Source organism: Cyprinus carpio, chromosome B16 (genome assembly GCF_018340385.1).
Source record: "Cyprinus carpio isolate SPL01 chromosome B16, ASM1834038v1, whole genome shotgun sequence".
NCBI classification, from domain to species: Eukaryota; Metazoa; Chordata; class Actinopteri; order Cypriniformes; family Cyprinidae; genus Cyprinus; species Cyprinus carpio.
Genome location: NC_056612.1, coordinates 2,713,900 through 3,002,257, shown reverse-complemented (window position 1 = coordinate 3,002,257; position 288,358 = coordinate 2,713,900). Strand labels below are relative to the sequence as shown.

At 36.5% G+C, this 288,358-nt stretch overlaps 1 protein-coding gene across 2 annotated transcripts; it reads right to left on the bottom strand.

Moving 5' to 3' along the window:
- Positions 1-101,463: 101,463 nt before the first annotated feature.
- On the bottom strand, positions 101,464-282,246 carry LOC109105197 (glutamate receptor ionotropic, kainate 2). Of its 2 annotated transcripts, none has more exons than XM_042740350.1 (16): positions 281,527-282,235; positions 227,458-227,625; positions 226,675-226,932; positions 220,000-220,181; positions 209,666-209,719; positions 208,928-209,101; positions 174,804-174,947; positions 169,520-169,627; positions 168,665-168,778; positions 159,568-159,774; positions 152,426-152,649; positions 144,578-144,696; positions 141,239-141,456; positions 126,327-126,552; positions 108,725-108,975; positions 101,464-103,926 (listed from the first exon to the last, which is right to left on the bottom strand). In XM_042740350.1, the coding sequence occupies exons 1-16, from the start codon at positions 281,651-281,653 to the stop codon at positions 103,762-103,764; spliced, it is 2,739 nt and encodes a 912-aa protein (XP_042596284.1). In that variant the 5' UTR covers positions 281,654-282,235; the 3' UTR covers positions 101,464-103,761. The 2 variants fall into 2 exon arrangements, with proteins under 2 accessions (XP_042596284.1, XP_042596286.1); XM_042740352.1 differs by lacking the exon at positions 101,464-103,926 and adding an exon at positions 105,093-108,366 and having other exon boundaries at positions 281,527-282,246.
- Positions 282,247-288,358: the final 6,112 nt, after the last annotated feature.

The following is a 288,358-nucleotide window of genomic DNA, read 5'->3' as shown; positions in this document are numbered from 1 at the left end:
GAGCTGCAATCAGCGAAGAGGTGAGAGCAAAACCAAGCCGAATTAACTGTGCTTTTGTGTCCCAGCCGTTGCCTGTGGAGGAAGAGAAAGAGAGAGTGAGCACCTCGAGAACGAACTGTGTGAACCAGTACTTACCGTGAGCTGTATTCAGCGAAGAGGAGGAAGAAGGAGGGCGCTACGGATACCTAAGACTCAGGCCGGGGCCCGAGTCCCACGCCCCGGATCCCCGTGGCCCCCTTGCTCCCTGACCTCTTCCCGGCCATAGCCCATCTGGAGGGCCGAGTCAGAGTTTAGTTTTAATTGCCCTTTCCCTATTCCCCAAGCTATCTTTAAATATTTAAATAAAGATTGTTTTATCACTTACTTGTTCTCGTGTTGTTTGGCCATTGGGTTGGCTTTGGGGACCTCCTCGAGGTGGAAGTTGAGAAGGGGTGTGGCTTAGTCAAAGCATAGCCAGCCCCTGGGTGTGACACCTACACTCCAAAAATGTGACACCATGACACTGTATCTGCCGTTTAAATATTCAAAAGGTTTGAACAATAACATTTGTTATTGATACAGAAATGTACTTTCAAAATAAAAATATGTAGAGAAATATTCACTGGAGTAAAAATATATTCACTGGAGGAGAAAAGACAATACATTTTACAGTCAAATTTGTTGTCATTCACAACAGTATACATTCGTTGTGATCAGCATACGGCCTTCCCTGAGGTCTAATCTCTCTATCGACCAAGTTGAGAGTTTGTGTGTTTAACTGCTTCTACAAAATTGATTGCTCAATCTGTCTGCTATCTCCTCCATGCAGATACACATTTGTGCTGAATAACAACATCTCTTGCTGTCTCACACCTTCATCTGTACTGGTGTACAAGGGAATTTCAAGGCTAACTACAAACTTGATGATTGTATTGAGCTGAGGAGTTTGAGAAGTACAACTAGTCTCTGAGAATTTGATGGTAGCTCCTTCAGAGTCTCTAAGACAACGAGAATAAAAGGTACACCTTCCTTCTTTGGGTGGGCCGGCGTTATGCAAATCTTCCCACATACTGACGTAGAGATGTGGGGGCGTGTTAGAACGAGCCATTTTAGGGGGGTGTGGACGAGTATTAACTTTTATGAAGAATAACTCTTTGGATTTGAGACTTTAGTCTTTGCAACTTTACAGATCTTCTTTATGCACCAAGATGTTGTAACGCTCCAAAGAGAAAGGAAAAATTGAAATCACACCATATGACCCCTTTAAAGAAGTGGTTTCCAAACTGGTGCTGCGAGCAGCCCCATCACTACACATTTCCGGTGTCTCTCTTATCTATCAGACCTGATTCAACTCATCAGCTCATTAGTAGAGACTGCAAGACCAGAAATGGGTGTGTCAGATATAGGGAGACATACAAATATGTACGGTGCTGGGGTGCTTGCAGGACCGGTTTGGAAACCACTTCGTTAAAGGGTTAACTCTGTTTTTCATTGTGCACCAAGCAACCCCAGAATCTCAACCTTCTTTTGAATCAGCTTATCTTGATTTTTTTTCCACCTCTGCTGCAGTAAGAGTACAGTATTCCTGCTGCTTCACCAGAGTGAGGTAAAGTTGAAACACAAGCTCTGGACTCTCAATCACCAGCACCATGTAGACTATAGTGTCTTCTAGGCTCCATCCAGCTCACCAGGCTGCCAGACACACATGGACAAAGTAAGGCTCCGGAGGGGCAGACCCATCATACCAATGCAGCATCACATTAACCCTTACACTTTCTTGTTGACTGCAATGGACAAGACATGCTGGGCATTCACTGTTACAGCACCATCACCCACAACAAGCTGAATACAACACGACACCAGCTGCAGGACTTACATGTCAGTGTTTGAAATTTTAAAAACAGTTTGAAACATTACTGTTACTTACTCTGTCAAATGCAGTGTGCTCAACAGTCTAGGCTGCAGTGCATATGCATTTAGTGACCATTATATTCTTGTCTTTTACTATTAGTCTAGGTCAGGGGTGTGAATGCATCTAAGATATATACTGAACTTGTTCATTTTTTGTAAGTTCACAGTTTAGTAAAGTTTTATAGGTGGATAGCTTAGAAATATAAATCAATGGAAACCTTGCCAATCTCATATATGCGATAGGATAGGTGAGAGTTTTTAAAGACGTTCTGTTGAGTATTAATAACTTCACAAGGATTTCTTGGATTCCTTATTAAATTAGTGACTGCAGAAAGCAGTTCAGTAACCCTAGAGCAGAGCGTACCATATATGATTTAAAAGACATGTCATTTAGTGTAATCCGTACATATGTGGAGGTGCATTTTTATGCGTGAATGAATCTGCCCGAGTAAGACATTGCCCACACACTTCAGAATAGTTCTCCTCTCCTATTACTGAGCTGCAATCTGGTCAATAGTTTAAATTTATTTGCTTGTATGTGTGTATAACAGTTATTTATTTATTTTTTAGTCAGTGTTTTAAGTCAGTGCATTTTCTACTCTTAATAATGTAGCTGTGATTTAATGGCAAGATTATCATGCTAAACTTATTTTGCACTCGTTGCAAGGCTGTCATGTTTTGGCAGCTTGTCCTTGTTATAAATAAATGCTAAAACTGTGAAAGCATTTGGCATCCATCTGGGAGAAATTTAAATGTAGCGCACCAGGGTTTGTCGTTTCCTTTAGAAATAAGTGAAAAAAATAAAATATGACAAGATAAAAATGATTTGTTGTAAAGATGGTGCTTAATGAACATGTGAAACAGATGTATTATAAATGTCTCAAATTGTTATTTTGATCAGATGGTATGTCTTGACAGCCTGTTTTCTGTCATTAAATTTTTTATTGTTTGGCAAGATAATGTGGACTGAGGGTGAATCAGAATGTTAAAAATAATTGTTTTTTTAATTTTTTGGAGAAAACAGTGCAGGTTGCTTGCAATGCTAGGGTTTTATGGGTGGTTGCAGTGCAATTGTTTGAATGCTTTTTTTTTGTAAGTTTTAACAAGCCATGTGGTGCTGATTTCCATATAATGGAGAGAACAGCTCTCAGCACCAGTGAATTGATTTTAGTAAAATAAAGGAACATGTTTTTTTTTTTTTTGTTTTTTTTTTTTTTAAGGGGTCATCGGATGCGACATGCGCTTTTACAAGTCGTTTGAACATAAATGTGTGTTGGCAGTGTGCGTACACAACCACCCTATAATAATAAAAATCCAACCAGTGTTTTTTTTTTTTATTTATTTTTTTTTTTTAAATCTACTAAAATATTTACACCTTTGTTAAATCAAGCCGTTCTCAGCTTCTTGTCTGTGTGACGTCACACGGACGAAGGCTGCTCCCATAATAGTTGATTGACGGTATCGTTTCAGCACAGACTGGACTAGACTGGCTTACCTTAGACCCACCCTGAGTGAGCTGTCATCAGTCCACCATTGTTTCACCGCTGGAGCAGATGTAGACAAAAATGACTCCTAAGTGATTGAGGTGCTTTGTTGTTAGATGTAATAATAAACATAGCAGTTGTCATTTACTCCCAACGTCTGATCCACTGAAGGCACAGTGGATTACATTTGTTTCTGAAAGTAATGCATCCTCCGATCTATAAATGTGTCTGTGTTCGTGCGAATCATTCATGAGCCAGCCTCACCTACAGAAGAAATGAGTATAAGTTTTTTTTTTGTTTGTTTGTTTGTTTTTATGAATCTCTGCAAATTGCTTTTCCTAATAATGTGCTAGTGCCTCAGAAGATAGGGGTGGGGTAAGCACAGCTCATTTACATTTAAAGTGGCATGCAACAATATGGCTTGCTCTGAAAAGAGCTGTTATTGGCAAGGAAATAAGATGTTGTTTTACACTACCATTGAGAAATTTTAACCAAAGTATATTGTAGACTTTTCATTAAGACCCTAAAGAATCATATCAACCTCTGATGACAGCATCCGATGACCCCTTTAATCTACAAAGCCTTAACTGTGCTGTAAATAATTGTATTTTATGCAATTTGGCACAGGGATGAGACGTCAGTCAGCTAAATGCATCAGTCGCTATCAGTCATTTTGCATGATGGAAACTGCTTATACTTAATTTAAATTTTTTTAGGTGTTAAATTTGTTCTAATATTTTTATACTGTTTGTTTATGGGCAGGTTACAATGAGTCCATCAGAATGTAAATATATGATATGTATACATGTCATAACATCACATCAAAGTGGTAAAAAATAAATTACCTTTCTAATCATCCTTCAAAAGGCACAAACTGTGACATTTGTCCAGTCTAGATTATCTACCATCAACCACCTTTTAAAGTCTATCACCATCTAGAACCTACGAATGTACTTTTCATGTCTTATTGACACAAAGCAGAATAGACAACCTTTTTGTAAAGAAATCAAAGATATTTAGACATTTTAAACTACAAAATATAAACAATGATAAACTTCTACAAACTCCTAAAGGGATGTCTTCTCATAATGATGCAATTTTCTTTTTAGAGCTATGCCCAAGCTGTGCTAAAGAAATCAATTTTAGAGTATATACACCTCTGGAAGAAATGTTGCATAGAATAGGTTATGCTGATCTAAAATAATATTGCAGATGTCAGTATGTGTTTTCAGGGCAATTTTAATTAGCCTCAGTATCCTGAAACGCTTGGAAGCCTAGCAGAGGGAATATTGATCCTTGTCTTAGCAACCTATGGCAAGTGTGATGCATGAAGGTGTATGAAGTTTTAAATATACTAAACTTCTGTTCTTTTCCCTACAGATAACAGTTGAAAAAAAAAAAGAAAAAAAAAAAAAAAAAAAAAAAAAAAAGGATTTTCAGAGTTTAAGTCATTGATGCATGCTCTGAATGATGGCCATTTATCAACTTTTTCTCACAAGTGATCAAACTAAAAGACCAGAGGAGCCCTAATACTACTTTTTAGCATCATGGCATCATAGATTAAGATAACTATTTCATATAGTATCTTCAGGAATCTTGTGTGACAAACAAACAATAATACAGTTTGGACACCAGAACATTAACAGTGGCACACTTTGTCTCTCATTTGTCAGTTATTCATCACTAATCACAAAGTCATATCTGAAAGCAGAGCACAGTTTCAGTTTAACAGGCATTTTGTCCAAGGTTATCTGATGCCTACAACTACTGGTTTAGTTTCTAAACTAAATAAAAAATATAACTCATTATAGTCTCTAACTCCAATGGAGGAAATAGCTGCTTACTGACCTTGCCAAACAAACACTGATCATTTTTCTATGAAGGACAATTTCTGAACCTGAGGTTAAAATACAGAGTAAGGTTGCATACACACACACACACACACACACACACACACACATATATATATATATATATATATATATATATATATATATATATATATATATATATATATATATATATATATATATATATACACACATACATAAATATATAAAGATGTCTTCAATTTGAAGCTTTCCTATAGCATGACTCACAGTGGGAATTGCAAATAAGAGGCAAATATGAAATTCTCCTCCAAATGTCAACTACACACAAATGAATAGTTTATCCAAGTTTTTTCTTGTATAGATATATAGCGTAAAACATCGACTCAAGGGAACTATGGTGGTGACCTGATAGAAATATTCTATTACTAAAGATAAGAAATGAGAGACCCAGGTCCTAAGAAGTGGTGGAAGTTAAAACTAGTGCAAAAAAGTAGGTCATGAATTTCAAAAGTGGAGATTACCATTTCCATGCCTCTTCCCATTAATCAACACTTCGCTTTTGAGTCCCACCAGAGACAACAATGTATAAGGACGTTACCCAGAAATTATTCTATTAATCAAATGATGCATGAAAAAGTACCTACGCTCACAGAGTCTTATGATAAACTTCATCGTGCTTGGAGGCTCTGGAGGTTGCACAGGGACTATGCTCATAGTGCACAAGGAAGCTTGGGATATGTTCTCCCTGCTGCTGTGGGGATCATCTCTGCTTTAGGTTTGACAGGTAATAGATAATGGTCAACTTTACAGTCTGTTGGGTTTTGAACCCTATTCTCAACATCATAACATGTTTATGTTTTCAATACAAAAAAATATGTAAAGCAGTTTTTTTATTTATTTATTTATTTATTTTTTTAATGGGAATATATTTTGAGAAATTTAGCATTACCTCACTTGCTCACCAATGGATCCTCTGCAGTGAATGGGTGGCATTAGAATTAGAGTCCAAACAGCTGATTAAAAAAAAAAAAAAAAAAAAAAATCACACTAATCTACATGATTCTAGTCCATCAGTTAATGTCTTTTTGAAGTGATAATCTGCATGTTTGTAAGAAGATGCTATTATTAAGATGGTTTTAATTTCAAAAACTGTTGCTTCCAGTTAAACGATGATATTTATTTCTACAGTGAATCAAGAATTATGACATAATTTCTGTTTTCACAGACCAAGCACTGTCCAAAACAGTTCTAAACAAACGTTTTCACTAGATGATGCATTATTATGGATTATGGACTTTGGGTATGGATTTTGGGTGAAAGTGACAGTACATTTCACTTCACAAGACAATAACTGATGTACTGGAGTGGTCTGGATTATTGTGATGTTTTTATCAGCTGTTTGGTCTCATTTTGATGGCACCCATTCACTGCAGAGGAGAGCAATTTTTAGTGGAGATGACCAAATATAATATCAGAGTTTGGAGTCTCTTCCTGATTCACTGAGACTGTGGATCTGGTGTAAGAAACATTTAGTCAAGACACAAATTATTTTCCCTCTGATTTCCATGCCTCAACTGTCAGCGTCCAAAAGAGAATGATCACCGGTTTGGTTGTGTGCACTTATGCAGATTTTATATAAATGTGATTGTCACTTCCTGAGAATTTACCAATCTCTGTGTGTACAGAACAAGATTAAGTTTGCGGCAAGAGTGACAATCATATTAGACACGTGTGTACGTGGGCAAAGACGACAACAATGGGCTCAAAAGAAATGCTGTTTCCTTTTTAATCCTTATCCACTTGTGGTGTCGCTATTAGACAGTTTTACTTAAAGTGATTAATATATGTACAGTATTAAATGTGAAAGTGAAAGTTGTGACATTTGCCAAGTATGGTAACCCATACTTAGAATTGGTGCTCTGCATTTAACCCATCCAAGTGCACAAACACAGCAGTGAGAAGTGAACACACACCCGGAGCAATGCAGCTATATATATATCCAGCACCCGGGGAGCAACTGGGGGTTCAGTGCCCTTCAGTACTGAGAGTGAAAGAGAGCGCTGTTCATTAACTCCCTCCACCACCTACAACTCCTGCCAGCACTGAGACTCAAACCTGCGACCTTCAGGTTACAAGTCCAACTCTCTAACCATTAGGCCACAGCTGCCCCACAGCTGTTATCAGTAATATTTGTTTGGTTTTATTTTTGTACTGTCAATTTTTTCAGATTTTCTTTGAGGAGACAATGCCTTTCTTGCTTCTTCAGAGAAAACGCCTCTTTCACAGATTATAAAATGTTGAGCTTGTTGTTTTGCAAAGACTGTCTTTATTTGTTTAATTGTTATTATGGCATTTAATGAGCCATTTAATGAGCATATTGAGCCAATGGTTTTTCAGCGACTAACAATTTAGCTAAAGTTAGATAATACAATTGTAACAGGTTCAGCTCTACTGAGGTATCCTGAGGTCAAGTTTTTTGATCAACAATACAATGTTAAAAGTTTATTGGTTGTAGGTTTGAACCTGCCCCATGATGTAATGTATATCATAAAGCTTTAATACACATTCCCTAATAATTACCCATTCAAAAAAAAAAAAAAAAAACCCTCTTATCCTCAAACAACCCACCCACTTTATACCTCTCTTTATATTTAATGGAGGATAGGGGTTACCAAGACTGAAATTCTCCTTTAGTGTATTAGAAGGCATTGAATATTTAGGCAGTTTAGTTAAGTAAGGTAATTGGAAGTATTGGAACGTATCAAAGTATCAAAAAAAAAAAAAAAAAAAAAAAAAATCATCTCTCTAGATTAACTATGTGACTCTGTAACTTAATCCATCCATGTTTCTTGTGCTTTTAAGCTTGAATTTAACCTAGAATTTATTTGTATTTTTTTTTTTCATTGTAAATGTTTAGATTTGTTATTAAATAAGATATAAACATAAATAAATATTAATGTTAATGTTGGAAACCAAATGGATCTAAATGGTAATCTGGTTCAGCTTTCTTCAGTTTGAGAAATACAATAAATTATTTGTTACTTCTCTCATAAGGAAACCACAGGAGTCAGAATTTGTTATTCTTCTGGAAAACAAGACATTTCTACCATAGGGTATATAAATGGCAAATACATAAAAATCATTTCTCACTTGGTTGCAAGTATCGTTTTTCAGAGTTAAAGAATTCTGCTGTAATATGGTTACAATCTATCTTTTTTCACTATCTTTATCAAACATTCATGAGATATCACATGGTGTAAGTTTGATTGGAGTTCTGTGAACTGCACACAGCTTTAAAGTGGACGCTGGTTCTTGAAAAATTAAACTCTCCCTTCAGGAAGAAAATTTGACACAGCATAGGAATCTGTAATGAAGGGAGGACAACAAAGTGGGAATCCACGTGCAGGATTTATTCCATAGAGGGTAATCAGAACAGGCAGGGTCAAACACCAGCAAACAAACACATCCAGCGGAAAGGCAAAAGAGTAATCCACAAGTTAGGAAATGGTCAGGGCAGGCAGCAAATGATCATAAACAAGGAAATAGTCCAGGGATCAAAAAACAAAAGCAAGGAAACAGGGAAACTAGGATGCACAGAAGAGCTAATCAACATTTAATCACCGGCGAAGACAGCGTGTGTGCTATTCTTATAGTCCTACTAATATGAGGCAGCTGTGAACTGGTAATGAGTGCTGATGAGGCAAAGGATTATGGGAAATGGAGTCCTGAATGAATGGCAAGGTCCAGGATATAATGCCCTCTAGAGGATCTCATGGGCACTCCAGCTGGTGATCATGACAGTATCACTATAGGACACATTTACTTTTTTATTATTATTTTTATTTTATTCTTTTGATAAACTGCTTGTAGCTGTGAATACCAGAGTTTGAGTCCTTGACCAAACAAATACTACTGTTACTAGTACTGATGTTGCATAATTAAGCACTATAAATGAAGTAAAACTGAATGCAATATCTAAATCTGTACCCTTTAGCTTTGTTTAAAACTTGACATGGCTGAGATTCCATGTGATGTGAGCATGTCTTTGAAGATCTCTTTTTTAGAAGTAGTTTAATAAAGATTACAGAATATGTATGTCATAGTTTATCTACATTAATTTTAATATATATATACAGACAAATTCTTAAGTAGCTAGAAATGCACAGACCCAATGTAAATGTGAACACTCTGACAACACTGTAGAGCTCACAGAGCCTAAGCCGAAGTGCATTTTGTTTTCTAAGGAGCGTACAATAGCAAAAAAAATATAAAAAATATTCAAGTAAGTGTTCTTGCACAAACTCTGGCCCTCATTATCGCATCATTTTTCCTCTCAGACTTTTGGTGCATCTTGAAGCATGTAGCTTTAGTATCAGACAAAATAGCCTAAGAGTCTTAAAAAAAAAAAAAAAAAAAACCTTTACAATGAGAAACCATGTACAATAGTAGGCTACTTTGGGGGAAAAAAAAGAGCACTGCACTTTTGAGAGGCAGATGAAGTACATATTTTGTTATTTTCCATGTTTATGTCAGCTTAAAACCTTTATTTTTTGTAATTGCTTGAACTGACAGAACTTTGTATGGCGTTACAGCCATATCTGTGAGCACAGGGCTTTTGATTGTAGTGAGTAGGTTTATATGTTGACATTGGTTGAACATTTTCATTGTGAAAGGGTATGTTGTATTCACAATACAATACAATACAGTTCAAGTGTGCATTCTGATGTGGCGGCCGTGGATGGTAGTAGTTCCCAACTGTATTTTTGCACCCATAAACAGCACTTTAGAAAGGGGATGCCATTTATAAGGACGTTCCAAATGAAAGGGATCAACTGACCCCTCCAGGGTCAGACTGGGATGCAGTTTCAGGCTGGGAAATCTCACACTCATCCAGGCCACACAGAAAAAAAAAGGTCCAAAATTGTACCTGTTGGGTTACAAAAGCTTGACACTGTAGCAGTGCACCATACACATTAGTGCCTTAAGAGTAGTAATTCATACCCTTAAGGCACTAATTTGTAGGCCTACCTCTAAGGAGTAAAAAAGGAACAAATATGTCCTTTTAAGGATCTTATTCCAGTGACAAGCTGTTGAACCCCAAAAGGTGCAATTCTGGCCCATTATTCCCTGTATATAGTCTATACAACAATTTCTGAAACCAGACAACCCTATTATTTTTATGGCCATCACATAAAAAGGTCTAAATCCTTAGTCTGGGGTCGTGGAAATTAATTAAAGGTTCTCTCTTGCACTGCATCTTCACTTGCCTTTCTCTTTTTTCTTTCATTTTCCCCAATATCTCTGCTTTATGATTTATTATTGATATATTTTCGAATGAAAAAATCAGAAATGATCACTTTGATACATTGATAAGGCATAAATATAAAATATTAATAATAATAATAATAATAATAATAATAAAAACAGGTCAGTGGGCCATATAACCTCTATTTTGTGGTGTCTGATGATATATATATATATATATATATATATATATATATATATATATATATATATATATATGGAATAAAGCCTATATGTGTGTATGTCCCTGTTAGTTCATTCTGGTGGATGCATATCACAACTGCCTTAAACTACTGAGGTGAATGGGAATGTTAAAAGATAGCTCTTTCCAGGCAGATTACACCTCTTTGGATCACACACAGAGGCAACAGGGATATACTGTGTGCAACTAAATCTCAACACAGGCTGCATTTTCCAGCAAAAATGAAAACTTGAGGCAGTAAAACACCAACATATTTTATCGCTTTTCATACAAAAGGTGATCACAAGGGCAGATGGTACAGCACTGCAATGAAATCAGGAGTCAAGCACTTGTGGACACAATGTAAAATGGCATATATATCTCAACTCATAATAAGATACTCTTACATGAAAAAAAATTAAAATAAATAAATGTTATGCCATGTCTGAGTCAAATCAAATGATTAGACATTATTTACTCTCTACTTTCATGCTGTTTACAAAATTTTACACACAGTTCACTGGTCCATTTCAACTGTTAAAAAATTGGAACAAACTGTGTCTGTGCAATATTGTGAAATATTTGCGTAGTAAGGATGGACAATACTGGGAAAGAGCTCTTGAATTGTAAACACGGTTAGTTAATAACAAACGGACTGACTTCTTTCCTCACAAAAAACACACTTTTTATTATTACTCCATTAAAAACTCAACTTCTTTAGAAGGGCTTTTAATGTAAATATCACAGACCATCTTGCTCCTCTTGACAAGATTCTTAAGATAAGGTACTTTGGTATATAATAAAGCAACCCCTAATATAATAACCCTGCAAATGGTATCTGTATCTATGAGACACCTCTGGTTAATGAAACTCTCTGTATTTTTGAATTTTTTTTTTATTATAATTTTTTTTTTATTATTTCAACAACAACAACAAAAAACTATTTGGGAAAATAAATTATATATCAAAGTACTTGTAACGGGAAGTCACACTCTAGAGAACAGTTTAGAACCATACAGATGTGTTTAATGAACAGCTTAGTAGATAACAACAATGGCAGGTGAGTATTGGCAGATACAGAGTCTTTGGCAGATATAATGACGATACTGATGAGACTGTTACCTTTTACCTCTATTTTGTGGTGTCTGATGAGATACCCGTGATTACCAATGAGAGCGAGCAAGCATCACCTACAGGATGTTGCGTGCTACAATAGCTGAAACTTGACAGCCACAAAAATGCCATGAAAGAACAATTCATCACCCATATTATTTTTATACTTTGTTTTTCACTGTGAAAAAGAGAGCCAGCTGACATCTTGCATTTGTTTTTCTTCTCTAGTCACGTTGGATTTTGCGAGTACCATGGTTTTAAAATTGGTTATGATTTGAAAATCGTCTAGTTTGTGGCCAGGTTTAGTTAACCTCACAGTCTGGCAAAACCATATTGTGATGTTTTGAATAGTGGATTCTGTGCACATCATTTAAATTTTCTTTATATCTGGAAGACCAGACAGAACACTACCGGATAAGCTGGAAATAACATGAGAAATTATTTTCTTTCTTTCTTTCTTTCTTTCTTTCTTTCTTTCTTTCTTTTTTTTTATTAATTACAATAAAATTTAGATTAAAGTCACAAAATAACCAAGCATTTAATTCTGAACATAGCTGACATAGTCATCTGCATTTTTTGTTCCATTTTCCAGGGAACTGAAATGTGTATTATATGTGAAATATATATGTGCATATCTTATAGTATACAGATGGTATAAACCTCAAAACTAAAATCTTTTTGCTGTCTTGAAAAATAAAAAGGATTATTGTGCATCATCAAAAAGCTGATTTAGATAACATTGGGTAAAAAAGCAAAGGGAATTCAAAACATCTCTAATACAGTGCACAACATATTCACAGTGTGAATATCCTGCTGAAATGAAGCCAGTCTTGAGCCTGTTAGAAGAAAAAAATAAAAAAATAAAACAGGAATCTGCCATCTGCTTTAATCATCATGACGGTTTGTGTGCATGCACCAAATGGATCTCACTGCTTGACTGTTCTAATGTTAATGCTGTGCCATTACAATCTAAGACACTGGAGCGTATTTACGGAGATGAGATGGGTGGAAGTAAATTAAAACATTGTGAATACAGATTATAGCTTCCCTATCCTCAGATTACGGAACAAATTTAGGTGCCTAAGCTTCTCCAGAAGGTACATTGTAGACTTTTAAATGCATGACATTATTATTATTAGCATTTTTAAAACAAGAAATAGTATAGCCTAAGGATGGTTGATTCAAGTCACACAATGAGAGTTGCATTTATTTAGCACTTTTCATATGTTGTTTCAACAATTTTGTGTGAATTGTGTCTTTGTTACATTACTGACCAGAGAGGTAGGGAGAGATGCCATATAATGGAAGTGCCAGATCATTACCGGATCATTAGCTACTCATGTTGTGCATTTTACTTTCAACTAAATTTTAGACAAACTCACTTCAATACTGTTAAAGGGGTCCTATTATGCTTTTTCACTTTTTGAATTTTAGTCAGTGTGTAGTGTGTATGTTTCGCACTACACCAAGTCACCAAGACCATCACCACACGTGCAAACCAGAAGCCGTGGATAACAGCAGAGGTTCGTGAGCTGCTAAAGACCAGAGATGAAGCATTCAGAACAGGAGATAAAGCAGCCTTCAAAACAGCAAAATGGCCATATGCTCAAAGAATCAACAATCACTTCACAGACAGCAGAGGCAAGCCATTCAGACCATCACTGACTACAATCCCCCACCACAGGCCTGTGATAATGACACATCCCTCCTGGATGCACTCAACCACTTTTATTCACGGTTTGAAATGCAGAACGACAGACCTGTACAAATACTGCCCATACCTCCCAACGACCAGGCACTCTGTCTGTCTCCAGCCAACGTAAGGAAGACCCTATCTAGGATTAACCCAAGGCTGCAGGTCCTGACAACATACCTGGCAATGTACTGAGAGACTGTGCTGCACAGCTGACAGATGTCCTAACAGATATCTTCAACACCTAGCTGAGCCAGGCAGTCATCCCCACATGTCTCAAACCCACAACAATCATACTGGAACATTCAACACAACAATCCCACAACAGCTCATTAATAAACTAAACCTGCTGGGCTTTAACAATTCCCTCTGTAATTGGATCCTGGACTTTCTAACTGGTAAACCTCAGTCAGGCCATGTTGGCCACAATACCTCGAGCACTACCACACTGAGCACAGGTGCCCCACAAGGCTGTGTGTTCAGCCCACTGCTCTTCACACTGCTGACCCATGACTGCACTGCCAAGTTCAGCCCCAACCACATCATCAAGTTCGCCAAGTCTTCCTCCACCCATCCTCACCACATTCTACAGGGGCACCATTGAGAGCGTGCTAACCAGCTGCATCACTGTCTGGTATGGGAACTGTAGTGCAGCAGACCGCAAGACCCTCCAGCGGACAGTGAACACAGCTGCAAAGATCATCGGTGCCTCTCTCCCCTCCATCCTGGACATTTTCCTTAACACGACGCTCCAGCAAAGCCAACAGTATCATAAAGGACCCCACCCATACCTCCCACAGTCTCTTCCAGCTCCTACCATCAGAAAGACGGTAGCGGAGCATCAGATCCCTCAGGCTGAGAGAGCACTGAACTCAAATCACCCCACCCTCCTCTGAAACCTCACACAAACCCCCTACCTCCTGAAACATGGACCATCTCACCTCCTCCACCCCTCAAACACCCCCCAACCTTACCATATCACAGGAAAAAAACTGTCTGAAACTTTTTGTTTGTTTGTTTTTGTGCAATTCGAAGTGTGCTACACACAGGTGAGTGGGCCTGTACCAGCCACCTGAAGTAACACACTCTCCTCTATGCACACTAGACACTTTTGTGTATGTGTATGTTTACATGCCCATGCACTACAAATCATCCTGCACTGTTCCCCAGCCAGCTGCTTGACTTAGGATGTTTCTCTTTGCTCATGTACAGTATTATGTGAAGTATTCATATAGTTTTTTTTTTTTTTTTTTTTAGTTTACTGTATGTATATTTAAACATTTATTAATAGTATATTTATAGCCAAAATCTGTCAGTAGGTTAGTTGTGTATAAGTACAGTATTTATGTGAAGCATTTGTGTAGTGTATCAGACCTGAACCAGACAAATTAAAGATTTGATTGGGAGCATGATTGAAACATGAGCCGAATTCCACAGAAAGGCAACAGGATGTTGTAAATCAACTCCTAGCACCACAGTCTGAAGCAAGATAACCAACCAACTCTTTCACAGAACAGCTTTCAACATTAACACCATTAGAACAATTATTGACAATTTCAATTCGAAGAAGAGATTGTCAAATTTGGGGCAAGTAATCCAGATTGATGGTCAAAGAGATGCACAGCCTGACCATCACATGTAAACCCATGATATTAATCATGATCACAAAATCTATGGATTGACTTCCCCCACCTAGAAGACTAGAAGTCTGAAATTCCTTTAAGGGGACCTTTTAACCTCTGGTCTCCACAGAACATCCTTATGTCAGAGAATGGCACCGAAACTGTCTTTTACAGATGTAGATGCACCACAATGAACTAAAACAAAAAAAAACTTATAAAGGAATATCAGTCCATTGCTTAACTCCATATCATATATGAAACCCACACATTTGACTATCATGTTTCTAATCACTTATTGTGTATGTCTTTTTAATAACTATTGATTAGATTAAGTATTCATATTCATGTTTAGTATGTGTGTGTTCAAATCTTCTTGCTTGAAACGTTTCTGACCATCAGTTATTTGTCAAATGTATCATATTCTTATCATAGAAATTGTGTCCAAAATTATACCCTGTAAGAGCGGGAAAATTTGTACTACGTGATTGATAAGATAACATATGATTTATGAATGGGTAGGACAAACATCGCAACACCCTGAGCAAAGACAATATCTAATTCGTCAAGACAACATTTGAGGTGTGGCCAAAAGGCAAGTTTAAATACTCAGGACACCATCAAATTTTGCTTTTAGCTTTGGCTTTTAGTTTTGGCTTTTAGCTTTTGCTTTTACTCATGCTTTTAGTCATCACTTTTCTTCGAGCGCCGTTCCAGCGTGCTTTGGCCTGCACGCCTGCTGCTACTTAGCCACGATGAGAAGAAACACCACCTAGTCTCGTCAAACTTTACTTCTATTCTTTTACTTTAGTTTCTTTTCTTTTCCGTTTGAGAGTTTCGTGTTCTGAGTTAACTTTTTTAATGCTGTGTCACCGAGTCCGACCTCTAGTGCCCGTTCAACTTCAACCAGCCCACAACTCCGCATCGTCAGCTAACGCCCAACCACGGGCTTCCCAAGACGTCACTTCAATGACTACTGAACTTCCAGCCAATCAGCAACCTCGGGAAACCCCCTTTTCAATGACAACAAAGGGAACCCCCTTTACACAGGCATCACAAGTAACATACCTCCAGACTAAGCTGAACTGGTGTATCTAATATAATTTTAACCTCATTGAGGAACTCAATGCGAGGGTTAATTAATTGATTGATAGTTTGTTCATGTCTATGCAATTTCACGTATTGCTGTAAACTTGGGATTTCACATTTTCATTCTCTTAAACTCATTCTTTCCTAACTTTCTATCTTCCTGCAACTTGTGTGAATGTATGAGTGCGTGTGCTTATGTGTTAGATTAGTTTATATGTCTTAGATTTATCTAATGAAGCCTTATTCATGTTGAAAAGAAAAGCATCTTGTGTTTTGTTCTTACAAGTTAATGTCTTAAACTGCCGATGTTGTTACTGTGCTAATTAATAGTGTTTTCACTATACTTTGGATATGAATGTCCTTTGCAGAGTTGATGTTATATGGCTCGTTCAATGAATCGCTGCCCGTCTCAGTGATCAGCCATAAAACAGTGATTCTGTTCAAATTCCCTTTAAAATCTTAAATGATTCCCTTTGAGCTAAATTGACCTGTTTCTCTTACATCTGTATAGTTTGTATTTTTTGGTTTATGTTTAGGTTAACATTTATATATAGTATATTTATAGTCGAAATCTGTCAGAAGGTTAGTTGTATATAGGTTTATACTGTTTTGCTTCATTGTTGTATGTCTGTATTTATGTAGCACTGTGGTCCTGTGAGGCACAACATTTCGTTCCACTGTATGTCCACACATGTAGCGGAATGACAATAAAGCTCAACTTGAACTTGAACTTTGGGCATAATACAGATCTTCAAACTTACAAATCAAAAAAAAAAAAAATGCTTTAATCAAGAACTACAACAAACGACTCGTTTGGACTACAGCGTATGTTTTCCGGGTTTTGTGATATCACATAGTGTCCCATTAGAATATCATTAAAATAATTCCTGCCTATGAGGTCGTGGTTAGAACACTTGGTTGAGAGCATCAAACAAGACAACGAAGAAGAAGTGCTGCTGTAGCCTAGTTTTTGCACATTTTTACACAAGCACCTGAATAATTATGTATGTAAATATGTATGTTACAAATATGAAAACATTTTTTAATAAATTGCTGACAGTACAATACTGGACAATGATGTAATCTGCAGAATTTACACTTCAATTATGAGACTACAGTGTTTCCCATACATTGAGTGCGGGTGTTTTTATTTCACTGTATTTCTGAAGGAAACCGACTGTCTTCAGAAAATTGGATGTCATTGATAAAGCAGTTTTTTTTTGGAGCGGAGTGCTTTGTGTACAGCGGTTACCGGGAAAACCTTGATCTCTTCCACTCCAACAGCGCCTCCTGCTGGCAGAGAATGAGTTTGCATATATATGCCGCCTGGGAAACACTGGACTACGGTATAAATAAATTCAACTGTGTAACAGTTTCACTGCAGCTCATATTATAATGTTAGAATTAAATAACAATAAAAATAATACATATGCACTTATCTGTACATAATGAATGCAGTTATTTTTAAGCGGTTGTTGACATCTAGATCTAAAATGTGATTTATGCAAAAAAACTAACAAAAAGAAAACACCAACAACAATAACGTTACCACTCTGATATGTCTTGAAATATCTGTGCATGCAAAGGTTTTGCACGATCCTCTTGTTTAATATTCTCTGGGTCTTAATCCGGCTCAAACTGATATGTCAATATTGATGTCATCCTTAACTAAACCGGAGCAGACACAGGAACTTGCTGCTTTGACAAGGGGCGGGACAATACTGAAACACCATCTAAGCTGTTGGCCAATCACAGCACACTGGGACAGCTAACCAATCACATTTCGTTTTTCGGAAGGCGGGCCTTCATCAAACCTGGAACTAATTGAGCCGTTTGTGCCAGGATGGGGAGAAAGGTAATGTAAATTTTGTAAAAAAAAAAAAAAATTCAAACCACGAAGCATGCGAGCATGTTCTAGTACACCCCCAAAACAAATTCAAGACATTGTAAAAGAGCATAATAGGACCCCTTTAAGACTTTGTATTAAGGTTATTTGCAGCCTTTTTAATATCATTTGAAGTACCCGGGCTCAGAGTAAAGATTATTGTATAGATTATTGTGCTGAGTTCAATTCAATTCAATTCAATTCAATTCAAGTTTATTGGTGTAGAGCTTTTTACGATACAAATCATTGCAAAGCAAGTTTACAGAAAATTAAGTTTCTACAATATTTAGTAGTAGCTTATCAGTGATGACTGTCAGTTTATGTGCATACGGCAGAAATGTTTGGAAAAATCAATTAAAGACGTAAACAAACAGACGATTAACACTATTAACAGCAATTATGCAATCAAACTTATAGCAAAATGTGGTAGTTCTGTATGTTGTTTCAGGCAATTCCAGAGTTTGGGAGCCAAATGCAAAAAAGCTCTACCTCCTTTAGTGGACTTTGCTATCCTAGGTACTATTAAAAGTCCAGCGTTCTGTGACCTTAGGGAGCGTGATGGATTGTAGCATGGTAGAAGACTAGTTAGGTACGCAGAAGCTAAACCATTAAGGGCCTTATAAGTAAGTAATAATATTTTGTAACTGATACGGAACTTAATAGGTAGACAGTGCAAAGACTGTAGTATTGGGGTAATATGATCATATTTTCTTGATCTGGTAAGGACTCTAGCTGCTGCATTCTGGACTACATGTAGCTTGTTTATTGAAGATGCAGGACAACCACCTAGCAGTGCATTATAATAGTCCAGTCTAGAGATCATGAATGCATGAAATAGCTTTTCTGCGTCAGAAAAAGGTAACATGTTTCGTAGCTTGGAAATGTTTCTAAGATGGAAGAATGCTGTTTTTGTAACATGGGAAATATGATTTTCAAAAGACAAGTTGCTGTCTAATATAACACCCAGATTTTTTACTGTAGAGGAAGTAACAGTATATCCATCTAGTTGCAAATTGTAATCTATGAGATTCTGTGTAATGTTTTTTGGTCCAATAAGTAATAAGTAATCTCTGTCTTATCTGAATTTAATAGGAGAAAATTATTGGTCATCCAATCGTTTACATTTTTAACACACTCTGTTAGCTTAGATAATTAAGAAGTTTCATCTGGTCTTAATGCGATATATAGTTGAGTATCATCAGTATAAGTGTGGAAACAAATCCCATATTTTCTAATAATATTACCAAGGGTCAACATGTATATTGAAAATAGCAGAGGACCTAGGACAGATCCTTGTGGCACTCCATATTTTACTGGTTATAAATGAGATGACTCCCCATTTAAATAAACAAAATGGTAGTGATCGGATAGGTAGGATCTAAACCATCTGAAAGTCTTCCCTTGAATACCTGTATAGTTTTGTAATCGATCTAGGAGTATGTTGTGATCTATGGTGTCGAATGCAGCACTAAGATCTATGGTGGGAAATTCTTCATAGAGATCATGTTTTTGCAGGAAGGAGCACAATGAGCAGACACAACTTTTGCTAAAATTTAAGACATAAATGGAAGATTTGAAATGGTTCTGTAATTTGCCAGTTCACTAGGATCTAGTTGTGGTTTCTTAATAAGTGGCTTAATAACCCCCAGCTTGAACGGTTTTGGGACGTGACCTAAAGATAATGATGGGTTAATAATATTGAGAAGCAATTCTTCTGCTACAGGTAACAACTCTTTCAGTAATTTAGTGGGTACAGGATCTAATAAACATGTTGTTGGTTTAGATGCAGTGATAAGTTTATTTAGCTCTTCTTGTCCTACAGTTGTAAAACACTGCAGTTTATCTTTGGCTGTGATGGATAAAACTGAAGTATTAGATGCTGTAGAATCTACATTTGTTATTGTATTTCTGATGTTATCTATTTTATCAGTGAAACAATTCATAAAGTCATTACTATTTAACTGTGAGGAAATATTTAGGTCGGGTGGTGTCTGGTTATTTGTTAATCTAGCCACTGTGCTAAATAAAAACCTTGGATTGTTTTGGTTATTTTCTATGAGTTTGTGGATATGCTCAGCCCTGGCAGTTTTTAGAGCCTGTCTATAGCTGGACATACTGTTTTTCCACACAATTCTAAAATCTTTCAAGTTAGTTTTTCTCCATTTGTGCTCAAGACTACGAGTTTCTTTCTTGAGAAAGTGGGTATTACTGTTGTACCATGGCACAGTACGTTTTTCTCTAACCTTTTTCAATTTGATGGGGGCAACAGCTTCTAATGTATTAGAGAAGATAGTGCCCATGTTGCCAGTCATTTTGTCTAGTTCATGTGTATTTATGGGTACAAAGAGCAGTTGAGATAAGTCAGGCAGGTTATTTGCAAATCTGTCTTTGGTGGCTGGAACAATAGTTATGCCCGGACGATAACGCGAAGCCATATAGAATGCAAGATACAAGGAAATGGTCAGTAACATCATCCCAGTGACATTTGAAATATTGATTGATTGATTGAAATATTTGTGTCATAAAAAAAAAAAAGAAAAAAAAAATGGTAAAAGTTATTTGATTAAACTTGGTTCATAATGAGAGTTTGACTACCACGCTTGATTGTTCATTGTTGCTGCAGGTTTGCCACAAAATTGTTTGCCAGTATGTTCAATAAAATTTGTGGCAGTTGTGACAGATAAATGCCAAATGTTTGCTAAAACTGTTTGCCAGTAGAGACAAACTGTTCCATTTTGCCAAATGTTTGCTGCAGGTTACTACTACCACTCTACAGCTGCAAACATCTGGCAAACTGACATAACCATTTGGCATGAAATTATACATTTTCATGTTTTCTGTAGATCTATAATAAGCCCATCCCATGTTTTAGTTTAACATTTGAACAAGCTTGATGAGTAATATGTGTTTATTGGGCTAGCCATTTCTTTTTCTGTTTGTGTATGTTTTGTTGAGATTCCATGTGTATGAAGTTATTATAAACCACTCAGCACAGGATCATAATTGAACCAAATCCCATTTTTACTGGTCTGTTTCTTCATATGACTAGGATGTAATACAACGCTCCTCTTTTTCTCCATAAACTGAAACTAGACTACATACAGTATAGGGACTCCAATGACAGTAGTTTTCCTGTTAAAGCAATACCAGCCTTAGACATAACCATTAGTTCAGACATTTTACACAAGTCTGGTAATGTATGAGCTCTGTTTCCCCACCACAGTAACAAGACACTCTGGCCGTCTTTTATCTCTATCAGCTGCGGTGATAAATAGACAGTGTGTAGGAAGCTTGTGGAAAGCGAGACTGAGGCATTCGTTTTTCATAATCTCTCTCAGCATACAAGAAATTGTCCTGAATTTGGTGGCGTCTGCAGTCTGGAAAAAAAAAAAAAAAAAAAAAACAAAACGCTGCTTTATAACTTAGACCAGCTTTAGCCAGCTTCAAGATGAATTGCAATATTACAACCCTTGACTTGAAGCATAAGAGTATTTGAAAACAAAATAGATGAATGTACAAGACTGCGAACTTTACATTTACTAAAACATTCTCATACGTTCAGTAATAATCAATGGCTATACATTTACTGCAAAATATTTAGATATAAAAAGGACACCTATGATGAGAGTGTAGACTCTGTGACATCATTTGCAAAGGTTTATGAGAGTGGGTGGTTGCTGCTGAGCTCTTTTGACGTAATTCTTGTTCCCTTAGTAACGGTGACTTCTCTGATTGCCAACACTCTCTTCAGGGTTATGGCTAGTGTTGTTCTTCACTGAGTATTCAGCTACTACTTTTTTTTTTTTCTAGATGAAGTTCTAAAAAAATAACAATATATATGTATTGCTATTTCTATATGGAGAAAAATATAATTTTTTTTTTCTTCCAGATCCCTATTCTTATGCTCTGTTATGGCAATCAATCAATCAATCATACAATCAAATAAAATTAACTCAGTCTGATGCCTGTTTCACACTGCAAGCGTGAGCGGCACGTGAGCATAACTATAGCATCACTGCAGCTGCAGATGTGTCAGAGTATTCACACTGGAAGCGTTTGTACAGCGTCACAGCAGTGGCTCCAAATGTCAGTAAGAATGTCAAAATGTACTTATGTAGAGCTGTGTAAAAAATGTTGGCTATGCATTTCTAGCCAATTGTAATTTAAATCTTAATATTTTTCTTAGAAACTGTCAATATGATTTATATGATTGTTTTGTGTCTGTGTTCTGTGTTTATCTAATTAAGTGAGAACATTATGTTTAAGTCATTATTTGTTCATAGAGATTCATAGAAAAAAAATTAAAAAAAAATTAAAAAAAAATGAAAAGGTGTGTTTCTAACCAAGGTGAACATGCTGAGCGTTTATAATATTTTTATTAGGCTGAATGTTGAAGATCAGTATGTTTCATGTGCACTTATTGTGTCTATAGCTCTTTATCTGTATCTGTGGAACTGAAAATACATAAAAGGCGTAAGTTTGCCACATCAATCGTAAGTGAACACGTGTGCAATATTTACAGAATACAATATCAAAAAAACCATACAATAACAAATCAACAAAGAATGAGGAGAGACGGGCACTGTGTGATGCGGTGTACGCCGCTCTACCCCAGTAGGGGCCGCCCTCTGAATTCCTGACCTCCTCGTGTCAGAACTTCTTGGCCGAGGACTTCTTAGCTTCGATAACTGCCCTAAGATCTGTTTTGGGCTTAGAAGCCCCTGGCCCAAAGGGTTTTGGCTCTCGGTCCCGCCACGGAGGAGCATGAGAGGCGACGTTCTGTTTTTGAGCCTCACGGGGAGGAACTTTTGGAATGCCGCTGCTTGCTTATGTGCCTCCTGGTACCTGTCGATGACCGAGTTGACAGCGTCGCCGAACAGGCCAGAAGGCAGCAGCGGGGCGTCCATGAGGTAGACCCTGTCCCTTTCTTTCATGTCAGACAGGGTCAGCCATAAGTGTCTCTCCGCGGCCACCATAGCTGCCATTGACCGCCCGATGGCACGAGCGGTCTCTTTGGTGGAGCGGAGGGAGAGATCAGCGGTCCGCCTTAGCTCTGAGATGTTATCAGACTTGATCTCCTCTCCCTCATCAAGCTCTTTCAGCAGGTTGGCTTGGTAAGCCTGTAACACAGCCATTGTGTGCAGACACACACCAGCCTGACCCGCTGCCACATACCCTTTGCCCACCAAAGCCGACGTTGTTCTGAGTGGCTTGGAGGGCAGCACCGGAGCCTTCAGAGACGATGCAGCCAAGGGGGACAGATAGCTTGCAAGCATCTTTCTGAGGTTCAGATTGTTTCTCGGTGGGCCAGTCGATGTTAAGTTTGAGTTACCACCTCCAAGAACTCCTCTTACTGGGGTGATTGAGGTGGCGAATCATCTTCGACACTCTCCACATCAACCTCCTTGGAGGAAGGCAGGCGAAGTGTCGACCCCTCTCCCCGGGGGGAAGAAACCACGGAGCGGCCTTCCGATCCCAAGGATTGGCTGTTAGATCTGGCAGATGAGGAAGGAGATAGGGACTCACCCGTCTCCATTCCCTCTGTCAGATCTACACGCGAACCCCACGAGTGCAGCTGCCGCTCTGCCTCGACAGAAGCAGGGCCAGACTCGCGGGGAATGCTGGCGAAGGCTCCCTCCTCAAAGAGAGCCTTCCGGCAGCGGAGCGTCCGCATTGGCATACGTTCGCAATGAGGACAGTCAGCTCCCTCGAGAGCCGACTCAGTATGCTTTGCTCCCAAGCAGACCACGCACAGACTGTATGTATCCCGCTCGTAATGTAGCGCGGGCAGGTAGGAACACACAATCTGTAGCGTGATCTGCTATCACCCATATGCATCTTCTGTAACATTATAAATGACTTTATCATTACTTTTGATCAATTTAAAGCATTGTTGCTAAATAAAAGTATTAATTTGTATAATTTTTGTGCCACAAAAAACAAAACAAATAAATAATAACAATATATACAGGAGTACACATAAGTGGTCTGCAGGTCCAGATGCGTGACCAAAATAAAAAAAATGCTGACAGCTCATTTGCGTACTGACATGGATGACGGCTGTCAATGCACAATTGCCATTTTAGATCAACAAACTGTAATGTATAAGATTTCTATTCAAAATGAAAGCATAAATCTAGGCTATCGCTGCCATTTTCAAAGCACAATTCAAACCTGTGACATTTCATTAATTGACGCTCTTCAATCCTCCAAAATAAAAGCCTTCTGATTTTATATATACACATAATGCAATAATATCATCAGTCTATTATTAATTAATTTTTTATAGTTATATTTAATGGGTCACACTACAGTATGTCACACTATGTGCAGTGTAAGGACCAAACCTAGGGCTGTATTACTCGAGTCCGGTCTTGGACTCGAGTCCGGACTCGAGACATTTTTCTATTGTCTCGGACTTGTCTCAGACTCGTTGGTGTTTGCACTCGGACTTGTCTCGGACTTGGTCATTGGACTCGCCAAATGTTCTCGTTGGTCTCGACCGAGTCCAGCAAAAAAAAAAATAAATAAATTATCCCCCTAACCACATTTGCATGTCGCGCCGCTTTCTCCTTTTTTCCAAAGCACTCTGTAGCCTGGGCTCAATGCTTGCGCTCCAGTGGCGTCTGCTGTTGCTAAGCAACCATGACCTGCTCTCCATGAAGACGCAGAAGTTTCAGTAAAAAATAAATGGATTTCCAGCACTAAAAATCCCTCGCAGTAGCTCTGCTAATAAATTGATTTTAAAAATGGCTATCCTTGTACAGCTATGATCAGCTGTTTCTCCATCTTGGCTTAGCATTCAATTTTGTTACGGGAAAGGATGTGCATGACCAGCGGCGCACTTGCTGCGTTCTGAAAAGTTTAGGTGTTTCTAATTTAATTTTCTACCTGTTAGATTGTGTTTTATTTATGTCTACACCTATAGCCTTAAACTTACCAATAATGAAATACTTATTAATGTTGTACAGTATAGGGGTTGCAAGACCACTGATTTCTACTAGTCGATTTTTTATTTAAAAAATACTTGAGTTACTCGACTACTCGTGGTTCATTCTATTGTAAATGAAAACACATTAAATAGTATTTTTTTTTTTTTATCAATAAACGCTTATTAATTTATAGCCTTATGCAACAATTACATATGTAAATTTGCAAAACTTTATAATTATGACATTACATATTTCAATTTTCATGTAACAGCCAGTATTTGTATCTGTAACAATCACAACATTTTTCGTATCTGCATTCGGATACAACGTCGTACAGTACTTGACAAGACCGTTATGACTTTTTATCTTTTTTTTCATAGTTACCACTGAACAACTATGTCGTGTTAAACTAAAATAACTATTAATTTCTAAAATAATATTTATCATGCAAGCAGAGAGATGTCATGAAAAACATTTAGTGATCATTTGAACAAGACTGAATCCATTCAATGCTCACATTTTCATTACGCAGAACTCTTTAAGCGAGTCTTAATGTTTAGTGAACTTCACTAAACAAATGTGCGTGTGCCGCGCAAACCAGCAAAAGATAAAGATGCAAACATGTAGGACAAGTAGAAAATGTATCTGTATCTAAGCTGATTATTAGCCTACTTTTGAGAGAGAACTGGTTTGGTTTTTGAGAGACTGAGAAGCGCAACGCGGCTGTTTGATTGGTGAGCGTGCTGTGCTTGTTTCATTAATTCGTTTCATATCGTAGCCTAAGGTTTAAATAATTGCCTTTTAAATATATAAAAATAATATAACGTGTATGATGTATTATATATATATTCAAATAGAAAGAAGTTATTTTAAATAGTAAAAATATTTCACAATATTACTGTCAGGGAGTCTCTGCCCTCACAGTCACCTATGTCACCTCAGTCACCAGCCCCAGCACACACCAGATCCCACACATCAAAATACACAACAAGCACACAATAAGCACATCATCAAGTGCACTATATCCCTGCACTCCTCTCACTGCCTCACTGTCTGGTCTACAGTTTGCTTGCTTGAACTAAGCCTGACTCCTACCTATTACTGACCTGTTGTTCACTTACCCCTAGAAGCTCCTTCAATCATGTTCTCCAATGGTCCCTTTCTCATCCTCCCTGGATACCTGCTGAGGACGAACCAACTATTACCCAGAGCTAAGAACCCAAGAACTTTCTATCTTCTCATACTCCCCTGCCATCTTGCTCTCACGTCATTGTCAATAAACCCTCTTGTTTGCATCCAAACATTGTATCTCTGGCTTGTAGTGTGACAATTACTGTTTTGATGTATCTTGTTTAGTAAGAATAGGAAGCATTCATACAAAATATAAGGAACACCCAAACAAAAACATACACGAATAAAGTTCAAGGTCACAACACATGAACACAAGGTCACACACACATGAAAAAAAAACAAACAAAAAAACAAGACAAGACCAAAAACAAAATAAACATAAGGCTAATAAATACACACAAGAGTAATTGACAAACGAGGTAACAAGATACACCTGGAGTGACAATCAAGGAGGACAAATCAACAAAAGCACAAGAAACTAAGCAACATAAAAGTTTCCGCACAAAACAAAAGCACAAGAACAGGCACTGCAAACCAGAGAAACTCTACAAATACAATATTACAAGTTCAAATTAGAATTTTCTTTTTACAATACGATAAATAAGTAATGAAACTTGATATGTGGTTGGGGGCGCTCCAGGACAAGTTTGAAAAGCACTGATATACATTATAACTGTAGTTGCCTTTTAGATTGAAACGCACTGCTGATGCTATAGGGAATGCCCTCAGTGTGACCAGTGTTTGAAGTACACATCTTAAATGTGACAATCCTATTAGCCAACGACAGTCCATGACATCAGTACTGTTGCAGCTGTGAGTATAAGATGGCAACAGGGTAGAACATATCATCAGCTTATTCATCTTTAGGAGCCATTTGTTTTTGTAGGTGCAAAAAAAATAAATAAAAAAAATCGACCACTATGGACAAACACCCAGCCAAACATTTTAGGATGTGTGTGTCTCCCTGTCAGAGGTTTCTGACACCTGAGGACTTGTGTGTTATGTGTTTGAGTGAGGAGAATGCGAGTTCAGTTCTTGAGGAAGCTGAATGCGCACATTTTGAAAAGTTCTCAATGAAGAAGCTCAGTTTATGCATGTCCCTATTTTTAAGGGATGAGGGACAGGCATCCAGGCCCCCATGTCTTGGGACCTGCGATGGACGAGGCAAAGTAGAAAATGAGTTTGTGGGGATCACACGTCAAGGGAGTGTTGCGTCTTACACCTCTTCTTCCCAAGTAAGGAAGCTGTCTGATATTAAGGGTTGTAAAGATGTTTTTAATGCACTTTTTAAATGCTGGACCAATGGCACATATCACTGATTATACGATCTGCCTTCTGGGGCTTCAGCATGGGACTTGTGACTAAGCACTGTAGCATACTCTGGTATTGTACAATAAACAAGTTGAGGATGTTCACTAGAAATAGTGTTCCTCCTCATTTATATTACTACTTTAACAGGTGCCAGAAATCTAGCAGACTAGATGAGCACACAAGGTTGATGCTGCCGCCCCCAGGAAATTGGGGTTCTCTAAGCAGAATGACTCCCTTATAGCTCTTTTATAAAGGTCAGCATTATTGTGTGGTTGTAGCTAGCACTTAGTGGGCTCCCCTTAGTCAAGTCAAGTCAAGTCACCTTTGTTTATGTAGTGCTTTTAACAATACAGAGTGTGTCAAAGCAACTGTATAGCATTAAATAGAAAAATAGTGTCAATAACGCAAAAATAGTGTGTCAATTATGCAAAAAGGCAGTTCATAATTGAATTCAGTTATGTCATCATTCAGCTCAGTTCAGTTTAAATAGTATCTGTCCAATCAAGTTGACAGTACCGCTGGAAATTAAGTGTTCCCGACTAATTAAGCCAGAGGTGACAGTGGCAAGGAACCAAAACTCCATTGGTGACAGAAAGCGAGCCCCATCTATTTAGTATAGTCCTCTGCTCTGTGTTAGACCTTTTGTCTGATCTCTAAGAACCCAACAAGATGGTGCTTTGCCTCAAATGTTTGCACTCCTTGTTTCATGGCACCTTTGTGAGTGTTGGACATAAGATCAGTACATGTCACTTTAGGGTAAAACAGATTCGTTCCTCCATTGTCAAGGGTCTCAAAGTAGGGTCCTCCGCTTCCCAGAGATTTTACCCTTCTCCTAGAACCCAACAAGAAGTGGCTTTTACCTCAAAGTTTGCATCCAAGACTTTTTATTGTCATGCTCCTTTGAAAGTGCTTGATTCTTGAGATTCTGGAGTGTTTTTCTATTGAGGTAAAAAGGCTGTAGCTCCCCTGGGGGTGTCCTAGGGGTAGAGTTTAGTAAATCTTGCTCCCCCTAGAGGTAATAACTGGCTAAGGGAACTAAAATGCTTTCCCTGGGCTAGAATTCCCAGGGAATATGCTAGGTGGTGTCTAGCATAAAGGGCTGACAAAACCAGACCTTTTGAGCTCTGCCCTTGGGCTAGACACCACTGCCTTGCCTGCAAGGAAGGGAGGAAGGTTGAGAAAAAAAAAAAGAAGACTTTCCTTGTATAGGGTTTGAAGCTTGGGTAGTGGCTGTAGGGAATACTGTCTGAAACCGAGAACCACCTGAGTAGAGGACTTTTTTTTTTTTTTACTTTAAGTAGTTAAGTTATTGATTGTTATGCTGCAGTGCTTAGCTGGTGTGGCAGACTTCCCCTCAACATGGTGGAATGGATATCTGTTTCCCACAGTGTTAGGTGACGCAGTGTGAGTTCCCATTCGAAAGGGAAAGTCTCAGGTTATGAGTGTAACCATGGTTCTCTGAAAAGGGAAAGGAGACTTTGCATCTCATTGCCATGTATTGGGCCTGCCTGCAAATGTCTCAAGACAAAGAAGTTGATGATGTGTACTACAGGTGCCCTCTTGTACTCATTGGCACACCAGTAGTGACAACAGTCATGTTTAAGACACATACTTCAGATACCGATCACACTGAGGGTGTTCCCCATACATCGGTAGTCACAGTGTCTCATTCCCCTTCTCAAAAAACATGGTTATACTTGAAACCTGAGAGATTTTCATGCTTTCAGCAACTAATAATTTAATAATAATAATTCCTGGGATAACTAGGTTGCCGCTGGAAGACGTGTTAGTGAGGCCAGCACGGGGTGCTCACCCTGTGGTCTGACTCTGTCATCATGAAAAATCCCATTGCACTTCTCGGTGTCCTGGCCAAATTCCCTCCACTGGCCCTTGTCAATCATGGCCTTCTAATAATAATCCCCATCCACTTGATTGGCTCTATCACTCTCTCTCCTTTCCACCTGTAGCTGGTGTGTGGTGAGTACACTGGCGCCGTTGTACTGTGGTTGCTGTCGCATCATCTAGGTGGATGCTGCATACTGGTGGTGGTTGAGGAGAGACCCCCCACCCCCCACACACATGATTGTAAAGTGCTTGGGGTGTACAGCAATACACAAAGCGCTATATAAATGCCACATTCATTCATTCATACATCTAACCTAGCAAGACATGACAAGTAACACAGAATTAACCGTGAAGTAGACTGAAATAAATAAATTGAAAAAATATTGATATAGTATTTTCTTGTAAAACATATTCCAGTAAACTTCATTTTCTTTATAATTTAACAACTTAAAAAATAACTTAAAAAAATTAATTGTATCATTTAATTATTTGCATTTAGTATAGTTGTTTTCCCTTTGCTGTCCACGAAACTATCACAAGAGATCTTAAACCCATTATTCAGTTGCAAACCACCCGTTAAAACACTGCACCGTAATATATACAGCTCCTGCAACCTGTCTCTTTCTCTCAGCACTCAACTCTGTCTGTCTGCTTACTCTAAGGAGCTCATCGTACTGTAGATGTGTTTATTTGTCTTTGCGTTTCTGAACACATGACAAACACATTCGCATACAAATATCCCCTTTCTTTTGCTTTTTCCTGTTGTTTCTTCTTCATATCACCATTGCCGACAGAGCAATAGATTAGCAAGCCTGAAATCTCAGGGGTAAATTTGATGTCATCTTATTGTGGCTGAAGCTCTGTAGGAACGGCACGCTAACAAGGTGGATTCAGCTGGAACGAGAGGCAGTGGGAGGGAAGAAAAGAAACTCTTGGCTCAGTCTTCCTCTAATATTTATGAATTGCGTCTTTGTTGTTGTGGAGCTGATAGGTGAGCCACATCCATCCCTGGAGTTTGAAGGTATTTGAATGCTGAAAAATGCATGAGTCTCTTTATCGATGGAAGTACCGATTTGCATGTGATAGATCATCAGTGATAGCAAAAAGAGAGCAGGAATGGCACAATGTGAAGACAATGTAAGCTGCTGGAAGTGTATTCTGTGTTATTTGTAATGCTCATTGACTGTATATGATTTATCCCTAACACAGAGACGCCATCACTGCAGGGATTTGACAACGTACAAAATGATATGATAAATTAGCACATGAAAATCAACAGATCCATCCACATACAAAATTGCCCTGGGGTCTGGAGTGCCTGAATCATGCTGGATATGCCTTGATAACTGGTGAACATTGCAACAAACTAAAATTATATCTGTGTATAATCAAATGTAAATTCAGAAATGCCTAGATGTCTAGCTTGAGTGGGCAGAAGCCTCTGCAGTTGTGGTGTTGTGTAGTACAGTAGATGCTCTGTCATGCTGGATTATAGTTTTAAATATTTAAATCATAACTGCTTCTGAAATTTGGCTTGTTAAAAAAATGTGTCACTGATGTCAGCTATGCAGTAATGAAATTGAATTTATCTGGTTTATCACGTAATACACTGCTATTTGCGCAAATCATATGTTGATAAACTAGTCAAGAATATGCGTTTCAAGACATGAAATATGCAGTGTTGTACATGCAATACATATTAAGTGACATACTGCTGTAAGTATGGAGTAGGGATTTTGACTTGTCTATACACACTTATACACTTGTTAAGTCTATACACATAAGTTGCTCATGTATTTATGTCTAATAATTTTACTTTAAAACGTTAATATATACATCAGCACTACTTGTATTTAAGCATCACAATTTTAATAAAGCTTTTAAATAAAAGGTCATCACGAGGTGATCAGTAAACTATTTTTCTTGTTAAACTCTTGTTATCTTTAGTTCACTCATATGACTTTTTTCCTTCTATGCAACAACACATCAAAAAGGTTATTCCGAAGACTCTGCTCGTTCTTCTTTTACATGCAGTTACAAGCTTTGTGAACACATCATTCAGTCCTTGTTTAGTAAACAATATCAACCAATTCACTGAAAGAATATGACCACAGGATAATGGTCTGTTTCGCCACACAATGTGTCACATGGCTTCAGAAAAGTTGCAATATAGTGCAATTTTTAAATTTTTTTTTTTTTATGCTGCTTGTGCATCCTTTTTCAAGCTGGAAAGCAGTCTTTATTAACATTAATTGCACAGAAAATAACTGTTCTTCACATTGTCTCCTTTTGTGTCTCCTATTAAGTCTTATTTCTACCTGATCTGAGCCTTAAAATTACTTTTGTTGGTGTAACCCAATATAATCTAGTTAATATTTATGTCTTAAAAGACATAATGAAGCATACTTAAGTTTACATTCACAGTGTAGAGTAAGACATGTAATAAGCACGTATTAATTCACACTTTCTCAGTATAACTTTTATAATTTGCCTTGTCCTCTAAAGCAACAACTTACTCTGATGATCTATGGCCAGATTTGATTCTGAGACATACAACCTCTCTGTTTTAGTACCATCATAATATGCAGGAAGAGCTAGACTTGTCAGCCCAGCCATGGTTGACTGACTGCTGCTTAGCAACAGTGCTGATGGACATCGTGTGCTCTGTCTGTCTTTCCTTTTCAGGTCTTGCATAATTTGATACTGTCATCTTGGATCTTTCAAGAAAGACTCAAGATATGCAGTACCTCTACAAGATTAACCTACTCCATCTCAGACACAGAGCTTACATTAAATAATATATATATATATATAAAGGAAAAAAATATAATATATAATAAATAAAAAAAATATATATATATATATATATAATAATATATATATATATATATATATATATATATATATATATATATATATATATTAGGGCTGTCAAATGATTAATCACGATTAATCACATCCAAAATAAAAGTTTTGTTTACATAATATATGTGTGTATACTGTGTATATTTATTAAGCATGTTATGTTTATGTATTAAATATATTTACATATAATATAAGAATAATGTTATGTTTATGTATTAAATATATTTACATATAATATAAGAATATAAGAATATAAATATATAAATGTATATACATGTAAATATTTTCTAAATATATAATGTATGTGTGTGTATTTATATATACATAATAAATATACCCTGTACACATACATATATTATGTAAACAAAACTTTTATTTTGGATGTGATTAATCGTGATTAATCATTTGACAGCCCTAATATATATATATCAAAATATATATATATATATATATATATATATATATATATATATATATATATATATATATAAAGGGAAAAAAAGGTAAATATGTAAATTATAAAAATTGATGGGGCAGCATGGTTATAGGGTGGTGGCCATCTCCCAGTCAGGCCTTTCTGTGCGGAGTTTGCATGTTCTTCCCATGCTGGCAATGGTTTCCTCTGGTTGCTCCAAATTGTCTATAGGAATAAATGTGATTCTACATCTGTGTCTGTGTGTTTGCCCCATGTTGCACTGGCCATCTGTCCAGAGTGTGTCCCTGCCTGTGGCTAGAGATGATGAGAAAGGCTCCAGCACCCATAATAAGTGGCTTGGGAAATGGATTAATCGATAATAGGTGATAAGTGAAAGTGAACTTGCTCCAATTATATCGGATATTTATATACATATGGATATGTATATTAAAGTTATATATAAAGTGAGCTCCACAAATGTTTACACCCTTGGAAAGTATTAGCAAGACTGATTGTTAGTATTTCTCTTACTCTTACCTAGTGTCCGAAATCCAATACTTAACTACTATATACTGCAGTAGGTAAAAAAACAGTATGCCAAAAGAGTAGCATGTCAGAATTCATAGTATTTGAAAAAATGGTAAGCGAAAAGTACCCAGATGACCTACTACAACACATTCGATGGACACTTTCTTATCCCATGAGGCTACAGGAAAGGATTTATGAATGGCAGTGAAGCGATGCAACTGATACTGGTAAGTCACAATTTCACACACAACAGTATACAATTTCTGATGCCCTGTTAGTCTTTCAATGAAAAATAATCACAAAAAATATACTTTATATTTGCTTTATATCTTATCAATCTACAGTAGTCAACATTTGAAGTGGATCAAAAAAGTTCATCAAAGTTGTCCTAAGACAAGAACGCATTTTGGTCTTAGGTTTTAGGACAACTTTGATGAAAGGTTTTGATCCACTTCAAATGTTGACTACTGGATACTTTATATCTTCAAAATCTGTGTGCTAAAATTGTCAGCACAATCTAATGAGTGAAAACTTAACTGAAAAATGTTGTGTTTCATATTTTGTTTTTAAGTTCACCTCAGTGATGAGGAACACTTAAGAACAAGTGGTAAGCCATGACTTCCCACTGTAAATTCAGGCCAAATTTCTATAGTCTTCCATAACTATTGGAAACACCTAAAAATACAGCAATAATTTTGTTGTTGAACTGGACCAATCAGGAAACAGTGATAGGAAAATAGTTAGAATACTCATTAAAAACTGAAGATGTTAACAACCTACCTGGAAGAGGACATATGTGACCCTGGACCACAAAACGTCTCAGGTTACGAATGTAACCATGGTTCCCTGAGTAGGGAACGAGACACTGCGTCCTCTAGGGGTCGCTATGGGGAACACCTCGTCGTGACCCGTGTCTGAAGCATACAAATGAAAAAACACCAACGATTTGGCCGGCGACAGCCTCTGACGCCACTACCGGTGCGACTATAAAACAGGCACCGGGAAAACACGTCATTCACTTCTTCGTCTGAAGCTTGCGTCCGAAGCATGGCAGGGAGCTAGAGGACGCAGTGTCTCGTTCCCTACTCAGGGAACCATGGTTACATTCGTAACCTGAGACGTTCCCTTTCAAGGGAACTTCGAACTGCGTCCTCTAGGGGTCGCTATGGGGAACAGTATACCCACGCCACCATGCTGAGGGGAGTGCAGGCCAGAAGTATGGTGAACACTAAGTACCAACTCTACCATTTCAATGGGAGTTGCCCCCGGGACGTTTAGACGGCTGTCTGTGACAATACCCCTTACGGCCAAAGGGCTAAGCTACATACCCAACTTAATTGTTAGGGCCTCGGCCCGGTGGTAGAGCTAAAGGCTTGGAATCAGGAAAGATTCCTTTAAAGGGATACGGCTAGGAACCTAGCATTTTATACTAAATCTTGCCTGTCACACAGGGGCTACAGCTTGCTTCCGCAAAAGCTTGCTGAAGGAGCTGTCTCAACAGATCTCCAATAGCAACACCCTGTTTAGATAGGTATCCGAGGATACATGGGTGGAGTGGTGCCCAAGATGAACGGGGCTTTTACCAGCTCAAGAAAGGGCACGAAGCAACCGCGCGAAGCCCTCACCATATAGGATTTTAGAAAGAACGCAGAGTACTAGCGTGCAAACTTACCACAGTGTGGATTTCAGAAAGTGTGCAAAGACTTCACGTGCACACTTACCATATCATGGATTTTCAAATACTGTTCTAAGGAAGGGCTCTCGTGGCACTCTGATAGAGCAGCTCATAGATGGAATTGTGCATCTCAAAAAAGTATGTTTGAGAGTCATCAACTCGATCTGTGGAAATAATGCTGGAGCGCTCTGGGAAAAACAGTGAACTCAGTCTCATATGAGAGGAGAACTCCTGAATCCAGAGTAGCACGCTCATAGGTGACCCTTCTTGGAAAAGGGGAGCGCTGCTAAACTACCACGAGAATCGCCCGAATAGCCCCTCATGTTGAGGGAAGCGATGCTTGAAGTGTATAAACAAATACACTGGCTGAATGGAGCCCAAGGAACCAAGGTCTTATCATCTCAAGAAAGGGAAAGAGGCAGAGCGCGTAACCCTTACCGTACAGGATTTCAGAAAGTGCGCAGAGTCTTGCGTGCACACCTACCAATACGTGGATTTTTAGAAAGTGCGCAAAGTGTTCACGTGCACACTGACCACCATGTGGTTTTCAGAAAGTACACAGAGCTTAGCGTGTGTACCTAAAGGTTCCTAAGCATCGCAGAGGCGCTGAACCGCACGGGAGAGGCAAGCTCGAATTTTATAAACCTCTAGCGAGGGGAGCATCACCTGAGGCAGCATATACAAGAAGACTTCTGTAACTGCCACCTTCACTTCCCGCTGGATGCAACAGCGCCTAAGCGGCCAGGAGACCCCTCAGGGTGACCTGGCCGGACATCCATGACATCCATCCATTCCCTGCAGTGCTGTGCCAGGCCTGATGATCAAGGAGGCTCCCGCAGAAACCTGTGATCTCAGCCGCCTAATACCGGAACATGAAGCCGGATGGCTGGTGCTGACGAGTGTTTAGTAAACACTGTAACTGAGCACTGCAAAGGAAACTCACAGAGTTTATTAGTAGACACATAACCACCAGCAATTTACACATAAGTATATACAGAAAGGGTTATTTTTATACTCCCACCCTCCTGCGCTGGAGCCCCGCTCAAGGGGCGCCTCCTTTTAGTCTGGACCATCAGTAAGGTGGTTGCTATGAACATAGAACCAGCCAAAAACATTATAGGTCCAGCATAGGAGACTGTTATGCGTTAGAGGTTTCCACCTAACCTCGATCAGGTGGAGAGCTGGTGGTAACAGGAAAATTAGGAAGGGGAGGATAAAAGCAGAAGTTAAAAATCCCTAAAGCGAACGAGTAGATACCTCAGTATCACTCTGACTCAGACGAGAACGCTGCTTCGTCTGGATCACATCCCTTAGGTTCTGCTTACCCCCTTGTGACCCACAATTCCTCTTAACCCTGCCTGCAGGTGGGGGAGGAGCGTGAGTCGCGACACTAGCCTTCTGTGCCCGTCTTTGATCCTCAGATCGAGACAGGCCAGGACCCCTATGTTGTTCGGGCTCAGACCTGGACCTTCGTGGAACGAAGGATCTGAAAGCAGCGGAGTGCGCCTTCGTCTCCCCGAACTTCTCGATCACCGTCTCAACGGAAATACCGAAAAGTTCAGAAGGCGAAACCTGAGCATCGAGAAGAAAGCCTTTTCTTTCTTCCCGATGTCTGCCAGGTTCATCCACAGATGTCTCTCCACCACCACCATGGCAAAACTCTTATGCTGAAACCGATGGATGTGAGAAGAAAACGGCCTCTTTCATTTCCTTTCGATCTCTGTATGGAGATCAGGCAGAAATGGAAGGCTCACCTGAGCTGGAGGGCTATGGTCGGAAACATAACGCTCATCGAGGCGCGATCCATAAACTCCAACAGCTCTACATACGCAGGGCAGGAGAATTGAGAAGGCTCAGCCTCAGCTTCTTCACCATCCTCAAATATCTCCTGCTTTTCCTGGGTAAAAACCCAGCAGAGCACTAACCTCAGTATCAGAAAGTGTTAAAGATATAACACCATCCTCCCGAGGCTCTCTCTCGTCCGCCGCCATTTTGAGCGCGAAAGGGAAAGTCCCTCTTTAAACCATTCAGACAGATCCACCTGAAATTCTCACGAGCTCATTCTCCTCCGTGCCTCAGCAGCAGCGGGTCCTGAACCGAGGGAAGCAGATGGCTACCTTTTTTTTTTTTTTTTTTTTCGGAAAGAGAGACGAACGAGAGCGGATCTTTTTCCTTGAAAAAATGCTCACAATGCACGCAGATTGCCTCCACAAAGACATCGCGGGCGTGCTCTTTACCCAAACAAATCACGTAAAGATCGTGTGTGTCATCGGGTGTCAAATAACGCCGACACTGATGCATACATTGTCTAAACGCTTGCTAGTAGTCGCCATGATAGACAGAGAAAGAGCGCTCTTACCAGTTCTTTCGGATGCACGCTTCAAACTAAACAGTCAGTGAAGACGAAGAAGAGAATGACGTGTTTTCCCGGTGCCTGTTTTATAGTCGCACCGGTAGTGACGACAGAGGCTGTCGCCGGCCAACTCGTTGGTGTTTTTCATTTTGTATGCTTCAGACACGGGTCACGATGAGGTGTTCCCCATAGCGACCCCTAGAGGACGCAGTTCGAAGTTCCCTTGAAAGGGAACCAGTCTTAAGTATCAGTTTTTCGAAACTGAGATTTATACATCTTCTGAAATCTGAATAAATTAGCTTTCCACTGATGTACGGTTTATTAGGATCGGACAATATTTGGCCTAACTATTTGAAAATCTGGAATCTGAGGGTGCAAAAAAATCTAAATGCTGAGAAAATCGCTTTTGAATTTGTCCAAATGAATTATTAGCAATGCATATTACTAATCAAAAATTAAGTTTTGATATATTTATGGTAGGAAATTTACAAAATATCTTCATGGAACATGATCTTTATTTAATATCCTAATAATTTTTGGCATAAAATAAAAATCAATCATTTTGACCAATACACGGTTTTTATTTGTATTTATTGTATTTTATTTATTTATTTATTTATTTATTTTTTGTCTATTGCTACAAATATACCCCAACGACTTAAGACTGGTTTTGATGTCCAGGGTCACATATGTCTATATTGGCCCCACAGATTGTGAGGAGGACTATATGACACATCAAACAAACTGTAAGGATCACAGTTGTAAAATTATGGAAGCTAGTTGGGTCTTGTGTTTAGAAAGTATCTGAAAGTCTGATTAGACTTCATCTAGTACATGACCACAACTTACCAGGAAAGTTTGCCGTAAAGAAGGACATTGGTGTCATGACACAACAAACTCATGCACTTACAAATGAATGCACCAGATGTTACTGTAATTTTTTACTAGGTTTTATGGCCAGATGAGACAAAAATAGAGCCTTTTGGAAATAAACTTTGAGGTGAGTTTGGCATAGACAGAAGGATAGCCATAGAAAACTACTACCTCTTTATTTTCAAGTATGGTGGTGGATCTTTAATATTATGAGGCTAATTTTCTTTCAAAGGGTTTGAACAACTTGTTCGAATACATGGTATTATAAACAACAAATGCCAGCAGATATTACTGTAAACCAACACCTGAATGAGCCAGTAGGTAAGCTTAAACCAGGCCATAGTTGGATCCTCCTATCGTAGCAGGATAATTAACCAAAGCACACATCAAAATCAGCAGAAAAATGTTTAACTGTCCACAAAAATTAAGCTTTTGTCACGGTCATAGCAGTTTCCCAACCCAAACCCCATATAAAACCTGTGGAATGAGCTGAAAAACTAGCATGGATCGAATCTGTAAGATCCACTTGGAGTACTGGTCTAATGGAAGTGACAGTTGAAGCTGCAATATTTAAAATAACTGCCCGATAGATAGATGACAGATGATACACACACACCCACAAACACACACAGAACTATTATTTTTCAGCACAAAGATCTGTTTGCTAGCTGCCTTAGCTTCACCACAATGGCTTTTATCTCACATACCTTTTGGAATAGTGTTTCAGCACTGGATCTTTTCTGACAGACTCAATATTTTCCTCCTGGCTTCATGGTGTGCGCTTTCCAGGTGGCACAGGAAGCTGGCAGTTTAAAAACCCAGTCCATCCCACAAGCTTCAAACCAGCACTTTCATTTCAGGTAAAAATGTTCATTAAAGATTTACCTCTACTCTCTGCACTTGATTTGAATCTCTTTGAGACCAAAAAAATAAATAAATAAAAAAAATAAATTAATAAATTAATAATGAAATGTTATTACTCCACCTCTTATGTCCACATCTGATCAGAAGGCCCTGCAATGAAAACAGCCTAATATATCACTGGTTTCAAGCTAGCCTTCATAAAGGACATCATGAACAAACATTACCTTCATACAGCAAGAAGTATCAATTCTTTTTAATCCTGTCTGGCATGAAAGACCTGGAAGTCTGTTGTCACACCAGCAGACTGAGGAATAGATTTTCCCCCTCAGTAAGTAAAGCTGTTCAATGCCTACTTTATAATTTTGGGTATATCATTGGGCATATGTTGTTTGATGGCTTTTTTACCCTTTCTGTCCACATCCTTTATTTGACAGTCATATTCATCTTCAAATAATGTAAAGCTAATAAAGTCCATTGACTCTGGAAAATAGGCTTTTGGTCAAAATTCAGCTCAGTGTTTATCCTCCTATAGATGCAATGTTGTTCAGTTTTTTTTTGTTTTTTTTACTTTTGTCTAATATTGACAGAATATCTACAAGACAGTTTACTTTATTTTCAAAATGAGGACATAGCATGTACAGTATATATGAAACTATTTAAAATGACTAAACTAACCTAACAAAAACCCCACCTTTAAATTTAGCCAGATAGAGGTTTTTGTAGGTTTGGTTAATTTCTGCGTACCCACAAAAAGCAAAGAACTGATGCACAGGAATGAAAGTATATCTAGTATGTTTGGGCCAGCAGCCATTTTGATTGTTCATTGATAGCAGCTGAAAGGGTAACAGATCACTTAAATGGTCCTCTAATGACGGAAAACATGCTCTTACCAGTGATGATAGCTCTTCCCTGAGGATAAGCATAGATCTACTTAAAAAGCACCAGACATTAATGCTGACGCTGCCTTTATTCACTTCATAAAAAAATCTATTTAAATCAGATGCCAGAAGCCCTAGAGCAATCAACAAACTAAGGCCTGTGTCAGGGTCTTGATCTTGATAGCAAGATGTAACAAGAATAACAGCTTTGACAGTTAACAAAGAGCAAGAGAGAAAGACAGAGCAAGATATTTTAACTGTGGATCTTAGACATTTTAATAAACTGCCAAATGATTTGAGTACTTTTTGTTGCAGTGCAAAATAAAGTTTATTACCTGTATTGACATTAAATGCATACATTTAGCATTCTTTAAGTATGTTTCAAAATGTACATAGGCAGCCTCCTCAATAAAATGAAATACTCAAACATTCTGCATGACTCAAAAAATAATATTTCACTCAAGAACAACATGAGAAACTCTCAAATGAAGTTTTGCATATGTTGCATATGTATATATATACATGGCTCTGTGGAATACTTGATTCTGTTTGGTCAGTCGCGAGATTCCGAGATATGTTATCCCTTGATAACAACCGGTAAAAGCTGATAACTGTCCAGGTAACTGAAGTTGCCGCTGTACTCTTGCTAGGAACTGTTTTTTCTTGATGGAAGCTATGCATTTGTTTAGATAATAAAATATTAAATCTCAATTCAAAGTGGTGTACAATTATTTAATTATGTCATGCTGGTATCGCGGACTCGCTCTCTCGTTTCATACAAACGCAGCTGCTGCCAATTTGCTACTATTGTTTTGTATGCTGTAATGGATTATAAGATAACTAACAGACTGGTAAGATTTTAAAAAATTTCCGTCTTAAATCTTTTACCGCCTTAATTATTTATGTGGTGAAAAGTGGCTTGACTGCTCCGTTTCCCTTAAATAGTTTGTAGTTTGAACTTGCCACATGCTCACAACTGCTGTGTTCATGGAAGCTTTGCATTCAAATATTTCATCTCAAATAATTCAGTTTTAATATAACCCGGAACTCGAGCTGTCGGTCTCCTAGATAACCAACTTAAGCACCACACTGCCTTCTACAAGTGTGGTGGTGAAATACATAAACTATTTTGTTAACTCTTAGTACAATTCTGCTAAAAACAAAATAGTAATAAAAAAAGTGGTGGGGTAACCTTTTTTTTTTCTTTTTCTTTTTTTTAACCCATACAGCAGTATTATTTCCTCTACCCATCACACTCTCCCCTGCTTTAAAGAGATGTCTCCTGACATCCAGAATGACAATAACTATTGGACGGTAAGCAAGAAGAATATAAATCTATCTTTAGTCAATACTGTTTATCAGGTCAGTAGCTCACTCTTCACAGTTCTCGTCAAAACAGTCATTAGTCAAAATATCAAGTCAGTTTACGATGTCAAGATCCTGCTCATTCTCATGCACAAGAGTACTTCAATAAACCCAGGCCACTGGATGAGAGTAATAACTCACTTCAGGAGTCACTGGTAAGATAGGCATTGGATAAATGGCACCACACATAGGTTTTGTTCCTAATCTCCAAGGCTGGTAAGAAGGTCTTCCTGGCTGGTCATACATAAGAAGATTTTTGAGCTTGACTTGCCTCGTGGATCTCCTCACCATTTTTTCAACATCCCTTAACTCCTGTCTCTCCACAAAGTCATCCGTTTCAGGCTGGTCGAAGGTTCCATCCTCCACTATGTCATCCTTGTGCAACTCCTGTCTCTCCACAAATGGTGATGGTCTAGCATGCGGAGTTACTGGTATTGTCTCCAGAGATATGTTTCCAGAGAGTCCACTGGTTCCGTTCGTCTGACATCCTCATACTCCGGAGTTTGACTTCGCGGCTGATACTCAGGAGCTATCGCTCTCAATCCACAATGAGACTCTGGTTCCGGTAGGTGGTGTCTGACAGTCTTTCTCTCATACACAGACAAAGGTCTAAGATGGTAGGAACAGTCTTGCTCATCATCAGAAGTACTCAAATCTAATTCAGCTGTCTCTTTACTTTGCACGTGTCATTTCTGTCTGGGTGACTTCTTTCCAACACCACTTTCCTCAGAACTGATCGGTAGGTAGCTGACCGGGAGGAGTAGGTTGCAGTGCAACACATGAAATTTTCAGTCACCTGTTTCGGCTTGAATCCGATATACTGGACTATGCTTTATCCTCTCAATGACTCGATGGATCTGTTGTTCCCAGCCCGGCTGGAGTTTGCCTGGACCCCCTCTCTCGGACAAGTTCCTGACTAGCAAACAGTCACCTGGTTATAACACAGCATCTCTGACATGTTGGTCACAGTACCTTTTCCCTTTCTCAGAGGATCTCCTACTGTTCTCAGCAGCTATCCGATATGCATCCTGCATCCGTGAAGCCCACATCTGCGCATACTGTTGCTGTGTCTGTACCTGTTGATCTGAATTAAGGTTGAAGATTAGGTCAACAGGCAGCCGAGGATGTCTCCCAAAAACGAGGAAAAACGGTGAGTACCCCGTTGCCTCGTGCCTTGTGCAATTGTAGGCATGAACAAGATTAAGGAGGTGACCTTTCCACTCTGCCCTTTTCTCTTCTTGGAGTTTCCTTAACATCTGAAGAAGTGTCCTGTTCAGACGTTCAGTGGGGTTCCAATGTGGGTAGTAGGGAGTGGTACAAGAGTGAGATATCCCTGCCAGCTGCTGTAATCTCTGGAACAAAGTGTTCTCGAACTCCCGGCCTTGATCATGATGGAGCTTTTAGGGGTATCCAAAGCATGGAATGAAATCAGAGAATATCTTCTCAGCCACTGTCTTAACAGACTTATTCCGGGTTGGATAAGTTTGTGCGAAACAAGTAAAGTGGTCTACGAGCACAAGTATGTACTCGTACCCCCACTTACTAGGCCCGAGGTGTAAGTAATCAACAGAGAGCAACTCAAAATGGGCGGTAGTAACAATGGACCCCATTGTTTTTTTTATGGACAGCAGGTCGCTTTTGCTTAATGCAAGGACACTGGCAAATAACATAGTCCTCGATGTCACATTGCATATAAGGCCAGTAGAACCGTTGTCTGGCAAGATGGATAACTTTATCAGCTCCTGTGTGTCCCATGTCATCGTGGAAATGTTTCATCACCATTGGCGTCAGTGCTTTCAGAAGAACCAATTGTTGATTGGGCCCAGACTCTCCGCACAAGATTCCCTTTTTCAACTTTAATCTGTTCCACTCATGTATTAACCCTCTGGAGTCTAAGGGTATTTTTGGGGCCTGGAGAAGTTTTGTCATGCCCTGACATTTGTGCTTTTTTCAGTTTCTTATAAATATCTAAATGGCTAAAGTCTAATCTCACTGTAATCAGCACAAACTGGGCTATAATAAAATTATATCAGCATGTATGTACATGATTGTGTTTTTGAGAAAAAAAATGTTATCCGTGGTTAGTGAAAAACGTCTCTAGGTTACGTATGTAACCCTAGTTCCTCGAGGGAACGAGACGCTGCGTCGAAACGCTTTGGGGAACGCGCTTAGCCTGAGCGACTCTGAATATCGTGTGTAATCTGTCTCATGGAAGAGTATGACGTCACGGGTGGGGTGATGTAAGCGACCAGGAAGCTATAAAGGCACATGCCGCACAGCTGGCATCAGCTTCGAGTACCAGCAAGCGCCGGCAGGGGTGCCGGGGGTATGGCTCCGAGACATAGCGTCTCGTTCCCTCGAGGAACTAGGGTTACATACGTAACCTAGAGACGTTCCTCTTCAGGAACTCAAGCTGCGTCGAAACGCTTTGGGGAACGAGTATCAACGCTGCCAGACTACCAAACCCCTGCCTAGTGTGTATCCGAAGAGCACAGCTTAGGACGAGAGGACAGAAGCGCCTGGAGTAACTAGCATGTCTAAGCCATAAATCTTGCAACTGTAGAGGGCGTGGACCACCCCGCAGCGTTGCAGATGTCCAGCATGGAAACACCTGCTAAGAAGGCCTTGGAGGCCGCCATACCCTGTGTGGAGTTAGCCTTGGCTCCCAACAACGGGGGAGGACCAGAGGACTCATAGGATATGTTGATAGCCTCGACTATCCAACGACTAAGAGTCTGCTTAGATGCAGAAGAACCCCTCTTGGGGGGACCATAGCATACAAGCAATTGGTCTGTTTTTCTCCACAGGGCAGCTCTGTGGACGTATGTGTCCAGCGCTCGAGCTGGATACATACAATTAGCTTCTTCTGGTCTGACTCCCGGAAGGGAGGAGGAGGGCAGAAGGCCTGCAGTACTATTGGTTGTGGTGTGACAGAGGGAACTTAGGAACACAACCCGCTCGAGGGTATAGAAGTTCTTTGGCCATGCCGGGCGCAAAGTGAAATGAGTAGGGGCAACTGAGAGGGCCTGAAGATCTCCAACTCTCCTCAGAGAGGTAATAGCCAACAGGTCAGATGTCTATCTGATATATCTTGGATCGGCTCCAATGGAGCGTTACAGAGCCTCCAACACCACAACCAAGTCCCAGGGGGGACATGGGACCGTACTGGAGGCCTCAGCCTCAGCGCACCGTGGAGGAAATGTATCAGTAGGGGGTGACTCCACAAACACGTACAACCGATATGGACAATTTACTCCTCAAAAACCCCAAAGTAAACCTTTAACCCTCTGAAGTCGATTAACGCGTATACGCGTTTTGGGGTATTTTCTCCTGATAACCCCGAAAAGAACTTAAATTACACTTTCAGTTTTGATCGTACAGATAAGAGCAATACATCAATCGAATCTGTAAAGGGTCTACTTTTTTTTGTATACAGACATAATAACAACAAAACTTTGTGCACTTATAAAATAAAGATAACAAACAAGGAGTGCTGTCTGCAGCCTTTTTCTGCACTGATCTTCAGTTACAAATGCGTCATTAAAATGAACTGTAACTCAGTGAATACTCAACGAAGAGACATGAGAGAGATATCTATAGAAAGCCTGACATGTCTACTTTTAAACTAAACAAGTGATGCTGAAAACAAATATTCTGTGATAAAGTAATCCATATGAAAACAACGCGATGTCCGTTTTTCACGTCTCCCTTCATTATCTTCTAATGCGACCACGCCCCCACTCCAAGCGCGCTTTTGAGATTCAAATGTTTCACTGAAGCGCGCGGCTTTTGAATACGCCCACACAACAGAAGACAACAGCGAGACTGTTCTTCAAGTTTTTTTTTTATTTTACTCTTTGCTAGTAACTACTAGTTAGACTTTGTCCAAAGACTTTTTCCAAACTATAATTCCTGACTAAATGTATAATCAAGTGAAATATTATGAAGTTTCAATAACAATATACACTACTATACCATTCAAAAGCTTGATGTAAATAATATAAATGTAACAATACATGTAACTGTAACAAATGTAACAATCATTGCTGTTCTTTCAATTTAACCCCCTAAAAAACCTAAAAAAAATATTCTCAGCTCTTTTCAACATTGATAATAATAATAATAATAATAATAATAATAATAATAATAATAATAATAATGATAATAATAATAAATGTTTTTTTTTTTTTTGTAGAAAATAAGATTGTTAAAAGGATTTCTGAAGGATAGTGTGACTGGAGTAATGATGCAAAAAATTCAGTTTGAAAGTCAGCTTTGATTTTTCCCTAATAAACTGTTTAACTGCACTCACAAGTGAATATTAAATTATGTTGTGGGATAATTAAATATATTCTAAAATAAACTACAAATATAAAATTATATACATTTATGTAGTCCTTACATTCTTTCTTGTAACTCATCCCTCTCAGTGACACAGCTGACTGAATGGCTCATTATGCAGCTCACTATGCAGGTCTTTGTCTTCTCAGGTGTGAATTCATGATAGTTGACGCCTACTCGCATATGACTTTTACCAACAAAAAGTGTCTTAGAAAATTTAAATCAATATATTGTTTTCTGTAAGTGAGTAAACAAGATGATTTTCACATCATTTAGAAAAAAAAAATTCTAGGCTACAAGCTCCAGTTCTCAAAATTCCTGGGAACCAATGGTCTGTATGTGTTTTATTGCCTTTTTCAAGTGATTTAACATTTTTAGTTTTTCACTAACCACGCATAACATTTTTTTTTCTCAAAAAACACAATCATGTACATACATGCTGCTCACATATTATTATAGCCCAGTTTGTGCTGATTACAGTGAGATTAGACTTTAGCCATTTAGATATTTATAAGAAACTGAAAAAAGCACAAATGTCAGGGCATGACAAAACTTCTCCAGGCCCCAAAAATACCCTTAGACTCCAGAGGGTTAAATTCCAATGGGTCAACCCTGCAGAGAACCTGGCTTGTAGAAACTCCAGAACTGTACCAACTGGGCAGTTAGCTGGGTCAAGCTGGCATGCTCTGCACCATGAGGTGAAGAGTTTCCACCTCAGGGCGTAAAGTTTCCTCGTTGAGGGAGCTTTGGATTGGAGGAGGGTCTCAACAACCTCGGTTGAGAGACCGGATGCTATGAGCTGTGCCCCCTCAGGGGCCACACCCACAGTTTCCACAACTCCAGGCAACGGTGAATTATCGTGCCCTGCGCCTGTGAGTGTAGGTCTGTCCTGATCGGTATCTCCCGTGGAGAGCCGTCGAGGAGCGAGACCAGATCTGAGAACCATACTCGGCCTGGCCAGAATGGGGCTACTAATAACAGCCGAACCCCATCCCAGCGTACTCTCGCCAGAACTCCCGGGAGCAGAGCGATAGGGGAAAGGTGTACAGACGAAGCCTTGGCCAGGTCTGTACCATAGCGTCCAGTCCAAGAGGAGCTGGATGAACTAGAGAGAACCAGAGGGGACATTGAGATATCTCGAGTCGCAAAGAGGTCCAAAAACTCTCCATATCTGCTTCACCACCTCAGGGTGAAGCCTCCATTCCCCGGGCCTCGGCCCCTGTCTCGACAGTATGTCTGCTCCAACATTCAACCTCCCAAGAAAATATACTGCTCTGAGCTAGAGGAGTTTATCCTGGGACCACAGAAGGATCTGGTGTGCCAGCTTGTACAAAGGGCACAAACGCAGACCTCCCTGCTGGTTGATATAAGAGACCACCGCTGTGTTGTCAGTGCGCACCAACACATGGTGACCTCTCAGGTCTGGGAGGAATATTTTAATGCTTGATGCACAGCTAGCATCTCTAGACAACTGATATGCCATGTAGAATGGCGACCGCTCCACAGACCGCGGGCAGGGTGGCCACTCATGACCGCACCCCAACCAGTGAGGGATGCATCCGTCGCTAGTGTTACACGGTGACCAGGAGCTCCCAGCACCGGGCCCTGATTCAAGAACCAAGGTTTCTTCCACATGTCTAAGGCACGGAGGCAGCGCCGCGTGACCTTGATAGTTTGAAGTGGATTCTTCTTCGGGGAAAATCCCTTGGTCTTGAGCCACCACTGTAGGGGTCTCATGTACAGCAGGCCAAGAGGTATCACGTTGGACGCAGCTGCCATCAGACCCAACAATCTCTGAAATTGTTTGACAGTGAGTGGCTGGCCTTCTTTGACTCTCGACTGAGATGAGGATCGACTCGATACGAGCAGGGGACAATCGTGCCTGCATCGCGGTCGAATCCCATACTACGCCTAGATAGGTGGCTCTCTGAACTGGATAAAGTACACTCTTCTTGGCGTTCAGTCTCAAACCCAGCTCCCCCATGTGGGCGAGAACGACATCTCGATGTCGAACCGCCATCTGCTCTGATTGAGCTAAAATCAACTAATCGTCGATATAATTTAGTATGCGGATGCCCCGCAGTTGCAGTGGAGCCATTTGAGCAGCATCCACGCACTTCGTAAACGTGCTGGGTGAGAGTGCAAGGCTGGACGGAAGTACTCAATATTGGTACGCTTCGCCCCCGAAAGCGAACCTCAGAAACTTCCTGTGTTGTGGAAGGATGGAGACATGGAAGTATGCGTCTATGAGATCTGTCGTTACAAACCAGTCCTCAGACCTGATTTGTGGTACAACATGCTTTAGAATAAGCAGTTTGAACTTCAGCCTCATAACTGAGCGATTTAACTGACGTAGATCTATGATCGGACACAACCCCCTCATCCTTCCTTGGAACTTGTGAAATACCAGCTGTAAAACCCCGGATTCCCTGTCTTGAGGAGAGACCACCTCGATGGCCTCCTTCCCTAATAGGGTATTCACTTTTTGTTCTATAACCAGAGCCTGCTCGGGTCCGACCAACGTCGGAATAACCCCGTTGAATTTCGGCGGTAAGAGCCGAACTGAATGCAATAGCTTTATTCCCATATGCAGGCCCCATTGAGATACATTTGGCAGTCATTCAGATGCTGCTAAATGATCTACTAAGGGAATCAGTCTCTCGAGACGGACCTCTGGTGTAACTGAGGCAGCTAATTTGGCGCCTGAAGTAAAACACAATTCCCAGCAGCCGATCTAACTATTTTAGAGACCCCCCAAGGGGTTGCGAGCCTCTCAGCACCGCTATGCTCGCGGGCGGAAGAAACTGAGAGCAGCGCTCGCTGGAAACCGCTGCGCCCTGGTTGGCAGATCGATTTCCTGAGGGCACTGAGGAAAGACGGGCACCGTGTAATGCGTGTAAACACCACTCTACCCCAGTAGTGGCCGCCCTCTGCAGTCGTGACCGATGTGTCAGGACTTCTTAGCTGAGGACCTCCCAGCCTGAAGCACGGCCCTCAGATCCGGCTTAGGCTGGGAAACCCTGGCCCAGAGCGTTGCTTCAGCCACCGGTCCCGATGCGGGGGAGCGCGGGCGGCAACACTCTGATTCTGCGCCTCCCTACACGAGGAGACAGTACACCGAGAGGGCTGCTCCCGCCCAGCAGCCCCTCCAGTATATATATCTTCTCAAAGTGAGATAAATGTCATTATATTCCTCAGAAATTAATGCAGTCACACAATCAGACAAGTATACACGGTCTGGATTGTGATACAATTCATATCGAAAGTGATATATCGGACTTCTCATAGTCAGGTAAACACTGAATTTAATTCCTAAGAATTAAATGCAGCTAAACAAACCCCAGTATACATGGTCTGGCGTGGTAAGATTCAGATCAAGAATCAAAAAATTATATATCTAACTTCTTTCAATCAGATAAATGCCTCATTTAATTCCTCAATATTAAATGGAGCCAAACAAGCAGACGAGTAAACACGGTCTGGCTTGTGATAAAATTCATATCTAACTTCATAGTCAGATAAATACTGAATTTAATTCCTCAGAATTAAATGCAGCTAACCAATCAGACTAGTAAACACGGTCTGGTTTGGTAAGATTCACATCAAAACTGAAAGTGATGTCATACACGCGTTGCCTCGGCAGCGCGCGAGCCGCTTAGTCACACAAACAATTTTAATCTCCTCGGAGATAAATAGCTGCAGCTGCAAGTTCACGGTCAGAGGGGGAAGGAACCGCAGCGCGGGCTTCCGAGCCTTGAGAACGAACTCTAGATCTAGGGAAGACGGGTGAGATAGGAAAAGCCGTCTCCAGCCCGTCCCCAGATATGCGAGAAGCACAGTCAGCCCCCTTTTTTTTCCTGCGAGCTGACTGCGCGAGCTGCGCTCCTCATTAATGCTGCTCGTTATAATGTTTAGGCATAATATGCTTGTGAAACTGATGCTTGTCCAACTGATGCTTGTGTAACTGCGAGCTCATCGACGCCCTCCGTGTCAATCTCCTCGGAGAAAGAAAGGCGGTGCGTCGCAGCCATTACTCGGGTGGAAGGACCGCAGCTCAGGCTTCCGAACCCAGAGATCAGGCAGATCTGGCGGGTGAGGTAGGAGATAGGGAACCGTCTCCATTCCCTCCAGCAGATCTATCTGCGAACCCAGCGAATGCAGGCGCCGCTCCACCTCGGCGAAAGCGGGACCAACACCGCGAGGAACGCTGGCGAAGACCCCCTCTCGAGGAAAGCTCTCCGGGATCGAAGCGTCCACACTGGCCATACACAGTGCAGGCAGACGGCTCCCTCAAGAGCTGAATCAGCATGCTTCGATCCCAGGCAGATCGCGCACAGACTGTGTGTATCCCCACTCGTGATGTAGCGAGGGCAGAGAGGAACACACAATCTGAAACGCTGATCTGGATTCGCCTTTCAGATGTCTCATCTTAGCTTTGCTCTTTGACTATTGCTTACTCTTTGAGGAGCTAATAGTGACAAACAACAATAAATAAAACTGACAAGACAGAATGACATGCACACACGGAGCGCTTGCTGAAAGACGCAAAGCTGATGCCAGCTGTGCGGCATGTGCCCTTATAGCTTCCTGGTCGCTTACGTCACCCCGCCCATGACGTCACACTCTTCCATGAGACAGATTACACACGATATTCAGAGTCGCTCACGCTAAGCGCGTTCCCCAAAGCGTTTCGACGCAGCTCGAGTTCCTGAAGAGGAACTAAAAATGTTAAATCACTTGAATAAGGCTATAAAACACATACAGAACATCGGTTTCCGGGACTTTTGAGAACTGGAGCTTGTAGCCTAGAATTTTTCTTTCTAAATTATGTGAAAATCATCTTCTTTACTCACTTACAGAAAACAATATGTTTATTTAAATTTTCTAAGACACTTTTTGTTGGTAAAGGTCATATGCGAGTAGGCGTCAACTATCATGAATTCACACCTGAGAAGACAAAGGCCTGCATAATGACCTGCACAATGAGCCATTCAGGCAGGTGAGTGACTGAGAGGGGAAGAGTTACAAGAAAGAATGTGAGGACAAAATAAATGTATATAATTTTATGTCTGTAGTTTATGTAGAATATATTTAATTATCCCACAACATAATTTAATATTCACTTGTGAGTGCAGTTAAACAGTTTATTAGGAACAATCAAAGCTGACTTTCAAACTGAATTTTTTGCATCATTACTCCAGTCACACAACCCTCCAGAAATCATTTTAACAATCTTATTTTCTACAAAAAAAAAAAAAAAACATTTATTGTTATTATTATCATTATTATTATTATTAATGTTGAAAAGAGCTGAGAATATTTTTTTCACATCTTTTTGGGTTGAATTATGTCTTATTCCTCTCATCGTGAAGCAAACAGTAAAATAAAAAAAACTTGAAGAACAATCTCGCTGCGTTGTCTTCTGTTGAAACATCATCTCAAAGCGCGTTCAGCGCGGGGGCGTGGTCGCATTAGAAGATAATGGGAGAAGTGAAAGGGAGAAGTGAAAAACGGACATCGCGTTGTTTTCATATGGATTACTTTATCACAGAATATTTGTTTTCGGCAGCACTTGTTTAGTTTAAAAGTAGACATGTCAGGCTTTCTATAGATATCTCTTCGCTGAGTATTCACTGAGTTACAGTTCATTTAATGACGCGTTTGTAAATAAAGATCAGTGCAGACAAAGGCTGCAGACAGCACTCCTTGTTTGTTATCTTTATTTTATAAGTGCACAAAGTTTTGTTGTTATTATGTCTGTATACAAAAAAAGTAGACCCTTTACAGATTCGATTGATGTATTGCTCTTATCTGTAAAATCAAAACTGAAAGTGCAATTTAATTTTTTGGGGGGGTTATAAGGAGAAAATGCCTCAAAATGCGTATATGCGTTAATCGACTTCAGAGGGTTAACCATCGTGTTCCAACTGATATTGAGCTCCGATCCTTATCCTTTCGGCTTCCATCCATTCTTTTTCAATTTAACCACTTCACAGATGGTCTCATCCCCGTTCTGAGCATCTTTGATATTCTCAGTAGTAAACACAGGCATGCTCGCAGCAGGAATATTATTTGCCTCTACACGAATCTGGAGAGCCACAGTCCACGGTACATCCTCTTCCCTCTCAGCCTGATTTCCCTGCCAGATGGTAGACACCACCTCAGGCGACTCTCTCAGGTGGTCAGTGAGTCTCACTGGAAATCGGGACAGAGTGTCTGCGTCCACATCAGTCTTGCCTGGCCTGTACTTGATGGTGAAATAAAAGTCGGCCAATTCACCCACCCAGCGATGCCCTACAGCACTCAGCTTGGCAGTACTCAGGACGTAAGTAAGGGGGTTATTATCTGTATATACAGTGAAAGTAGGGGCGTAGTACAGATAATCCCGAAACTTATCACACATGGCCCACTTCAAAGCAAGGAACTCCAGCTTGCTAGAATGGAGGTGGTAATTCTTTTCAGCAGGCATGAGTGTCCTTGATCCGTATGCAATAACCCATAGTTTACCACACTGTTCCTGGTACAGCACGGCCCAGAAACCTTCATTAGATGCATCAGTATGCAGGACAAAGGGTAAGTCAAAGTCAGGGTAAGCCAGGATGTCTACCAGGTGAGACACTACTGCACTATGCTCTGAAGACCAACAGATAGGTGTCTTAGATGGAAGGTGGTCACCGCGTTTTCCTCTTTTGGTAGATTTTACAAGAGCGGGACCTTGGTGAGGCTCATCGGGATGTATTTGGAGCTTGAACAAAGGTCGTGCTATTCGGGAGAAATCCTGGATAAAGGAGCAATAGTACCTCAAGAACCCCAGTAAAGATCGGACCTCCCCGGCGTTCTTTGTTTTCCTCTCCTTTAACTGCAACACCACTTACAGATCCTTAGGATCCACTTGGACACCTTCACTGGTAACTAACCATCCCAAATACTGCACTTGGCATATAAAGAGCTCACACTTGGTCTGTCGCAATTTCACACCACACTCCCGAAGGCAATACAGCACTTTTCTCAGGTCCTCGATGTGGTCATGGAAGGTCTTAGAGAAACAGAGCACGTCATCCAGGTAAGGGGAACAGCATTCATCCCTCAGACCAGTTAGTACGCCCTCCATGCAGCGCTGAAATGCTGCTGGTGCATTGGTAAGGCCAAAAGGGAGATGTACCCACTCATAGAACCCCAAGGTGTGCTGAAAGCTGTCATATTTTGGCAACCTTCTTTGACAAGACTCTGATGGTAAGCACTACCTTGGTCGAGAATGGAGAACCAGGAGTTGCCCCCCAGTTTATCCAACAGGTCTTGAATATGTGGCAGTGGGTGACGGTTGGGGATGGTTTTGCTGTTCAACCCCCGGAAGTCGACACAGAGGTGTAAACTCATGTCCTTCTTCCTCACACATACGACTGGAGAGGAATAAGCTGACATCGATTTTTGAATCCAGCCACGGTCAAGTAAGATCTGGACATAATATTTGACCTCCTAATACAAAGGTTTTGGAATGGCATAATATGACTTTTGTACCGGGGTGTCATCCCTGAGATTGATTCTCAGTTGTAAACCAGGGATACACCCAATATCTGCATCGTCTTTGGCAAAAGCAGTAGACCACATGGGAATTTTAATGCATTTTGATGACCCCCAGAGAACATCCACCAGAGACATAAACAGGTCTAAACCGACTGGACAGGTATTCTCAGTGAGAGGCTGAAATAGCATGGTGCACTTGGGTTCAATTGACATGAGGTGTCTGATATTTTAATAGTATCTGTGGGCTTAGCACTGTTCATGGTTGCTGGCTACCCTTCTCCAGGGACCTCTTCCCATTTTCTGACGTTCGTCGCTGCAAGCATCCAACGGCTCGATGGTCTGTCTGACCACAAACAAAACAATGGGGACAGTTCATTGTCTCTTTCATTATGCAGTCGGAGCATCTTCCCTTTTTCTCAACTGTCAGGGATTGTGGGTGCTTAACAGGTGTACTAGAGTTGCCAGTCAGGGCACGGTCAACAGTCTGGTTCACCATTGTCATTTGTCGGGTCAGTGAGGACACTTGAGCAGTCAGCTCTCTAATAGCTTGGCGATTAGCTTACAACTCAGCGTCAATTTGGGACTGTTTTGTCGTATCGGTCAGGGTAGTAATGTCAGATTGGGCCACACTCACAGTCACTGACCTAGACTTGGCTAAAGCACCCAGGCACTTTAAACTTCCTTCTTCCTCCATTGTTGACTTTGTCAGCTGTTCTAACAGCGATTTAACATTTAACCCTTGATACAAGGTGTGCAGAAAACTAACCTGAACTAATCGCTTATCATAGTTAAACTCTGCACCTGGTTGCTGTGACTCGAAAATAACTCTTAGTTTTAGCCCTATAAGTCTGTAGAGGAACTGATGTGGACTGTCTTTGTCATGTTTTCTAGCATTACTGAGCTCATGGAAGAGCTCAGCTACACTTTTATCTCTCACATGAGCTTGGAGAAGCTTCTTTAACCCATTCACTGTTTAACCATCGTGGTTAGTGAGCATTTCTCTGAAGGTACCTGATTTAGTTATCTTGAACACTGCTCTAATGATCTCAACCTCACTAAACCCTTCTTGTAAAACAGTATCAATCTGCTTACAGAGACCACTGAAAGAAATGTTCGACCCAGTATCAGATATTTGACCCCATGAAATTTACATTCCCGACGTGGACATAAAGCCGTGACATCAGACAGTCTCCATACCTGATCAACAACAGTTGAAGATAGGCTTGGTGGGTGTCACGAGTACCAGTGACACCCAGGTGACCTGGTATCCCCCCAGCAGCGGGTGTGTAAATGTCTCTGTCCATGTGTGACGTGGGAGTGTGCAGTTCACTGGGTGACTGAGGTGCAAGACAGTCTGTGGATGCTAGTTGTCTGTGAGTACCCCTGTCCGATGAATATGTATGTTTGTCCTCTGCCGAAGCAGGGAGGTGTTTGTGTGTACATGTACTGTAGGTGTACTGTCCATGTGAACAGTAGAAACATAAGCCTCGCCAGACCTGGATTTGGCTGAACAGTTTACATCCCCCGGCTCTTAATGCATTGTGTTGCCTTCTTGAGCATCAGTAAATGTGTGTTGTTGATGTGTTTTTTTTTTCTTTGTTTGTTTGTTTTTTTTTTTTTTTTTTTTTTTTTTTTACCTTTTGTAATAGTTGCGTATGAGTATAGTATTTAGATTGAAGTGTATGTAAACTTTTGAATGGGGTTATTTTTTTTTATAAATTCAGTTATTATTTTGTCTTGTGGAGTATATGTAAGCATCTGTTATGGGAAAAAGATTATTCAGGACAGTACTAAAAAAAAAAAAAAAAAAAAATAGCATGCAATTTTCATGATCCCTCTTATTTTGTTTTAGTTATTAACATTCTGCACATTCCCCAAGGGGTATGTAAACTTATGAGCAAGCTGTATATACCCAGTATTGAATGAAATATGTGCATTACACATTTCTCTCTACTTCATTATTTGTTTGTTTGTTTATTTGTTTGTTTTGTATTGTATAGTATCAGATATGAAAAAAAAAAAAAAACATATTCAGCTGTGAAAAATCTCCAATAACTTGCTTTTCTCAACTCGTTAATAAAATTACTTATTAGTCAAGAGAATATCTGGAAGTGATTTATTTAAAGACATTTTAAATAAAGGAAGAAGAAATATCTTACATTCTTCATCATGAGTTGAATGATGAAGAATAAGTTGCCCATTTCATTAGGCACAATTATTCCCAAAACCTACCCATTTAAGATATAATTTCTCATAACTCCTTTACTATTTATTTCTAGTGGAGTGGAATACAGTTTAAATTAATCAATTAAAATTCCTGAATGACAAATTTGATTTCCCGTGCTTATCATAATGAAATATCCCCTAGTCAATAAAAAGCTGAGCTCATATTGAAAGTGTCCTCCTGTGTGGTACAGAACCATTATTGAACTTAAATTAATCTTCACTGAGTCTAGGGGTATGGTGTATAATGCGCCAGATTGCTCAAATGCTTTAATCCAGTTTAATAAATCATCCTGTGTCTGTAATGTGAATAAGGCACTGCTGAGCTATACTGAAGACAGTCAGTTGACTGATCTCCAAAATTGAAAACCTTCAATACTTTCCAACAATGTTTTGTAAAATGAATGCCTATGAGATACAAACTGTTTTGATATGCACTATTTTTTTCACTATTGCCAGTTTTGTTGCAGTGACAATACAGTTAAGTTTATGCAAGATTTATGAGCATGAGTTTGCTATAAGGTCATTTAAGGTTGGGCATATAGTTATTCAGGATAATAAAAGAAGGTTGCTGAGTTTAGACAGACAGACTTAACACCAATTCAGTGATAAATCATCATTAGAAATTGTGTATATCTGTTTGATCTGCTAAACCTTTCTGATTCTTTCCTAAGCTAAAACTTTTAGGGGAGTTGCATATAACAGAATTAAATTGTTTGACAGTCTAGGAGAAAAATGTCCTTAGAACCAACAGACATCAAAATTGCCTTATTTCTTGCCTTATATCAGCTTATACAGTATATGCCTTATATATAAGAGCTCTGTCCATTGTTAACTGTTGTGCATGCATGTCTCTCTTAAAATTGAGCAACCTTTCATTTGTTGAACCTCCTTACAGTATTCAGTATTAACATATTGCTAGAACTGGTTGAAACCAGCCATCAAGGTCACAAAAAAAAACAAAAAAAAAACCTTTCTTCCAGAAGCACACACGGAGTGCAAAGATAAATTATTTTAAAACAGGTACTGATAAATGTAGCAAAATACAAATAATTAAAAAAACAGGCAATTTTCAAAGGAGTTACTACATTGTTTTGTCACTATAATGGTTACACAAATTGAGTAATGGAAAATTTGATCCAGCATCATACAGTATATAAATAAACACTCTCTAAATATGTTTTTTATAGTGTGCATTTTTGAAAGTAATCATTTAGAATACTGATTCCCAACCTACTTACACTGGAGACACTTTTTCTAATAATTCATATGTTTTCTGGTTTTGCTGGCTTTATTATTCTGCCATGTCAGGAGTGATTTAGTGATTGCCATATATCATGCTGTTGTGTGCCATTGTTTTGATCAAAATGATTTTCTGAGTTCTGAAAACTTTCACAGTGAAAAAAATAATTTTCTTGAAACAATAGGTGCAATCAAATAGTGTGTTGCAACACAACCAAATACATCCTTTCAAAATACTCAAGGGTACAATAGTAATAGCTCATGGTTTGCTTCCTACAGAAACAAGCAACATGGTTCAGATGTGAATAATGGTGTGTTAAAATAACAGTGGGTTAAAAGAATCACCAAAAAGGTCACCAAAGTAAAAAAACAAACAAAACAATACTCATATCTTAACAAGCTAAATTGGTGTTCTAGGGAAAAAAGAAACTTTTTCTGAGACAGCCTCTGTAAACATCAGAAACATCTCTCATTTCACTGCAGCCGGTATTTATTAATCAAACAGAAAACCCTGAGAAACTGTCAATCTATTTTTGTGCTGATCTGCTTGTTGAACAAAGGAAGATGGAAATTGTCCTTTTGGAAAAGTTATTTTAGCAATTTGGTTTGATGCATAAAGCCTAATCGCTTACTGTGACTTTAACATCAGGCAATAATATTGTTCAGACTGTCTTTACATTGTTATCCTTTCGAGGTGTAAAGAGATGTGAATACAGCTTTTGGGGTCTGTGCTGCCAGTTGATCATAGCTTTTCGGGTGTTGAATATCAAATGTTTCCCAGATATAGGGCTTATCATTAAGACAAATAGCTGTTTTCCCTAATTTTGGTTGATACCAAAGCCACAAGATATCTGTTGCTATGGTAACTTGCCGTGAAAATATGTGATCTGAAAACAATCTGTACGCTGTGAGAGCAAACAGAACCTTCTAAGCCCCATGTTTGTGGCCAAGCTTTGACATTTCCATGACAGTCACAACTGCGTTCCCAATCCTGGTTTGTCTGTGGTTCAGATCTTGACTGTTCTAAGGTAATTAACATTATTTTCCAGTTAAACACTGATTGGGGCAATAGTAACTGAGGAGGAAGAAGGGAACTGAAAAGGATGCCGTAGAAGGTATGAGAAACATTCTGAATTACTTTTTCCGCATAACACACAGAGATCAATGCCCATTGTAATGCAGTGAAGAGCCTCCACCTTAAGATGACTGGAGGGAATAATTACCTTAGAGGTGCACTCTTGTGAAAGACACTCCAACCAATCGGTGAAAGTTAGATCAAAGCTGCAGGCCTGCCTATTGATATGTGCTGCATGCAAACATCAAAAAGCCTGTAAATATGGAAAGAGGTGATGTGAAGGCAATGAAATATTTGAAACAACAGCTCATCATCAATGAATTCAATTGTCATTATATTAGACTGCAAGAAGTGAGATAGATTAATAAAGAGATTAAATGTGTTTTTAAAAACATATATTTTATACATCAAACTTTTTTCTCTCTCAAAATGTTTGCCGTGAACTCTGGAAACGTAAATCAATGCAGTTACACATGATGAAAGCGAATCACCACATCAGAGTGAAGAGAGAGTTTGGTAACATTTAAGGTTAGGGAACACTATTCCCTGTTAACTAGTTGTTTATTAGTATGCATATTACTAGCATACTTCCTGTTTAGTAGTACTTATAAAGCACATGTTATGGCTTATTCTGCATGACCATATTTTAGATCCCTTGACCTTCCCCCATACCTAAACATAACTACTGCAAGGACTACCTTACTTACTATCAATAAGCAGTAAAATTAGGAATTTATTGAGGGAAAACTCTTACTTAATTGTGAATATGTTTTCCCTAATGTAAAGGGTTTACCGAAAGTTACCAATAATCTCTGGTACTTAGTTGAAACTCAATTAATTCTTATTGCAGAAAAGATGTTTGTATGTCAGTGAGGCAAACTTGATCATTCCCAAGTTACTCACTCTAAAAATGACTACTCCAAGGTTCACTAGGCCGAGAGTTTGATTTGAATTGAATCACTCATGCAGCCATTTTATTCTGCAATAAGAGAAGTGAGAGAACTGTTTTATAAAGCACAGGAGCATGAAAGAATGAATCTCATTTTGTGCCCAAGACATTTGTCATTCAGTTTTGAACTGAGAGCAATTACCTCAGCCTTATTGTATTACCACTTTCACAGCATCCCTTCATTCTTCATTTTCAGTGTGGTCCAAAGGCTCCAAAAACTTCCATTAGTACCCTCCACCACTGAGGTGACTACTGTAATTCTCCATCTCCCCGTCTCTCGTGCGCTTTCTCTCTTTGTGTCATTGACCGGGGAAAAATTGCAGTTGGAGCACAATGATGTGATAGGATTGCTGATGATATCCACACTCATTCTGCTCTGAACTGCACTCCAGCACTAGTGTGCTGCTGTGAGCCCATCAGCATTGTGTCCCGAATAAGCAGCTGGCTTGAAGATGAAATCCTGACCTAGTAATACAAGTCAAAAGCAACGATGCATGTAACAAAGGAATCATGACATCATGCTGGTTGAAATATTGTCAGATCAGATTTATTGATGATGATCAGACTTTTTTAAGGCACATTTATGGAGGCTTTTATAAGACCATTCTAAATATGTGCTCTTTGGCTGTTAGTGAAATTTTGTTATCGAGAAATGTTCTTTGACAAAGATGAATTTGGGTCACTATCATTGTCATCAAACAAGGAACAAGAATGAAGCTTGGTAGCACTAAAGATTTTCAAGGACAAAACCAGACTAAGAACATTAGAAAACAACCTGACCTAATTGTTAATATGTAGGTGTTAGTAGGTAACATTTGCAAGTACAAAACGTCCATTTTATTACATTTGGACAGAAACAATTTTTTTTTTTTTTTTTTTTTTTGGCAAAACAGCATACAGACAATTTATATCACAAGTTTCTTGTGGGCTCCAGTTTTTAACAGGAAGAAATTCAGTCTTGCATAAGAACTCCTGAAATTATGTTATTTCCGGTATCACTTTGTGTGTGTTCGGTGAAACATAGCTTGTAGACCAGACAGAGTTGTCTGCGATTCTTCTTACTGAAAAGTTGTTTAACATGCACACAACAGCAACTAAATGGTACCCCTGACAGTCGTGTAAGTCAAGTCAAGTCACCTTTATTTAAATAGCGCTTTTAACAATACAGATTGTGTCAAAGCAACTTTACAGTATTAAATAGTAAAACACTCTGTAAACAAAGAAAAATTACAATACCAAGAGAAGTTTTTTCAGTTAAAGGCAGTTCATCACTGAATTCAGTGATGTCATCATCTAGCTCAGTTCAGATTAAATAGTATCTGTGCAATCAAGTCGACAATATCGCTGGATATTAATTGTCCCCAACAAAGCAAGCCTGAGGCGACAGCGGCAAGGAACCAAAACTACCATTACAGAATGGAGAAAAAACCTTGGGAGAAACCAGGCTCAGCCACGGGGCCAGTTCTCCTCTGACTCATCTGGACTCATCTGGTTCCTGTGGTCTTGTCCCGGTGGCCATCTAGGAGACAAGGTCTTCACTGGGGATCTATCTCTGGGGCAGTTGTCCTTGTATCCGATGACATTCAGGGCTGTAGAGGTCATCTGTAGGTGCTGATCCACCATCTGGGCTGGATATGTACTGGATCCATGGGGCTGCAGTGACCATCTGATCTGGATACAGACTGGATCTGGTGGCTATGGAGGGAGATCTGTGTTTTGTCTGTCAATAGAACGGCCATATCTGAGGCAGCAAGTGCATCGCATTATACGCTTTCATCAACTTTTATAGGTTATATTACATTTTTCAGTAGCTATATGGGTGCTTAGTTTTTTCTTGTTGTTTAATAAACAATGAAGCACTACATGCACAGGATATTTAAAACATACAAAAGTAGGCTATATTGGCTACATCTAATAGCCTACTTCTCCGCTCTTCAAACACACAAAAAACATTAGCCTTTACAGACTTTGTGTAACAGTGTTTGAGTAACAGGCTGTGCGTGGTGTGTCAATCTGAATGGAGATGAGCTGAAGTTACAAGGTTTCGCTGAGAGCTTGAGGATCCAATGGCGTTACAAAGTTTTACTGACAAGCTCTTTTTAATGCTTATCATTGATTAAATATTTGTAAAACCCTCTGATTTAAAATAATAATTACAAAATATAATAGAGAATTAGAGATATGAAGTTTAGATTATTTTTCACGGCACACCAGCGGGGGATAGGGTATGGCAACTGCCATACTCTGCCATACGGAAATGCTGCCCCTGCCTCGGAATAAAAAAAGAAACAGACTAATATTAGCGTAGATGCCATTCTTCTAACGATGTAGCAAGTACATTGGGTGTTATGGGAAGTGTTCCCGGTTCCAGTTGTCCTAATTAATACAGCCTAACAATACTTTAACGGATTTGAATATTAAAAATGTGGTAGTGTGTTATGTGTAAGCCAGGTTAAAGAGATGGATCTTTAATCTAGATTTAAACTGACAGAGTGTGTCTGCCTCCCAAACAATGTTAGGTATGTTATTCCAGAGTTAAATAGTGCACTAAGTAGGAAAAGGATCTGCCATCCGCAGTTGATTTTTATATTCTAGGCATTATCAAATTTAGAGTTTTGAGAACGCAGCAGACGTGGAGGACTATAATGAAATAAGAGCTTGTTCAAATACTGAGTTGCTAAACCATTTAAGGCTTTATAAGTAATAAGCAAGATTTTAAAATCAATACGATTTTTAATAGGGAGCCAGTGCAGTGTTGACAGAACCGGGCTAATATGGTCATACTTCCTGGTTCTAGTAAGAACTCTAGCTGCTGCATTTTGGACCAGCTGGAGTTTGTTTATTAAGTGTTCAAAACAACCACCCAATCAAGCATTACAATAATCTAACCTTGAGGTCATGAACGCATGTTTCTGAATTTAACATTGAGAGCGTAGGTCGTTATTTAGATATATTTTTGAGATGTAAAAATGCAGTTTTATAAATGCTAGAAATGTGGCTTTCAAAGAAAAGTTTGCTATCAAATAGCACACATAGGTTCCTAACTGATGACGAAGAATTGACAGAGCAGCCATTTAGTCTTAGACAGTGTTCTAGGTTATTACATGTGGAGGTTTTAGGTCAGATAATTTACACCCGTTTTTTTTATTTTTTTTTGCCAGGCAGCGAATAAATATAGAGCAGAGTATCATCAGCATGTGAAAGCTAACACCGTGTTTCCTGATGATATCTCCCAGGGGTAACATGTAAAGCTGGAAAAGTAGCGGCCCTAGTATTGAGCCTTAGAGGTACTCCATACTGGACTTGTGATCGATATTATACCTCTTCATTCACTGCTATGAATTGATGGCGGTCAGATAAGTACATTTTGAACCATGCTAATGCACTTCCACTAATGTCAACAAAGTTTTCTAGTCTATTCAAAAGAATGTTGTGGTCAATACTGTCGAGCGCATCGCTAAGATCCAGTAGCACTAATAGAATGATACAAGCACGATCAGATGATAAGAGCAGGTCATTTGTAACTCTAATGAGAGCAGTCTCAGTACTATGAAACAGTCTAAATCCTAACTGGGAATCCTAACAGATACCATTTTTCTCTAAGAAGGAATATAATTGTGAGGATACTACCTTTTCTAGTATCTTGGACAGAAAAGGGAGATTCGAGATCGGTCTGTAATTAACTAGTTCTTTGGGGTCAAGTTTTTTTTTTTTTTTTTTAATGACAGGCTTAATAAAAGCCAGTTTGAAGGGTTTGGGGACATATCCTAATGACAATGATGAATTCATAATAGTCAGAAGAGGATCTATGACTTCTGCTAGCACCTCCTTTAGGAGCTTAGATGGAATAGGGTATAACATACATGTTGTTGGTTTAGATGATTTAACAAGTTTATTTAATTCTTCCTCTCCTATAGTAGAGAATGAGTGGAATTGTTCCTGGGGGGATCTGTAGCGCCCTATCTGTTATACTGCAGCTGACAGATGCACGGTTACAGTTTTATCTCTAATAGTATCAATCTTGGAAGTAAAGTAGTTCATAAAGGCATTACTGCTGTGTTGTTGGGAAATGTCAACCAGTTGATGCTATTTTTTTTTTTTCCGTTAATTTAGCCATTGTATTGAATAAATACCTGGGGTTAGGTTTTTTTTGTTTTACTTTTTTTTTTTTTTTTTTTTTTTTTTTTTTTTTAGGGTATTTTCCCACCAAGCAATACAAAGTACCTCTAGTTTTGTTTTAATCCAGCTGCTCTCCATTTTCCGGGCTGCTCTCTTTAGGGTGGGAGTGTGCTCATTATACCACGGTGTCAGACTGTTTTCCTTAATCTTCCTTAAGCGTAAAGGAGCAACTGTATCTAAAATACTAGAAAAGAGAGAGTCCATAGTTTCTGTTACATCATCAAGTTGTTCTGAGCTATTGGATATGCTGAGGAATTGAAATAAATCAGGAAGATTACTTACAAAGCAGCCTTATATGGTAGAAGTGATGGTTCTACCATACTTGTAACAAGGATTAGAATTTACAGTTTTAGCTATATGAAGTTTGCACAAGACTAGATAATGATCTGCGATATCTTTGCTTGGCTGCGTAATTTCAACACCACCAACATCAATTCCATGTGACAATATCAAATCTAGAGTATGATTTTGACAATGAGTAGGTCCTGACATGTGTTGTCTAACCCCAATAGAGTTCAAAATATCTATGAATGCTGATCCCAATGCATCGTTTTCATTATCAACATGGATATTAAAATCACCAACAATTAAAACTTTATCTGCAGCCAGCACTAACTCGGATAGAAAATCAGCAAATTCTTTAATAAATTCTGTATGGTGCCCTGGTGGCCTGTATACAGTTGCCTGTACGAACATCACAGGGGATTTATCATTAACATTTGTTTCTCTGGATAATGTTATATGAAGCACCATTACTTCAAATTAGTTATACTTGAAACTCGCCCTCTGAGAAATACTGAAAATATTATTATAAATTGTAGCAACCCCCCCCCCCCCCCTTTACCTTTGGTATTGGCTCATGTTTATAACAGTAATCTTGGGGGAGTCATTTAAAATAATGCAATCATCATGTTTTAGCCAGGTTTCTGTCAAACAGAGCACATCTAGGTTATGATCAGTGATCATATTATTTACAAAAAGTGTTTTTCATAGAAAGGGACCTAATATTCAGTAAAAACAAGCTTTATCTTTTCTTTTTTTCGTATTACGGATTATTTGTTTAAAAGTATCTTTTTTTATTTATTGAACATCAATGAAATTGTTACTATTGAATTGGTTTGGGCATTTTTTTTTTAGACACAGTCTCTAGTGTGATATCTAGGTGATCTCTATATGCTAAGAATTAGCTGACTTCTGTGACGTCAAGTGGTTAGCAGATGGTCGGTTTAGCCAGTTTGTCTGCTTCCTGACCTGGGTCCCAGTAAGTCAAGTGCAAACTCTAAGACTATGTGCCATATTTCTAGAGAGGGAGGGATGAAGACCATCTCTTTTCAACAGGTCAGGTCTGCGCCAAAAACTTATCCAAACTCGTGTAGTGTGAGAAGAACAATCAGCAATCCGATGACTCTGAAAATCCTGACATGCGTTTCTGGCCTTACTTGACCCAATAACCGATCAAGCCCTTGTTTGTCACCTTTAAAGTGTGCTCTATGGTTTTAATGGCACGTTGCAGAAACAGATAGAGCTTACTTACACAAGACTTTATCCAAAGTCTCACCCCATACCCTTATTCACTATTCCCTACATTACTCCACTAATAGTCCAGTAAATGAAAATGGCCAAAGATTAATGCGTAGGACAAAACACAGGTAAGAACAATCAGGAACCGAAAACTGGAGAAAAAAGAAAAAGAAAAGGCAAAACCAATCATCACTAAAACACTAAAACACTAAAAAATCACAAGGACACGAAGTCCATGTCAGGAGGCTCAAACATGCTAAAGCATATTTCTTATAAAAAGAGTATATTATAGATTATACATTAAACGACACATATGCTTTTCCCATAAATAAATAAATGGTCCAGTTTATATTGTGTCCCTAATACCCGTGTACCTACATAGTAACTAGATGTGTATGTAGTATGTAACCACAGTGTAAGTACACATTGGTACATAGTATCTACAGCATTAATGTTTGTGCAACTACACATATGTAACAACCCACTGAATGGTATGTGTAAGTACAAATGTGTAACAGGAAATTGTTAACAACAGTTTTTGTTAATGAAAGTGTTACACTTTATATTATTTTTTATCATGTAATTGCTATGATGTTACACAACAGCAATCAGTAAGTTAGGCTTTACATATAAATTGTGGTTGGTGTCAAGAATGTTACACTTTACATTAAGTGAACAGTTCCTGAGGAGTTACCATGTAAGTACACTGGTATTACAGTGGTACACCAACTCCAACTCGAGATCCAACTCCTCCCACTTTACATATCCCTAAACCTACCCATCTCCACCCCCTGGATCAAATGGTTCCAATTACTCTTTTACATATTGTTATTACAAAATGTAGTTATATATGTCCTGTTACACATTTGTACTTACACAAACCATTCGGAAGGTTGTTACATGTGTGTATTTACAGAAATATTATAGCTGATACTATGTACCAATGTGTACTTACACTGTGGTTACATACTACGTACACATGTAGTTACTTTTTAAGTACACAGGTATTAGGGACACAATATAAAATGGGACCCAGTTCAGTTTTTTTTTCTCTCTTTTTTTCATCTCTCTCTTTTTTTCAGTATTCACTTTTTTTCTCTTTTGAATTTGGGGAAACAGAGTTGCATGAAACAAATTTCATGTTCTGTAGCAATCATCAACTATGGATTTCAGTCCAATCTAATACTATATTTAATTATACTTGAAAATGAGTTTGAGAAAAGCAGTTATACCATAATTTCACTGTTTTGATCATAACTGTCAGGATCCCAGTCTATGTTCCCCTGTCTTTGGTTTTGTGGACTCTTATTTTGAAATGTTCTTGTTCCCCATTGTTTCTGTGTTCCCTTGTTCCTTTGCCCATGTTGTTAGTTTCTAAAGTAATTGATTAGCTCCTCCCTCCTCGTTACCTCATTATCCTATCAGTATATAAGTCAGTCTCACACCACCATTCACTGCAGAGTACTGTTTAGTCCAAGTTGTCTCGTTTCCTGCCTTGTCTCGCCTTCGTGTTTTGTTTTGGATTGTTTACCTGGTTTTGATTCTTGCTTTCGTATTTTTGGATTTACCCTTTGGATTACCCTGTCTGGATATTGTTCACTCTTCGAGGACCCACGCTTGCCCTAGGATTATTCTCAGAATTTATACCTGTTTGCCATTGTTTGACCCATGCCTGTTATGACCATGTCTTTGAGCAATAAAAGCACATGGATCCGCACATCTCACGTCTCGTTGGCTCAAACGTTACAATAACTAATGCTGTATAATTTAGTTTACCATAGATATTACCTATTTTACTTTATTTTATATCTGTTTGTTTGTGATATAGCACTGCTGCAATTAAAAGCCTTCTACCAAAATCATCATAGATTCTCCTCCAGAGTTATTTACATGGGCACATTACTCTGATTAATGTTCCAGTCAGAAAATAATATTGCACGTAGATATCAGCTAAAGGAAACCGCTGACCTAAGACAGAGGAGAGGGGGAAAAGGGTAACCAAGGTAACTGACAAAGTACCTGATCAAGGCTGTGCCAGCAGCTGCACAAAAGGAGAATAACAATAAACAACCTCTTTTAAAGAAACATTCAAATGGTGAGACCTTGCTTCCCACTTAATTCTATGGTTATCATATTGATTTTTCAAAATCTAATAACATCATCCAAATTGAATGTAGTTTCTCTGAGACCTTTTACCAATGTATGCTCCACTAAACATTCAAAAAGTTATTCAAGAGATTAATTTATGCACAAAGCAATTTTGCAAAGCACAATAAACATGATCTGAGGTCAGGTCTGATTGGGTTAAAGTCATAAAAGGATGTTTATGAGTCAGTGCCACATTATTGCTGTTCTTTACAAGAACATACATACTTTTTTTAAGCAATGTCATTTTAACATAATTATTGCCTATTAATTTAATTAGATTTCACTTTTATCTTACTTAAGACTGTAAGTTTTTAGGAAGGATGCTGTCTGAGTCGGATGATGCTGTCTGTTGAAGTCTGTTGTGGCTACATCATAATGATCATTTTGTCAAAAGTCTCAAAAGATTCACATGCATCATCCATATATTGTATTTATTTGGGTTCCTGTTGCAAAGCAACATACTGTATATTGCAATACATTTTATTCAGCCTTTCCTTAACAGTGACAAACAACCTTTAATGCTTAAAAGGTGGATGGAAGAAGAAGAAGAAGAAAAACTAAATATATTCATATATTTTGTTATGTTTCTCATTATGAGGCAGCCTTGTTGTTGCCTGCATGAGTAACTGGTTTAAATATGTTCAGCTTTCAGTGCTTTTGCCTGCTGGTGCGTATATCTGGGCTTCTTGTGGACTTAAGTGGCCTTTAAGATCATATATTCATGTCAAAGAAAACAACATTAATGATAATATTTGGGTGGTAGAAATAATATATGAATTTCAAACATTTATCATCACACAACTGTGATTGAAATGCATGTTTTGAGGGTTTGACAGCATATTCCTTTAGCTTTTCTTACCTCCATATTTTGCATGAGCTTATTGCCTGGTTGCTACATGCAACTCCTTTATTGTTCTCAGGGTGTTTTCTTCAAGATACCTTCTGTATCCCAGAGGCGATGTGCGTTTGAGATGAAAGGCAGTGGGTATTATATCTGACAGCTGTTTTTGTCTATCAGAATCAATGGGTTGATGTTCCAGAAATTTCTCTCCATGAAATGCCTGGCATATGTGGCTTCCCTCAGAATGTGATATGCTCCACAAAAGACTGATTTTAGAGACATTATGGTGATTTATTTTGTGTGCAGACATTCACATATTGATCAAAGTGGTGTTCTACACAGCACCTGTCCTTAAAAAGGCACTGTCATTTTATGAGTCCTAAATAAATGTTGCTTGTATGTTATATAGGATTCAGCTTTCTAAAACACCAAAAGAAAAATACTTAATAGCATGGTAATGTTCATTAAAGTTTCACTGAAATTAGTACTCATTTGTGGTAGTTTTGAAATCTGGATTAAATTAATCAGGGTGCATTCATTTAAATGTTACCATACTGCTGTAATGTTGTAAAGTCCACTGTAAGTGAGTCGAGTAGAGGATCCAAGTGCAGTTTTATTGATAAACAACCGTGAACCACATACTGTACAAAATAACAAAAACCATGACATAAACTAGAGCAAACTTTAACTTGACAACTTGACTTGAGCATACAGAGACTTGACAAAACTCATCAACACCAGGTTACAACAAAAAAGTTAGACCAGAGACTATGTAATCAAGAAACATCTAAAAGTATCATGACAATGAACCACCTGAAAAGACAAACCAATGCAAGCATAACACGTAAAGCAAAGGATGCACATGCCAAGATCACATGAGGGGCAAATGACACATGACCAAACATGACATGAAACAAAACAGGAACCACAATGTGATGGTTCTCATGAGAAGAAGGAGTATCGCTGAAACACATCAGTTTTGAGTGCACATGCGTTCTTTGACTGAATTCCGCGAATTATCTCATCATAAACAACAAAGTGCAGATGCACGTACAATGTAAGTAAAAGATTAATCTCACAGTGTATAAAGCTTCAGTGATTTGTAATGATAGTTTTTTTTTGTTTGTTTGTTTGTTTGTTTTTTGAGAGTGCTTAAACTCTCTAAAATTATTGTTAATGTCACTTTCTATATAATTGATTTGCTGTTTGAAGAACAGTGGAAAGGAAACATTATATAGCCTAATTATTAATTTCTAATGTTTTGTTAATTGTAATCATGTTAAATAAAAAATCTGTCCCATTAAACACGTTTTATTAGCCTACATAATACCCATGTCTGGTTGTTGCCTAAAAAGACGGGTTTATGATGTGTAATGCATTTGGCTGCTTTTAGCCTTAACCTGGAGATGGTTCACCCTCCTCCTATGCATGTGACCTACAGTTCTTATCCAATGCTTATCTCCTCGTTCGCACTTCAGTTGCTGATTTTGCTGTACCACCCCCCCCCCCCCCCCCCCCCAACTCTGGCTGGGGAGCCATAAATCCTCCTCCCATGTTCCTGGATCTGAAGTCTGCTACAACTATTTGTGCCCCCAGCTTCTGGACCACCTTGAATTAAAAGGATTGTAATGCCAGATACCAATGAGCGATCTGCATGATGGAGCCATTGCAAGGGCACATAATCCAAACCGAGGGTGAACTTCTATCCCAGAAGGTATGAAGTCCATCAGAGGGTGAGGTCCATCTGATGTACAGTACATACCATTCCACTCCCTGAGATTACCCACAGCCCTCCATCCACTGGATAAGTACTTTGGCACAAATAACCTATAATGTCCTACCAGTCTTAGGAACCAGCCCCATCTCACCCCCTTTCACTGCAGTATTACTAATTTGGAGACGTGCTTGCCAGAATCCCTGGCGATGTTGCTCAGGGAGCAGAGCAGGCAGAGAAGATAAGCGCCATGGTCAAACTGGCAGAACATAGAACCACATAATATCAGAAGACCCCTGAGAGTTAGGAGGCCATGGCAGAGAAGAAAACCACTGGAGATCAGACAGTGATTCCACGGATCGATTTGGACTGGAATAACATCTCCTTGTTTATTAAAGAGTTAGGAGGATCTGTTTTGTAAATCTGGTCATTGCAGAGATCACATGCTCTGTATATGTGCATGTTGTATAGTCCTTTGGATTGATTACCATTACAATAACCATCTTTTTACTACAGATACCATGGTTTAGCTATGGTATAGCAAAAGCCATAGTTAAATACCAGTCTTTTCCTTATGTGGAGTTAAAGCATCACTTCAGAAGATTGGGAATATAATGCACAAACTAAACAGTTTATGTAGTTGTAATTCTTGGAGTATTAGTATTAAAATAATTAAATAAATAAATAAACAGTAATAATAATAATAATAAAAAACATGGTTGTCATAGTCAAACCAAGGTAACCACAAATTAAGTTTGTTTTTTTTTTTTAATACGAATATGTTTGCCATTACGACATGTGACTATTAATGTGTTGAGGGTTTGATTGAAGACTTCAGACTAAAGTGAGAATTCCACCAGAACCATGTTTTGTTGGTGTAAGACAAAACTCAATTTTCCCAGATGAGACTACTCTGAATCTATGCAAATTATAAACTCGTTCTTGATGTTGAAATGGATTTGGTAAAGAGACCTGACTAAAGATCTATGCTAAGTTTGACATTTAATTACAAAAATAAATATGAGGTTGAGGTGGAAGAATTGCTGAAGAATCAAGTCAATGTGTGTGTGTGTGTGTGTGTGTGTGTGTGTGTGTGTGTGTGTGTGTGTGTGTGTGTAATATTTTGTTTAGACTGCTATTATACAAGTACACGCACATATAATGTATAAGAGCAAAAGTAAATTGGTTAGATTTGCAGTTCGCAATGCCAAAGCTGGAACAAGAGACTTGAATTAAGCACTTATGTTTACCATGTGTGCTCTCTGGATGTGTGTTGAGCAGCTTTAATTGGACGATAGGTTTCCCCATAGGGCACGGAAAAACTGTGCATGAACAGTTTATGAAAGTTGAAAAGAATGAAATAAAGGTACTTAATTAGGAGCATTCAGGGCAAAAGGCATCAATTTTGCATCAGTGATTTCAGAATTTCCTCCAAAAGGGGAGGGGAGGACTCAAGTGAATACTCTTGAAAAGGAGACACTATACCAAACATGAAAGCTCATAATGAAATAGGCAAAAAAAAAAAAAATAAATAAATAAATAAATATAAAAAATATTAAAAAAAAATAAAAACCTCTGGGTACATTTTGGTGCAATTTTCAGGAGACACGTTCACAAAAGGCAAAAAAAAAAAAAATAAAACAAAAAAAAAACAACCAAAAAACCAATATACTTCATACAATATACTCTCCATTGAAGATGCAAGCTTATTAAACAGCCAAGTGTAATGTAACATTTTGGCTAAATTACATTATGTTGTTCATAGCAAGATTTGTGTCAGTCTCAAAGTGAAATTTCCAGTGACTGGCTCTAAATAGCATGTTCATTTTTCTCAGAAACAGTTTAAATGTTACTGTGGCAACACTTTATTACATTTGTTAATGCATGTATCACGGCAATTCGGAAATGAAATGTCCTGTGAGTGGCACTTAAAGGTTGGTGCTCTGTTCTGTTCAAAATTAACGTACCCCCTACACAAAAACCTTATACAAAATTTGATAGTGTGAGCAAAAGCAAATGTGCTGAAGCAGGTATGCAGGTTTAGATTTCCTCTACTAGACTTTGGGTTAGTTAAACCAAAAATGAAAATTATGTCATTAATTAATTAGACCTTCGTTCATCTTCAGAACACAAATTAAGATATTTTTGATGGAATCTGAGAGCTCTCTGACCCTCCATAGACAGCAATGATATTACCACGATCAACAGAGAAACGTAGGAAGGACATCTGTAAAATAGTGCATGTGACATGAGGGGTTCAACTGTAATTTTACAAAGCTATGAGAATACTTTTTGCGCTCAAAGACAACAATAATAACATCATTTATACAGCAGTTCTTCTCCCCGAGTTACCGTCTCCTGCCATTTTGGAGAATACCCCAGAACGTAATCAACATAATGAGCATTGTTTACATTCAGCATGCACATGCTGTCTACTGAATGTAAACAATGCTATCCCTTTAAGCTCTTTTTGTGGAGTGTTGTCATTAATTGTGTTTCACGGGCTTCATACCCGAGTACAAATTATTGCAAGTATTCAACACTGTGCCAGGTGCACTACCAAGCAAATTTACTACATCAGAACAGCCATATACAGAATATGGAGCTGGTTATGTGATGCAAAAAAAATAAAAATAAAATAAAAAATAAAATATTAGTCTATGAATCAAACACTATGGTTAAATTATTATAAGGTAATAACATAGTATTCTGAAAGGAACACTATGAAAATAAGTATTTATTAATGGATAATCTGCCATAACCATAATTTGTGTGAAGAGGGACAAAAGGTTATTTTCTACTGCCTCTAGTGTTCATTTAAGCTGGAAACTGCAGTGACATTTATGTATAGTCACAGTGTGTGGACTTTAACCCCAAATTTCCTAATTGTTTCTAATAATGGAACATATTGTGAATTGAACATTCCTTAAAATTACTGAATAGCTCCTATGCAAATCCTAGAAACTAGGATTTCAGTCAACCTTTGTAAGCACTTGTCCTCACAGTCTTAACAAGCAGACTTGGGTGCTTCTGCTGAAAGTTTTCTCAAGTGCTGGGGTTATTGACATATGTTGTCACTTACAGCTTGTTGATTCTCATTTTGTGATATGACCTTTAAGCTGTTTTCAGGACTGCCACTGGAAGGGCACGCCCTGCGTCAATAAACTCCTACAAGTGTTAGCACCCTCTCACCAGTTATGGTCCACTTAGTGGGCAGTCCCTTGCTGTTCCTTCACAAAGAGACATACAGTTGCTCTCCAGAACTTCACAAATTTAATTAAGCAGCTGAGAAATACATCTCTTCAGCACGCATATCACCTTTCAAGGAAACTACACACCAAGGCACTTACACCTTTTTCTGCATTTGTGAATTTCTGTTCTTTTTTGATAATCAACATTATTCCTCAAATTATGCCAAATGACCTTAATTTACACTGACCCCAGAATATTTCTTGCACATTTTATGTATGCAGACAGGACAAGGCTGTCTGATGACGTTACAAAACCCACACTATTTTATATGATTTTTTTTTTTTTAATTTATAGATTATACAATAATAATATACCATTGTGTAACCAAGGCTTTTCAAAATTGACCTGCCTGGGTAATTCAGCCAATATTTTACTTCCTGCATTACTAATAATAATCTGTATTCCAGACTCTTGTAAATTGCATAGAAGCCATCAATCAAATTGGAACTATACTCTCTTGACATCTGCCACTTTGCCAAGGCAATATTGAGCTATTATTGCTGAGTTCCCAGGCAGAGCTGACCTCATAGAGCAGCTTCAGTACTTATGAGAAGGCACAAGGTGTAGAGGACATGGCTACATATGAAACTACACATGAGCTGTTTGTTAAATCTAAATGAGTTTTTGTAAGCTTGGCAGTGTGGGTTCTCAGATAATGGCCCATAACGACATTGAGGGGCTTGCATATGGAGAGATGAGGAATGGAGGGACATGTGCATATGTAGGAGCATCATCTGAATGTTTATGTGGTTGATTACAAGAATGGGACAGTTTGTGACCTATGATTCTTTCAGTGAAGTGATCCATTAGGATCCTTGTGTAGAGGCTCCACAATGAAAAGTTAATTAGAGATTCAACAAATTAATAATAATCAATAATAAAACCAGTAGGATAATATCCATAATTAGTTAGGTCACTGAAGTGCAATCATACATATACACACACACACACATATATATATATACATACACACATATACCATACATATATATATATATATATATATATATATATATATATATATATATATATATATATATATATATGTATGTATACGTATGCTGTGCTGAAGGCCAGAATGAGCTGCAGTGGAAAAAAAGGTGCACAACACAAGTTGTTAAAAAAAACATGGGCACACGGAGCTATTAAGCAAATAGTTTCATGTGGGCAGAATGACATCAATCATGGTGAGTGATTTGCTGTGTAATTAAACAATGTTGTTATATTTACATAATTTTTCATCATTACTTATTGTACCGAAATAGTGTATATTACTGCTTTGAAGAAAAGCTATACAAATGAATATGAACTAGTTTATTTGGAGTTGAAGAAACACAAAAGGGCGTTTTAGAAGAGAACTGTGCTCTTATTAGATCATTGATCAAACCTGTCAGAGTTGAGAACACATTTGAATTTCAGAAAATGGGTTTCAAAGTGCAAGTTTTTGAAAATAATACCAATATTGTCTCTGTGTAAATTACAATGATGCAAATTTGTGAAAATGTTGATGTCGTGAATGCGTATTATGTTTTTTGCACAGTGTTTCTTTTCAAAGTGACATTGGAATTACTGGCATTCATAACACAGTGTTTTAAGTAATTTCCGTGGATCCATGTTAAAGGGATCATTTTGACAACATTGTTGTTGGTATGGCAAAACGTGAAGGATTATTTTATTTATTTATTTATTTTGTACACTATTGCCATGTAAATGTACCCTTAGTGTTCTTAAACACTTGAACACTTGCCTGTGACATGAACAAATATCAATAATAATGACTTCCATCATGTAATACTGGAACGTTTTGACAAACGTTATTTAATAAATGAGTCCAACTGAACTATTGTATACCTATACAGAAGTTGGATTTCGAAAATAAAATATATCCTAAGAAATATTCACTAGAGAGAAAGTGTGAAGACTAGCCTGGTCTTCCCAATATTTTATAACCAGTTGTGTACTCAAACACCATGCAGTATCTCAATAAACTGCGAAGTCTTATGCAGTGTAAGGATGTAGTATCAAGCAGGGACTAGCTGTCAGAATATTTCATGCTTCATGCATATTTTAATATAGCGGACATAGCATGTTCATTTCTTCAGTGTTGGTCCTTTTTGCTAACGATATATAGTATATATATATATATATATATATATATATATATATATTTCACAGAATCGCCAACAGTCTAAGGTGAATGAGCAGGATTTTTTTGCAGACCTTGCAGTTGTGTTATAACTTTGCATATGCCTTGCATGCATCCTTCAGATGTGTTAGCTAATTGTCATTCTGTGAAAACATGGAAGCTCATTATCAAACCCTGAGGCCGTGAACGGAGTTGAGAGAAATGGGCCACTTCGTTTGCATAATATTTACCCTAATGGTTTTTCCATTAGGATAAAACTATCATCTGCATAGTAAAATGGATTTAGGAGGCAAGGATTTTTTTTTTTTTTTAATCTAGTCGGAGACACTGTCTCCTGAAGCTTTTTTTCAGTCTGGATGGGGAACAAATATATATGCTCATATTATTTGTATTCCAAATATATTGTTAATATTTGTGGTATTTAATACAAATGAACACATTCTCTTGCTAATCCCAACATATTTAATTTTACCTGTTCTTCAGCATTCATTCATCCTTATCTTAGACAGGTTTGCAAAAGCGGAAATGGTTAAACAGCATTTTATTTGAAAAACTGAATGATAAAATCCATGATTAAATCTATTGGAATGTGTTTTTACTAAGGGAACTAGCTTTTTTTTTTTTTTCTTCATCTCGTATAATATATTTAAACTGCCAACTAGCAACCAGGAAGTATAGTTGGATGCCAGGAAAGCATTTATATTTAATGCGCAATAAGTGGATTTTCATATCTTTAGCTTATTTATGTTCAACATAGGCATATTCATTATGGTTAGCAAAGAATCCTGGGTTGTTCATTTGGATTCATTATACTATTCTTTGTATTGCTTATAAACCTGTATACATACACACAAAAAAAAAATGTTCAAAGATGTTTATATGTTAGTTCATCCACAAAATAATATATGTTTGGCTTTTTCATGCATTTTAAGGTGTTTTTTTTTCCTTTCTTTTTTTTCTTTTTTTTTTTTTTCTCTGTAAAGTAATTTCTAAAAAATCTGAAATATATTTCTCTGGGTACATTTCACTGTACTTTTCAGATGACCTTAAAAGACACTATAAGCTACTTAATTTGTCTCTGTTTCAGATGCAGTTTCATTAAACAACACAGTGTCATGAAAAGAAAGAAGAAGAAAAAAATACAAAAAAAACAACATGCTTGTGGTTACAAAATGACACTGCGAGAGCTCCACATCACAAGTCCAATGCTGTACCAGGTGAGCAACCAAGCAAGTTTACTATGTCAGAAAAGCCAAACAGATGTATTGTAGCTGGTTATGTGATGCACACATTTAAGTGTATCTGCTTATAAATCATGCACAATGACAAAAGTGTTTTACAGTCATATAATAGTATTGTGTCTGTTTGCCCCTTTAAGAAGAATTGCTTTATGTATTCCCCAATTGTAAGTTGCTTTGGATAAAAGCGTCTGCAAAATGACTAAATGTAATGTAATTTCACCTAAAAACCGTGAAATGTGCTTATAGGTAAGGTTTTTCAATTTTGCAGAAATGTAGCCTCAGTAACATATTTCCAATGAGCCTGGGTCATGTGTGGATATTTGATATTTGCAAAATAGTCTGGAAAAAAGTTTCTGGCAAATTTCTAATTATATGTGATTAATTTATGTTGGTGGAGTTTGCTTTAAGTAAACATCACTTTATCGATAGTCATGTCACATCCATTCTTGGTATCATTCCATATATGATGCTTAAATATAAGCAGGCCTTACATGTTTTTCTTTTGTTTTTACAATTAAGGTACAGTACACATAAAAAAATATATGTTTTGTTGTAACTGTCAGAATACCACATATTCTTTTATTGTGGCATCAATTGCAGTCGGATAAGCTCACTGTGCTGGTACATTAGTAAGTTTGTGCTTATTTCTGTTTGATGGTGGTATGGTATACAGAAATTACACGTCTACCTTTGTATTTCACATAAAGAAATGCAAGAATACTGCAAGGGATGCATTATGTAGACATTTAAACTGTACACTATGCTTCTGGATACAATAAAATTATTTTGTGATTGTAAGGTTAGACTGTTTACATTATTGCCATCATGCAGCATGTAAAAAAAAAAAAAAAAAAGTGTAACACATCTCACACTTTTTTCCCCTCTTTTCCATTTCTATATGTAATACCTGTAATTTCATATGTTCTTTTTTTCATATCTGTTTAATATAATCACTTTAATGTCCAATATTGTCACTCCAAAAAAAAAAAAAAGGAATGCAAATGACTTTCATTATCGTTAACACCTTTATCTTTTGGGTATTAGAAGGATAATTACATGTTATTGAACTCTTGTTCAGTAAGTTTCTCTTTTCCCTGCAGAGGTCAAAAACATCAGTATGCATTGTCAGGTATATGATCCACTTTTCAGGCATGGCAGAGTACAGACCAATTCATCTTCACACTAACAGATATTACAACTACCACATTTGTCTTCAGCTGCCACAGATGAATGCTTAAGTCAGAGACTTAAGTCAGAGACTTCACTGTGTGTGTGTGTGTGTGTGTGTGTGTGTGTGTGTGTGTGTGTGTGTGTGTGTGTGTGCACTGTGTTTGGGCTGTTTTCATTCATTTAACCTATTTTTACCTGATAGATTTTATAATTTTTTTGTTTTGTTTTGTTTTTCAGTTCAAATAAAGTGCACTGTATTTTTCACCAAATAGTGAAAAACTGAATCACATAAGCTTTATTTAAATTCTTAAATGTCTCTTTCAGTTAAGCTGTTGTTACGGTGAAGACAGTCTTCATGTCCAAGATAGTTAAAGTTATTTATCTGCTGACATGTTTATTGCTAATTTCAGATTTATTGGCAACAATATTTGAAGGTAATCTATGTTTTCATATGGTATTTGTGATCTAAGAGTTTCAAATTCAACACAGTAGGTCCTCTTAAAAAAAAAAAAAAATGAATTCACATGTTAAACTGTTCGGAAACTCAGACTAATTTCTAAAATGTTACATTAAATGATTGAACTTTTATGATAACTGCAATGCATTTATGTTGGTTCTGTTCTGTTTTTGGGGGTTATTACTGCTCTCCTTGCTCTTATCCATGCTAGACTGCATGGATGCTCAGGTGGTTCTTCCCCAGAGCAGAACCATACCTTAAGTAGAGTTCATTGTTAGTACATGTTAACGTCGGTCCTTTATAGCTAGGGTAGACAGTTTCTGCGCTTCAAGAGTCATCTAACAGAACTACAAAAATAAAGCATGTTTTCAAACAACCAAAAGCCTCTTATGGGACTATAAAATTGAAGTCTCAACAAGTAGAAACTAAAAGTAGACTTCTTTCAATCAGAGGTCCAACATATTGGAAAACATATGTTTCATTTAAAGTTAAGCTTACCTTTTGAGAAGTGACTCACATCTTTTTGCAAAAAAAAAAAAAAAAATTATATTTTGCAGTATTTTCTATAAAAAAAAAAAAAAAAATGTGTAAAAAATTGAGGCAGAGTTATTTTTGGTATATTAGCAGCAACACTCAAACAAAACTCGTTGCTCATGTTCTCCATCATTGTGATCTTTAGTGGAAGACATTTGTTCACATTCTGTCACAAATTCGCTTACATTTGATTGGTGACTTAGAAATCGGTGCAGGATCTTTCTTATTGTCTTATTAATTTGACATCCCAATGTTTCTTTGCTTAAAATATTTCATAATGCTAAAAGTTTCCATTTATTTCAAGGTTTAAATAGAACGATATACAGTACTTTTGGAATCAACTGTATGTGCTAATATGTATCTCTGAGAATATTCGTTATTTTTTGCATAGGTGAAAGAATGAAAAGGATGCAAAGAAACAAAAAAAAAAAAAGAAAGTGAGGGGGAGAAAAACAGCAAATCCCATTTCTGTCACATTTGACAGGAGACATATGTGCGGCTCGCTGCTTCTTTGTCAGCCTGTGGGCAACCGAAATGGATGTACTGGCACGGGCTGGTGGCAAGAGCAGGCAGATGATTGATTTAACATTCAGTTAAATAGAGGGTAAATAAACATATTAGGGCATCGGAGCTTGTTTATGCTGATCAGGGTAAGAGCAGCACTGTCGGCGCCAGGTCCCAATGCCAGAGCTGTCCCCCAAGGACAAAGCAAATATGATGTTGATAAGGAAAATGAAGGAGGGAGGTGGCAGGGATGCTTTGTCCTGGAATAATGAAAGACAGGAGTGTCTCTCATGTTCTAGAATGGACTTGTCAGCTGAAGGGCTATTACCTATCCGGTCACTTCATTAATCTGATAGAAAAGGTTGGTGGCAACAGGGATTGAATCTTTGTAGGTCCTTGAGTAAACAACAGATCAATATGGCCATTCCTGTGTACTACTGGTACACCTCTGTTAATGAACACATCTCCATGTTGTTTCACACCCATTGAGTGTAGCTCATTAAGCCAGATGAAAGAAAATAAATAGATAAATAAGACTGTTTAATTTAGGACTAAAATATGTGCACATTAATCACACGTTCATGCACAGACAATGTATTTAGATATAGATTTAGATTTAGAAGAGAACTGATGAAATGGAACATGTACCCAAAAAAATGTTGTATGCATATATTGTATTAATATCATGCAGAACATAAAAATATTTTGGATTTGTGTGTTTTCTCCGTACAGTGATAGAAATAAATATAAATGTAATAAAATTATTATTATTATTAATAGTAGTAGTAGTATATAAATGTAACATGTTATGTTTACAGTTTTGCTTTCATATATGGACAAGAACAATCATGCAAAAGGATAACAATGCAGTATGAACATTCAGCAGAGTCATTCCCAGGAAATGGTGTCATTTTGTGCAATATTTGTTATTAAAGGGGTCATATGATGCGATTTCAAGTTTTCCTTTCTCACGGAGTGTTACAAGTCCTTGGTGAATAAAGAAGATCTGTAAAGTTGCAAAGACTAAACTCTCAAACCCAAAGAGATATTCTTTATAAAAGTTAAGAGTCAACCACACCCTCCTAAAACAGCTCGTTCTAACACGCCCCCACATGCGTAGGGACCATGTCAATGGGAACACAGATTTCATGCATGGAGCTCACTTCTAACGAGCTGGTTATCTGAATAAGGTGTGTTAACAAAGAGAGACGTGCAAAATATGCAGAGCTGGGGGGCGCGAGGACTGGAATTGAGATCCGCTGGTTTCGAGTAGCGCTTGTTGTTAGTCGTTTCTCTGATCACAAATGCAGACATGATTTCATGTTTACTCGGAGTGGCGCAATGCAACGCAACGCATAAAAAGGGACTAGCTGTCAGAACAGCTAATAAGTCATTATGATCCGTAATTATGTCCCCACTGGATGCAACAAATGGCTTGTTTGTAATGGGTTTTATTGTTTTTGTCTTGTTGCGCCAGTGTTCTGACTGGGACACGCATCTTTTTCAAAATGACGCGTTTCAGAAAGGTGAGGCATAAAGGAGAAACAATAATGTACAGTATGTGGAAAATAATGTATTTTGTGCATAAACTCATTTAATTACACCAAATACACAATATAAGGTTATTTTTAGCAGCATCATATGACCCCTTTAAGATTTAACAATTATGTAATTAGTAGCATACTGATTTTTGCACATTATTATTATTTTTTTTTCCTGTTTTTATGGATAATGGACAAAAACGTTTATGAATGTACCCGTGCTTATATATCTCCATATTAATAATAAGTCTTGAACAGTAAACCCTCAAGTGTCAGCTTTCTAAATATATTGGTTCTGTTTCTAGTCAGAATGACTCATGAGTAGCAACCTTTTTATTTTGGGTATGCCATTTAAGCACCTCCTTGCCAGAAGAAGGATTCTGAAATATTTTACGCAAATAAATATTTTAATGTATTTTTGAAGTATTTTAATTGTATACAGTGTCAATTTGTAAAGTGTTACCATATAATCTTCATAATAGTTTGGCTCAAAGCACAATAATTTTGAGTGCAAATAATGTGGTGTGGTGCAATGAGAAGTCATTAATCAAATGTAAGCAAAATTGTGAAAGCAAGTGAACAAAAAGTCAGATTTAATTGTTTTCGAGGTTGGAGTTATGTTATGTTATCCCCTTATCTCTACGGATTCACATTTTGTCGAAATTAAATAAGTGAGTGATGGTAATTGTGTACAATTACTATAAACAAAATATATATACAGTACAGACCAGAGGTGTTTGGAAACATTACTATTTTTTATGTTTTTGAAAGAAGTTTCTTCTGCTCATCAAGCCTGCATTTATTTGATCAAAAATACAGAAAAAAATTTAATATTGTGATATATTATTACAATTTAAAATAATTGTTTTTAAATTTATTATACCTTAAATTATCATTTATTTCTGTGATTTTTTTTTTTTTTTTGAATAAATGCAGTTCTTTTTAACCTTTTATTCATCAAATATATTAGACAGCAGAACTGTTTCCAACACTCATAATAAATCAGAATATTAGAATGATTGGTAACACTTTATAATAACTGCATGCTATTAATCATTAGTTAAGCATTAGGAAACAGTTAATTCATCATTTATAAAGCATTAATAGACATTAATAAGCAGTTTATAAATACAGATATAAATGCTTTATACTTGATTTAAAAGCATATCTATAATGTATTTAATAATTGTTTTTTTCATACTTTATTAATGGTCAATTTATCATTTCTAAATGAAGTATAGCATTATTTACACACCAGTTATAAAGGAGTTGTCAGTGGTTCATAAGATCACTTAGAAATTGTAAGTAAATGATTAATAAACTATTTAAATTTGCATTCATACATCTTATTATTCAGACATATAGTTATAGAGTGTTAATAAATGGTTTATTAACATGTATTTCTACTGTAATTCAGGGTTAATTCAGGTAGTTATAAAACATATGTAGTTGTTAGTTAACTATTTTTGTGAGCTCATCTAAAGTGAGGACTATTTATGCCTTGTAAAGCATTTACAAATGAGATTTAAAGGCTGTTAATATTTCTATGTTCTGTATCACTGTGTTGTGTTTGTTTCCTTTCCCTGTTTAGAAGATAACTGAGCCTTTAAATATCCTTTATAAATGCTTTACAAGGCATAACTAGTCCTCACTTTAGATGAGCTCACATAAATAGTTAACTGACCACTACTAAATGCTTTATAACTACCTGAATTAACTACATTTACTTACAATTTCTTGTGATCTTATGAATCACTGGCAACTCCTAAATAACTGGTTTGTAAATAATGCTATACTTCATTGAGAAATGATAAATTGATCATGAATAAAGTATGACAATAAAGTTATTAAACACATTATAGATATGCTTTTAAATCAAGAATACAGCATTTATATCTGTATTTATAAACTACTTATTAATGTCTATTAATGCTTTATAAATTATGAATTATCTGTTTACTAATGCTTAATTAATGATTAATAGTGTGCAGTTATTATAAAGTGTTACCGAATGATTTCTAAATGATCATGTGATAGACTGGATGTTACATGTGACACTGAAGGCTGGAGTAATGATGCTGAAAATTCAGCTTTGCATCACAGGAATAAATTATTTTTTTAAAATATATTCAAATATAAAACTATTATTTTAAGTTGTAATAATATTTCACAATATTACTGTTGTTTTTGTATTTTTGATCAAATAAATGCAGGCTTGATGAGCAGAAGAAACTTCTTTCAAAAACATTAGAAATAGTAATGTCTCCAAACTTTTGGTCTGTACTGTATATATATGTGTGTATATATATATATATATATATATATATATATATATCTGAAAGCTGAAGGGTTGTGTCTCTCTATGTGGTGAACCCTTTATGTCCATGGCTATTGTTACCTTGTTGCATGAGGTGTGAAAAAAAAAAAAAAAAAAAAAAAAAAAAAAATAATATATATATATATATATATATATATATATATATATATATATATATATATATATATATATATATATATATATATATATATTAACTTCTGCAATAACCATCTCAAATGAAAAGTTTCAGTAAACTCATAATAAATATTCCTGACATTTTAAGGCACAAATTGCATCATTTCTTGAGAATAACTCACTGATGTTTCTGATCCTTATTATTATTATTATTATTTTTTTCAACAGTAGTATACTGTTACTGCTCATTTACAACTACTAACTGTTTTACCAGAGAAGCTTTTTGAAAAGCTCTTAGAAGTCCTGGACTTTTGCGGTAGAGTGTTCATAGGGGTGAACAGAGCTCATTTGCCTGTAGCTGTACATGTGACCAGCCCATCATTTAATTAAGCTGGACAGAGTTTATCACTATCTGTCTGCCCTGCATGCATAATAACATGCCAGCTCAGGCATCAACTTATCTTTGAGTGTTTTTTTTTTATTTTATTTTTAATATATATATAACTTCTTCCAAAGCAAGTAGGATTGCCACAAACCATTTCACTGAATGCCGATATGAGTGTCAAAAAGCTGCAGCAATACAGAGCATGGTAAGGTTTGCCAGGCAAAGGGGCAATAGGCACAGGGGTGAATAAGAAAAAAAAAAAAAAATTTCCTGGGTGAGACAACCATTTTTATTCACAGTGATAGACATTGTACATAGCACAAAAACAGCAGCTCTTAAAAAAATTGAACCCTATGGATGTAAGATTTGTATTGTTAATTTCTGAAATGAATTATGTATGCATTTGTTTACCATGCTTAAAACACATCTTTCAGGCAGTAGAGATATTTTAAGAAATCTGACTTGTCTGTAATACTTTGAGATGAGTGAATTTTTAGTTGGAGAAGTGGTGGTGAGGTTTTAGGGGGCATTTACACAACACAGTTTTAAACTAAAAATACTTTATTTCAGAGACCAAATCTTCTTAAATGTTTATTAACGTGTATTACTAACATGTTGGCTCTTTACTAGTATACAGCACATATTAATGCCTATTTTGCATGACCATATTTTAAATTCCTCAGGTGTCCCCAGAATGTGTCTGTGAAGTCTTGGCACTCCACAGATCATTTATTATATCATTCTGAAAATACCTATTTTGAGTGGGAGCAGAAACACGTTGTTTTCGTGCATGTCTTTTTAAGCGGGGTTCTTTTTTTGTGGGAAAGAAGGACGGATCACTGGGACCTTGTATTGATTACCGGGGACAGAACGACATCACGGTCAAGAATACTTATCCTTTGCCGTTGATGTCTTCAGCCTTCGAGAGGTTACAGGGAGCGTCGATTTTCACAAAACTGGACTTACGTAATGCTTATCATTTGGTCTGCATCAGGGAGGGGGATGAATGGAAGACCGCTTTTAATACTCCCAGGGGGCACTTTGAATATTTGGTCATGCCCTTCGGGCTTTCCAACTCCCCAGCGGTCTTCCAGGCACTCGTCAACAACGTGCTGCAAGATATGATTGATCAGTTCATATATGTCTACCTGGACGACATTGATTTTTTCTTCTTCTCTCCAGGAACATGTTCAGCACGTTCGACGAGTGCTTCAGAGGTTGCTAGAGAATGGGCTTTTTGTCAAGGCGGAGAAATGCGAGTTTCATGCACAGTCGGTTCCATTTTTGGGGTATATCGTGTCGACTGAGGGAATACGCATGGATCCCGAGAAGGTTAAGGCTGTGGTAGAGTGGCCAAGTCCAGATTCCCGTAAGGCCCTACAGAGGTTTCTGGGGTTCGCCAACTATTATCGGCGGTTTATTCGCAACTTCAGCCAACTAGCCGCACCTCTGACCGCCTTGACCTCCACCAAAACTACGTTCAGGTGGTCAGACACAGCCGAGGCTGTGTTTGCCAAACTGAAGAGCTGCTTTGTTTCAGCCCCAATCTTGATCACCCCTGACCCATCACGTCAGTTTGTGGTGGAGGTCGATGCGTCGAAGGTGGGGGTAGGAGCGGTGTTATCTCAGCGTTCTCCCTCAGACGACGAGGTCCACCCATTTTCTTATCGTTTATCTCCAGCCGAACGAAATTACGATATTGGTAACCGAGAATTGTTGGCAGTCAAGATGGCATTGGAGGAATGGCGCCACTGGTTAGAGGGATCGGGGGTTCCTTTTATTGTATGGACAGACCACAAGAACTTAGAATATATTAGTACAGCTAAAAGGTTGAACTCCGGGCAGGCTCGGTGGGCACTTTTTTCCGGATGTTTTGATTTTACTATCTCGTACCGCCTGGGTTCCAAAAATATTAAACCTGATTCTTTGTCATGTATTTTTGACCGTTTCGAACGCCCGTCCACTCCCGAGTGTATTTTTCCTGAGACATTAGTGGTCTCCACACTCACATGGGAGATCGAATCGAAGGTTAAGACAGCCTTAGAAGGGGTAACGCCTCCGCCCAGGTGCCCACCGAATCGCTTATTTGTGCCGGAGGGATTACGGTCCAACGTTATCCAGTGGGGACATTGTTCTAATGTGGCTTGCCATCCAGGAGTTAACCGTACTAAGTTTTTGGTCAAGCAACGATTCTGGTGGCCACTGATGGCTCGCGACATTCACAGTTTTGTGTTGGCTTGCTCGGTTTGTGCCACTGGTAAGACTTCCAATCGACCCCCGGATGGGTTACTTCAACCGCTGCCGGTGCCTTCGAGACCCTGGTCCCACATCGCTCTAGATTTTATTACCGCCCTCCCAGGGCAACACGGTAGTTTTGACCGTGGTGGACCGGTTCTCGAAGGCTGCCCACTTTATTCCCTTGCCCAAATTACCCTCAGCCAAGGAGACAGCGGTGGCCATTGTAGATCACGTCTTTCGGTTACATGGCCTCCCGATAGATGTGGTGTCCAACAGGGGACCCCAATTTGTGTCCAAATTTTGGCGAGAATTTTGTAGATTACTGGGGGCGACTGTAAGTCTGTCCTCAAGGTTTCATCCCCAGAGCAATGGTCAAACCGAGAGAGCCAACCAAGATTTGGAAAGGGTGTTGCGATGTTTGGTTTCCAAGAATCCTTCCTCCTGGAGCCAACAATTGTCTATGGTGGAGTACGCCCACAATACCTTACCAATATCACCTACGGGCCTATCTCCATTTGAATGTAGTTTAGGTTACCAGCCACCTGTTTTTCCCAGTCTGGAATCCGAAGTCGCGGTCCCCTCCGTTCACGCCTTCGTCCAGAGGTGTCAGCGCACTTGGACTAGAGCCCGCGAGACTCTACTCCAAGTGGGGGTGCGCACCAAGGCTAAAGCCGATCGCCACCGGTCTAGACCTCCTGTATACGTCGTGGGTCAAAAAGTGTGGCTTTCTACTAAGAATATTCCTCTCCGCTCCGTATCTAATAAGTTGGCTCCCAAATTTATTGGCCCGTTTACTGTCACCAAGATCATTAGCCCGGTGGCAGTCCGCCTCAAACTCCCTCCTGCGTACAGGAGAATTCATCCCACCTTTCATGTATCTAAAATAAAGCCCGTTTTTCATTCCCCTATTAATCCGCGACTCGTAGATGGGGAAACCAATTATTCGGTCAATCGCATTCTGGACTCTAGACGGTGGGGATGCGGATTTCAGTATTTGGTGGACTGGGAAGGTTACGGTCCTTAGGAGGAGGGGTACTGTCACGGTTCATGAATGCACCGTCTCCTGCTGGTTTGTTGTGACGTCATGTTAATTGTTTCTTGTGGGCAGCTGCAGCTCATTACAACAGCCTATTTAATGCCCGGTCTTTCGTCTCTTGTTTGTCAGATCATTGTGTGAGGTCCGCGTGGTGTATGTCTGTTCGTCATTCAGCGTTCCTGCTTCATGCTCTTTTTCCTGTTCGATCGTCTCTGGATTACTGCCATCATTGCCCGGATTTATCACCATCACCACCAACGCACTCAAGGAGATTGTTAGGATATCACCACTTCCACCAACGCACTCAAGGGGATCTACTCAACTGTCTGTGCTGCCACCAAAGTCCCTGCGTCATTCTCCAGAAGCCATTCACCATCACCTACTTGCAATAAACCTCATTTTTACTTGCATTTGCCTCCTGTCCTTTATCACGCCGTGACAGAGACCCGACAACAACAAACAGAAACAGAGCAACTTAAGTACACATGCAAACAAGGATAATTGACAAACTGAGTGGAATTGGAGCTGTAGGATGAAGAACCAGGAGAGGTAGTGCAGGTGGTGGAGAGATCCAGTGGATGGCCTTGAACAGGATATCCCAGTGCACAGCCAGAGCTGTGCTCTAGGGGGCGGCGCTGGAGGGAGAAGCCATAGAAGAAGATAAACAGAGGACACCATGGAGACAACTGGAGGGGCCCACCGTGTAGCCAGATGCTGCCCCGGAGGTCAGTGGAGAAGGCTGTGCAATGTCTGACCCAGGTGAGACCGATGGCCCAGCGGGGCTGAATGCCTATGGTCATTGCTGGAGTCGAGGGAGGAAGGAGCGCAGGTGCAGGTGCCAGGGTGATGGAGGATATAGCTCCCAGCAGTCCCAAGGTGTATCTACACCACTGAGAAGAAGCTGAGGAGGTACTGAGGGGCTGATAGTAGTTGACAATGACTGGGTTGCAGGAATGGCTGGAGACTGGAGAAGGGACTGCAGAGACAGACTGAGGATACATACAAGTAAGTAGTGGTTTGCAGAGGAGGTGGGAGAGAGATTGGATGGGACCATCAGAATTGGAGGAAAGCACACCTGGTCATACATGCATTGCTCAGGCTCCGTGGTGATGTTCAGCTTGGTCGATCCCATTGGTGCTGCCTCGGATGGAGTCCCTCTCGCTGCCTGCGGTGGGCTCATGCTGCCAATCATTGCAGTCTAGTTGGTTTTGACTGGGCATTGGGTTGTAAGTGGGTCTGGCATCAATTTCATTGGGTCCAATGGTGAGCGGTGACCCACAAGACACCAGCAACATTTGGTAAATTTGTTGCCATAAATAAAATGTGCATAAAAATAGGTGGATGAAAACATAGCTAGTAAGAAACCATGTTAAAAACAAAACATTCAAATCACCTGGCATGCAAACTGCATAGCAACACCCTGGCAACCTTCCGCAACAACCCAGCATTGTGGGAATTAGTTTTGTACAGGTGAGTTTCGGACTAGCTTTCTTTTCCCTCAGAAAATGTAAACAAGTTGCCTAATCTAAAGGTGCAATTGTGTGTTTACTGTATATATGTATCTGTGTGCATGTTTGGATCCTGTGACATGGTTTCTGGGGTGAATATAGAGCTGTAATTTTCTTCTATGCTGCGATAAGGGTTCAACCTGCCTGTGCATCCAGGAAGAATCTGATATCTTTAAATTGCCTGAATATTAAAGTGTCCTTTTGTGTGAGATAAAAAGGTGGGAATGGGAGACTGGACTTATTTTTTTTTTTTCAAGAATTGTGTGTTGGCCTAAAGTGAAATTCTTGGCCTATATATCTAGAGCCATAAAATCAGGTGATTAATGCATGAATGACTGTTCACATGTCAGGTTCACATGTGTTGTGCAACTGACACATAGTAGCTAATGTTGTTTTGCTTTACTGTACAGTATATGTGCATATTAAAATATTATTTTTGTCTCACCTGAGGAGTTTTGACCCAAAAATGTGTTTCAGATCTGTTTATGGTGGTCTACTGGATTGCACAAAGTCAGGCTAGTAAAACAAATGGGTCTATCAGGAAATGATGATATTTCATCTTATATCTTTTGCTGCTGATATCAAACCTTGTCCAATTAAAATCTAAGATGTGGATCTACAGCATTTACTGTTGGATGGAAATTCATCTGTCACTAAGTATTAATAAAGTATACGGCCAGTCTTCTGTTGTTTATGCATTTGCAAAACTAAAGTAAACTTACTTACTTATATACTTATGTAGCGCCCCCTGTCCTCTGAAGAGTTATGGCTCTCAAATTATGTTAGAGTGGAGCACTTGGTTACTAATTATATAAACTATTACACACTTCTTTACTGCTACTGCATTACTGCTATTTTCAAGCCAAGCCTACAGGTAAGTAAATAGGGTGAATTCAGGTAAATACACCAGGTAAGTATGGGTAAATACTGTAAAATGTTTTATTATCAAAATAGATAAGTGAATAAATAAATAGTCAAATCTCAATAAATATATAAATGTCAATAAATAGATAAATAGGTCAATAAATAAATAAATAGACAGTGTGTAAATAGGTAACAAAATAGACAATATACAGTATCCAATGTATTAATGACAACACTTCAATAAAGGAAACTGCTCACTTAAAATTGACCCTGAGTGAATTATTCCCAGTATATGTCAGCATCCGCAGATGACTACTGAAATTAGTCCCTCTGAATGTACTGTATACAGCTTGCTGTAAGAGCAATCAGTAGAATCATCCAAACAAAACAAATCTTACAAGAGATCTATAGTTTTTTGTATACTGTCCAAAGTCCAAGCATTAATTATATAGAACATTCAAATAGGATATTCAAGAAAAAAAATAAAATAAATAAAAAATAAAAACCTGGGGAAAATAAATGCAGAATATCGGATCTATCTCACTTTGTGGCTTATTTGAGGTAGTGCTTAGAGTAAATAATGCATGGGTGGAAATTCATTCATTCATTCACTCACTCACTCACTCACTCACTTACTCACCCATGCATTAATTTAAATAAATAAATAAATGTAAACTTAATATTCTGAAGAAAAAATAATAATAATAATTGCATGACATAATCTCAGAATTGAACAATTCTGATTTATTTTTCATCAGAATTGTTAGTTTATATCTTGTTATTTTAGTACTAGTATTAGTATTTAGCAAGTTTACAGTATATGTATGCATATAATATATGAAATATATATTAGGAATTTCGTAATTAACACCTTGACAATTTACTGTCCTGGGTAAAATATCTCCAGTGGCTTTCTCTTTTCTGATGTCAAACTATTCATCATAATTCATTCCTAATTTTTTTGTCGCCCAATAAACATCCATTATGCTGAAAGAAACATAGGTGACAAAGGAGGACTATGTTTTATCCTCAGGGATGAGTACTCTTTCTCAAGCAAAAAAAAAAAAAAATGTGTATTGGAATAAAAATTGGAAAAAAAATCAATGACAGCCTCATGCTATTAGAAGATAGATAGCAGACAAGCATGCTTCAAGATAATAAAGCACAAGATCTGTTATACCCCTACATTATGGTTATTATTAAAAGTGAAATGAGGCAGTTCATCATAAATCGTCACAAACACTGAGACTAATGAGCGATCGGTTGGGCTGGCAAGGACTCTTAGCTTTTACACTGGCATGTCTGTTGTGTGCAACACATGTATTTTGCTATGTTTAGATAAGCCGAGAGATTACATCCTTTTCTTCTTCTTCTTCTTCTTCTTCTTCTTCTTTTTTTTTAAATTGACAAAAGAATAATCTGTCAACTTTAAGCAGCTATCCTATAGTTATTTACAAAGGCAAAATAACAGTATCCAAACATGACTGTGAGGAAGGACACAGAAGAAAACAAATGTGTTTATTTATTTGTCTATCTATCTATCTATCTATCTATCTATCTATCTATCTATCTATCTATCTATCTATCTATCTATCTATCTATCTATCTATCTAGCCACCTTGTGGCTTATTTGAGGTAGTGCTTAGAGTAAATAATGCATGGGTGTTCATTCATTCATTTAAATGAATGAACAAACAAATGAATGTAAACTTAGTATTCTGAAAAAAAAAATCAGAATTGCAAGAGCTAAAAGTATTTAGCTAGTGAATTTATAGTACATAAGTTCAATTATAATTTGGTTCAAAGTAGAACTTGCAATAGAAGAGTAAAACACCTTGGAAGTTTTACGAAACAAATCATTGCAAAGCAACTTTACAGAAAATTAAGTTTCTTAAATATTTAGTAGTAGCTTATCAGTGATGACTGTCAGTTTATGTGCATATGGCAGAAATGTTCAGAAAAATCAATAAAAGACGTAAACAAACAGATGATTAACACTATTACCAGCAATTATGCAATCAAACTTATAGCAAAATGTGGTAGTTATGTTGTCACTGGGTTAACATCATCTGGGTTGCATCATCTGAGGTCCTCTAAGGGGTTGGCATTATCTCTTCTCAGGTGTTCTGGATCCAGACTAGAGCTTGTGTAAAACCTAGTTACCATGGGATGTAAATCCCGTGGCAAAACAGAGAAACAAAAGCCCCTTTCACACTGCACGTTGGACCCGGAAAATTGCCGGAACTCTAGCCACTGCATTTTGGACTACCTGTAGCTTGTTTATTGAGGATGTAGGACAACCAGCTAGCAGTGGATTACAATAGTAAGTCTAGAGGTCATGAATGCATGAACTAGCTTTTCTGCATTAGAAACAGGTAACATGTTTTGTAGCTTGGCAATGTTTCTGAAAGAATGCTGTTTTTGTAACATGGGAAATATGATTTTCAAAAGACAAGTTACTGTCTAATATAACACCCAGATTTTTGACAGTAGAGAAAGTAACAGTACATCCGTCTAGTTGCAAATTGTAATCTACGAGATTCTGTGTAATGTTTTTTTGGTACAATAAGTAATATCTCTGTCTTATCTGAATTTAATAGGAGAAAATTATTGGTAATCCTCTATCTTTTACATTTTTAACACACGCTGTTAGCTTAGATAATTTAGAAGTTTCACCTGGTCTTGTTGAGATATATAGTTGAGTATCATCAGCATAACAGTGGAAACTAATCCCTTATTTTCTAATGATATTACCAAGGGGCAACATGTATCTTGAAAATAGCAGAGGACCTAGGACAGATCCTTGTGGCACTCCATATTTTACTGGTGATAAATGAAATGACTCCCCATTTAAATAAACAAAATGGTAGCGATCGGACAGGTAGGATCTAAACCATCTTAAAGCCTGCCCTTGGATACCTGTATAGTTTTGTAATCTATCTATGAGTATGTTGTGATTTATGGTGTCGAACGCAGCACTAAGATCAAGTAAAACTAGCAATGAGATGCATCCTTGGTCTGACGCAAGAAACAAGTCATTTGTAATTTTAACAAGTGCAGTTTCTGTGCTATGATGGGGCCTGAAAATCGTCATAGAGATTTTTTTTTTTTTTTTTTTTGCAGGAAGGAGAACAAATGACCAGACACAACTTTTTCTAAAATTTTAGACATAAATTGAAGATTTGAAATGGGTCTGTAATTTGCCAGTTCACAAGCATCTAGTTGTGGTTTCTTAATAAGAGGCTTAATAACCGCCAGCTTAAATGGTTTTGGGACGTGACCTAAAGATAACGACGAGTTAATAATATTCAGAACCTGTTCTTCTGCTACAGGTAACAACTCTTTCAGTAATTTAATGGGTACAGGATCTAATAAACATGTTGTTGGTTTAGATGCAGTGATAAGTTTATTTAGCTCTTCCTGTCCTATAGTTGTAAAGCACTGCAGTTTATCTTTGGGTGCGATGGATAAAACTGAAGTATTAGAAGCTGTAGAATCTACATTTGTTATTGTATTTCTGATGTTATCTATTTTATCAGTGAAGAAATTCATAAAGTCATTACTATTTAACTGTGAGGAAATATTTAGGTCGGGTGGTGTCTGGTTATTTGTTAATCTAGCCACTGTGCTAAATAAAAACCTTGGATTTTTTTGGTTATTTTCTATGAGTTTGTGGATATGCTCGGACCTGGCAGTTTTCAGAGCCTGGCTATAGCTCGACATACTGTGCTTCCATGCAATTTTAAAAACTTCCTAGTTAGTTTTTCTCAATTTGCGCTAAGGACTATGAGTTTCTTTCTTGAGAGAGTGGGTATTACTGTTGTACCATGGCACAGTACGTTTTTCTCTAACCTTTTTCAATTTGATGGGGGCAACAGCTTCTAACGTATAAGAGAAGATAGTGCCCATGTTGCCAGTCATTTCGTCTAGTTCATGTGTATTTATGGATACACAGAGCAGTTGAGATAAATCAGGCAGGTTATTTGCGAATCTGTCTTTGGTGGCTCGAACAATAGTTCTGCCCGGATGATAAAGCGAAGCCATATAGTTAATATCATCAATACGCAGAATGCACGATACAAGGAAGTGGTCAGTAACATCATCACTTTAAAGTACAATATCTATATCAGTAAGATTGATTCCATGCAATATAATTAAATCTAGCGTATGATTAAAATGATAAGTCGGCCTGGTGATGTTTTGCTTTACTCCAAAACAGTTTAATAAGTCAGTAAATGCAAGTCCTAATGCATCATTTGTATTATCAACGTGAATGTTAAAATCTCTGAAAATTAGCGCTTTATCAGCGGTAACTAACAGATCTGAGAGGAAATCTCCAAATTCTTTTAGGAATTCTGGTGGTCTATACACATGTAAACTATTTGTGGACACAAAGTCTATTACTGTTATATTTCAATTAAAAAGTGAAACAGTTTAGTCCCAAAATAACTAAAATAGTACACTTACAGGTATACTAATAATAATTTAACTACTACTAATGATTTTAGTCTACTTACTACATAAAGTATAGTTGGGACTTAATTTTAAGTTACTTGAACTTTAAGTAGAACTCAAGTACATCTTTACGTGTCATTTCAAAAGTACTCAATTACATCTTTATATGCAATATTTCAGCCACACGTTATTTTAAGGTCCAATTCTTGCTATTAACAAACAATTAACTACAACTTTTGCCTTTAATAAACTAGTAATTTGCTGTTTATGGAAAGTTAGTAAGGTACTTGTAAAAATTTAAGTATTGGGTAGGATTAGGGATGTAGAATATGGGCATGCAAAATATGTGCTTTATAAGTACTAATAAACAGGCAATATATTATTAATAGTCATGCTAATAAGCAACTAGTTAATAGTGAGAATTGGTCCCTATACTAAAGTGTAACCATAATTTCTTTAAAATATGGTTAAAGCGCACAGCCAAATGCAATGACAAGCATTAATGGCTGTCAGGGAATCATCACTGTCACAAGCCACCTCCATAATCACCATCACCTGTTCCCAATCACACCCGATCCCAATCGCCAAAGTACTGATCACCTGCACCTGCACTCACTAATCCTTCCCAGCATAAAACCACCTTTACTTCAGTGCTTCGGCGTCCGGTCTACCGTTCACTCCTCTGAACAGTACCAGACTCTTGCCACACTAACCTGTGTCTATTCTACCTCCAGAAATCCTGACGATCCTCTTGTGATTCTCCCTCGCTGTCTCCCCAGTCTCCATATTCTGAATCCACGATCCAATATCCGCCATCTGAGATTGTCTCTGGACTGTTGCCACTACTATTATTCTCACCTGCCATTCAATCTGAATTAAGTCTGTTCAATAAACCCTGTCATCCCACTAACCTCCCGTCTCTGGTAAACAAATATACTTATAGTGTTGTTTTTTTTTTTTTTTTGGAGGGGGAGGGGGGTTCAACTGCTTACACACAAAATCTTTACTTGTCACCCAATTTCTGAAACCTGACGCTCAAATACCAGCAGAACACACCAAGTCTGCAAAACCAATTCTCAGCCTTTCAATGTCATAAAACACATTTAGCAAAACACAACACACAATTCTCTATGTTACACACAAAAATCTAACAGGAATTAATATTATGGCAAAGGTCTTTGCAAAAGTTTGCTTTTGAGATGTGATTGTGATATTTTGAATGAAGTGCGTCATTTTGCAAGAGATGTGAGGCATTTTGCATTTTGTGTGTGCAATTTTTGGATTTGTGTCAAATGATTAACCACAATTAATCGCATACGGAAAAAAAAAAGTTTTTGTTTGCATAATATATGTTTGTGTTCTGTGCATATTTATTATGCATATATAAACACACACACACACACATACAGTATATATTTTGAAAATATTTACATGTCTATATTACGGAGGAGAGCTCAATGCGCTGCAAATAGAAAAAAAAAAAAAAAAAAAAAAACACCTGCAAATTAAGAAAACAACTTCATCAATTTGACAACAAACGTGCTGCAAATGCTCACAGCACAACAAAATAAGGAAACGCACTGCAAATACCCACAACACAAACAAACAAAGAAATGCGCTGCAAATAGAAAAAAGCACCTGCAAATTAAACAACTTCATCAATTTGACAACACGCATGCTGCAGATGCTCACAACACAACCAAATATAGAAACACACTGCAAATAGAAAAAAAAAAAAAACACCTGCAAATTAAGAAAACAACATCATCAATTTGACAACACACACACTGCAAACAAAGAAACGCACTCCAAATAAAATTATTTATTTGGTTATGATGTGAGCATTTGCAGTGCGTTTCTTTATGTAAAAACATAAATAAATAAAATAAACCTGGAAAAGTGAGCATGATACGACCCATGCCACTCATTAATTTACAGCACCTGCACAGGAAGTCTCTTTTTACACACTACTTATTCTGTAGACATGCTCACAGGGCTACACATTGTAGTAGTAGAAACACAGCATAAGTTTACACGCAGAAGGATGCAACCCTTGGTTAATTTTGACACAAGAATAGAAATATTATTCAAGGCTACATTTTCATTCATATCTGCAGCAAAAATACAGAACAATGAAAATGCAAGTGCACAGCAATCGTGATCACACACTGAAACTCATGAAGTGCCATGGAAGGATGATCATTTTTGGGGTATGCAGCTACTGCTAGAAACATGTTATAGAAATCAAGAAATATAACATGTTGCACCTGCTACTGTCACAGATCAATGGCTCCCTGTGATTCTGTGAATATTTACTTTTTTCTAAAGGTTGAATTTCAGAGCGTCTTCACCCACTTGCCTTTCAAGTCATGCATCTAATCCTCAGGTGTTTTAAGACCAATGCAAAAAGGGAAATTTTTTTAGAAATCATACTTGGATTTCTTTTCATTATCAAAGCTATTTAGCCGTCTGCTGGCAAGAGTCGTCATCCCTTCCCGCCTCTGGTTTTCAGTGTGACAATGGCTGTGGGTTTTGTGTCTCTGGAGCTCTAGCTGGAGTGGCACTCAGCTGTAGGTAATCTGGTCATGCCCCATTAGGCATGTGTGGGACAGGTTTAGCGTAATCTGTCACGCCCTGTGGGGTTTGGGAGGACCTAGCTCATGTGTAATTTGGGATTATGTCTGTAGCACTGATGTCTTGGGATTCAGGAAAGAATCAACATTTGTGTCACTCTCTGTCCCCATGACCTAACCCTGTGCTGCTTTTGTGCTTTTGGGATTGATGTGTTTTACAAGAAATATAGGAGAAACTGGGCTTAGTTGCCACATGGGGAAGTTTTCACAGTGACAACAGTTGGTTGGTAAATCATCAATTCATTTACGCTTTAAGAAGAAATATAATTTTAATTGTAACACAAACTGCTTTTAGTAGAAACCTACTATGAATTATTCAGTTGTTAACCACTTTACAGAATCCATAAATCAGTGCAATAAAAACATTTGGGTTATACTTGATTTGAAGATGTCCTTGTTACATTATAATTATCCATTTAAGTACTGAGGAATATTAATTAACTACATGTACTTACTATATGGTTAGGGTAAGGATTAGGATTTGGTTTAGGATAAATTGCATGTTATTCAGCATACTTTATTGTTAATATAATAGTAAGTTCATGTCACATGTAACAAGGACACCAATAGGTGGCTAAATGCATATTGGGATCAAATCGATGTGAATTGGTAAGCCATGTAATGCCAGAATAAAGGCTAATAATGGCTGAATAAAAACAAAAGAATAATGATTAAAGAATAACGAGGTTTATGTCTCATACCTGGTGGAGGTGTGAAAGGTTCATCAACTGAGAACATTAGAAACATGAATGGGGCAGTTTGCTGCACCAGACATCAGGCAACAGCATGCAGGGGATCTTACAGGGGGCAATAAATTATTTTATTAGCCTTTTCTGAAAAAACACACGACATGGTCTTAGGTTATGTCCACACGAAGCCAGAGCTTTCCCTATCCAATATCTGCGTCCACACGAAACCACAAAACCAACACAAAACTATGTAGTAAACATGCCAGACCAGCATGTGGCGCTATATTTCTGCCACAGAGATACACTAAAAAGGGAGAAGAAGACATGGACTATACGCATAAACCTTGCTCACGGTATACAAACGAACATGGAACATTACATTTATTAATCTGTGTTAATGTTAGATAATAAAAAGACAATCATTCAGTGTTTGTTCATGTTTTTGTTGCTGTTACGTGACGTAGAATTGTTTGACTAGGGGTGAAACGTGGGCTCATGACGTCATCGTTTCAGAAAATACAGGAATTCGCTGTCTACACGAAAACGTAAAGACGGCGTTTTCAGATTTATCCACTCTGGGACCTGGTTTCAAAAAATAGCGGTTTCACCTTCCGAAAATGCCGGATCCGTGTGGACAAAACGCCCATCCGATAAAAAATTTGTGCGTATTCACAGAAATGCGTCTCCGTGTGGACGGGGCCTTAGAAAACGTTTTATAAAAGTCACAGTTTAAGAAATATCATCCTCAAATTTGAAATGACACATGAGCTCACATGTGGCTACAGCTTCATTGTGTTTCTAAAACCATTTAGCACTTTCACATAATTTTTTTATACATTAAAAAACATATTCTTAATATTTGTTTTTGTTTTTATGTTTGAGCTTATATATCTCCATATTCAAAACAGAGTAATTCTGAGTCTTGACCAGTAAACTTTTAAGTTACAGCTTTGTAAACATATTCCCTTTCAGTTGGTCACTCTCGACATCACGTCGGTGACCAAGTAATTGGGATATCACTTCGACAGACCAATCTACTTCGAGTGTAAACTAAACAAGCCAATGCACATTGGCATGCAATTATTGCATCCAGCTGCCGCTGATCACAGCATGAGTATAATAAGGCAGCAGGTGCTATGCATACCAGCTTTTCGCTTCGGAGACGAGCATCAGTATCGTTCTGCTCAACTGTGTCTGCTGTGAACTCTCGGAAGCTTCTTGTGTTGGTGAGACGGCTCTTCAGCGGTGGTCATTCCAGAGTCGAGTGGGTTGCACACTTCAGGCTGCACTACCCCCTGTCATGTTGCAAAAGGCCAATTTCCCCTGTGCGCCTCAGCACTAAAAGAGCATTTCCTAAAGAGCAAATTTCTCTAAAAGAGCTTCATGGGTGCGTCTTTGTAAAGACGACGGATTGTCCTTATAAGAATGCTGTTTCACCCGTGCGTTTCTGGGTGCGGTCGTTACCTGGCAACGGGTGATGGTCACGATTGCTGTCTCACGTGTCTGAGCATCAATCACACTGAGATGGCCTTCGTGGATAAGTCATGTTCCCACTGCGGGAAGATGACCATCTCGGAGTTCCGAACCAGGCTCCGCTACCTTCAGGGGGGCGGAGACCCGTTTCCACAATCTGGGGGTCGTTCTGGCAGCCGACAGACGAGAACCACTTCCAGCAGTAGCGCGGGTGGTTTGAGGATTACAGTTGTGGCAAACCCCGCAGGGAACCAACCCTCAGGATGATTGGTTTCTCAAGGTGGCTCATGCTAATTTTCAGTGCCCCACCCCGGTGCCTTTCTTCCCGGAAGTGCATGACAAGCTCACCAGGACGTGGATGGCACCTTTTACTGCCAGAATCTGGCCGATTGGCTCCTCCTCCCCCACCACCCTCGATGGCGTTGCAGCAACGGGGTACGCCGACAAAGATCGGTTCCTTAATGCCCCTGTGTTCCAGACCGGGCTCCTCGGCGATGCGGTCGAGAACCTGACCCAGCAGTTCTCGGCTGCATGTGAGCAAACTGACGCATTTCCATTAGGCGTATTTTCAATTTGCAATTTGAATTTGCAATTTGAAGGGTAATGGATACGCTGCACACTCTTACAAAAAACCTTGCTTTCTCTAACAGTGGTGTTATGTTGCAATGGTTTTATTGCAGTGGAAAAAGTTTTTTTTTTTTTTTCATATGCTTAAAAAAAAATGCAATGTCAATGGAAAGGGTTAAAATAAAGATGGTTGCTACATTAAACATTCACAGTTGCAATTATGCATCAGATATCACGTATTGTATATATTTCTTTGTCAAACAAGCAAATAAACAGATTCAAGGCATGTATGTATGTACTGTATGTGTGTGTGTGTGTGTGTATATATGTATACACACACACACACACACACACATAATCTGTACACATGGTGCAAAGTAAGCCATTTATCATTTATGAACCAATTCTTCAAATATCGTATCAGTTTTTATTTGCACTGACATATAATGTGTTTTTTTTTTTCATTTACTACTGAAAACTAGCTTATTAAAGCACTTTCAATTTTTCAATGACAGAAAATATATTTGCGCAGAAAAATATGGATGGATCCACAAGACTACTGTTAGCTTTCAGCAGATTGTCACTTTATCACTTTCTGTCTTTCTGTTTTCTCCGTTTGTGTATGCATGTTCGTGTGTGTGTGTGCAGCCCTGTTGCCCATTCTCAGCAATTCCATTATCAGATTGATGCTTTCACACAAGGTGGGCTTAGCTGGCTGCTAATCTTCACACTTCCGGTAGGGCAAGTGGAAAGCTCAGCAGCTGATAACAAACCTACATGCCACATAGAATTAATTGGCTAATTATCATAGTGGATGCGAGAGCAGAAAAATCTAGACCTCACAAGTCAGTTTTGTCCCTTGGCATTCTTCTCATCATCAGGTCAAATCCTATTTTTCAATTAGCAGTTTTAATGAGCATGTAGATGGATATGACTACTACTTTCCTGGGTCCCACTTTATATTAGGTGGCCTTAACTACTATTGAAATACATAATAAAGTAAGTACCTTATTTTATTACTTATTATGGTAACACTTTATTTTAAGGTATCCTTGTTACATGTGACATGTCCTTACTATAAAAATAATGATAAATTATGCATAATTGCATTCAAGTAACCCTAAGCCAAACTCTATTCTTAACCCTAACTGTATAGTAAGTACATGTAGTTAATTAATATTACTTAGTACTTAAATGTTTAATTAAACTGTAACAAGGATACATTAAAATAAAGTGTAACCCTTAGTTATTATTGTGTTCATATTGTATTGCAAAACACTACTGCTATTGAGGTGGGATACGGGTAAGGATGTAGGGACAGGTTTGGTGTTATGGGTAGGTTTAAGGCTGGGTTAAGGTGTAATTAATTAGAGATGTAATTACATGCAGGTATTATTATTATTATTATTATTATTATTATTATTATTATTATTATTATTATTATTATTTTAATAGTAAACTAGAACAATATTAAAACATATATGTACACAATAAGAGGATTGTATCACATAATTAATTTAAGGGGAGACACTGCAATTTTTTTCATGCACCTGTCAATATTTGGATTTTGGGCTTGTTGGCTCTTCATAAAGTGTTTTTTTTTATGGAAAGAAAACATCCAAAAGACACTGTTAAGTGTTTCTTTTATAGCACTTTATCTATTTGTGTCAACAGATTTCAATTACAATACATATTTTTAAAGGCCGTTTTCTCAAAATGAGTTTTTTCTCCAACTCTGAGCCATAAATCTCCACTTCAGTGGCACTTACACACACCAAACTTTACATTTTTATTCCTGTCTATATTCTGAAGTTTTTTACAGAGGGATTTGTTCATATATAATTTTCTTGATTATATACAACATTTTATTCCCCCAAAAATGGTGAAAATAAATTGTTTTCTAGCTGTTCAAAGTATTTTCTGAATTATGGAGTGACAAAAAGAGATACACAGAATTCCTTCTGTAAAAACATTTGACTCTAATATGTCAAAAAAAATTAAACAAGAATTTTGAAACTGACTTCATCCTGTGTTCAGATTTTTGTACTAGAAATTTATGCAAATGAGTGCATATTTCATTAAATAATGCCTCATTTGCACATTTGAATATAACATTTTAGAAAACTTGTAATACATTTTTTTTTCGCAATTATCAATGTAATCAATCAACTTGGTAAGTAAGGTGATAACTATTAGTTAATTTTTTTTTACCCTATTCAACTGCAGTGTCTCGCCTTAAATGTGAATACATAGTAATTAAGGCCACCTATTAGACAGTGGAATGCATTCCTAGATTTTAACTGAATTTGTATATTTACAGGTAATTTAATTCACGTGTATTAATGAACCATTTGGTGAAATATACTATTAATGTTTATTAACAATACAACACAAAGTCAGTTAAAAGGTCATTGGAGGACACTTGTGACTGCTCAGTGTGACAGCATTTTTAAAGTCCCAATTAAAGCTAAGCTATGTAATTTCTGCACTACTATTGTTGTCTAGTGGAACTACAAAAACAAAGCATATTTTCAAACAATCTTTACAAGCCCCATGCTTCCTGCAACTCAAACATCACAAACACAGCTCATAAACGTTTATAAAAGTGAATTCACATCTCACCAGGTGAAAGTAGGCTACTTTCAAAATGTCCAACATATTATGAATACTTTTAACTTGAAGTTTAGCTTATCTTTTGTTAAGTAACTCTGCAAGTTCATTGCATCTATTGAAACCCAAACTTTCCATCAAATTCCTTTATCTTATATTACTCTTCCAGTGTTTACCATTGTTTTACCCTGTTGTCTGTCTCTATATAGTTTGGCAAGTCTTCAGATTTTGGCTTGAACTTATGTAACAGAATCTGAATTTCTTTTTCCACCGGGGTTAAACATCCTCTAACTCAGTGACAGTAGCCACGTCCCACATTCTCGCTATTGGCTGTGCATAGGTATGTAAATACATATGCTGACATGCAGGTAGGACATCCTATCATTAGACAGACAGATTGGTTAATTGATTGATTGATTGATTGATTGATTGATTGATTGATTGATTGATTGATTGATTGATTGATTGATTGATTGATTGATTGATTGATTGATCTTAAGGCTTGCTGACTTTATATTTAAACTTCATTTGGAGTATTTCTTAAATGGACAATTTACATTTCTTAATATTATCTCTAAAATGTGTTTTAATATCACTATTAATAATGGTTAAATAATCTAAATGCAATATATTCAAAAGTGTACCTGCACAATCAGATATACAGTAAATCTTCAGCTGGACCTCTGCACTAACTGCGCAACTGAATTACATTAAGTCCAAAATTACTGTTGTTTCATATATATAAGCGATGTCCTTGAGGTCATTATAAGGAAAAACATGTTTATATATTGTATATATTTAAGGAAAAACAAAGGAGACCACAAGCAAGTGTGCTGACTTTTTTTAATTACTTCCTTTAAACTTGTGCATCAACTTTAGACAGGAAACTGTGTGCACTTCATTTTGTTTTCACAATATGGTCAAAATTAGTTTGTATCTGAAAAATCTTTAAATACATCTTATCCATTTGAAACCATTTACACACAACGTCTCGGCACTGAGTACTAGCAGTCTATTAGAAACCGGGGGCGTTGAATATGAAGCATATTAGCAGTCCTCTTCACTTTGTATATATGTATATATCACACTTCTGAATCAGTTTGTCTATTTATCTCAAGTAAAAATATCTTTCTTTAAATATGATTCCTTTACATGATAAAAATAGGATTTGTCCAAAATGTGTGTGTTTGTCACATAAACACTACCAGGCATGCTCGGCATTTCCCCCATCCTGTGTGTGCCTATCCTGAACCCTGGCGCAAACTCATCCTCATGGAGGCCAGGTGATGTGATCCTGGATGTGTTCCATCACATGGGGCTCATCCATGCGGAAGCGCATCGGTCCCAGGGGTCATCGCGTCCTTAAATTCTGGTGTGGGGATTCAACAGGGCTGCCACTCCCATATCAAGAAAGAGATGCCAATGATTGTGTTGATAAAAATTATTACAAAATGTTGATATTCTTTAATTGTACAAAACACCTTATTATTATTATTTTCTTTTTATAGAAATCTTACGTTTGCACAAGTTTACATGAGGATTCTTTTTTTTTTTTTCTTGAAATCAAATGCACAAAGTACAAACATTAACCTGAAATGAAATGTGGTTATTAAAAAAAAAAAAAAAAAAAAAAAAAAAATATTACATTTCAGCTATGTGTGTTCAAAGTTGTTGTGACCATCATAGAAAGGAAGAAAGAAAAAAACTAAAACATTTGTAAACCAAATGATAAATGCTTGAATAAATCCATCGCAATAGTTGGAATTTGTTTCGCGTTCACTCATCCAATTTTTGGAGTGGTTTTCGGATGAATAAAAAAGAAGCCTATTTAAGGACCATTACTTTTATTTATTCTTTGTGATATTATTGTCATGACAGTTCAAAACACATTGACCTCTCTCACAAAAAAAAAAAAAAAAAAAAAACCTCACTACTGCAATATATATAAAAAGACCTTTTTTGTTTTATCATTTGTTGTACTGTTTAATTTATGCTTACTGGTGTATAGATTCTATATCCTATAGAATATAACATACTGTAATGAGAATTACTAATAAGTGTAAAAAAAAAATATGCAGATGCATTACGGTACTACATTTAGTTGAGAGGTTCACATTTAAAAAAAAATAAAAAATACTGTTAATAATTTAATAATAATAATAATAATAATAAAATACAATTTAAGCTTCATCTTTTGAAGTTTTGCTTCTCCAATAAAGTATCTTATTTTAAGAATGTTTAGATATTTTCATTGTAAATAAAGAACAATTTTTTTTCAGTGCAATGCAAATTTAGACAGAAATTATTCAGTTGTGCAATGTGTTAAATAAGCTTAAAATAAACACAAAAAAATGCAATGGTCCTGAGGGAAGAAAAAAATGGATTCCATCATGTTTTGGATCAAAATGTGTTTTGGGTCAAACATGTTTTTGTAAGATTCACCCTTAGTCACTGTGACGCTCAAGAGGGGCCCGAAAATACAAAGAAATTAAAGTGGTATATTGCCTGTTGCTCTGTCCTACTTCCACTGCTTGTGCGTGTGGGTGAGAAACACGCTGAATGATTTCAGTGATATTGCTGTGGCGCTCGGCAAAGAGTGCTGTGAACTGATTGTTTCCGAGTACGTTTTTTATTCCTTTTTTTTTTCTTTTTACAGGTACTGTACGTGTTAAAAACCTGTCCTTCTTTTGCTTCTGTATTTGTCAGGATGCATCTCCTCGTTCTCTCTAAAGGACTCAGCTGCTCTCTGTGGACGGACAACAGCCAAGTGTGTCATCAAACCTAAAATAATATGAATGTAGTGAGCAGACAAACCTCCCTCCATCACACTCCTCTAGCTGTGTGTGTGTGTATTTCCTGCTAAAAGTTACCCTGAACGCTGGCACCTGTCAGTCTTTGCTCTGGTGGTGATCTGGAGCGATGAGGTAACTAAAATTTTGCCCAGATTCAAGTTATTTCCACAGGAAATATGTTTCTGTTTCTGCTGTTGGTTTCAGTAACTAATTGTTTGAAATGACATTTAAGATCCCTTCCCCCGTGTAGAAAACTGACCTCCTCCCCACCCAAATTTCTCCCCACAAAGTTTCCTTTTCCAAGCCCAAGAAAGAGCGAGCTGGTGTCCGTTTTAAGCCATGGTCTCTTTGCCTGGCAGTCTTCGGTCATTGAAGGTGTGCATGTTGATGACTTCATCCGTTTTGACCATGACGGGTGGCTGCGGCTTGTGTTTGAGCCGGCGCTGACACTTGAGGGAAACCCGCAGCTCGTCCACCATGGCGCTGCAGAAGGATCTCTGTGCAGACAGAAGAACACAGCTGATTGGATGTTCCTTCACTTCTGACACACAAACACACACATACTGGCTCTCGGCTCCTGGAAAGGTGGAGGACAGTGGGTCAGTGATGGGTAGCAGGGGGGTGAAAGGTAGAAATGGAGACGGGATGGAATGATTATGCTGGATGCACAACAGGAGCATCATAACTAAAGCGATTTCTCCGTGGCAGATTTCACCTTGCTTCCTCCTGCCAGGATGCGGCATGATTTATTGATGCATATTATATTCCCTCAGATTCAAATCCTGTATAACCGTATGGCCAATTAAAAAAAACCCCACTCTCCAAGTAAGAAGCAAACGGTGAGATTTTCAGCTGTGTAACGGTGAAGCAAGCCAACATGTGACTGTCATCATGCTTTTCCTTTTGAGAAATAATTGACAGACATTATTCAACAGCCACAGCCTTTATAAATTCTTCTGACTTGTTCAGATTTGTTTGTCTTTGCTTGGAAATGAATAAAAATAAACTCATTAATTCTGACTAAAGGTACAAATTGCATATGCAGTTTGTGTTGTGAATAATTTCATCTCATGGCTCACAGGAAATGCTTTGTGCTTTTGTGAACATTCTGGCATTATTTACAGCATTTTCATTACAGATATGTTTGTGAGAGATGTGAAGATATGCAATAATAAGGTGCTTGTTAGGGATTCCAATCAGAGTGTTCTTACCCAATGATCTGCCTTCTTCATAGCGACATCCTCCATAACAGCCAATAACAGGACATTAGCAACTAGCTTATGATTATTGGCACAAACTAAAATAACTGACACTTCAAATTTGACAAATTCAGTCACACAAATGAAATTCTGCGTTAAACAGAAGTTAGGATTTTTGTACATCATGTTGTTGATTACAATAGGACAAATACTGACTCTTCCCCCATTTTCTCTCATGTAAAAAAGTGAAAAAAGTGAGACTCAGTTGAAGAAGAATAAAGACGGTAACACTTTACTTAAAACCTTTCAATATAATGTATAATAAAAGTAGTTCAATTCAATGCATTCAAGATCTCATGAATAATTATAACTACAATTACAGACCTACAAATAATACTGAAAAAAAAAAAAAAAAAATATATATATATATATATATATATATATTATGAATAAAATATATTATACATAAAGGCTCTAAGTAAAGTCTTACCAAAATTAGAAATGCAAATAACAGTTTTATTTATTCTATTATTATAAATTTTAAGAGAAAAATTTCTGAAATTAAATATAACAAAGTGTGATACATGGCTTCCAAAGAATAACATTTAAACAGTATGTTGTGTATACGCATGTATGTTTTTAATTTTCATTGGAACCAACAGCATGATCAGAAAACTTTGTGGTTATGTCAGTGACAAACTGGATATAGAACATCAACATATAAAACAAAAAGAAGAAATGTGTTAACACATTAAGATATGTTTGTATTGGACAGTGGGGACTTTCAGGAGCAAAGTTACAGGTAAAATTTAGTAAAATAAATTCAGCAGCAGAAAGCAGAAATGGTTAAGAATATCCATGTAAAATGTGCAAAAAAGGAAAACGAGAAGCAGAAACATTATGGTAATCATTTTATTTAAACATGAATTTATATGTGCCTCTGAGTATGTGTGATCTTGAAATAAATCAAAATCAAAATAAAGATGCACCAAACAAATCTTTATAAAATACATAAAGAAACCATGAACAATTCAACAAAATAAAAATGTTGCAGTTCTCATGCAATATTTAATGTATTTGCTAAAATTATACACCATTCTGTTGAACCCGTGAACTTTTATTACCGATGTAAATTATTTTAACAAGATCAAACTAAATCTGTTTTTGTGTTTATTTTCTGGTGGCAGGATATCTACATCACATTACGTTAGAACCATCTATACAGTTTTAGCTGAAGCAATAAGATTGTTGGTCAGACTGTTGGCTCTTTCCTAATCTTACAAAATAGAGGCAATTAAAAAATGCAAATTTCTGGAGGGATGCGCTGCTAAGGAGCAACGGGGAATGCATTATGATGTTTTTTTTTTGTTTGTTTTTTTTCTTCCTTCTGCAGAATAGTGTAAGAGAATACTGAACAAAGGACAGCAGTGCCAGTCTTGTACAAAAATACTTTAATTGCCTCTCGATTATTTTCAGTCACAAGATTTGATACCTGTTTTAAATGTCAAGCATATGTTTTTTCATAACATTGCTATGTATTGAATTAACATACTATCAAAATCAATAATTTGGAATTTGACACTTTCATTTAGATCATGAAGCCTCAGCACTCTGATTGACTCAATATGTTTCATAAAGCCTATATTTACGATTGTGTTCCTAAAAATAAATTATAAAATATAAAATAAATTTAGCCTTAAAGCCATTTTCAACCTTTACATCCACCCAGTGGTTCTTTTCTAATATAATGACATAACTCACTGCTTAACCCCTGTAGTGAAGCATTGTTGTAGAAACTATCTAGCTAGTCATGACTGTTTCCTTAAAAAATGTAAGTACTTTGTTGCACGTCTGTTGTTTGAACCATGTTGGTTAGAAATGTTGTTAAATGTCATCAAGCAAGTGGTGGAGTGATAATTACCACTAATTAATCAGTTTAAGATTAAATTAATGCCAGTATATTGCTGTAAATAATAAACATGGCATCTAAGGACTGCTTGGCAATTTTTGTTTTCCCTTATTTTGTTGGTTTTCAAAATACATGTACAGTACATATAATGAAATGTTTATATGTATGGAATGAAACATATAACTAACTATGTGATTTTGAAAAACTATTAACTATTATAAACTAACTATTCTTTTGAAAAACGCACCCCAGACTTGCAGCCAACCCAGGGACCCCCAGTGTAAACAAGCTAGATTTTCTCAGTAATACTTTATAATAACTTTCATTGAGAACATTACCATTTACACAGTAGCTAACAAACTTATAAATGCACTGAACTATAAGTCTTTTTCTTTTTGTGTATCTCTATATAGAAAGGCACTCCTAAACTTGGCTCTAGATTGATGATCAGTATCATTGGCCGGTAGGCTTATCATGCCGTTAAAATCATTAAACCAGGATCAGGCAGCAAAATAATGCATTGCCAGAATATCCGTGAATGTCAATACGATGACTTACAGCAAACAAATAAAAGCACTTAAAGAGATCAATACAATGAGAGTGAATAAACGGAGCTGTGCTTTTTGGAGAAAAAAAAAAAAAAAAAAAACCTTAAGTTGGCAGGTTGATGCTGTCATTGTAAGACAATCTAGGTTATCCATATTTAGAGTGCAAATTTTTGAGCTTATACGCAAATGCTTCAAACAAACTAAGATCTCTTTAAAGTTAACCAAACTTAGACCAATTATGTGTCTAAAATGCAGTTTGCTGCTTTGCAATGTGAACACATGGCATGGCAACTTCAGTTTAATTCATCACTGGGACATTATGGCCTCCCATATTAAAGTAAAGCAAATGTGATGACTTGAAATGACTTGAAATGATTATTCTATTTGTGTGGTAATTACAGACAAATTGCCATTCTGACTTTCTTTTTTTAATGACTGCAGAAAAACATATTATTAAAATAAACAAGGGCGATTAAATGCCTTCTTTCAGTTCCAAAAATGAAGGCTCAGTGGAAAAAGTGGAGAAATTATGACATGTATTAAAGCTGATTAATAACATTCTAATAGGACAGTGTAAATGCAAAGAGAACTCTGTACTTAGTTCATCCACTCAAGTGACATTTGGTTATTTTAAAGAGAATTCAAGAGAAAATACCCTTGAAGATGAGACTGTGTGGACTAAACAGTAATAACGTCAACTGGAAAGGGAAGTTAAAAAATAAAATAAAATAAAATAAAATAAAATAAAATAAAATAAAATAAAATAAAATAAAATAAAATACTATCAAGCAAACCTGCAATTTAGTCTAGTAAGTGAAACCACAGCTCATTAGCAGAATTTTAATTGACAATAAATTCTATGAGAGCGTGTCAAATCCTTTCATCAAAGTTGTCTTAAAACCTAAAACCTAAAACCAAAATGTGTTCTTGTCTTAAGACAATGTTGATGAACTTTTTTGATACACTTCAAATGTTTACTACTGTATGTGCTTAAACATTATATTTGTGACGTGAGAAGAAAAATGTGAGTGAGAGAACTGGAGTTCATTCATTTCAAGTATTCTTTTTTTTTTTTTACTACTGCATTATTGACTGTACACTTCAAGCATTCAATGGCTAAGTAGATCAAGTATACGAGTGAAGTGGATATGGTGAAAAACAACACATCTTTTGAGGCGAGATGACACAATGCTGGCCATTTGAGCAAGTAAAGCCCAAGCCCTTCTGTCTTCAGAGACTTACATCAAGAAGGATTGTTTGCTGTCCAGATACAGGCACTGTCTGTAAAATATTACCAGTGAAATATACCTCATGCTTTGCTCACAGCACCACAACATTAAAGTCAATTTTAGACAGAATTAATATTGTTTGCATCGATCTGTAACAGAATTTTTTTTATACTCAGAGGCATCAGTTGCACTCATCTGACTGGCTGGCTTATATTACCCACAATACCCCCGCTGATGAAACACAGAATTGCAAACCCATTTCTTGTGATAACCTTATGTGATTTGTTTTCTCTGTTGAGACTTGCTTAATAACCCTAGGTACCTAATTAATAACCCTAAACTCTTATAAGTATATCCTAACAGATTTCAAATGTTCATCGCAGTCCAGAAATGTTAAAATGGTGCTTTACCTTTTCCAGCTGTGCGTTTTGTTTGGACTTATAGAGAAACTCCCCAACTGCCACAAACACAGAGAGGACGAGTCCCGCAGCCAACACTATGAAAATGCCACCGATGTTCTGGACTCCCAGCGCACTGGCTTCCTTATTCTCCTCCTCTGGACAGCCGTTTCCTCGCCACCACTTCTCCTTCATCATGTGCAGCTTCCCTTCCTCCTGTAGCTGCAGGATTGCGATGGTGATCTTATCTCGGTATGGGGACCCTGAAGGGTCAGAAAGGGGAACTGATTTAAAGAGATGATGAGAATTAGTTCTCTTAGCATCTGCTCATTCCTGTTAGTCAAATGGGTGAAATATTCATGACAGATGGGTCACATTTCACCTCAAAATCAAAAGACAGAAGAAATAATACGGCCGCAAGCAGCAATTAATGAACAATTAAGCAAGTATTTCAGGGAGCATCATGCCAACTAAAAACAAAAAAAATGAATACAGTCACTTATAATGTGACATAATTGCTTATCACTTTTTAGCAATAGGTGGCACAGCCTATGGCACTGAAGACATACAGCCTCAGATACACTTTGGTATCATGTCATCAACATTGAAGATGAGTTATAACATCAGCTTGAGATACTTTTTTTTTTTTTTTTTTTGCCAGCAAGGTCTGATGATAATCTGTTTGAAATTTGGTGAAGATCGGACAAACTGTCTAAGATAAGAAAAAATAAAAATAAAAACAAAATAAAAAATGGTTTTGCACCTAAATTGAAATGGACAACAGATAAATTGGCAGACTGTTGAAAAACATATACCGCAGGATTTCTGTAGGACCAAGAGAACAGAAAGCGTTTTTCATAACAACACACTTATGCATTTATAAAATAATATATGTGAAAACTGGGTATGCTGCTCCACAGCTAAAGAGACCATTCTAATTTTAGGCCAGACTGTTCAGAAGTTCTAAGTAAAAAAGTCTATTTTTCATATCTCCTGACCGGTAGGTGGCACTGTGCTAGAACTGCTCATGCAGTTCGGGTCATGGTTATTACAACACATACCAAATTTGGTCTAAACACGCAAAAGTTTTTGTATGCTCTTGTTGAACATGCTGATGCGCTATACAAGAAAGATTTGGTGTATCAGAAAACATTTAATAACTTTTTGACTGTCCTTCATCTGTGTGCCAAATTTCATAGCTTTCCTGCAAGCTGTCACTGACCCAAGAGCGAAGAAGAAGAAGAAGAAGAAGAAGAAGAAGAAGAAGAAGAAGAAGAAGAAGAAGAAGAAAAACGAAGGGATACAACAGGTGCCTTCACACATTCAGTGCACTGGCTCCTGATTTTTCTTTTTTCGTTTTAAATTAATCTTATTGATGAGAACCAAATCAGTGAATGGTTTTCTTTCTTTCTTTCTTTCTTTCTTTCTTTCTTTCTTTCTTTCTTTCTTTCTTTCTTTCTTTCTTTTTTCTCTTTCTTGGGTTCTTTCTTTCAGTGCTTTTATTCACAACACAGACTGAAAATCTGTGAATTCAGTGCTTTTATTCACAACACAGACTGAACAATTCGTTCAAGAAAATCACTGACTCAATGATCTGGTAACAGCAGTTCTATAGTTAACAGTTCACTGGAGGGGAAGATTATAAGTGAATAACGAATTAAATTTCATTCTGTTGCTGAAATGCATGGCTTCAAAAGACCTTGAATACAGCGTACCAGCATTTGCTACCTTATTTTTTTTTAGTCTAACTGAACTGTTGCTGTAGAATGAAGACACTTTAAAATATTAGCCAATCGCAAATAAAATATTGAAATCTTATTCAAATAGTACTGTATTAAGTATATATATATATATATATATATATATATATATATATATATATATATATATATATATATATATATATATATATATATATATATATGTCTCATTGATTGCACTATAAGACTTGAGGAAAGCTGAGACAGTGAAAAGGAAACATGAAGTTTGTCACTTCAGTGGTGTGAAATTTTTGTTTCTCACAGAGCTGTACAGAGGTGAGAAATACAGACACTAATGTAGTACGAGCCATAAAAGCCTAATGCTGTTTGTTGAAACACAGCTCCCAGGGTGCCACTGATAACACACCAATAAAACCCAATTACATTCGAGGGACTGGCATTTCCCGCTTTTATCTATTCATTTTCTGTCTAATTAAAACTAGTTGCTATTCTTAATTTGAGGTAATGTTTCCTTCTGGGCCTCCTTGCAGGCTTCGATTCGTAACTCTCCCCCTTTCCCATCAGCCATTTTACCTCCCTCGCAAAAAGAGGTAAACAGGTCATGTTCTCTTCATTCAGCACAGATCAAAAACGACTAGAGAGGTGCTTTCTCGTTTCATTTGAAAAATGAGGTAGAACAAAGAGCACTCACAAACCTTGCTGATTCTTTCATGTTGTAGTAGTGGTCCTGCTGTAGTTAACTCTCTATAATAAGGGTTGTACTATTGCCTGAATAATTGAGAACTCAACTGTTCTTTTGCTCAAATGCACCACACAAGTATATGAAACACAAAGTGTCCTTTATTTGCTGAAATGAAACTGTCTTTTTTATGCTCATTCTTAGCACTTGGTGTCTTAGGGTTGTCTAATAGCAGTGCAGCTATGCAAAATGTTTTAATTTTTAGGTGGTTTTGGCAACTATTATTTTAATCTTTATAATACATATGTGTCATATATCCAACTATTATTTTAACCTTTATAATACATTTGTGTCATATATCCATGTATCCCCCCCCCCCCCTCTACATTGCTATATCAAAGACAAGTAACAGAACAAATCCTTGATCCACTGTGCAGCACTAGGTTCTTCAAATGCCTGTATACAGCAAATGGATGAGATACCTTTAGGAAGTAAGGACAGAAGATAGCTTAAATGAAATAGAATGATAAGGGTTTACTTGGATACTGGTAGCTTCTCATGCACAAGCAAACTCCTGACAGATGTTTGATGACATGGCATTGTACATGACTCTTCTTAATGATGCCTCTAGGGACGGGGCCCGTCCACAGGCTGAAAGCTGACTGGGGGGCTTTCTATTTCCACAATCCTCGAGGGGCAAGCAGCACTGCCCTGGAACATTGACATACACCGCAATATACACATGATATATACATTTAGCAAGACAATGAAGTCACAAGTGAAAAAGGAGCTCACAGCGGTGCCCAAACTAAAGGGTAAAGTGTGCAGGGGGTTTAGTGTTAAAATACTTTTCTTCTGTCCCATTTTACATGCATTTAAGTAAAGCCATTTGCATGCTAACTTCTGGAAAAATACAAGTAGTGTGGACCTCTACTGCATTCACTGACGCAACAACCACTGATATGAGTTTGGGGCATGATTACCTGTTTTGAACAACTGAAGATTGGAGGAAGCATTTGGGAAACCGATTTGGAAACAGTCATTCCTCGCGGTGTCACTTCTCTTGTGAAAAAGAAGTTTACCTGATATGCTCTTGTAGTGTACTTCACTACTTCATCTTTAAAAAGTGTATTTAAAATAATAATAATAAATTAATAATAATGTAATTGGCATAAATGAAATAAAAGGCCACTTAAAAGTACATTTTCGTGACTATGTTTCTTTACACTTTTAAAAAGTGCACTTTGTAATAATGTGTGATGAAAAGTTTTAACCATTTTTCTTTTTTTGTATATATTTTGTTGTGATTTAAAGGAATTTAAATTTAAAGGAATGTACTAAATTGCAGCTTCCCTATAACAAATGTGTAATTTCCAATATATTTAAATGCATACATGTTTCAATAGAAATTATAGTACATATTAATGTACCCTTAATGCTTCTAAGTACATTCAGAAATACAGCTTAAGCATATTTTAAAAGAACCCATTATGGGAACATATATAAATATGTGCTGAAGTTCTACTTAAGTGGGTTTATTACATTTAACATTAAATTATAAAACATCTTCATTAGGGGTGTAAACCATTATAATCAATTTGCTCTCAAGTATATTAAATGCAAAATACACTGCTCAAAAAAAAAAAAAAAGATAAAAAAAAAAAAAAAAAAAAAATAAAGGAACACTTTTTAGAGTATAGCATCAAGTAAATTAAACTGCTGGGATATTGATCTGGTCAGTTACGTAGCTGAGGGGGTTGTTAATTCATTTCAGCTGCTTTGGTGTTAATAAAATTAACAACAGGTGCACTAGATGGGCAAGCATTAGAAAACCCCCAAAACAGGAATGTTTTTACAGGGGGAGGCCACTGACATTTTTTTCCCTACTCATCTTTTCTGATTGTTTTTCACTAGTTTTGCATTTGGCTAGGGTCAGTGTCACTACTGGTAGCATTAGGCGATACCTAGACCCTACAAAGGTTGCACAGGCAGTCCAACTCCTCCAGGATGGCGCATCAATATGTGTCATTGCCAGAAGGTTTGCTGTGTCTCCCAGCACAGTCTCAAGAGCATGTAGGAGATTCCAGGAGACAGGCAGTTACTCTAGGAGAGCTGGGCAGGGCAGTAGAAGGTCCTTGACCCATCAGCAGGACCTGTATCTGCTCCTTTGTGTGCTAGGAGGAACAGGATGAGCACTACCAGAGCCCTAAAAAATGACCTCCAACAGCCCGATGGTGTGAATGCCTTTGAGAAAATAATCAGAAACAGACTTCATGAGGGTGGCCTGAGGGCCTGAAGTCCTCTAGTGGGCTCTGTGCTCACTGCCTGGCACTGTGTAGCTTGATTGGCATTTGCCATTGAACACCAGAATTGGCAGGTCCGCCTCTGGCGCTCTGTGCTTTTCACAGATGAGAGCAGGTTCACCCTGAGCACGTGTGACAGATGTGAAAGGGTCTGGAAAATCGGTGGAGAATGTTATGCTGCCTGTAACATTGTTCAGCATGACCGGTTTGGTGGTGGGTCAGTGATGGTCTGGGAAGGCATATCCATGGAGGAACACAGAGACCTCTACAGGCTAGACAATGACACAGTTACTGCTATTAGGTATCGGGATGGAATCCTTGGACCCGCTGGTGCATTGGGTCCTTGTTCCTCCTGGTGCACGACAATGCCCGGCCTCATGTGGCGAGAGTATGCAGTCAGTTCCAGGAGGATGAAGGAATTGATACCATTCCCCGACGCTCGCCTGACCTAAATCCAATAGAACACCTCTGGGACATTATGTTTCGGTCCATCTGACGTCGCCAGGTTGCACCTCAGACTTTCCAGGAGCTCAGTGATGCCCTGGTCCAGAATACCCCAGGACACCATCCTTCGTCTCATTAGGAGCGTGCCCTGACATTGTCAGGCATGCATACAAGCACGTGGGGGCCATACAAACTACTGAGTACCATTTTGAGTTGCTGCAATGAAATTTCAGCTTAATGGACTAGCCTGCTGCATCCTTTTTTCACTTTAATTTTGAGTGTCTTTGAATTCAGCCCTCTGTAGGTTGATCATTTCCATTAAACAATGTGGCATCTTTTCATTCCTAACAAATTACCCAGTCCATATCAGTATAGATATCCTGCATGATATTGAGATCTGATGTGTTTTCAAAGTGTTCCTTTAATTTCTTTGAGCAGTGTATATTATTTCTGTAATAAGCACTATTTTTAAAAGTATGCTAAAATTGCCTTCTTTTTTCACAAGAAATGACATGTCATTATTTACTTATGCTTATGTCATTCCAAGCCTGTCTTCTGTGGAACACAAAAGAGGATACTAGAGAAAGTGTTTCAGCTGTTTTTCACCATACAGTGAAAGTAAGTGGGGTCCAAATGAATTTCATTGTTTGGACTATTGTATCTTCCAATCATAGTGTTCCAATCATAGAGGTTTAGAATGACATGATGGTGAGTGAAAGTGGCTATTTTATACCAGAGAAGAGGCAGAGCTGAATGTGAATTTATAGTGGATTGTCAGGGACTACTGCCTTCCTGAAACACCGCTCCCATCGTTTTAAGGACTTCATGCTTTCACCTGCTTGTCACTTTTACCTGTCTCAGTATAAAACCAGACGTTCAACTGTGCCAGGAATTTACATATTCTCATTTAAACATCTAATTAACCAACACACCGAAAAGCAGATGGTCTGAACACCGACCCTGTGTGTTCCCGTGCAGGAACACTTGCCAGAAGGATTCGACCATCTCTCGCCACCGCAGTTTCAACATTAATGCATCCTGCCGACTGTGTGCTGCTGAAGTCAACAAGATATATGCTAAACACACGCCTGTATGCAGCCTGCCCATGCTAACTGATTCCAAAAGGGTAGGATTAGCAATGGAAATGGCCTGTGCTGAGCTGTCTGGGAACGGCACACAGGGGAGTGATGATGCTAAACATCCTTTTCCATGTGCCCTGCATTTGCTCGACACAATGCAATCCCATGACAAACGACTGACAAGCTAAAAACACCCTCACTGGGTTGTCTGTTAGACAGCATACCTGACAGATTTTAACCTGCTGAGTGACAAAGCATTAACGTCTGCGAGACGGTGCACTTGATAGCTGGATTTCGCTGTCCATGTGGAAAAGCCTGGATAGCATCTTAAACCAGCACACAGACCTCCCTCCAAACCATGAAAGGATTAAGATATTCTAGGCTGTTTAGTCCCTGACACGTCAACAATTTATGATTATATGCTTTATAGCACAATAGTGTAAAAACATCTGCATGAATATTTGATAATTCACCTTTTGGAAAGCATGCTGCCATGATTTTATTTCTGGTGTAATAGAGAACAAGAACGGGAAACAATAAGGAAAAGAGGGGGGAACAAGATCCAGAAATAATGCTAGCAAGTTTTAAACTTATAAACAGCATGACTTACAGTACATCGACAGAGCTATGGTTTCCACATCTGCCCCCTTTTCAAATAGCTACAGGGTAAATTATTTGGTACACTCAGTCCCTGATGGCATGGCCACAGTCTGTTCAAGTCAAGTGAGTCATATTTATTTGCACACCACTTCTCATAGTCTGTGTTGTTTCAAAACAGCCTTACATATAAACAATGCATCATACTGACCGTCTCATGCACTCAAACACATTGGCTGGCTTTGCTAAAACGTCTGGGAGTCAGGGTGCACAAGTCTATCCAAAACAAAGTCTTGTGAACATTGTGGGGTGTTAAAGTCAGCATGAAATGAAAATTAATTCTGTATTCAATCTTTTTTTTTTTTATTTTTTTTTTTAAATGCATGTTATAACAGGGTTTTTCAAGTAAAGTTACAAGAGGTCCGGTCTCTACATTTCTTTCCCAGCAATACTTTTTTGGAATAGTTATATATTTCCATCTGGGTGACAATGGGTAGGATAGGGTATGATTGGGTAGGGTAGGGTAGGGTAGGGTAGGGTAGGGTAAGGTAAGGTAAGGTAAGGTAAGGTAAGGTAAGGTAAAGTAAAATACAATTTTAAACAATCAAAATAGTCATCGTAGGTAGGGATTTTGGGACCCCAAGAACCAAAGCAGTGGTGTCTGAATGAAAGAAAGAAAGAAAGAAAGAAAGAAAGAAAGAAAGAAAGAAAGAAAGAAAGAAAGGATGGATGGATGGATGGATGGATGAATGAATGAATCATAAAGTCATACAATCATATATATGACAGATAAAATATGCTGTATTTTCATTTATTACAGTGTTTTAGTGAAAATCTATTTTGCTGCCCATGTTCCTGCTACTGTTGTTAAAATAACAGCGTCATCTGCAGCTCTTGTAGCACTGTATGCCTTTAGCAGGGGAGAGAAACGATGCACACTGAGCAGAGAGAGCTTGAATGAAGCTTGTTTGGATCTAGATAAAAATATTAGAGGATATAGCACCAAAAGAAAAGACTGTCAATTACAGTAAATGGCAGCTCAACCGTCCTTGCTTGACGTGTGTGAATAAACCTCACTGGTTCTTGCCAAAGCTCAAACATGCATGCATGGCATGTGAGAAATGAGGACAACCTCTCTAAGGCTTCATTTAAAATTTCCTCATTCGTGTTTCAAAGATGAATACAAGTCTTATGGGCTTGAAACAATATGAAGTAACTGATGACAGAATTTTCACCTTTGGTTGAACTAAACCTTTCCACTGCATATAAAAACTGAACTAACTTTAACTGAGCAGTTCACTTGCCAGTCAGACAGTCTCTTCCTAAATGAGCAGTTCTTGATAAGAAGATGCTGCAAAATGGAGCTAAGTTTATACCAATATTTAAAATGTCCAATTATTCGGTAGAATGTGACTCTAGATCACTGATCCTGACTGAGGATCAATACTCAGCTCCCTGTTAAGAAATGTAGCTGTCCTTCTTTTAATCAGAATATTTCTCACCATCTCAGTATTGACATTCCCTGCAATACTGGCTTAGTAATTTTCTCACTGGACATTTACTTCCTCCCAGTCTAATGACTTGATAATGGTATATGTAGATTTTATAAGTTGTAATGCAAATAACTTTTCAGGTGTCCCTGGACCTTTACTGATCAGTGTTTCAGAAGTACTTCTAAATGACATTAAAGATAAATAAATAAATAAATAGATAATACAAAATTGTCACTGGTGCGGTACCCTTCAAAAGGCACTAATATGTACACTTTAGGTACTGATATGCTTCTTTAATGTACAAATATGTGCCACTTAAGGCTAAATAAGGTAAAAAGATGTACGTTTTGGCTTTCGTTTCTTTGGGTGACAGATAGGTACTGACATCAAAAGTGAAAATCAATGACAGAGAGGGATATTATCAGAGAATAACTATTTAAATGATAGGATTTTTTTTTTTTTTTTTCATATTTAAGTCCAAGACTTAAATATCATTTAAGTCTCATATATTAATTTTTTTTTTTTTTAAATTTTTTTGCATCATCTTTTTCCCATATAAAATCCCCATAGTAAACCCATATTCCCATTTTTTATGCTCTTATATGTAGCAACCATATATGTCAACAATATATTTTATTTATATATGATACTTATTAAAAACAACATATATACAGCAAGTCTGTGTGTTTAATATATATATATATATATATAGATATATATATATATCTATATATATATCTATATATATCTATATATATATTATAATTTTACATACATCTCCTTTTTACGTTTACTCATATCAGTATGAACTGATAGGTTTTACGGTAGATATAAATGCACTGTACATTACATATATTTCATATATGGAAATTAAATACATATAGTACATTTGCAAACTGAATCCTTTGGCTGATTGACATGGTGCCTGAGGTAGAGGAATCAGGCTTCAGAAGTGCCCAAGAGGCCTTTGATCCCATCACATTAAGGTGCCTTTTCCATTCTTGGTTATTTTGGTCTTTTCAAAGCAATGTAATGCATCAGGCTGTTTTATATCAAATACGATCATATGCTGAGGTCATTTGTTGCATATGTAGCTTTGAGGTCCAAGTAATTCCACTGCCATTTCCTTCCTCTCTCTCACCAGTGGACAGTGTTGGGTAGGAACACATTTCTAGTAACAATATTACTTTCCCCAGTAAGTAGTAGTGTAATTAACTAGAAATAAGATTTCAGTAATAATATTACAGTTACTATTCCTAAAATAGCCTGTTACTAGGTTACTTTTATTGTCTCAACTCCTACAGATTTGAAATCTAACAATCCAATCATCAAATCCATTTTCATAATAGTCATTCACAACTTCACCACTGCAGCAATCAAAGTAGGAAGATGGGAAGTTTACATTAGAAGCGTTTCCACTGAGAGGCCAAAAGGGGGCGTGCTAGTGTGAGCCAGGGCCAGTCGCGTTTCCACTGTCACTTCGGCGCTTCCTCGGTGCCAAAGGCCCGGCTTTTTTGGCCCGACGAAAACCTTGGGCCAAAGCGGGCCAGCTGGGGCTAGAGGAGTGGTTATGAACAAAGGCAGAGTTTCTCCGCGTCTGGAGAGTGTCAGCGCCGTGGATCATTTCAGAAAGCTAACAGCTATAACGCCAGCATTAAATACTTTTTAAAATAAGCTGAGCTCAAACTCGCTTTCAGTCAGCAGCGAGTGTTTGAAATAACTTGATCCGATGTGGATTATAATCAATATACAAGGTCAGAAATATTTATAAGCGATGCAAAAGACTATGCACGCTAACCATTAACGTTACCATAGTAAACATGGTAAATTCACCGCTTGAAGAAATCAGACGTCAGCTTCTTATTCTCTATCACAATCGTGTATTTATTTAGTAACATATTTTATCTGTCATAATTCTCGTCTCGAGTTTAGCTCCGCATAGCTTATGTCATTAAAATATAATAATGGTTTATGTTCGGGAGCTTTTATCAAAATATAGAAATGATAATTATTTCTAAATGTGATGTACAGTGTGTGACTAAAAATAAACAGAAACCGACTCGACTGAATAAGCAGGATATGTATATCATGCTTTTTTTCTTTGTGACTAATTTTAAAATCCTGATAAATTAATTCATTATGATCAATGTATCACGTATTATAGTAAAACACAGATCCTTTTGGATTTTTTCAAAAATAACAAAGCATGCAAACAAGCTGCCGCTTTTATCGTGTTTGTTTTGTGATCGCGCTAGTTCCAGTGACTTATTTCTTATTAGTTTTCTGATAACTTCTCTTTGTTGGTGAATGATGGGGTTGCGTGACGTTGTTCCTGAGAGGTGTGTAAAGCGCGGGTTTTATTGACGCGCAGCGAAGCTTCTGGCCCAACGGTGGAAACACATCTCTATTTTGGCCTCATGCTACAGGTCCGAGGCTATTAGCCCCGCCTGGCCCATTTTAATCACTGGCTCGCACTGGCCTGACAGTGGAAAAGCGGCTATTCAGTGGCTGGAAATATTACCATTACTTTAATTTTGTTGTGGGAAAATTTGACAAGAACAAGAATCTGGTGTGCTTTTTGACAACATACATATACAAACATGAAATAATTGCATCTGGGTAACAGCTGCATTATAAATGCAATTAGCATGAAGTTACACTTGGCAGTTTTCTGGTATCGGGATTATCGAAAATACGGGTTTACAACTAGGAAACTCAGAGATAATGTTAACACGCAAGTTTCTGAGTAGAATGCGCCATAAACTTTAAACATGGTGGAGGAAAGAAAGAATATTTATATGCAGTGAATGTTTATATGGATGCCAATTGGATGCCACAAAGTTTTCAAAACCTGTTGGATATTGAATATCTTCTATAACCTTTGGATTTAATAAGTTTTCCACAAGAAACGGCCAGAAAAACTCGACAGAAAAACAGAATTACAACTTCACAAGTGGGAAGTAGGAAATTTCCACATAAAAATAGCATGTGAAGGCAGCATAATAATATGTTTTACCCAAAACTCACTATAAACCACCATTTAATATTTGTAATAACTTCTGATTGCAATCTAAGGTGGATTTTGATCATACAATGAGGTAGAAATATTTATTTAGAATAAGCTAATTGCTACAGCTGCTTAGTATTTCTCATGTAAACATACTTATTTTTATAAAAAAAAAAAAAAATCATATGAAAATCACATATTTTTTCATAGTATAATGATTTTAATATGTTTATTAGCTTCATTTGTCCTGTGTAGAAAAAATTCTGGGTTTGTTAAGTATGGAACAAAATTGTAGTGGAACTTTGCGAAAGTGTAGTGGAACTTCATCATCGGAAGTCATAACAGCAAGAGCTGTAAAAAATAAATAAATGAATAAATAAAACAGACAGACAGACAGTGCAGAAAGCCACTAATGCTCATCAGATCACATTACTGAATAGAAAAATAACAGAAATTATGATTATAAGTAAAAATCTGCAAAAACTATATACCCTAACAGTCACAAAGATACAGACACATGAAGTCAGAAGAGGAGAAAGTGTGAATTTACCAATGTTGTGGAGTGTAATGAAAAAATAATGCAACAAATTACAAATTGCTGACAGGGAGTAATAAGTAAAGCAACAATATTACTTTTCAAAGCAGTAACAAATTTTGAGTAAAAAGGCCAACTCTGCAAATGAAAATCAATTATTATTATTTTTTTTAATACTTCTCCAAAATGGTACCATGCCTATTCTTTGCACTAGATGCTCTAGAAATCTCAGGAATATCAAGAAAATCATACAGACCCTAATTCCCTCTTCTACAAACCCACGATAAGGAAACTGTTTTAGGATCATTGTGTTTAGATGTGCTTACAGCTGTATCATGTATAATTCTGGATGTTTTCAGACTCAAGTCTTACTGAGGACAGTTGTTTTTTTTCTTCTTCTACGTTTCTGCTGCTGACACAGCCTGCAGCCGCATGTATAACAGGATTAAGACAATCTGCTACTGAGACTGATAATCTTATGCACAGGAGGGGAAACGCCTCACAGTTTCTCTTTTCATTTATTTATCTCATCCATTCGTCTATTTCATGCACGTTTGCCTCGGGGTCCGCATTTCTGCACATCCACTGAGCTGCTGAGCGGTGTTCAGAGACACTAACCTCAACTGCTTCACCTTCACCGACAGAGCCAGACAGTCATTAATCAAAATGAAATGAAGATTTGAGTCGACGCTGCAGTCTGAGAGAAACACACATTGAGGAGAATACACTTCTGCATGGCAGAGATGTGTTGATAAACGACTGTGTCTCTCATTTCAATCAGTCTGTTCAATGATTCATGTTTGTGTCGAGATGTCTGACGAATACTTTTTGAAAGGTTAAGCCGCTGAGACTAAGTGTTTTGGCAAAATAGAAATTGTTTTCAGTTGATTATGCAAATTTGTTCAGCTCTGGGCTTTAAAGAGAGATTTCTACCTGATTTAACCCACATAAAATAATTTTGGTGCTATAAATTAGTGCTATTTGATGCTATAATGTTCCCTTTCAGTCGGTCACTTTCGACGTCACGTTGGATGACCGACAAATTGAGATATTACTTAGATAGACCAATCTAGTTCAAGTGTTAACTAAATGAGCCAATGCACATTGGCATGCGACTATTGCATCCAGCTGCCGCTGATCAAAGTGTGAGTTTAAGTAGGCAGCAGGTGCACCGCATATTCAGTTTTTTCACTTCGGAGCCGAGTGGTTCTATCGTTCTGCTCCTGATCTCCTGCTTTGAGTCTGCAAGACGAGTCAAGCATGCTTTTCAAGGGCTCTCATGTTGGTGGTACAGCGCTTAAGCAAGGTTTTCCCATGTCGAGTGGGTTGCACACAGCAGGCTGCACTATCCCCTGTGTGTGTTGCAGGCAGCCATTTCCCCTGTGTGCTTCAGCACACTAAAAGAGCAATTTCTCTAAAAGAGCATTCACAGGTGGAACGTCTTTTTAAAGACGCGTCTTTTTAAAGATGCCTTTCCATCCATTTCTGGTTGCGGTTGTTACCTAGCGCCAGGTGATGGTCACGATCGCTGCCTCACATGTCTGTACATTAAGCATGCTGAGGTGGCTTTCATGGACGAATCATGCTCCCATTGCAGGAGGATGACCATCTTGGAATTGCGGACCAGACTCTGTTTCCTGCAAAGGGCCGGAGTGCCCGTGCCGATGCCTAGATCTGGGATTCCTTCTGCTGGCAGCCGGGGGCGCCCTTTTCTGTAACTGGGCGGACTGGTCTAGGAACTCCTCTGTCCGCCGGCGCTTCAAAACCAGTGGAGCTATCGAGAGAGCAGGCTGGACCCACCACGGGGGTACCACCTGTATCTTCCGCGGCTCCCCCCAACGATTGGATGTTGGGTGAGCCAGACTTTTCTGGGTAGGAAGATCTGTCAGTGCTGCCACCCCCCGGGGGGCCAGCTGTGTCGGATTCAGATCCGGAAATGATGGCTATGCTTTCCCAGGCCGCCGAGAGTATCGGGCTCAAGTGGACAATTTCACCATGTTCTGAACCCTCGAGGTTGGACAATTGGTATATTGGGGTGGCTCGCGCTGGTTCTCAGGGCCCCATCCCAGTGCCTTTCTTCCTGTAAGTGCATGATGAGCTCACTGGGTTGTGGACGGTAGTGGCCCAATACCCCTCAATGCTCTCGATGGTGCTGCAGTGAGGGGGTACACCTTTTGTTTCTTTTTTCCCTGCCCACATACTCAACAAAAGAGCAGTTTCCTCTATCTCTGGGTCCCCAGAGGGGACGGGGGGTTGTGGACGATCCAGTGTCATATCACACTCACCCTCCTCTCTTGCCAGTGAGTAGCGGTGGGCGGATGGGGAGGACGAACCGACGGACTATCCACTCACCCTCTGCTAGAACGCAGGTCAGAGTTACACACACTCAGACCCCACCCGGACAGGGTCCCTGCGTTCTTCCTCGCTGCCCCACTGCGGGTATGCATGTAGTTCCATTGGTGCCACTTGCGCGGCATCTGAGAGTCTGGCTAGCACTACAGCCCCTACTTCATTGTACCCAAGAAAGGCGGTGGGTTGAGACCCATCTTTGATCTGCCCGTTTTGAACCGGGCCCTTCACAGGCTCCCATTCAAAATGCTCTCGCAGGAGTGCATCTTCAGGTGCATCTGTCCCCAAGATTGGTTCCCAGCGATCGACCGAAAGGTGCATACTTCCATGTGTCGATCCTTCCACAGGCCATTCCTCTGGTTTGCATTCAAAGGACGGGCATATCATACCTTTTGGGCTGTCCCTGTCGCCCTGTGTCTTCATGAAAGTTGTGGAGGCAGCCCTGATTCTTTTGAGGGAACACTGCATTCACATTCTCAACTACCTCAATGACTGGCTCATACTCGCTCAATCTCAGGATCAGTTGTGCAAACACAGGGACTTGGTGCTCTCACGCCTCAGCCTGTTGGGCCTTTGGGTCAACTGGGAAAAGAGCAAACTCTCCCCGACACAGAGGATCTCTTTTCTCTGTATGGAGTTGGACTCAGTTGAACAGACAGCACTCCTCATGCAGGAATGTGCTTAGTCAATGTTGAACTGCTTGAATACGTTCAAGAGCAAGATGGCGGTCCAACTGAAACAATTTTAAAGGCTCCTGGGGCATATGGCAGCTGCAGTGGCAGTCACGCTTTTGGGGATACTCCGTATGAGACCACTTCAGCACTGGCTCTAGTCCTGAGGTGGGCGTGGCAACGCAGCACTGACCAGGTCCAGGTTACACCGGCCTGCCGCCAGACCTTCTCCCCGTGGTCAGACCTTGCGTTTCTCCGGGTAGGAGTACCCCTAGACCAGCTCTCCAGGCATGCTGTGGTCCACACAGATGCTTCGACCACCGGCTGGGGGTCCACATACAATGGATTTGCAGTTTTAGGGGTTTGGACACGGCCCCCACTGCCCTGGCACATCAACTGCCTCAAGTTGCTGGAGGTGCACCTTTCCTTGATCCATCTCAAAGGGTGCTTATGAGGCAAGCATGTACTAGTCTGCACAGACAACACTGCGACCTTTGCGTACATCCACCGACAAGGTGTTCTGTGCTCCCTTTGCATGTCACAACTCGCCCGCCGCCACCTCCTCTTTGGAGTCAGAAGCATCTGAAGTTGCTTCATGCTGTTCACATTTCTGGACTGCTCAACCAGGCAGCTGACAAGCTGTCCCGTGCTGCGCTGCCGACTCCTTGACCGAGGGAACACTCGGCACAGATGCACTGGCACACAGCTGGCCGCGGGGCCTGCGCAAGTATGCGTTTCCCCCAGTGATCCTTCTTGCACAGACGCTGTGCAAGGTCAGGGAGGATGAGAATCGGGTCCTGCTTTTGGCGTCCTACTGGCCCACTCTGACCTGGTTCCTGGGCTAATGCTCCTTGTGACAGCACCTCCTTGGCTGATTCCTCTGAGGAAGGATTTACTGACTCAGAGAAGGGGCACACTGTGGCACCCGCGTCCAGACCTCTGGAAACTTCATGTCTGGTCCCTGGATGGGACGCGGAGGTTCTTGGTGACCTACCCCAAGAGGTAGTTGACACTATCACTTCAGAGAGAGCATTGTCTATGAAACACGTTTACGCTTTGAAGTGGAACCTGGAAACTTTGAACCTGCTGTCTCCCTCCACCCTCTGTCCCCTCGACAGCCAGACTTGGCAGAGCGTCTGGCACAAGGCTCTCACTCGAAGAATCCATGAGAACCGCTACAGGGCTGGGCTCCATATGTAGAGACCTAAGTGGATCCCATATATGTAAAGTCCATGGTATAGCCTCAGAGCCCATGTTTCCCCAGCAGACTTCTGCCAATTCTAAAGCCCCTTTCACACTGCACGTTGGACCCGGAAAATTGCCGGAACATTGCCGGGTCGCCTTCTGTGTGAAAGCAAACACATACTGGGAATGATTCCGGGATTGACCCCGTGTTGGGGACCTAGTAACATTGCCGGGTTCAGTCCCGGAATGAGCGCTGTGTAAACAAAAGCCGGAACAAATGCCGTAAAGGGTGTCTCGTAGTGATGACACACATTATCGCATGACTCTTTTAGTGATGTTTTGAAGGCAGATCAACGCCCGCGACGAAACAAATATGTGCAAACTGTAATGAAGCAGAGATCAGTTAGTTCCTCACTTTCCACGCTGATGCTGAGATCGTTCACCAGCTTAAGTGAAAGTTAACGTGCCTAGCGTTTTCGATTCGTACATTACACGTCACACCCTGATATCATGTGTCTTCAAGGGACCTTTACAGGTTGTGTGTGAACGCACGCACATATTCTGGGTAATCACTGGCAGTGTGAAAGGGGCAAAATCTAGCGACCTGGGAACAATTGCCGGGACACAGTACCCGTGTATTTTCTGGAATCGCAGTGTGAAAGGGGCTTAAGAGGGTTACAATCACCTCCAATTTTCCATATGCACCTAATGGTTGTTCATATGTGTAATTGATTCTGAAACCTCCTTCGGGAAGGCTGGGGCTTCTGCAGCATCCCTGTTCCAAGTGAAGTGGGTAAGTTTTCCCAGTGTTATCCAGTCTTACTGAGTAGGTAATGCCATAGTAGCAGTAGCTGGTCTTCTTGTGCTGAGCCCTGGCCTTTGCCAGAAAATAGGGGTGCAGATGGCTTTCACAGGACACTGGAAGGGGCAGTCGCTGTGGCCCTTTGCTAGGGACCCCAATTCGTCGGTCATCCGACGTGAAGTTGAGAGTGACCGAGTGAAAGGGAGCATCTCGGTTACGTATGGTAACCCTCGTTCCCTGAAGGAGGGAATGGAGACGTCACGTCCAATCGCCACAGCTCCTGTACCACCGCTGTGCGGCCGGGTCACCGGCTCAGCTCCTCAGCGAAAACCTGAATATGCGGTGCACCTTCTGCCTACTTATACTCATGCTTTGATCAGCGGCAGCTGGATGCAACAATCGCATGCCAATGTGCATTGGCTCGTTTAGTTTATACTCAAAGAAGATTGGTCTATCTAAGTGATACCCCAATTCGTCGGTCATCCGATGTGACCTCTCCATTCCCTCCTTCAGGGAATGAGGGTTACCATACGTAACAGAGACATTTTTTAGATCAATTCAGCCATATTATTATAATTTTTTAATTAAATTTAATTATTTTTATTTATTTTTTTAACTTGAATAAATTCAGTTCAATTAAATTAAAGCTTTAAAAAAATGAAACTATAATGCAGCTTTAAATTCAGTTCAGTTTTTAAGTAAATATGGACTGATAAATTATTCAATTAAGACTGTTAAATATCCCTTACCCATTGGGGTGCCGACCCCGTAGGCCTTGGAGTCTATGAGGCCTCCGATCTGCGTGAGGTTGCAGTTGCGCTGAGTGACAAATTCGATGGTGGTGGACTCCATAAGGAAAGCATAATCAGAGGTGAGCACACGTTCAATCCCTTCTTCAATGCTCTTCACCATCACCGAATGTCTTCGACTGCTCATGAACTCCCACATCTTGTCATACGTGGAGATCTTTGTTTTCTGGGACAAGAAGTCAAATTCATTATCAGACTTTTAACACATAAATGTTATTTGACAGACATTATGCTTTCCTTCTAATCTGACATTAAATTTAAACATATTATATAATAATATTATACATATTATACAATAATAAACATTAAAGAAGATTGGGAGTAAACAGACCACACAATTTGAGCCCAAACCAACAACAACAACATCAACGATAATAATAATAAATCACAAACTCCAGTACCAAATGTTATAATCTTAAATATAAAAAGGATTTGGATAAACTGAAAAACACAATAGCAAAATATTGACAACTTCTACAATTAACATGGACATATTTTAGAAATGTAAAAGTTAGAAAAGTAATTGTCATAATTTATGAAATAATGTCACAGATAGCCAAGTTCAATCCCATGACAAAACTTTCATTTATCACTAAATGATAGAGAAAGTATTTTCAGAGAAATGCCTTTTTAATGACAACTTAATTTGTAATTGAAATCAAGAGGAGCAAATAAAAGTAAAGTCATTTGCACTCTTTGTATGAATAAATTTTGTTACATGCATCGTGTTTCACTCTTTTACTGATTTGTGTTTGTACTGACATTGGCTTTGACAAGTTTTTAGAAATATATGTTTTTTTTTTAAGTCAAATTACTTAAATATATGAAAAACATTTAATAAATGTGGTTTTACCTATATATAGAGAGAGAGAGAGAAATATTTGTGAATCGTTTGATGTTCAGAATTTTTTTTTTTTTTTATAATTCATTATATTAATTTTTTTATCATATATATATATATATATATATATATATATATATATATATATATATATATATATATATAATATATATATATATATGATAATTAATATCATGAATTATATTTAAAAAAAAAACTGTAACTCTTTGAGTTCATAATTATGAACATCAAACGATTCACAAATATTTGTCTCTAAATTTGTATTCCTGAAATTTTAATGAGATCACATGAATTATCAATAAACCACCCACAGACCAGCTTTTCTCACTCACACTGCTCTCTTGCTGGGAACACAAAGCATATGCAGGTATTTTTCAAAATAATCTTTTAAAAAAGAATCATACAGCTATTGGTTAAAATGTCATATTTTTGCCCTCTTTACATGATTACTACGGCACAAATTGTGGCAGAAGCGCACAAATCTGTTTATGACTAATCCTGACTAATCTCCAAAACTGAAATGTGTACCGACAGCATGCAAAATTCAGCATACGAAATAATACCATCTTATTCCAGCAGAACTACAAATAAACCCCTAATCAACTTAGATATTAAGGTTAGTAGCGAGAGAAACTGTTGCCTATTGCAAAGAATCTTCAACCATTTTAAACTTAGGTCTTTTTGTGCCTCTGAGAACACATTTGATGGCATTTGAAACCTAATTAAGTCACATACTCAAGGTCCTGCCTGCCATTATTGTGTGTAATGACTTTTTGTGGCTGGTCGATATTTTAGATCAACTGGGTGATTTGCCAAGTGCCTATCAGAATCTTCTGGGGTTACCCTTGACAAATCAGCCGATTGCACATGTAGACTATACCTGCTGATGAGGCAAAACCATCGGGGGCCAAGATAGATAGACAGAAAGAGATGGAAATGAAAATCTCAAGGAATAAATAACCAAATACATATTTCTTATCATTTGTGTATTGTCCTATTCAACTTGCATACATAGATTTTTGTGAAGGCAGTCCACTTGGACCATATGCAATAAAACGCTAAAATATAATAATAATAATATATATATATATAAAATTGTATATATAATATATATATATATATATATATATATATATATATATATATATATATATATATATATATATATATATATATATATATGCACACACTGTATATTATTATTATTTACTTTTTTTTCACAATGCAAGGCACCCATATTTTAGTAGGATGTTTTTAGCACACAAACATTACTTAGACAAACACTTGATCATGTCTGAAAAAATGATTCTGCTTCTTGATACTGAACCAACCCCCACAATCCTTTCAGTGTGAGATGAGAAAAGTTCCTCTGTGTCACTTCTCTAGTATTTCTCTCTCATTTTCACGCCATTCTTCCTGTGATGCTATCTGTGTATTTCGGTTGATTGTGTGGATTGATTAACAGTGATTTGTCGAATAATTTGATCATGCTGAAGTGTTCACAGATTGCACTACTTTAATCTGCTCTTGGTTCTCAATCTGTTCTGAGGCTTTGATTAATTTACTGCACACTACAATCAGACCCGAAGCATCCTCCTCTGTTGCTGTTATTCTTACAGATGACAAGAGAATGAAAATGGAACAAATTAATTATCTTTTATGACTCTGAGAAAAATGGTAGAAAAATTGGTTGGTTCTGATAAATAGATGTTATTGTGGGAGTGATGTGCTTTTTTTAATAAAAGAAGGACATGTTCCAGATTGAAAATATTTAAGCAGCATTTTTGACTGAAAAGGGACAGCCATCTGCTTTCACTGAGAAACATACAACAACAACAACAACAACAACAACAAAAAACGCAACAATTTTGATGTATTGGATGTGTAAAAGTAAACATATGAGCCTGTTGTTGGCTCCTGTGTGGGCATTTTCTTTTCCATTCTGCCTATATTGTATTGCAGGGATGACATATTTATGTAGGCCAAAACCTGGAAACAAATTAGCATTTTAGCACTTCTGGTTCCATCATTCCAAAGTCAATGGGTTTTTAGTAAATGCCTGAAATGTGATCTGTAGAGAACACAAGATCAAGATATTTTCTTGTTTTACTAAATGGCATAAAATAACACCATGTGATTTTGTAAAGCTTTTACTTATCTTGAAAGAGGCTATTCCTAGCAAGTGTCTAAAAAGGTCTGTTAAATAAAGACATAAAGAGAGTTCAGAAGGTAATTGTTGACGATGATAAAATCACGTGACTCCGCTGTAGTTCGTTTATATCTCATGCTTTCTTTTGGTGGTTTTATTTAGGCATCAAGTTGTGTTCATTTGTGAAGACTTCTAAAAAGGTTTAAGAATCACTTAGTTGTGTCTTATTTCCTGCAATAATCCAAAAGCCAGTGGAAAAATCCTATTGGGTATTGGTTGAGGGAACCAGGGTGATGCCTAGTATCATGTACTTTCTGGGTTGGCCTACAAATATACGTCATCACTGCACCACTCTGTTGGCTGGGACAGTGGTGGTGCTTAAAGAATGACTGGCGGTTCAAATTCCCAGACAATTAAAAAGTATACTATGTTAGCTATCTTCACACAGTTGAGCCTTAAACTGCCATAGAACAACTTCAAACCATCACATAAATATTAAAATGAAGCACTCCAAAAGGACGGATAAAGATCTTAATTGATGTCTAAATGTGTCCACATCTCTGCCTAAGAATTCAGGCCTGGAGTATCAAGAGCTGAATGTTAAGCAGTACGAGCTTACATTAGAGAGAAATGGCCCATTATTTCTTAATAAACTTTAATGTTGTGTAAAACACATTTAAACTGTGTTTAAACTCCACTTATCATATGCAGTGGTGAAGTACTACTACATAATGGTGTCATATTAAAACTAAAAAAAACTAGGAAGCTTTAGGCGGTTGTATTTGAGCTGAAATTCAGTGTAGTTCTCAGGTTTTTAGATGTAGGAGTAGTGGCATAAATTAGACAATATATTTAAATGTATTTACAGTTATTCCATATTACACAATATGTTATTACCTTGTTATAACATGAAAAATCAATTCCCACTGATGTTCTGATTTGAACATATGTTTTATACACAAATCAATTCAAGTAACCTTATATTTAAAAATCAATCAAGAAATTGTCAAATTAAATAAACCTGTTAAATGCATTAAATAAAACAAAGGTATTAAATGTGTTTAATCAAATTGCAATTATGACATATTTATTAATGTGTCATTATTCTGTTATAAAAGTAATTTAATTGGGATAAATCACATTTTTGTAGATGTTAGAACATGTTAATGCAGTCCTTCTGAAGGAAAAAAAAATCTAAAACTGAATAAAAAAATTGTGATCTCAATTCTTTCTTTTTCTCGCAATTTATAGATATAATCATGTGTAGAGATGTTTTCGCTACTGGCCTCGAATTTTGCTGTATATGTTTAGCTTCAATAATAACAATATCCCAACATAAAAAAAAAAATATATATATATATATATATATATATATATATATATATATATATATATATATATATATATATATAATTTCCGACTTGTAAACATATAGTTTGCACACAAATCAATTCAAGTAACTGTTATGAACAGCATTTAAAAATCACACAAGGAACAGTCAGATTAAATAAATGTGTTAAATGCATTAAATAAACAATTATATTTCTGTGCTGTAAACTGAATGTATTGAGCCATAAATCCAGCAAAAATAATAAGACTATCTTACTGTAAATATCCTCACTAAAGCTTTGAGTTCTCCAGCACACAGTGCTGTGTAGATTGCTCGTCTTTTCTTTATGCGAGATATTCCACAGAGAGGCCGTGTGCAATGAAGGAGATCAGTCCAAAACAAACATCTCATGGCCTTACCCATAGCTCAGCCACTGATAATGATGCTGGAAACTGCAGCAGGCAGGTGGCTGTCCATTTTAATTCACATTCTCATTATATTGACTCACGCAGGAAGGCGACAGTATGGCCGTTTAACAGAATATATCTCTCACACAGACCAAAATGTGAAGATATTTAAAAAAAGCTGCTAACATCTCATTTTACAAAAAGCAGACTCGTAGCTTGTGCTGTGTGAAAGAACCACAGAGATTTTCTTTGCACAAGGAAAGGAGCATCCACAGGGAAGGGCGAGTGATTATGTATGCGTCTTTGTGTGTGTGCGTAATGGCACAAAGTCTCTTGGGTCTCTATTGTTAGACTCGTCAAAATGCCTTTGATTAGGCCTCATATAAATACATAACACACAACTGCATCTTTGTGAAATATCAGATGTGCCTTGTCTACGTATATACCCTATCCACAACATTCATATAGCAGTAAATACTGCAAAAATTAACAGATTAAAGGGGTCCTATTATGCTTTTTGAAACACACACACACACACACACACACACACACACACACACACATTCTCATGGTCCTGAATCGTGCTCAAATTGGTAAGGCAAAATTGATACCATCATTAATATTTACAGCTGAGCAGATGAAACTCATGGTTATGATAAGGGGTAGGTCATTTCCGGACATGTTTTAAGTGGTTCACAAAACCACAATGCACTGGGTCAGCTAACCAATCAGAGCACATTTCATAATTCAGAAGGAGGGGTTTCAACAAGCGTTTGAGGCAGACTGGGAAGAGATGTGCTGCAATAATGTAAAACGTGAAAAATAATGTGTTTTGAAACAATCAAGCATGGAAATCTATTCTAGTACACCACAAAAACAAAATAAAGGCTTCATAAAAGAGCAGAGTAGGATTCCTTTAAATAATTAAATATGGTGTTCCCAAAATGGGTGGTTTTAGGGCAGTTTTTATCTACTTTCATGGGGAAAATTTGTCACCAAAGCATAGGTAAGCAAACCCACACAAACTCTTGACAATGCCGATAACAAAGGATTTTTATTTTTTATTTTATTTATTTTTTAAATGAAGGCTGTCTGAACCGTTAGTAGGCTTTTTATTTGAATTTATTTTAATCGCTGATTAATTTAAGCTCAAATGTTTCAAGTACAGATGAAAAATACTGCCTATTCAGTGTCATCCAGAGCTAGAGCTGCATACGGCAGCTTGCACAGTCCGGACATGATTTGCTTTCATGAAGCAGGCTCTAAACAAGCACTTTTCTTCCATCGGTTTCACCGTATACCATTTCAACCTGAAATTTTACTATGACCAATGTAAAGGTATAATTCACTGTAATCATAGATGTTATTATTTGACTTAAATTCATAGTAATACAATAAAGTAAGGAGTAGTTAGTGCTGGACAATGATTAATTGTGATTAATCCGCATTTAAAATAAACTTTTTTTGTTGACATAATACATGTGTGCATTTTGTATATTTATTATGTATACATAAATACACACACAAATGCATTAATATATTAAAAGAAAAAATGTTATGTGTATATATTAAATATATAAAATAAAAATTAAATGAATATAACTATATACATGTAAATAATTTCAAAATATATACTGTATGTGTGTGTGTTTATAAATACATAATAAATATACATAGTACAAACTAGTGTTATCAAAAGACCCAGTACTTCGGTACCAAGTCGGTACTAAAAAAATGAAAACTTTATGGTACCAGATTTTTTTTAAGTATGCTGGTACCGAGTCAACCTGGTTCTTGATGCGCTATCTGAAAGATGTGTGCTCTCTTCATAAAAGCACTGCGACATGGGGACCTCAAAATGAGGAAACACATCAAACTAGCAAAATACATTAAAGACAGACACCCAGATCAAATGAAAGACATACATTGATTTATTTGTGACGGCTGCCACAATATCAAAACTGGCCGCCACAAATAGATTTTCCAAAAGGCTTTGACTTCATAGAATAAACATGAGCACTACAGTGTCAAAGTCGAAATGCGGCATGGGTGTTTTTATATCACTGTATTTCTGAAGGAAATGGTCTGTCTTCAAGAAATTATGGATGTCATTTTCATTTCATCTTGCCTGTAATGCCTGATAAAGCAGTGTTTGTGAGCATAGGCTCAGCGCTTATTTGATTACAGCCGTTACTGTGGAAACCTCTATCTCTCCCCCTCTACAAGAGAATCAATCTGCAAAAAAATGAATCCACAAATATATATCAAGCCACAAGTAAATTATACAAAATTTAAACACCACTTCTGTTATGAATATTATTCAATATTTTAATTTGAATGTCGGATTGAAATGAACGTCGCTGTTATTAAAGTAGTTAATCGTTAGCATAAGTGCGGCTAACGCTAATATAATGAGCATTAGAATGAAGTTTCTTTATTATCAATTTAATGCTCCTATAACTCTTATTAGGGTAAAAAACAAAAAAATAAAATATAAAATAAATACAGGAGGACATGATGATATTTACTATTTTTACACACCAGAGGCTTTTAAATAAATTGTGAGTCTACAATATGTAAGTTAGAGAATGTACAAATGGTAAACATTGTTTGTGTCATATATATATATATACAGTACAAATTTTTTTATGTGTAAACATTTTTCTACACATTATGACTGTGCCACCTAGTATCATCTACTGTCACAAAAAAATTGGCAAGACAAAACAGTGTAATCTGTGTGTTTTTAAAATTTGTTTTAGCAAGAAAAAGGATTCAGTCATTTTATTTCAAAACGATTTCAACTGAAATTTCCACCACTGAACAGTGATTTGAGATGTGCTTGGAAGGGTTAAATTACAAGGGTCTACAAACATCATTGCATCTCTCCACAGGTGGGGCTGCTCTCTTTAACTGCTGCTCTGATTCCATCAGGAGCTGTGATTCACTTCCTCCGACTATCTCATCTCAAAGGTCCAGGGGTCCTCCTCATAGGACCCGAGAACGGAAAAACTCACTGAGGACTGATAAGACCAATATCGCAGAGGAAATATGAGAATCTGCTGGTAAGGGTTTTGAAACAGAGAACTGGCCGCAGGTTCCACAAAAACTTTCTCTACAAATTAAAAAGACAATGAAAGCAGCTGAGACGGTCAGCAAACAGTTTCTCCCCGACTCTTACAGAGAGACAGATGTGACTGAGGAACAGCAGCCTAGAAAGTGAGCAAAGGTGTGCTCTTCTGTGTGAAAGGTTGCCATAGATTGTTTTGATACTGAAGGATAAGAGAGAGAAAAAGAGAGAGCGAGGTCGGGCTGCTTTCCCAGTGAGCCTGCTCCTCTTTTTGATCATAATATCTTTTGAAGCATAGAATGTGGCATACTAGACATGACAGATAATAAGATGCCTCAGAGCAGAGAAGGACAAAGAAAGCAAACCTCCAGAGAAGGGGAGGACTATATCTGGCCAATACGTGTCTGCTGTGTTCTCCACCTGCTTTTATGGGTTAGAATATTCTATAATTTAATGTGTCAGCCTTAAGGCAGCATGCTCAGCACGGGGAGCGCTTGGCTTCCAGATGGAGGCCGCCTAAAATGGCCATAATCTCTGCTACTATGATATGGAGGCAGACCACAGAATATCTCGTGGTTGAGATTCTGATTTTGTTAAAGCTAAGGGTGTTATTTTTAAGCAAAACATATGTTATGGCAGGTCTTTTTAATAGAGAGAAAGCTGTACATTAATGATGGTTCTACAAAAAAAAATATAAAATTATATTCTAGGGAATTGTGTGCTTCTAACTGTATAGCAACGGTTTGGACAGGACTCTTTTCTATTCTAACATGACAATGCCTCTGTGTATAAGGCAAGGTTCAAAAGAAATGATTGATACTGATTGATACTCAGTGTGGAAGAACTTTACCGGTCCCAGCTGAACACCTCTGGTGTGACTTCAGATGCAGACCTTGAGCTAAAAACTCATCACCAAGCACCAATGACTTGTACATATGGGTACAGTCATTTTAGACACTTCCAAATCTGTTACAACAGAGATGGAAATACAGTTTTTAAATACATGAATTGTGTTTTCATCTTTGTTGACACAGTTTTGGAAGTGCCTTTTTCTGTTCTAAAGAACGGGGGGTGTCTCAATACGTTTGTCCATATAGTGTATGTACAAGTCATTGGTGTTACATAAGCTTACTGTACAAACAAGCTCAATTTCATTGTCAGTGTATTCAACACTTAGTATTGTCACAATAGGCAAACTCTTTTTAATCGACAGTTTTCTCGTTCACGTTGGAAGAGATTTTGCTATGTAATTTAGTTAAAGTTAGCTAACTGGTTGACATGTTTATAGCTAACCTCCTGTATAATCTGGTTTAATGACAGACATTTAAAGTAAACTATATCGCCCCCTCAGGTTTATCACTGCCAGATAAAAGAACACACATTAAGCTTGCCTGCAGTGTGTTTCCCAAACATTTACACAGCATAATACGCTCTCATTGAGCATGTTTCAAAGTAAAATCCCACAGACTACCCAAAAAGGAATCATTTTTACAGGACAGGCGAAGTATATTGAAGAACATAGTGCATAATGGAGTGATCAAAGGATTAAAACTGTGAGCTCCCATTAGTGCAGGCATCCAGCTCAAACTCCCCAGTGTCTCATCAGACACTCGCTAGCGGCCATTTCAATAAACCTCAATATATATTATTAATTTTTTTTTTTTTTTTTTCAGCAATAAAACCATAAGATGCTAAAAGCCACCAACAGTTTTGAGGGCTTGAGAATGCAGCATTTGAAATCGCCATTCTGAACTCTTCAGCAGAAATCTCATACAGGTGGCCTAACATTACAGCATTCCCAGACCATCTCACTGAAGATGGGTGTTAAGTCTGATGTCGTTATACGGCACTGTTTTGAACACCATGAGTATAATTGTGTGTTATAAATGAAAATTGCTCATAGATAGTTCTTACTAAAATTAGAGTAAAGCTTGGACACGTGAAGAGAATATGTTACGTCACAATTTAACAAGCGAATTGGATTAGTAGAAAAAAAACGTACAGTAGAAAGAATAATGAGCCCAGTCTTATGAAAATATGTATGAATAGTACACCAAATAAAAACAAAAACTCGTAATACTTGCATGGATTATACACACAGTAGATCATTCCATGCAAAAAATTTGCACAAGTGCATGCATTGGAATATGTTCTTAGCCCTATTATAATGTCAATGCATTTGGAGTATTCTAAATGAGTGACCACATACAGTACCCATAGTTTAGTAATTTGCATAAAACCCATCCAGACCATTTCAAATCCTTTACTGTGTTTCACCAAACATATGACACTTTCAAAAGATGTGCACTATCCTGAGAGCACACACTGCAATATCCTTAAAGATGTACAAAATTTAATCTTAACGTGATTATAAGGCCATCCTTATAATGGTGGTTTCAGTTGTTCCCACAATATTATTAGCTTTAGAATACATTTTAGTACTTCAGCGCTTTATTGATGAAACATGGTTTGTTCGTGAATATGTTCATACTTAGATTTCACACACAAATTTGTGCATATGCATAGCTAGTGAATGAGACACAATGTTCTACAGAAGTAGATTAGAGTTATTTGGCTTGTAATAATAGCAAATCAATAGCAGCTGAAGAAGCCAGCTGTGAAAGTAGAGATGTAAAAACCTAAAACCCCAAACACAAAACTATTTCAGCCACAATTGGTTTATTTATAGTTATGTTAGATATGGTTCTAAATGTTTGTATTTAAAGAACATAAAAGGAACCTATCTAATTTAAAATGCAGTGTTCTTGATACTATTGAGTTTCAGGACCGTTTCTCTGTAGAGTATTATACAGAATCAATAAAGGCAGTTTATCAAACCGTCAATCACTCACACTGCCACTCAATCACTCAATACATCAGCACCTGCTAAAAGAGCATATGTGTTCAGCTCTCTGAACATCTGCTGTTCCTGTAGGAAATCTGACTGCAATGGATTACAGGCGTTGTCGGGGCCAGGATGCTTTGAAAGAGCTACATCTCTCTCTCTCTCTCTCTCTCTCTCTCTCTCTCTCTCTCTCTCTATCTCTGTCTCTCTCTCCAGTAATCTGCTCTAGCGTTGCTATCTGCAAGTAACATTGTGTGCTCTAGCGTTGCTTTTATCTGCAATAGGAAATTGAAACTCTTTCTCTTTGAAGACAATATGTTACACACATGATTTTGTCCTGTGTGATTCGACTGGAAAGAGCGACGCAGAAAAACAAAAAGTTCGTCAGAGTGAATGCAAATACACTTTTTTTCTACTTCTTCCTCCTGTAATATGAACTTTCACAATAAGTATAATGCTGACTAAAGAAATTGAAACTGGATGTTTACTTTTGAATAGTGAAGACAAATGCTTATGTTGAGCAGGACGGATAGATTTTATCAGTCCTTCTTTTGGGAGGTGGCTGAGGATTTCACTGATGGTCAAACGCTGGACAATCTCCATGGAAGCAGAGATCGAACAAAAGGGCGTTAGAACAAGTGTTGGATCATCGGCGGGGGGGGCATGTGTTTGACAATATTTTTTTGACGCACAAGCATGGAAATCCACATAAAATGACAAGTTTTTTTTTTTTTTCTTATCTAAAAGAGGAACTTCTTCCGACCAGATTCTTTTAGAATAATTCTACCCTGAATAATGTATGAACATGTTTTTTTTTATTTTTATTTTTTTTTATTTTTTACACAATAACAACAGGCAAGGAAACGTTATGCGAATGAATAGCAACGTCAGCAATGGGACTCAAGTTAGCCTAACCTATTCTCGATTTCTGCGAGTGTACCTAAAGTTTTATAAAGAGAGCGCTATTAACTAAGAGCACATCGATATCGGGAAAAAACCCGGCTCAGAACAGATAGCTTTAAGCCTAATCTTAATTAAAAGTTATTTAATGATGTTAGTGTACAACTGTTGTCACTATAATATTTAAGTATTTCTTTGTTTACATATAATCCGATAAAAACGTAAACAGATTTCTTTGTTTACATGTGGAAAATATGATCTACAGTGAACAATCATGCGTGTTGTTAAACTATCGCGGGGTTCAGCGCAGAAAATGCATTCATGGTCCTTCCGTGTGTGTGTGTGTGTGTGTGTGTGTGTGTGTGTGTAAGGGAGAGCGGTGCACAATCCAACACTTTTTTAGGAAAGCATAAGAAGTAAAGCAGAACTATCTAAAACAGTTTGGAGATTGAAATAATTGTGAAATAGGTAAAAATGAATACACACATGCGTCTCATTTTGAACGCTAAAAAACGAGATGACAAATTTATTTCAGTCAGAAATTTGCTTTTGCAATGGTTAAATAAATGGTCAGCAATATCTTCAAAAGATTTTTGAACTTTTTTTTCTCTATATAGGTTATATGTCAAGGAAATATTGCGAAATTTCTGTAAATTTTGTTATGTGGAAATGTTTAAATCTCGTAGTGTTACAATTAACCCTACGTTTATGCCCTGCATGAAAATGCTTTTTACAGTCTGTTTCCCGGACGAAACAAAACAGTGCAGTTCAAACAGACGATAGAAATGAATTGAACATAGACCTGAAACCATTTCCGTAACATTTGAATTTTCTGGTGTATGCAATCTCATGCAGAATAATAGCGCATTGAAGTGAGCGAGTTTTTTTTCTCATTAATAATGCGGACCGATTGAACCTTTTAATAATGACGTTGCTCTGAGACCCTCACTGTAATTACAACTCGTGCGCACCCGTGCTTCAAAACACGCAACGCATGTTTTAAATCGCGGACTTAATTGCAATTCGAAAATCACATTAAGGATATTGCAATTCGTAATTAATATTGGTAGGCTATATCGTGCAGCCCTAGACTGAACTGTGTGAGTGTGTCATTTAAACGCAAATTTAGCTGCAGCCAAGTGACTGTGGGACCCACCTTGTTCCATTCTGCAACCCACAAGTGGGTCGCGACCCACAGTTTGAAAACCCCTGGCCTAAACAACAGAACAGGGCAGAAAATAATAATATAAATATAATATAGGCTAAATAAAACAAACATAAACAGGCCTACAATGAATAGCTATATATTTTTTATAATTAAATAATTAACAAATTACGACGACAAAAATAAAACACTGAATCAGTTTGAAGCTTTTAAAAACGGCAAAAAAAATGGCCCCATCAGACAAAGTTTTTACGTATAGATGTTTCTAAAAAACTTAAGACTTTTTTCTTCATAAAACGAGTTTGGACATCATCACACAAATGTCTGCGTATGGACCAGTTAAATCAGAAAACTAAAATTCGCCTGCAGAGAATAAGGATGTCACAACAATAATGAGCCACTCACGAGGTATAAGGTTTAACTGATTTTTTAGTTTTTGATTTGCGTAGAATGCAAATTTTGTAGAACTTGAGAAATAGATAAAAGATAAAATAAAATACAGGAATGGAAAAAAATAAAATACAGAAAATACAAAGTGCTTCAACAAATAAAATAATTTCTTTAAACACCGTTTTTTCTTAGGGTTTCAAGGACTTTAAATACTCTAAAAAACGAATTTTCTAAACAAAATAAATAAAGGACAAAAATAAATGTATATTCTGCTATTACTTTATGCTAATACTTGTTTTTAACCTGGGTTACAGACCTCCCAGCAGCGTTTATGCACGCACCACGCAGAAATGACATAAGCCCATATATCTTTACAGGTAGCCAAGTATAAAAACACAAATGCAGTTAGAACCCACAAAAACATTCATCAACAATTCACCTGCTTTTTTTTTTAAATTAGCTGCTAACAACTGTCTATAATATAGACGGACAAACTGTTCTTCAACTTGAAATGGATTTTGCACGCGCTGCAAATCAAATGTAACAAGTTTACTCGGCGACCAATAAGCATTCACCATGACGAAGCCTAACGTGCCATGAACAACCAAAATTATGCATTTTCCCCATTCTTTTTATTTTATTTAATTTAAGTTACTGTTTGAACATTTAATATTAAAATAATAACTAAAAGGGATTTTTTTTTTGGGGGGGCACGCCATGGCCTGTAGGACTTAAATCAGAGCAGAAAGTCTTAAATTCATGAATTCATAGCATCAAACCCTCAAACAAGCACCCCCTGGGACGGAATAAAGAAATGCAGAGTGGCTCTCCCGCATACAGGCACTAAGCAGTGTGCAGTTATAAAATGCTTTCAACCTTTGTCACTTCCAGCAGTCCACATCGCGATAAAAGCTCTGAAACACAACCTCAATTATTCGGTCAAGTATAAAATAAAAACTCCAAAACAAAACACTTCTCATTGCATACTTCAGATCCCCTTTGAGAGCTGAGATTTCAAATTAGGACATTCTGATAAGACAGCACTGATAACATTTTCACACTGTCATCACTATTATACAAAAAACAAAATATGTTTTATATGTATTATTATTCTCCATTTATCCAGTACATTTCATTCTTAAAATGGTTCAATGTTTAGGTGTTTTTTTATTCAGGTGTTTCCATAGAGAAAACAGAAAATATCTGGAACATCACAAACCAGATTCAAATTCACATAACCCTTGTGACACCAGAATTCAATATGCCAGAGCAGCTGACTGGTATCAGAGCTTTAAATGCCTCCTCACCGGATGTCTTTAACATGCAAAACAATATTAAAAATACTAACCTGTCATTGACCTTCCTAGTGACTCAATTAGTAAAGCTGTAATCAATTAAAAATATAGTTAAATCAAATCAAATTAGGAAAGGATAATGTAGAGTTAGCTACTCCTTGTCGCAAAAATAAGCGCTGACAGGGTGATCCGGTTATGCATCATCCTGATGTGGTCCATTCTGCGTGTCTGGCTAAGTGTCTGTGCAATATCTCTCTAATTGTACATCTGTTTAACTGAAAAACATATAAATCGCCTGGTTTAAGTTAAAAGAAATGAGACAAAAGAGCCCATGAGCCATGAAACACAATGGTCAATGGTCCTATTTGAGCCTTTTTAAAAGTTCTCTATAGGACCTGAAGTTACATGTGCTGCAAGCGATATGACAAGCTCAACTCACCTTAAAGAAGGTCATTGTAGCACCATCCTCCACCACTCCATACTCAATCTTGGTCTGCTTGGCCAAGTCATCGGCCGAGTCGATTGGAGATTCCATTCTCTCCACGGTAAGAAAGGCGGCTAGGTTGGCCGTGTAGGAGGAGATGATGATTAGGGTAAAAAACCACCAGATGCCTCCTACTATCCTGGTGGAAAGGGCTTTGGGCATGAGCTCTGATCCTAGTAGAAAGGAGCAGAGATAGCAGTCAGGGTAAAGCAGTGGTCACAATGTGAGGACCAGCACCATATGCATAGACCCAACCCAGGCCAGACACAATAACTAGTTGCAGCGAAAGGCCTTGCCTGTTGACAACTGGGATGACATATCTATCCTAATCGAATATGCCAAAGTCAACCACAGTGAAGGTGGGAATTCATTTATGTTTTAGGAGAATTTATGTGGTCAAATTTAATTAGATTACAGACTCTCAGATTTGTATTAAATCATAAAGGGCTCATGATTTGCTTCCGTCTTTGAATTGCCCTACACTCTTCAGTCCATTTGGCTTGTGGGTAAAAGCCAAAATGAATAACCATTTTATGTCACAACCTACGTATAATTTTCTGTTTCTCCCTTAATCAAGTTGTCACCATGGCCATGCAGAGGAAATGAATGGATGGGGAAAAGTTGGGACAATAACTAGTTGTACTAGTAGGAGATGTCAGAGGACAAGAGCACAGGGAAATAACTGGCTCCTCTTCTCAAGTTCTATGAGTCAGCTGTAAGCTTTGATCTGGCACATTGAGTCCAATGCAAAACACAATGGACTGTTGAAAAGATTTGCCGTTACATGAATTGCAATTGAACTGCAAACGTGAGTTCAAATCAGGCCTCAACAGACTGGTAATGCTCTAGTGACCTGTCAATCAAGTTTAGAGTTTGGATATATAACTCTAGCTCCCAGACAGCCTGAACAACTATTGAAATGGAAAGAAAGAAAGAGATAATTACTCTTTCCCTGTATTTACTAGCAATTCAGTTGTTAAAGCCGATGTGTATATTTTTTCTTGATGCTAAAAGACATTCTCCTTTCCCATCAGAGAAAACTTTAAGTACAAACATTGTGGTGCTTCAACATTTTGACATGAGGCTCAATCAGTGGTACGAGTTTTGGACAGGAATACCTGTTTATCCAAACAAGTAGCCAGGCACAGTGTAGAAGGGGCAGGAGAACTGTATGCAAATCTAGAGTCACATGTTTTACACATTTCACCTTTAAACAAGACTTGGCAAAATACTTTTATAAAGAAGCAAAAATAGTATGTCAGAACATTAAAAAAATATAAAAAGAAAACCATCCTCAGAAGAAAGTTGAATGCTGTCATTTCAAAGTATCACCTGTATCATTTGGTCAGGGTGACCTTATATAACCTGGTTGGGGCTGACTGTCATGTACCCAAGGTAACGTCATGACCAAGCACGCCGTCCCACAGTTTTCTGGGGGCTGACAAGCCATGGGCAGGGGAGCCTCTCTGCAGTGTAGTATTACTCATTCATCATGAGACATGCAGACAGTCAACATACACAATCCCTGCCTGTTTAGCCCTCAGCCTAATGCCACATCTTCTCTTCCAAACTCACAAAGGAACCTGAACAAATGACAGTCCCAATGACACCCTATAATTATGTTGTTATGGGGTGATTATGTTAGACAATAATTAGTTTGACAGGAAATAATAGGCCTACCTCCTTTTTTGCTATGATCCAAACACACTAGCATATGACTTTTAATGACCTCTGCTTTCTGAGGATTACTTGTTCATAGGAAAGAATTGCAATCCACAGTGGCAATCGGATGGTGGGATTCAGTAGGTTACCTAGACACATACTGATGCACCCACATTTGCAGTCAAGCATCTAAGGCAGGGGTTCCAAATCCTGGTCCTGGAGAACACCCAACACTGCACATTTTAAATGTCTCCCTAATCAAACACATCTGATTCAAATAGTCGTCTCATTAGTAAAGACTCCAAGACATCAAATGTGTGTGTCAGATAAGAGAGACATCAAAAATATGCAGTGTTGTTGGTTCTCCAGGACCAGTATTGGGAAGCACTGATTTAAGGACATCACTCATGTGACTGAATGTAACTTTTATAACTCTTGTTCAGGGGTCTTCAACCATGCCTGCAGAGTTTAGGTTCCACCCTTATCAAACCCACTGAACCAGCTAATCAAGCTCTTCAGGACTACTTGAAAATCCCAGGCAGGTGTGTTGAAACAGGTTGAAAATAAACTTTGAAAGGACAGTAGATCTCTAGAAGCAGGGTTGAAGACCTCTGCTCTAATTGGATGATGACTGCATATGGCCCTGTAACTCTTTAGCATGCTCTTTTATTTATTCTAAAAATTAACCAGACAAGTTTCTCCACCAACTAGAACAGCTAGGCAAAAATATCTGCAATGTTTCTGCATTTTTGACATTCAATGTGAAGACAAATATCCATGCTATCTACATTGCAAACAGCTAGTGGCTGGCTTCAGCCAGTCCTAAAATACAAATCTCTTTTCCAATGTAGATTTTGCAAAGACTCACAATGCTAATGTTACACAGCAATCCAATCCCAACTGTAAACCATTCCATTTGACAGATGCAGTGCAGATTCAAACATTACCCATGCTACTTCGCAAACAAGGGCCTGGTTTCTTTCATTGCTCAACCAAATATTATTATGCTATTCTGATGCAACACATTCTGATGCATGCAGGTTACTTGTGCCAGTGTCTTTCAATCACCATAGGCCTTTTGCAATCTCAAATCTGCAGTTGTGAAGATGTGGCATCAGGATTTGGTAGGGTTAGAGTTAGAAGTCAAGAATACACTAGTCAACATTTGAAGTGGATCAAACCGTTCCTCAAAGTTGTCCTAAAACCTAAAACCAAAATGTGTTCTTGTCTTAGAACAACTTTGATGAACTTTTTTGATCCACCTCAGATGTTGACTACTATTTATATGGCAGTCTTAGACACAAGACAAATACTTTGTCTTTGTGTCATTCTGCCACTTTTTTGCACATGAATTTGGACTTACCTGCTCAGAACCCTGAAGAGTGAAGACATTGGTGGTTATGGAAAAGTTAGCATGCAACTAACGATCCCCTGATCCTCTACCCAACACCCACCAATAAAAACTTTTAAGTCCCACACAGTCCTATTCATATCATTGGCCAGCAACCAATTTGCTTCTAGAACTACATGCACAGAGGCACCCATGCATCATAGTGGGCCTGACAAGAGCAAGTTGGGACCCCCAGCAAAAGAGTGGGATGTGTGCTAAGGGGGGCAGGCAGAGGCGTCTACCTTGCTGCATGAGAGCTCCAACTCCGAACCAGAAACTATTTAGCAGGGTGAAATTGTTTTCCACCACGTCTGAGTCAGGGTTGCACGGGTGGGGGTTATACCATTCGTAGGGGCTAAACCTGTGGCAAGTAACACAGAACACACAGATACATTTTAGTTCAAATTGTGGTACATAGAAGAGAAAAAGAAAGAAAGTCAGGTCTACCTATAGAGACACAGGGAGAAAGAGACAAGTTAGCATAACCATTAGTATCAGTTAATTAGATATCAGAGTTCTCTTGAAGAATCTATCTCTGTCTTACTTCACAGATGTTTTTTTTTCTTTTTTTTTCCTTTTCTTTAATGTAACAAATAAATAAGTTAAGCTTATGATAGTTACATTTTGGTTAGAGCTGTTTATGTTAATTTCAGTTCCTTTTTTCTATTCTAGAGACTCCCAAATGACATATTCATATCAAAGGCAACCATACTTATGAATGTATGAGAGCAGCCCACTGTAAATCAAATTAAGCTATATATATAAGACCAGACATTTCTGATTTTATGAGCCATGGCCCATGTCCAAGTGGAGTTTCTAGACAGAACTTTAAAGGACAGATCACATACAAATTAAAAGTTTGTCATTATTTACTCACCCTTAAGTTGTCCTAAGCCTGTATGAGTTTCTTTAGAAAAATGTGGATAACCAAATAGTTGTTGGTCCTCACTGACTAACCTCATACAGGTTTGGAACAACTTTGGGGTTAATACATGATGACAGACTTTTCATTTTTAGGTAACTATCCCTTTAATAGAACATAAGTATTAAGATGCTAAATATGCCACACACATATGCAAAAACATGATCACTGCAAATTGATACCGGGTTGGGTTTTACTATCAAGATTTAGGAATGTGTTTTCTTAGAAATATTCAAGCTGTTTTCAATAAAGAATGTTTCTTTAATTTGCAATACTTTCTGCTGTACAATCCTCCACATTAGTAATAATAAAGCCATTGTACTGACAGCAGTTTTCTCATCTCACACATACAAAAAGGATAATGTCTCCATCAAAGCACATGTTAAGTGCAAACGCTGAACTAAACTGTATAACAAGCACATTTCATGGACTTCAATACATTCCAAAGCTGCTGAGACTGAGCCTATGGATTATTTTGAAATGCATTATGTAATTTATTTTTACATAACATGTACATGTTGTTTATGCATTTATGTATTAAACAATGAAACTTATATCATAGCATGTGTCTTGTACTTTATGAGTGCATTCTTTTTACAATTATTTTGTTGTAACTGACAGCTTCAGATGCTGTCAAAATAGCTTAACTTGTAGTTAACCCAGAATATCCATTTAAAAGGATTAATTTAGATGCCCAATGCAGATGATCTAGTCAATTCCATCATCTCCACACCCCAATCCCTCGTACTGTGCTATCTCTCTCCCACATTGAGACTTCCCATTTACTCCAGCTAAATATAAGTGACATTACATTAGTAAAGGTTGATTGGGCGACAATTAAGCATTGTGACCCAATTCTGTTTGTGCTGAAGTAATGGAATAAAAAAGCATCCACAGGCTTTTCAAGAGTTGAGCAATCTAATACCAAGGAAATTATTTGTCTCAGCAATTTTTTTTATTCTCTGCTAAAACTCTAAAATGGAAACAGAAATTATTGACTTTCAGAGACTAATAGTAGAGTACACAACATTTTCTACATATGAGTCTATGAGCAAGATTCATCAAGTGCTGGTGCAATCATAGTTTTTTCTATCTAATTTGATCGATGTGCTCTTTAAATAGCTAAAGAAGCAGCTAGATAGTTAGCAGTTATTTGTGATGCAAGACTGAGTACACACAAACTATAATCTTGCAAAGATGCAACTGCTGCCCCAGACCTTTCATGCTAAGGGTCTTTGTGCAAGTTTACACAATCATGTCCTGTAAAGCCAATTATAACGGAAAATCTAACATGAATGGCTGTCATCGGCTGGAGCGTGCCAACAGAGGAGAGAGGCGACGAACAGGCTCTGTCTGCATGGGACGCGGCTTAACCTGCTGCTACGGGAAGCATCAGTCGCCCGTTAGCTGTCAGTTTGATCCAATTATACTGACCTTCTGTTATCTCCGGTCATCTGTGCCGCAGAGGGAAAATTTTGAGCAAGGTCAACATGAAGAGATAAATGAAGGCTGAGGAAACATTGATGCCTTGGGAAAGAACAATGGTGCCATTTCTTTTTTTCAGAAAGTCATTGTGCACAGGACCGATAACGCACCTGATAGCAGTCATGTCAGATCTGGAAGACTGACATATTTAAATAGCGTCGCTGTGTAGCTGCATTTAGCATCCAGAACATGGGTGGAGGTCATGTTGCGGAGCTGACATACAGTTCAATAAGGATGCTACACAAGGATGCATTGCTAATCAATGCACTACCATAGATTTCAAAGACTGACTGCTTGTTCAGCATAGTCTTACTGGGTTTTTGGTCTTAAGAGATGTCTAGTATTCCTGTAGTATTTCAGTGCCAAGCATGACCTCTTTTGAATTTGAATTTTCTCTAACCTAAATCTGTTTTTCCTGGTTTTATTCAAGTCAAAAACATATTATTTAACATCACTGAATTAATGTAAATACATGCATTATAATTGTACTCAAATAAAAATGAATAAATGAATGAATGAATGAATAAATAAATAAATAAAGATTCTACTAAAATATTTAGTTCCACTTTATATTTGGTGTCTTAAAATAATATGTACTTAACTATAAAACAATGAATTGTTCGCTAACATGTCCATATTGTGTTCAGGTTTTGCTGCTATAGAGGTGGGATATGGGTAAGGTTATGGGCAGGATTGGTGGTCAGGTACATACTGTAGTAATTAACAACACTTAATATAAAGTGGGTCCCTTTTTTTCTTTAAAGATGCATTACTCTGATATGGCTTTTTAACATCTTTTTCAACAAATCTCACTTTCCATACTTGTATGTAACACCTACTCCAATCAATGTTAATATCAGGTCCAGGATTATAATTTCTTGCATTTGTTTCACTCAGCAAATTACAGAAGTAGAATTAGTTGCAAACATTAATCTATAAATTAAATAGAATAGACACCTGCAAGATCAAACAAACAATGTTGAATTAAGTTTAATAGAGCTCACCTAATTCGTATTTCTTATTTTAAACATAAATAATTGTTAATAAACAATGTACTAATATATATATATATATATATATATATATATATATATATATATATATATATATATATATATATATTATATTTATCTTCTTTCCATCCTCTTCCCTCCTAGACTTGGAGTTAATTATCTAGTCAGCCCCACACAGCAGTCTGTTAAATCATCCTAAGTGCAGCCCATTTAGAAGCATATTCCACCTGGAAATGAGCAGGATCTGATAAGCACTAGCGCCCTGACTAGTGAAGGCATTACTCATCTTGTGAGGAGCACGTATCTTTCCTTCAGCATGCTTGGGTTTTCTCACTGCAGTAAGGACAATAGTTTATTAGTGATGCTTTCTAAGGCAAACACTACTACAAATATTGCTCGCACTTTTGTTTAAGGATTTGAACAAACTCCAAATCCTTAGAATTAAACTCTGGTGTATAAGTCATCCAGCACCATTTGCTACAGACATGAGTGATACATTAAATCATTCTGCTCGTTGAGGAGAGGTGTGCAAATTAATACTCTAAGCAATTTGATTTATGATTTTTGCCTGGCAGACGATAAAAAAAAATCCTAGATTTCTCAGATCCTAGACTAAGATTGAAGTAACCTGAGCCCTATCCAGGGACCTACTGTATGTCACAGTGGTTCTTTTAACTTGGGCCAATAAGAACCCTCTTAGCAAACACCCAGAACATTCTGGCAACTGCACAGCAACTCATTAACAAGCACTAAGAACACCTTATCAACCTCTATGAACATATATTAGCATTGTGACAAAGCCCTGCACTATTTTATAGGCAGTCTATTACCTTTCTTCTGAAAATATAAAAAAAATCAAGTTAACATTGAATCATTATTTGTACCTTGAAGTTATATATTTCTAACTAAGGTGTACATATTAGTATCTAAATAGTACATAGTATTAGTACCTTTTGGAAAGGTATCATCTCAGTGATAGCGTTTATAAGAGTGCGGCATCTTAAATGTAAGGTTTTTTTTTGTATATGAAAAACTTAAAGATGTAGGCTAACAATGTATATTAAACTTTGCAAGTTCATATAATGCTGGATTAATAGATAAGTTCATCTGAAACGGCTTTTTAACATATTTTCAGGCTTCATGAATCTCACTTATTTTCCACATTGCTAATCTACTGTTCACAATCCAATCAATTTTCAGTGGATAAAATCTGGTCCAGGATGACATTTTCTTGCATTTGTTTCAAAACTGGTTGCAAACTTTAAACTATGAATAAGATATAATAAACATGCAAGATATATTAAGGAATAGTGAGATAAGCTTGCCTTTGATAGGAATATGGTTTTACACGTACCACATTCATGATCAGATAAAACTAAAAAAGACTGATTTATTTGAAGCATTAGAATCAGAAGCAACATTTGAGTATAGCATCAGCTGCATGATTTACAGCATCAAGGTAACACTTGTTTTACGGCAAGAACCAGTGTCATAAGTAAGTGTAAATCATTTCCAATTGAGACTTCCTCAGCTGTTTCATCACCTGCTTTCGCAGAAAAGAGAATAATCTTTGTAAGTAGAGGAAAACAACAGGAACAAAAACAATGGCTGATATGCATTACAGATCCTGAGAAGAGGTTAAATATTTGACTTTCATACTGTGCCCTGAAGGAAGGTTTCTAAATACTGCATGGTGAGAATAAGCCTTAGGAAACCCTCCACCAGTCCCCATTATGTCACCCTGTGATCTCTTTCTCTCTCGCTCCTTCTTTCGCTCTCACACGCAGACATGTTTGCTGCATATACCGCTTTATAGTGCACATACAAAAGCAGTTGCACATGCACACATAAAGAAATGTGTACAAAGAGACAAACACATAAACACAGTAATGCTATCTTGTGTTAGGACTTGTCTGCTGTGTGTTTCTGTTAAAGCATGCTGTTTAATTGTGTACTTGTTATTTGTGCTCTGGTTGAGAATTGGAAAGGTGAACACTTACCCAGCATTAACATTAGTGCAGTTAAAAGGTGCATATTCTGAACCAACTTAGATGACAGTTGTAGCTTGTTATAAACTTGTGTGATCATATTGCCAGTAACATTTATAAAGCACAAGTGCATTAACCATAAAACTCTTGGGTTAGACCAGTTGAATGCGGTCAACCCAAGAGTTTTAGGGTTAAAATAAGGCCTTTTCTTTGGATTTCTCCCCACCATGTTTCAAATGAAGACCAATGGAACGTACCAATGCATTTAAAATCAATCTTATTGATTAATTCAAAGATAGTACTATAGCACAAATTTAAAGGAACATTCTGGGTCTAAAATAAATAAACATAAGCTATCAATAAAGATTAATAATAATAATAATAATAATGATAATAATGATGGGATGGATGGATGGTTGTAGTTTAATTTGCAATATTCAAAATATCAGCCCTGTTACCTCTCTTGAGACAGCCTTGTTATATGTAATTCCTTCTAAAAAGGAACAATTTTATTTTATTTCTTTCTTCAGTATTTGACATTTATGTAAAGCCTTTAAAATCGTATTCTTCTCATGAATGGGTCATGCAATGAATTTGAGATTTTTAACTTTTATAAGTTTGTAGAATTTAAATAGGTTTTTCATGGATTCAGAAAGTAAATGTAAGACTAGTAAGGCTGACATGAAAATTCAACATGAAAATTCACCCATTCGCATATGTTTCAATTCTATTTTTTTTTTTTTTTTCATATTTTTAATCAGAATGGCTAAACTAGTTTTAAACTAGAGATATGTACAGTATGCAGTTTTTGACTATTGGGTGCAGAAAAAAAGCCATCCTACATCTGTCAGTTTGGGAGCAATGGGGAAAAATATAAACTGACAAATTTTAATGTTGTGCTGTGAAATACTGAGCCCTATCAGGTATAAAATAATCCATTTGAAAGCTATGAACATATGAAATTGTCCATTCTACTCTTTTAGAGTAGTTTCCTGTACACAGTTCAGCTAACTGCTGCTTGCAGCTATATTTGTGTTTATCTTTACAAACTGAGTTACGAGTCAAAATTATTTTCTAATCAACATATTAACTTGCACTAAACCCAGAATTTCCTTTAATTAAGGGACAATTAGTCCATAATGTCTACTTACTACAAACAATGAAGTGTTACATCCATAAATTAAGTCCTAAAAATGACTTTATTTTGTAACTAAATGTTGCCTAATTTAAGCAGTGAAATACTAAGGATAAATGCTATTTACTACATTATCTGGGGTTTAATTCTAAGTCTCCAAAACAAGAGCTTATCATACAAGCAGTTTTTCAAGTGTTCACTGCTGCCCAAGGATTTCAAAGTTGTTATTGTCTTCAACCAACTGTAAAATAATTTTGAGTCTACCAATTTTGGAAAATGTGAATATGCATTTTTGTAGCATTACATAGAATAGAATCTCAGTTTTCCAAAGGCAATGTGAAGCAGGATGTGGAAAAACCCAATCAGAAAAGAAAAGTATACACAATAGACACAGTAGGGACAGCGAGGGATGGGGGAGGTTGCGTTTCACACCAGAAAATGCCTCAATCTCACTCTCACACACGCTTGAACACTCCCACAAACCTATTTTCTATCTTTCACACACATACTGTCTTGAAACTGTGATTTTGCATCTTTACTTTTATGGTTTGTGCTATTTTGCATTATCTGATGAGAGGCACAAACTGTAGCTCCTCTGCATCAAGACAGGAAGACCAAAGCAACCCTTATAGCTCCTCTGCTATGTGTTTGTGCTTCTCTTTTAACTCTTAGTTATCTCCTGTTCACACCTGCAGGTATTTCATATTTCTATCATTTTTCCAGGAAGCGCCTGAGCCAAACCTCGTCACGTTTCATCATGTAAATATTGTGAGAGTGGCATTCAGGATTCTTAAAGGAATAGTTAACCAAAATCAGCGGTGTCCAAACCATTTTCCTGCAGATCTGTTGTCCTGCAGGGCTGAGCTCCAACCCTAATTAAACACACCTGAAGCAGATGATCAAGGTCTGGTTCATTAGAAACTACCAGGCAAGTGTACTGGAGCTAAACTCTGCAGGACGGTGGCCCTCCAAGAACAGGATTGGACAGTTAAGACATAATTTACTCATACTCATTTTGTTCCACGTCCATAGAAGATTAAAGATCTGGAGCAGTGTTTTTTTTTTTTTTTTTCTCAACTAAAAGGAATGGAGGTTAGTGCTGTCAAGCTCCAAAAAAAAAAAAAAAAAAACAACATAAGAGCATCATAGTCCATACGCCACTTGTTCTATTGTATATTATACATTTATTCCTCATGCAAAACTATCGTATGGCTTTTCTGAAGACTTGGAATATAGTGCATGTGACATAAGGACATCTTTCATGATGATTTGAAATTTTGAAATAATTTTTTTAAGTCATTTTGAATCTTAGCAAGCTCATTTGCTTTGAAGTTTTGACTGTATTTGCTCCATGGGAAAAAGGTCATACAGATTTAGAACGATATGAGCGTGAGTAAATAATGTTAGAATTTTTATTTTTGGAAGAACCGTTCCTTTAAGGCCACTTAAAGTTAAATCTAAGAGTGTTAACTGTTTCAGTTAGCATAAAATGTTAATGAGACAAGGTAATGATGTGGGGTTATGTCTATATGTGGCTGGTATGTTACCTGGCTATGACAAACAGCACACAACTGACACCCAAGTAAGCGAGCAGAATATACATCCAGATGTCGGGGGACAGGGGGTTGAGAAAGGAGAACACCCCCGGGTTGGTGCCGTTGGGTTTGCGGTACATTATACTTATCCCCAGCGTCATGAAGGGTTTGGAAAAGTCGATGACCTTCTCCCGCACGTACGTGATGGCCAGGGGCGCCACTGCAAGATCAGCTTTCTGCCAACAAATAACGCACAGGGAAAAGAGCGATAGGCTGTAAATCAGGGCGAGCAGAAGCATTTAGAGGAAATCAAATTAAGAAAACAGGGCTTTTACACATCACACACTCTGCCCCACAGCGTTTAAGAGGAAATTTAAAGCCCTCTCGTGGACTCACGCTCTCTCTCTTGATTTACCTGCTACTGTTTCAGCACTTACTAAAGCCTTTCGTGATTTACTGGGTCTAAGGGACCGGAGGAGCGCTGAACCGAATCCACTCTCACAGCTACCCAACTAGACTAAAAAATGAACATAGCAGTTATGAAAAAGGGAAAATGAAGGGGGTTAAAGGTTTTACAAAGGTCTGACGCTGTTGGCTCTCTGTCAGAAGCAGAAATAGCCTGTGTCTCTTAGCATATGTTTCCAGGGCCAGTTTGACAGTAAGTTTTTAGTCCACATCTAAAAATTGTGTAACAAATAAAAGTTGCATGATTTGGTCATTTGTGTTAATGTAAAAGAACATATCTTAAAATACCCACCGGTTTCCAAAAAGTCATGAGAAAATTTAATGAAGTTGACACAATTGGACTCGTTTGTGCATTCCGCTTGTTTCATTAATGAAAAATAAAAAAATAAAATAAAAAAACATAATTATTTTACATTTTGACAAATTGGTGGTGAACTTGTTCAATTATTATTATTATTATTATTATTATTATTATTATTATTATTATTATTATTATTATTATTATTATTATTATTATTATTATTATTATTATTATTATATAATATGGGAAGTTGTGGCCTAACGGTCAGAGTGTTGGACTTGCAACCCAAGGGTTGCGAGTTCGAGTCTTGGGCCGGCAGGAATTGTGGGTGGGGGGAGTGAATGTACAGCACTCTCTCCACCTTCAATACCATGACTGAGGTGCCCTTGAGCAAGGCACCGAACCCCCAACTGCTCCCCGGGTGCAGCAGCATAAATGGCTGCCCACTGCCCACGGGTGTGTGTTAATGGTGTGTGTGTGTTCACTGCTGTGTGTGTGCACTTTGGATGGGTTAAACGCAGAGCACGAATTCTGAGTATGGGTCACCATACTTGGCTGTATGTCACGTCACTTCACTGTCACTTATTATATTATTATTATTATTATTATTTGGTACAAAAATGTCACTATTTTACTTTTTGATGAATTAGTGGTATTTTTTTTTTTTTTTCATTTGTATAAAAATAACATTTTACATTTTGACCAATTGGTAATTCCCTACAATTTTACACAACTTTTTTATGTTTTGAAAAAATTGTGGTGAATCTGTGTGATTTCATTGGCACAAAAACGTAGCTATTTTTTATTTTGACAAATTGGTGGTGATTTTGTATGATATCATCTGTATGAAAATGTCACTATTTTACATTTTGATGAATTAGTGGTGAATTTGTACAAATTCGGTGCATTTTAGCAGAGCATTTTAAGGCACAATAGGCACACTCCCAATGCAAATAATATTGCAAATGGTAGGCACTGTAATTATGCTGATCATTTTAGCCTTAACAAATTGCAGTCTATGTAGAGCGTTCCAGATCAGTCACTTAAGAGGTTCCATTTCTATTGGCTGCTGCCTCGGAAGGCAGATAATGATGCTCTAGGCAACCGCCTTGTTTGCTTATGCTTAGCAAAGGCCCTGCCTACACGAACGCTACTCAACATGCCCTCAAATTATTATTTATTTATTTATTTATTTATTTATTTATTTATTTATTTATTTATTTATTTTTTGGCTTGTGTGATGTTGCCATCAGTGTGACAACCGCAGCTGCAATAATCAAAACAGGAGTGTGACTGTATATACCATGTGAGGGCTGAAATGTGTCAACTGGTAGAGATTCTACTGTACTGTTTATACCACTGTATATTCTCAGCAAAAAAAAAAAAAAAATCAAACTGCAAGCAGAAAAATACTGCATATAATCTGTTCTGCTTCCAGTGCAGGCAGCTTAATTGTTTATAATGGGAGAAATTGAGATGTGACGCTTCACTCATGTCCAGTGTAAACATGCCATAACAAGTTGTTTACAAATGCCAAGCAACAATGTGGCTTTTCACAGGTGTATTTCACAGGTGTTCACAGATGTTTTGGGTCAGTAAGATTTTTGGTGACACTTTAAGGGCCAAATTCTCACAATTAACTAGCTGCTCATTAGCATGTATGTTACTAGCATATTAGCCGTTTATTAATAATTATAAAGCACATATTAATGCCTTATTCTGTATGATACTATTTTTGATCCCCTAATCCAACCCCATAGCTAAATTTAACATCTGCCTTACTAACTATTAATAAGCAGCAAATTAGATGTTTATTGTGGCAAAAATCTTAATTAATACTTAGTTAATAGAGATAATTGCTCCCTAATCGAAAGTGTGACGAGATTTTTATTTATTTATTTATTTATATATTTATTTATTTATTAAGTATCTTGAGCTCATCAGGGATGCATTTGTTTGATCAAAAAATACAGTAAATCCAGTAATATTCTAAAATATTACTAAAGCTTAAAACAACTTCCAATTTTACTGTATTTTTAAATAATCTATGCCTGTTAGTCTGAATTTTCAGCAGCCATTAAGGCCCATTCACACAAAAAAAAAGATTATAATGATAAAGATATAGTTTTAAAAACCATTCTAAATTGAAAAGAATATCAGAATCCACACAATAAAATATAACAATAATGACACAGAGGAACGGTATATATATATATTTTTTAGCTAATAAAACATTGACAGACAATAAAAATTCATCCTGTTTTAAAGAGCTTGAAATCGGCAGATGACAAAACTGCAGTGCGTGCTTATAATAGACAAAACATTATTGTGTGTAAGTGTGGTCGCTAATAGTTATCTATATAGCTATCGATCTTTATATAAACAGGCCATTACTTTTAGTATCATATGATCCTTCAGAAATCATTCTTATATGTTGATTTGGTGTATATTATTATTAATGTAAAAAAAAAAAAAAAAAAAAAAAAAAAAAAAAGGAAAAATAAAATGTTTTCTGCTTAAAGAGGTCATATGATGTTGCTAAAAAGAACATTATTTTGTGTATTTGGTATAATGAAATGTGTTTATGCAGTTTAAGGTTATAACAACACATTATTTTCCACACACGGTACATTATTGTTTCTCTTTTCAGCTATCCAGCGCATTGTGATTGGCTGAATGCCTCAAGCGTGTGACAGAAATGTTACGCCCCTTAACATTGTGATGCCTTGTGCGCCCAGAGTGACGAGACATAAACATGAAACCCATTATAAACGTGATATAAGAATGATTTCTAGTCGTGTCTTCTTTTGGAAGGCCAAACAAAGTAGTTTAACTTTTTCAACGACACAGCGTCACACACCGCGGCCTTGAGTGAGCAGAGTCCGGAGGCCTAGAGTGAGCCACGGTCGGTTTGAGTGAGCAGAGGCGGGCGGCTTGAGAATGGTGCGGCAGGTGGATTCTATGAAGGAGCATACCTTGGACATTGTGACAACCACATGTGGTGACCCCGGGCTGGACTCCACGGTGAAAGCCGATTAGGCGATCCACAGTGCAAAGTCGATGTATTTCCTCAGCGACCAGCACGGATCAGCTCCAGGCATGACGAAGCGGATATTTTCCTCTTTTGGAAGGCCAAACAAAGTAGTTTCGCTTTCAAAACGAAACACACAGCGTCTTTAGGAAATGGTGGTGGCGGCAACAACAATACTACAAGGAGAATTAAAGGTACGCCTTCTTTCTTTGCGTGAACATCTGGGCGGTGTTAAGCTAATCTTCCCACATACTGACGTAGAGATGTGGGGGTGTTAGAACGAGCCGTTTCAGGGGGCGTGGACGAATCTCAACTTTTATAAAGAATATCTCTTGGATTTGAGAATTTAGTCTTTGCAAACTTTACAGATCTTCTTTAAGCACCAAGAGCTTGTAAGACTCCAAAGCGAAATGAAAATTTTAAATCGCATCATATGACCCCTTTAATATTTTGGTGGAAACTTGTTTGAACAGTACCGCACAGTATACAATGTGTAACACTTTCAAATGTGGCTTATATGCAATCAAACTTATAACTTGAGCATTTTGCTTTAAACCCAAATGTGAAGTTACCATTCATTCATTCATATTATGAATAATTTTGTGCCTCTCAAACTCCAAGTATCTAAAGGGCAAAGGAATCCTGGTCTACACTTTGTATTCTTTTAAATACTGCATACTAGTTTTGAGCCCTTTAACTTATTTTAAAAGCATATGATTTAAGATTTAAATGACACATTTTCAAGCCTAGTACTGAGGATTCATTGTTTGACTACAGTATGATTGTGAATCTGAGATTATACCCGGTACGATTTCAACATGATAATTCTTAAAAGAAACATCCGTTCTGATATGGTAAGGCCGCTATTTCTCCTCCAGAACTGATGGAGGGTCTGCTGTCGAACGGCTGACACCAGCTAAGACGGCTGTGCCCCTAAAACTGACATTTAGTTCAGTTTCACTACTTTTACTGTTACAATTGGTATAATTTCAGTCAAAATAAAGGCTTCCATCTAGAATTATTGGATTGTCTATAATTATTCCCAGAGGGGGCAAATTAATGCCAGAAGTGAGCAGATGTTGTCTCGCTACCTTCTTTTTTTTTATTCTAAAGTCCTTTGACAAGATATTTTTATCTCTAGCACATCAATGTACTGGCAAACTGCAAACTCCAGACTGCTCTGAAAGCTTGTCAAGGCCAATTACAGTCTGTCCTGCTCTCGTCTTGTGTGTGGCGGGGAGGGGTGTTACAGTGTTGCTGGGGAGTGTTACAACAACACACACACCCTCCACTTTTACAGCACACGATCTGACCATGACCAATTGAGGAACAGTGACTAAGAGATATGTCTGATGTATCGGTTGGAGCAATGGATACTATTGAATATTGGGTGTTCTCAGCAATGTGTTTATTCCTATCTTAGTCTTTGTGGAATCTAATGAGGGTGTTGAAGGGCAGTGTTTTGTCCTGAATGTGTGTGTTTGTGAAAGTGCATGTGCTTAATAAGCTCTATAGGGGGAAACTAATGCCAGATTTTTTCACTTTGTGTCCTCTCCGCAGTATGTGCTCGAGTTTTATTTTATCGCATTTCGTACCATCTGCTATGCGTGCACACACGCACTGTTAATCTTATTTTCATATCTGTTTCCTCGATGAAAGCATCTTCTTTCATTGTATAATCTTGACAAGTCCCTTCTGCAGCATGGTGGGAATGTGTCAGGATTCTGCACCATCCTGAATTGAATTAGGAATGCCTTGTAAATTACACTACAATTTCTTAAAAATGTAATTAAATTTGAATCGAGGCAGCAAACAGGAGGCAAAAATCTAATTTCAGCTAAAAGAAGTAGATTTAACCTGTTAACTCTCACCCCGTCCCTACATTTACTTCATTAATCCTTATCTAATCATGACAAACTATATATCGTTGGAAAGGTCTAAGACTCCTAAATAGATATTTTACCAATGTTTTTTGTCAAAAATTATGTGGGAAAAGTAATAGATTAATTTATGACAATAGTGCACCCTCAAAAATCTATATCATAACAGGAGTTCTGACCTTGTAAAAAAAAAAAAAAAAAAAGTCTTCTTCGTTGCCTTTTTCTCTGTCACACTTTAGAAATAATCAGAAATGATATATCAACTGAAAACTTAAAATCTCAAAATTCATCCTTTAAAACCCATTTTAAAATCAGTCATTGCATTACCACAAAAATGGTCCTTCAATATCATGTTATAAAAATTTTTGTTCATGAATTATAACAATTTTAGTTTGGAAAGTGCAAAAAAAAGTCAATAACAAAAAATGTGATAAAAAGTAAAGATATTCAAAGAAATGTATACAACTGCAGTGTAGTTTTTAATAGTAATATAATTTCATTTTAGTATGAATACACACAACATACGGGAAAGAGATGAGTTTTGAATTTGTACTAAAGTTTGGGGTAAATAAGTTTTTTTTTTATCTTAAAGAAACTAATACTTTCATTGAGCAAGGACATGTCAATGTTCAGCTGGTCAAAAGTGACATGAAAGAGTGTTTTAATGTCACAGAAGAGTTTAAATAAATGCTGTGCTTCAAACTTTATATTCAGCAAAGAAAAAAAATAATAAAAAAAAAATAATATATATATATATATATATATATATATATATATATATATATATATATATATATATATATATATATATATATATATATATATATACATGATTCCAACATTAATAATTATATGAAATGTTTCTTGAGCAGATAATCTGCATTTTAGAATCATTTCTGAAGGATCATGTGACAGTCATGTGTAACTTGTTTTATATTGTAATATTTCAAAATATTTTTACTTTTCATAAATTATTAATATTTTTCATTAACATATTTTATAATATTTTTGTTTTTACCACCTTTTCTTAATATATGCAGTAAATCAGCTTTGTTGAGTACAGACACTAATTGTGCACTCATTTTGATGCACATTATGTATTGCTGCATGAAAGAAATAAAATTTGCTTTAATGGTTTTGATAGTACTAAGAAAGAAATCAGACTAATCAGTTTAGAGAAACATCAGTGAATAAAACTAATTAGTCAAAATTAATGAGTATTATTGTCACAAAGCTCGTGTGTGATTATGTTGGATTCCTTTTAATTGCTATTCAATAAACTCTTCTACCAGTTTTTTTTTTTTTTTTTTTTTTTTTTTTTTTTGGTGTGGGCAGGGGGTGACCAAATCTGTACATATCCACATTGATGATTTGAAAGGGAGCCAATTTCTCTCAACCTTGCAGGGTTGTACAAAGTGAAAAAGAGCCAACCTGAGTGCAATCAAAACAGTATATTGGATTGTGGAGTCTGACTCACATGGTCCATCAGTTCTCGGATCATGCCGTTCCACTGCCCCGTGCTCTCTTCCTGCGCTCCGTACTTGCCATCCTCCACCAGTCGTATTTCGTAGGTGAAGCCCAGGATGGCAGCTAGCTCTCGCAGCAGGTCGATGCAGTAGCCCTCGAAGCGATCGTTACCGTATAGAGGCTTATCTGACTTCTTGAACATCACGTAAGGCTCTTCCTGTGGAGAGAGAAGACATTGTGCTCTGATTGTCAGAAATATGTCTGATATATATCTGATAGGGCTTGCGCACCCACAGAGATGTGTAGCCACAGGGAGTGAAAACTTGTATCATGCAGCTCAAACTACAGTTTATATATAATATAATATAATATAATATAATATAATATAATATAATATAATATAATATAATATAATATAATATAATATAATAAAGCACATTTCACTTTTTTTTTTTTTTTTTTTTTTTTTTTTACAGAATAAAGTAAGTTGGAACAACAGGAGGGTGAGTAAATGATGACCATTTTTATTTATGTTTTAAAAAGGTGGTAACTATTGTAATGCATGAGCAACAAATCAGCAATATAAGGCTACATCCACATGAAGCTTTCCCTATCCAATACCCCCACCCCCCATCTCAAGAAATATCTGCGTCCAAACAAAACCACGAATATGACACAAAACGATGTAGTATAAATGCCAGACCAGTATGTGGCACTGTAATTCTGCCACAGAGCTACATTACAAATGGAGAAGAAGACTTGGACTATGCGCATAAACCTTGCGCGCGGTATACAAACGAACATGGAACAATACTTTTATTAATCCATGTTAATGTTAGTTAATAAAAAGACAATCATTCAGTGTTTGTTCATGTTTTGGTTGCTGTTATGTGACATAGTGGTGTTTGACTAGGGGCGAGACGTGGGCTGATGATGTCATCGTTTCAAAAAAAAAGATATGGATTCGCTGTCCGCACGAAAACCCAAGGGTGGCATTTTCAGATTTATCCACTCTGGGACCCCGTTTAAAAAAAAAAAAATATATCACTCTCCCAAAACACTGGCTCCGTGTAGTCAAAATGCCTATATGATACAAAATTTATGCGTATACATCTAAACGCATCTCCGTGTGGATGTTGCCTAAGCTGATCTTGCCAATCTGAATGCAGATATCTGGTTCAGACTACAGGAAGCTGGTGTGAACTGATCCTTCTATACCATTGAGACTATTCAGGAAAATGTGTTGTGCCAGGGGAGCTGATAAGCACTTTCCCGCCCCCACGCTGCTTTACCGCCCGCATATTCATGGTCCTAATGAACCAATGAGAGGCAGCCTGTTCACAGCAGGAGCCCGGCATAGAAACAACAGTTCCTCTCATGCATCAGTGCTCTATGTGTAAACTATTTTCATTTTTTATTTATTTATTTATTTATTTATTTATTTATTTATTTATTTATTTTTGTCATAAATTGACAAAAATGACATTTAAAAACATTGTCAGTTCAGCCACCTTAAGACCTGTACACAACAAGCACAACTAATCACAAAAAAAAGCATGTTAATCATTCAGCTTTAATGCAAAAAATGTCATTAAACAATAAAGGTATTACATTATTCACATTCATACTATATAAAATATAAAACTCATCTAATAATACATATATTGCCTTTTCTAATGCAGAGACATAGAAATACACAATATTTCTGATACACAAAGTAGACAAAGTAAAAAAGTCTTCACTATAATGCAGTGTTACTGATCATTTTATCATTATTCATATGAAGGAGGGACTTGATCCATATCTAAAGATCAGAATATCATAGAGACTTGGGCTGGCCTCTTTCGAAATGGGCCATTTAAGTAACCACTTAGTAAGCACCCAAAACACCTTAGCAACTGCATGTGAATACAGAACACCTTAGCAAAACATTGAGAACCCTTAGCAACTGCATAACAATGCCCTGGCAATCACCATAGCATCATGTTGGTGAGTTTCTATAGAAATCTAGCAGTCACAGTTTATTTTGTGGAATGTCACAATCTAGTTTCATGTTTCATCAGTGTCTGGTCATGAATTCCGCTTGACTAAATTGCTCTTGGTGCATGAGGTTTTGGCCAGAGCTCTAAATCAAAACAGAGCATGAGAGCTCTGAGATGTAAGCGGACTGGCAGACAGGGAACCTGTGTTGCTTCCAGCTCAGTCAGAGCTACCTTTAGTTTATGAACACTGACCGGATGCTCCTTCAGGCCTCTAGTGTTCAGATCAGATTTTCACTGGCCGAAAGTTGTGTCAAATAAGCCCCCGTGAGCTTTTTGCACTTGAGCGTTGTTTGTGCGTGTGTGTATTTCCATGGAAACAGTGCTGAAGTTGGAGAGGGTTGCTCACAGAAAGCGATAATATTTCATAACTGTCTGAGCTTTTTAAAGCCACGAAGCACTTTGACTTGAAGCTGAACACTCAGCGAGCGCCACAGCTTTCTTTTCCATTTGGCTTTTGTTTGTGAATGGTTTTACATTCAGCTGCGTTTCATTTAGAGTGCTGAGCTCAAACATCTGCGATATCCACCAGTCTGCGCAGCCAACGCATCATTCAGAAGAGTGGCATTTTGCTTGCAAATGGGTTTTTAATTAGTTTGATGATTTTACAATTATTTTGGGATAATTTTAAAATGCATTCCTTAGCATTGTCTTTTTTCTATACTTGTCCTCTCTTCTTCCAACTAAAATGTCTATTTGTGATGAAAGACAGGGAATGAGAAAGCGTATGCTTGAAAGCTCATCTTTGTGTGAATACGCATGTTTACACCAAAAAGAAAGCAGATCATTCAAGGTCAGAATGCTGCAGTGGCTGATGGGTAGGACAGCTACCCACAACTCTGAAAAAGATGCATCTTAATAACTGAAAATGCTCTGGAATGCTTTGAAGTACTTGTGAAATGTTTCACGGAAAAATAGCAGGAGATACATTACGTTTTCTCAAGTGCCAGAGGTCTCCGATTAATGTTGCTGAAAACCTACTATTTCCGCATTACAAAGCTCCCTTGATCAACAATGCGAAGTTGGAGATGTCTGCACTTTGCTGCGGCAACTTCAGAAGTTTGTTAAAAGTCATCAAAAAGCAACTTCGTCATGAGATCTATTTCATATTGAACACATTTTACATAAATCTCACAAAACCTGTCAAGATATAGGGATCATATTGCACTCCAAATCAAAAGACAAAAATAGGATATTATATTCCGCCTAAGGAAACAAAGCCCATTTGAAAACCATTAAGATGTTTTGCACCTCAACATTTTTTTTGGATGTGATAATAGTTACATTACAAACATTATGGGCCACTGCTTGATTTAAGGGTGGGACTCCACTGCCACAGGCCTAATGAGTACTAGATGTCATTTAAGACCATATTTCACAACATTAGATCAAAAGATCAGAAAAATCTCATATATGCTCCTGGAAAGTGGATGAATGTGGACAGAAGATACCAAGTGTAAACAGGGCCTAAATGCATTGATGCACTGCCTTCAGTCTATACTTTATAATCATTCTACAAACATACACTAGACAAGAATAGACTTGACAAGAAAATCTGAGACAAGGGCAGAGTTTAATCCTAGTCTTGCATTCTAATAAACATAGCTCTGCATGCTAAGAATATCATATAATTGATGTTTCTTCTATGTAAGTTGCTTTGGATAAAAGTGTTTGCTAAATGCATAAATGCAAATGTAATGTAAATGTAATTGTGTTACATTTCTGTATAAGAAGCATCCAACCTGCCTCAGACAATTTACACTACAGCCTCCTCAGGAACAGCAAATATTGCATCTAAACTCATAACAGAGCAATTGAGAGAATAAAAAACTCTAATTAAACCAGTAATCCATTCAGCAGATGGCAAAGAAACAGCCCCTAAAAGCGAAGTCACCTTCCATTACTCGCCATCTGATTAAAAATAGGAATATTTTGACTCTTGGAACCAAATGATACTTGTTCATTTGTACCCCTTTTTAAAAATAAACCAGTTTTATCAATTTGTTGTGAAGCTGTTACTCTGAGTAATATCTGGAGGTGAATGGGGCTATTAAATCCAGTTGGAAAGCTACACACGACACTGCGCTGCTGTTTTCTGAACTCAGCAACCCCAGACTGCTGCCTGAAATTGTGATGCTGAAAACATTCAGCTATTAATCACAGACCTGGAGAACAAAACATCCTGGAAGATAAGAAATAAGAAAAAATGGAACTGTATTGTGATGTGCAAGTAAACTATTCCTCAGAACCCTACAGTACATTTACTGGTCATCTGATGCACACTGCACACAAAACTGGCAAACACTATCTGAAAATCAGAAGTTCTGATCAGATGGACTGGTTCTATGTAGTTTCCAGCAGTTTGAGTGCACCAGTTTACCTGGAAATAAGTTACACCAAAAATGTTTTTGCAACATAGGCTCATTGGAAATATGTCTCTAAATACATTCCTTCAAAACTGGAAAAAAATAAGTATCTATACATACAAATCACTGCATTTTCCAGTTGAAATACACACTAGAGGCAGTAAAACTCAGACAACTTTTATTCCTTTTCACACAACGTATAATTTGCAGAACTACATTTTTTGATTAATAAAGCCTAATTTTTGCACATTTATCATGTCATGAGTTCAAGTTTAACACGCTGCAACATTTAAAAACTGATACTTTTGAATGATAGCATCACATATCCAGCTTCATATGTATGGGTTTTCATATTCAGTAGGTTTATTTGTAGTAAGGTAGCTCATGCAGTATGAATAAGAGCTCAGGTATGAATCCCGTGAAAACCCCCAGTTCAAACCTGCATATTAGGAAGCTCAAATGGCACTGGTGCATCAAAAACATCCACTGTTATATCAGTTTTGCATTTGTTAACTCTATTGGGTAGGTTTAGGGTTGGATTTGGTGTAGGGGATATTTACAACATGATAGAACATTAACTTTTAGCGACACTCCCTAGATATTTGAATTATGAACCACCGCAATATGTACCTCAAGCAGCATAATAAAAACACAGCCTATGTCAACTTAACAAAAACGTGCCAGGGTCACATATTGAACCCGCGTTTTAGCACCACTCGCTGGATGTTTCACTTTGAAACTGCCTCGAAACGTGCAGTAAGGTACGAAATAATGGTGTTGCAGAAATTTATGTAGAGGCATGTTTTTCCAATGAGCCTGGGTTGTTTTGTTTTTTGTTTTTTGCTGTGACTTACAGCTTTGGAGTTCGACACTAAATACATCTTTTTTTGAACGAATCAGCTGAGTGAATAATTCAATTACCTATTCATAAATACAGCTATGTTTCCATCCACCTATTTTAATGCACATTTTGGAATATCGCATTAAAAAAAAAAAACACTGGATGGAAATGCCAAGATGTGCATAAATTCTAAAAATGTGCATTAAAAACTTATGTGCACAACTGAGTAGGGTAAACTTTTTATTCAATAAGATAAAATGTGCATTAACTACGATGGAAACACTTTTACCTAATAAATTCCACCATGCGCATCAAAAAAGTCATGTGACTCACACGATGGGACGGGGAAACCTGACTAACCAGCAGACCAATCTCGTTCCACAGCATCTAAAATGTTGTTTTGGTCGTTCTGGAATGCCTGAGCAAAGTCTATCATCAAAGTATTTCTGTATAACTGTCTTACTTGACTGCATTCCCAAACAGCAGCATCCACCTCTGAAAGCAATGAGCACAGTTATTGTGTTTCATCTGCTCGCTCTGAGATGCAAGTGATTTATCATATATGAAAATTATTATATAATATTACCTTCTCCTACTTTTCTTAGTGATATATAGTGCTGGTTGATCGGGAAGTGATGATTTTGTTCTCTTTGACTCGTTGGATGGAAACGGTCCTTTATTAGCAAATGTTTTATGTGATATTCCAGTTTTGCGCACAAGCTTAAATCACATTTTTGGATGGAAACATAGCTTGCTTCATTCCTGAACGAATCAGCCTTTTTTAATTAATTAGTCAAATAAATGATCCAATGACTCAACGACTGACTGACAGTGACTTGCTGCCACCTAATGGCAGTTTTGGTTTTATATTTCATCTTATTTTTCCTATTACTTTATATTTATTAGGGTGGCTGTATGCGCCGTTCATATGGGACACGTCCCGCCCAGGATTTTCATATTGCCTAAAATATCCAAGTTTTGACTGTTTGCACTGTGCAGGTCTATCATTGTGTGAAATTCATGAGAGCTATAGAGAGCAGAGCAGATGGCTCCTTATGCTTTCAAATCGCTCTCACATCTACTTTGGTGTCTTTTAATGACTGGTGTGCAACGACGCTTCAAGTCTAGCAAACGAACAAACACGTGCGCATATTTGCATCGTTTTGATCGTTCCCTGTAGATCTCACCTTCTCACGCACAGCCCCACGATTGGTCGATTATGTCCAATACCTGCATGTTATTGGTCAAACTGCTTTGGATGTTTTAGGCAATATTAAAATCCTAGCCAGGACGTGTCCTGTATAAACGGCGCATATGTCCACCCTAATATTTAAATACCAAAAAAAATATATATATTATCTCATAACATTGATTACGTAATTTAAGTAGCAGTGTAAACGCATTTATGCCACCTTGCTTATACCTTTTGTTGCATTAAATACTCTGTATAAATGCCACTTTAGATGCAGCCTCTGCATTGCAAAACACGGATAGATTTGTAAAACTGATACTTTTTTAATTTGATTGTTAACAACCCTATGGTGTCCTATTATTCTAAGTGTATTTATTGATTACATTTATTGACAAAAAAGTTGACACGTTCATAAGGTTAGGAAAAATTGCCCTTATACAGTCAAAGGTGAACAGTCAATGAAAGTGCTTACTTCCTATTACAGTGATAATGTCTCTCAACTCTTCTTTTGTTACTTTTTTTAGAAATCTGAGAGCAAACCTGCAGCATGTTTGCTCACAGCCTATTAATAGCAATTTCCTTTCTGCAGTGGCACAATGACGGCTTCAGAGGCAAACCTGCGGGCATTAAACTTTCATGTAAGGACTGACATTCACCGCTCAGCATTCACCCCTCCCAGCAGTCTCCTCTCACACTTTCTCTCCCTTCATTCATGACAGCTTTGATCCTTGGCCGCCTGACTCAGGCAACTAGCATTTGGAGCATTTAATGCATTCTGATTGGCCACTGAGAGTGAATGAAAACACTGACACTAAACTAAGTTTAAAATAAATAGTTTTGGAAGGTTCGTTCAAGCTATCATTAACCAAATCTAAAACCATTTAAAAAAATCTTTACACAAAATTAAAATATGTATTATTATTTGTATAATAATAATAATAATAATTATTATTATTATTATGAGGCTGATGAGAGAATACCAACATGATATTTAGAGCATAAGGAAACATTTAAATGAATCACCAAAGTCATAACTCATCTCATATTCAGAGTTTTAAATGTTAATTTGTCTCACACTTAGTAAGTAAATTAGGCTTTTCAAAGCCAATAAAGAAAATCCATTCCCCTCTTGCTGACATTAAGTCGTGACGCTGTTTTCAATAATTCTCTACAGTTGGGAGATGTTGCATATATTTTAATTAGAAATCTCTAAATATTTTCCAATATTTGAAACAGTTGCACCATTTGACAGCAAGTCCATAATCAGAAATGATGACTGATGCAACAGTATAGGAATTTAGAGGCATAAAGCAAAGAGATATTTATTTGGAATTGTTTTTTTCTTTTTTTTTCTGACTCAGAATACTGTCGTTGTGCATGATCAAAAGGACAAAAAAATGAAGACCTGGAAATTCAGAGATGTAGAGTTTGCCACAAATGTCAAATACAGATTTACTGTTTCCTGTGACACTAAACCTGTTAACCTCTATGTTGTCATTTTGTTTTCATCCATTCAATCAAAAGGCAATTTTAATGCAAGTTTGTGACATTTCTGTGAATATTTTGATGTGATTTTCCAATAGAGTTGAGACAAGCAGATCAAAAACATTTGGTGTATATGCTTTGACACGAAACACAATTGCGAGAACAGTATATGTGTTTCCTTTAGATAAAGTCCCTTCCACCTGCTTCCAAATTTTGGGGTAAACATTCTTCATATTCACATAATCTGTTTTATAAATTTAAGAGGTATAAATACCCCCTAAAGTGTAAGATTTAAACTCCAAATCAACAGCATGCCACTCTAACAAACCATTTGCTCAGCCACTGTGCTAATCTATCAAGTATGTCACGGTTAAAAATTTTTATTTGTATTTTTTTTTTTGTAAGGGAATAACACCGCACTCACAGAAGTGATACTTAAATGAAAACAGTGAGCTCCTTCAAAGAAAAGTGTGCTTATACAATTGTCTGTACAGAAATAGAAGAGTTTTCTCAGTGTATTTCATCAGTAGGCATGTCATCTGAAAAGATGACAGGAACAAAGCTGCTATACTGATTGGTGGTGAAAGACCGAAATGGTTGGAACAGCCTAAAACCACAAACCCAGAGTGTTCCGTCACTCAGGGACGATGACAGTGTAATCTGACACGAGTGAGCTGCCTTCGGCTTCAAATATCAGAGAAGTTTTAGAAAAGAGGGCAAAGGGAGCAATCATATGTGAATAAAACAGATTATTCAAGGTCTGCTGTTTTAAAGACTAATGTCAGTATGCGAGAATACTGTTTTAAAAATGCTATTCCACATAATTTAAAATGTACAAGGTAAATAGTAACAACACCTGAAAAACAGGATCACATCAGTGAGTAGTGCTATGTACAGTACAATGTTACAAATGCAGGATCCATTTCAATGAAAAAAAAAAAAGCTTTTTTATTATTTTATTTTATTTACCTAATTAAAATTAATTAGTTAAATTAACTTTTTTATTTATTTATTTATTTAGTTATTTATAGATGTTTTAAATGTTTTTTTTTTGTTTGTTTTTTTTTAGGGCAAAATCAGAAATAATGATAAATAAAATTATTTCCACATGCAGTCACTAAAATATTATGCATGCAAAATAGACAAAATAAAGTGCTTAAAAATAATGAAAATAATCAATTTACCAATATAGTGGACACCACCAGCGATCTGTTGGAGAGAGAATCCGACACATTGGCTGCCTTTCCCTTTTGGTTTTCCGTCATGTTCAAACCACTTGCAGGATCCCATGTCCCAATCTGCATAAAAAAAAAAAAAAACTTAATATTTTCATTTATCTATGAGATGATACAACAAGAGGATGAATACTACAATAATGCAATAAAGAGCACTTTCCAACATCCAACAAGTTCTCTTCTTTGGCCACAGAATCTATAACAGTTTCAGTGAATGTTGTGTGGGTTCTTTACTCATTGGGACACATTATCTATGCAGAGGCTTAAAGGAAGTGATGTGAAGACCATGTTATCATGCACAAGAGAGCAAAACGAAGAGATGGAAGAGAGAGCGAGTAAATGAGAATTGCTTCAGCAGACCAGAGAACTGCGATCCCATTCCTCCCTTCTCATTTACTTCAGAGGACCCTCTTGAGAACTGACAACTCAAAACAAGATGACAAAGTGCAGACGTTCACGCACGTACAGCTATCAGAAAACAAAGTACTTCAGAAAATGCACGGCCTGTAGTTTGTAATTGCAAATCACCTGTTTAATTCAGTCTTCATAAGGCTAAAGGGCTACTGAGGGCCTTATTATTAAGGGGATAAATTATTCATGAAGGTGCAGACACATGTGGAAGAGAACCGGGAGGTCACGTTTTGCTTAGAGGCACTCCGTATGTGTGTGTGTGTGTGTGTGTTGGGGTGGAGGGGGGTTAAGTGTCTGGGTGAGTGTGTGTATTTACTGGTGTGCACACGTTTGTCCTTATGAAGGACAGCAGGTACATAACTAAGGACATGTGAAAGCAGAGGAAACCAGCACCTTCTCTAGCCCCTCTTCCTTCAGGCTGATCACATCCAGATCGAAATCTGTCCTCAGGCCATTGGTCCTGTTGAAATTTATCCGCCCGGTCAAACCATCCCAGTGGGCCTGGAGGTATAAGAAAAATATTCATTATAACCATCCTGAGACATCAGATGAATTCTTCCTTTCTGGCCAAACAGTGAAAATATGTCATTTATCAGAATGAAATGCTCACACTTTTATATGTTTTTTTTTTTTTTTTTTTTTTTTTTTTAATCTGATCTTCAGGACAGACAATCCTCACTGCCATTTTGCAGGTTATGAATTTAGATCGGTGTGTAAAGAACAGGGTTATTATAGTAAAAAAAAAAAAAAACCTGAAATAAAATATAATATATACTTTTAAAAAACAAACAAACAAGCAAGCAAACTAATAAAAAATAAAGTAAAATGCAAACAGGGAAATAAATAAATAAATATTAAAACCTGAAAGTGACGTGACATACAGCCAAGTATGGTGACCCATACTCAGAATTTGTGCTCTGCATTTAACCCATCCAAAGTACACACACACAGCAGTGAACACACACACCGTGAACACACACCCAGAGCAGTGGGCAGCCATTTATGCTGCGGCGCCCGGGGAGCAGTTGGGGGTTCGGTGCCTTGCTCAAAGGCACCTCAGTCGTGGTATTGCTGGCCCGAGACTCGAACCCACAACCTTAGGGTTAGATGTCAAACTCTCTAACCACTAGACCACAACTTCCCCTAATGGTCAGGGACTGTTCTAGTATCTCAGTGATATTAAAATAACTATATTCAGTGTATCTACATTAATTATTATAGATTTTTCTTTAGTTATTTCGGGTTTTTTTGTTTCATATTTTCTGTACAATTATAAAAGCAATTTAAGAAATATATTTTTATTATTTATACTAGCTATAAAAAAAAAAAAAATTGTTTGGAATCAACCAATCAATCAACTTTTTTTCTCCTAAAACACATTCTATCCAGTGTTGGATTTTGTAGTGAGAGAGAGAGAGTGTAAAATTGTGCTTTGAGCAAGTTTACTTCCACAGAGTCCAAAAGAAACATCTGTAAGTTTTAGATCTGACACACAATAAACACAATAACACTCCACTAAAAACAGCAAAGACGTCATTTTCTTTACTATCTATAACTGAACTAAATTATGCTATTTATATAATTCTTGTCACATAGAAAACCAGGTAAAAGGCTGATTTAGTTGCTCTCAGATTGCAAATGAAAGATAAGATTCAGTCTGATTTTTTTTTTGAAAAACAAATCTTGAGTCACATGTAAGGGTAAACATTTAAATGAGGTATGAAGCCAGCCATAAAATGAGAGGGTAAAATTTTACTTGTTGTTAGAGCAGCTGCAGTACGGAATTGTGTTTATATATTTGATTCACTATCCCAACGCATCAGAAAGTTCTTAGACCCTAAAGTACATAAACTATAAAAATGATCATAATAAACGACTGTAAAAATGCTACAATAATGGGGGTTCAGAAAGTTATCTTACTATATATTGTAAAAAAAAAAATATATATATATATAAATATATATATATATATATATATATATATATATATATATATATATATATATATATATATATATAATATATCTAATGGGATATTAAATGTAAATATATGTATTAAATGTAAATATTTTACAAGTTACAATTAAAAACATAGACTGATATTCACCGGAGAACCTTTGTGTGTGTGTGTGTGTGTGTGTGTGTGTGTGTGTGTGTACAGTATGCGTCTTAATGTATGTTTCTTTAGCATTTAATAATAATATTTACATAAACAGCTCACAATAAGTGGTTTTCTGGTGTTCATATAAACATAATCAGTGTTGATGGTAACACATCAAGTCATATGTGTTTTCAAACTTTAAATAAAAATTTCTTTTTTTTCTATAATTAAAATGTATGGTCAAATAAACAACTATTTTTTTCTTCATTTAACATTCTGGATAAATGTAATGTGACTCTTGCTATAAAAGTGTCCTTGATGTGTTACTCTGACATGATAAAGAATAAATAAATAAACAATGGATGAAATTCAAAGCAAAAATACCTGCTGCAATTAGAATATGATCAAAATAAGTAAATGTTTGTCATGATTGTCTGTTCAGTGTTGAAATAATGTCTGAAATCAGTGTTGATTCAATACTAAATCAGTGAATGCTGCTCTATATTTCATTCTCCACTCTAATCAAACAAGTGAAAAAGCAAGGTTGACTGAAGTAGCTTAAAAACCACCTCATGTGAGACCTGAGGCTCTTCAAAATCTGAAAAGAAAGAAAAAGCTCTCTTCTCATATCCTGGATTCATGAGTTGTGGCCTGGAAGTACTTGGGTTTTCGACAACTGACAATGGGTAAATGTAAAAAAAAAAAAAAAAAAAACCCTGAGAGCCCCAATATATCTGAGACTGAATCATATAGTAACTTAAAAATGGACAAATCAAAAATAAATGTAATTTAGATAAAAAATCTAAATTGATATTGAAACATATTTAATACGTCTTGAAATACTATGGCACTAAGATGGGTATGGAGCCACACTGAAATCTAATATCACTAGAGTTGAACCATATAGGGCCTTAAAAATTAATATATATATATATATATATATATATATATATATATATATATATATATATATATATATATATATATATATATATATATATATATATATATATAAGTGTCAAATAATATATATATATGTTTGTTAAGAACAAGAATCTAAAAGAATATTGAGATATATTAAATATTTATTGAGTTACAGGGATGCAAACTTTGGAATAAAGCATGCAAAGTGCTATTTCTGAGTTTTTGTACTGTGACCATAGGCATATAATGCAACAATAATGCAAAAGTTAAATTATTTTTACTAACAGACCTACCAATCTCTGTGTAAAAATAAAATAATAATCCTGTCATTTCTTGTTTATATTTCACTTGAAAACTGATATTTTGACCAATCTCTACAAAACAGTGGCTTACTCAATAAATATGCATCCAAAGCATTTAATTTTTTGTCTTATTGTGTGTTTGCTTGTGGAAAAGCTACTTAAGTTGACGTTTGAATCAACATGTGGCTTTCTCTTTACCATCTATGTTGTATGGTGGTTGTCAGTGTATAATAAGGTACAAAACAGATTTTAATGCTTCACTAGGTTGGAATATTAACAATGTATCATATATTTATGCTTTATAAATTAAAATTCAATCCGTTAAAACCTAAATTTTTGAAATACTGTTTTTACAGTAAAGTTCTGGCAACCACAGCAGTACCCTACCCAACCCCCTCCCACCCCACCCTACCCCACACTATAGCGTATACTGTAAACTTTGTATCTGTTCTCAGGTCATTGCCAGGTATCCATCTATATTAAGGCTTTGGCATTTTCAAAGCCAGTGAAATGTCATCAGACTAAGAAGTCCTCCAATTATCTGCTCCAACAAAAACCTCAGCACAGCTTCCCCAGCCTTTCTTCAGCCCCGGGCTCTACTTGTAGACTAGACAGAGAAGATCCAAAGGAGGGTGAGGGGGTCTGGGGCAGGGTCATCACAAGCAGAAATTTGAGTCAATTTATGCGCTGGCTTACGAAGAGCAGACCACCTTGCTTTTATGTATTTATATCTCCCTCACTTTGCCTTTGTTCTTAGCTGGCTGCTTAAGATATCACGCACAGCAAATAAAGGCGGCTTTTAAGTCAGACTAAATATAGGCAGCAGAATGACAGGAGAGTTTAGATTAGCCGTCCTAGTTTTCCTGAAAATAGTACGGAGAAGAATCATTTACAGAGATTAAGATAAATTTGCTGTCTTCTGCAGCAGTGTTCTCGCCGAGTGGTATTCCAGGTCAGAAACAAGCAAACACACAATCATGAATGTACAGTACACGCAAGGGCAAACTGCAGCGCTTTCACAATGTATTCCAATAACAAGCCTTCTTTCTTTTTTATTATAGATAAACCACTTTATTCATAAAGCCATTTGCCTGGTGCAACTAACGTTATTACCGCCTACTGACAGTTTATTTAAAAGAATGTTTGTTTATGTTCTATTGATGATGGCAGTATTATTTTATTAATCAATGCAGAAAACATTATAGATTCAGACACACTGTGAAAATGAATGCATTTTCAGCATTTAATAGAGTCAGTTGTGGTGACTGGATAGTAGTGGTGGATTTCTGATGTACATTCTCAGTAAAGTATGTCAGATTGTGGTAATGTGCTGTATGTCTGTAACACAGCATCTGGGTAACACTTTTTTGGTAACACTTTATTGCACAGTACCCTTATGTATGTTACATGTGCTTTCCAAAGAAATAACATATGCATGATTACATGCAAGGACTCTTAGTGTAGTGCCCTTGTTACATGTTACATGTTACATGTACACTACTGGTCAAAAGTCTGGGGCTGAGAAGAGGTTTTTGAAGTCTTTTTTGCTCACCAGGGTTTCATTTATTTAATCATAAAATACAGAAAAAAGTAATGTAGTGAAATGTTATTAAAATTTAAAATAACTGATTTCTGTTTAATATATTTTTGAAATATGGCAATTGTGCATTTTTGATGAATTTTCAGCATTATTACTGCAGTCTTCAATGTTACATGATCCTTCATAAATCATTCGATATGCTGATTTGCTGCTCAAGAAACATGTCTTGTTATTATCAGTGTTGAAAACAGTTGTGAGGCTTTCTATTTTTGTAAAAAAAAACCTTTTCAGGATTCTGAAAAGTGCAACAAGGAAAGTCTTTATTGTCACTTGTGGTTAATTTGTATTTCCTTAATAAAAGTATAAAGTACAAGTTGTTAATTAATATTATTCTGTATTATTCTGTTATTTGTAAAATTACACTGTAACAAGGACACAAAATAAAGTGTTACCTCATTATCTGCAAGATGGGTTATTACAAATTAGTATTTATTTTGAAATATGTGAATTAAAATAAAAAAATAATAATATGTAAAATATTTTAAATAAAATATAAATATCCTAAATATGGTTTAAGTTTAAATAAATTAATAAATAAATAAATAAATAAATAAATAAATAAATAAATAAATAAAAACATTTTCATTTATTTCCAGGTTTTTTTTTTTTTTAGTATTTAGGTTTAATTTTTATTTATTTATATTTTTGGGTATGTTTGTGACCTTAATGCAATGCTAAAACAACACAACATCTTGTGATAAACAACACTATGTGCAAATCACTCTTAGTGAGCAGTGTGATGTGCAGTACCTCTTTGATGAGCGTCATGAAGCGGTTTCCGAAGCGCCAGGGCTTGTGGCGATTACACTGGAGCGAGCTGACAGTGATTTGAGGAGACTGCTGGACGGCCACGGCCACCACATGTACTGCATCATACATCAGGGCAGCATCTGTCTGGAAATACACACACACACACATTCAGAGGTCAATCGGCCATCAGTAGTGCACCTGATGCTCTCCGACAGTAATTAATCAAGCCTCAAAAACAGGTTAAACTCCAGTGTCATGAGCTGTGATTGCTGTATATTCAACTCAACGACCAATCACAGAGAATGAGAAAGTGTCAGAGCAGCCACACAAACTGACAGCCCTCCATAACGGAGACCTCTCATTCCACAGACCAAAATAAAATCTAATTAGTGTGTTTGCCTTGGATGATTGAGAACCAATCACAACACCTCCCAGACTGGGCCAGTATGGAAATCATGCCTGAGGGGGCTTCAGAAATTGCTATCCTGTCAAATAAATCGTAGCCAAACCTGTCATTTTCCAGCTTTTGTCTCTGATTGTCTGCCGCATGGTTGTGGCTAAAGATGGCTCTGCCCTAATAATACTGCAACTTCACACAAGCCTATTTGTATGTTTGCAGCAAAACAAATCAGCATAGCTGAAAATTACAGACGCTCTGCATAAGGCCAAGAATTAAAGACCCATCTATGAAGTTAAAAGTCTAGCAAAACTCGAGAGCTTGTACATTTGAATTTAGGAAATTGCTGCAAATTTCATTGGTCAGGCATCAAACAATAAAACAACTTCATTTGTTTCATTCTTAACTGTCTGTGATATACCAGTTATTTATCCTGAAAACTTTTCTCTTTTTATTTGACTTTTCAGTTATCTTGCAGTGGCAACAAACTTCCACCAGCTTTCAAGTTTGGGGTTGCCAGATATCAAGAGCTAAAATCCGCAAATCAGATATGTTTTCTGTATAGATAGATAGATAGATAGATAGATAGATAGCATTTTGAGGGAGTATATTATAAGGAATATATCTCTCTTAATATATTTTAAAAGAACTTGATGCAAAATGAATTAATGAATTAATAATTTATATTAATCAATTAATAAATGAATTAATCATCAGTCTGACCATTATCGTGCAGCCCTAAGTATTATATTTTAGTAATACAGTGTATAACCGTATAAATTAGTCATATTCATTCTTTATGCTGTCACTCGTTTAGTTTTAGACATTAAAAGGCTTGCACTACGCTAAGGCCACTTTTCTAGATCATGGTTATCTGCTTTTGTGTTTATTACAGTCATTCAAATTGCTCTGCCAAACTACAAGATGGTAAATGCTGTTTAGGAGCAGATAACAAATTGTTCATTACTGTGTGTTCAAAACCATAAGCTGCTTTATTAATGTGAAGGCTGTTCCAAAAGCTCTTAGGATCCCTCTTCTTTAGGCCACATTCTCAGGCAACATCACATGTATCTTTCAAAATGAAGGAGGGTGGGGGGGGTGCAATATTGTGTTGTTAACAACAGGCTAACATCAAATTCTGCTGGAATCAATAGAGTCGCCTGTGTGATTTGTGTAAGGAGTGCTATTTGTATAACACACTGACGTTCTGCCTGCAGCATTCTGAGTCAGTAATGGTACGTTCTCAGAGTAAATAGTAGCTATGTAGGAATGAGACAGAGAGGAAGCTCACTAGGGTTTGGAACAGAGCCAGTTTGACATGTTAACTTCAAAGTGGGCCACCAGTAAGTATTTTGGACAAGATTTATGGATATATGACGTTATTAAATGTGATTAATTCATCAAGTCTATTGACTGCCCTAATTACTACATGATGCCTACATTTCATGTCCACTGATGATAATTAATAATCTTACAATTTTCTTCCCTTTCCATTAGAGGAAAGAATATTATAATCTCACATAAATATTTTATAAATCCTATTTTTCAGTTTGCTTGGAATTGCCATGTTATCCCTTAAAATACAGTTTTTGCAGTAACAGTTTTTAAGTAAATAGGTCTCAAGTTCAAAATAATGACTTTTTTTTTTAAAGTCAACATATAGTTACATTTATTTCTCAAGTCAGAAAAATTAATGTGTAAATTAAATCTTTAAATTGTGAAAGAAAAAGATTTTTCTTGTGTCTGCAAAAGTTCTGTCAATTATGTTACAAAAAATATAAATAAAAAAATAACATATCTAAAAAAATGTATATAAATAAGTAAATAAAATAATTTATCACAACACCATGTGACTATGATAATGTGATGTTATTTTCTTCTGTGGTAGACATTTTGAAAACATTATTTTAAGTGTCATCTCATGTGTCAGCATTTTACTTTGTTATGGTGTGAAATATTATAATGATTTCAGTTCAAATAAATATTAAAATTTGTGTGTGTGTGTGTGTGTGTGTGTGTGTGTGTGTGTGTGTGTGTGTGTGTGTGTGTGTGTGTGTTTGTGTGTGTGTGTGTTATTTAATCTTCTGTGTCAGATGAGTCTGTTTGTGTGTACATGAGGTAACAATGTGTGCAATAATTAATGTGTCCCGTCAACTATGTTAATGGTAAACTCTTTATTTATTTTTATATCATTTGTTTATATGTGTATAATACAAGCTAAGATATACAAAAGCTCTGTGCTTTTGGAACAACAGGAGGATGAATAAATGACAGAATTTTCATTTTTTGGGTGAGCTATTCCTTTTAATACATGTGTTACTTCAAGTGTAGCACTTAATCAGAGTGTCTAGTGGTATACAGTTACACAGTTAACAAATTCCGCAGGGAAATCCGAACTTCCCTTGAAATATCAAAATGGTGTTTAAAGCTTGGCAACTAGAAGAAACAGATCAACTGAAACCAACAATCATATAATAGAGAAAACATATAGTTTCATTGATGTGATGTGTACCCCCGATTACAGAATGAGCCATGCACTGCCCTGATGACCGAGGGGAGGAAACAACCACTACGATATTAATAATCTGTCCATGAGCGAGTGTTGATGAAAACGAATGGGTGTGAAGATGACATGGCCCGCTTTGGTCCCAGGGCTTCAGTCACCAGCTGCTGGTCAAAATGACTAGAGGGTGGTGTGTGTGGAAAGTTTGACTAGTGGCTGTTTCGCACCACCACAAAGCTGTCAATCACCCTCCTACCTCGTCCTACACTAACACACAGATCGGCTTCATAATCACTTGTCCGCCATTCCACGCCTGTCAGTCAATCAGGATGCGAAGGGAGCACAAAGTGGCAGCCACTGGTCTTGGAGGGAGATGAGACACGGGATGAGGCGTTGTCAGGAACGGACGTGCCAAGAATTCATATGTCCGATCGCCCCCATCCCCCTCTTTTTGGCATCTGGCTGGGCCATTAAAAGGGGACAGCCGAAGCTGGGGCCCTGCCGCCTATCTGCGGAGAATACACATTATCCTTAGTCACCCGGCCCACCAGCGAGGCACCGTACGTCAATGAGCCTGGCTTATGCATTGTGAATAATAAATAAGTAATAACATCAGACAAACAGACGACAGGGCCTCCACCTGAATACTAAATGAATGCTCCTATTACCAGCCTGTGTGGGTGTGTGTGTGTGTGTGTTAGCGCAGCTTTGTGTGATGGAGCAGGGGAGAAAAATCAAAGCTCAGGGTGCTTGCGATCTCTCCTGGGAGGCATGCTTTGTTTTCTTCAGATTTTCATCAAAGCTTTATGGATCTGTCGGCCTTGCTTACTCTATACCAAAGCACAAAAAACCAGCCCATAAATGTACACTAAAGATGAGAAACTGGTAAAGACTTGTAAAACATAGTAGCTTTCGTCTTAACAACTGTAGATATCTGCATTAGGGGCAACTAAACCATAAATCGATAATGAAAAAAGTTAACAATGAAATTCCAATTACTCTGCTCTTTGTTCTGAGTAAGGACAATCTTTGTCTGTGATGGCTAAGAAACAAATTTCTAAGAAAAGACAGTGGAGGCCATTTGTGCTCCAAGGATGTCAATCAAATGCAGCGTAATTTTTTTTCAAAGCTATATTTCTTTATTGACTCTATAAGCTTAAATTTGAATGTTGAATACATTATATAGACCTCAATTTGCACTTTCATTTAAGATGCACTTTCATTTGTATTTCCAGTAGGACTGTAAAATCGATTTATCGTGATCAGTGATAAATAAAGAAACAAAGTTGTAGATAAACAAAGATTAATGGATTCATTTTTACAAGAAAACACTATTTCAGTCTTTCTACTTTGAAAATGTCATGTTTATTAAATGTTGGTTGCTATTTCTTTGTAATTAAGTGTGCAATTAGTTTCAAAGTAAATCCTATTCCTTTTTTTTTCTTTTTCTTTTTTTTCAGGGACCATTAGATGGAATTTTTTTTTCTAGACTTGATGCAATTAATTATTCCAGATTTACAAAGAATGGAGAAAAGAGCCTTTTATATGAACTTCAACTGAAAATAAAAGTAGCATTAAAAAAGCAAGACATGCAAATTTCCAGTGTTTGTTTTTTTTTTTCTTATTAGAGTTGTATACCGTATGTTAGACTGTCATTCTTAAATCATGCATTATGTCTGCAATAAAGTTACCTGCTAACCAATGCCGTTGTACTCACATTTACAGTAGGAACATAGAGAGGGGGAAAAAGCAAGAAAGAGAGACTGAGGCAGAGAACTGTGGATGATGGAGAATGCCGTACATTTCTGTAGCTGAGCCCGACAGGCAGACATGCAAATGATTGAGCAATACAACCACTTCACTCTATAAACATCTCATTAAAATCAATTATGTCACTCCTGAATGAAATCAAAGCTAAACACTTTAAGAGCTGCTTTTCCCCTGTGTAAGCCGATGTGAGCGTTACCTCAGATGTATTTTCTTTTTGCACCTCATTCGCACGTCCTCCCCTGCCTTGTGCTGAAAGATTTAATCTTCTCGGCTCAGATTGCTTTCAACACTTTTATGAATTGTTAAAATGTGGAGGTCTGGCAGGGAGGTTTCTGTACATCACTGATCAAGGCTCTGGATAAAAATGTGACCCTATGGTCAAAGATTGCAGCAAGTGCTCGTAAGCAGGGCTTTAATCCTTTTTATTATTATTATTATTATTATTTTAATAATACTAGTACTTTACTTTCTACTTTACTCAATATGACAATTTGACAGTTCAAACATGAAAAAGCTTTTATGCATATAATTTATGCAAAACTTTGCATAATTTAGATTTCAATTAAAGTTTTGACACGTATAACAGTTGCTTGCATAAAGAATTTGTGTTTTTGCAAATGGATTGACTTCAATTTGCCAAGCATCATATGCTTTTGTAGGTTTTGGAACAACATAAATAGAAAGAGGTTGTAGGTGATCACGACATACACTTATTAATATTTTCATGGCTTTTTTAATTCAATAGAAAGTGAAAGAAAAGAAAAGGAAATGTAAAACATCAGACATTTCTTTCTAGAGGTTCAAGGAGTTCAAATGATATTGCATAGCAGAAATAACTTTTCAAAGGTTCATTTTGTCAGCTATTAGACATACACGAGCATACACTATAAGACTGGTACAATTTTCTAAATTTTTTTGAAAAGTTTTGAATATCTCTTATGGGTAAAAAGATGAGTAATATACATTTGTTTAAGCATGACCTTGAACTCTGAATTTACAACAGATTATCTCTCAAAGCTATTCATGAAGCTGAAACCTTTGAGAGATCATGCTATTATCTGTCAAAATCACTTAGTATTGACACACGAAGCACTTCTCAAGTGACCTGTCTAAGCTTGAACTGTCAGAAATATGACATGCAGCGCATGGGATTAACCTGGTGCATTTCATCAAGATATGAATGATAACCATCAGCTGTGATAGAGTCATGAACACATCCCTACAGACCATGTTAGGAAAACACGGACAGAGAGCGGTGTTTATGTAATGTACTGTACATATCTGCTCTTTCATAATCATCCACGTCACAGGCACCTCGTTTTGCCTATATTTGAAATAATTTACAAAGATAAAATTAAGAACAAGGCAAAAAATGAAAAAAAAAAATACAATCAGATGATATTGTATAACAAGGATAACTCAAATTTTAAATGTGAATACTTCAAAGATATGTTTTGTCAGAATTAGAAGTATGCATACTTTACCTTCTAAAAGGATGGGGTTTGCAAGATTTTTTTTTTTCTTTTAATTTATTTTTTATGTATTATTTATTTATTTAAATATATAGTAAAAACAGTAATATTGTGAAATATTTTAATACAATTTAAAATAGCTGTTTTCTTTTTGAATATAATTAAAAATGTAATTTATTCCTGTGATGCAAATCTTTTTTAGCAGAGGCTGAATTCAGTGTCATATGATCCTTCAGAAATCATTGTAATATGCTGATTTGGTCAGGAAACATTTCTTCTTATTATTAAAGTTGAAAATGGATGTGATGGCTAAATATTTTTATGATAACTGTGATTTTTTTTTTCTGCATGATGCTTTGATACATGAAAAAAAAAAAAAAAAAAAAAAAAAACCTTGTGACTTAAACATCATTAAACATCATTGTGACTGTGTGCCATTTTCACAATTTTGTGTTTTGGTAGTTTACACAGAAATAATTACAGTGTAATTTTCAAAAACCTGCACCTTGAAACCCATTTGCAATAATTTGCATTTTTAGGACACCCCTAAAACAATGACCCCCATGTAAATGAATAGCCAAAATGCATAAAAGGTTTTCGGTTTTTGGTTAATAAGGGTGTTGTGTAAATGCTCCCTAAGTAAGAAAGTTCTGTATTTGCGTCAGTATAGTATACAAGACTCCCAAGGCTAGTGTGAGAAATATTTCACAGCTGCAAATGTGTATACTCTGTGTGTGTGAGTACTGGCAAAGGGCTATACCAGCCACAGGCCAAATACATCATGTGCGTTATGACCAATGCATCAAACATTAAAAGTGCATAAGATAACCTTTGGGCCTCTAGACCATGAATATTCCATTCCATTCTATTTTATTTTGATGAACTGAAGCATGTATATCAGGATGAATGCTGCAGCATCATATGGCGGGCATCTTTGTGTGCAGATTGCTGTGTAATTAACTGACTTGTTTGTTAATGAAATGTCAAGTTATTAGCTCAGTAATGTATTATTAGTATGATGTGTTTATCTGTGAACAGCTCACGAATGGTTGGGGTTTCACAAACTGGAAACAACGACAGTTTAAAGCAGTTTGTGTGTGCAGCTGTTACACTTAAAAAAAAAAAAAAGGTTTCATTTTTGATATTGTTATAATTTATAAAATGTTTTTATTTCTTATATTTTTAAATGTTTTTGTTTCAGTATTTATTTATTCAGTGGGAAATGATTACATTTTAGTATTATTTTAGTTTTCTTTCTATATAGCAAGACGCCACAAATTGTTCCATCTGCATATGATAAAAACTTAACTTCTTAAAAGGGTAGCACTTTATTTTACAGTCCTGTTCCTCATGTACATACTACTTATTATAGTAATTACAATAACTAGATAATAACTAGGTACTAACCCTGAACCTACCCATGTAGTTACTAGGTATTATCAGAAATTTCTTCGGTAGGTACACTGTAAGTACACGTACTGTAAAATAAAGTGCAACCCTTAAAAGAGTGTACCCACTACATCGTTCTTAAAACAACACTAACATTACCCATTAAAAGTTCTCCAAATCTCATAATCCATTCAGATTCTCCATAACAAAAAGTTTTATTGGTCAAAGCCACAGCACACTTTAGTTTCTGCTGTCAGTGAACTGTGACAGCAGTAATATGCCATTGCATTTAGCAGTATACTGTACAGTACTTTTAAGTACCATAACTCTGGGAGTTTATGATTCAGCAGAATGAACTGGACCCATTCGGGTTTTAGTCTCAGATGGCCTTCACAGAGAACAATGGCAACTGATTTGCCTCAAATAAATTCAGTCAGATAGACTATAATTTAATCTCAGTTCTGTATTCAGCTCTACATTATTTGAAGTAAACACTTTGCAGCTTTTTGTTTTATTGTTGTGGTGTTGTCATAGATAACCAGTGCCTACTTTTTTTTTTTTTTTTTTTTTGGTCTGTAAATTTTAGTTTACCCTTGAAGTTTTAAACTGTTGTTTTCTGAAAGAATATGCTGAAAGCTTTGGAGATTAATTAAATCAGACCTTCCAGCATTGAAAACTAAACTTTTTATGATAATGACCTTGGTGTGTTTGTAATTCTCAGCGTTAATCAGGGTCCAAATGAACCAGGGCTTGGATCAAAAATGCCACTGAATATGACAAAAATGCCCCAGATATTTAGAATGTGGGAATGATGTGGTGAAAAGTAATTTTATTTGTTATGACAGTTGATATATTTCATGATATTGTGCACTAGGTTTATCTATTAATGGGTTTAATTCCTTTGCAGGCAGACAAGCTGTCAGAAATCAGAGGTACTGTACATGTTGCTTAATGTGTTGTTCATATGAAGTGTTTTTGAAAATAATTTTTTTTTTATTTGAATTAATAATAAATAAATGAATATCTAATGACTCCAAAACAAATGCCCTGAATTAAACTCATTACTAAGCTGAGTAGAGTCACATTAAGACAGAACATGATGACATGTATCAGCAGGGTTATCATGTCTTTCAGGCTTTGTGTGTGTGTGTGTGTGTGTGTGTGTGTGTGTGTGTGTGTGTGTGTGTGTGTGTATGAAACATGATGTGACGCTGGCCCCTGAAGCCCTTTCTTCTCATTGTTTGATTATTGTTGTGTTGGGGCCAAATTTCAGACTCTTTATGTACTTGGTGAGTAAACCATCCTGACATATCCCCCAAGCACCCCAAGCACACAAGCTTGCTTAGTCTCTCCATATCAACTAACTCCATTTCATTTTCTGATGTAACACCTGGAAAGTTATGCTTATCTATTCCTAAGCGTTGATTTAATTGTCCATAAGCACTGCTAGTCAGATCTAGCTATCCTTTATTGCAGTCCATCAGTCACTCTTGTCCCAATTGCAGTCAGTCATGGGCAAAAATATGATCTTAATACATTTAAAGTGCCTCGGCTTAACCGGAGCAGATTTCTGGCATTCTGTCTGAAATACTTCAGAAACATACTCTACACAAGTACGTAAGTACTATTTACTTTAATACACACTCCTTGTCTTATTGTGAACAATCCACTGGTGCACATTAGTCCATAGAAAAAATGGTTTGTCTTAATTTTTCATCGAAATATTATACTCATAGAAACTCATAGTTTCATAGTTAACAGTTGCATTCAGTTATATTCTGACACATTTCAGAACACGAAACGTCAAATCCAGCTTGCATAAAAACGTTTGTCCCTTAGTTCCTCCATCTATTCGAAATCTCTTGAATCCATTCTGTTCTCAGCCTCAAGATTAAATTATGGAGACTCCATTATTGATGAATAAACTCAAATAAACAGCCTTCATTGAGCTAAATGGATCATAAAATTGCTTGAGGAGGGGTGGGCTGCTATCAGATGTGATATGCTGGTGGATCAGTGTTGTGGGACTGAAGGTTGACAACTAAACAAATCTCGCCTACCTGTCAATCATCCAGATGAGTGTGGAGGGACTCAATGGATTAAATGATTTCAGAGAAGTATGTTGGAAACTTGCATAAAATGTATTTGCTTGGGACATACAGAGTAATGGCATTAAGGTCAGTGTTGAGAAACCTACTTTATGAATTGTGTGATATAGTTATGAATCGTTTCAAAGTAGTGAAATAACAATAACACACTTAAGTTAAGGGACCAAATCTCATTATTAACTAACTATTAATTTAACTATGACTTTTTCCTCAATCAACTCTTAATTTCTTATTAACTGTTTTTAAGGTGGTTGTTGAGTTTAGGTATAATGTAGGATTACGGGATCTAGAATATGCTCATGCAGAATAAGGCATTATTATGTGCTAATAAACAGCTAATATGCTAGTAATGCACATGATTATAAGCAACCAGTTCATAGTGAGAATCATTCCCTAACTAGAGTGTTACCAAAATTTAAAAAAAAAAAAAAAAAAAAAAACTCTTAAGGTAACAATTGCATGTTGCTACACTCTTGTTTCAACCCAACTTTGGGTTGAATATGGACTTACCCAGCTGTTGGGTTCAATTTTTTAATTCAATTTATAACCCAAAAGTTGGGTTAGTCCATATCTGACCCAAAGTTGGGTTGAAACAACCTAGCTTTTTTAGTGTGTATTTTACAGTGTATACTGAAGCAAAATAAATGTATTTATTATTAATATATAAAATATAACAACACTGTAAATGATTCAATTTACAATCAATGCAAATAAAGAAATCTAGAAAACAATCCTGAACAGGAACGTTTAAATAATTTTGATTTTGTTTAATAGCATTGATATTTTAATATATGTCAGGTTAAAAAGAAGAAGAAAAAGAAGAAGAAGAAGAAGAAGAAGAAGAAGAAGTCAAATCACTAAAAACAAGCAGACAATGCTTTATATAAAAAATAAAGGATGTTGTAGATAAAGTGTGTTTATCTAGTTTGTTTGGCTATAAAGTCACACACACACACACAAAAAAGTGATATAGCCTTACGTTACCTTATACTGCCACTCTTTTGGAAAAATCTGATGGATAAAATCCTATCATTTTATTCTCATTCAACAGTCAATAAAACAATACAATTGTCTGCAACTTCCATTTAATAAATTTAATTGCTATCGACCTAGATATCCTGAAAGCATGCATCTAAAGACGAAAAAATCCGAAACAATATGGACGGGTGAGTGCTTGTGCACATGCAATCAGAAAGGCCTGCCTCCAGGCTGTTGTTTGTTTTTGTGATCCTGCCTGGGGCAATATTCCAGATGGGGCTTTATGTTTGTTTCTTTCACTGCTATCAGTGTGCTCCGCGTAATTTCTCCCTCGGCTCTCCTGCCTCCGCAGCCTTCTGACTCCACCCAGCCTCGGCGAGCATCTTAGTCTGTCTTCGATCCAGAGTTATTTGGAGTTTTTCAAATGCAGAACCTCACCAAGGGCATTAAGAGCATGTATATATAGGAGAGATGGGCCGCACCTCGCCATTAAGATCTTAAAATGTTGTCATGAGAGTAGGCTCGATGGGGAGGGAAATTGACTGTATAAAATGTATCATTATTACGGTCGGCTTTTCGCTTATAATGACAATATGCTTTCTGCGTATCCCATCTCTTGTCTGGGAAACGATGTAGGGAAATGACCCCTGAAGATGACTGCTGCACATGAGTGATGGAGAGTGATGGAGTGTTGGAATAATGGGAACAGAGCATGAGTGTATCGTACAGAAACGAGAGGCTCCTGTACAGAGTGGGCTGTGAGTGAGAGCTGAGAATTGATGATTGAATTACTAAGAGAGATAAACAAAAGACTGGGGAAATAAACAGAAAAAAAGAATAGCTCTGGCTCTGAAATCTGACTGGATGAGCCGCATTTAAAGCAGTTGTAAAATAGCCATAAACATATCTGTGACCATATGTCAGTTCAATTCCATATTGATGGATACTCGGCAGCCATAAACAGCCCCAGCTGGACTAATGAACTTCAGTACAAAATGCTTATAATTTCTTATTGTTTAATGCAATGGATGGTTGAATAGATAGATACAGATTTTGGTGAACGGTGCTTTGACAGACAAACACACACATGCCCTAGCGCACAGATCTCGACCCGCTGAGCCTCAGGGGAAATGAGAGCAGAGGTCCACTCAAGCTCACTCTGCCACTGCGGCGCTGATCTGCCCACCGCTCTCTCAAACACGCACGCTTAGCCTGACGGACCCAGACACATGTTCAACACTCACCTCCACTCACACACCAGCACAGGGTCACACATCACTTCCTTACAGCAGCATATTAATTACCTCATTCACAGACGGGAGCAGCGCACTGCAAATCAAACTAAAGCCCAGCTGATTACACAAGCAGATATATAAGAAAAATAATACATACAGTCCAAACCAGTCAAAAATGTTGCTCTGGGAACGTTTTATCCTTGTATTTATAGGATTCTCCAAAGTCTGGGTTGTGTTCCAATCATAAAAGTGATGAGATAAGGAAGAAATAAATTGAGATATTCTTTGCAACTATGTGAGGACAGCATACAGACAGAAATAATGCAATGCTGCATATTAGAATGATTTCTGAAGGATTTTGTGACAGAAGATAGATTGAAGTTATTTAAAAAAGAAGAAATATGGGGTACAATGGAGATAAAGCAGGGGTGGTTCTATACCACAGTTGGGGGGGGGGCACACTTTTAAAATTAATCTTTACCTACTTTAAGTATTACTCATTCAGTAATTTTTCACCCTCATGTATCACTGCAATCTCTAGAAGTAATCTATAACAATTTCAGCTAAAATGGATGTTTCATCACATTTCATTTATTTGACAATTTTGTATTGTAGTGTCATGGGCATCATTTTTGAGGGAGCACAAGTGTGGTGGTGGTGGGGGGGGGTGTTTCTCATGCCTGTCATGTGACACACAGCAGTCACAATACAACTGTATAACTGATATAGGCTTATGTCCCTACTGAAAAAAAAAAAAAAAAAAAAAAAAACTATAAAATTTTATTGGTTTCCACAACAAATAACATTACAAACATTACAAACCATTAACTTTTACCAATTAAAAACCCTTTAAAAATGGTTTTCTGTAGTGTGTTTTGGGACATATTCCATTAGGATTTATTGGTTTTAACAAGCCACCAATAGAAGGCAACCAATTATCAGTAGAGACCACAAGTTTCCAGTAAAACCAATACAAGTCCCATTATAACCTGTAAAAACATTACAAATTTTGTAATGGTGTCTATTGTTTTTTTTTTTTTTTTTTCAGCAGGGTTTTTATTTATTTACTTATTTATTTTTATTATTTTTAATCAAAATATTCCCAAAAAATATCATGAAATATCTTGATTCTCAAATATGTGTAAGTAAATGCATTTTGCACCTTTATAGATTATGTTAGGTGATCTATAATAGGTGATGGCCAAAGTAGACTAATAGTGTTATCTATTAACTTTGCATAAAAATCTGTCTTTTTACTTAAGTATCCGATACAGGTGTCATACCGTAAAATATTTTGAATACGACTGACTTTGTATTTAATGTGCATTTAATAAAAATATTTTAATTTATTAATTAGCCTATAACACTTTCAGTGTACAAAAAGAGAGCAAATAACCTTTACATTATCAAAGAACATTTCCACTTCAGTCCAGCGAGTTCAAGCACTCTCAAAAAGTCCCATAATAATATCTAAAGCAGTTTACACTGTGAAATTAATATCTTACTTACATTCATACATATTCATATTGTTGTTTCTAATGAGAGAATTAGCCAGAGAATTCAGTCAGCCAGCGTACGCGGTGACGAAACAGCAGTGTTTCAGCGATGACTCATCTGAATGCCTCTGATTGGCCCTTGCATTCATAAGCTCAACATAATCATATCGATTGGTTATAATGTGCAGTGCTTTAAAAACATGTGTGTCTCTGGCTCTGTGCCATGATTCCAAATTTAGGGGTGGGATGGGGGGGTTGGGTTAGCTTGTTGACAATGCATCAAACCGCATCATAAATTTATTCAAATAGAAATCAGTTAATATCTTATAATGGTATCTATACTCATTGATATTATAAATTACTTTGCTGCATTGGATTTAGAGTCGACGATGTGTGCATCAGATTAACACAATTTACATCCAATCGTGGGCAGAAAATATGGAAATTTGTAAATTGGAATTCAAAATGTATCTTTCTGGGCGGGTCACAATTTACCAGTTATAACTTATGTATGGGAAACGCTGCTTATTATAAATGTAATAATACTTCACAACATTGGTGTTTTTTTTATTTTTTATCAAACAACAAATGCAGCCTTGGTAAGCACTGTTCAAAACCATTAGAAAATCATAATGATTCCAAACTTTTGACCAGTAGTGTAAATGTACATTATTAAATTGCAGACTTTGCATTTTGACAATTGCACTAAGCCATCCTCATCGCATTCTCATGAACATGCATTGTTAGATTTCATAAAATCTGGCGAGTAACACTAACGCATGTACTCACAAATGCTGATTTTTATACACATTTCAAATACATTTTGCAGTTTGATTAGTAATTGCTCAAGGCTATTTTGCAGTTTTAATCTTCATACTGTCAGCTTCTTTTTTCAAAATTATGCAATTCACGTGGGTCATGCTTCCCTGGTCAGAAAATATAGAGATCCATATAAATACTGAAAATCTCATCCCGTCTGTCTAGTTTCTACAGTCTTCAGCATCAGCACCACTCATTCTCTCTTCACTTTGTAATCACAGTCTGCAAATCAACAACTAATTACACCTCCTGTTTCAAGTTCTTTCCTAACCTTTAATTCATTCATACTTTGATTTCAATTGATATGCTTCTGTCAAAGTGTCACAAAAGACTTCAAATTAGTTAAGGAGGTATATTTTGCCAACAAAACAAAGCTGCCAGCTTTTCTGGCAGCAGAGTTATATGCATCTTGAGACCAGTTTGTGTTTATTGGCTTGACAAAGCCCAACTTATTGGATAAACTTGGCTAACTCCATTATGATTCTAACTCCATCCACCAAACTCTGCGCTGGCTTTCAGCCTTTTTTGACACATGTTGCTATAACTGCCAATGTGGAGGCAAAAGGCATCTTTCTCCTCTGATGGTCATTCAAAAGTTGAGTTGTATTTCATCAAAGTATACTTAATTAAATACATCATTTTCGAAGAGCACAAGATGATATTCAAATACTTTCTATATAATGTTCTATTTTTAAGAGTATAAATATAAAGTATCCAGCATACATGAAGCAAGCATAGCCTTCAAACTCTGAGACAAGCTAACACTGAAATGCTGTCCTCAAAACCTGCCTTTTCTAGTTAAAGCAACAGATCACACCCAAAAAGTAAATACATTTTCTGAAATTGTACTCACCTTCAGGCGATCCAAGATTAATTTGTTTCTTCATAGATACAGATTTGGGGAAATGTAGCGTTACAGCACATCACTTGCTCACCAGTGGATCCTCTGCAGTGAATGGGTGCCGTCAGAATTAGAGTCCACACCACATCAGTCTATCAATTAACATCTCATGAAATTAAAAGCTGCATGTTTGTAAAAAAAAAAAAAAAAAAAAAAAAAAAAAACATCATTAAGGCATTTTAAGCTATAATATGGATTGAGGACTCGTATTATAGCCGGAAGCAACAGTTTGAAGTTACAAACGTCTTTTGTAACGTGAACTTTTCACTTTAGAAGACATTGATTGATGGACTGGAGTGGTGTGGATTATTGTAATGTTTTTATCAGCTGTTTGGACTCTCATTCTGACGGCACCCATTCACTGCAGAAAATCCACTGGTGAGCAAGTGATGTAATACTAAATTTCTCTAAATCTGTTCCAATGAAGAAACAAACTCATCTACATCTTGGAGTGCCTGAGGGCGACTAAATTTTCAGCAAATTTTCTTTTTGATGGATGAACCATTCCTTTAATAATCTTTTTCTACATATGTCAGAGCTGCTCATGATAACACAATTCAAATTAAATGCAGCATCATGGGTTAAATGACTACAAATGTAATATTCAAACAGACGAGATGGAAACAACTTTTGACATTTCAACACCAGCACATCAGTTCCAGTGGATTGCAAAATCACATATTATGATGAATAAAGTAAATAAATAAACAGAATGACACTGTCACACTAATATCAGTTTAGAGACACACAAAATCAATTTTTCTGTCGCTATGAAAAGGACCCCCGGGCTTAAGCCATAAAGCAGCTTCTTGATGTCACATTAAACATAATGAAGGAGAAGAGAGAAAAACAATTAGCTAAATGTTCCTGGGGATCAGAGGTAATAATTAGAGTGAAATGAAGTGACAGGTTTAACAGGCAGGGATAATTTCACATCGCCCTTCATCCGGAGGGAAATCTGCCCTTTAATTGAGTTTGCCGGCTCTTTGTTTGGCAAACAGGCCGGAGTGCAGAGTCTCAGACTGCTACTGTCTCCTGTTGTAGCAACTTTTCTGGGCTTTTATCATCTCTCTGCCCCTCTTTTCATCTCTCTCTGTTTCCTTCCGCTCGCTCGCTTGCTCTCAACCTCCCAAACACACTTTACTTTACACACACATTGGTATTGTCCTATAGAGACCCAACAAAATAACCTCCTGCTCTTTATTGTGAGCAAATGGATTCGGCGTCCCATGAGGGGGAGGCGGGGAGAATGGGATGAAAAAACTGCTGAAAAGTACTTCCAGCATCTCGGCTCCAGTCAGGACTTGGAATAACCTGGAGCTCAATGGAGTGTTAAATGGGAAATCATCTGTATTTCTGCCACAGCCGTAATGTCATTGCCCCCCCTCACGGCCCGAGTGTTGTTGTGAGAGAGCCCTGGGTTATCTAATCTACCGTGAGCATTTCGGCAGCGTGTGCTTACAATAGACCATTGCGTTTGTAATGTATGTCTGTGCTTCCTGACACAACAATGGAGACAAGCACCTACTCCCAGCAGGAGCAACTCCATTACAGATTTCCAAGGAAAGCTGGTTCTCCTGCTTCAAATTATTCACTCATAGGTTTATCTTGATGAAAAGCAATTCTGCGTAAAATTCGGCAACATCACCGCTGAAACCGATATTCTCTAGATATCAGCATTCCCTCATGTGGACTGTATACTTTGATTGTTGTGAAGACTGTGGGTGGTCTCCAATTCTGCAATTAAAGTTTTTTTTTTGTTGTTTATTATTATTATTATTTATTATTATTATTATTATTATTATTATTATTATACTGGGTTCTACAGAAATACAAAACAACAAACACATTTAATTTTATTCTCCTCGCTCGAACTCACAAGATGGCACAAAAACTCCCCACAGAACGTGAAAATGTTGCTGATCCTTGATGCAATTGTTGGCAGCAGCGGAAAGTTGCTTTTGCGCTGATTTGTTTTATATTTAATGATTTTTTAAATGTTAATTTATGTAGCAAATAAAAATAGATAAAATTAGCAAATATATTTTAAGACTTGTTAATGGTTTTCAGATTTAAGGTAAGCTTTCCAATGACTAAAGAATATGTTTAAAAAAAATTGTATTGGCTTAAAAAGAACACAATAATAAATAGCTGGAATTTTTATGGAACATATATAAATTATTAGAAATACATAAAAATAATTATCATGGGTTCTCTAAGTAGAGTAAAACTTTCATTATTTGTTTTTTTTTAATTTACAGAATATTTTACTTTATTTTTTGCAACTAAATATTTTATGACAATGTAGTTATTGAACAAAAATATATTTTTTTATCAATATGAACAGAAAATAATCAACTTTGCTGAAGTTTACATTTTAAAAGTATAAAGTTTTAAAAAAAGGTTTAATCAAGTATTTTGAACTTTAGTATTACTTGATGATGACAATAAAGTTGAATCTAATCTAAAACTTAATACTTCAGCTAAAGTATTTGTATAAATACAATACCTTTTGCTGATATTATGATGAAATGAGTGTGGGGTTAAAAGCATTGTATACATACAGTATATAGTTTGATGATGATTTATGATTGATGATACATGATTTATTTTTCACCACATATCAAGTTTCTGCATCAATGTTCTTTTTTTCTGCAGTCTGTCTAAAGAATGAACAGCACATTTCCCTTCAATTTTATGCCTTAAGCCCTGTTGTAGCTTTTTTCGTAATTTTCCATCGTTATAACTGAAGACAAATAAACAAAACCATAAGCTTTTGCCTCATCTTCCTTTTACCACTGGTGGACAGCTTTGTAGTATGATGAGCTCTATGAGAAACAATCTCAGATTGTCCTATCAGTCTCTTCAAGCACATAAAGCAGATCATGTCTGTATTTTTATTGCTCATTTGTGATGAAATGTTTCATCTGGTGGTGATAAAAGTATACGTGGCACTCTGTGAAACATACTTTGAGAAAAAAAAAGAAAAAAAAAAACTACTTGAGTTGATATAAATATATAAAATCAGTAATGTGTTTATAGCTAATCCTATTATCACATTTCAACACTTCTAACGCTTTTGTGTTTTGAAAATGTTTCTGTGTACTACAGCAATGCTAGTAATATGTGTTAGTTTACACATATTACATTAAGTTATTTATCTTTTTAAGTGAAGAAAAAAAGAAAAAGAAAGAAAAAGAAAATATAAAACCCAGTGGCCAAGAGTGACAGTAGACTAGTGTTTGAGTGTATATGTTTAATATTGAATCTTTTTTTTTTTTTTTTTTTTTTTTCAACTAGGGAATCTTCCTACTGTACCTTCTTTGCAAAGATATGACAGGTCAGAGCCATATCTAAGTGACCCTAAACCAATGCATGAATGCCCATACTCTTCTGGGAGCCATAAATGAGTTTGAAAGACTTGGAAATAATGGCCTCACCAATTAAACAGAGCTCCTTTGTGAGTTGCATAAATGGACATGCTTTTAAATGGTTTAACATGGAGTCTTATAAATGGAGTCTTAAATAACAGAAGACATAGTAGTCAGACAAATACACAAAGTCAGTTTAAAAGCCATTGTTGCTAGGGTGTCCTGGATGTCGCTAGGAAAGTGCTGGGTAGTTGGTGGTTTTGAGTAGTTTCTAGTGCATTGCAAGTTGAATGTTTTGGGTGGTTGTTGTAGCATTTCCATGCTGTGTCCTTATCAGACTTTATGATTCAACAAGTAATTGGTCTGTCTACAACAGACACAACATATCTGCAAGATGTGAGAAAATCAATCACAAATCACTGCCAATCAGAAGAGTGTGTGGGTGGGCTCTTTCTTTGCAAGCACTTTCTCTCTCACAATGAAATGGATGAGTATATAATAACTAATAAAAATTAAACATCAGTTTGTTTACATCAGAATTTGAATATTCTATATTAATTATATTAATATATTTATATATTAATTTATATATTACTATATTAAGTTATTTTCAAGAACTGAGGTAAATTAACTATTATCACTTACATTATAGCTGTTCAAGTCATACAAAAATATTTTTGAACTCAAATTAAACAATAACACAACAGAGCAGAAACCATTCGAACTATTGCATTTTAATGTTTCTATCACATAACCAGCTCCATACATATGCTATTTTGGGCATAATAAACTTGTATATATGGTATATATATGCTATTTTGGGCATAATAAACTTGCTTGTTAACTCACTCCGCATTAAACTAAATGCTGTGCTATACGGAGTGCTTTCCGTAAACCCACAAGACATGATAACCTTTATGAAAAAAATAAGTTAAGTCAAGTGTGCTATTAGTAGGCTATATTTCTTTTAAACTAAAAATAGGAAAGTACTGTATACTTTCAGTCTACTTTTTATGTACTTCTCAGAAATGTGCTTTATGCACTTAAAATGGCATTCACAGTAAGTATACTTGACTTATACTTAGCTTAAATATATTTTGGCTATACTTGAGCTCTGAGAATCCAATTTGATTGTTATAGGGTAGGGTAAACAACAGATACTTCCACATGTAATCTGACACGCTCATCAGACATAAAATACCATCAAAACTGTGTAACGTTATGGAATAAAATGTTGACCCATAAAGAGGTGATAATGATTTGACTCCATGATAATGATAATGATTACATTTTGATTATCATTCTGAATCCAATCATAGTCTTTTTTCAGCTTTTTGTTCAAAATGTAGTTTACTTATTTCTTTATTTTTATGTTTTTATTTATGAAACTTACATTCAAGTGTTTATAAAAAAGAATGCAAATACCCTGTTCTTTCTTTTTGATGTTTTGTATGTTCAGATATTCATATAACAAAATACATACAAAATAATACCTAAATAGGGACATAGTAGTATACTTAAAGTATGATGTAAAGTTCATTTAAAGAAAACTTATGAGTATACTTGCAGTATAATACTACTAAACTAGTAGTTTACTGAGACTATACTTCAAACTGTACTAAAAATGCTACAATTATTTAATTAGTAAGCTATCAGTATACCTAAAAGCTCACTTTTAGTGTAGCTGCAGTACAAACTAAAAACATAGATGTAGTTGTGTACTCAAAGTTTACTACTGTAATACTTAAAGTATACTTTAAAGTATACATTTATATATGAGAAAATGGGCCAATTTAGTCCCAAGGAGTACTGAAATAGTATACTTATATTTGTACACTGATATTTGTATACTTGCTACATAAAGTATACTTAAAAATATACATGAACTTTACTTAAGTATACTTAATAAAATAAACTTAAAGTATACTACTTTTTGGTAAGAGAAAACAGCTCAAAGACTTGTAGAAACAAGTAAAAGTGACGGTTCCTTCAGCAAATCTGTTTTTGTCTCACATTTGCCTTTGTCAACGCTCGGTTAAGTTTAGTTTAGGGTATGTTATTTTCAAATGCGATAGAGCATTAACCTTTTAACACCACTCACCAGATGTTTCATTTCTGAAATGCCTCAAAATGTGCAAAAAAAAAAAAAAAAAAAAAAATTTAATAGAATGCAGCCACTTCCACATTATCTGTTCAGATAAAACTGAATGTGCTTTTAGCATCACTCACTGGACATTTCATTTAGAATATGTCGCGAAATGTGCAAGAAGCAACGTACAGTAATATAATTTTGCAGAAATGTCGCCAAAGGCACATTTTCCCAATGAGCCTGGGTTCATATTATTAGTGATGGTTGCCTTATTTGAAATGCAAATGTGTTTTTTTCAAATTCAAATGTTCTTTCAAATTGCCAGATGGCAAAACAAAACTGTTTCAAGAGTTCTACTCAAAGGGTTCTGTTCTAGTATCTGTCTATATAGATGTCAGTCCCAGAGGGAGGTTCTAGATCAGTGCTAATACTGCGTTCCTCTCTGCTGGTCTGTTCATGAACTCAGACCCAGAGGTGCCCTGTAGCGTCAGCTGCTGAGCTAGCACAGCTCATGACAATGACAGTTAAACATGCAGAGAACGAGTGGAGTGAGTCGACCAGCAGTTAAAGCCACAGATCTAATGATGGCTTTAGGTGCTGACTGAGGCAGAGACCAAACCAGAGCACTATCGACAGTGCAACCCTTCTCTCAGTAACTGGGAAGCTTCATCACTCTACCTGATATTCTCAAACTCCTAGAAACATTTGATTGGCCAGTGCTATTTTATTATTTTGAATGGAAAACACCCTAACAGAAAAGAAAGAAATGAGAAAGAGAAACAGACCAATGCTCTCCACTTCAGAGAAGGACAAAGGGATTTTTTGTTGTTGTGGTGCTTAGAGAGGAGATATGATTTGGAGAAATGAGAAGCAACACACTGTGTCTCCCAGGAGGAAGAGGATGCAACCGCAAGAATTCCTCAGGGAAAGAGGGGAGAGTATAGAGGGGAGGATCGGAATGGCACTGCTTCAGCTTCCCAAAATCAACATGATGGCTCCTGTCTGTGGTGTTACCTGCCTCCAGAGACACTTGTCTTACTGGATACCTGATGGTTACACTGCAGGGCCCAGAGTCATTAATCTAGCCTCGTGTGTCGGATCAGCCTCCATGTGACAGCACTTTTCTACTCCACAGCACAACACCCCAATCAAAAAAAAAAAAAAAAAAAACATAATTGCAATCCTGCGGAACCAAACCGAGACACATTTTTCATGTCATTTTTTGTTGTTCTCGCTGTGTTCTGAAATTCAAAAATGAGCAGTTTCGATGGAATTGTGAGTGGGTTAAATGTAAAACCACCAGCACAAACATAAGTCCTGTTCCGAAAACAAGTGAGTTGCCTACTTAGCATTTTAAGGCATCACAGGTAATGGTAATGGCGACACAAGCCACCGAAAATAGCTATACTAAGCAGAAGTGGAGCTTGTGAGCTGTGTGCAGGACAGACACTGATAATATCAGCAACAACTGCTTGCCAAAAATATTACAGGTAACACATTGCAGCAACGGATTGGTGCTCACAATAACGCACACACAAACCAAATTCAAACTCCTATACGACTGGAGATGCTTCATCTTTATTAGATGCATCCCTTCTGTGTACATTTTTTAAAGTGGTGGGCATTATTCCCTCTAAGCTGTGCACTTCTGATGTTGCACCCGGACAGAAAAAAAAAATTAAAATAAAATCTGCACAAAAGGAATAGGCAAAACGAGCGGGTAATCACAACCAAGCTGATTGTGATTGCATTATAGTAAATTTGAAATGATTGCAATGTTTGGGTCAACCCCTATCTACATATCTTTCAGTTTAAATGCAAATAAAATATCAAAAGCTTAATCAAGAAATAAAAGTATGTGTTCATTTGTACTAAGGAGCTGTTGAATGCTTGATTCTGATTGGTTGACTAACGTTCTAAGGTGAGCAATTATTTTCCAGGAAACTCACATGTATGAAGTAGTTCCAGGCCTGACATCTGCTTTACTGTTCCAAATAACTGCGCCAAATTATTTCAGTTGTTTTAAAGGTTATTACAGCCTACAGCAGCAAAAGAACCAAAACCAACAAACCAAGCAAACAAATATGGCCAATAATAAGATAAAAAAGGCAATTTCCTTGTTTTTATTGTCTATGCAAATTTGCTTTTTTTATCCTGCTCACTCTCTCTTTGCACTCACACACATAAGTCCCTTTCACACTGCACATTGGTCCCGGAAAATTGTCGGGTCACCTTCTGTGTGAGCACAAACACATCCCGGGATTGATTCTGGGATCGATCCCAGGTTGGGGACCTAGTAACATTGCCGGGTTCAGTACCGGAACAAGCTCTGTGTGAACAAAAGCCAGAACCAATGCCGTAAAGGGTGTGTCGTAGTGATGATGCATATTATCTTTTACCAGGTTTTTTGAAGGCAGATCAACATTTGCGACGAAAAAAATATGTGCAAACCTCAATGAAACAGAAATCATCAAGTTCCTCACTATCCGCGCTGAAACTGAGATTGTTCGCCAGCTTAAGTAAAAGTTAACGTGGCTAGCGTTTTTGACATCCTGATGTCACTTGTCATTATGGGACCTTTATGGGTTGTGTTCTGGGTTCTGGTAAATCACTGGCAGTGTGAATGAACCAAATCTAACTATCCAGGAACAATTGCCGGGACACATTACCCGTGTATTATCCAGAATCTCAGTGTGAAAGGGGCTATACAGACAAACATGCACTGCACTCAGAATCTTTTTGTCAGTGCCGTCAGTGATTGACTTTTCAGTAATATAGTTCATAACTAAAAAGACATTGCCTCATATCAATAGCTCAAGCTTCCATTACTAGCTCTAAAATGGTGTTTTGGAATTAGCAGTGGAGGCATGGAATTAGATGCGTAAGCAATGAGTCTGACACAAATGAGCATTTTAAGGACATACACCTGACAAATGTCTTGAAATAAAATATCTGAACAATGTCTTGAAGGGTTGTTACTGTTGTATAATGAGAATAATCCGCTCTGGTCATTTAAATTATTGAAAAAGAATGCACAAACGAGGTGCATTACCACATCAGGCATGCATTATTTTTCAATATTTCAATGGCCCATCGTCAATTATTCTTTACTTCACTTCAAAAATTATTTATTATTATTTCACCCAACATTCTAATGTAAACGTAAAAAGATGTAATAATGTAAGTTTGTTTTAAAAAGTGAAAGTGACATACAGCCAAGTATGGTGACCCATACTCAGAATTCGTGCTCTGCATTTAACCCATCCAACGTGCACACAACACACACACCGTGAACACACACCCGGAGCAGTGGGCAGCCAATTATGCTTATTAGAGTACCATGGCATTAGCTTAGCAACATGATAACATCAAACTCAATGGGAATCAATTGTAAGTCAAGTCTTCTTTGCTGCCCAATTTAAATCAATCACGTATGAGGTTCCATTTTGGTTAGACATCTTCCAGTGTAAACAGTAGAAGGCAAAGCAGCTCAGTGATTTGAAACATTTTAGAATACATCCATTTGCAAGAATGGGGAAAAAAAGTCTCGGGGGAAAAAGCCACTTGCTTTATGGAAAAACTTCACAGACAGAAAGATTGGAGATTCCTGCATGGTTCAGGTGCACAAAAGCTGGCTCAGTATTTCGGCTGAGCTTAAATGCTCATGTCAGATACTCCTCATGTCAACCTAACCGCAGTGCAAATACCTCCAACAGCATGTGGTCCAGGTCTGAGCCAAATCTCAGCGCCTCGATCCAAACCAAAACCAACCAACCACACTTATCCGTGGAGGAGGCAGTCGGCCATGGCTTAAAGGGGCTTCATTTGGAGGTGGAGGCAGCTAGGGTGGGGTTTTTCTCAAATACCAGAGCTTTAGAGAAACATTCTCATCTCGCAGCAATAAAGATGCGGCCAAGGCGCAGTTTAGAAATTTCCCAGCCAAATACAACATCACATGCTCGTCACATGCACCCACACATTATGGAGTCATTTCAATCATTTCTGGCTAGTGAGCTCAGTTGTTTCTCTCCGGGGCTCTTGGATTATTCCAGAAAACCTAAATGTGTTAAAGCCCTGTGGGTGTAGGGATTGCCATTAAACAGGGATTCTTTCTAGGCAATACTGTGATGACCTTGGAATGGAGGGGCTAATGGGATCAGAGAAAGCTGGCAGCTCCTCAAGGAGCCCATTTGTTAAGCAAAAAGGACTTGAGGAAAGTTTAATGGGTGTAATGAAAGATACGGAGGTTGATACTCATGCTTTATGGGCTATTTGCGGAATGGTAGGTTTTGAATAGCTGGTGGGGCTATCGGTATCACCTGTCCCCTTCGAGAATGTTTACTCCCTGCTGAGAGCTGCCCATCAAGAAGATCTCTCGCAAGACAATAACAACAGATCCATCAGATACAGCCAGGCAGAATTTACCCATGCCCGAGAATCTACTTAAATGAGAACATGTTTATATTTTGTGCCACTCCACACTTAAAAATAAATGCCCCACTATACTATCTATCTATCAACCTATCAATTTATTTTAGTGCTGCCAATTGATTAAAAATATAACTAATTAATCATACATATTTTTATGAAATTAATCACAATTAATCCCAGCTAACAATAACGTTTTTGGTCCCACTTTATTTTGTGTCCCTAATACCTGTGTACTTATATAGTAATTAGATGCGTACGTAGTATGTAACCTCAGTGTAAGTACATATTGGTGCATAGTATCTACAACTCTAAAGTTTGTGTAACTACTCATTTGTAACAACCCACTGAATGCTATGTGTAAATACAAATGTGTAACAGGACATTGTTAACAACAATTTTTGGTAATGAAAGTACAAATGCGTAACAGGACTAACAGCACTTTTTGGTAAAGAATGTGTTACACTTTATATTAGATTTATCATGTAATTACTCTGATGTTACAGAAGTGGCCAGTAAGTTAGGCTTTACATACAGTATAAATTGTGGTCAGTGTCCTGTATGTTACACTTTATATTAAGTGGACAGTTCCTGAGGAGTTACCATGCAAGTACACTGGTATTACAGTGGTGTACCAACTGCAACTCGAGATCCAACTCCTTCCACTTTACATATCCCTAAACCTACCCATCTCAACAAATAAACCTACCCATCTCCACCCCCTGGATCAAATGGTTCCAATTACTCTTATACATATTGTTGTTGCAAAATGTAGTTATATAAGTCCTGTTACACGAGTACTTAGTGAAGTGAAAAAAAAGTGTTGTTACCAATGTCCTGTTACACATTTGTACATACACAAACCATCCTGAGGGTTGTTACATGTGTGTAGTTACAGATATATTACAGCTGTAGACTATGTAGCAATGTGTACTTACACTGTGGTTAAATACTACGAACACATTTAGTTAATATGTAAGTACACAGGTATTAGCGACACAATATAAAGTGGGACCAAGTTTTTAAATATACTTTTATATTGCAACAATTTCACATTCGATCTTCAAATTAATGTAGAAACAACATAAAGACAGTATTTTTAATATTTGTTTAATGGCATATTTTTATGACAAGAAGACGAGTATCAATGATAACAATACTATTGATGTCTCTAGGAAATTGATCTTTTTTCAGTATTTAACCATTGACTATAACCATTCAACATTACAGTATAATCGAAAGCTATCAATTTGAACATTTATTGCATTTTAAAAATAACAACTTCTACTACTAACTGAACTTAAAACAATTTTCAGTTACACTTTATTTTTAAGATTTCCTTGTTACAGTGTAATAATACTGTATATTTAAGTACTGTGTAATATTAATTAGCTGCATGTACATAATTACTATATGGTTAGGATTAGGATTTGTGTTTGGCTTAGGGTTACTTGCATTTAATTATGCATACCTATTTTTTTTTTTTTTTTAGTAGTTAGTAAGTGCATGTAACGTGTAACAAGAACACCTTAATGGGATCATTGGATGCCCATTATCCACAAGTTGATATGATTCTTTAGGGTCTTAATGAAAAGTCTATAACATACTTCTGTTACAATTTCTCAATGGTAGTGTAAAACAACACCCTTTTTGCCTTGTCAAAATCAGCTCTGTTCATAGCAAACCGTCTCCTTGCATGTGAGCTCTGTTCACCCCACCCCTCCCTTCCGTGTGATGATGAGGAGACTGTAAACTTTAGCCGTGAAACTTGCTAACTAGCACATTATTAGGAAAGGCGCTTTGCAAAGATTCATAAAAAAACCCTTATACTTCTGTACATAGATAAAGCTGGATCACGAGTGATTCGTGCGAACATAGAAACATTTAGGCTGATTCAGGGATCGCCGCATTCCCTTCAGAAACAAAAGTAACATTAATCCTCTGCGTCTTCAGCGGCTCAGATGTCGGGAGTAAACGACAACTGCTATGTTCATTATTACATCCAATTAAAGTTAAAGTTATTAAATACTAAATTCTAAGTTAAATGGAGATAAATCCTAAAAGCTACAAAAGTTATTGATTTCCTTTTTTTTATTTTGTTTATTTGATTAATGGACATCAAAGCAGCTGGGTTATTAGGTTGTTTGGCTGCTATTACTTTAAGAGCTGCCACTGCTGAACTTGACGCAGATCTGACATGCATGCTCATAGTTTCATTCGGGCTTTAATATGAAATGATACAGGCTACAGTGCGCACCGCTGTATTTGTGTGTGCAGTTGAAGAATACATGCTACGAGCACAGTATAACGGCTGACAGGACAGAGAATTCTTGCTCCATTAAGATTATTTCAGATTTTGACTTGATTGCTCACAATTCTAGTGATCTGAGACACCAAAATTTAGTGAACAGTAGCCGGTATCAATACCAGTAAAACACATCCTAAGTAGAAACTTGTGATGCTTTGATGCTAATGTGCAAACACCAAAATAGAGTTAGTACTCTGTACAGGTACTTTTGAAGACACTACTCATTTCCATTCAACACTTTCTCTGAACATTAACTGTTATCTAATGGGTAACTTTTTCCAAGAAGCTCTCCAAGGCTTCAGAGCATTTCTGATCTTGCCTCAGGAACGTAAGTAACAATCACATCATGTTCTGGTCTTAGGTAAAAAGTTTTCAAACTATTGATACAATTGCCAAATAATTGCTAATAAATAAATAAATAAATAATTTAATTGCATGGAAACATCACCATGATTTCTCATTTTAAGACAGTAGCAATATTAAAAAAGTACCATTTTACTGGTAACATTTACTTTCCCAGTAAAGACCTTTTTATCTGGACACTTTTTCTATTCTGTCTCCTTAGATAAACCCACAAGGACATTGGTGCTGCAGCCATGAATGGGCGATTTCTGCGCAATGATGAGTTGTCCTGTAGATGAGCTCCTTCCAAGTAAATCAGACAGAAGCTAAAGCAATTAGCACCGAAGGAAATTATGCTAATAAGCCTGAGGACCTTGTTAGGTCATTTTCATTATCCATGTTAAACTGTGATTTAGGGCAGCCTTTCACCGTATGAAGATTAATTATTGTCCAAAGAGAAAATATGTGGAATTTGATATCCAACTAACCATGAACGAATTTCACAAACACCAGCACTATCAGAAAACAATAATACAACAGTGTTGCTACACTTTCCATTCAAAAAATAATAAAGAAATAAAAAATAAAGAAATAAATAAAGCTTGGAGAATTGTTGTTCATCAAGAGATTTTAAAATGATTAAATGATTGATTGATTTATTATTATTATTATTATTATTAGTAGTAGTAGTAGTAGTAGTAGTAGTAGTAGTAGTAGTATTATAAGGGTAAGTAGTTATTTTTTTCTCTCTTTTTTATTTTTTATTTATTAGTTAATTAATTGGATGAATCTGTCTAAGTTTGGAAAATTTAAAATCTTTCTCATTTTCTTTATCATAGGCACTTCTAATATTAATCTGACATTTTGAGTCTTGGAGGTTGTGTTGCAGCACTGTAAAAAATGATTCACTTTATTTACTCAATAAAATTGTTTAAAATTGTATATCCTATATTATTAAGTAAATTTAACACATTAGAATTAATTCGAAATAATCAAATTAGATGCTTACAAGCAACCATTCAAAATGATTAGAAGAACATGAAAAAATTAAGTAAAATTTACACAAAAATATTGATTTCATTGAGAAAAAAAAAAAAAAAAAAAAAAAAAAAAAAAACACTATGCTAAAGAATACTATGTTATACATGCCAGGCCAGTAGTTGGCGATCATGAAACACCATGTGAAAACATTATATGCATGCACATGACGTCAACTTTTTTACAAATTCACATTTTTGTTGCTTACATAGATATGATACAGGCATAATGTTCAGAAGTTTGTGTCTTCAGTCCCTCAAAACATAGTTATTGAAGACACCTAAAGTTCACAAACAGAATCACTGAAGGAGAAAAGGGTAAATTTATAGGGTTACCATTATAGTGGTCAGTGTTTGCTTTAGTTGGGCTCTTGACCCTTGACTTTTTAATATTACATTTTGTATGGTTGTTGTAACTGAATTATAACAGATAGATATGCCAAGAGTAAAGCTGTTCAGGTGGTGTTGGTTATGATTTTACATAATCATTGTTTGGCCTGAGTGTTATAAATAGAGCCTGTTCTCTGAGTTAAATTAACATTCAATATAGCAGCCCCTGTAATTCAACAATAGAAGACCTGAAATCTCCTGTTAAATCCAGAGTTTAAGAATTCTGATTAAGAAAAAAAATTGTAGTGGGGAAAGGAAACCTTCTTTTAGACACACAGTGACATCAAGAACCAGCGTATGAATCTCAAGAATGGTGACGAACAGCATATTCAGATTAACAGATGAACTGTAAGCATCACAAAACAAGCTACTAAAAAAGGCATAAAAAAAGTAAAAAATAAAAGAAAATATTAAGAATAAGACATAAAATCACCAATCTCATAATTTATTCATGCCGCAAAGCATGATGGGAGCCATAAATGAGTTTTGATTGGTGGCACCCAGAATGCAGTGCAACATGCTTTTTGATGGTCACCATTGTTGAGGTTCTCAGCCTGATTCTTGATGTCTGTTGCCTAAATGAAATAAAAATTATTTTTTTTTTTTTTAAATGTTTTGAAACATTTGCTTCTTAGAATCTATCTGATTATGCTGAAAATACCAGACCTTACACTGTACAGACAAAGGACATCTGTTGTTGATAAGACACAACCAACTCAGAAATCCAGATCAAACGATGGCAAAACGAACAACACCAGATGATCTTATTCTTTATTGGCTTGTCTAACTGTTGTATCACAATTACAGCAATCAACAAAATTGTTTAAAAGTTTAAGGGTCAAGAGCCCAACTAAAGCAAACACTGACCACCGTAATGGTAACCATGTAGATTGTAGATTATGCTCCTTCAGTGATTCTGTTTGTTAACATAAGGTGTCTTCAATAACTATGTTTTGGGGCTTGAAAACACAAGCTTTTGAACACTATGCCTGTATCATCTCCATGTAAGCAACAAAAACATGAATTTGTGAATTACATTTTTGCGCTGTGTTTCTTAATCGCTAACTACTGGCCTGGTATGCATAACATAGTATTCCTTAGCATAGTGATTTGTTTTTCTTTCTCAAAGAAATGTTTTTTGTTTTGTTTTGTTTAAACTTATTTATTTTGTGCTATTTGACTCATTTTTAACGGTTAATTTCTAAGCATCTCATTTGATTAATTCTAATGAATTCTTATGTGTTAAATTTAATTAATAATATTGCTTGTAATCTGTTGCCACAATTTTATTAAGTAAATATAGTGTATTATTTTTAACAGTGTACACCAACTACGCACACATTTCCTATCATGTATGCCTATGAAAGACGATCTAACCAATCAGAGTAGGTATGGTGCGGGTTAACATGTGCAACCCCGCCTCTATATGCAGGCTGCAGCCAGGTGCTTCTCGTTTTTTGTCCAACCAAAACCAATATTTTTGTATACATTTTACTTATTTTTTTCACGTTATTTTACTCATTTTGAATGATTGCTTGTAAGCATCTCATTTGATTAATTCTAATTAATTCTAATGTGTTAAATTTAATTAATAATATTGCTTGTAATCTGTTGCCACAATTTTATTGAGTAAATATAGAGTATCACTTTTTACAGTGAGTGGAGCTTGCAATTTCCTCGAGTGCTCGCCAGTATTGTATGCAACATTCTTCATCAATATGCAATAGTCAGTGAACTGACTGTGGATGTGTTATCTAAGGCTTTGAACAAATGCTTGAATAAATAAATAAATAAATAAACATTGACAATGTAAAAAGAACCAATTATAATGGCCACAACTCTGTTTTTATTATAGTCTCAGCACAATATGTTAGGTGTTCAATATAAAGCTTTAACAGAACCATAAATATAGTGAACCAGTGAAACTGCTAATCAAACATTTACGGAAACTTTTCACAGTGTCAATATGCATTAGCCTCTGACTGATTGCCATTTGGCTGATTAATTATCGCCTGCCTTCAAATGCAGCTCTCAGGAAAACCTGAACCATTATGGTATCTAAATAGTCATGGCTGTCAATGTTATAGCTGAAAGGGATTGACATGTGGATAGACAGTCTTGAATAGCAGAGAGTTTGTCCTTTTCTAAGCCGATGAGTGAAGATAGACTGATGAGTTACTGTGTGAGCTGTACTGTAAGACAGGCTGAGTCAGCTAATTAAAGGCTTTGAGTCTTTTAATCGACTGGGTTAGAAAGGGGAAATTTACCTTCCAGCTGGCCTTCCTTCCAGCTGTCTATATCCACTGCATGAGTGTGTGGATATAGTTCACTCTCTACTGGATTCTTTCTTCAAATTATTCAAGGATTGCTCACCCTCATGCTGTTCCAAAGCTGTATGATTTTAGTTCTGCCACGAGATGTTTTGAACAAAGAGATGTTTTCGAAAATGCATGCTGTTAAGTTCCAAAAATGCAATATAAAAGTTCCATACAACTTGTGAACTATATTCCAAATTGCTCTTCTACAGACGTACAATGGATTTGTGTGAGGAATAAATTTAAGTTAGCTACAGTATGTCACATTATCTCAGGTCATGTCAGGTTTGACAGCTCTATCGAAGAAATGTATCAATTTTTATTTATTTTTATTTTTTAATTTTTATTGAACCAAGGGCTAATATCTGCTAAAAATCAAAGTAAAATCTTTCCCTTTTAATATACCTCATTGGCATATATATCTCAAGTAAATGTATCTTGATTTAATGAAGTTCAGATATTTGTATTTGAAAACAAGACAAAAATACTGAGGGAAATAGTTATTTTTTCCAGTGCATGCAACATTCAATGCCAAGAATTTATGACTTTCTGCTCTAATTTAAGACTTTTTTAGGCCTTCATTTGTAGAAGGGCAAATTGAGGCTTTTTAAGACCCTTTCAAGACCCACAAAACTGAAAATCACCCATATTTATTGGCAGCTTAATCTAAAATCGCTGATATCAAAATAACAGTTTAGTGTGGAAAAAGAAGTTCAAATAATTGCACACCATGTTTGCTTGATGTGTAAAAACAGTTCTAACACATCAAGCGAAAATGGTTGAGCGTTCATTTACCATATTTGATCAGCTCTATACATGCATCAATGAATGTTTATATATGAATTAAATCTGTTCATTATAAAAAAAAAAAAAAAAAAAAAAAAAAAAAACAAATATATATAATAATAATAATAATAATAATAAACGTGTATCTCCAGAAAGCTTGGAATAAACCACTCTTCATATACAGCTTACTTTTACAAAGTCTTTCTGTACTTGTTAATGCTTGTATCATTTTTTATTTATTTTTTTGCTTGGACCTTTAATAGATGGGCAAAAATGACAAGTGAATATTAACAATACTGTATCTTCATTTGTGTCTTCAAAGTCTTATGGGTTTGAAATGAGTTGAGAACGAGTAAATGATAACCGAGCTTTCCTTTTTGGCTTAAGTATCCCTTTAAGACCTTTTAAAGTCCTGAACAAATAAAAATATCACTGTATCACCATACCAGAACAAATAAAAATAATATTGGAAACAACCAGATGACTGGGAAGTCAAGCCGGCAGCAGACTTGCGATGAGCTCCATGATGAGCCCAACCAATGTTATTATTATTTAAGAGCCTTTTTTATGACCTTAAATTTATAAAAAGGCATGAATTCAAGCACCCACGGTCCCCCTGCATTCTGCTAAATATCTCCCATTGTGTTCCACAGACCAAAGAAGACAGACAGGTTCGGAATGACATGAGCGTGAGTAAATCGTGACAGAATCTAAGTCCTCACATCATAGCTGGGTAAATTTCTCTCTAAACAGGACGTTAAGGAACAAGTCCAATGAAGTGTCATTGTGTTGTGTCCCATGAGAGTTATTTTGGCAGGTTAGATCTTTTTGGCATGCAAGTTCTCATCTTTCCTCTGTTTCCGTCTCACCCAGCCTGTAGTGAGTTCATATTTTGGCCCTTTTCCCGGATAGGAGAGCCACTGTTGAGGAAGAACTGGGAAACTGCCAGTATGCTGATATCAGACACTACAGTAGAGTCCCTGTTTGTCACACACGCTTCAGATTGCAGCGTACCCTGCAGGTTGTGGGTTCAAGTTCTCTGGGGAATAGTGCTATACACAGACAGAGCAAACAACTTCCCGCAGCATCAATTAAAAACAAACTCTACTGTTATCACCTTGACTGTATTTTCATATCATGCTTTTCTGTTGACTTAACTATTATAAATAAAACAGGCAAGACAGTTACCATCAAAATCTTTCCGAGCTCTGTTCTGATTCATTGAAAAGAAAACACTAAATACTAAAATCCAACTAACCATGTAATCATGAATAGTTCGCAGTCAAACCCACTAGTATTTTGGCACAAATTCAAGTCACATGGTCAAGCCAAGTTATACATGCCAGCATAGACAGGCTGCGTGACATGACCTCATCCTTGAAAACCATGAACCAAAACTACTTGGAATAAATAACATACACTACATTAAATGCAAGTTAAATAAATATGGTGTGTGTTGATGATGTACTGTGTGTTGAATTATTATATACTGTATATGTATTAAAATATTTGATGTTACTTTTTATTTTGTTTTTGTTTGCTTTGTACGAGAAACAATGTTTTCGATGGTATATCATATATTACTATTAGTAACTTTGCAACTACATATCAAGTAACTCTGTATTAAGAGTATTAGTAGACTGTTAGGTCAGGTTTATGGCTAGGTATAAATGCACTTGGGCTAGGGTTAGTAAAATAAGTTGACATGTACTTGCAAAGTTACTTATAGTATAGTCAGTAGAATGTCTGTCTGGGGACCACAAAAGTGTTACGTGTTAAATGTTACAGATATCAAGCAGACAGTCAACTAATACTCTAATAAATGGTAGTGTACTGTAGTTGAAATGTTACTTAAAGTTAGGAGAATGTCAAAATAAAGTATTCATTTTGAAACAGTATGGTTGCCACATGATGAGTCCTGAACCAAAGCCAGCTGAAAAATAATTGGCCTAAATATTTTCAAAGAGAACGTGCTGTAAATGCGTCTTACTGTCATGAAACCATCCAGCAGGCCAGAGTCTGGTTTAGGAGGCGCCTGCAGACGCTCCATGGACCATTTTTCAATGATGGAGGACACCTGGCTGTTCTCTGTGTTTAGGATCCGGAATCCTGTCATGTTGACCCCGCTGTAGCGATAGGGCTCCACATCCAATGCGAAGAGATCCTAAAATATGTGAAAAGTTTATAAATTTACTGAAATGTGATAAAAATAAATAAATAAATAAAATAAATAAAACCGCAAAAGCAATGTGTGTTATATACAAGCTTTAATCTAAAATCTAATGAGCTACATTGATGTCATAAGATGCCATAAATTTAGCAGCCATGAAACAAATAAATAAATACAACATATATTATTTCCTTTATTTGACAGTTTTTCCTTTTGACACAAAAATATGAGTATAATGGATATATATAGTTTATCAAGTTATTGTGATGTATTTATATTTAATCCAATACACTAATCATTTACACAAGAGTTAAATCTAATAAAAATGGATTTTCCTCATATTCCTGCAAATGGAATAGAGGAAAAAGTCATTTTAAAATAATAATAGAATTTCTTCTTGGCATCACTCAGAGTAAAACACATCAGTGGTGAAAATAGGAAACAGAAGCGTCTATGTTCCTACTTAGGGAATATAATAGCCTGAAATCCAAATGATTTTATGAATATCACTGTGGTTTTGAATGCGATTTATAATATAAAGACTCATACATAACTTACCAGGGTAGTAAAAATGTAGTGGTAATACTCCGTCATCATTCCCATGGCAAGAGCCTGAAAAAAATATATTGAGAACCATGAACGAAACCATTTTGAGACAAGGGAGCAGTAACGCTATTCTCAGAAAATGTGCAATTTATCACTGAATCGAAGGATAGAATAATGGCATTTCTTGTTTATATGATGTTCTGCGGCTTGTAATAATTTTATATGCTGAAGGACTGAGAGCTGAAATCATCTGAAGCTTTCAGTCTATCTTTCCCTTAAACCCCTGAAACACCCTGAGCTCTCTTCAATGCCCATAAATACAATACAGAGTGACATCCGTGCAAAGTATGTGCTCTACTTCTAAATAAACCAACATAGCTCCTGTTCCTGTTTAAATACTATTGTGTTATATTATTAATATATATATATATATATATATATATATATATAATGTATATATCCTATATATAGTAAGATATATATATATATGGGGTATATATATATTAGTGTGAACAAACAACATGCAAGACAATACTGAAACATTATATTAAATACTTACCACAAAAAAAACATACTTCAAAGAAAGCAGGTTTGATGAATCAGAGGTCTGGCGCGGCGCAGTCAGTGTATTGTTTTTTTTTTTTGTTTTTTTTTTAGGAAGTCCAATCCATTGTCTAATCAAGAACTGTCAGTGTGGTAGATTTAGGGGCCGTTCACACAAAACATGCTTATTACAATCATTAACACAAAGCTCCATATACACAGCCTCAGTGCTAGAGCATTGCCTTAGCAGTGCAAAAGGCCATCAGTGACACATGTGACAAATTTAATGAATGAAAAATAAATAAATAAAAGCATATATATATATATACAGGTGCATCTCAAAAAATTTGAATATCATGCAAAGTTATTTTTTGTAACTTCGATATATTCTAGATTCATTACATGTAAAGTAAAACATTTCAAAATAAAAGTTTATTTTGCTCCTTTTTTTGCATTTTTACCGTAAAAATATTACAATATATTTTATTTTTATAAATATCAAAAAAAAAAAAAAAATACCAAAAAAAAAAAAAAAGAAAAAAAAAAAGAATTGACATTTAAGTCATCGTGAGGCCTTTTTAATGAATGATAAATATCTATATATATATATATATATATAAATACAGGTGCATCTCAAAAAATTTGAATCATATTCTAGATTCATTCCATGTAAAAAATATAAATTTGACCACAAAAAACATTTGCATCTCAAAAAATTTTGAATATCATGCAAGTTTTATTTTGGAGAAGACAAAAAAAGAAGAAGAAGAAGAAGAAGAAAAAAGAAGAAGAAGAATCAGCTTCTATTTCTTGGAGAAGACAAAGTATTTAAAAGAAGAGCAGATGGGATTTTATTTTGCTCATTGCTTGTTTGTCTCCATAGCTGTAATGAGCTCTCGGGTTCCCACGCCAACCCAACCACGCATTCACGCGGACTGACAGACAACTCAATCCATAACAATAATTCATTTATGGGCCAAGCTGTTGTGTTGCTAAACGTTGGAACAACAGTCGTCTAAACCCAAGTGTCAGCCCATTGCATTCGCTCTATTTAGTGCGCACTTCAGGGCAATGTGAAACATACAAGATGTCTCCCCGCAAAAGCGCCCCTTAAAACATCCTAAAAAACACACAAGATACCCTATAATAACACAAAATAAAATTGCCCCCTGCTCTGCGCCCCATATTAAAATACACCTCTAAAAAACATTGCTCACCCTGTGATATCTTCAGCTGTATGTGTGTGATACACACTCAGACTGCTAGAACGATTATAAATCACACATTATTACCGCTGTCAGCCTGGCGAGGGTGATTAGAATAGGTAGAGGTCAGGTCAGTAATTACATTTGTTGTTGTGTGGTCTAGCGCTGTTAATAACAGGTGGTATTGTGTCCAGGTGGACTGGAAAAGCTCCAGGAGAAATCTACAGACTGCCGGTGGAAACTCATATTTACTTCGATGAGCTAGCAGTACTCGCACTATTAGTGACTAAAACTGTCAGTAGGATAGCCAGCGGGAGAGCATGAATTAAAACGGACACCATTTAGATCATTATAGTGCTGAACTTTCTTAAGGTGGTCATATTATGAAAATTGTAGTCATAGAGATATAATATGGAGGCATTATGATGGGTAATACTATTCCTAAACAGCAGAAGACAAAGACACTATTATTGCAACTGACTCACTAAGGGTAAAATATGGAGGAAGTTCAGTCTGATGTTTCTGGCTGTGTCAACCCAACACAGCCTCTAAAAATGCTTATCATACAAAGTACATAAAAATGTAATGAAAGTCAAGCTTCCTCTTGTGGAAAAGAAATACACTGTAGCATATTTTTTTTGAGTTCTTGGACTTGTGGTACTTGAGGAAATAATATAGACTACTTACAGTTGAAGTCAAAAGTAAGAGGGATAATACAAAATGCATGTTGTTGTTTATTTAGTACCGATCTGAACTCATAAGCAACTATTACAGAAGGTTCAAATGCTCACTGATGCTCCAGAAGGAAAAAAAACATGCATTAAGAGCCGGGTGGTGAAAGTGAATGTGAAGATCAGGGTAAATTTAACTTATTTTGTCTTGTGGGAAACATGTATCTTATGTAGCTTATGAAGGTCAGTACTAAATGGAGAGAAAAAAAAAAAAAAAAAAATATATATATATATATATATATATATATATATATATATATATATATATATATATTTTAGGCAAAATAAGAAAAATGTACACATCTCCATTCTGTTCAAAAGTTTTCACCCCCTGGCACTTAATGCATGTTTTTTTTTTTTTTTTCCTTCTGGAGCATCAGTGAGCATTTGAACATGTAATAGTTGCATACGAGTCCCTCAGTTGTCCTCAGTGTGAAAAGATGGATCTCATACAGTCATTGATGAAAAAAAAAAAACAACAACTCATGAACATCTATCACTAAACAAAAGAACAGCTGTGGATCATTCAGATAACAACACAGTATTAAGAAACAAGTGTGTGTAACCTTTTGAAGGGGGTCATTTTTATAAATCCAGCTATTATTTTCTCTTGTGGACTATATGTAAACATATTTTATGTGAAATATCTTTTTCAGGTCAGTACTTAATAAGATTAACTTTTTATTTATTTATTTATATACATATCCCTCTAATTTTATAGATAGATAGATAGATAGATAGATAGATAGATAGATCCTTCCTCCTTTTTAACATAAAAAATGCTATAAAATGCTACAGTATATGGCTAATGTTAGAACTGGTCATATTGCTCCTTTGACATCAGTAACAAAAGATATGAAAAGTGTTTTCTCTTATATTAAAACTTGATAAGCCTATTTAGTCTGCTGTCCCAGCTTTGCAATATAAAATGTTGCTTGCATTTTTTAGTAGTAATCACTGTATTTTACTGTAATATTGTTTTTACCCTGCTGTTTGTTACCTTTTTTTTTTTTTTTTTTTTTTTTTTTAGGACAGACACAAGCATCCTTAAGTTTGAAAAAAAAAAAAAAAGGAGTTGCTGTAGTATATTTTGTAACTATAACTGAACTAGTCCTTGGTCAATTCAGTCTGATCTTAACAGTTTGAGTGGCATATTTCATCACAATGTATTTGGTAAAAGTGTAATACTGACAGTGCAAAGAGGCTGTTGTTGTAAGGACAGAGCCGTTCAAATTATATTAGATGCAACAGCAAACCCACAGTCCATGAAATAATGTGTGCATTTATATAGAAGGCTTAAATGTACAGCAGCAATATTTCTTTTTGATATTCTGTCTACAAATTGTCATAAATGTAGTATAATTGTTTTCAGTATACACAACATGCCTGGCCTAACATATTTTTTTTGTAAAACAAATAAAATGACACAAAAATATGATTATAGAACACACTATTTTATTCCACTAAATTGAAAATAATAATAATGATAATAATAATAATAATAATAAACTAATCTGATAGATCCAAATATCTGAAATATTACATCCTTGCTAGACCCAGTTATCTTTGCCATCATCAGCCCCAAAGCGAAATTAATTATTAAATTCAGTCTTGTGTGAAACATATGGTTGGGAAATAATGGCTCTGTAGCCTGAGCAGATTTTGCAAAGTTCAAAAGTGTGGACGACTTCACAAAGCCAAAAGTTTCAAATGTGGATATCACACAAACCCTCTGAGAGCTGCCCATTATAGAAGCATATATCCACTGCCACTAATAATGAGTATCTTCATTATCACTTCAGTGGCCTGAAACTGATTAAGAGGAGGTCTGTGAGTCAATCTCTAGCTGAATAATACCCACTTTAATATTTGATTATTCCTGTAATTGGGCGAAAATTCTTGCAGTTAAGTCACACATTGAAATATCAGCTTTCTCTTTGGGTTTCTTTAATGCGAAACTATTCACAGAACTCTACAAGTGCATATCCTTATCCATTGTTTGGCAAACTTTATTTAACCAGTCCTTCCCATTAAGATTAGACTGCATTATATCCTACACTGAAAAAAAAAAAAAATACATAAATAAACAAATAAACAATAAAGGATTTATTTTCAAGTGTTTTTTACTGAGAAACGGCTAGTACATTTCACAAATATTTAAAGAAATGTTAACTAACACTGCATTAAATGTGAATTTAAGGTGAAAGAATTCTAAAAGTTAAAACATTCTAATAATCTTTGTTAAATTTACAGCTTCAAAAATAATTTTCAAAGTAAAATATAGCATTCTGTATGCTTTAGATATAAGGAACAACAGTGATTAAGCGCAGTGTTCTTGTGGGGCACTTCACGTCATGAGCATTAACCTATTGACTAATTACATGCAAACACACTGACTAACGGAGCATGTAAGCTTGACTGGCTGATAGGCAATCAATGAAACCTGTGCACTTCACTGATTGTGTACAAATCAATCTCACACACAAGATCAAAAGAGACAATAAATTAACAGGTCAAAAACAATGCATGCACTTTTTTTCCTTCATGGCATAAAAAGGGGATAAATCACCATATCAGCAGAGCTTGTAATCACACAGACAAGCCACATTTGGGATCAGAAAGACCAGGGCTTCGTTCTTCACATTTTTTCATAAATGTAAAAAAAAAAAAAAAAAGCAACTTGTCAGAGCTTCTCATTTTTGTAATTCGTATCAGGCTAATTTGGTTCTTCACATACACTTCTAGATTGAGTTGAGATGGCTTGAGTAGTAGTTGGTTGGTGACAATGTCTGGCATTATAAACTCCTATATCATCTAAATCATATATATTAACTCTTTCCCCAACAGCATTTTTGAAAAAAGTTGCCAGCCACCACCAACGATTTTTTTTTTTTTTACTAAAAATTTATAATTTTGAGCAAAAAGTTGAAAAAAATCACATTTTTATCAAAAACTACATTTGGATAATATTCAGTACGATTATCAAAGCATAAATCCAGTAAATCGCTTCCATCAACAACTCTAAAGCTTGCACAGCCATATACTGTACCACTTCCTGGATCAACATTTTACTCCGTAACATTATGCAGTTTTTATTTATATGCTGTCTATTGCGGATGATCACATTATTTATCATATGCATCTGTTTAGATAAGAGATGGCTAGTTTTTCCGTCCTGTTCACGTGTGTTTTTTGTTCGGGAGGTTTTGTACTAATTCAGAAGAGTGTATAACAGTGAAAACATGAAAAGCCGTAAAAACTCGTCTTTGGTGGGGAAGCGTTGTCTTCTAAAAGACGAGATAACTTGTTAATGGCGGGAAAGAGTTAATTTTGGACCATGAACTTAAATTTATGTTTTTATGTATTGATTGATTGATTGATTAATTAATTGATTGATTGATTCTATGTCCATATATTTTTCTCGAACATTATGCAAAGATGATTCTCGACTATGTTATGAAAGGTATTACAGAATGATTTGATATGCTATTTTACATGATTTATTTTTAAACATGGTCATAAATGGGTATTTCCTTTCTATACATTGTATCTATACATGTTATATAACTTTCATATTAATATGTTCTTGGGGCACCATTTAATGACAAATTTTGGATTTGAATCCCTGTAAAGTACTCCTGAGACATTTATATTATGAACAGTTTGAAAATGAGTCAGAGTGCTGAATTCAGTCATTCAGTCAATCACTATGTTTCCATCCAAAGTTGCGAATTTAATTTAGGCGCAAAATTGGAATATTGCATTAAAATTGTGCGAATTAAGCGTTTCCATCCAACGAGTCAAAAAGAACAAAATCGTCACTTCCTGATAAACTGGCACTAATTATCACTAAGAAAAGTAGGAGAAGCCACTGAATATGATCATTTTTATATAAAATAAATTACTTGTGCCTTAGAGGGAGCAGACAAAACACAATAAATGGGGTCATTGCTTTCGAAGGTGGATGGCAGCTATTTGGGAATGCAGTCATGTAACAGTTCTGGGAGGCAATTATACGGAAATTCTTTGATGACAGACCTTTCAGAATGACTATAACAACATGCTGTGCAAGTGATCAGTCCGCTGGTTAGTCAAGTTATCCTGTCCCATTGTGCAAAGTCACATGAGTTTTGGATGCACATGGAGGAATTTATTCGGTAAATGTGTTTCCATTTCCCATTATTTGAATTAACTCTTTTTTCGCACAAGTCAAAAACCACTTCAAGAGAGAATAAAAACTTTTTTTGCAAAATAAGTATTTTATTTGTATTCGAAATTATTTTTTTCCGATACTTCAAAATATGCATAAAAGCAGGGTGATGTAAACATAACTAATGTCAGTCTTTTTTAAAGACCAAGTAGAGGGAGTTTTCATGGTTAAACCTCCAAACATTTGGTATGTCTTAAAAGCCCTGAATGTGCTTTTTGCAGTACTTTGTGACATGTATGGTCTCAGAGAAATTTGTTTTCTACAAAATAAATAAATAAATGTTTATGGGTGGGTCTCAGAAGACTATAATAACAGGCACTTGTACAGTAAATGTCTTGAGATAAACAGGTTTTTTGATCTGTTTAATACTAGTTGGAACCCTGAAAATATTTTCTAGTTTTTGACGTGAACTCTCAATAAGCTTTTAGGTTATTGTGTCTGTAGCTCCGCTTGAAGAGGCTTAAATCCTCGACAGTACAATACAATACAACACAACACAGAGTCTTTATAGCATTTAGGGAGTTCTTAAGTCCCTACTCACAGAATAAACACATAAAGTTCCACCAAACCACTGCCCTTCTTGAGACTGAGGATCAGTTGTTCTCTTGCTTTGTTTCCTAAAATCTATCATCACTCACTACTTAAAATTAATAATTCTACATAACATTAGAACTTCAGTTCCACACTTAAACTGTGGCCAACCTTTGTATTCTTTCATATTTTCAATAAAATGATGCAAGTAGATTTGTCAGAGTGGAAAGCTGAAGGTACGGGTGTAAAATGTATAAATATGTTTGTTTATATGCCTGCTATCCTTACTGTACAATCTCAGACAAACCAACATATAAAGTTTGTCTCAATGAACTTTCATCTTGCAGTTAAAATTGCATACTATTGCTTTGTTTTGCCTTCTCACATTTATATCAGCATCTCAAATTATGTTTAGTAGCATCCTGTGGTAGTAATGGCTATGTTGGATTTTTTTCTTTGTTTACTTCACACATCACATTCATCATATTTCATATCAAGCATGCTCTTCCCTGACACTCTCATATTCTTGGTAAGAAAATACACTAACCTTTTGACAATGTTTTTTTTTTTTAAACTTTAATATTTTATAATGGATTTTCATAGTTTCAAAGTTAATAATAAGACTGAAATTCTGAGTCTAGGATAATGGTAAAATAATAAAATCTATACATACAGGGCTTGGGAATGGGCAAAATAACTAATAAAGGAATGGTAAAACTATTTTGAGACAGCTGCAACCGAATGCAATCTTCATATAACAGAAAGGGAGAAAAGATGATTATGGGAAAAGGGAGAAGGGGAGGTATTTGGTTTTCTGTATGAAAGAAAACTAAATTGTGCATGTGGTGAGTTCTGTCATTATATCAGTGATGGGCAGTAGCGTCGCTACAAGTAGTGACGCTAGTAGTTTAACTACATTTCTCAGTAGCAGAACAATACATTTATTACAGCATTTACTCATCTTTGTTAATGTTAGTTAATGAAAATACAGTCGTTCATTTGTAGTTCATGTTAGTTTACAGTGCATTAACTGTTAACAAACACAGCTTGATTTTAATAATGCATTAGTAAATGTTGAAATTAACATTAATAAATGCTGCAGAAGTATTGTTCATTCTTAATTCATGTTAACTAAACTAGTTAACTAGTGTTAACTAATGAACCTTACTGTGAAGTGTTACCATTTACATTTAGTCATTTAGCAGACACTTTTATCCAAAGCGACTTACAAATGAGGACAATGGAAGCAATCAAAATCAACAAAATAGCAATGATATGCAAGTGTTATAACAAGTCTCAGTAAGCTTAACGCAGTTAAGCAAGTTTTTTTTTTTTTAATCATAATCAATAAAAAGAAAACAGATAGAATACAAAAAGATGAGAAGCATCTGTTAGTTTTTTTTTTTTTTTTTTTAAGATAACAAGCAGTTAGTAAATAAATAGAGTGCAAGTCTAAAAGGGGCACCTTTGCACTTTTTTTTTTTAAATAAAGAATAGAATTAGAATAGAGAGTGCTGTAGTTGGAGGGTTAAATAAAGATTAAAGAGATATGTTTTTAGCCGATTCTTGAAGATGGCTAAGGACTCAGCTGCTCAGATTGAGTTGGGCAGGTCATTCCACCAGGAGGGAACATTTAATGGAAAAATCAGTGAAAGTGATTTTGCGCCTCTTCGGGATGGAACAATAAAGTGATGTTCACTTGCATAATGCAAGCTTCTAGAGAGCACATAAAACATAGATTTAGGGGGGAGGTCATGGCCTAGTGGTTAGAGAGTTTGTCTCCTAACCCTAAGGTTGTGGGTTCGAGTCTCGGGTCAGCAATACCACGACTGAGGTGCCCTTGAGCAAGACAACGAACCCCCAACTGCTCCCCGGGTGCCGCAGCAAAAATGGCTGTTCACGGTGTGTGTGTGTGTGTGTGAGCGTGTTTATGTGGTTTATGAGGACACAAATTTGTATAATGACATGGTTATGACATAGGTATTACAATGAGGAGGTGATTTATGAGGACATTTCCAGTGTCCCCGTAATTCAAAAGGCTTATAAATCATTCAGAATGAGTTTTTTTTTAAATCCAAAAATGCACAAAGTTTCCTGTGAGGGGTAGGGTTAGGTGTAGGGTTGGGGTAGGGCAATAGAAAATACAGTTTGTACAGAATAAAAACCATTACGCCTATGGAGAGTCCCCATAAACCACATATACCAACATGTGTGTGTGTGTGTGTGTGTGTGTGTTCACTGCTGTGTGTGAGCACTTTGGATGGGTTAAATGCAGAGCATGAATTCTGAGTATGGGTCACCATACTTGGATGTATGTCACGTCACTCACATCACTCACTCAATACCAACTACCAATAGGAGGTTTCCGGCTGAAAGCAAAAATTTATTTTGCTTGTGTCACAATATGAGGTAAATCCAGCCCTGTACATGATACTGATTTTTGTTGCCAAATTGGTTTGGAACAGTTGTTGAATAAACAACTGGACTGAACTATTATGCCTGTCTATCTGCTTGACTGACAGTTTTATTGATCACTGAGAGAGCATTGACTGTTGGTTCAATATAAAAATTAGCTTAAAAAATAGCTTAGATGTAGTAAACTACTTTTGTAATGTTGCTGTAGCTTAGCTTGCTACATTTCACAGGGCTGTAGCTTCAGTGTAGTGAAGCTTCATTTAACGAAGAGTAACTGTTAGCTTAGCTCACTACGTTTTCCAAGTAGCTTGCCCAACACTGAGTATGCATGTAAACATAGCTATTTCCTCAGCAGAATGGCATAACATTTGATGGTAATTATTACAATAAAATTATAACAATAAACTATAAAAAAAAATAAAAATAAAAAATTCCATGTCAATGTCTTTCTTAGATTGCATATCTGCAATTCTTTAAATTAATGTGCAATAATTTTCTGCACACCTGTGAATCGCTGCTACATTATTTAGAAAACCATATCCTTCACTTTTGTTCAAGTTAGATAATGTAATAAAAAATATTTTTTACTCTTATAATTTACCATCTGAGACTTGGAAAAATTATATTAATTATATAAGTTAATTTTAAATATATTTTCCACATCAGTTTTTGTAATCTTCAGTGTGAAATCAGCTAATAAAAGTGACTCACCTGTTTAAGGATGCCAGCTGCCATTTCATGACCACAGTCAAAGATCACATGAAACTCTTTCCCTCGTTTCATTTCTTTAAGAAGGGGCTTGGCATCTTTTGTTTCTGCTGGTAGCTGCCGGATTTTTAAACGGATGTTGTAACGAGACGGAGCCTTGATGAGCTCCTGTAATCGAATCAGCCCTGAGTGGAGAGAGAGAGCGAGAGAGAGAATAAAAATAAGGCTATTACAGAATCACAGGAATAGTTCACCCCAAAATGGAAATTCTGTTATCATTTACTCAACATATTTTCTTTTATAGAACACAAATAGACAAGTATCGTTTATATTGTAGCCAAATATTGCCAAAAAATAAAGTCTGAACGTGACAAATGTAAAATGTAAATATTTGTTTATTAGCTTTATTTCATGGAGAAGTGCAGCTTGAACAATCAAAAAAAAAAAAAAAAAAATGTGTTCAATGAGGAAAAAAAGTCAGATGACATTAAGCTACTAAATTATGACAGAATTGTAAATATTTGTGTGAAGTATTCCTTTAAATGTACAAGAAAGCATCAGAAATATCATTTGGAGCCATCTATATGAAAGCTCCATTTTATTTAATCCTTATCTTTCTAATTAGAAGAACATAAGAAAGCCATACGGATGGATGTTTAAAGTCATAATATTTTTTGGGGAAATGAAATTAAGCTGCATGGCCCCTTGCTATCTATCTCTCTTCAACCTCTCTTGCTCTTTTCTCTATTAACTACTTCCCAGTGAAATGGTAGACTCTCCTGTCAATGAAATGCCACCTCCTAATGTAATGAAACATCACATTCCCACTTCAAAAGGTCATCAGAAGAAAAAAAAAAAAAAAAGATATCTAGGTTGCCCCCAAAATCCAATCGCCCTCATTTACTTCACACAATGGGGGACTTATATCTTCCTAGTTACGCAACTATTCAAGACCAAACAAGAAACCAAAGAGTTAGTGTCTTCTTGAATCTGTATCCACATTGTTCTTGTCCCAAATGCCACAAGACTGTAAGGTGTGCCATTTGTAATTTTATGATTCAGAAGGGTGAACCTACGGAGCCCCGCACATGACATGCAAGAAAAAATAAATTAATTTTGCGCACGATTTACTGATTCGTTCTCTCGATGTACTTAATCAGGCACACGATTTCTATTTCGTACCCTCGATTTGCTAATTCATTCCCTCGATTTACTAAATCGTTCCCTCGATTTGCTAAATCATGTGCACAATTTATAAATCGAGGAAACAAAATAGTAAATCGTGCACACGATTTAGCCTACTATACTATTTTTTGCTGCATGCCATGTGCGGGGCTCCATACAAACCTGCAATTGCCAAGCCGCACTGTTGCGAAAAATCTTGCTTGTGATGAAATTTTTTAAAATGTTCCTTTTTTTTTTTTTTTTTTTTTTTTTTTTACATTTTACAACATTTTCAAAGTGTAATGAAGTGTGTTCAGATTAAATCTGGCAATGTTTCAGTATGCTGGTTGTTGTTCATATCGCAGCAGTTTGAAACAAAATGTCTCTAAGTAGCTACAGTACAGTTGTCTCTAGCTACATTAACCTACATTTTTGCTTCTATATACAAATTCACTGCAGTTTCCAGCTGAAATGAACACTACTGGTAGTTTAAAACCAACAGATTATTGCTTTTCAGTCAAATTATGATTACGATGTTGATTATTGATCAATAAAAGCTTATTTTTGAACAATATTATGTTATGACCTCAAAAAAGTAGTGGTGTTTGGTGTTTGCTTCAGATAACCAGCTCTATATGTATGACTTTTTTGGCATACAGGAGTAAACTTCCTCAGTAGCTCACCTGGTACAGCATTGCACTTGTGATGCAAAGCATATAATGCTCAAATGCTCAAAGACTTGTAGAAGCAAGTTAAAATGGCATGACTACATCACCAAATATGTGTTGTTGTTGTTTTTATATATATCTCAAGTTAACACTATTGGTAAGGTTTAGGGTAGGGTTTAGTGTAAGCGGTATGTTCTGCTGAGTGCTAACTGCCATACAATAAAAAAAAAAAAAAAAAAAAAAACTTGACCAAGCTGGTGGTTTTGCTGATTTGGCTGGTTGATCATCTGTTCTCCTAGCCTGACCAGCACACAAGCCCCAAAAACCTGACCAGCCTAAGCATTTTGTCCAAACTGGGAGACCAACCATCTGCCTGCTCTAATGTTTTGTCTTTCTTTTTCTTTCTTTCTTTCTTTCTTTCTTTCTTTCTTTCTTTCTTTCTTTCTTTCTTTACAGCAGGATTGCAGCTTCTGTATAGCCCTGCACTTGAAGTACAGGTACAAGTTTGTTCTTTCTCAGTCAATGAAATTATGTACCTTAACTTGCACACTGATGCTGGTTTTCAGCAATGGCATCCTTTTTCATCATTGTCATGCAGATGTGAAAATGCAAAGAATGAAAGTGAAAATGAAAAGAACTAAAAGGGCAATAGCCCACCAATCAATACTAATGGGTTACAAAACTTAATACTATATACAATAATGACATAAAATGAACAACTTTTAACATGCACACACTGTAGCAGCATAGCTTATTTAATTTGTATGCACTGATCAGATGTTTGTGATAGCTAATATGGCTTCCCGCGGATCACTATTGGAGGCAGGTTTGCTCTTTTACTCTTTGCGTAAATGAAAAACTGCATGTGGTGATATTAACTGATTGTGTATAATACCTTCCAACCATTTGTTGATTCATATTTAACAAAGCATATATATTTCATCAACTCAAACATTTATTAAAACCCATCTGGAAGCCCCTGTTCGCGCAACATTACAGCCCATGATAAATATCCATGGAGAGGTTGCATCGTTCAAGTGCTCCCTGCCAAAAAATTTTTTAAAAATGGCCTGTCTGACTTGTAATCCTCTGCGGTTGTCTGGTCCTTCTCCAGAAGAGTGCTGCTGTGAGCTAGTGATGTGAGATGAATGCTGCTTCCCTTTGGCGTTAATTGAAGAGGAACGTGAAAGCTGACTTCTGACTCGAAGCTCTGAACGCTCCAGACAGGAAGGTCAAGGTTAATGTAGCCTTGACTATATTTATGCGTGACTAAATGTGTAGAACAAATTGATCAAGATTAAAATCAGGTCACAGGCACAACAAAATGCGAAGGTTTTACACTTTGAAGAAACATCTACACCCCATTTTCTCATTAATATCAGAAGCTTTCTGAGATTCCGAGGATATTTGAGAACGTCATCCTTTGAGGATAAAAGCCCCTTCTGTTATGTTAAGATCTGACTTGGCTGTGATGGAGCAACGAAACCTCACATGAATATCTGTGAGTGGATATCAGATGTATTCTTATGCATTTTGTTCAACTGATTTCACATCAGATGCTGGCTTTTTTAATGGTCACTGGCAGTTTTTAGCCTGCCTTTTTTTGGGGGAAAAAAAATCTTTAAAGGATTTGGCTGGAATGAAATTATCTTTAGGTTAAATTAAACTATAATTTTACCCCAGGCATAATCATCTACTCGTTTAAAAGCGCATTATTAGTTTAAATTTAGCACATAAGCAGTGAAGAGGCTCAGATTACAATGGTTGCATTAAAATGATACTAAGACTATGAATTATTTCGTAGCAATAAAAATGGCAGTTTCAAAGCAGCAGTTATCAAAGCAATTATTAGGACATTACAGCAAAGCCCTAAAAAATGATGCCTGTTTGGAAACATGGCACTGCAGCTGTCTAAACAATCTCGTGGACACTGTTAGTGCACATGATGGGCTATGAAAAGCACCACTGGATTGGTGCACTCAGGCAGAATAAATTGAAACGGATGAAATGGTTTGATGAACGCAATTTTCTTTCTTGTGCTGATGTATTGAAGAGCCAATAGCCAATGTGAGAGTGGCCCAAAGGTCTTTTTCTAGAAGGCATTTTATTAAACAAAAAAAGGGATACAACTTCTAAAAAGTCATAAAAGTATTGCATATGACTCATGGGCCACGTCCTCTTAAGTCCTTAAATAGCAGCTCACGTTAACTTAAAAAAAAAAAAAAAAAAAAAAAAAAAAGTGTGAATAAGATTTGAGAGCTATACAGCAAGTCAAGTTTTTTTTTTTTTTTTTTTTTTTTTTTTAATTACAAAGTAATCAGTCTGTTCCTTTAACCAGGCCATCATATGACTTCAAATGACTTCCAATAGATTGCATTATAAGACTGGGTGATATGAGGAGATATATGTTCCTGTGTATATGTTCAAATACATATGTTGACAGGCAGGTAGGACTATTCCTTTACGACTTTGTCATAGTGGTCATTTAGGAATCTTTTCTTTTAGGGCATTAAATAACTTCTTTTTTTTTTCATTTTTTTTTTCATTTTTTTTTTCATGCATGTCTATTTGTGAGCTATTTTGTTCCTCTCTGCTGATGTGGTATGTCCATGAATGGCATATGCATAACCTATTAATGTGATTCCCTTGACACATGTAATAATTTAACAGCATTAGTTTTCTGCAATGCGGACACACGCTATGTTAGACGGCTTGCATTTGCTTTGACAACTCACATATCAAAGTCTAAATTATCAGAGCACTTTTATAGCTGACACATCCCACTAATAGAGCTTATTTTACTCAGTGGCACTTGCATATATGAGCAACCTTAAATCTGCTTTTCCATTCCTTTGTCAAACATTGTGTGTTATATCTAAAGATTCTTTACAGGCATATATAGTTCCCTTAAGAACTTTATCATCCATGGATCAACTGGACACTGAAAAAAAGGTTTCTTTAAATAGTGAAAAAAAAAAAAAAAAAAAAAAAAAAAAACAGGTTCTTTAAATTATTATAATGTCCTTTACACTAAAAATCACTGAAGGTTTCTTTGTGGATCCCAAAATGATTATTTTATGGTATCATTGCAAAAAAAAAAAACCTTGGAACTCTTAAATTTTTTTTTTTTTTTTTTTTTTTTTTTAACATTGTATGGCATGTGAAAAAATGCTGAGTGCACTGCCATTCATTTCTAACACGATATTGAATTTAACAGCTGAGCAGTGTTGACAGAGCTTTGTGTTGCAGGCTGCCAGTCCACTTCTGCCATTTCAGAGCTGAGCCATTAGGGAATGCCATTACGGCTATTGATTTGCTTGTTTGCATTCGTTCATGAAGTTGTTGTACAGCGTGGAAAGAAAGACTCCAGTTGTGTTTCTGAGGCAGACTTCAGAACAGCCACCTCTTGCGGAATCAGTGTGTGAGCATTTAACCATTATCCTGTCCATCATACTGTCTATCTTATTTCTAGCTGTAGATCTACACTTTAATAGTCAAAATTAATATAATTCAGCAGCTACACTAGCTGTTGCTAGTGGTCTATGAGACATTTTAAATCATGAGTAAATAAATATTTACATATAATTGATAGAATATTAAAGCAATACAATTAATGTCATTGCTTTTTATGGAAAGCTATTCCTGCCAAGTCATAACTATGCTATAAAATCACAATTATGAGATACTATGTTGAAATTATCAGATAAAAATAGCTATGGCTTAAAATGGCTTAAAAATGAAATTATGGCAAAAAAATACTATTCATGTCATAATTATGAATTTTAATGTAATAATTTAAACTTTTTTTAATTTATCGCACTTGCCCTGTTAAGTATTTTTTTTTCCTAGCATTTAGTATTTTTTGTTCTTTTTTATCTCACAATTATTACTTAGTATCTCACAATTTCTTATTTATCTCATAATTATGACTTTTAAGGTCATTATTATCATATGTGGTGGAAATGGTCTTTAATAATTTTTGAACCAGTGTCGCTTGTTTTGTTCCAGAATGATTTGACATTTTTTGAACCAGTCGGTTGAGTGAATGATTCAGCGACTCTCAAAAAGACAATAATTTGTAACAAACTTCTTTTAAATTACACTGATCATAGTGGAAATCAATGAAAAAAATAAAAACAGCACAATGTGGCAAAACAATGTACACATTGACACATACAACACATACAAAAATCTCTGTCCTTCTATTTATTGTTCACAACAATACGTTTTTAAGTCTGTATGTCAAATAAGGATGGCTTTCTTTGTAGCTTTTCAATGAAATGAAATATGTAATAAATTGATGATTAATTGTTTTATAAAACACCATATGTGAAATTCAGTAATCAGTATCATTAAATAATTTTGTTTCATTTAATTTGTCTGTGTTACTGTGAATTAATCAGACAGCGAATAAACCTGTTTAACTAAACCTACAGTGTAAGCAGTAGTAATGTTAAAGATCTTCAGTAAATCTAAGCAGTGTGCCTTAGTCCTTACTTGGGCCACATTTGTCTGAACACAGTGTCACAGAATAATAGTGTGTTGTTGCTGTGCAGAATTGTGAATAAGGCTGAGTGAATGCTTTGGGAAATCTGGCAGCAAATCCTCTAGTTGGCAAGTTTGCTCCCGAGGCGACCTCTGGCATATGGCATATGTACCCCACACTGTGGTAGCACTTGCTGCCTACTGTTCTAACAGAGCCTGTCAACCAGGGGGGTTTGGCCATACTGTAGGCCAGACGGAGACCAGGGAATGGTGCACAGTCCAGGCCAAAGGGTCAGTCTGCCTAAGGACGGCTTGAGAATAATCACAACACACTACGAGCACTAAAGCGTCGAGCTCTCACCTGTGCTGTCATCGTAAACCACAGTGACCGTTTTCCACTTGAAGAAGTGAACCAAGTCTAAGATGGCTCTGCTGAGGGAGGAGAAGTCTGGGTAAAGGCTGACATAGAAGGAGTCGCGGTTGTCTGACACTTGGTGCTTCCACTTGGTCTGGATATGCGGCACCCCCAGAGCGTTACAGATGGACTGCACCGCGTTGGCCGAAGAACTGTGGGAGGGACCGAAGATGGCCGCCACGCCCAGAGAGAGCTGGTCACAAGCTGGAGACAGAGCACAGAAGGCTTATTTTATTTTGTGATTTTGTTATAATAGAAACAGCAGTGCCCGATTCATGGTTAATTCCAGTGTCCAAAGTAATATTTATTGCAACAACAGTAACAATGAACTCATTTACTTTTATACCCCATAGTTTTTTTGGCAAAGCCACTGTGCTTTAATTGCGTCTTTGTAATCTTTAAATAAACTGGCATGGAAAAAAAGCACAGTTACAGTGGCAGCGGCTAATGGAGTGTATAATCATTATAAGAGAATTCAGATGTTTCCCCAGCGTGTAAATGACAGATGATTGCAGCCTGCGAACCTGTCTCAGGGGTATCAGTAGTTCACTGAATCACCCCTTCTGACTCATTACCTAAAACCAATCAATTCTCTCTGCATATGCACCAGACGGCCACTGATGTCCCCCTGTGGTTAAATAAATTCAATCTAAAGCCCACGTCCCTCTTCATATATCTCACAGCACATTTGTCTCTGATCGTGTAGGGTCTCGCTGGAGATGGCTTTACCTTTTCTGGAGGCCTCAAAGCTGTCGTGGATGTTTATCCTTTGGATGTCGTATGTGAGTGTGGTATTTGGCAGTAAAGTTCTGTTCCTGTTGATTGTATTTAAAGCAAACTTAAAGGCAAGTTCTTCAGCACCAGATGGCCCACTTTCAATGGATTCAAATATCCCCCCTAAAAGAGAGAGAGAGAGAGAGAGAAAGAGAAATAAACGAATAGCATCATATCAATATATATCGATATAATACAGAAGATTAGTGAAAATATTTGAAGTGTACATTCACTGCATGCTTGGATTTGTATGCTAAATAAATTAGTCACAATTTTATTTATATTTAAAGTAATCGTTCTTATCAGTTTCTAATATAATATAATGTTGAAAACTAAATGAAAATGCACTATAGTTTCAATTGGCCTTAAATGCAATTTTTTGACCCACTTAAGTAGGACTTAAGTATATATCTATATGCCATTTCATAATTACTAGTAATGTCTTTGAATGATGGTTAAAATGTACTGCTAAATGTACTGACAAGCATTATGGCAAACTAAAATGTACTTTAAAGTCATTTCTATTGAAGCTTGTATGTCATGTATTTAAATATATTTGTAATTACACATTTGTAATGATTACAAAGTACAATTTAAAACTATAAAAATATATACATTATATATATATATACTCACTATATTTACTTTAAAGTAAATCTTAATTTAACATTTTTATAAAGTGTACTTTTTAAAGTGTCATGCAAGTGTAAGTACAATTAATTTTAATACCTTTCTTTTTCATAGGGGGAGGAGGGCAATAAATATAATTTGACAATTTAACTTTGAGGTAGAAACAGTGTAGTGCAAAAATAGAAATATCTAAAATATCTTAAAAAACAACTAATATGTGATATGGCTCCAGTGCAGGTTAAGTGCAGTGAATGTCAAAGAATAGTGTAAGAAGTTGGAAGGAGAAAAGTATATTACAGTTTGCTTCGACTCAACCCATTCGAGCGTATAATAGATATATATCCAGGCTCCTTACAGAAGGTATGTTTTTAGAGCGCAGGCTACACAACAGCTTTTCCTTTGTGAGTCTGCTTGACAGGCTTTATATAAATGGATGCCTTTAGTGTTGGGGACTGATGTGTTCTGATTGGCTGGCGAATCAATCAATCAAGCCCTGGGGAGCAGTGAAGCACAGCATAGAGAGATTGAAGTGTTTTGCTTGGGTCAGTCAGCAGTTTGCCCCTGTTGACTCACCATATGTCAGACTAGAGCTCGATTCGGTGTTTTACTTACACTCGCTGGAGGTTCCATCATTTAAATGATCCCTCAAGACAGTACAAATAAAGCAATTTCAGCGGCACGCACTCTCTTTACGTGACTCTCTACTGTCTAATGTGTAGGACAAGAGCAAGTACTATTAATTGGTGTGGTTTCAGATATCACATAAAGCACAGGCTACTGCTGAAAACTGATGGGAGTGTAACAGTAGCACAAGTAAAATCTGACATGAACTGGTTTGTGAAATGTAAAAATAGGACAGATGAAGAAAGGAAAAAGAGAGTAAATGAATAGAGAGTGGTTGGAACAAATCCCTTAAAGCATTTTCTGCAAAAGATGAGGGGGAAATTGAGATGCTCGTACAAATCTCTCAGTCTTTTATAAAAGAGGAATACAAGATAACATAATCAAACAACCTCCCCATGTGGATTTAGAATAAAATGAACAAAATATCCCTTTTTGTTGGTAATTTTGAGGTAATCTGTGTTCCAGTTTAAAAGTGTGTCTGAGGTTTTAGTCACTGTTTTTACTATCATTATTATTCAAGTTTACATCACTTCAAAAAAAGTGCCTGATGAGACAATGTATGATGTAATGAGCATAACATGCCCATTATTATCATTATAGTGTTAAAAAATAACGTCATGATTAAACAATTACTGAAAAAAAAAGTGTCCATCCATCAATATGAGATAATATTTTATGGCATGTTGCTTTTAGCAGATATTACAATATATCATGTATAGAAAAAAACAACAACATCACAAAAAAGATTATTTAACTATATATGCTTAAAATCATCACTGTTTTAGTACTGAGCTGTAATGTAGAATCAGAACGATAGTTTTTTTTTTTTGTAATATTGATTTTCTGTATGAAAACAAATGTAAGGTTACTAAAGGTCATCAACTGATATTATAACAGAAAGAGTCTGGGCAGGTAAGAACAAACTTTCCTCCAGGAAATGCATTCATACATGTTAAATATCCATCATCCATCTCGTAACTCATAGGGCGAGCTCTGACAGTGATAAACTGGGGCTTGTATGTCATAATGAATCAATTTCCTGTGGGGAAATGTCAGTTTCTCAAAGAGATCTCTCAAGCACCTGACTAATGTTTCCCTAAATTTGGATTTTTCTATAGTCATTATATCTATAAATAGTCACAAATTACATGTAATTTACATATTGACTGTTCATATCCTCCATCTCTTTTTTACTTGATTGGGCGAGTTGTCACACATTATACTCCAGTGGATATTTCTCAGTTAGGTTTATGTTTATTTGTCAATATCAGTATAGGCACATGCCTCTAAGGCTTTAAAAGGCCATTACATTCTCACACGTCATTAAACAGCCTATTGTAGAGTAAGAAGCATTTAAACAGTAAAACAATTCTGAAATGCAAAAATTTCTGATATATATATATATATATACACAGTGGGTACGGAAAGTATTCAGACCCCCTTAAATTTTTCACTCTTTGTTATATTGCAGCCATTTGCTAAAATCATTTAAGTTCTTTTTTTTCCTCATTAATGTACACACAGCACCCCATATTGACAGAAAAACACAGAATTATTTACAAAAAATGCACATTTATTAAAAAAGAAAAACTGAAATATCACATGGTCCTAAGTATTTTGCCATTTTTGACCGAAGACCACAAGTGTGACTATTTTTTTTATGACCACTTAGCCTGCTCGAATCAAGCCCTCAATTTTTTTGTGTGTTCACATTCCAAATGCCATAAAAGTCATCAAGTTTCATACCATTCTGATGGAGCTGTGATTTAAAAATTCAAAACAGAAACTTTTTTTTTTTTTTTTTTTTTTCAGTCAAAAGTCACTGAGGAGCACCAGAGGGTCAAGACTAGAAATTATTACTATTAAATTATTTACTTCATTTAAAATTTGTGTAAAATATGTTTCCAGTTGCTATATATATATATATATATATATATATATATATATATATATATATATATATATATATATATATATATAGCATTGCATTAATTGCATGTACAGACTCAATAACCTAAACACTCTATTGTATATGGTTAAGTTTACTTGAAAAAAAAAGCAATTGTTAAACATTCTCATAATTTATTTTTCTCATACATTCTCACACAGTCTCATACATTCTCATAATCAAAGCATCCTGGTCAAGAGTGTTGTGTGTTCACAATGCTATCCCAGACCTGCAGTGACTGGTAGTGGATCAGCGCTGCTGCTCTCCACTGGGCAGCTGTCTAGTGAACAATGCCCCGTGCCTACCTGATCGCTCGCAACAGTCTCACACATGCCACCACACTCTATAAGACGCTCAGACGCTGTGACTTATTTATCACACAGCAGCTACATAATCAATGGCAACACAATACATCCATTTCTGCATCCACAGGGAATACTTGCTTACAACCGAGCACCATAACAGCTCAGAGGAAATTAGCAAAGTAGCGGCCATCTTCCTGTTTGAGAGAAATGAAACTGTCATTTATCATCTAACATGATCAATCGCTGTGACCACAATGGAATTACCTGCAAAACTGGTCAATATCATACAAGAAAATGAACTTTAACAACTCCATGAAATAATATGAGTTTGAGCTTTCATTTCATGGCTGTTCCCAGTGCACAAAAACGTTATAAGAATCTTTTTCTAATGTTCACATAATGTAACATTATTTCTCTGAAGGTTAAAAATGTAACATAAAATAAAAATAAAAATGTAAAATAAAATAACATAAATAAAAAATTTATGAGTGTGTGTGTTAATATTGGCAATTTGTTCATTAGTTGTTGTCCCATGTGGTGGTGGAAAGGAACTATTGTGGGCTGCTGAATTCGGAGATTTATCTAGGAATATTTTAAAGGGGAACAGGAGAGGGGTGTGAAATCTCATCTACATAAATGTTGATTCATGTTGGTTTTATCATAAGTTCAACCCTACTTTTAATAGCTTATTGAAATGTGCTGAGAATTGATAGCAGAACGTCTGCTGGTCTGTACAGCTGTAAAGAGGCTTACTTTCAATGCTGCATGCAGCAGTCACTAGACACACTCTCTTAAAAAGGGCATATGCTGTTTTATGGATGTTGATATGCTGGTGTTCCCATAAGGTCTCTCAACAGAAAGACCATACTGGTTGACAGGCAGTTTTGCATAGCTATGTGCTGGACCAGAATCAATCAAGCAATAATCTCCTGGACCAGCACGGAATTGTATTCAATTATTCACCAGGGCAGGGTCAGAAAATACATAAATGGTTAGGAACTCCACTTGAACTACAGATAATTACAGGATATGAAAGGTATTCTTTTCTCCAGCCCACTCTAAATGAAATGTATATTTCTCAGAGTTCACTTCACAGCTCTCACAAATAATGTTAAAGTAGCAATGTTTTTGCAAATGTTTCTAAAACCTTCTCCTCCAAACGAGACAACTTTTAGATTAAGGGACCAGAGGTATACAATTAACGTGGATATCTCCAATAGTTAGATATCAGAAGAATTTGTGTTTCTTGAGTTCAGACTTTTTTAAAATCTGAGATTCATTCTGAAACTCTAGAAGAGGCCCATGTGAGATTATAAGAAAGTAGAGATAGTATAAGATGGTTCTTAGGGGGGGAAATTAAGAAGACTTTCCTAAAAGTCATCATAAATGATTAAAATTGGGATAACCTTCAACCAACTTGTCTTCATCCCATAAAAGTAAGATGTTTATTGAATTTAACTGGTTGTTTTCAATGACCTATCATGAAAACACTGATCAATCATGAATGCCTGACTTTAAATACTTTTTCCTTCGACAGTTTTAACTTTGACCTATGACTTATGATAAAATGTATCGCATGGAAACACTATTACAGAGATGAAAAGGTGAAAAGGTTCTTTTTTTAGTCAACTCATCATAATTTTGAAATAATTTGAACCAACACATCAAATAAGGATTTTTGTTGTTTGTTTGTTTTGTTTTTAATTGTTACAGTATAATTTTCAGCAGCACTAAAGCATTTGTGCACACGCAGGACATGTTCATTAAAATTAACATGGCAACACTCTCTCTCTCACACACACACACACACACACACACACACACACAGATATGGGACGCTTTCACATTAAAGAGAGCGAAAGCCAGATGGAGTGTGAATAAATGCAACAGACTGCTAAATCTTTGGACAAGCTTTTACTGTATATTAAAAAGAACAATTCTTAACTTGACAGCACATTAAAAACACAACATTGAGTAATAATCTGTGGTCAAGTGAGTCACAACAAAAATAGTGTGCATGCTTATAATTATGGCAATCTGCAGACAGCACAATAAGACAGCGGACTGCTCAAAAAGAGGCGTTTTTAATTTAGTTAGTGTACTAACTACTAAAAAGTAGTGTCATTTTATTTTGTAGAACTTATGTATAAGAGTTCTTAAACATAATATTTGAGATTTTTAAGAATTGCACTTTTTGGGACATTCTTACAAACCTATTAGGATTGATTGTTTTAAGAAGATGTTTTGAGTGAAATATTCCTTTAAGCAAAGTCATCATTCACTCTGATTTTAGTAACTCTTTGTGGACTAGAAAAAAAAGCATGGCAGGTTTTCTTTCATACAAGTCAAGTTTCTATCATGCAGTGATCTTCTCTGACTATCTGTGATACATCTTTGCATGAAGTGATGGGGTAGTGTAAAATCTATCATTTTCAGTTCTTTGAGAGCAGAACATGCACAGCAAGTCCATGCATGTGACAGACCATGTGGCAACTGTGCAGAGATCTAAAGGTGAAACATTTCTCAACTTAAAAGAGATGAGGGGGGCAAAAACTTGCACGGAGAATTAATTACAAAGCTAGTTTTGGTTTGATGCATCTGGGGAGGAGAGGTTATTTATGTGGAAAATAAGATGCTCATGCTAGTATTTTCTCTCCCCAGTGGTTACAGTTTGATGGCTATCAGTGTCAGATTATCAGCCTAGCATATCGAGATGCGTAGTGCAGCGTAACAGGCTTGTAGGACACATTCCATCTTTATCAAGCCTGGAGCCGTGATGCAGGAGACAGGGAGCGTGGACTCTGGATTGAGAAAGAACAGCATGTTTCTACAGGGCTCAGTCTCTGCATACAGCAAGGCTCAAAGATGTGCTCTCGAGGAAAGCAAAATCATCCATGAAACTACATGAACCCATTTCAGATTAAAATTCAAATGTCTTTCTCAAACTAACTTGCACTTTGAACCTATTTTAAAGCTGCTATGTTTAATGTGTGGTGTTAAAATGATTTCTTCTGCCGCAGTTTAATGAGCATAGTCAGCTATATAAGTTATCAATAAGACTTGTAAACACAGTGACTTTTAAAACATTGTCAACTTCTGGCTCAACCAAGGCCACAAAACCAGAGGACCATATAAGATCTAATAAATCAACCAAACCAACCCAGGCTCATTGGGGAAAAAAAAGTGTCTGGGGTGACATTTCTGCAAAATTATATTCCAAGCATGTCCAAGTGAAATGTTCAGAGAGTGGCACTACAACCATGTTCAATTTTCTCTAAAACAGATGACAATGTGAAAGTGACAACATTTTATTACATTGGGTGTTGTACTGTAAATATCAGGGAAGTTCAGAAATTAAATGTCCAGTGAGTGTCTAAAAATGTAATACCGTACTGCTTCACGCACCACCGATATAAATCCTATCCTAAATCACACCAGTAGTGATAATAAAAGCAAATGTGAGATAAAACACTTTTGCTGAATAAACCATGTCATTTTTCACTTTTCACTACAATTCTTTGCACTTGTTTATTGTGACTTGTGTTTCATGGGAAAGCTGGGCATGTGAACAAATGTTGGTGTTCATGTAGCTTAATCGAACAATACTTAAAATTAATTGCATGTATTAATAATTTCTCTGCCCCTAGGAAACTCTAGTGTGTTGTGTAATAAAGAACCAAATTAGTTGTATTTGAGAAATGGCCTGTTACTTACTCCAGCTGTCACAAAATCACTCGCCCTCACCATCTGCCTTTCCCTGTTTTCCTCGTTATTATAAACAATCCAACAAACATCCTAAATAAATACCTACTAACAACAATACCACAGAAGGATAGTCACACAAAAAGGAAAATTCTTTCATCATTTATTATTATTATTCTTCAGCGGAATATATAATTTGAAGTCAACGATAAGTAAAAATGTTTGGTTTAGGCATGTTTTAGAGTTATACTTCTACAAAGCTAAAGGTCTTTGCCAACTACAAGCAAACTAAACACATGATACCTTAAGTCAGGTAGAGATCAAACCAAAAAGATTCAACAGTTAAAATACACGCTGTCCAAACACACCGTTTGTACACATTTTTACTATTCACTTGCTTCCAAGCAAAATAAATAAATATGAATGCACCAGGGAATAGAAGACAGACTCCGAAAGCTGAAAAATGACTTTGAGCACACTGCAACATACTGGCATTAACACAGCTCATTTTGTAACTGCTGAGGTGAGCTTTTGGCTGCCGTGAGCACTTGCATTTTGTGCAGCAGCACTTTGTTAATATGCTTCAGAATAAATCTTATTACGGTTTCTCTTTACTTTCCATTTCTTTCGTCTTTAGCAGATCGATTTGCTTAACAATGATAAGAATCCCTCCAGCTTAACTCATCCACCTTGGGCCAACTTACAGAAAGCTGGGATTGTGCAGCCTTCCACCATTAATAAATATAACCTCTTCAATCTCGTACTTATCTTACACACTCACCAAATCGCATTAAAATGATCTATATAATCATAAGATGGAGATGTGGATTGGAAGATGTGCCTGGATGTGGTTTTCTTTCATTTCTGGTACATTTTGGCCCGTGACCCGTCAGTATTTTACCATAATCCTTGTCCATTTAAGAGATTGGCCTTGGATCTAATGAGTTATGAATATAAGCCTCACAAGGCTTTGCTTGAGGTTTGTGTGGTGAATGCTCACTCTCAGGCTGGGCGGCCGATATAAATCAGGGCGTGAGGTTTTGTGTTAGCTGTGGTCTGTGGGGGCCTCTTGCTGGTTGGAGATCAATTGTAAATTTTTAATTCTGGTTGAGAAGTCTTTCAGCTTGGATCCCCAATGTATAATGTCTGTTAGCATTCGTTTTTATCTTCCTTGTGAAATCCTAAAATCCCCTCAAACTCTATAAAAAGAAAGCTCTACGACAAAGCGCATGTGCTGCTCCTAGTTTATCCTGAAAGAAAACATAAAGTAAAAAAAATGCAATGTCGCATCCCACAACTGTCCCCAAACCACATTGACAGGCACGTAGTTTGAATCTATTCTAGGCCAACAGTCACTTCTTTTAAGCTTGGAGAGAGAAAAAAAAAAGAGTAAAGATGCAAAATAAGACAGCGCACAGGGGATCTGCCTCAATCTTTACGTCCAGAACTATTACGGGAACATTTGTTGTCTTGTTCAGAATTCATTTCCCTGTGAATTGGGGCCAGTATCCTACTTATTCATTTGAATATGTTCCAGGGCAGCCAAGAAAATTGAAACGCTCCCGATTTTGTTGTGCAGACAGCTATAAGTTTGGTCGCAAATGAGTATTTCGTGACTTATGAACTCGTAGAGGGAGTGTTGCGGGCGAGAGTAACGCTGCAGAACACACGCTCCCGATAATGAAAAAACAAAGGATAGCAAATCAAATTGACAGAAATTCTATTTTCTCGTGGTGAAAACAAACGTCAACTGTGCACTGAATTACAATGGAAAGCTAAGATGGTTCAAACACTTAGTGATAAAACATGGAACTGCGAGGCTCAGCTACTGCAAACACATCTGAAGAGAAGGATCATTTCTCTTCAGCTGCTTACAGAGCCGGAAAACGTCAGTAGGTGTGTGTGTGCGGCCTATATATCTGTGTCTTCCTATTTAATGAAGTCTGATGACCTTGACAAAAACTCTCTGTCACTATGCAGAATCTTGGTAACAAGAAGATGGCCTTACACTTGCACGGACGGCTCTTATTGGTCGGCTGAACTGACAAAGTGAATGGACCATGGCGATGCTTTGTGACTAATAGACTCCAGCTCAGCCTCAAGGTCATGGCCAGATGCATTCCAAGCAAACAAACAAATATTCAAAAAATGCACCGACCGAAGCTAAACACTGCTTCTAGAAGGTTCTTTGGGAATCTTAATATATGAAATGCAACAAAGTCTGAGGGATGTGGTGAAATGAGCGAGTTGTCTAAGTAATTAACTTGTTCCCTGGGATTTCCAGACGGGAATAGATGAGAGAAAGTGTTAACTCTTTTCCGACTGCACACATGCCCGACTAGCCTGCTGTGGGCACGGACACTGATTAAAGACAGGAAAAACGACCATGGCAACCACATTCGTGTCAATCCCACTTAGTTTGTGACAAAAAGCATTTAAAGAGCTCCATTCCATATTCCACCAGTTGGCACGTTCGTTTAAAGTATATGGGGTTGTGGAAGCAGATACGGATTGCTTGTTATCTGTAGAGGGTTTTGTGCATGAGGCGCAACTCAAGATCACAGTTTCCACCCTGTACAAAACTAAAGAACAGTGTGGGTGAGAGTGAAGGATAGAGGCCAGAGAACTACTTCCCTGCTGTTATAATAAGCAGGATTCCTTGCAGCTGGTACTGAATACTTCTTCAATTATAAGCCTCATTGAAAATACAGTCTGGGTTAAATGTGTATTAATCTAGCATTATTTTTACTGGCACTGGAAGTAATGCTCATGGTTGCTTTGAGGCAAACAGTCATATGCATTAAATATCATGTGTTTCCCGGGACCTTATAAAAAGACATTACTAAAAGAGCAATAAAGATCAGCAAGACCAATATAAGCCATCCAATACTTGATCATTTAGAAATTACTGAAATTATTACAAAGCTATTGAAAGCTATTGCAGCTATTAGAAAACTGCTGCTTGACATTTAACAATAACATGTTTGCTCTTCTTTTAATCAAATAAATGCAGCCTTAGTGAACATGAGACTTTAAAAATATATATATATATATATATATTTTTTTTTACAAACCCCAAAGTTGAATGGTAGTACATAACTTTAGCTCAAAATGGATTCTGTCATGTAATTTTCGTGAAGCCTCACTCAACTGTACTAAAATGGATGCAAACAAATGCATACCAAGATACGCAAGAAAAACTGTCTGTATTAAATTATAGAAGCTTATGGAGTGAACACTGATGGGTTCTCGCCCACTTCAAGCACTCACGGCGGGTAGGATTTTATCAGCCTCAGGAATGAGAGACTCTTTTCTCAAGATACAACAGTGACTGTTACTGTTAGCTGTAGTACCAACAATTTAACCAACCCGCTCTCTTTTTCAGCTCATTATATGATCAAATTGGCAAACACTGAAATTGGAACAAAAATGCTAATTTTCACAATCGCATGTGACCTTGTCACAGCACATATGAGATTTGACTCCAGTTATCATTTTGCACAAAAAAATGGGATTCCATGCATGGCAAAATTTCACACACTGCATATCGCAGAGGTAGTAAGAGTACTAGGCTTTTTGTCTATTCCAAACATACGTTTTCCTTTCCTCCTTTTAATCAGAGTTTTGTTTATTCTTCTGCACTGCTCCATCCACCATTTCTCCATTTCTATCTGCCACCAGGTCATTCCCATCTCATTCAGTGAGCACAAAAGCCTGCCATCAGTGTGTGTTAATGTACCCTAGCGTGAGCTGAGCAGACAGACAGCCTGATGCACCACATCAAAGATTTGCTCAAAAAATCTAAAGCGCTTCCCAAGAGAATAACAAAATCGCCTCGGAAGTAAGCGGTGACAGTAACTGATTATAAATATTCATAAAGGCTTTTAAAAGTGGGTAATCACTTTTGCTGTTCTGCATAATGCTGCTTATTTATTCAAACACAGGGACGCGTGGGGAGAAACAGCACTGTTTGAGCGAGCGAGCAGTGTGTTCTTGTGGGTGTGGTGAGCTGAGGAAACAAAAGCATGCATGTATGTGTGTGTGTGTGTGTGTGTGTGTGTGTGTGTGTGTGTGTGTGTGTGTGTGTGTGTGTGTGTGTGTGTGTGTGTTTCAAAAACGATGTTTGGAGATTCAGTGATGAGAGGCAGAGTGTGTGTGTGATGGGAGGTATTTCACAGTCACACAGACACATTATGGGTGATAATTTATGAGGAAACAACAGCACGTAATTAGGCCTCACACTCTGTAGGAGTGACATCAACATCTGAGCATGTCTGTTGAGTGCTATTGGAAATCGCACATAAACACACATTCACTCCCATCCTTCATTCTGTGTTTTTAAAGTAAACATTATATATATATATATATATATATATATATATATATATATATATATATATATATATATATATATAATAAAGCACTTCATTTAAAAAAAATAATAATAATAGAACATAAGCATACAAAAGCATTATAAATATATTTCATAAATAGGCTATAATCTTACAATGTCATCCAGGACAGCAGGCATGAACAGGAATGTGGGAATGTTTTTTTTTTTTTTTTTTTTTTTTATTATTATTTTTTCTATCTCTCACTAAGTATAAACGCTCATCTCTGGTTTCACTCACAGCTTCTCTGTGCTGTTCTCTCCTGATCAACACTACCGCTGGAGAGAGGCAGTCCTGCTGGATGCCTGTCTGGAAATAACACTCTTTTTTTCTAGGGTGAATAAAATAAATGAAAGTCCTTGCAGCAATATCACTGCCACAATCAATGTCACACACTGCACTCACACAAGAGTTTGCTTCACCTGTTTGCAGTCAAAGCAGGTATCATACACAAACTATAACACATTCTGCATGATGGAGGACAACATTATAGTTGATACATTCATGGAAACAGCTTACTCACAACATAGCATGTGTCAGTATGCTGCTTTGCCTCTATACGTCTCAGAATGAAGCTACATGCTTGCAGTCTGTAGCCCTAAATATAACGCTGCCTGTCCCTTCACTTGCTCACAATTCAGACTACAACATATCATACTGCTAAAATGAGCAGGACAGACTTTAAACTGAGAAATGAAGTGCTTATCAAACTGTGCACTTCCTTGTAATTATTTTTTTATAAATAGTGAAATCAGTTGTAGTTATGCCTGTAATGCAGTTATTAAGTAATAATTCATGTTTTGTTTGTTTAAAAAAGACAAAGATGCTGTATGGAAAAAAAAAAAAAACATTTCAGGAAAAAAGTGTTGAGTTTGGTTTTAATATTTAATCATATTATTCATTCAGTTTGAACTTGAAAGAAGTTTTATTGAATGTAAAATACATAACAGGTACATCAATTAGAGATAATACAAGAATTGATACTTTTTAAAATAGTTGTGCCATCATATTTATTATTTATTTGGTGGATTTTATAGTTATGTAATTGAATGCATGTATTTAGTACAGTTATGATTTATGTTTTCTTTATTTAGAAAACGGTAAAAATTCTGTTCTATGTACAGGTCAGGAAAAAAGCGATGAGTTTGGTTTTCGAGGACAGTTTTTAATATTTAATGATAATTATACATTCAATTTGAACTTGAAAGAAGTTTTTTTTTTTTTTTTTTTTTTTTTTTTTTTTTTTTTTTTTTTTTTTTTTTTTTTTTTTTTTTTTTTTTTTATAAATGTATACATTCACAACAGATATATTAATTGGAGGATAAATTTATACTTTTTTATAATAGTTTGCCATCATATTTATGATTTATTTGGAGGATTTTATAGCTATGTAATTGAATGCATGCATTTAAAACAGTTTGGTTTTCAAGGACAATGTTTAATGTTTAATGATAATTATTCATTCAATTTGATCTTGAAAGAATATTTAATTGAATAAATGTATAATTCATACCATAAAAAATGAGGATAAATTGGTACAATAGTTTGCATTCATATTTATAATTTATTTGGGAGATTTTATAGCTGTGTAATTGCATTTATGCATTTAATACAGTTATGATTTATGTTTTATTTGTTCAGAAGAGAAGACTGATCTGTTCTATAGACAAGTCAGGAAAATTAGTGCTGAGTTTGGTTTTTAAATACAACATTAATAATTTACTGATAATGATTCTCTCAATTTAAACTGAATAAATTCAGAACATGATTGTTACAGGATCATCTTATTTAATTATTATTTTTTGTTCATTTAGTTCAATAAAACATGACTAAAAAAGCATTTGGGATCAAAATCATTTAATATTAATAAGAAAAAAAAACATGTTGTGGCAAATCATTTCTTTAGTAGATGGTTTTACATGAATAATGAATCAGTCTATCATTAGTACAGTTGTTTAAGCCATGTATTATGTTGCAGTTAGTTTAAATTACTGGCCAAAACTAATTCGTAATTGCGTTTGGTTCTTGGTGAGAGTTTTCATTCAGAGAAAAGAGGAAACTATTGCAAATAGTTAGGTATCTGACATGTTAGTTCTCCATGCAAAATGAAATATTAATTATCAAAATGGGACGTAATGATTATTTAAAGCAGCTCTTCATACCTGTTCAGTCTCACAATATTTGCTTCATTTAAATAATAAAAGGTATTTTCCTTCATTTAAATTGTGCTCTTGTTCATTAATGTTTCATGTGTGTGGTGCATGTTATATTCAATTCACTGACTAATCTAAAATCAGAAAAGTGGAAAAATATCAGCAGCATACACTGACACAGACTGCGAGCCAGCTGCAGTCAAGCTCAGAGCCTCTAATTGTGTAATTCAATGGCTGACCGTGATCTTTTAGTATTAAGTTCACATCAGTTACACTGCGCATTCAGCCAGGCACACCTTACTCATTCACAGCTTTACCTATCCATCAATCAGTGCCTCCATCAATACACAGACTCAATCAATCAATCACCCCAGAGCTCATCAGCCTAAAATACAGTGCTCAATCTAACGTCCAGTGCTCTTCTACCCAGGCATATAGATTTTCTGGAGGAGCAAAGACAGAAAAACACATCTAATGAGAACAGAGCCTTTTTGCATTGCAACAAAAAGACCTTTCAGGAGAAAGTTGTATGGGCAACATATGTGGGACAAGGTTATGATTATTTATAGAATGGCTAAAAATATTGGACAGTATGGTTTATGGCACAGTTTGTTGATCTCCAGATTTTGGAGTTGGAAAGTAATGCGGCTGGGTTCAGAGTAGCATTTAGGTCACTAGCTACTCAGATCAGTTTGCACTTATTTTATTTCAAGAGTTACTGGCCAAAGCCAATTTGAAATTGCATTTAGAGCTAATTTTGGATTCTGGTTGTGATACAGAGTTGCAATGCATGTAGATTAAAAAAAAAAAAAAAATGTAATACTATAGATAATATGCACAGCTTCACTCAGAGAAAAAAAGGAAATTATTGCAACATTAAACAGCACAGAAAATAGTTAAGTATCTGACATGTCATATTCTAATAACAACAGATTAATAAGAAAAACAAGTTTACTTGACAAAAGTAATATAATTATTCGTTAAAAAAAAAAAAACAGCAGCATGACTGAGACTGTCAATTATTTCAAGAGATTTGAACCAACTAAAACTAGTTCTTTTAGACTTTTTGGAGTTTGGGTCTTGTAACGAAGACTCAAGTACACACTTAAAGCTGTTTGTGAATAGACTTTAGTATTTCGTCATGAGAGGGCTGGTTCTTCAAAGATTTCTCAAGAAGAAAACATTACTAGGTTACACATTCCTAGAACAGCGTTTTCTTTCAAAGAGTATGTTTCCTCAAATGCTAAGCTCACCACAAGTCCTCCTGTAAAAACCATGTTAATCCACTGACCAAACCCCTGAGCTCCGTAAGCCGCTCTGTCTGGCTTCTCTTGCCATACCAGCAGCATGCGTACCCTGCCACGTCTCCACTCATTCAAATAAAGCATGTTCCAGCATACATTTTTAATGAGGCACAGATTAGAATACTGGATTTAGAATCTGTAAAAGAGGATTAATATTTAAGCAAGGAACCAATTTCACTTCAAAACCGAGAAAGACGGAGAACAGTCCAAAGTTTGGGTAGGCCCCAAAAAATCAGCTGGTCGAGAGAAATGACTAGGTACATAATCGTCTTGTATATTTAATAAGGAAAAGAACATTTAGTCTGTTCCCTGAGTGCAGGTCTTCACAAACCGACTGTGATTTCTGTGGCCAACAATGTTCAACATGAAAATGGTCACCGTTCACACAGTGTTTGGGATTGATGACTTCATTTACTGTCAGGTTCAAGTGTGTGCTTGTCTAATGTAGAGTACCATATTTGGATTGTGGCCAGAAATTGATTTTGATGATGAAAATATACAGGAGTCAGTTTTGTTGTACAGCCAATCATTTATATCTGAACTGTTTATGAATGTAACCACAGATCATAGACTCCAAAACAGGACTGACAACAATATTATGGTGAGGGTGTAGCATCTGCACCCTGTTTTCTAAAACTTTCTCTAGGTATGTTGTAGGGTCATGTAGGTCACATTAAAGGCATAGTTCACCCAAACATGAAAATTCTGTCATCATTTACTCACCCTAATGTTGTTCCAAACCTGTATGAGTTTCTTTCTTGTGCTGAACACAAAAGAAGATATTTTGAATGATGCTGGGAACCAAACAATTGATGGTAGCCATTGATTTTGATTGTATTTATTTATTTTTTCTCCATACAATGGAAGTCAATGGCTACCGCCAACTGTTTGGTTACCAGCATGCTTCAAAATATTTACTTTTGTGCTCAAAAGAAATCGTAAACTCATACAAGTTCAGAATAGCTTGAGAGTGAGTAAATGATGACAAAATCTTCATTTTTGGGTGATCTATGCCACAACAACATTTGCTCTGTATTAAAGTAGATGGTATGCATTTTGTTTCAAGTTTGGACTAAGGGCACAGCGGCCAGAGTAAAACTGTGTTTTTTGCACAACCTGTCTAGCAGGAAAAATTCAATAGGCCAAATGAATAATTGAACACATTCTGTCAAATACCGTGTACGATTCTGTCAATTTTACATTTAGTCAATAGTCTGAGTGGTTGCTGTGTCAACTGTATTTAAACTCTTTGGAAACAAAGTGTTTGTCCAGCCTAAATGTTTGTAAGTATGGCCTGAGGCAGTGTTTAAGGAGCTGGGTGATGGCACTGATGACAGAATGAGGTCACGGTCACAATTCAGCATTCAGTGATGAAGCAGATGCTTTTATTTTTAACCAAATTTTCTCTCATACAAAACATTAGAACGCAAAGTCTTCATATAATACTACACATATACAAGCACACGTGATGTGTTGTTTTCAGATTCTGTCATCTCACTATATGAAGACATGAACATATAAACTTCATCTCCAGAGCTGCTATGAGAGTCACCTGATCAGCATTTTTCCATTTAATTTGAGAAAAACTTTAGTCAGATATGCACAAAACTCAAAGGTGTTCATTATCAAAATGAGATTTTGGTTTAATTTGAAGAAATTTTGACAGACAATTATTGCTTTTGTACAGTAAAACATTTGTATTAAGTAATATTAATAATAACAACAATAATAATAATAATAATAATAATAATAATAATAATAATAATAATACAATTATTAAAACTTTATTCAGAAAAACTATATCAGAACATTTTTGTTTTGTATTTTAACAGTAATCATATTTTTTTAACATCTGTTCTGCAGAACTTTTTTTGCCAAAAAAAAAAGAATTTGTTAAATGTTCATTTGATCATCACAAATTGATTACAAAATAGTATAAAATCATAAATCCACAGAAATTAAAACACAAAACATAAAAAGTAAATTCTAACATTTTTATGACAATTAATGATAATTTAACAGGGACCTAAAACATTGTTCTTTTTATCAAACATTTAATAACTTCTTAAATTATAAGTTTCATGATTTTTCATGATAATTATTTAGACATGCCTTTTGATTACTAAAATTTAATTTCACCATTAAAGCGGAATCCAGAAAAGGTGAAATGGCTAAAAATGGAATCCAGAAAAAAAAAAAATAATAATCAGAAAATTTTAATTCGATACAAAATAGAAATGGAATTTGGGACAAAATAAAAACAATTTCTTAGGGTCCTAGAAAAGCAGAGAAAATGATTAATACAAGCGCATAGAAGGAATAAAAAGAAGAAAAAAAAGGAACTTGACTTTTTATTTCAAAAATGGAATTTCACTTTCACATCAACCAAACCATCAACCAAATTTTACTATTACATTGTGGAATTTGCATTTAGCCAACAGTTTTAAGTAAAACCAAAGGGACAAAAACCTTAAATAAAGCAGCTGGTGCCTTGCCCTCCTGAGTCATTACCAAGTGACAGTGGTGAACAGCTGCTGTTAGCACTCATGGTGGTTCCAAGCAATCGAACCATGTGTGAGGAAAGCCTAACAGAGCAGTTAATTATGTGATCACATTGGAAAGTTTTCAAATGGAAAAAAAAACAACAACATTAAAACAAATATATTTTTATCAAATTTACAAATTTATTGGCAGTTAATCACATATATCAATATACAGCCCGGTTTGTCTGTATATTTCCAAAAAAAGATTAGGGGCCAAGCCAAGGTATTCCATCTGTGGTACTTTTTAAGTTATTAGTCTATGTACATGTGCAAATTAATGTCTTTGGCCATTTCTTCATGTCCAGAATCTCACACCATAAATGCCATTTTTTAAGATGCCATGCCAGTTCAAAAGCTTAATGCAACCAAGTAAAGAAGATCCACTGCCTTTCTAATATTTTGTGCTCTGAGGTTATATTGTGTTCTCAGTGGCCACCAAAACATCTGTAAAGACTTCTTGCTTTATATTTCTGTTTGTCCCCTTTACTTTGCCTTCAAAAGGAGCCTTAACTCTTTTTGGTACGTCTTATCTTATGTACCATCGCTGTGTTTGCACAAGGCGTGGTCATCTTTTTTCTTTAGTCATTAACTTTCCTACTTTAAATAATAAGATTGGGTCCAACTGTTTTTTTTTTTTTTTTTTTTTTTTTTTTTTGCAAATGTATAATAAGTATACAGAGGTGTTTCCCAACAGATACCGCCAACTAAATAATAATTTATGTGTCATTTTAAGTCTGGCTGCCTCTTTCGGTGCAAATCAGTTTTATACAGACCACCAATTATGTTGAGTCTACACAGTGAAATCAGTGCTGTGGAACACTTGGTCTGGAATTATACAATTAACTCCGCAAGCTGGTGTACCACTGCCTACTGCGGACTTCCACCTGTTGTGCTCCCTTCAAATTTAAACAAGTGAAGCAGAGATCAGAATTGATGGTCAAGCACCAGACATACAGTATTTTGGGAGTTTGGGTTCCCTCCACATGGCAAACTCCTCATTAGGATTTGTGTCAGATTTTGGACTGGTAGACTTGTGGTGGCCTGTCATGGTTGCATCATCATCGGCAGCTACAGGTAATTAAACTCAATTCTTGAGCTTCAGATGACCTGTCTTAGCCTCCCCAACATTACTCTGAATTGTCGTAATTCTCAACTCCCCCTGTTCTGTTTTAACCATCTCTACTCCCCAGTCACAAATAGCCCACAAATGACTTTCCAGATCACGTTTAACCGTTTTAAAAGAGATCCATAAACTAAAAATGTTGTGGTGGGACACAAGGTGCAAGTCCAGTTCTTTGCAACTCTTCCACCCCTGAACAAACTCACCTGCCTGTAGTTTTCTAGTAATCCTGAAGAACTTGTTTAGGTGTGTTTGATTAAGGCTGGAGCTGAACTCTGAATCTTGAGGGCCGGAGTTGCCCACCCCTGTGCTTTTCACTCAAAGGCCATAAAGGGCAGGGAGAAAAATGAATGTGTAGAAGAGTGTTAGCCATTGAGTGAGAAAACAAAGTGTGACATTGGTCATCTTGGGTTATTTGAATACCAGATACGCCACGTGTTCTGGTTCACCCTTAGAGGATTAATCGCACTAGCTGGAAGGTGGGGAAAATACACAGCCAACGCATTAGCAACGGCTGTTATCATTCTCTATCTCAACGCTTTTACTCTTGTGTCAAGAAATGAACCACAAATGTGCTTCCCCATAAAATTTTGACTTTTACGCATAGCATCAACAGCTTAATATCATCTGATAAATTCTCACTTCACCACAATATTGATCAAACTATCAAGCTATTCAACCTATAGCGCTAATCTTTTAAGCACAGATTGACTCATCATTATGCCAAGCTTTGTGCACAGGCCTAAAAGAACTATGGACGTTCATTTAAGAACCTTACTTTCAGTCTTATTGTATCTTTTATGATGCTAAACCCACAACCGACACATTATTACTGCACACATTCTTATTCTTGGTAAAACAAGCTTTAAATATCTACAACATTTTCCCCTACATCTATAGATTGATATTCTGCAAGCACTCATTAAATTGCTGTCCTACAAACTCCCCAAATCGACATTGTGACCACACATTCTCTTGGGGGAACTTAAACTGACCTACTAACATTGCCTGCGACATCAAAAGGTCTGATCCAATCCGATGAGAATGAATCTTATTCCGTGCTATTTAATAGGGAAGTTCATGCCCAAGGAGGGCTGAGAAACCCACTGTAATTGACTGGCTGAGCCAGCGCCTAATTTATTATGGCCCTTCTCGCAAATTTAAACACCCTCTTCACCACCATCATTCATGCGGTCTTTTAGTCCTCTCAGGACTCCATCAGAGAGAGGGACGGATAAACCCTTGCCTGGGCCGTCAACCTCTGTTCCTCATATCATCCCAAAGAAAAGGATCACAAGGACGGATGGGAGCCAAGACAAATGATTATGTCAGGCTTGTTAGGATATAAAGTCTTTGTTCAACATATTAGCAATTGTAGAAACCGAAAACTAGCTCATAAGGGAAAAAGCAGCTAAATGTCAGCTGCATTGCTGAGAAGCTCCAGAGAAAAATGTTATGTGCCACATGGCACTCACTCTCTTTGTAAAACCTGAACTAGCTTACTCATATATCCACTCACCCAGCAGCAGAATACAGTCATCAGTTTTGTGCTATATATATATATATATATATATATATATATATATATATATATAATATATATATATATATATATATATAAGTGCAATACATAATTACATTCACACAGTACAGTTATAGGCAAGAGTGACAACCATATTCTGACTCCCTTAAATTTTCACAATGCAATGTCGAGAGGGACTTTGGTTGACATTTTAAAATATAATACATCTGACCATATATTTGTTTTCACTGTATTTTCAAATGACGGTCAAAACTTTTGAATGCTAGTGTATAAGCTGTCGTCCATGGGTTTTAGATATAGTCTTCTAATAGAAATGTGTTCTAAACTCATATTATTAAAAATAATCAATCAAAACGGTCAGTTATTAAAAACTGAAAATGCATGGACTCATATCTTGCATGGACTCATATTCAATACCATCGTGTCAAATGTGATAAGACTTTCCAGTGTTATGGATGCATCTTTGATATTTACTTTAGTCTGTCACTATGGTTACAGGCGTTATTCACGGCTTCTAGAATAAATGGGAATCGAAAAAAGAACTGACTTCAGTTATCCATCATATGCAGTATTTAATGCTACTGTGAGCTGTTTTATGAACAGGACAATTTGAGACCCTGTTAGTAAAACATTGACTGTGTGAACATAGCCCCTGTGAACTCCCGTTATAAATACCTGTGAGTCTCTATTCATTTTTCTCTCTCATTTTTCCTCTCTCTCTCTCTCTCTTGTGCAGAAAAGGCCTGTATTCTGGAGAAGTGCCACTTAATACTGGAGTGCTTATGTAAAACGGCAATAGCAGAGCGATTCCAGCCCACGGGTCTGCCATCACATGCAGTCACAGAAATCAAAACAGCGAGCACCTAACAAACTTCAAAACAGCAGATTTACACAGCTCCCTTCCAACAATACTGATTGCAGTCATAGGTCAGTATAACCATAACCTCATTCTGCTGCACTCGATGCTGAACCTGGATGTAGAATTGCAGGGTTTTGGAAAATCCGTTTTATTTAAGGTACCTCATTACCAAGATACAAATCATTATTCCAAACTCCCAGCATGCTCGGCTGTACATTTGAATTACAGAGATATTCAATGCCCACGTCTGCCTGTGTGTCTTCCGGGCACCTTATGATTTAACTGTGTTACGTCTCGTGGTCTACGTTACCCGTTGACTTTAATGAGTGTTCTATACTGCATTCATAATGTGCACTGAACTGGAGAAAATGCGTGCCATAAAGTCTGGCTGATAGAGACCGAATAAACCATCTCTTATGACCAGTTGTCATGAACGGTGTTGTATTTTAATAGTAATTTAATACTAATCAAATAATACATTTAATTATTAAGCATTTAATAGTGTTGATATAATTTAGCATTCATGAGCTCGCTCGCTAACAGAAGAACACACAGTATTCTCTCTCAAACATACACTCATTTATCACCAATGTTGCTGACAGCAATTGAGCTGCTGCATGAAGGATGTTTTGGCTGCAGTTTTGCTGTTTAAAAAAAAGGCACTTGAGAAAAATGACAGGCTTTTCTTCACACTGCATGTATAAATTGAAGAAAATAAATCAGTCTCTTCTGCTGTTTGTCTGTGGAGATTTAATCAAGGTGTTAAATATTATTTTGTTTCACGGGAGCTGCAGTGTTCTTATAGCTCTAATAGTAGACAATAACGTTAGTAAAGACAACCTTGTGGGTTCAATTCCCAGAGAACACTGTGTAGATAAAAATGTATGTCGGCAAATGCAAAAATGTAGAAACAAAGTAGGATGGTGCCAAAATTAGTACACAAAGGAGCTCTAAATGACCGTATTGGATTCAGTGGTTTTCTTCAAAGAAAAATAATTTAAATTTTCGATGTAATGAATAAAAAAAAGAAAGAATGTTAAAATTAAATCTGAGATACACACATATTTGCTGCAGCAACTACGCCATTTTTGCTTGTTTCTATGAGTCTGTTATTTCTTTTATATTGACTTCACAGATCGCATACTTGAGTGCTGCACATCGGAAGTGAAAGCTGTACCAGGTGGGCTACAGAGCAAGTTTACTTTGTCGGAAAAGCCATATGGAGCCGGTTATGCAATTCAAGCATCAAAATGTATTAGCACTGTGGTAAAATGTTTGGTAAACAAAAAAAGAAAGTCTTTAATAATCTACACCATGATCAGAGTTTGTCATTAGTGTTGCTTTCGTCAACGAAAATTATGACTAAATATTGTCGTCAACGAACCTTTATCATGTGACGAAAACGAGACGAGACGCAACGTAAATGCTGGTCATGTGACTGTGACTATTGGTGCGTTCAAGTCATCTCGTATTGATCGTATTTACGAGTTGAATGCACATGAACGCCACCACAATATCGTAAATACCAGTGGGGAGCTCGGGAATTTCTTTAAGCCCCGATCTGTACGAGTTGGGGGCGTGTCAGTGATTAACATGGCGAAATCAATGCATGCAACATCTGTAGTTGACGGTACATTTTAATTGAATTTCAATGTTTACTAGTCTATAAAGTGTCATTTATCATGATCATCATTAATCTTGTTATAAGCAGCAAGTTAATGAATTACAACTAAAAATCCTAACATTTGTGCACCTTTAGACGAGAAATACGTCTAACATTTTTTTTATCTCTCCATTTAGCATTTTTCTATAAGCAGAGTTATTAAACCTTGCTGTAATTTCTTGCTATTCATTAAAAGAAGGTACAGCGCTATCTTGCTCCGACGAAACTGACTTGAACGCACCTCACGTCGTCAGCACGACTTCCCTCCTCGTACGTACGAAATTCCCAGGAGGACTTGAACGCACCATATAATTAAATGTATAATGCAATATCGTTGACGAATAAAAACGAGACTAAATGTGGTTTACAAAATAAAAACTTTGCTAAAATGTCTAAATTTTCGTTGACCAATATGAGATGAAACGAAATGTTTTAACGTTATTTCGTCTCGTTTAGTCGTTATTATTATTATTTTGCAGTATTTCTGTTTCCTGTGTCTCACTGCGCAGACACAACTGACGTCACTTTCTCAAGTCCCACTCGTGGCATTATTTATTTAGAAGATGACAACAAACAAAGTTAAGCGGGATTTATAATTTTGCCTGGCTCCACTGACTGCGAGCACTCCTTCCCAAACGGATGAGGCTTTTATACTTGTCGCGTTCATCGTTGTAGGCTACTATTCTTTGAAACGACAGGGGAGCGATGAGGAGTAATTGTCCTCTCAAACCATCGGGAATCACCGGTGAGAAGAAGTCATTTGCCAGTATGGTCAGTACAAGTCTTGTGATGAATGCGTTGATGAATTAATAATTTCTTTATGTACAAACTTAAAACAATCTTAAACTATTGGCTGTATCACGCATCAAACACAAGACAACTTTAAGCAAATAGTGTATAATTAATATCTAAATTAATTAGGGGTTCAAGCACGCAGTGCTGAAACCCTATTGTAATTGTTAGGATTATTATTATTAGGGGTTCAAGCACGAAGTGCTGAAACCCTCTTGTAATTGTTAGGATTATTATTAGGGGTTCAAGCACGAAGTGCTGAAACCCTCTTGTAATTGTTAGGATTTTTATTATTATTATTATTATTATTATTATTATTCTTCTGCCCTAAAACTGATCGTGCAGACCAAACCGTAAGGCCTAGAGACTTGAAATTTAGCCAGATTGTAGAGCTCAATTTGGGGAGAACCTATCAAAGTCTCGACCCAATCGGCCTAACGGGGGCGCTACAGCGCAAAATACAAAAATTTCAGACATTTTTTGCCCGCAGTCGTAAACCGTTTGACGTAGACTCAAAAACTTTACATCGTTGTAATCCTTGGGTCAGTCCGAACAAAAGTGGAGTCCGAAATTTTCGCTCTAAGACGCACGGTTTTTCCGCAAAATTGTGTTATATCTGACACCTACTTTTGCGAACTAGTCCTAGGATTTTCAACCGATCGGAACCAAACCACTGCAGAAATATTCTCTGGACCCTCTAGATCAATAATTATCCAAAACATTTTGAAATTTTGATTTTAGCGCAAAATGGTATGCCAAGAAGCGTCTATGCTAACGTTAGCCAAATGTTATTTTAGCTATAACTCTTGAACAGAATGAGATATCTCCACCAAACTTGGTACATATATGTATAAGCTCAATCTTTGGTCATATAAAAAAAAATTGGGCACCTCTGCCACTTGGGGGCGCTATAAGACACAAAAAACACATAAATGCCTATAACTAGTCAACCGTTGGTCCGATCGACTTGAAAATTGGTATGCATTGTCTTTGTCTGAAGGGGCACAAGTATCTTTGAGGACATTCGCATATCTCAAAAAACATGGCCGCCATTGGCCAAACAATTTTAAGCACCTATTTGAAGGGGTTAACGGAGGTCAATCGGAACGAAACTCGGTGGGCATGTTTGACTCATGGACCTTAAGGTCTGTAAGAATTTTGAAAGAAATCGGCCACTAGTTGGCGCTAACGAGTTTTATGGCTCTGTAATCACGTGGTTTTTCACATATCAACACAATATGCATATCATTTGATAGATCTCCACATAATGCACAACTTTACCTCAATAACCACAACTTTCAATCAAATCATTCAAAAATATAATTTGTAACCGGAACCAAACCACTGCAGTAATATTCTGTGGACTCTCCAGATCAATAATCGGAACCAAACCACTGCAGTAATATTCTGTGGACTCTCCAGATCAATAATTATCCAAAACATGTTGAAATTTGTCCTTTGGTTACTTGTAAAATGATCATTTATTAAAGGCGTGTGGCCAAATATACTAAAAAGCCTATAAAACCTAAACAAAAATTCAAAACTTTACGAAACTTGATGAAAACATATCTCAAATGACTCTTAAGAAGCATGCACAGTTTCATGGTGATCGTACCATAGCTGGCGCTGTAACATAAAAAAAAGTCCTCAAAAACACAAGATTTCGATGGAAAATGATCTGAAATTGTAGAGCATGATCATAGTTTTACACAAACACTAGATCTTCATATCATTTGACAGATCTCCTCATTCTGAACAACTTTGCCTCTGGGACTAATGTTGTCAATCAAATCGTTCATTAAATATTCACAAATATGTTAAAAACATACTTTCGCGAACTAGTCCTAGGTTTTCCACTTAATCTCGATCAAACTACTACAGAGCAATTCTCTGGTCTCTTTAGATCAATAATTATCAAAAGAATGTTGAATTTTGTCCTTTGGTTAGCTATAACAGGTTAATTTAGAAAAGGGGTGTGGCCAAAATACCCAAAAGCCTATAAAACCTAAACGAAAACTCAAAACTTTACGAAACTTGATGACAACATGTGTCAGATGACTCTTAATAATTATACAAAGTTTCATAGAGATCGGATCATAGGTGGTGGTAAAAACAGTTACAAAGTCCTCAAAAACTCAAGATTTATATGGTAAATAGCCTCAAATTAGTTAAAATTCTCATATATTCACACAAACACTAGATCTGATAGATCTAGATGAACTGATAGATGATAGAGCACCTCATTCTGAAAAACTTTTGGACCAATGTTGTCAATAAAACTGTTAATTAAATATTCAAGATTATATAAAAAGCTACTTTTGCAAACTAGTCCAATGGTTTAAGCTGAAAATCAATAAAATCACTGAAGTACAATTCTCTAGACTCTGTAGGTCAATAATTATCAAAAGAAAAAAGTTGAAAAATTGCATTTGGACAACTATAAACCGGTCATTTTATAATATGTCCTTTACATAGTGTACCCAAAGGCTTATTAATACAAACAGACAGCCCACAAATTATCAAAACTGTGTAAAATAATGCATATTTTCATTCTAGAGAAGCATGCAAAATTTAAGAGGGATTAGGCAAAAATAACACTCTAATAGTTATACATTTTAAAAACACAATGTTGTATGATAAATTTTCATTTTTAACCACTAGATGGCAGCGGAAGATCACTAATGGGCTAATTCATCTAACTTTAAACAGTTCAAAGGTTTTATGGATTCATGTCAAAACAATTAAAAACCAATGTTATAACATTTAAAATCTCATTGAGTCAAAGTTTCTCAGCCATACATCCAGGTTGGCCGAGACCACCCCAAAGGTCTTAAAGTGCTTGAACCCCGGTAATCGCTGCTTGCAGCTATATTTAGGGGTTCAAGCACGAAGTGCTGAAACCCTCTTGAAATTGTTAGGATTTTTATTATTATTATTATTATTATTATTTTTCTGCCCTAAAACTGATCGTGCAGACCAAACCGTAAGGCCTAGAGACTTGAAATTTGGCCAGATTGTAGAGCTCAATTTGGGGAGAACCTATCAAAGTCTCGACCCAATCGGCCTAACGGGGGCGCTACAGCGCAAAAAACAAAAATTTCAGACATTTTTGGCCCGCAGTCGTAAACCGTTTGACGTAGACTCAAAAACTTTACATCGTTGTAATCCTTGGGTCAGTCCGAACAAAAATGGAGCCGAAATTTTTGCTCTACGACGCACGGTTTTTCCGCAAAATTGTGTTATATCCGAAACCTACTTTTGCGAACTAGTCCTAGGATTTTTAACCGATCGGAACCAAACCACTGCAGAAATATTCTCTGGACTCTCAAAATCAATAATTATCCAAAACATTTTGAAATTTTGATTTTATCGCAAAACAGTATGCCAAGAAGCGTCTATGCTAACGTTAGCCAAATGTTATTTTAGCTATAACTCTTGAACAGAATGAGATATCTTCACCAAACTTGGTACAAATATGTATAAGCTCAATCTGTGGTCAAATAAAAAAAATTGCGCACCTCTGCCACTTGAGGGCGCTATAAAACACAAAAAACACATAAATGGCTATAACTAGTCAACCGTTGCTCCGATCGACATGAAAATTGGTATGCATTGTCTTTGTCTGAAGGGGCACAAGTACCTTTGAGGACATTCGCATAGCTCAAAAAACATGGCCGCTATTGGCCAAACAAATTTAAGCACCTATTTGAAGGGGTTAACGAAGATCAATCGAAACGAAACTCAGTGGGCATGTTCGACTCATGGACCTTAAGGTCTATAAGAATTTTGAAAGAAATCGGCCACTAGTTGGCGCTAACGAGTTTTTTGGCTCTGTAATCACGTGGTGTTTCACATTTCAACACAATATGCATATCATTTGATAGATCTCCACATAATGCACAACTTTGCCTCAAGAACCATTGCTGTCAATCAAATCGTTCAATAATTATTCATAGATACGTTAAAAACCTACTTTTGCGAACTAGTCCTAGGTTTTTTACCCGATCGGAACCAAACCCCTGCAGTAATATTCTCTGGACTCTCTAGATCAATAATTATCCAAAAAACATGTTAAAATTTGTCCTTTGGTTACTTGTAACAGTGTCATTTATTAAAGGGGTGTGGCCAAATATAATAAAAAGCCTATAAAACCTAAACGAAAACTAAAAACTTTACGAAACTTGGTGAAAACATATCTCAAGTGAGTCTTAAGAAGCATGCAAAGTTTCATGGTGATCGGACCATAGCTGGCGCTATAACATTAAAAAAACTCCTCAAAAACACAAGATTTGAATGGAAAATGACCTGAAATTGTAGAACATGATCATAGTTTTACACACACACTAGATCTTCATATCATATGACAGATCTCCTCATTCTGAACAACTTTGCCTCTGGGACTAATGTCCTAGGTTTTCCACTTAATCTCGATCAAACCACTACTGAACAATTCTCTGGACTCTCTAGATCAATAATTATTAAAACAAAAATTGAATTTTGTCTTTTGGTTAGCTATAACAGGGTAATTTAGAAAAGGGGCGTGGCCAAAATACCTAAAAGCCTATAAAACCTAAACGAAACCTTAAAACTTTACGAAACTTGGTGAAAACATGTGTCAGATGACTCTTAACAATTATACAAAGTTTCATAGAGATCGGATCATAGGTGGCGCTATAACAGTAGAAAATGTCTCAAGTACACAATATTTATATGGTAAATGGCCTCAAATTGGTTGAAAATGCTCATATATTCACACAAACACTAGAACTTCATATCATATAATAGAGCACCTCATTCTGAAAAACTTTTGGACCAATGTTGTCAATAAAACTGTTAATTAAATATTCAAGATTATTTAAAAAAGCTACTTTTGCAAACTAGTCCAATGGTTTAAGCTGAAAATCAATAAAACCACTGAAGTACAATTCTCTAGACTGTGTAGGTCAATAATTATCAAAAAAAAAAAACAGTTGAGCAATTACATTTGGACAATTATAAACCGGTAATTTTATAATATGTCCTTTACATAGTGTACCCAAAGGCCTATTAATACAAACAGACAGCCCACAAATTATCAAAACTGTGTAAAATAATGCATATTTTCATTCTAGAGAAGCATGCTAAATTTTAGAGGGATTGGGCAAAAAATAACACTCTAATAGTTATACATTTTAAAAACACAGTGTTGTATGAGAAATTGCCATTTTTAACCACTAGATGGCAGCGGAAGATCACTAATGGGCTCATTCAACTAACTTAAACAGTACTGTTCAAAGGTTTCATGGATTCATGTGAAAACATAATAAAACAACTGTTATAACATTTAAAATCTCATTGAGTCAAAGTTTGTCAGCCATATATCCAGGTTGGCCGAGACCACCCCAAAGAACTAAAATTGCAATAACACCTTTAATTTCTGCCCTAAAACATATCTATTATTATTATTATTCTCCGCTAAAACTGATCGTGCAGACCAAACCGTAAGGCCTAGAGACTTGAAATTTGGCCAGATTGTAGAGCTCAATTTCGGGAGAATCTATCAAAGTCTCGCCCCAATCGGCCTAATGGGGGCGCTACAGCGCAAAAAACAAAAATTTCAGACATTTTTGGCCCGCAGTCGTAAACCGTTTGACGTAGACTCAAAAAACTTTACATCGTTGTAATCCTTGGGTCAGTCCGAACAAAAGTGGAGTCCGAAATTTTTGCTCTACGACGCACGTTTTTTCCGCAAAATTGTGTTATATCTGAAACCTACTTTTGCGAACTAGTCCTAGGATTTTCAACCGATCGGAACCAAACCACAGCAGAAATATTCTCTGGACTCTGAAAATCAATAATTATCCAAAACATGTTGAAATTTTGATTTTAGCGCGAAACAGTATGCCAAGAAGCGTCTATGCTAACGTTAGCCAAATGTTATTTTTAGCTATAACTCTTGAACGGAATGAGATATCTTCACCAAACTTGGAACAAATATGTATAAGCTCAATCTGTGGTAAAATAAAAAAAATTGCGCACTTCTACCTCTTGGGGGCGCTATAAGACTCAAAAAACACATAAATCACTATAACTAGGCAACCGTTGGTCCGATCGACTTGAAAATTGGTATGCAGTGTCTTTGTCGGAAGGGGCACAAGTATCTTTGAGGACATTCACGTATCTCAAAAAAACATGGCCGCCATTGGCCAAACAAATTTAAGCACCTATTTGAAGGGGTTAACGGAGGTCAATCGGAACGAAACTCAGTGGGCATGTTCGACTCATGGACCTTAAGGTCTGTAACAATTTTGAAATAAATCGGCCACTAGTTGGCGCTAACGAGTTTTATGGCTCTGTAATCACGTGGTGTTTCACATATCAACACAATATGCATATCATTTGATAGACCTCCTCATAATGCACAACTTTGCCTCAAGAACCATTGCTGTCAATCAAATCTTTTAATAATTATTCACAAATATGTTAAAAACCTACTTTTGCGAACTAGTCCTAGGTTTTTCACCCGATCGGAACCAAACCACTGCAGTAATATTCTCTGGACTCTCTAGATCAATAATTATCCAAAACATGTTGAAATTTGTCCTTTGGTTGATTGTAACAGTGTCATTTATTAAAGGGGTGTGGCCAAATGTACCAAAAAGCCTATAAAACCTAAACAAAAACTCAAAACTTTACGAAACTTGGTGAAAACATATCTCAAATGACTCTTAAGAAGCATGCAAAGTTTCATGGTGATCAGACCATAGCTGGCGCTATAACATTAAAAAAAGTCCTCAAAAACACAAGATTTCAATGGAAAATGACATGAAATTGTAGAACATGATCATAGTTTTACACAAACACTAGATCTTCATATCATATGACAGATATCCTCATTCTGAACAACTTTGCCTCTGGGACTAATGTTGTCAATCAAATCGTTCATTAAATATTCACAAATATGTTAAAAACATACTTTCGCGAACTAGTCCTAGGTTTTCCACTTAATCTCGATCAAACTACTACAAAGCAATTCTCTGGTCTCTTTAGATCAATAATTATCAAAAGAATGTTGAATTTTGTCCTTTGGTTAGCTATAACAGGTTAATTTAGAAAAGGGGTGTGGCCAAAATACCCAAAAGCCTATAAAACCTAAACGAAAACTCAAAACTTTACGAAACTTGATGACAACATGTGTCAGATGACTCTTAATAATTATACAAAGTTTCATAGAGATCGGATCATAGGTGGTGGTAAAAACAGTTACAAAGTCCTTAAAAACTCAAGATTTATATGGTAAATAGCCTCAAATTAGTTAAAATGCTCATATATTCACACAAACACTAGATCTGATAAATCTAAATGAGCTGATAGATGATAGAGCACCTCATTCTGAAAAACTTTTGGACCAATGTTGTCAATAAAACTGTTAATTAAATATTCAAGATTATATAAAAAAGCTACTTTTGCAAACTAGTCCAATGGTTTAAGCTGAAAATCAATAAAACCACTGAAGTACAATTCTCTAGACTCTGTAGGTCAATAATTATCAAAAGAAAAAAAGTTGAACAATTGCATTTGGACAACTATAAACCGGTCATTTTATAATATGTCCTTTACATAGTGTACACAAAGGCCTATTAATACAAACAGACAGCCCACAAATTATCAAAACTGTGTAAAATAATGCATATTTTAATTCTAGAGAAGCATGCAAAATTTAAGAGGGATTGGGCAAAAAATAACACTCTAATAGTTATAAATGTTAAAAACACAGTGTTGTATGAGAAATTGCCATTTTTAACTACTAGATGGCAGCGGAAGATCACTAATGGGCTAATTCAACTAACTTAAACAGTACTGTTCAAAGGTTTTATGGATTCATGTCAAAAGATTATAAAACCACTGTTTTAACATTTAAAAATCTCATTGAGTCAAAGTTTGTCAGCCATACATCCAGCTTGGCCGAGACCACCCCAAAGGTCTTAAAGTGCTTGAACCCCGGTAATTGCTGCTTGCAGCTATATTTATTATTATTATTATTATTCTTCTGCCCTAAAACTGATCGTGCAGACCAAACCGTAAGGCCTAGAGACTTGAAATTTGGCCAGATTGTAGAGCTCAATTTGGGGAGAACCTATCAAAGTCTCGACCCAATCGGCCTAACGGGGGCGCTACAGCGCAAAATACAAAAATTTCAGACATTTTTGGCCCACAGTCGTAAACAGTTTGACGTAGACTCAAAAACTTTACATCGTTGTAATCCTTGGGTCAGTCCGAACAAAAGTGGAGTCCGAAATTTTTGCTCTACGACGCACGGTTTTTCCGCAAAATTGTGTTATATCCAAAACCTACTTTTGCGAACTAGTCCTAGGATTTTCAACCGATCGGAACCAAACCACTGCAGAAATATTCTCTGGACACTCTACATCAATAATTATCCAAAACATGTTGAAATTTTGATTTTAGCGCAAAACGGTATGCCAAGAAGCGTCTATGCTAACATTAGCCAAATGTTATTTTAGCTATAACTCTTGAACAGAATGAGATATCTTCACCAAACTTGGTACAAATATGTATAAGCTCAATCTTTGGTCAAATAAAAAAAATTGGGCACCTCTGCCACTTGGGGGCGCTATAAGACACAAAAAACACATAAATGGCTATAACTAGTCAACCGTTGGTCCGATCGACTTGAAAATTGGTATGCATTGTCTTTGTCTGAAGGGGCACAAGTATCTTTGAGGACATTCGCATATCTCAAAAAACATGGCCGCCATTGGCCAAACAAATTTAAGCACCTATTTGAAGGGGTTAACGGAGGTCAATCGGAACGAAACTCGGTGGGCATGTTCGACTCACGGACCATAAGGTCTGTAAGAATTTTGAAAGAAATCGGCCACTAGTTGGCGCTAACGAGTTTTATGGCTCTGTAATCACGTGGTGTTTCACATATCAACACAATATGCATATCAATTGATAGATCTCCACATACTGCACAACTTTGCCTCAAGAAACATTGCTGTCAATCAAATCGTTCAATAATTATTCATAGATATGTTAAAAACCTACTTTTGCGAACCTAGTCCTAGGTTTTTTACCCGATCGGAACCAAACCACTGCAGTAATATTCTGTGGACTCTCTAGATCAATAATTATCCAAAACATGTTGAAATTTGTCCTTTGGTTACTTGTAAAAGGATCATTTATTAAAGGGGTGTGGCCAAATACACTAAAAAGCCTATAAAACCTAAACGAAAACTCAAAACTTTACGAAACTTGGTGAAAACATATCTCAAATGACTCTTAAGAAGCATGCAAAGTTTCATGGTGATCGGACCATAGCTGGCGCTATAACATTAAAAAAAGTCCTCATAAACACAAGATTTCAATGGAAAATGACCTGAAATTGTAGAACATGAACATAGTTTTACACAAACACTAGATCTTCATATCATATGACAGATCTCCTCATTCTGAACAACTTTGCCTCTGGGACTAATGTTGTCAATCATATCGTTCATTAAATATTCACAAATATGTTAAAAACATACTTTCGCGAACTAGTCCTAGGTTTTCCACTTAATCTCAATCAAACTACTACAGAACAATTCTCTGGAACCTTTAGATCAATAATTATCAACAAATGTTGAATTTTGCCCTTTGGTTAGCTATAACAGGTTAATTAAGAAAAGGGGTGTGGCCAAAATACCCAAAAGCCTATAAAACCTAAACGAAAACTCAAAACTTTACGAAACTTGATGACAACATGTGTCAGATTACTCTTAACAATTATACAAAGTTTCATAGAGGTCTGATCATAGGTGGTGCTAAAAACGGTTACAAAGGCCTCAAAAACTCAAGATTTATATGGTAAATAGCCTCAAATTAGTTAAAATTCTCATATATTCACACAAAAACTAGATCTTCATATCATATGATAGAACACCTCATTCTGAAAAACTTTAGGACCAATGTTGTCAATACAACTGTTAATTAAATATTCAAGATTATTTAAAAAAGCTACTTTTGCAAACTAGTCCAACAGTTTAAGCTGAAAAATCAATAAAACCACTGAAGTACAATTCTCTAGACTCTGTAGGTCAATAATTATCAAAAAAAGTTGAACAATTGCATTTGGACAATTATAAACCGGTCATTTTATAATATGTCCTTTACATAGTGTACCCAAAGGCCTATTAATACAAACAGACAGCCCACAAATTATCAAAACTGTGTAAAATAATGCATACTTTCATTCTAGAGAAGCATGCAAAATTTAAAAGGGATTGGGCAAAAAATAACACTCTAATAGTTATAAATTTTAAAAACACAGTGTTGTATGAGAAATTGCCATTTTTAACCACTAGATGGCAGCAGAAGATCACTAATGGGCTAATTCAACTAACTTAAACAGTACTGTTCAAAGGTTTTATGAATTCATGTCAAAACATTATAAAACCACTGTTACAACATTTAAAATCTCATTGAGTCAAAGTTTGTAAGGCTTACATCCAGGTTGGCCGAGACCACCCCAAAGGTCTTAAAGTGCTTGAACCCCGGTAATCGCTGCTTGCAGCTATATTTATTATTATTATTCTTCTGCCCTAAAACTGATCGTGCAGACCAAACCCTAAGGCCTAGAGACTTGAAACTTGGCCAAATGATAGAGCTCAATTTAGGGAGAACCTATCAAAGTCTCAGCCCAATTGGCCAATAGGGGGCGCTACAGTGATCGAAAACGTGTTTTTGCTCATAGCTCCTAAACCGCTTGTCATAGACTCAAAAATTTTACATTTTTGGAATCCTTGGGTCATCGGAAATTAAAAACGGTCACTCTGATTTTGGGTCTAGGAGGCCTCGTTTTTCCGCAAATTTGACGTATGTCCAAAACTTACTTTAACGAACTAGTCCTAGGTTTTTCGCCCAATCGGAACCAAACCACTGCAGAAATGTTCTCTGGAAAGTGAATATCAATAATTATCCAAAAAAAGTTTAAATTTCGACTCACTGTCCCAATGGGATGCCAAAACGTTCGAAAGTCAAGGACCAATTTTACGCAATAGACTATAACTCGTGAACGAAAAGAGATATCTTAACCAAACTTGGTACACACTTGTATGCGCTAAAACTTTGGTCAAATAAAAAAAATTGCCCAGCTCTGCCACTTGGTGGCGCTATAAGAGGCAAAAACATAAAAATGGCTATAACTATGCAACCATTGGTCCGATCGACTTGAAAATTGGTATGCAGTGTCTTTGTCCAATGTGACACAAGCATCTATGAGGATATTAGCGTATCTAAAAAAAAATGGCCGCCATTGGCCAATGAAATTTGAGCAACTATTAGACAAGGTTAATGGAGGTCAATCAGAACGAAACTCAGTGGGTATGTTCGACTCATGACCCTAAAGGTCTGTAAGAATTTTGAAAGAAATCGGCCACTAGTTGGCGCTAACGAGTTTTATGGCTCAGTTATCACGTGGTATTTCAAATATACACACAGTATGCCTATCATTTGATAGATCTCCACATAATGCACAACTTTGCCTCAAGAACCATTACTGTCAGTCAAATCGTTCATTAATTATTCACAAATATGTTAAAAACATACTTTTGCGAACTAGTCCTAGGTTTTTCGCCCGATCGGAACCAAACCACTGCTGTAATATTCTGTGGACTCTCTAGATCAATAATTATCGAAAAAATGTTGAATTTTGTTCTTTGGTTAGCTTTAAAGCGGTAATTTAGAAAAGGGGAGTGGCCAAACATACCCCAAAGCATATAAAGCCAAAACAAATAGTCAAAACTTTATGAAACTTAGTGAAGACATGTGGCAGATGACTCTTAACAAATATGCAAAGTTTTATAGAAATTGGTCCATAGGTGGCGCTATAACAGTTAAAAGGGCATCAAAAAACACAAAATTTCAATAGTCAATGACCACAAATTGTAGAACATGTTCATATATTCACACAAACACTAGACCTTCATATCATATGATAGATCTCCTCATTGCGAACAACTTTGCCTCTGGGACTGAAGCTGTCAATCAAATCATTCATTAATCATTCACAAATATGTCAAAAACATACTTTTGCGAACTTGTCCTAGGTTTTTCGCCCGATCGGAACCAAACCACTGCAGTAATATTCTGTGGACTCTCTAGATCAATAATTATCAAAAAAATGTTGAATTTTGTCCTTTGGTAAGCTATAAGGGCTCATTTAGAAAAGTGGTGTGGCCACATGTAACCAAAAGCCTATAAAACCTAAACAAAAACTCAAAACTTTAAGAAACGTTAGTGTGAACATATGTCAGATGACTCTTAACTAGCATGCAAAGTTTCATGGGGATCGGACTATATATGGCACTATAACTGTTCATAAGGCTTCAAAAACACAATATTTCTGTTCTAAATTGCTTCAAACTGCTAAAAAAACTCATATATTTGCACATACATTAAATTTGCATTCATTCTAAACAAGCATGCACATTTTTAGAGAGATTTTGCAAAAAATAACACTATAACACCAATAAAGCTTAAAAACCCAGTGTTGTATGATAAATTGCATTCATAACCACCAGATGGCAGTGGAAGACCACTAATGGGCTCATTAAATGAACAAAAAAAACTGTATTTTTCATTTGTTTACTTGTACACATTTTAAAATCACTGTAAATAACATTTAAAATCGCATTGAATCAAAGTGTAGCATTTTGTTCAAATAGTAGTTTTTACAAATATGCCAGATTGTGATTGCAATGAAACCTGCCAATGACATACAAACTTAAAAAAGAGAATATGCTTATAGAGTATTAATATAAAAGTTTAATCATTTAATTTCAGTGTGTGTATGTGTGTTGTGTGTCTGTGAGCCTATAGATCAATAATTATCGAAAAAATGTTGAATTTTGTTCTTTGGTTAGCTTTAAAGGGGTAATTTAGAAAAGGGGATTGTGTGTATGTGTGTTGTGTGTCTGTGAGCCTATTCTCCATTTTGGATGTGTTTAACTGTCAGCCATACATCAAGGTTGGCCAAGACCACCTCAAAGGCCTTAAAGTGCTTGAACCCCGTTAATTGCTGCTTGCAGCTATATTTCTAATTCTATTTTATACAATAAAATCAAAATGTACTTCAAATAAGAAGTACGTTTTGTTCGGATGCGGAGCTACAGTATGAGGAAAGTTAAAAAAAATGCCATGCACTCCGCAACATGAATAGTTCACATGCACTCAAAGCAACATCCAGCAACACTGTGATGACCCAAGCGAAATTGCGGACGCGTTGAGTATAAATCAGCCTTGACACAGAGAAAGGGACCGATGGCCAGCCAGGGTTCGTCTTTGGGAGAAAAATTAGCAGATTATTATTATTATTTATTTATTTTTTTATTGTTTTTATTTATTTTATTTAAATTTATGTGTGTACTTCTAACATGTTTGGTTGGTAAAATAAATGTAAATTCAAATCAGAGAGTCTTGTGTGTCTGGAATGGATGTATTCTTGAGTCTATAAGGTAACAATAATATAATAAGATAACCTTGTTTGAAATGGGTTTGGCTAAAAGAAAATTTTGGTTTCGTCTATACTTCAACCAACTTGTACTATATTGACTGGGTTAAATATAATTGCATTACTAAAAAGAGACTAAAATACCATTTTCATTGACTAAAACTACACTAAAATGTCATCAGTTTTCGTTGACTTAAACTACACTAGACTAAAAAGAATATGAACGTGACTAAAACTAATAAAAACTAAAATGACAGCTTCACACAAAGACTAGACTAAAACTAAAATTAAAACAGGCCGCCAAAAAAAAAAAAAAAAAAACTACTTGACATATAAGTTGTTGGTGTTTTACTGCCACTATTGTTGCTGGAATCTGCAGTGAATTGCATGTATAGGTAAGTTCTGCAAAAATGTAGGTACAGTCTATGTTGGGTTTTTCTCAACAATTGAATACAAGATTTTTTGCAGAATACCAGAAATATCAGGAAATTAAACTGTGTATTGTTTTTCTCCTATTAAGTTAGTTTGTCTCTGTTTTTTTTCCTATGGGTAAAGCCTAAAAGGCCAACAAGCTTCACCCTCATCCGTCCCTCGGGTCATTTTGACCCGAAAATGATTTTCAAAAAAATTCTAAAATCGTGTGTTGATCGTACCAGTCCAAGATTTCTTTACTTTTGTCACACTTGCACCGGGAACACACAAACACACACACACACACACACACACAAAAAAAACACCTGAGTGGATTCGAGGAGCATGGGTACAATAAAAAAAGGCTGAGACTATAGAATTACCCCAGAGCATAAAACACTCACAGACACACACACACCCATGCACAAATACACACAGGGCAAATACACTACCATAGACACACATTATAACATATTTGATGTTTCTGGTGGGATATAACTGTCATTTTGCAATATTTTTTGACTTAAAACAGTTCTGAGTGATGTGGTGGAAACCAATCAGTTTATATGATTTTTAGATTTTTAAAAATATATATATATTTTTTACGTATTTATGAAATTACATGAATATTCATATGTTTAGGTTATAAATCAGTGTAGTTTTAATATTTTTCACAAAATGTAGATTTTTTTTTTTTTTTGTCTCAATATATAATTTTGAAAGTTATCAACCAATCTGAATTATTATCACCTTAATATGGCCAAAATTGAAAAGTTTCACATGTAGGGCTCAGTTAAGAATCGCCATAGGATTCTATAGTCCCTTCTAGTGGCAGTAACCATAAAATGCAATTTTATGACTATTTTTCACCAGATGGCGTCAAAAAGACTCAGTGACCCCACTCAGAGCCCATCTGAAGGTTTTTGATGCTTTTGGACTGGAATTGATTTCTTGTTGATTTTTTTTTTTTTTATATATATTGTAACAAAATTGCTTATTTGCTCATAGATTTTTACAAATATCCAGAATTTAATATAAATAAAATTAAAATCACCAAAAAATCCTACATAAATAATTAGATTTATTAATTATTATTATTTTTTTTTTATTTATTTTTTTATGGATCCAAAAATTCAGGACTGACGAAAAAAAATTGTAATGTTGAAGGTCTTCGGGTCATTTTGACCGGCAAGGGACACTCTTGTTATAGGTACAGGAGAGACGGATGAGGTTTAAGTCATTTGAAGCTGTATCATTCATGTGGAGTTAAGAATAGGTTTGTTCAGGTGACAGATGGTGACCTAATATTTGCTGCTTTCTATAAAATGATTTTATAAGCCTCATCCTGCTAATTTCAGAAGCTGAGAGAATGCAAATGAGGAGGTGCAGATGTTTACAGAAAACCTGCATCTTTCCCTCTGCCAAAACTCCCAGCGAGCCCCTTTCACAGAGCTCAGCAGAAATGACCAGCACACAGAGCACCAAGCGAAGAAATCGTTGAAACAAAACACAAGCTATTACACTCCCCCACTGGAAATATATATTTGTCTTATTCTTAAGGTCAGTGAATTCGGCCCTCTTTTGCTCTCCATCTTTCAAAGGAAATCTGATTCCCAGCAGGCCTTGAGGCAGGAGCCTCTCTCAACCTGCCTTCTGACTCACATCTCTCTGGGTCTCTTTCACAATCCCTGCGTGTCACTGTTTGTCATCTGTAAATGAAAAAAGTGTTATTCCACATGCTCTACTTTCCATGCGAAGAGACATTAGGTGTATTTGCAGAAATCCACAGCCTCGTGGGCCAATGAAAGCCGCCTTTTTGTTCTCGCATGTCCCCCTCCCCCTAATTTCCTCTTACTTCACACGCCAGGCTGTGAATAGGCCTTTATCTCTCCATTCGCTGAGCTCTTATCGGCTGAAAAGAGGAAATCATGATTCCGATCCCTCCAGTTCCATTCTCTCCTTTTTGTTAAATCTATCTGTCTTATAGCTGCCTCCTCTGTAATATATCCCCCAACTCTTGCGCTTCATGACTTTATTTCAGCGTTCGCTGCCTGAGGGATCTGTTTTGATGTTAATACTTTCATCAGAGGGATTCCGAGGCAATTTTTTTCTGCGCTTTGGTCACCCATGTATATCTCATAATATTAGTGCTCGGTATTAGCTCGACGACAACTTTAAAAATCTCCGGATGTGCCAGAAATGTAAACCGGAACCTCTGGGGGCAATTTCAATCATACAAAGGAACGAGAAAGCTGAAAGATTGAAGTTCTGCTGTCTCGTCTGCTCTTTTTCTTTCCCCCTCTCTCTCCTTCCTGCTCGCCTTCGGTTCTGTCTCTCATCAAAGGTGAGAATTGTAATGTCTTTCTTCTTAACCTCAGGGGAGGAAATGGCCAGCCTTTCTCCTCAGTGGCAGAGCAGACATTATCTTCTTTTGAAAGCAAAGGTCAAGTGCAAATTTCTGTGCTAAAGTACTTAATGTTTTCTGGCATCCATTATTAAGAGGCTCGGGCTCAGAAAGGGAAAGGGAATGAGACAAGTTGGTCACAATTAAAGCAGATTTGAGCAGCCGAAGATAATGATAGAAGAACAGAGGAAGAGAGGGAGAGCTGTGGAAATAATATGATTATTGACCAACCGTGCTGTTGGAACTGACATCAACATCTGCTTTGGATTTAATAGGCGTTAATGCTGGAAACAGGATGCTGGAGCACACAAATTTCAAATCATGCAGCATATGCATCAGTCAAAAGCATGACAACACAAATACTGTCACAACCATAGCGCCTTGGAAATTGCTTGGGAGTTGACTGCACCAAGTCCAGCCCAGCTTTTTTTTTTTTTTTTTTTTTTTGCTTTCTTTTTTGATAAGCCCTTTTATTTGGACGTATATCTCACAATATGGTAAAGAAACTTCTATTTCATGCCAATTTTAAAGCAAAACATCTTTTGTGTTTCAGGGAAGAAATAAAGTCTGGAATGACATTAGGGTGGGGTAAGCTATTTTTTATTTTGATTTCTATAATGCAGCGCCTCAAGAAGCTGCAGACAAATAAAAACTTTGGAGATGATGACACTGCAGACAAAGAAACAACCGCAAATAAGTAGAAAAGAGGAATCACTGTTTGAGTAAGTAATGGACAGACTGTGATTTACAGTCTGCTGAAAGCTTCCCGCTCCAAGGTTTGTTTTATTTACACTGTTTTTGAGGAAAGACATTCAAGCTCCATGCCCAGATAAAAGAGAAAATAAAATGAATGTGGAAAGGAGCTCAAATGTAATGATAAGAACAAAAGTATGTTCAAAAGGCATGTTGTTACATAGGTGGATGCATATGAACTGTCCTTGGCATTATTTGTGTGTGTGTGTGTGTGTGTGTGTGTGTGTGTGTGTGTGTGTGTGTGTGTGTGTGTTTCTTGAACCTTAAAAGAAAGCCATTTGCATTGTGCTCATGCTTTGTCCTGCTTTTTTTTTTCTTTTTTCTTTTTTTCTTTTTTGCCTGACGCAACAGGGTAAGAGTAATTTCATATAGCTATGCTTGGGTTTTCAGCATCGATCTGTTAGCCGAGTGAATCCGACTGGTCAAGCGTGTGGCGGAAGAGGAAGTTCTACCTGATAAGCAGGAAGAGGGACAAATCTGTGCTTTAGCTCCACTTCACATTCACGTATTGACTTTTGACACAAACATCCCATTTGAGTTTACATAAAGCCTGCTATGGAGAATTGTAACATTTTCTGTATATCCTTTATTCTATTTTTTTTTTCTTTTTTTATCAGAAATTATTATTATTATTTATTATCAAGCCATCCATGCAGATCAACACAAGTAGAATTGTAGAAGGGAATGTGAAGAGCTTTTGGAAGCTACTTCAGTGTGGGAATGTATGAGCGAGTTAGTCCACATTGTGAGTGACATTTCACTGATCAGATAACACAAGAGTGACAGTGAACTGAGCCTTCCTCAATAATCCGACAGTTTAAAGGAGTGCTTCCTTTCTCACCATATCGCCCAGTAAATTCTTCTCCATCACTTTTTCTATTGCTGTTTGCTGTCTCTGTGTGCCTATGTGAGTTTTGTGAGAGTACTAAGAGTAATCGGATAAGAATGGCTGCTTCATGTTTTATTATTATTATCATTCTCAAGAAATTATAAGGTGTTTGTTTAGACTGATAACAAAATCATGAACAAAATTTATAACATATGCATCAAATTAAAATTCATATTTGTACTGCTGTTTCAGCTCTTCTGTGGTTGACCTGTGAATGTAGTCATATTTAATGCAATATGAAGTCAAGATTAATGAGAGTCATCAGGTAAAGTCTTCATGAGTCATCAACAAAGAAACTTCATGATGAGGGACAAGAAATGGTGATAAATATGCACAACAGGTGGGAGGAAACGGTTTGTTTTCATGAGTAAATCCACTGTTAAAATGTTTGCAATCAGTCTAAAAGGAAAGGCATAGCACAGATTGATACCTTAGGGCAGACGCCTTTTTTTAAGCACAGGAATTTTGATTGTTTCATACAAATATAAAACGTGGGTTGAATGAACTGAATAATTGTTTCACTTTTGCATGCTGTTTCAGGACAAAAATTACATTTATTCACTAATCACTCACAATACAGTTCAACCAGCTAAAAGTGCTGAGATAATGTAAATTATATTTTTTTAAGCATAAAAAATCTTGTTTCTATTAACATTGTGCTATTACTGCCCTTCAAAAACAGAAGGGCAGTAATACAGAGTACAGAATTTCATTTAACATTTAGCTTGTGTACATTTACTACTGATCATGGCAACAGTAATTCATGAAATGATGATCAAAGAGCATAATAATCCTGATGTGCTTGTAGATGAGCACACTTTTTAATCTGATTCGCCCAATTCCTTCAGTGAATCAGGGGTGGTTCATATTCAGTGAATTCTTCTCATAATGTGGCAATGTGATTCTTAATGTATTCCTAATGTATACACTGCTGCACATTTTACAGATTCTTTCAGTCATGGCACACAGTTCTCTGTTAGTTTGAATTATGTAGCAGGCATTGTCACCCATGTAATAATGAGCTGTGAAAGATCTCAAGAGCTGTGACCTGTGCGTAATATCATGTAACGCTCATTTACCAACAGGAAGAGTTCAAAGATCAGCCATCAGGAGGGAAGAACTCAATGTACTCGCTTATCTTTCAATGCTAATGAATGAATTACATTTAATACAGGAAATGTCTAACAGGTAAAAGGCTACCATAGGGCTTTGTCAAACAATACAGATCGCAACAGTTAAAATCTAAAATCAAAGAAGACATAAAGTATTGAAATTGTAATTGAAATGCATTGTGTCATTCACTAGTTATATGTAACATTTAGAGTTACAAAACATATATTTTGTAAATTTGGATAGATTATGGAACATACAATATGTGCATATTGATGACATTTAAACGTAAACATTAACACCGTATTCACAACTAAAGAAACATAAAATATTCACAATCTTTTTTCGCCAAAGCACCCCAAACCGCATAAAACAGAATCCACATCACATTAAACAGAATCTGAATCAAGCTGTATCACACTGAAGATGAATCGTTACAATCGTAGCAGTAAAATCTGACTCAATATCCTATTACTGTGGTACAGATCTATTGAGATTTTCAAACATCCACTCTGCTGTATTCCCTGAAGTATACAGCACTTATTTACATTCCTCAACACTTTTCAACCGCACACATAATCTGAGACACTCGAGACGCTCTCCTAAACAGCACGCTCTCTAGTCGAGAAAGTACTGAGATAGAGGAGTCCCCAAAGTCTCTCCAAGCATTTTAGAATTATGTTTAATTTAAGGGGAAACATCCTTTATTTATTTCTCTCTTCTCACTTTCTCTAACTTTCTCTAGCTCTAACTGTCTCTCTCTCTCAAGTCTCGCTGCTCTAAAGTCTTCTCCTCCAAAGGACTGATGAAGCCTGACTGTGACATCTGGGGAAATCAAACCACGGCATCCTATGGTAAAAGAACGCACTTACACGCACACACACGAAAGCACACTGCTTTCAATCCGTGATTTCTCTCAACCCAACCCTGAATGCTCGAGGACTCATATTGAGTTCTCTTTCTCCCAGGCTGATAGCATTCTCTGCGGGCTTCCAGGGAAACTAGATTACAGCATTAATGGCAAAACTGTGAAATTGGTTTGACTAGAATCTGGTGGAGACATGCACACATAAAAGCGTGTGTTTAAAATATATACATAAGCATTTAAACGTCCAATAAAAAAAAAAATAAATAAATAAAAAAAAAAAAAAAAAACTTTAGGTTAGATTTAAACAACACAGGTTCAACATAGGAAAAAGCCTACATTTTTGCAAAACATGCAAATGCATTCAATTCACAACACTTGCATTCCTTTTTACACTAATTATGATTACAGGGACAGATTATTGATTAAATCACAGATTATATTGCATCAGAAAACCAGTTCCCTTTTATGGCTTTTCTGATGCAGTAACCTTGCTTGGAAACCCACCTGGTAAAGCATTAAACTTTTAGCACCGCTCACCATTGCATTTTCAAGCTGCAAGAATACATACAACAACCAATGTAATAAAAAAATAACAGATTTATATTTATCATATTCAGATAAAACCGAGCATGCTTTTAGCACCCCTCACTGGATATTTCACAAGTGTGCCAAAATGTGCATAAAGTAACATGATATCATTCAACATCTTTCAAAGATTTGTTCCCGCCAACCTGGAAAATCCATCTTAAGAAGCACTTATTGTATCAAGCTCATACTTTTAAAACACAACTTTGTTTTTGTTTCCAGGTTGTCAAAATAAGAAAATCAAATTGGAGCTTACTAGGTCAAGTGAAAGTTATTTTAGTTTTGTGTGCAGTAATTATTAATATTACTGCGTTATTATTTACTACATGAGGATGAGTAAATAAGTCATGTTTAGGTGAACTTTCACGCTTACAGTGATTTTTATAAATAACATTTCCCATATCCACACAAACTCCTACCAGGTACAACAGCAAACCTCACATGTACACACACTCATGACCTTTGTAAATGAAAGCCTGTATGATGGAAATGGTCTGGAATCTCTCATGGAAGTGCTTACACTACGCTTGACCTATCGACATTCAGCAAGTGAAATTTCCTCTCAGCGGAGCATGACCTAATAGTAAGAGTACAAAGGCCAATGGTTTACGTCAGATCTACATTTCCCACAAAGCCAGTGAGAGGAGAACATCACAAAATTTGAGCTGTTCAAAAAAAACAAAAAAACTGAAGTGTCTCTTTTAGCCCCTCCGTCTGTGATTCCATCACTCCCTTCCTGTTGTTTTCATATCTTTGTTGAAAATGTCAGCTGGGATAGGTCTTGCCGAGCAGAGTTGGTGTTTAATAAGCACCCTGATTCGCTCCCATCTGCTGGTGAATGTGATGATTCTGTTTGGGCTGTAGGGTACTGGACATGCTATTGATTTTGCAGTATCAATTGGTATCTGGTGAGGAAGTGTGAGGGAGAGAATGATGAAAACAAAGAAAGGATTAAAGATTTTCTCTCCACTGAAATGGTGCTGATGATCAGCCGGGGGATCTGTGGGCCTCTTTCAGAACCAGCCCTCATTTACTCTGACCTGGAAACCGAAGGATGATGTAACTGGTTATGTTATTACATAGTTACTACATAGTAACATATCACAAAGAAAGAACGTATACCAAAAAAAATTTGGTTACAGAACAGCAGTCAATTAATAAATGAGAAAACTTTAGTCAGTTTGGACATTGTGCAGTGTACAGTACACTGTGGCAACAGCACTGAAAAACGAACATCGATGACTCCTACAAGACGAAATAGAGGTTGGTGTCAATTACATGCATTCTTTACTTTTTTCATAATGTGGTAAATCTCAGTTTGAAAGACTTTTTTAAACTTCTTCAAGAAGTGGACAACAAGCATCGAAAAAGGTACCGGCATGCACCTCATGCCTCCAGAGAACTGCTAACATTCTAAACGCCGATCCCACATTTAATATGACATTTCAGATTGGATTTATAGCATATCAGCAGAAATTCCCAAGACTACTTAGTTAGAGTGAAAGAACGACTTTCCGATATCTAGCCCTTTGGCTTTGCATCCATATTGATTTCTTGGAGCAGATTTTAAATCATGTTTCTGTAGTGAACACGGGCCTGAGTGTACATACCCTACAGTGAGATTATTCAAATTTATCAAGATGAATTATTGACTCAAGATTGAGTCTTGGAACACTGGGGTCTGTCTGTGCTTCTGACCGATTCTTATACAAAGAATGTTCTTCAAAATGCACGTCAAGTTTTGTATGCATTACTGACAGACTACAATAATGGAATTTCAATAATTTAGCCCCACCAATCACAGCACTAAATCTGATGTAAGTGTATGCTATGCACGTCAGATTCACACCAGTGTTTTGTGATACTATCCCTGTCTTTGTGTTCCTGGTCTTAACAGATCAGCTTACTTGACCAAATTTACATTTCCAACTTTGGCTCCATTTGCTAAGCAACGTGCTGATATCAAAAACTTTTTAAGGCAAGTCCACTCTGCAATAATATTCTTCTCCATTGTTTACAGTCAAGCAAGCAGAGCTCCTTTTCTGCTTTAATAGGGAAAGACCAAAATCTCCAACACTGATGGCCAGCAATGGCATTGGTTCAGTTCACACACATAATGTGTAGTCTGGTTAACATGCATGCACATGCTATTTCTATTTTTTTATTTATTTATTTATATATATATTTTTTTTAATGGCCTTCTTTCCCAGGTCAGCCAAATATGCAAACTCATACATATGCGACATGAGCCTCTTCATAACCCAGGAACAGAACATTTTTACCCACCGATAGAGATCTTCAACTCAGCCAAGCTGAGAACGAAATCTTGTGAACTGAAATGGAATTACCATTTGCTTCATCGCCTGCAACTCTGCCTCTAAAAGCAATTCCAATGCAACTCCTGCTGTGGAGCCAGCCGGTCTAGTACTTGCTGTATTTGCTGCCAAGAGTTTGCACTTGCCCCTATCTTAACTAATTATTACTTTTTTTCTCCTTTAAAAATGAATATTTGATTTGTTGTATTACCACTAGTCCTTCCAAAGTTACTCCTCAGTAAAACATAAAAAAATAATCTAAAGCAGTAAAATGCCACAAATAAGACTTGTGAACCCCTTGTGAAAAATAAGTATGCTTAATAGAACAGAATATGCAGTAGAAGTGTATTTCAAATCTTAAAAGAATATTTTAAAAGCTGGATTGCAGATCATATAATATTAATAAAATAAAAAGCCACTTAATTGTAATTAAAGAGAGATGTGTGTTACTTCAAAGTGCATTTTATCAATGTTAAAAAAAGACTTTTGTGGTGCTTTAAAGAAGTACATTTATTTTGACTAAAGCACTTTATTATATTGTAGAGTATTATTCAATATTAAATTTAAAGTTAGTTTACTAAATTAAAATGTAGTAAATTGTAACTCCATCATGTGTTATTACAAACATATTTTCAAGTTTCAATACAATATTTCAGTTCACCATGAATACTTGTCAGTGCATATAGCAGTCCACTATAACCATATCAAAGACAACATAAGTAATTATGAATTTACATATCAATAATGTATATACTTAGGTGCTACTTTAAGTTGGTCAAAAATGCACTTTTAATTCTGCAAATTGCATTTAAAACAATTAACATGTAATTAAGAGTCCCCAAAACATTACATTTAGTTCATATTAAAGAAGTATATTTCCATAAAGTACTAAGTATATTATATCTTTCTCAAAAGGGACAAAATAACATATTTTAAAAGAAGCAAACAATTCTCAAATTCTGTGCATCAGTAAATCTGCATTTACTCTTTTGCTCATGTTTGGTAATCCTCCAACAGAGCTGCAGAACCTTTAGTTATTTCAGAGCCAAGAAAAGGAGCTTTAATATTCATCATATTCAAACATGTTCTGCTCTTCTAGTGGGTTTGTGCTGCCCATCCTCTTATTCCTTTATTTCTGGTCTCATCAAATGGTGCAGCTTAGCTCCTTTTCTATACGACCGATTCTCCTGCAGTTTCATTGGCCGTTTCCACACCTGCAGTGATTCTCTGCCGTGAGACTGCTGCTGCAAATTGCAACTGCTCCAGTTTTATATCCCTGTGGCACATCTCAATCCTCGGGTCCAGCGCTATATACACTGTACAAAGCCAAACTAAACTGTTAGTAGAAATAGTAATAACAATTGCAGGTTACCACTTTTTATATTCTTATAGCATCCAACATGGTTTTGTAAAAAACTGGCCATGTCCAAAATTATATTTTCATGGTGTTGGTTTTGTCATGGACTCAGGAGCCTTTGGACTTGGTCTTAACCAAGACTCAGTCCTCTTTTTGTTTCAGGCTTGACTGGGACTCAAGACTCTCAGAAAAAAAAGGTACAATAGCTGTCACTGGAGTTGTATTTTTTCAAAAGGTATACCATTGTAACTTATTAACTCCTAAAGGGTACATATAAGTACCTTAAAGGTACATATTAGTACCTAAAATAGATATTAGTACTTAAATTGTACCTTTTGTACTCAGTGATAGCTTTTGTACCTTTATCGATTAATCTTACTCAGGTCTTGGCAAGGACTCTTGAAAAAGCTGGTCTTAACTACAACACTGGTTAGCATTTTGTTTGGTGGGACTGTATAAACAATTCTGATCTTTTTTGTGCAACTCCATTTCAGAAAATTGCTTTGGGGTGTTGAAAAACATCAACATGTTTGGCTGGCTTTCTATAATTAAGTTGGAGAAACTTCTTAAAGAGAATCTCTGGATGCTATATCAGTTTCAGGGGTTTTGAAGTGCTCATGTTGTGTTGCTTGAGGTAGCTGCTGGAAGTTTAAATGACTAAAATGAGGTCAGTATAGACTAGGTGTGTAGAAGAGCAGCATAGAAATTTCAAAATGTGTCTGCAGACTGAATTCTGGAGCAGGTAATGTGTATCAGTGGTTAGAGGATAAGTATTATCAACAATACGAAAAGAGCTTTGCTTTGCCCTGTATCAGAAAAAAAAAAAAAGGAAATCCCTCCAACACTGCTTGCCCAAGTTTACTGACTGCCATGAGAGAATAATAACTGACAACTATGAAATGAGTGCTTGTAGAGCAGATTTTAAATGGGAGAAGCTGTTTGGTTGTGCCTTGAAGCATGGCAAACCTTTGAGTGTGGCTATGATCACTGATCCAGAGAAAGATGAGAGCAGAGGTTCGCTTGAATAACTGAAGGGAGTAAAATGGATTTACGTGGGTTGATGGTAGCAATTAAAACTAGTCCATGTTGTACAGGATGTTTTTGTTCAATAAGTGGTCTAGATGAGAGTAAAAAACGAGCGGAAACAAGAGGCAACACCATGTCCAAGGCTTCAAGGTCCAGCTTATACAAGGATGGAAGTAAAGACACAAGGGCTACAAAGATAGCAAAGTTAAATAGAATTGAAGCCACTGCTGCTTGCAGAGGTACTATAACATTAAGCTCTACCCAGGGACAAACCTGTAGGTGGGCAAATAGAAACAGTATGAGGACCAAATGGGGATCGAGGGAAGGGATTGTAATAGGCACAATATAACTGGGAGATCAAGACTTTGGTGGCTATGAGCATTGAGCATCATACAGGGGATGAAAGACAAATCCAAACTCTCTGGAAAAATGTGACTGAAGCAAAATTTTTGCAAAAATAATACAACGTTGCTTCCGGTGTTGGGGGTAGTTGGGTAATCAGACTACATTTATCAAGTAACTAGCATTACTTTTACATTTCCGAACAAAATATCAGGTGTGAAAGCGGATTTACAGTTGCCAAAAACATCATCTTTTGGTGTTTTGTTATTATAAACAAATAAGCAAGCCCATCCTAGGTGACAAAAATTAAAGCAAAGGTAAAGTACGTTGTAATACTGAAAGGTAATGCAATGCATTGCTTTCTGTAAAAAGTAAATGAATAACGTAATTAGTTACGTATATTGTATTGTAACACCATATTGTGATGCATTACTTTTAAATGTAACTTTACACTACACTAGTTGCTTATTTCATGTTTTTCAACACTTTCAAAGTGAAATGTCTTATGAGTGATTAATACTCTACTACATTTGAAATAGTGTATTACCTTTGTTAAACCACATCCTTAATCTAATTTGACAATGTAGATAAAAACTAATGTGAGATAAAAATACATTTTCTGATGAAACCATGCCATTTTAGTCACAAAACAAGCTACTGTAGCAAGGTAAAAAAAGACTTCTGGGTAGGAGTAAAGTGGGAAAGGCCTGTTCTTACTCATCAGATATGTTCACATTCACAATTTATTTCTTTTGATGACAGATACAGACTCAGTAATACTGAAGCTAAGTGAAAGGTCTTCAAACTGTTTCAATGGACAGTGATATAACAACACACTAGGAACAACCTTGAAACATGAGATATGAACTTTAGGCTCTGTGCTCAGCATTTAAACAAATATAGATGTCTGTGATATGCTCTCCATTGTCTCTCAAGGTCACGTATGTCCTTGATGAAGTAGGCCTGCACCGGAGGTCATGGAATCAGCACTGGAGCAAACGAATGGTCAGAACTACTGAAGGACAGCATACAGCCTCACTAATGGGAAACACTTGCCACTTTCAGTGTCTTTAAAATTCAGGTTTGATTAGTTTAATGCGCGTGTCCTAATTTGTGTGTGTGAGTTTGGGGCAGGGCTACCTGCTTGAAAAATGACATATTGTGTTTGGAAATCTTTTGTACAGTTCCGTTTGGTCCTGTAGAAGCATTATTCTTAAGAACACTGGCAATGACATAACAAATGATAACTAATCTTAAATATTTGTTTAAACAAATATATAAATAAAAATATATTGCATAGTTCTGAATAAAGATGCATTTGTGTTTTAAGGTCTTTTTGTTAAAACGTCTTTGTATTGAACTGAAAATGGAAATGGATTTACATATTCTATAAGTATAATTAGGCCTACATATTTACAAGAGGTTCTGCATGCAGCAAAATTATGAGCACTTTTAGACCTTTTAGCTCTATTTTTTCTTTTCCAGTTGATCTTGCACTCCTAACACAGTAGGGAGAAAGACTTTTCATGTCATGATAGTCTTGTTGTGCTCATTAAGAGCGTGCCCTGGTGAATTGTATTGTTTTTGACCAGACAGCTCTTTGTTTTGACCCGATCAGCTCTACTTGTTATTGTATCTCTCTGTGGCAAATCATTGTTAATTTTTGTTAATGAGTTAATTGTTAAAGGCAGTGCAGCTCTCTTTGTCTCTTCTGCTTTTCTTCTCTCAGATGCAACTCAATTAAATATGTATGTAGTCCAATAAACAGATAAAAAGGAAAGCAGTTATCAAAAATAATGAAGCTAAAAAATACAAAAGATTAGTAAACAGCTATTTAGCTGTTTTTTAGTGTTATTCAAATGCTTGCATGGCCTTGGTGACGTCAGCTGAAAAGCTGTTTTGATTTCAGGTGCAGCAAATTTTTACATTTTGATAAAACACTTTTTCTTTGGACTTTATTGCACTAAAATGTTGTGTTGTGCACAATGAAAGCAGGAACATACAGTATACTGTTTACTATACAATATTTAAATGTTTAATATTTATTAAATGTTATAAAATATTATCAGAAAAATTTATAGACTTACTGATTTCTATCTTATTCTTAAAATTAACACAGCATTAATTTGTAAAGTTTTCTCTTGACCCTAAAAGTTTATTTGTGATTGAGAAAGGCAAAGATGCAATGTTTACAAATGAAAGAAACTATCTATAAACCATACATCATACAAAATACATACAGATAGATAGATAGATAGATAGATAGATAGATAGATAGATAGATAGATAGATAGATAGATAGATAGATAGATAGATAGATCATTCATAATACAAAATACATACTACATGTATGCTACCCTAAAAAGAATCAAAATTAACTGTTTGTATTAATGTAAAAATATTGTTGAACATCACTGAATGCACCTAAATACATTGATTTATACCAACAAAACTCATGTTTATGTATTAAATCAGGTAGTAATAGCTCTGTAAGATAACAATTACAAGTTACCACTTTTTACAAAGAAATTATTGTTTATATATAGTAATTATTGTTTATAATATTAGCTATTTTACTAAAATGCAATACATCTAAATATAAATGTATCAAATGCTTTGTAATATAAACAGTGTTTGTAAGCATATAAATATAAAACGTGTATCCAGACGTGGAGAGAATTGTGTGTGAGAGTGAGAGAAGGTACAGCTGAAGTCACAGAGGACGGTGGGACAATGGCTGAGAGCCAGATGTTGTCACAGACAGCTGCTTCCTAATGCAGGGATGGAGAATGTGATGACACATGCAAAAGACAGTAGCGCTCGTTCCGTTTTCCAATCTCCCCATCATCCCATTCAACATCATGTATTTCCACTGCGCAAGAAGAGAAAACCTCACTTGTCCTACACAGCTATGGATGCAATATTATTCACAAACCTGTGCCACTTACACACCCACATGAATATATCCCACTGGAACTAAGAGAAATGCGATCTTCCGCACTATTTTATGCACACACACACAACATCCAAGCGCTGAGCAGTGAATATCAGTGTATAATGAGAAACAAAGCTACCATGAACAATCACAGCAATAATAAGCGTAACATATCCATGCATCTCTGCCAATTAACATTGTTGCTACTGTTTTTAACAATCCCATGGCAAATAAATGTCTAGTTAAATGAAAAAAAGTGGAAGATATGATACGATTTTAAAGAAAGCATATTCTTTGCCATATTAAAACATTGCTTTTATGTATTCGCAACAACAACAAAGTCTATAGGGTAAAAACACACAAACTGCTTTCTTTTACAATCATGTGCGAAATGCATTCTAACAATTAAAGCGCAAAAACTGTGAATGTTTGTTTGCAGGCTTCAAATAATTCCCTTGTGGCACGAAGCGTACTTACCCATTCCGCTAATTGCAAACCATGCACAGTAATGATAAACTAAATTTGGAAAATCTCTCCATTATGTTACATTAGTTCCACAGTTTAAGGCAGCATCTGAGGAAATCAGTTATGAAAACAGGACTTGAAGGCTAAGTTTTGCTGGGGTGTGTGATTGTGTGATGTGTTTTCAGTTTGTGCTGGTGTCCTGGAGTGAGAAAAAAACAGCTTATTACATCACATAATTAAAGGAAGCCCTGGGGCTATGCAACGGAAATCCCTGAGGTGCATTTGACATTATTTGATTGTATTGATTGAGACTGGAAAAGGAACACGTCAGACAGGCCTCACCCCAGAGAGCAACAGCTTTGATACTAGTCTGATGACATTTTTTGGACATTTCCTCTACCAGGGAAATTTCCTCTTTCATTGTTGACCATAATAATACTGAAGCGAACATATTCGCTCCTATTAAAACTACAACTCTATTAAGGAAGCGCCTGTGACTCAGTTCTGGTAGGTGATGCTGAGCTTGGATGGCCTTCCTCAAAGCATTCATTAAATGGTTGCTAATAGCAACATGCAAGAGAATATCTATGCAGTGAAAGCCTACTCTAAATCATGTCTAACTTTTTCTCTGATGTTTAAAATAGTATTCATAGCGAACGCCAATAGTACAATCCAAAACTGAAATACACAAGTGCCTACTACACACTCGGTATCCTACTTTGTATTTATTAAACTCTCAGTGTTCTCTGCACTGAAAAAAAGGTAACCTAAAATGTCACCATTTTTACAGTTAACTGGTTTTATTCAAGTCAAAAATATTACTTAAAAAAAACGCAGATATTATTTTATTTACCAACACAACTCATATGAGTTAAATCAGGTAAAAATGGCTTTTAAAGGTAACAATTACAGGTTACTTTTATTGTATTGAATATCACTGTAACCTGAACACTATAATAGAATAGAATAGAATAGAATAGAATAGAATAGAATAGAATAGAATAGAATAGAATAGGATAGAATTATTATGACCTTAGGCAATAACAGAACAAAATATGCCACTGCAATTCCTCGCAGCCAGACTTTTCTCCTCATGAAACATTCAGAAACAATATGGAACAAGAGAATATGCAACAGCATACTGTCGTATGCATAAGATGCAATAGCAACAGTGTATCGTACAGTGTTTGGAAGGGGTTTTGCATCCATCACAACCTGTACGCAACTTTTGCATGTGTGATTGGGGCTGAGAAAGTTCTGTGTTTGGAAAAGTGGCGTTCCCCTATAAATCCGCACCGACTTTTAACTCTTTTAAAGGGGGAAGTCAAGGTACGTTAGAATCTTTTATTTATCATTCAAGCTTTGGGTAATATATAATAATGCACAGTGAGCGGCAACCCTAAAACAACAGCAGGAGCTTAATGTTAAACACGACAAAGGAAGTTTTTATTATTATTTTATTTGTTTATTTATTTTAAGAAAAGGCTCTTACCGAATCTTAACACATGTGGCATCCCGTGAGAATATCCCACACACAGTAAGAGCAGCAACAGCCCAAGCCATCTCTGATGAGTTACCAGAGGAGAGCACATCTTCATGATGCCTGCGATACACTGCATGTCATTCCCCTGGATGGATCGTTAGATTCCCACTTATTTCTGCTTTGGAGGTGTTTTTGTCAGCGATGTGATCACGGCATGGTCACTGAGACAGAAGAGGACACTCCGTATCAGCGATGCTCCGCATGTCCGTCTCACTGCGCAAAGGAGCAACCTTCCGACCGGGCGTCCATGTTAGAGAAGGGAAATCCAGGAGAAATCCATGTACGGGTGGCCTGGAAGAGCAGAGCAACACGGGGATGAGTGATGAGAGCTAGTGTAGCGGATCGCTTGACGCGCAGGAGGCAGAAGCGGCAGCGACGAGCGCAGGCTGCTCGTGTAATGCTGTCTACTGCACTGCTGCACTCACACTGACGTCGAGCCGAGAGCAACGCGAGCGCAACACTGACCACTCACAACATCCATTTCCTACTCTAACATGCTTCACGTCTCAAAGCGAATACCGTGCATGGATGTAACATCTCTGTTCATAGATATCATGTTCAGATGATGCTTCAGGCGCAGCCGTTTGTCCGTAAGCTCTCTGCTGTGCAGCCTACGCTGTCTCGTGTACTTCATACAAGATTATTAATATTATTATTACTATTACTTACATAGTTTAAGCATCTAACAAATGACCGCAGTTGCATTGGATGAAAACCAAAGACAAAACCCTATAACGCACGTGCTTTCGTATAAATGTTGAAGTCGCACTTTTATTTATCCTTCCTACTGCTGTTGTAAACTGCGATTACTTTGCAAATATATATATATATATATATATATATATATATATATATATATATATATATATATATATATATATATATATATATAATTTTTGGGGGGGGGGATGGGGTATCATCACTGCTTTTTAGATTCTGCTACAATAAAACTAAGATAAATTGGTATCAATCACTGTCAGTAAATGAAAATCTCGATCATGATTTATTATTTTTAGCATGATATTGTTCATGCATGTCACAATAAATATATAATTAACAACTTAAGCTTAATCGTTTTTCATGTTAAATATATGTGATGTCATGACAGAAGGTGTGTGTGTGTGTGTGTGTGTGTGTGTGCGTGCGTGTGTGTGTGTGTGTGCGCGCGCGCACGCTGAATTTCTATTCTTCCAGTATTTGATTCCGCAATGACCAAATACGAAGATGACAAAATAAGAACATATCGAAGATGATATCTGCAGCTATACGACGCTTTTTGAGCTCTGGGGGCCTTTGAAACCAGGAAAGGGCCTAATGAGGACGAACCATGTGCAACTTAAATTAAAAAGACCTCGATTGTGCCCCTACTTTCAAAATAGGCTTAAGATGTGCACTAGAATAGATTGCTTTGAGCTCATGAGAGCGCTGGTGGCTTTCAGCACCACGGACAGCGACGACAGAGCTCCTCAATCCACTCTACTGTATTTCATCAGTATCCGCATTCACGTCGCTTTATACGGAATCAGCTGCCATCACCTCCCAGCTGCAGGAACACACACTCTTTTATCCTTTCAGATGGACCATTAAGGATTTGTTTCCTCCAAGAAATGTATTGTATACATGTCAAACCACTAAAATACAAATGCAAAGAATGCACCCAAAGCGACTGTGTCAATTTGAGAGGTGTGTGTTCTGTTTTATTTTCTGGAAAAATAATAATAATAATAATTAAAAATAAAAAATGGGAAGGATAATTAATGAATCATATATGTTTAAAAATGTATATACAGTCGTATGCTTTTTACTTTCTAATGATAAAAATGTGTTGTTGGGTTTTTTTTTTTTTTTTTTTTTTCACACCCAATGATCCGCTAACTAATCACTCTGGAAAAAAATATACAATATGAAAAGTCATGTTTGCTATGTATATTCGTTGCTTTAACCTTAGTTTTGCTTTTGGATTTCTTTCACTTGTGCGGTGTATGTGCTTATCTGCTCAAACATTCAGAAGATCGTTTTTAAAGTGTATCCTTTGAGACTAAAATAAAATGTCTCACCATAAGTGATGGCTCCCACAAAAGTAATTCAAGTGATGCTAAAAGACTCATCAACAGCAGTGACACACTATTTCCTGGCAAGGGCATATTTAATAACTTAGTGATGCTTCTTTCATCCTCTCAGCAGACATACAGTACGTGCATGTAGATTCAGAGGGAGGTGTGTGTGTGTGTTTGTGTGTGTGTGTGTGTGTGTGTGTGTGTGTTTGTGTGTGTGACAGAGAGACTGTGTGAGGGGCGGTGCATTTTAAACTAGGATTGTACAGTCCAACCTGGGGTCTCAAAATTCTTTATTAACTTACAAGTCATCATAACCCTCTTTGTAATTAAGGTGGAAAAAAAATAAAATAAAATAAAAATCATAACACCACGACCACTATTTTTTATTTTTTTTTTTTGCCAAGGAAATTAATAGTTTAATGTAATTGTTACCTCCGTTATTATTTAAGGTTTAAAAATAAACACATGCAGCAGTCTGATAATTTGAACTGTTCCGTCCCAGCTGTGAAATCTAAGCTAAACTTTAGTCGTTTCAACGTCTAAATTCGATATTAATTTAAAAGCAAAGTAAGAGCCGCTAAAAGTGTGGTGACGGTGAAGATAAATGTCCTTACCTCGGTTGTTGAGAGCAGCTCGGGCTGATGAAGTGTGAGTACAGTGGGAGCAGTAGTTCATGTGTTCAGATGGAGGAGCCGCTCGGCTCTGTGGAGGAGACACGCCTCCTGTCGGACGAACACAATTACCCGCTTAAAGACACACAGCTTGCGCTGCGCTATAATTCAAAATAAATCTGTTTAATCGATATATGCTTGGAGTATATCATTTTAAACATTCATAAAACAAGGTAACGAGGTAACGCTGGATTTAACGTATGCCTTCAGCTGCCATTTCACATTAATCGCGTGCTGTAAGTGATAGGAGACGGCAAAAGGAAAAGAAAAAAATATTATTCAAAACATTTTGAACCATGTGTTGGAACTGTTGCTATATTTTAAGCTTATTACCAACACTGTAGGATGGAATTTTGGTGACTGTATATTTGATAATTCTTAACTGAACTGAAATATAAAAAATAAATTTCAATTTAACCTAAATATATGTTATGTAATAATAACATAAAGATTGTGTTAAAGCAGAAAAAGACTAAAAACTTGTTGCTGTTGTTTTTTTAAATTATTATTTTATTTTTATTTTGTCTATATATATATATATATATATATATATATTTTTTTTTTTTTTTTTCATGCCCAATGAGATCACACAGGCAGGGAAGTATGGGAATTCCCTGTTTTCCATAAATTAAAAGGCTATATAGATTTTTCTTGATTCTTGATTCATTTTAAATGCATTTCATACTATTTTCATATATGTTCATACTTGAATATGTATATGCATACTTTTTTAACATTAAAAATTATAATAATAATAATAATAATAATAATAATAATAAACAATATTTTCAGCAAAATCACGTGTATTGTAATTTAAAGAAATAATCTCTTTTAAATGCTAACTTTAAGTAGTTACCAGACTTTCAATTTTTTTATTTTATTTTATTTTATTTTATTTTATTTTATTTTATTTTATTTTATTTTATTTTCATTAAAATACTAACATATATAACAGTATGCGTTTGCCTCAAATGCTACAAAAAGCTATTGAATCATTATTGCCCAGGAAGGTATGAATATATATAATATAACGATTATAAAATGAAAATCGTGAAATTGTAAATATATTTTAAATTGTTTAAAATTTCAACATAACCATCTGTGACAACTTGCAAAGTCATGTCATTATATAATGATTGACTCATGTCCTCGAGGAATTCCAATGTGGTTTTATTGTGTTGCCTTGTTCACTTGTCTGTTTTTTCATCAGTTTGTTGTCTGGCATTCATATTGTTTACTTGCACCACATATATGTGATGTCGGTCCATATCCAAAAAAGAAAAGAAAACCAACATTCTTTGTCATCTTTGACTAAGACAAGACACAAAGCATGGTGTCCCTGACTCTAAGTCTTGAATGAGAGTTTGACCAGCTGGTCTCATAGACTGTGATCAGGTGTAAGGCCCAAATAATGAGATTGCTCCTTCTTGTGAACTGCATTTGAAATAGCCATGACAGCTCTGGGGGTCTTCTAAAGGACACATTCGCTATAGTCTCAGCTTTCTTTCTCTTATGTGTGTGTGGCTGTGTTATGAGGCTCTGATTTCATGTGGAGGAGAAAGAAAGAAAGAAAGAAAGAAAGAAAGAAAGAAAGAAAGAAAGAAAGAAAGAAAGAAAGAAAGAAAGAAAGAAAGAAAGAAAGAAAGAATGAGAGGAAGTGATAGAAGCAAGGCGTCTCATTGCTTTCCCCCTCTCTCTTTAATTACAACCAGTCTACCATATCGGAGAGGAAATTAATTATTCACCTAATCTGCCACAGCAAGAAATACACATCTAATGAAACACACCGCCAGTGTAACAAACAATAAGACACATAGAACACAATTCCATAAATAAGCAACCAAAAATTGTACACTTAGGTATAGAATGTACAGTATATACTGTGGAGAGAGAGAGAGAGAGAGAGAGAGAGAGAGATAGAGCTGGCAAAACGATTAATCACAATTAATCACATCCAAAAAATAGTGTGTGCTTACAGCTTACATAATGTATGTGTATGTACTGTGTGTGTGTGTGTGTGTGTGTTTATGTATATGTGTTTGTGTATATATACATATATATACATATATACACTCATATATATATATATATATATATACACATACATATACACATATACATATACACACACACACACACACACAGTACATACACATACATTATGTAAGCTGTAAGCACACACTATTTTTTGGATGTGATTAATTGCGGTATATATATATAGTGCTGTCAAACTGTCAAATAATCCAAATACAAAGAATGTCTACTTTTATGTGCTGATGATGACCCTTTTTACAATTCTATTAAAACAGAATTTAAATAGATTGTAACATTAGGACAAGCTAAAACTTGGGTATCTTTATAGAAATGTGTGTGTGTTTCACTTATTTATCATTGTAAATTATGCATTATTCCTGTGATTTGTTTGGGACAAAGCAAATCCATGAAATGTGTAGTGTAGTACAAGCTAACTTGTGATTTATTTCACATTTATACCATCTCACATCTTCTGGGTAAACAGGGGAAATATCAACAAGCGGCTTATCTCAGATCCTGTGTGGTGCAAGACTAATTTCTAGTTTTGAACGTCTCGTGTTCGCACCAATTATTTATGGTGACATCCCTATTAAGATCCCTCAGCTGCTTTTTGAATTAGAGAAGTGCTAATAAGGTCTTTCAGCAGTTTATACACTGCAGTCTGTAGACTTTAATGAGCCCCTGGTCGCCCCTATTATCCCAAACAAAGATGGAGGTGGATTACCGCAAAGGCTGGATCAGCCCATGCTCTCAGACCTCCTGTCATTCTTCCTACAATGTGCCTCCTTAATATTAGTGAGCAAATGCTGCATGAGGCAAACAAGCGCTGTGATATTTGTGAATTCTGTGGCATTCCCACAAGATTATAAATGTGCTGTGTCTATGGGAATGGAGTAAGGGCTTGCTGGTTTTAACACAGGGGAAAATTGTGTGAGTTCAGTCTTTGTGTAACCTTTTCATTATGGTGTCCAGCTTTCTCTCTCTCTCTCTCTCTGCCTGTTCACTGTAAAAGTTTCATGGTAGTGTTACTATGCTGGTTTGGTTGGTAAAAACAAACAACGTCAGACACAGAAATTAATCATTTCCACAGCTGAATAGGTAGAACAGATATACCAAACGTAACAGGGGGGAAAGGGAACTTTCATTGTTCAAAACTGTGAGTGGGAGGTTAGGTGGTAAAATTGAGGCAGCACTCAATCCAAATTATCAAATTTCTTTACACCACTGTGATATGTGAGCATGAGTTAATTCTGAATAACATCCAATATGCATCTTAAAAAATTGAATTTTTAAACTCTGCTAACCAAAAAGTATATAAATAAATATAACGTATATAGTATTTATTATGTGTGAAATCTGAATGAATTGAATGAATTGAAAACAGATGACACTATGACTCACATCTTTTTCAATATGACAATTTAGTATTAAAAAAAAAGATTTTTGTTTGTTTGTTTGTTTTCCAAAACTGTGAGCAGTAAGTTGCTTGTTAGAACTGAGTTGTTAAACCTAATGAGTGAGATTTGAACAGCACTGAATATTCTTTTAAGAAGAAAATGTAACATGGTCAAAAAACTCTAGTGCTTCAATCATACATTTTGAAAATTAATGATTATTGCAGGAAATGGAATCAACATCATTAAGCAATATAATTGAAGATTCATTCATTCATTGTCTTTTTTATTCATTTATTTATTTTTATTTATTTATTTATTTGTATTATTTATTTTTTAAAATAGTGGAATATTATGTTAAACTTTATTAAAGTATTAACTCCACATCTGTATAAAGAAATTAGTAATTTATGGCTCTCTCACACACACATATAATCTGTCTAAATGAAAAAATAAAGGATTCTCCATAAAGTAAATAGAAAACAGCATGATTTTTCAAAAATATTTGGTTAAAAATACACAAAGTTGTAGAAGAAAAATGTAAATTGAAAATGTAATTTCATTAATTTAAGTCATTTTTAGACTTCAAATCTTACAATTTGACTTTGCATTATAACAAATATTG

Coding starts and splice junctions, on each gene's coding strand:
- LOC109105197 (XM_042740350.1), bottom strand. CDS start 281,653: ATGCAGTGTATCGCAGGCATCATGAAGATGTGCTCTCCTCTGGTAACT. Junction 209,720..219,999: donor CAGCTGGCATCCTTAAACAG/GTGAGTCACTTT, acceptor TATTTTTTTCAG/GCTCTTGCCATGGGAATGAT. Junction 144,697..152,425: donor GTGCTGTTTGTCATAGCCAG/GTAACATACCAG, acceptor TACTTGCCACAG/GTTTAGCCCCTACGAATGGT.